General features: G+C 54.2%; 7 protein-coding genes across 10 annotated transcripts; 5 read left to right on the top strand and 2 right to left on the bottom strand.

Moving 5' to 3' along the window:
• TRAPPC12 (trafficking protein particle complex 12) lies at nucleotides 448-51,259 on the top strand. The gene is made up of 12 exons (XM_003354951.4): nucleotides 448-592; nucleotides 3,109-4,269; nucleotides 14,258-14,374; nucleotides 21,005-21,118; nucleotides 21,995-22,133; nucleotides 31,375-31,487; nucleotides 35,784-35,856; nucleotides 36,456-36,529; nucleotides 40,228-40,326; nucleotides 42,035-42,135; nucleotides 46,180-46,267; nucleotides 46,385-51,259. Exons 2-12 carry the CDS (start codon nucleotides 3,115-3,117, stop codon nucleotides 46,625-46,627), a joined length of 2,316 nt encoding a protein of 771 aa, XP_003354999.2. The 5' UTR covers nucleotides 448-592; nucleotides 3,109-3,114; the 3' UTR covers nucleotides 46,628-51,259.
• On the bottom strand, nucleotides 54,781-63,187 carry ADI1 (acireductone dioxygenase 1). Its single transcript, NM_001243698.1, is given in 4 exon segments — nucleotides 54,781-55,445; nucleotides 56,181-56,360; nucleotides 60,598-60,717; nucleotides 63,017-63,187. Coding segments are annotated over 4 exon segments (540 nt in total). The 5' UTR covers nucleotides 63,137-63,187; the 3' UTR covers nucleotides 54,781-55,325.
• Nucleotides 81,372-89,536, bottom strand: RNASEH1 (ribonuclease H1). Of its 3 annotated transcripts, none has more exons than NM_001243681.2 (8): nucleotides 89,321-89,516; nucleotides 88,252-88,367; nucleotides 86,039-86,203; nucleotides 85,455-85,554; nucleotides 84,313-84,367; nucleotides 83,875-83,959; nucleotides 83,287-83,411; nucleotides 81,380-81,994 (listed from the first exon to the last, which is right to left on the bottom strand). In NM_001243681.2, the coding sequence occupies exons 1-8, from the start codon at nucleotides 89,449-89,451 to the stop codon at nucleotides 81,908-81,910; spliced, it is 864 nt and encodes a 287-aa protein (NP_001230610.1). In that variant the 5' UTR covers nucleotides 89,452-89,516; the 3' UTR covers nucleotides 81,380-81,907. The 3 variants fall into 3 exon arrangements, with proteins under 3 accessions (XP_005662827.1, NP_001230610.1, XP_013851821.1); XM_013996367.2 differs by lacking the exon at nucleotides 81,380-81,994 and adding an exon at nucleotides 82,278-82,427 and having other exon boundaries at nucleotides 89,321-89,536; XM_005662770.3 differs by lacking the exon at nucleotides 86,039-86,203 and having other exon boundaries at nucleotides 81,372-81,994; nucleotides 89,321-89,536.
• Nucleotides 95,159-99,735, top strand: RPS7 (ribosomal protein S7). Its single transcript, XM_005662783.3, has 7 exons — nucleotides 95,159-95,316; nucleotides 95,486-95,569; nucleotides 95,653-95,724; nucleotides 95,838-95,981; nucleotides 96,501-96,565; nucleotides 99,005-99,155; nucleotides 99,626-99,735. Exons 2-7 carry the CDS (start codon nucleotides 95,495-95,497, stop codon nucleotides 99,701-99,703), a joined length of 585 nt encoding a protein of 194 aa, XP_005662840.1. The 5' UTR covers nucleotides 95,159-95,316; nucleotides 95,486-95,494; the 3' UTR covers nucleotides 99,704-99,735.
• COLEC11 (collectin subfamily member 11) lies at nucleotides 103,889-131,503 on the top strand. Of its 2 annotated transcripts, XM_005662778.3 has the most exons (7): nucleotides 103,889-104,025; nucleotides 106,311-106,453; nucleotides 111,732-111,803; nucleotides 125,573-125,644; nucleotides 128,243-128,296; nucleotides 130,355-130,450; nucleotides 130,610-131,503. In XM_005662778.3, the coding sequence occupies exons 2-7, from the start codon at nucleotides 106,336-106,338 to the stop codon at nucleotides 130,999-131,001; spliced, it is 804 nt and encodes a 267-aa protein (XP_005662835.1). In that variant the 5' UTR covers nucleotides 103,889-104,025; nucleotides 106,311-106,335; the 3' UTR covers nucleotides 131,002-131,503. The 2 variants fall into 2 exon arrangements, with proteins under 2 accessions (XP_005662835.1, XP_005662838.1); XM_005662781.3 differs by lacking the exons at nucleotides 103,889-104,025; nucleotides 106,311-106,453; nucleotides 111,732-111,803 and adding an exon at nucleotides 119,542-119,698.
• ALLC (allantoicase) lies at nucleotides 144,509-162,568 on the top strand. Its single transcript, XM_021088413.1, is given in 15 exon segments — nucleotides 144,509-144,598; nucleotides 146,255-146,305; nucleotides 146,983-147,070; nucleotides 148,470-148,511; nucleotides 148,514-148,594; nucleotides 149,823-149,908; nucleotides 150,826-150,958; nucleotides 155,649-155,744; nucleotides 155,747-155,776; nucleotides 155,779-155,802; nucleotides 156,207-156,280; nucleotides 158,726-158,781; nucleotides 158,783-158,832; nucleotides 161,333-161,460; nucleotides 162,362-162,568. Coding segments are annotated over 15 exon segments (1,236 nt in total).
• On the top strand, nucleotides 163,718-276,167 carry DCDC2C (doublecortin domain containing 2C). Its single transcript, XM_021087908.1, has 13 exons — nucleotides 163,718-164,004; nucleotides 178,411-178,462; nucleotides 190,884-190,960; nucleotides 196,513-196,641; nucleotides 202,759-202,896; nucleotides 205,514-205,556; nucleotides 214,363-214,486; nucleotides 216,061-216,161; nucleotides 225,066-225,134; nucleotides 246,102-246,165; nucleotides 248,867-249,079; nucleotides 256,678-256,725; nucleotides 275,957-276,167. Exons 1-13 carry the CDS (start codon nucleotides 163,718-163,720, stop codon nucleotides 276,022-276,024), a joined length of 1,413 nt encoding a protein of 470 aa, XP_020943567.1. The 3' UTR covers nucleotides 276,025-276,167.

Raw genomic sequence — 280,071 nt, 5'->3', positions numbered from 1 at the left:
CCCCACCCCCGTTTGCCTACGATTAAGTTGTGGCGCTAGGAATGCAGGAATCTTCATGCCGCTGGATCAATCCACCCACCCATTAGTGGTATTACTACCATTACCATTGCCATGGTTAATAGCTCACAGAAGTAGTACGAACGGGAAAAGTTTGCAATACAAATATGCACAAAGACAAATCCTCGAAAATAGTTATCTCTAGGGTGCTTTGGCCAGGAATAAAGAGACCTTAACCAACTCTCTTCCACCTGCCCCACCCCCTGCCCCAGATACGTCTGCGGCCTCTGAGGGTCAGAAAGATTTCCCTCCGCCTTCCCAGGGGTGGGGTCGGCTCCCCAGTCCCCGCCCAGTCCCCGCCCAGTCCCCGCCCCACCTTGGGGTCAGGCCCCGCCCACCGCAGCAAGACCCGGAAACGCACTGTTCTGCCGGCTCCTGCGCTGGGCATGGGCATGCGCGGGAGGGGCGCGCGCAGGCGCGGAAGCCGCAGGAGGCGCCGAGTGCAGTCCCGCCTTCCCGGCTTCCTCGACCTTCTCCCGGACCCTGGTCTCGGCCGCAGGCGACTCTTTCCCCAACCCGAGGGGGCCGGTGCCAGGTGAGGACAGGGCCGGGGCTGCAGGGAGGGGGTCGTGCCGTCCCTAATCGCAGCCCCGCCGACCCTCAGGCCCAGCTTCCCGGGGTCTCCTCTCGGGTCGCTCCTCCCCGAGTCTCTCCTCCTTCAGAGTCTCACCTCCCCGGGTCTCACCTCCCCGGATCTCACCCCCCGGGCCTCTCCTCCCGGGTCTCTCCTCCCCGGGGGTGCCCTCCCCAGGTCTCTGGTCTCTCCCTCCTCCCACCAGGCCCCAGCCCCCGTGTCCTGCCGGGTGCGCAGCTCCGGCCTTCGGTGTGTGCCCTTCCCGGGGGCGGCCCCCAGGCGCAGGAGGGGTCTGGGCCCTGGTCCCGGCTGGCCCCGGTGCCTCTTGCTCTCAGTTTAGTCTTAGGTAGATGGACGTTCACAGTAACCGCCCGACCGGACGCTCAGTGCTGGGCGGGCAACATTCGAAGGCTTGTGTAAAAGCGCGTAGGTCTCTATGTAAGCGTTGGCTGATCCCGAGAACATCCCGGATGGAACCGATGGAGAGCGTGTACAGGGAAGACCCGAAGACATTTTTATCTTAAAAGAAGCGCAAGGCTCAAAGATGCGCTCTAAAATGTGCCTGTTTTTCTCACCCTCGCCCGCAAACAGGTTTAACCCCAATGAAACACTTCCTTGAGCCCACAGTTCAAACCTTTTTATGGCTGCTGAAAGACACCCTGTCTTTTGGATTTAAATACGTCACTCCGCGTTTCTTCTCACGAATTCAGAAGATTATACTGGGTGGCAGACAGTGAGTTAGGCTCTTGGGGGTGGGGGGAGGGAGACAGACTCTTAGGATAATATAGTTACAGCATTACTCACCAGCCTTCACATTCTACTTCTTTTCTTTCTTTTTTTTTTTTTTGTTTTTTTAGGGCTGCACCCACAGCATATGAGAAGTCCCAGGCTAGGGGTCACATCAGAACTACAGCTGCTGGCCTACACCACAGCCACAGCAACACCAGGTCTGAGCTGCAACCTTGACCTGCACCACAAACAGCAACGCTGGGTCCTTAACCCACTGAGCAAGGCCAGGGATCGAATCTGCGTCCTCACGGATACTAGTGGGTTCGCTACTGTTGAGCCGGACCAAAACACCTATGTTCTATGATTTCTAACAGGATCTTCGCCACTCTGCTTCATCATTAAAATGATAATTACCATGTGTATACAGGTGCAGCTCATCACAGTTTTTAAAAAGTTTCCGTGCATCAGTTGCTATTTAATCTTTGTTATCCCAGTTTACAGATGAGGGAGCTGAGGCTAAAAGATGAAATCACTTTCAGAGACCACTTCATAGTGAAGCTAAGACTCAGGAAGCAATCCAGCGCCCATGTTTGCTGCTCTTTCCGCCTCACCTTAGCCCTCAATCATGACCTAGCCTAGTGACCTCCCAAGGACAGCAGAGGCAGAAAGATCTGTGTGGGAATCCTATCACCATCAAGTATGGGTACTGTGACTTTGGGTAAATCACTTGGCTTTCTCTGCTGCACGATGGAGCTAATAATTTGTAAGGTGCTCCTAAGGATTAAATAAGCTAATACAGGTAAAATGCTTGATCTGCAGTGGGGGTTCTTTACCTAGCGGCTTTCGTATGTGAAATATACGCTAGTAGATTTTTACCTCTTGGCAGCTCTTTCGTGGAAATAGGATTAACATTATTGTCATCTGGTAAAAGATAATTCCAGAGTCTCCAGAAAGGGAACCTGACCAGCAGTACTTTTAGTTGTTCTTAGTGAATCTAAATCACCTAAAGTTAGTAGTCCAAAAATATCTTAAGGCATTCGTTAAGCTCTTTGTGCACAGCACTCAACTGCACAAAAAGAAAGATTTCTTGGCTGCATTTTGATGCTGACATAAGCTTAAAATCATGCCTATAATTTGATCAAGATTGTAAGTCGATAGTAGGAGAAGCAAAGATGTATGTCACACATGAATCGGGAACAGATACCTGTGTTTCCCCTTTTGAATTAGGAAGTGTAAGGACTGCTCATGACACACCAGGGAGACCTGACCTGGTCTTCTGCCCAGCTTAGACCCTCATGTATTTCCCCCCCATCAAGCTACACAGTCCGTAAGTGACAGAAGGGTTCAAGGTTGGTGGTGCATGTTCTGTGGATTCGAACACACGTATATAATGACATGTATCCACCATTATAATGGCATGAATTCATCGTCTTTCTTTTTTTTCTTTTTTGGCTTTTTAGGGCTGCACCCGAGGCATGTGGAAGTTCCCAGGCTAGGGGTCGAACTGGAGCTGCAGCTGCTGGTCTGCGCCACAGCTCACAGCAACACTGGATCCTTAACCCACTGAGCGAGGCCAGCGATCCAACCCGCATCCTCATGGATACTAGTCGGATTCATTACTGCTGAGGCACGACAGGAACTGTGGATTCGTCATTTATTTATAAACAAAACGAGTCCAGTAGAATAAGTCAGCTTAGTAATAACTGAAGCATAGGCCCGTGAGGTTGATGTGTGTGTGTCTGTTGCAGGCGACCATGGAGACTGCTGGAGGCGCTGGCCAGAGCTCGGCCTCACAGAGCGGTCCCGCGGAGGGCCCAGCCCCGGGCGGCGGCGCTGCCCAGGCGCCCCAGGAAGATCAGGGGCAGCTGCTTTACCACGAGGAAACCATCGACCTCGGTGGCGACGAGTTCGGGTCTGAAGAGAATGAGACCGTCTCGGAGGACTCCAATACCTTTGCGGACAGGCTCGCCGAGCACCTGATGGAGAGCGTGCTCATCTCGGACTCGCCCAACAGCAGCGAGGACGACGCCGGGGAGCCCGCGGGGGGCGGCGCAGACCGCGGCCTGGCCTCGGGTGCCGGCGCGCTGAGCGACGACAGTGGGAGCGCCGGAGAGGACGCGCCCGAAGGCGCCTCCCCCGGGCCCCCCGACGGCCGGGCGCCCTCGGGGGAGAAAGACCCCGAGCCAGAAGGGAGAGAGCCACCCGCCTTGGAGCCCGGCGGCGCGGGTGCCGAGGCCTCGGGCCCCGGGGGGGACGAGAGGGCGCCCCCGGGGGACGCGGCGGCCGGCGAGGCCCCCCGGCAGCCCTCCCCCAGGGACGAGCCGGTGCCCGTGTGCACCATCTTCAGCCGGCCGCCCGGCTCCCAGCGCGACGGCTTCCAGTCGCAGATGGTGAAATCGCCGAGCTTCGGCGGCGCCAGCGAGGCGGCAGCACGGGCCCCGGCCCAGGGCGTCCAGCCCAGCCCCAGCCTGAGTAAGTTTTTTGGCGACGCCGCGGGCCCCAGCTCCCTGGCCTCGGACTTCTTCGATTCGTTCACCACGTCCACCTTCATCTCGGTCAGTAACCCCAACGCCGGCTCCCCGGTTTCGCTGGCGGCCACCCCGATGGGCGAGACCGCCCCAGGCCCCGCCGAGCCCGCCCGCCACCCGGAGCCCGCCGTCGCCACAGGCGCCCCGGAGATCCCTCCATCCCCAAAACCGTTCTCGCAGATCCAGGCCGTGTTTGCCGGCAGCGAGGACCCCTTTGCCACCGCCCTGAGCATGAGCGAGATGGACCGGAGGAGCGACGCCTGGCTCCCCGGGGAGGCCACCCGGAGCGTGCTCGTCTCCGTGGCCACCCAGCAGTACAGCGCCGTCTTCGTGGACAAGGAGGACCTCACCATGCCCGGCCTCAAGTTCGACAACATCCAGGTGAGAGCCGGGTCCCGCTGCTGGCCGGCCGACCGGGCTGGGCTGCTTCTCCGTGAAGCCCTGTTCCTCTCAGCCTCTTAGGATGTTCCAATGTCCTAGCTCTGTGGGTGGAAAACCCGTTTCTCAGCAGCTGCTAAGGTTCTGACGGCGAGGGTCTGTGTTGCATTGTCACTAGGTAGTTTGGAACCTGGCTGGTTTCTCGGACACAGTGTATTTAAGGCACGAATCAGAGTCGGAGAAGTACCTGCCAGCCAGGCAGTCGTGTCACTGTCTTTCTCTCTGGAGTAGTTCTGCACCTCGTGTGGTCAGTGTGTTTGTGACACGGGAGCACCAGTAAATGACAAACCCCCATTCCTTTTTTTTAGATATGGAAAAATACGTTTGCATTTTATATAATATACTTGATGTAGAAAGAGTCTCATAGATTCAATTAAACAAAGAGAATGGGCCCTCAAGATAATAAATCATAAAAGCATGCAAATGTTACATATAGTAAATAGCAGTATTAAAAAGCTCAATCGCACCAGTAATCAAAGATGTAAAGCGATTTTCGCCTCCACCGTCGAGGTATTTGTGTGTGTTCCAGTGCGGGACGGTGGCCTGCCCAGGCAGCCCTGAGGGGCTGGAATTTGGCACAGACTCTGTTAAGTTGTAGGACGCACGTCCAGTGTGCATCTCCTTCCACCCGGAAGCCCACCCTTCGGCGTTCTTTGGAAGGAGATGGTCTCACTGCCTGCAGACCCCCGGCTTTGGGGACACCCCTCCGAGGGAGGGGTGTCATTGCAAAGGAGCTGAACCGTCTGAAAGGCCAGTGGCAGGAGGCCGCCTGAGTTCCTGTGACACGTGTCATCTTATTGGTGGAGTGTCCGCGTAGGCATTGGACGTGGCGCGGTAGCGAACTGTGTGACGAGGTTCCGGTGTTACGGTCGCCAGGCAGGCCTACACTGGTGAACCCCGAGGGAGGCCAGCTCACTGCCCGGCAGCTGTGACTCCTGGCACCCAGGCTGCAGGTGGGATCGGCGTTTCTGTGCGCCAGCCTCGGCCCGGCATCCTGAGAGCGTCCTTCCTCTGGGGACTGAAGGAGGCCCCCCCGGGGACGGACACCCTCCCACCCCGCCACCTCGCTGGGTCGGAAAGCAGCACAGAGAGTTCTCTAGAGAAGGGGAGTGGCTGCCGCGCAGTCAGCGGGTTTTCTAGGTAACCGAGGGGTGAGCCGCAGGTTCCCGGTATTTTGCACGTGGGGCTCCAGCGTATTTGCTGACTCAACCCGTCCCCTCGTGGCTTGTCCTCCCCCCTCCCGGCAGAAGGCCCTGGCCCCGAGGGAATCCCGCCTGTGGGCTCTGACGGCAGGGCCATCTGCTGTTTAGGATCCCGTGTGTGCCTCGTCTCGCTGGGTCCCTGCCCCGCTGCATCCCCTGCCCCCGGGGGGCCTTGGTGTTCCGTCTCCTCCCTCTCTCCCCTCGTGGGGTCTTGGCGCCCTGCCGCAGAGTTCCTTTAACGGCAGCAGGTCTGGCCTTCAGCTGTCTTGCCCAGCCCGTGCTGTCTGCCATCTGCATCCCCGTCTGAGTGTAGCCCAGGAAGAGGGAAGGTTGCCGCAGCGACCACCTAACCCAGCACTCCCCACGGTGTGCTGGGCCCAGGCCCGGCCGCCCCCCCCCCCCGGCTGCCCCCCCCCCCCCCCCCCCCCCCCCGGCTGCTGGCTCTGGCAAAGCTCATCGGTCCTTCTTGAGAAGCCGCGCTGGCGTCCTGCTCGTTTACCCCGGATTGAATCAGGTCTGGAGGCCCTTTCTACCAGTGAGAAGCTGGGGTTCTGCAGTGGCGCCTCTGTAGCTGTAAAGCTTGCAGGCGGCCGGCTGCACAGTAAGCGGGGCGTTTGGCGAGCCCGCCGGGGTCAGGGAGCGCCCGCCACCGGGGCAGGACACATCCTAGCAGCCAACCTGGAGGCAGCGGCCTCCCTCTGCTTCCTTTCAATCCCAAGGCAGCCATCCTCACCTCTCCCACTTGGCAGCGGTGGCTTTGGAAACCTCCGTAAATTGAAATACGAATTAAGAACAGTTCCCCAAAGGCCTTTGCCTTTGCCACGTAACAGATGTGCTGGAGGCTTCTTGGCCTGTGTCTCCACAGTGCTGTGTCGCCCTTCAAAGAACTGTTCGTTCCCAGGATAGAAGGGCTGTGTGGTTTACCTTGGAAATGCTGTGTGTATTCGCCAGAGGACCTAAGATGGCTTTTGAGACGTCAGTCAGTCGGCGGTTGAACGTACCTATGAACAAGTTTCTCCTTGTGCCGCTGCGACCGTCGCAACGTTATTCTGAGCTGGCTTTTCTAAAACGCTTGCGTTGACGCTTCTCCAAATTGCTCACCCTCTGGCGTCTAATTAAAAATTCCTTCTTGTGGGATAGAAGTGGGGGGGTTAAATTGTTGCTTTATGAAGTGACTTTTTGAGCAGTTTGAGTTCTCAAAGAAGGAAAAATGAAAAGCGAGGGCGTAACTCTCCGTCCAGCCACAGCAGCGCCATTCGAACTTTAGACGGCCGGTGTTCTTAGAGACGTAAATGTGAAGTTTGTGGGGAAATGATGGGAAAATTCAGAACCGATAAAGAATGGAAGTTGTGTACTATTTGGATGATGCTTGGTCAGTAGAAAGGGGGAGGGGGGTAAACAGACAGGAAGCAGCAGCGTCTCGGCGGCGGCGGCGGCAAGGGAGTAAGATTGGGAAGGAGGCACGAGACCAGGCTATGGTCCCAGATACCTGCGTCCAGACCTGCGGCCGAGCCCTTCCACCCCACGAGCCCTTCCACCGTGCGGTCTGGTTCCGTTCCCTGAGCCCCTCGGCCCCTTGGACCTGACCTTCTGTCTCCTGCCTCCCCCACTCCTCTGCGCCTCTGCTGTGTTCCTCCTGGTTCGCACCTCTGGGCCTGGGGCTGGGCTGGCTGGGCTGGGCTGGGGCTGGGGCTGGGCTGGGCTGGGCTGGGCTGGGGCTGGGGCTGGGGCTGGGGCTGGGCTGGGCTGGGCTGGGCTGGGGCTGGGGCTGGGCTGGGCTGGGCTGGGCTGGGCTGGGCTGGGCTGGGCTGGGCTGGGCTGGGGCTGGGGCTGGGCTGGGGCTAGAGCTGGGGCTGGGCTGGGCTGGGCTGGGCTGGGCTGGGCTGGGCTGGGCTGGGGCTGAGGCTGGGCTGGGCTGGGCTGGGGCTAGACCTGGGTCTGGGCTGGGCTGGGGCTGAGGCTGGGCTGGGCTGGGGCTAGAGCTGGGTCTGGGCTGGGGCTAGAGCTGGGGCTGGGCTGGGCCAGGGCTGGGCTGGGGCTAGAGCTGGAGCTGGGCTGGGCTGGGGCTGAGGCTGGGCTGGGCTGGGCTGGGGCTAGAGCTGGAGCTGGGCTGGGCTGGGGCTGAGGCTGGGCTGGGCTGGGGCTGAGGCTGGGCTGGGCTGGGGCTAGAGCTGGGGCTGGGCTGGGCCAGGGCTGGGCTGGGGCTAGAGCTGGAGCTGGGCTGGGCTGGGCTGGGCTGGGGCTGAGGCTGGGCTGGGCTGGGGCTAGAGCTGGGGCTGGGCTGGGGCTAGAGCTGGGGCTGGGCGGGGCTGGGGCTGGGCTGGGGCTGAGCTGGGCTGGGGCTGAGCTGGGGCTGGGGCTGGGCTGGACTGGGGCTAGAGCTGGAGCTGGGCTGTGGCTGGGGGGCTGGGCTGGGGCTGGGCTGGGGGCGGTTAGATCTGCGGAAGTTGGAGTCGAGACAGCCATTGGCACGCAGAGGGGGCTCTGCAGCTTGGGAACAGCAGATTTAGCTCTGGGGTGATCTGAGGATTTGGTTGACGTCAGGCATTAAGTCAGAGGCTGTCTGGAACCGAGAGGGTGAGCTGAGTGCATTTGAGGACACCAAGGAACGGTTCCTGTGCACGTCTGCGAGCCTCTCTCTCTGGCCCAGGGAACGTTCCCACGCAGTGATGGCTCCAGATCCAGAAGAAGGCATTGTGTCACGGAACCCACACAGTCTGGGTGAAACCCCTTCCCGGGCCATCCTCAGCCCCTGTGTTGGAAATTCGCAGACAGCCAAAGATACTCCTGTTCCTGCAGGTCTGCTCGCTGCAGATTCTCTCAACTTTAAGTCTGAGAAAACGATGTGTCTTCATTGTCGAGGCTTTCTGCAGGAAATGCAGTGTGTTTACAATACGCAGACTTGGAGGTTGGCGCATTCTTTTTCCTTTGGGCGTGTTGCCGATGCCCTTGGTCGTCTTCTGGTTTGTATCCTTCACTGATGCAAAGTCTGTGAGAAACTTCATCTTTGCTCTTCTGTAAAGAGCACGCTCTCCTCTGGTTGCTTTTAAGATTTTACACTAGTTTTCAGCGGTTCGATTTTTTTTTTTTTTTTTTTGTCTTTTTGTCTTTTTGCCATTTCTTGAGCCACTCCTGTGGCATATGGAGGTTCCCAGGCGAGGGGTCCAATCAGAGCTGTAGCCGCCAGCCTACCCCACAGCCACAGCCACGGGGGATCCGAGCTGCGTCTGCGACCTCCACCACAGCTCACGGCAACGCCGGATCCTTCACCCACTGAGCGAGGCCAGGGATTGAACCCACAACCTCATGGCTCCTAGTCAGATTCGTTAACCACTGAGGCACGACGGGAACTCCTCAGCAGTTTGATTCTGACGTGCCTTCCCGTGGTTTTCCTTTATGCTCATCTTGCTTAGGACTCGTTGACCCTATAGGATCTGTGATTTATGTCATCAATTTTGGAACGTCTTTAGTCGTTGTTTTTTCAATTAGCTTTTCTATTTCTCTCTCTTCTACTTCCGGGAACTTCAGTGCCGCGTGCTGCCTGTTGTTACCGAGAGGCCATTAATGACGTTAATGATCGGGCCTTGCTTTTGTTTTTCATCTACTTTTCTCTTTGTACTTAAGTTTGGAATTCTGGTTTCGTGTCCTAAGTTCATTTATCTTTCCTTCTGCACGTTGTAGTTTCCAGTTGATGCTAGTCAATAAATTTTTCATACTTTTTTGTCTCTAGAATTTCCATCCAGCAGCTTGATGTGGGTTGTCAGTTCCCAGACCAGGGATTGAACCCGGACCACGGTGGTAAAAGCCTCAAACTCCCTGGTTCTTTTTTTTTTTTATCTATTTTTCACTCATTGTGTTCAAGTTTTACTTTAGAAGGTTGAGAACATTGGCAGTAGGTCTTTTGAGGTTCTCTTCGGAAGATTCTATCCGCTCTGTAATTTCAGAGTCTGTTTGTATTTAACTTTTCTCTTAGTTGTGGGTGACACAAGCCTGCTTCCTCACATGTCTAGTTTTTTTTTGGTTGGTTTCTTTGTTTGTTAGGGCACACCCACAGCATATGGAGGTTCCCAGGCTAGGGGTCCAATTGGAGCTGTAGCTGCCAGCCTACACCACAGCCACAGCAACGCAGGATCTGAGCCGTGTCTATAAGCTACACCACAGCTCATGGCAACGCTAGATCCTTAACCCACTGAGCAAGGCCAGGAATCGATCCTGCATCCTCATGGACGCTAGTCAGATTCATTTCCGCTGAGCCACAGCTCGAACTCCCTAGTCATTTTTTATTAGAGGCTGGATGTTGTGGGTTTCCTGTTGTTGAGTCTGTGTTTTGTCGTCTTCCTTCAGAAACACTTGTGCTTTGTTCTGGCGGGCAGGCAGGTTACATGCAGATTTAAATGATCTTTTTTGTCAACTGAAAAAATGCACAGTCTGAAAGTCGAGAATTATGTTTTATCTGGTGGAGAAAAATGAGGGCTTAAGCCTGAGACCCAGCACCTCACATGGCTCTGGGGACCGCTCAGAAGAGGCAGGGAAGAGGCCAGGCTATAGAAGCGCTTCTGTCACAAAGACCAGGGGGTGGGAACCTCAGGACATTGCTGGGAAAGGAGACCGGCCTCTCAGGTGAATGCAGGTAGGACTTTCCTGGGGGAGGGGGGGCGGCAGGGGCAGGTGCGGGGGCTGGACGTCCTTCCAGTGATAGGGGCCTGGCTGCCTGGGGCCTGTCGTGTGCTTTCCCGTCCTGGGTGCCCTGGGGCGCACCGTCCCGGTGGCTGTAATGTGACAGCTGGATCCTTTATTTCCTGATGTGGCAGGCAGTGTTTTTCACCTTTCTGGGTTTGGTTTTTCGCTTTTTCCAGGGACCTGAGAGTAGCTTTCACTCTTGGGTGACCTTTCTGACATCTGCCCTGAACACCTGGGTGTCCCAGAGTGCTCCGCGGTGGTCGGCTGGACTGGACATCGCTCAGCCCCGAGGGAGCGCACGGCCGCCCTGTCCCTTCTCCCCGTGCAGGGACCGCTCGCCCTCGGCCGTAGACCCCAGCGCCGTCCCGGCCAGCATCTGGTGCCAGCTCCAGCCGCCTCCCTGCCAGCTCCCAGCTGGTGCCCACTCGCAACTTTGCTGCACTTCGCCCCCCTCCCTGCCCCCGTGCCTCTGGGTTCAGGGGCTCACTCGCCCTCCCCTTCGCTCAGATCACAGCCCTCGTCTGTGTCTGAAAACAGGTGTTCCGTCTGCCATTCCAGCGTTCTCGTCGGGATGCCAGGACGACAAGCCCAGGGCCAGTCGCGCTGACGACAGAGGCACAGGGCGCCCCTCGCCCGGGTCCCGGGTGTGAGGCGCCGCCCGGAGCTGGCCCCGCGGCTCCCGCGGTCCCTCGAGAACGGCTAGTTTGTTGAGGGCCTCGGACGAAAAGGGCTCGAGGTCTGGTTTTGCTTTTACGCTTAATTAAGATGCACCTCGCATGTCGTGTCAGTCGCACACTTAGTGTGCCCTCAGTGGTGTTAACCCTTTTTGGACAGAGTGGTTCACCCATCACCGCAGTCTGTTTCCGGACCAGTTTCACCCCCCCAAAAAGGAAGCCCCCAAACCTTTAGCACCCAGTTTCCATCCCCCACCCCTCAGGCCCAGGCAGCCGCTCCTCTGCTTTCTGTTCTGTGGGTTCCCCTATTCCGGACGCGTGGTCTAGGGGCTCACCCGGCACGGCCTGCCGCCTAGCGTCCTGCATCAGCACCTCCCCCCTTCTCCGCCCCCGCAGCTGACCTTGGACGGCACGGGACTGGACTGTGCGGGTGCGCCGTTGCGGGTGTGGGGTGAGGCTGTGGCCCCCCTCCGAGGAACACCCCAGCCGCCTTCCCGAGGCCGCGCCGTACCCGGCCTCTCCACAGCCTCGCGCTTGAGTGCCTTTTGGTTTTGTTGGCCGATGCCCTCCGTTCAGCTGGCTTCCCCTCCCGGGCCTGAGAGGACCACCGAGGGCTCCCAGGAGGAGGCGCTGCCCTTGTCCTTGGCCCTGCGGCAGAGGGCTCGCCAGGCCCCAGGGCCGGGCCACGGGCCTTCCAGCGCCACCGTCCCTGCGTGTCATCTGCTTTGCTAACAGTGAAACCCACGCCCTGAGTCAGCTGCCCTGGGCTCTGCCTTCCTCCGTCCGCGGGGACTGAAGGTCGCTGCTCAGCCGCTGCCAGGCTGCAGGAGAGCAGCCCCCGACCCCGCGGGCTGAGGTCCAGCCTCTGATGCCCCCCCCCCCCGTTGCCAGACCGTGGGTCCTGCGCCTCCCCGGCTACCTCCCCCGTGCCCTGCCTCGGCTGCAGGAGGCCCTCCCCCAGCGCCTCCCTGACTGGAAGGGGCCCATCACCCGCAGGGGCAGCGACCCAGCTCTCAGGGCCTCGGGGAAGCTTCCTCCCCACTCCAGGAACCGGGGAGGGTCTGGGGCACAGACGCCAGGACCCCAGGGCAGAACCTTCTTGGCTCGGAGACACAGCCAGAGCAGGTCTACACTGGGACGCTGGGCGCGTCTTCAGCTCTGGCTGAGGCCTTTGTCAGGCCTGCACATGTCCCCGGTGACAGGTGTCTCCGGTGACAGATGTCTGCCCGTGTCTCGGGACCTTCCTGTGTAACCAGGTGCTAACTCACAGAACCGTGAGGGCATGAGGTTTCACGGTACCGTCTCATCAACGAGAAGGATGCTCTGGGGACGGAGGAGAGGGACCCGCCCGCCCGCCGCAGCATCAAGTGTGACTCTGCCCTTTCTCGATTCTCGGCCCCTCTGGCTCCGTGAAGCTCTCGGTCTGCCAGGAGCTGCGTGGGCGCGGAGTCGGGGCTGCGCGGCTGAGCTCTTTCCCTGCTGCCCCGAACCATCCCTCCCAGATCTGTTAGGCGCTCCTGGGGTTCTAGCCCTTTCACCTGACTCTCTGAGCCCTGCTGCTTCCAGCCCTGTGCCGCCTGTGCCTAGAGGTGCAGCTTGGCCTCTGAGCACCAGGTGTGGTGCCGGCCAGAACCAGCCCTCAGGAGGGCAGCCTTCCTGCGCCTCTGCCCCCTGCTCCTGCCACATGGTCTCTGTGCCAGTGCTTTGAGTGCAAAGTCACCCCAAGTGTGAGCAGCCTCCCTCCTCCACCCCCACAGGTGGTAAGGCAGTAGGGGGACAGCTTCTGTCACCACCTGCCCCCGCTCTGCCCCCCACCCTTGTGGTCCCTGCAGAATCAGTGTGTGCTGGGCCAGGACCGCAAGGCCGGCCTTTGGTTTCCTGGCCTTGTCCCCACCTCCGCCAGGTGGGCCTGGTTTTTGTTCTGCAGGTGGCTTAGTGGGGAGTTGGGGTCCCTGTGCTGGGCTCCTGTTAGCAGCAGGGGGCCCACTGCCTGGCCTGCTGCCCTCGGGACCCAGGAGCAGGTCGGGGAGGCCAGACCCGCCTCCACGAAAGGGTCTCCCCCGTCCCAGCGCCTCATGCTGGCCCTGGGCCACCCCGCTTCACGGCCCGCACCTCACCCCACCCTGGGGGCGCCCGGGCCTTGTGTGGATTCTGCCCACCAGCCTTGGCCTGTGCCTGGTCCCCAGGCGGCCCGCGGCGGTGGCTCTCTGTGGCTTTCTCTGCTGGCTTCTGTTCTGGTGCAGGGACAGCCTCTCCCTCCCTCCTGAGCTGCGAGGTCTCCTCTGTCCCAGCCCTGCCTGGGTTTCTCCCTGGTCCCTCTTCCCTGCCCTCACCCGTCTGTCCCCCGTCACTCAGCCTGGGTGCAGGTGGGTCCGACCCAGGGCTGGGGCTGAGGGAACCCCTGCAGGGGGAGGGCACCTCTTCTCCTGGGGCTCTGATGGGACTCCTGAGGCCCCGGCCCAGTGGCCAGTTGGCGGGAGGGGGCAGAGGGCACTCAGGCCCACCCCAGCCTGGGCCAGCCCCACATAGCATTTCTCCCAGGACACCAGCCCCCTGTCCCTGCAGTGTCACCTCATGCTCCCCAAGCCCCTCGTCCCCAACCCCTCCTCTGGTTTGGTGCTGACAGCTTAAAAAATATGCACCACCTAAAATTTGAGAGTTAGGTTTTATTTGGGGCAAAATGCGGACTCTAGCCCGGGGCGGGGGCGGGGGCCGGGGGGCAGCATCTCCGGAGCCCGAGGAACCGCTGCAGAGAGGCCGCGGCGTGGGCAGGATGCGTGCGATGTGGGGAAGGGGGGGTCAGGCCACCAGCACACGCGGTGCAGGGGGTCGCTGCTGGTCTCACAAGGTCGCTGCTGGTCACGAGGAGCTGACGCCACCGTGAAGGATGCCGGTGCCTTCCTAGACGCGAGGAGATGCGAGAATTGGGCTCATCAGATCTTCTGAAACTATCTAACATCTGAAGGCCTGTTCTGCCGGTTTCCCCGGAGCGCAGAGCCCTCACTCCCTATCCCCCAGAGCTCCTTTCGGGGCCCTTGAGGGTCAGTGGCTGCAGTGGCTCAGGATTCGGTCTGTGGAGAGCAGGTGCCCAGGGCCCATCCCCAGCTCACAGGGTGCCTCTCACGTAAGGCTGATCCAGGCAGCGGGGCTTTGACTGCTCCGTCTCCAAAAGAAAGAGCAGTTCTAAGGTCGCATTTCATTAAAGCTCTTGCTACGTTAGCATCCGGTTAATTGAAGTTTTTCTGTACTGTAACCACGTTTTCGCCTCCATACACCAATGGAGAAAAAAGAAATTTTGGTTCGCCATGGGTTCTGGTTAGCTGAGTTTAATTAACATTTTATTGTCCTGACATATTTTTCTTCCATTCTTTCCAGGGAGATGCCGTTAAAGACTTAATGCTTCGCTTCCTGGGTGAAAAGGCTGCTGCAAAGAGGCAGGTCTTAAGTGCCAACTCGGTGGAACAGTCTTTTGTTGGATTGAAACAGCTCATTGTAAGTCACAATGCATTTGATTTTCAGTATCGTTTCCTTGATAAGCCCTGCCTCCCTTCTTAATATTTTCCCTGCAGTTAATTGCTTTGAATATCTTATCCTGAGCCCTTTCGCGTAGCAGAATCATGTCGGATTAGATACCAGTCCAGTGCAGCTAAGAGCATTCTTAAGTCCAGTTAGTTGAAAGCAGTATTTCAGATGGCCAAGTTCCTTGAAGCAGTATATATTTTGAGTAAATAACTAGAGTGAAATGACTTTATGTTGATTTTCTTAAAATCTCCTGTTTTCTCCGCTTGCTGTGGAAGGTCTCTTATCGCATGAGTGGACTCACCAGAAATGCACCAGAGGTCTGTCTGCCCGTATTCACAGGCGGGCGTTGCAGACACCAGGCAGGGACGCTGCCTGGATCAGAAGTGGGAGGCCGACTGCAGGCCTTTGCAGGTGGGCGGGCAGGGGCCTCCGTGGGCTCTGAGCCCCTGGAAACTGGGTCCCCCACCCCCAGCACCTTATGTGACGATGCAAAAGCTTGTGTCCTCCATGGGTCCGTGGGGACACTTGCCCAGGTGCTTCGCCGACAACTGACACGTCGAAACCAACTAAAGCTTAGCTTCTAGTAAATGTAAGTCTCACGCTTCACTGAGCTTCTTTTACTTGAAGTGATTCTAGAATTATTGCTGTGAACCAGAAGCCTGGAAAGGACAGGCGTGGAGTCACTCTCTTCCCAAACGGGGGAAAGCAGAGCTGGTCTCCAGGCCTCTGTGCGCGTTCTCATCTGTTCGCGAACTTCCCGTCTTAGGAGGGAGCCGAGTCGCAGCCCCTGAAGCTGGTGGGATGCAGGGCCTCCGCCGTCGGGAGGGTTGCTGTCACCCCTGCACTTGGCCTTGAAGAGCTGCTGCGACACAGTGCCGCGCACGGGGGCTACACGACGAGGGCCTGGTGGCGAGGTGGCCAGAGGAGACACAGAGCCGGGCACGGTCCCTGCGATCCACTGCCAGGCGATCGGTTTACCTGCCTGGATCCTTCCTGGTGGGAATTAACACGCACGCGGTGCTGTGCTGTTTGTCCGGCGCTGCGGGTCCCTGAGGCCGGCAGAGAGGCTCTTCCCGGCCCCGACAGGAGGCCTGTTTTAGGCAGAAACCGTCCCTGTGAAGAGACATTTCCTCCCCGGTGTTTTAATGCCGTCCCGAGACGGGGGCGCCTGTCTTGACACGAGGCAAGCGTTTCTCCGCGGCTGCTCCTGCGTGGCCTCAGCGCACCCGAGGCTGGGCCTCCCAGGGCAAGCGCGTTGCCGTCTCCCCGGCGTGTCCCGTGCAGCGTTGTTCACGATTCCCTTTGAGTCGCGGGTGGGAAAGGCTGTGGACGCACGATTAGGACTCAGTGGCGTTTATGGGACCACGTCTCCCATCCTTTGGGAGTCGCAGAAGCCTCGTGCAGCTTCTCCAACAGAATCTGCATCGCGTTTCCTAGTTTGAAAAGTCATGTTCGTTTGGATTTAGGTATTTTCTCACATCAAAATAGCCTCATTAGAATTCTGCATGACATCTACAGTAATTATGAGATTTTCATAAGACTTTCTCCACAGAGCTTAGGGCTTAATGAGGTACATTAAAATTCGAATTTTAGGAAGCTCCCGTCGTGGCGCAGCGGAAACGAATCCGACTAGGATCCGTGAGGTTGCGGGTTCCACCCCTGGCCTCGCCCAGGGGGTTAAGGATCCCGCGTTGCCGTGGGCTGTGGGGTAGGCCGGCAGCTGTAGCTCGGATCCGACCCCTAGCCTGGGAACCTCCACATGCCACACACAAAAAATCTAATTTTAAAAGTAATTTTTTCACCAAACACGTCTGACATCTAATATTGAGTGAAATGGAGGAGGACCTCCAGGAGCGGGGACCAGAGGAGAAAACAATGAGATAAAAAGAGGGCAAACCAGACGTTCCCGTTGCTGTGGCTCCGCCCAATCTGCTGGTCTGGTCACCCCCTGTGCCCAGGAGCCAGGTCATTTTGTCCCCTCGTTAGTGTGAGTTTAGACGAGTCTGTGTCACGGACAGACCAGCGTGCTAATCAGAAGGCCGCTCAGCCCGAGGTGGCCCCTGTGGTCAGGAGGGCAGCTTCCCGGGTGAACCCTCACAACAGTGTCCATGGGGGCCCTGGACCCCCTCGGATGCAAAATCCGTGACATTCTGCATTTTCCTGTGACCCACACCCCCTCCCGTGCACTTTAGTTTTGTTTTTTTTTTTTTTTTGTCTTTTTAGGGCCACACCCACAGCACACGGAGGTTCTGAGGCGAGGGGTTGAATCAGAGCTGCAGCTGCCGGCCTGCATCCCAGCCACAGCCACTCGGGATCCTTAACCCACTGAGCGAGGCCAGGGGTGGAACCCACATCTTCACGGACACTAGTTGGGTTCCTTACAGCTGAGCCACAGTGGGAACTCCCTCCCAAGCACTGTAAATTGTCTCTGGATTACTTATCCTCTTATGTGAGTCTTGGCTGGTGGGGGGCAAATCCAAGTTCTGCTTTGGGGAACCTTCTGGAATTTTTTTCTAATTCATTTCCATCTGAGGTTGGATGCAGAGCCTGTGGATATGGGGCAGGGGGTGGGCTGTATTCACTTGTTAGGGGAAGAAGCTACTAAGAGTGTAAACATTTTTGCTTTTTTTTTTTTTTTTTGTCTTTTTGCCTTTTCTAGGGCCGCTCCTGAGGCATATGGAGGTTCCCAGGCTAGGGGTCGAAGTGAAACTGTAGCCACCGGCCTACATCAGAGCCACAGCAACGTGGGATCCAAGCCGCATCTGCCACCTACACCACAGGTCACGGCAACACCGCCGGATCCTTAACCCACTGAGCAAGGCCAGGGATCAAACCTGCAACCTCATGGTTCCTAGTCAGATTCGTTAACCACTGAGCCATGACGGGAACTCCCATTTTTGCTTTCTATGTTCAGTTAGGAAAGAAGCCACTTTTTAAGACTTCACACTTACTAGATAAATAATAAAAAAAAAAAGAATGAGACATTGTTGCTTCATTTTTAATGGTGATCTGGTTTGAGACATAAAACGTATCTTGGTATAAAAATCACAGCAAGAGCTGAAGGGGGTTTTTTTGTTTTCTTTTCTTTTCTTTTTGCTTTTTGGGGCCAAACCCGTGGCATATGGAAGTTCCCAGGCTAGGAGTCTAACCAGACCTGTAGGTGCCGGCCTACACCACAGCCACAGCAACACCAGATCCGAGCCGCATCTGCAACCCACACCACTGCTCACAGCAACGCCGGATCCTTAACCAACTGCACGAGGCCAGGGTTGCAAACCGGCAACCACATGGTTCCTAGTCGGGCTCATTTCTGCTGTAGCCACGACAGGAACTCCCCTAAAGGCTTTTTATACGATGCATTTTTTCTACTTTTAATCATCTATGGAGCACAAGGAGCTAGTCCTTGCTGATTGTGTCATAAAAAGAAGTTTAAGTCTAACTCAAGGAAGAAAAGGCCGTGAGAACCATTTGAATTTTCGCCTGCACTGCTCACGTTTTCAGGGCTTCCGCCTGGCCCTGTGCTCCGTGTTCTCCTGTGCATTGTTTTGTTCGGCCTCACGTCAGTGGGACAGATGCCCTCCACCCCGGCGCCTCGGGATGCGGGCAGCTTGGGTCCCTGGGGGCTAGTGCTGGTGCTCTGACAGCCCCCAGCCCGAGTGGGCCTGGGCCCTGGGGAGTTGGTACGGAGCACCTGCAGGGCGGCCTGGAGAGACCTGGAGAAGCTGTTCCCACTCGCGAGCTCGTCCGTGGCGGGGCTCGTGTCCTCTGTGTCCTCGCCACTTAGGCGTCTGCCTGGCAGGTGTCCACGGGGCGCAGCGCGTGAGCCCAGGGCACAGAGGAGAGGTGGCAACCTGCTGAAGGCGCGTGTTGATCAGGAACCTGCCCTTGCTCTGCCTCGGACCCTGGGGCTCCCGTCGCCCTGGGTGAGCCTGGCTCCCTCCCGGCCGGGGCCCTGCCTGCACCTGCCCCCCGCCTGCCTGCAGGGTCCTCCCCTCCCCCCGCCGTCCCCCGTGCTCCTGCAGGCTGGCTCCGGCTTCCACCCTCCGAGGCTGCGTCAGGCCACCTGGCTGCACACCCCCCCAGCCCCCTTGGCTTCGAGAAGCGCTTTGCAGCCTGTGGGCAGCTGATGTGCTGCAGGGAGACGGGACGTGCGGGGAGAGAACACGGTCTCGTCCTCGGGGAGCGGCGCTGGGACACGGGACACGCCGGCGTCCGAGGATGAAGTTAGAACGCGCTCTCATGCCACACGCAGAACAAGCTCGGCGTGGAGGAACAACCTAAACGCAGGGACAGATGCTGTGAAACTCCTAGAGGGGACCACAGGCTGAACATTCTTTGGCGTAAACAAGTGAGACCCAATTAAATTTAAAAGCTTTCACACAGCAGAGGAAACCTAAAAAAAAAAAAAAAACCACCCAAAGAATGGGAGAAAAGCTTTGCAAACGTTCCGAAGGATGAAGCTCCAAAATGTGCAAACGTCTCATGTAGCTTTATATCAAAAAATGTCAGAAGATGTAAATAGACCTTTGTCCAAAGAAGACAGACCAGTGGCAAACGGGCGCATGAAAACATGGTCACTGTCACCAATTATTGGAGAAACGCAAATCAAAACCAAAATGAGGAAGCTCCCGTCGTGGCGCAGTGGAAACGAATCCAGCTGGGAACCGTGAGGTTGCAGGTTCAATCCCTGGCCTCGCTCAGCGGGTTAGGGATCCGGCGTCGCCCTGAGCTGTGGTGGAGGTCCCAGACGCAGCTCAGATCCAATTAGACCCCTAGCCTGGGAACCTCCACATGCCACAGGCGCGGCCCTAAAAAGACCAAAAAAACCCACAATGAGGTTTCACCTCACCAATCAGAATAGCCATCATCACAAAGTCTGCAAAGCAGGACTGCGGGAGAGGGGTGGAGAAAAGGGAGCCCTCCTGCACTGATGGTGGGAGTGTCAGTTGGTGCAACCACTGTGGAAGCCTGTGTGGAGGTTCCTCAGAAAGCCAAATGTAGAGCCGCCGTATGACCCAGCCGTCCCACTGCTGGGCGTGTACCCAGAGAAAACCGAAATTCGAAAAGACAGAGTCATGCACCCCCGCGTTCACTGCAGCACTCTTCACAACGGCCAAGACACGGAAGCCACCTAAGTGTCCATGAGCAGAGGAGCGGATAAAGAAGATGTGGTGCGTACACACGATGGAGCACCCCGCAGCCCTAAAAACAACGCAATAATGCCATTGGCAGCAGTGGATGCAGCTAGAGATGATCTTACTAAGTGAAAAAAGTCAGACAGAGGAAGGCAAATACCATGTGATGCCGCTTGTACCTATGAAAATGACACCAGAAACTTAGATAAGATAGAAACACACTCACAGGTTTTGAGGTCAAGCAAGCTGATGGCCACCAACAGGGAAACGGGAGGCGAGGGGAGGGTGGGCCGCGCACCGCCCGAGGCAAAGGACCGCCTGCGAGGCACAGGGACGCCCGGTGGTCTGCGGTAACCTGCGCGGGAAGGAGAGAGGCTGTGTGCGTCTGTGTGACCGACTGGCTCTGCTGTGCACCCGAGGCTCACACCGCTCGGGACATCCCCTCTACCCCGAGGCGGGTTTTTGTAAGAAGGCCCTTTGCGTGCGCAAAATCCCTCAGCGGATCCTTGAAGAAACGGTTTAATGTCCACCTTCCTTGCTGGAGCTGAGCTCGCCCGCACCGCCTGTGCAGTCTGCGGGCCCTGACCCGCAGCGGCGCCTGCAGCCTCCGGGGTGGCGCCTGTCGCGTCGGGAGGACCCGCTCGCGCACCCGCTGGAGCTCTGTGAAGGGGCAGCGCCCCTCGGGTGGTGTTTGCAGGCAGCCCTCCGCTCTGCGTGGCATCGGGTCTCTGGGCCTGTGTCGGACCAGCCCGTGCGCCTGTGGTTCCAGCCGTGACGCGGGGTGGCGGGAAGGTGGGCTGCCAGCTGATTTGCGGCCTGGGTGGCACGGGCCGAGCCGGGCAGCTCCTTGGTTTCTCTCATGGTGACGACCTGGCGTCCGTCAAACATAGAAGCCCACTTAGAGCCGCGGGCAGGCCTTACAAATACGCCTCCCCAGCACGTGGGTTAACGTTAAACAGCTGGTAACACGTGGATGAAAATCAGAGGGTTGGAGTTCCCGTCGTGGCGCAGTGGTTAACGAATCCGACTAGGAACCATAAGGTTGCGGGTTTGATCCCTGCCCTTGCTCAGTGGGTTAACGATCCGGTGTTGCCCTGAGCTGTGGTAGAGGTCGCAGATGTGGCTTGGATCCTGCGTTGCTGTGGCTCTGGCGTAGGCTGGCAGCTACAGCTCCGATTAGACCCCTAGCCTGGGAAACTCTATATGCCGCAGGAGCAGCCCAAGAAAAGGCAAAAAGACAAAAAAAAAAAGAAAGAAAAGAAAATCAGAGGGTTGAGTTCTCTCGCTCAGAAGGGCTCGGGGGCAGGGCCGCTTTCCAACAAGAAGCCCCCCGCCCCCGCCCCCAGCCTGATGCTCGTTAAGCACTAAGGTCTCATCGTTGCTCATCTGGAAGCGTGTGTCCAGCTTGGCACCCTGCCCGCCCAGGGCCGTGGGTGCCGCGGGTGACGTGTCCCCTGTCTTACAGAGCTGCAAGAACTGGAGGGCGGCGGTGGACCTGTGCGGGCGGCTCCTCACCGCCCACGGCCAAGGCTACGGCAAGAGCGGGCTGCCAACCAGCCACACGGCGGACTCCCTGCAGGTACAGCCCTGGGTCCTCCTCTGGTCTGTCCCCGTCTGGGGACAGAGACCCCGGGGCCTTACCTTTGTAAAAGGCAGGGGCGAGAAGCACAGGGAGGGCCTCCCATGAGAAGGAGCAGCTGCAGGGCCCTTTGGTGCTGCCTCCCCGGGAGTCCCAACCTTTATTCTCACTTGTATGGGGTCCCCCAGGGTCACCCCAAGCAGCGGCTCTCAGGACCAAGGGGAGCCTGTGGGAGGAGGAGGAAGGGACGTGGGGCGTCCCAGCCCGCTCTCCTCTGTCTCCCACCAGGAGCTGCCAGGCCCACGTTGCCTGTGCCCATCCTGGCCTCTGCCTGATGCAGGGCTTCTTCCTCCGTTTCCCCGAAACCCGCCGCAGCCCCCGGGGACGCAGCTTTGCCCTCCCGAGTGCGCCGCACTCTCCCCTCCGCAGCCGGCCGCCCACCCCGAGACGGCCGCCCGTGGATGCTGTCTGTCACCTGCCGGGCCACGTGGTCTGGAGCACTGGCTCCTTTCTGAACCTCCTTGGTGAGATGAGGTTGAGCTGGGTCACTACCAAGGCGCCCCCAGCTCCCCGCGCCCCTTGTCGTCACGAAGGTGTTGTGGCCGCTGGGGCTGACCACGCACACGCGCTGTCCCTCCGTGTGCCCGCGGCCTCCTGCGGGGGCTCCGCCCAGCCACACCCCTTTCTCCTGGGGGGAGAGCTTCTCTTTGTATCCATTTGCCTAACCTTGTAATTATGAGACGTGCTAGAGGGAGTTGGCTGGCCCTTGGTTTGACGGCCTCCCAGTCCAGCGCCGATAGGCAGTGAATGGGGATGCGACCTCTGGCCTTGCTGTTGGCAGAGGCCCTGTGGTCTCACCAGGCTTTTGTGTTTCAGCTTTGGTTCGTGAGGCTGGCGTTGCTGGTGAAGCTGGGCCTCTTCCAGAACGCCGAAATGGAGTTCGAGCCCTTCGGGAACCTGGACCAGCCAGACCTCTACTACGAGTACTACCCTCTCGTGTACCCGGGGCGCAGGGGTAAGGCGCCGCCGGCGCACGCGGTTTGGCCTGGCCTGCACTTAGGGGCCCGGGGCTGGCTCCCGCAGGCCCTCCCTCCTGGCAGCCTGGCCTGGGCAGGCTCCCTGACGCCTCCGTCTCTTTCCCGGCCGTGCCTCGGGCACCTGCCGTGTCCCAGCACCGAGACCTGGCCTCAGGGCTCGGTGCTGGACATGCGGGCTTTCTGACTGTGCTCGGGAGTGAGGACACACTCCGTGCAGCATGCACACAGCGCTGAAGCAGGCGTCCTGCAGCAGGGCTCCCCGTGCCCTTCTCTCCCAATCCCCACTCTCCCAGGCTTCATTTACTTAGCAGTCTGCTTGCAGCTCACCAGGGCGTCGTGACTGTAATTTGGAAATGTCATTTGCAAACCCTGGGCTACAGCTCAGGGTGGTGGTCGGAGAGTAGCAAGACGTTAGACCCCGGGGGCGGGGGGGGGGTCCAAAGAGCCTTCCAGGCTCCTGGAGGGGAGTGAACTTCTCTTGGTGGAGAACCTTATAAATATGTTTGAAACCCATCAAGTGTTTGTATCAAATGCACTTTCAAAGGACTTCTGCGGAGACGCAGCAGAAGCAGCGTCACTGAAAGCCGGGGCTCTGTAGCCAGACCTGCTGTTAAACCCTGGCTCCTCCACTTGTCGGTGCGTGGCCTTGGGTGGCCGGCTCGGGCTGTCTGCCTGGTGCCCTTATCGGTACAGCCGGGGTGGGGGCCACGCTTCTCCCTGGAGGGTCACGAGGATGACGTGAGGTCGTGCGTGCGTGCGTGCGGCCTGCAGCAGTGGCCGGCACCCAGTGAGCAGCACTCTGGCTCTTCTCATTCTGTTCGTAATTCACGAGGGACACAGGAGGCCGCGGCCGTCTTTTGTCAGATGGGCTGGTCAGCGCCCGGGGGTCAGCAGTGGAGCAGCGGGACGGTCGCGGGGCCGAGCCTGACGGAGGCAGCGGTGGAGTAGCAGGACAGAGGGCGCAAAGGCCGGGGCACCAAGAAGGAGGAGTCTTCTAGAAGTTTCGGGAAGTCAAAGCCGTGTCCTAGCTCAGTAGGTAAACGATGAGCGGAGAAGACGAAGTGAAAGCGTTTCTCAGCGTCTTTTCGTGTTATTTTCCCTTAAAGCTCAGACCTGTTTCTCTGGGGGTCGGGGGCGCTTGCTTAGTTCCCGGCTTTATCCGTCATCATCCCGCTTTCCCGGGGCGATGGGGGTTAGTCCGCGTTGCCCGGGTTTGCCGGGAGGGAGGAGGGTGTTCAGCGTGCGGAGCTGTCACAGCTTCAGCCTCGCTGGTGTGAGATCCCGTTTCTCCCTCCTGACGATCGGTCGACTCTCTTCGCGAAAAGGAAGGGAAGGGCAGGTTTAAACCTGAGACGTGGCAGAGCTCAGCCTTGCCGAGGCTGCCTCCCCCGGGCGGGCCGGCAGCGGCGAGCTGGGTAGACGCAGGGTCGGGAAGGGCGGCGGGCCCGGGCCCCGATTTGAAAGCTCTCGCCCCCCAGGGGCCCCGCTAGCCCCCAGAGGCCCTGGTGGGCAAGGTCCGGGGTGCAGCCCAGCCGCGGCGGTGGTACGTGGGTGGGAGGGCTCCCCGGCTTGGCTCCCTCGAGGTGCCGCGCGGGTGAGGCCAGCACCCCCGCCTCCTCGCTCAGAGGGCCCCTCCCACGCGCAGGGCCAGGAGGCGCCGGGGGCAGGGCTGGACCCCAGACGGCCTCCCACGCCTCGAGGCTCCGGCTGGGCACTTGCTGGGCGGGTGGTTCGCCTGTGTCCTCCGGTGCGCTTGGACAGCACCGGCCTCCTGGCTGCTCGGGGGACGCTCCCCCAGCTTGCAAGCCACCCTTTGTGCCATTTGGGGCCCACCCTCCCTAGGAGGTGAGGAGCGGACTTGCACCCCAAGTGAGGCGAGGCTCTGTCGCCACATCTGGCACTGGAAAGGCACTTGATGGAAAGGCTAGAGGCATCTTCCGTGGGAAGTTTGGGGTGGCTTTGTTTTCTGTAATTGTGCCTGGCAGTTTTCATTGTCAGGAGATGGCTGTTCTCATGCTGCTTGTAAGGAGCATCTGTGATTCCTTCCAACCTTCCTTCCGAATGTCTCTCCCTCTGCCAGCCTGCCCCCCACACCTGCCATGCTCGCGGGCAGAGGGCCGGACCCTCTGCTGGCCCCAGGGCTTGGCAGCTGACGTTGCTTTGTCTGCTGGTGACAAAGACAAGACGTCCGTGTGCGTGGGCCCGTCGCTCAGCGGCTCCAAACTGCAGATCCCTGTGCCCAGAGCTGCGTGGAGGCGCTCTGACTCCGTTCCTGCCCAGGTCCGGGCCAGTGTGGATTCTCGGTGACTGCCGATACCTCAGCTGCTCTGACGCCCTTATTCAGGGGCGAGTGTGAGCCTGCAGAGGAGGTAGTTCCTGCTTCTTGCGGACCCCCAGCCCTCGCCACCGCCGCCTCGAGCGCGCGGCCTCCCAGGGTCCTCTCTGACCCCCTGCGCCGGGCGGCGGAGTCTGGGGGCAACGGACGGAGCTCCCCGTGACAGGAGGAGCAAGGCCAGGGTCCGGGCACGGGGCCCTTCCGGCAGCTTGGAGGACGCAGTGGCCTGAGGACGCGCAGACCGAACGCCCGTTCTGATGCCGCCCAATGGAAAGAAGACGACGGCCCCGTGCGTCACGGAGCCGCTCATTTCAGTTACGGAATCGACAAAAGTCACATGTGTACTTCAGCTCCAGTGTGGCAACATCCGTCCCCAGCGACATGCTGCATGTTTACTCATTGTTCTTCTCATTTTGTGGCGTAGCAAGCATTAATGTAAGAGTTTGATTCACTCACTTCATATAAGCAAGGCAGGTCATTAAAACATGCTTTAAAAAGGAAGCTATAATGATACAAATAAATAAGTTTTATGAATGAGCTTTAATATACTTTGTCTAGTATTGGGCGTAATTTTTACCCATTCAGAATCTTCATGGCGAGATGTACTGAATCAGGAGTAAAAACCCTGAGATTTCCTTTTGAATTTTCATCCGAGAAAGGAAGCGCGTTGTCTGGTGTGTTTCTCTGACTCTCCGGCAATTTCACGGAGTTTCCTTCAGCCTCTGCGAAGGAAGGAGCGTGTGTTTCCACGCACTCGCCCGTCTTTTCGTCAGTGGTTCGGAATTCTCCCTTGTCCGCAGGGGACAGCGGCCGTGGCCCCGGCGCAGAGGACAGTGTCACGAGCGCACGCTCCGTGTTTCAGGAAGGTCTTGCTTTGACGCGTCGGTCACCGTTGCTACGTTACCATTAACAAAGGCTCGCTGTTTGCGCTCGGGTTCATGCTTTCAGTTGTACGTAGTCCCTGAAATTTCATGATCAAGAAAAGATGAGGAGTTCCCATTGTGGTGGCGCAGCGGAACCGAGTCTGATTAGCGTCCGTGAGGATGCAGGTTCAATCCCCGGCCTTGCTCCGTGGGTTAAAGCTCCCGCCCTGCCGTGAGCTGTGGTGTAGGCTGGCAGCTGCAGCTCCCGGTTGACCCCAGCCCGGGCGTGTCCATGTGCTGCGGGTGCGGCCCTAAAAAGACGACCAAAAAGAGGACTTTTTCTTCCATTCGCGGCGCAGTTAACACGTGCCTTCCTGATGGAGCTGTTCTCAGCCCTCGTAGAGCAGGAAGCCTTCGCAGAAGCCCGGCACCACCCCTCAGTGTTCGTGGCTCCCTCCTGTTGGAAAGGAAGGGCCGTGACGGCGGTGAGCGCGTACAGCTTATCCCGAGCGCGGCCTCCACGCGCCGCAGGTCTCTCCGGCTTTCCCTGCAGCCGGGAACTTGATGCCCGGATCTTCCCCTTGGATCCCGTTTCGATTGGTGAATACGAAGCGCACAGATCAAAGTGCCTCTTCTCAAGAGTGAATTCAGCTCTGTGTTTAGTCTAATTATTAGAGCCGTAAGGATTCCGTATGAGGCCTTACTTGGAGACTGAGTCCTTGTGGATTAAGAGTCAAGCTAAAATCAAGAGAGACGCTCTGCGTGGTGCTCAGGCCCCCGGGGGCACTGCCCTGCCCGGGTCAGCGAAGGTCCTTTTCTGCCCTCCTCCTGCGGGTCGTGAAACGCACATTCCTGGTTCTCACGGTAAATCCAGACGCTTTATCAATGTGTCACCACGCATGGTTCGAGACGAACTGCTCAGTACATTCAAAAGGTCGTATGTTGTTTTCCACGGGGAACTTAAATCGCCTCTCACCGTGGACAGCCTCTGCTCAGGTGGGATTTCCAGTTTCCTCTTCGCCAGACGCCTCTGAATGTATCATTCCCAGCGGCCTTTCCGCAGTCTGAGGAGGCTGCTCGGGAAACCTGCAGCTTTCCGCGCTGCTCACCTCTTATCCCGGCGAACTTGGCGCGTCCGCTCCTCCGTGGGACAGACTGTTGAAGGCACGGGCGGTCCGGCGTGGACTCCACTTCTTTCGGGAGCACCGCGGGGCCTCTCCCGCCCGCCTTACACCCGAAAGCGCCGGCCTGTCCTGAGTTCCCTTCCTGCCTCTCGGCCCTCGGAGCAGCACGGACCCAGCCCTGTAATGAAAAGCCATCCAGAACTTTCTCGAGCTGGTTTTCTGTTTTAAAACGCTGCCTTCAAGTTGCAGGTGGCTTTGCTGGGAGTGGTTTTGTGGTGCAGGTGAGTGGCCCTTGTCCTTGGCCAGGCCCAGGCCCCCAGGACGGTGTCCCCACAACGGGGCAGTGAGAGTGGAGATGAGGCCCCTCCCTGAGCTGCCAGGATACTGGGGGGAGGTGGGGTTGGGGGCAGGGAAGTGGGCAGCAGCAGCCCGGGTCCTGCCTACCTGGAGGGGACTGGGAGAGAGCTGAGCGGTTGACCCAGAGGGCAGAGGGCCCGCAGAGTCTTTTGCTCCCAGCTGGGCCTCCGCCAGGCATCACACGCTGTCCCAACAGCACACTCGGCCTCCCCGCAGCCTGACCGTGGCCCAGTCCCCTGTCCTCCTGCGTGGTGGCCAGAAGGGCTGAGAGAGGACACTGCCTGTCCAGTGCACAGGCAGCCCCTAGACTGTCCCCAGGCCAGAAAAGCCCTGCCCCTGCTGGAGACAGCAGCACGTCCGCTGAGGAGAAGCTGACCGCATCCTTGGCTGTCTCTCACGCTCCCACCCGGCACGGGGCCTGAAGAACCTCGGGTGCTGGCGCTCTGGTGGCCGCCTGGCCCTGCGGCTCGGCAGGCCCCTCTACACCGTGGATTTTGTGGGGTGTTTTCATTGAATGTCTCCGAAATGGTTAATGAGCGAGCCTCTATGGTGTTTAGACCAGCGTGGAGTTGGGCAGGTGGTGCCTGTCGCGGGAACCTCCCGGAAGAACAGAGCCACTGGGACGTGTGTTTCCCCCAGATTTCCGACGAGCCCTCTCTTCAGGGCGCTCTCCCTGCAGGATGGACAGGCCCCCGGCTGGTGTTTCGTGTTGCTGGATTCTGCTGGCTTGAAGGGTGTTGCGGATTTCCAGGACTCTTCACACAGCTCACGGCTGGCCGCGTTTGCCAGACCGAGAGCATCAGTTTGAAGTACTTTTATTTGCATTTCTTTGAAACAGACAAACAAAATTGGGGAAGACCTAAGTTATATGAAGCAGCTTCTCCTGCACTTTATTGGCAAGATTGAAGAACCGCTTGGGGGCAGTAGTCACACCCCCCGTCTGTCTGTCCAGTGCCCAGCCTTGCATTTGGCTCCTAAAAGCTGCTGAGTGGGTGGCTGCTCACGAAATTCACCTGTTGCGGCTGGGGTTCGGGCTGGAGTCGGTGGATGCTGTTTCTCCCCCTGCTGCCTTTGTGGTTGTGACTCCATAACAGTGTGTTTCTCTAAGGAGGGGCGTTTTCCTTTCTGATCTCCTGATTCCTTCTCCAGGAGCTCTCTAAGCTGGGCACGGCCCTTCCTCCGGTCCCACAGAGGAGGGAGGCTCTCCCCGCTCTAGCCCTGGCTTTCTCGCAGACCCCCAGGAAGCTCACAGCCGAGGAGGACGTGTTGAAGCGAGACCTGCGGCCTCTTTCTCACCCTTTCTGCCACGTCGAGCCCCAACTTCAGATGCAAGTCCTGGGGTGGGGGTGGGGGGTCAGCGTGGGTGTCCCCTGCCACCAGCAGGGGCCCAGGAGCTGGGTCTGGTGTGGAGGGCTGCGCCTGGGCTTGCGCGCAAGGCTTGGCGGCCTGGGAGGGGACAGGGCTGTGCGCTCACTCGGGAGACGGGGCCCAGGGCGGACAGCTGCAGGGCGAGGGGAAGGCCCGGGCAGGGAGCAGACCGCCGGAAGTGGGCGCCAGGCGTCCAGAAGGCCCGTGCACTGTTACCCCAGGGGCAAGAGAGGATGTGTTAACATTTTTGAAATACCATGCTGAATTTTTTTCTTTTACTAAAACATGTTAAAATTTGAATGCTGAAGAATCGTGCTACTGTACTGGCAGCTCTGTTTTTGGATTTGTTCATGTCCCACACATTCAAGGAGAAATGAGAAAAATCTTAGTCACCGGTGGGGGTGTGTGTGCGGGGACCGAGGAGCCGTATGTCGGGAGAGGCAGGGGGCAGAGGCGGGGGCGGCAGGGATTTACTGCACTGCGTCCATCTCTGCTGTCCAGCACAGTGACCCAGCCGTCCATACACATGCTCTTTCTCGCATTGCCTTCCATCCTGTTCTATCCCGAGAGTTGGGATATGGCTCCCTGTGCTGTCGAGTGGGATGTGCCATTAGACTTGGTAATTTTGGGGTTGGATTTGATTTGCTAATTTGGTGGAGAATTTTGTATCTGTACTCGGAGGCTTGCTGCTCTCTGGCTTTCCTTTGCTGCGCTGCTGTCTGGTTTTGGTGTCGGCGCAAAGCTGGCCTCGTCGGATGAACCGCGAAGTGTCCCTCCGCTGCTGTTTTCGGGAAGAGCTTGTGGAAAGTTGGTGCCGCTTCTTCCTTAAATCTTGGGTAGAATTCACCGGGGAAACTGTCTGGGCCTGGTGCCCTCTGTTTCTGGAAGGTTGTTATTTAGTAACTGAATTGCTGAAATAGACATGGGCCGATTGAGTTTGTCTTTTTCTCCTTATGTGAGTTTTAGTGGGTCGTGTCTTTCAAGCACCGGTCCGTGTCGCGTAGCTTGCAGAATAGGTCGGCCTAGGTTTGTTCTTAGTGTCCCTTTCCTTTCCTTTCAGTGCCCCTGTGGTCAGTAGTGATGACCCCTTCTTCATTTCTGATATTAGTAATTCACATCTGCTCTCTTTCGATTGGCCTGGCTAGAGTTTTATAAATTTTACTGATTTTCGGCAAAGAACTGGGTTTGCGTTTTGATGCTTTTCTCTGTGGATGTCCTGTTTTCGGTGTCATTCCTTTCTGCTCTTTTTTTTTTTTTTAGGGCCGCACCTGCAACACAGGGAAGTTCCTAGGCTAGGGGTCCAATCAGAGCTACAGCTGCCTAAGCCACAGCCACAGCCACGTGGGACCCAAGCCACACCTGTGACCTACACCACGGCTCACAGCAGCGCCAGATCCTTAACCCACTGAGCGAAGCCAGGGATTGAACCCACATCCTCATGGATACCAGTCGAATTCATTTCTGCCAAGCCACAGTGGGAACGCCTCCTCTGCTTTTATGTTGTTTGTTTATCTCTAGTATCCTGTGGTAGCAGTTTAGGTGACTGATTTTAGGTTTTTGTTTTAAATATATGCATCTAATGCTCTTAGCACTGCTTTTGCAGCAACCTACAAATTTTTGACAAGCTGTGTTTTCATTTTTATGTAGTTCACAGTATTTCCATGTGTCCTTTTAAGTCCAGAAAGTTCCCCCAGGCCGTGGGCAATTGGCAGGTCAAAGAGCAAGTCACTCCTGGCCCCCTTGTCCTATTTTCAGCTCATTTGTAAGCTGGGCTTAGGAACTTCCACAGCGTTTTGTTTCTGCGCTTAGGGAGCTCGAAGCGCTTGAGCTGCACCCTCTCCTTCTGCCTGCCTGTCCTCCGTTTGGTGTGGGGGACGGAAAGACACGACGTAGGCATGACGTACCGAGTTGGCGCAGTCCCTTTTTAGTGCTGCTGATGGTCAGTCGCCTCTCTTTCTGGGAGGCCGAAGTGACTGATACCACAGTGGAAACTCGGTGCTCCACCCTCCCACACACGGGCCTGTGTAGCGTCATCAAAACCAGCCACAGTCCCGATTCCGACAGTCCCAGTTCCGTAATTGCCGTCGCTCTCTCCCCAGGCTCCCTGCGCGATAGAGCCTGTTTTCCGTCGCGTTCCTCATTTTTCTTTGTCCTTGGGACCTCGCTCCTTCCCATCCTTATTAAAGACCAGAGAGCATCCTACAGTTTTCAAGCCAAGAAGAAGCACCAACCCGAAGCCGTCTCAGTGTGGCACCTGCCGGCCCTCGCTGATGGCGAATGGATGGACGGCTGGCTGACGGAGGCACAGAGGGGCCGAGTGGCTTGTGGCTGTCTCACAGCTTGTTGGCGCAGCATCGCTAAAGTCTGGTCCAGATCTTGCTGTTGCCAAGTCCTTTTCTGAGTGCCCGTGACTGCCCTGTGCTCCAGTTTCCCATCCTTTGTCTCGTTCTAGTCAGTGCCGGTTTGCTCATTTGATGATCTGTAAGGTAAACTTAGGTTAATACTGGCTCAAACCCCAAGTCACGTTAGGAGCTTATCCTGAGGACGCAGCCACACCCACCCCCCGTGGAAGTTCATGTCAACTGCAGCCCCTTTCAGGGAGCCGCCCTCAGGCCCTGCGCCAGCCGGCGCTGCCCTGAATGCCCTCCTCCGGCTGCCCGGGCGTCTCAAGGCCAGCTCCCCGGCCCTCCGTGGAGTCGGCTCCCAGGTAGAACTTTGACCCCAGAGCCACAGGCAGGCTGAAGCTCCGTCGCCAGGCCGGCCCTCCGTCCTCGGGGCCCGGGACTTACACTCCCATCCCGCCTGGTCCTGCGTCCCCGCTTCTGACTGACCAGCCCCTCCCTTCGGGGCCTCTCCCCATCAGGGAGCCAAGAGGGCACTGTTTCCTTTACTGGGGCAGGCGCCCGTCTCTACCGTTTCGCTCATTTGGGGATCGTTTCCACACGCCTGGAGCGTAGCTGTGGACACAGCAGTGACACCCACTCTGTCCCTGACTCAGACGTGCGTACATGCAACTTCATAGAGAAAATCAGGACGCGTCTCATGCTTGGTGGCACCGTTGCGACCTCCGCCAGGAACCGAAGGCATCCGTCGTCCTTGCGCACGAGTCTGCGGACGCGCCGGGTCTGGGAGCTCAGGGAGACTGACGCCTCCGCCTCCGCTTCCTTCCCAGGCTCCATGGTCCCCTTCTCCATGCGGATCCTGCACGCGGAGCTGCAGCAGTACCTGGGCAACCCGCAGGAGTCGCTGGACAGGCTGCACCGCGTGAAGGCCGTCTGCAGCAAGGTACCCCGCCCCGCCTCCGGAAAGGCAGGCGGTCCCCGTGCGCCCTGCTTGCGCTGTTGCGCCAGGCACTGTTCCGGGGGGTGGTGAGCGGTTGGGGGCCAAGGTGAGTCCCGAAGCCCTTCCTCTTGGCGTTCCTCGTGAACGAGAGCAGGAGCGCTCTCCCTGGTGTGGAAATCTCGTGTGTGAACCGAGTCCGGGCTGCCAGGCCCTCCCGCGTCCGGCAGAGCCCCCGCGCGCCTGTGTGCGGTCAGGGGCAGCGTTTAGAGAGATGATGGGTGCGAGTGCTGCAGAATCGGCACACATCACACGGTGTCGGGACCGCTGTCACACGTGACGCTGCCTCCGAGGGCGGCTAAGGTTCAGAGGGGCCTCCCGACTTACTCTGGGCTGTGAGGTAATGATTACGTGGAAGACAGCAGGTGGCTCCCGTAGCGGGTGGCGGGGGAAGGGGTGGTCTGGGGGCTCTGTCTCCAGGCGGGGGCAGCCCGCCCTCCGAGGGCCTCGGTCTGGGCGCCGAAGCCAGCCTGCCCTTCCCGAAGCAGCCAGGCCGGGCGGGAAGGGAGGCGTGTCCGTGGAAGCGCTTTGCAGACTATCAGCAAACGGTAGGCGTGCGGCAGCGGGCGGGGTGAGGTCATTTGTACTGGGGACCTCCTGCTTCCTGTCCCCGCGGCTCTGGGGTCTGCAGGGTCGTCCTCGGTGCCCCCCGCAGGGAGGCAGCCCAGCCTCCTCCGGGCGCGGCCGGCCCCCCGTCCAGCACATGGGCGCGCCTGGGCGCCTCGCCCCCCAGCTTTAGATCAGCTTCCAGTTTTTATAACTGAAAAGATAGTAAGAAAACCTTTGCTCTCTTTGAGCAGTTGATTGGGAAATTATATTATGTTATCAATGCTTCTTAGATTCTAACGCTTTCTTTCTTCTTGATTTTTTTTTTTTTTTTTTTTTTTTTGCTTTTCAGGGCTGCACCCGCAGCACATGGAGGTTCCCAGGCTCGGGGTGTAATCGGAGCTACAGCTGCCCGCCTACACCCCAGCCACAGCAGCGTGGGATCCGAGTCGCGTCTGTGACCTACACCACAGCTCAGGGCAACGCCGGATCCACTGAGCGAGGCCAGGGATCGAACCTGTGTCCTCGTGGATGCTCATCAGATTCTTTTCCTTGAGCCATGACGGGAACTCCCATCTTCCTTGGGTCTTCAAACGTGGTTAAAGTCTAGTTATTTTCAGAACTGGGAAAACAAAACTTGTGATTGAGAAACGCTGGCTTGGTGATGTCCCAAACCGCGTGCGGGTGACTTTCTAGTTGGCTTTCCCTCCGTCCGCATCCGGGGAGTGGGCCGAGTGCTGAGGCTGCGACCCTCGGCTCCCTCCCGAGCCCCCCCCCGCCCCGTGGTCCGCACTCTCCCTGCATCGCCCACGCCCCACACCTGCCCCCACGTGCGAGGTCCCCGTGACGGGAGGGCCTGGTGTCGGCTCGGACCGGGCTCTGGACGGCCCCCTGCCCCTCTGGAGTCCAACTGCAGACATTCTTCTCCCCGCCCAGCTTCAGTTTGTGCCTGGTCACCTTGGAACGGATGCTCTAGGCTTTGGTCACACGTGTCCCTTGATGGTGCCGGGGTGGGTGCAGCTGCACTTGCTTCTGTGAGAAATCCGTCTCAGTGGGTTCAGGGGTCAGTGGGGCCCTCACTGGACGGGGGGTGGGGGGTCAAGCGGGAAGAGGGGCATCTCGCGGGAACATCCCTCCCGGGGCCAGGTTTTTCCTCTGCCCCTGCTCGGTTCCGACCCCGCCGCCCGCCCAGCAAGCCGCCCGCCAGACCCAGAGGAGACCGAGTGGGACCCCGGGTCCAGGCCCACCACCACCGCAAAGCTCTGCTTCCTCGTCCAGGCCGCGTCTCTGCCCTTTGCTGTTGACATGCATGCTGCAGGCCCAGTGTGCTCTGAGGTCACAGCGGGAAGAGCCCGTGGGGACTTCCTCATTTGGAAATCTGCCCCTTTGGAAACTCCAGCTTGCATCACGGGAAATCCAGCACAGGGAGCCCTCAGCAGCCCCAGAGCAGCATGAAGTCTGATGTGCCAAGGTGACCCTCAGGGTCCCCCAGCTTAGTGACAGTCCTGCCCTGACACCGACACGGCAGCCCAGCAGCAGGCAGGCTTCCGTGGCACGGAGCGGTCGGGCCTTGCTCATCCTGCATCCCATGTTCTCACCCTCCGACTTGCGCGGAGGAGGGCAGCTGGCCTGCAGGTGCGCAGCCCTTCCTGGCAGAGTGACCGGCCTGTCTAGGCCTTGAGCCGCCCACCTGTGCAGGAGGCGGCCGGCAGCTGCCTCGGGGCGGCCGTGTGGTCGGATCACGATGCGGGCCAGTGACCGGGCGCGACACCCAGTCGGCGGTTGTCAGTATGGCCTGTGTTCCAAGAGCCCCGGCGCCTGTGGGAAAGGACTGACCCAGAGAAGTCTAGGCTCTCTAGGGAGACCCGGTCTGGAGTCAGCAGGGAATCAGTCCGCAGCCTGGGAGTTGGGCCTGCCCCCAGGGGTCTGTGTGCTGGAAGCTTCACACATAATACCCGTTCCCCAGATCTACGCACCCACCACCCGTGGAGGCTGACAAGGGACAGGTGCAAAGGCACTGGGGTGGCCCGGAGCTCATCGGAAGTACAGCTTTTGGGGCTGTGCCCTGCCTGAGACTCAGAGCCTGAAATTTAACGCACCAGGGCCCACAGACTTCTGGGGTTTCTGGAGGAGGTGTGGACGGGGCCTTCCCTCGGGCTGCTGGAGGTTTCTGAGAACCCAGAAATGTTCGTAAGTGACCCAGCAAAGGTGTCAGTTATCCTAGGCCGTCACCCTGCCCTCCCAGGAGAGCGGCAGAGAATTCAGAATGCGGGTTTGGTTTCTCTATAAGGAATAGGCTACAAGTCGCCTTTTTGAACTGTTTGGTGATACATGGGGTCGGGCAGCTGGGCCGTTGGTTCAGGCTTAGAGTTTCCTCCTTGGGCGAAACACGGCCCCTGTGGCCGAAGTCTCTTGCCCGCCCCGCCCTGCTGTCAGGGTGTGCTGGCGTCTGTGCTGCTGGGTGACGGCCCTCCCAGGATGGGTGTGGGGGTGCCATGGGGGTGGGGGCCCTGCAGCAGCAGGGATCCCCCGCGCGCGACCTGCCGGGGCTGGAGAAATGGTTCCCCATCTCCCTCAGCGGACACCTGGCACCACTCGGGATCTCAAGGCTGCGCGCACGGGGTGCTCTGGGCTGTAAATGGGAGGAGGGGGCCGGGGTGTGTCCTGGCGGCCGGCAGAGGAGCTGCAAAAACAGGAGGTTATCGGATGAGGATTGACCCCACCGGACTCGGCCCTGTCGAGGTAGCGGCAGGGCCGGCAGGAGAGAGAAGGCAGGGGTGCATTTAACTCCTAGATGCTGAGGTTTTCATTACTTGTTTCAAGGCCCCCTCCTCCACCGCCCCCACCCCAAGATTCACCCCGGCCACGGGTCAGGGCCACCAGCCCGGCCCTCGCCCACAGCCCCCACCGCGCTGCAGATTCCAGCCTCTGTAGCTGTGGCTGGTGTCACTGCCGGGCCGGGCCGGACCCTCTGCTGTGCGTGTGGCCCCTGAGGCCTCCTGTTTTCTTCCCCGGTACCTCTGGTCCCTGTCCCTTCCCTTCGTTCCCACCCTGCAACGTGGTCCCAGCATGGTCTCCCTTGTTTCCGGGTCAGCTTCTGGCTTTCTGGTCGGTTACCAGAAGACAGACTCCCTGAAAGGTGTCATTCGACCTGGCTGGGACCAGCTTGCTCATCTTCACGCGGTCACCACTGAACCCCGGCTGTGTCCCGAGTGGTCACGTGCTCACAGCAACGTGTCCCCACCTGGTGTGTGGCCCTGGGCCTGCAGTGAGCTGGGTGTTTGGGGCCGTGTTAGCTGGCGGGACCCACTGAGCCAGAGGGTGTCGCCCGAGGCCCGAGGCCTCAGGTCGGTCGTCCCACGGCCGGGACAGGAGAGGCCGGCTTGCAGTTGGCCCTCTCGGCCTCTCCCCAGCAAAGCGTGTCTGCCGTGGTCGCCTTTCCGCCTCCGCCTGCCTCCAAAACATCCCTGCCCAGATCACAGAGGCCGCAGCTTCTCCTTTCAGGGAAAGCAGATCCCACAGGCAGCGACCCAGAGCCCTGAGCCAAAAGGGAAACGATGGACGTGACGGGGGCCACGTGTCCCTGTGAAACGGTCCTGGACAGACAGGCTTCCGGGGACAGCGGCCGCTCCGGGGAGGCCCTGCGACGGAGCCTCGGAGCAGCCTCACGCTCGGTCTCTCCTGAAATCCCTGCAGATCCTGGCAAACCTGGAGCAGGGCCTCGCGGAGGACGGGGGCATGAGCAGCATGGCACAGGAGAACCGGCAAGGTCAGTGGCCGCCCGGCCGACCCCAGCCCCTCCCTGTCCCCCGCCTGTCGTCCTCCCGCCGCGCTTCACCCTCTCGCCCTCGGCTCCTCCGCCCTTCCCGGGAGAGGCCAGCATCTGGCATAAGCATCTTCTCTGGGGGATTGTCGTCCCAGAATGGACCCCTGGTCTGGCCGTAGAAGGAAGGTCCGTTTAAGGCAAGCTGGCCCAGTTACTGTCATTCAGACACGTCCGGGTCCTGCTCTCCCTGGCCCGAGGGGACAGCGGCTGAACCACCTGGCCGCACACCACCCGCTCCCCGCTGCTCGACCCCCCGCCCCCGACCCAGCCCCCAGAGCCTGGCCAAGCAGACGGAGAGAGGAGCTGTCGCTTCCCGTTAAACGGCGAGGCCGCAGGCCCGGCCACTCCCTCACCAGCCATCCAGCCTGGGAACGTGGCCCAGGTTTGATGAAGGGACGTGTCCGCCCTGAAGCTGGGGGGTCCGTCCCCCTCCCGTTTTCCTTGCTCCTCCCAGAGCCGAGAGCCCGGGGTCAGAGGGGCCACTGTCCCCATCAGGGCTGATGGACAGCCCCACCGCGCACTCACTGTCTCCTCTCTTGCAGCCTCCGTGCAGCTGTGGCGGTCCCGCCTGGGCCGGGTCACCTGCTCCATGGCCAACTGCCTGCTGCTCATGAAGGTACGACCCTCGGGGGTGGGGGCACCCTGTGGCAGGAGAGCACCCCGAGGCAGCAGGAGGGGCTGCGGAGCCGGGAGGCCGCTGACGCGCTCAGGCCTGGTGCACTTGAACTTGTGCTAAAGGAATGTCAGTAGACGGGAGACTTGACACTGGCAGGTTTCACTCTTCTAACGGGTTCTGGGCGATGGAATTGAAATCCTCGTTCATGCTCTCAACTCCTTGCCCTGCTTCTCTCTGAATTCGTCCCCAGCAAGGCAGCCTCTGTTTCCCGGGGTTAGAGGAGGTGGTGGCCTCGTCTGACCTGACCAGACCGTCCACAGCCCCAGCTTCAGGAGACAGGCTGCCCCTTGAAACCTGCCCCTTAGGCCCCAGTGCTGGGCGCCCCGAGGGGACAGCTGGGGACCGGGAGGCTGAACCAGCCCCAGCCGAGGGCACGTGACCTTCCTTCTCCCGTCTGTCCCCTCCCCAGGCAGGCCCGCCCCCGCTCACAGCCCCATTGGGAGCAGTGGGGGCTGAAGGCTGCTGCTGCCCAGATCCTTGGCTGCAAATGCCCAGAGCAGGTCCTGGCTTTCAGCACAGCAGGCCAGCTGCCCGGCGGAGAAATGTGCTCTGGGAGCTGGGGTTTAACCCCGACGGGCCGCCCCACAGGAGCACCATGTCCTGGGGCAGCCGTAGGTCCCCTCAAGGAGGCCTCGCTGCGTGTCCTGGGGGCCCCACCTTCCATGCACCCCCTGAGCTGCCGTGACACTGGGGTGTAGACCACCTCGCATCCCTCTCAGCTCTGGGCCCCAGAGCCGCCCCTGAAACTAGGCACAGAAGCTGGACAGCGTGGGTGGAGGAGCCCTGGTTCCCTAGGTTCCTTCCTCCCGTCCACTCCTGACCCTGCAGGTGGACCTGTCCCTCGTGCCACTGGCAGCTTGATGGCTTACACAGAGAAACAAGTTGTAAATTCACAGGCGGATGTCTCATTAATCACGAGCTAGACCTCCTCGGGAGGGCTCTCCGGCTCCACCGGAGGACTTTTGTGCGTTGTCGAGGCACAGGCATAGAAACTTCCGGGAGGAGAACCATCCTCTTTGCTGTGCTGTGGTCTTCTCCGTACGGCCTCGCGGCTCAGACATACTTTTACAGCAGATGCGATTTAATTTGAAATTTGAGCCTCTTTCATTGTCTTGAGTTTAAAAAAGTGAAGAATTTTACAATGAAAGCCTCAGCGAGGATGTGCGTCCTGCCGCCATCTAGTGGGCGCACCCAGCATTACAGCAGCGTGAGGCCCTAACAGGTGGGCTCGTGTTAATCAGATTATGCGTATGTGGACTAACAATGAGTTATTCAATCAGCCAGTTAATTATTTTGAATAACATTTCTATTACAGTGAAATAACTATTAATATAGCTTTTAACGAGGAGCAGTCTCCATACGTTTCCGCCCCGAGTATGTGCATGGAAAGCATCAGGCAGCGTGGCGAGTGCCCCAGGGCCTGGAGACCCCACCCGTCTCGCAGGTGCACGGTGTCCCCTCCGCTCCTGGGGCTCACGCGGCCTTGGTGCCTCGCGGGCATCCACACGGGCGCAGGTCCCGCCTGCCCAGCCTGCTCCGGCATCGAGGGACCGGGCAGCTCCTCCTTGCCAGCATCACCCTGCCCAGCCTTCCTGGTCGCGGCGCTCGTGTCGCAGCCACCAGCCCGCGGAGCTGCTGGAAGACGAGGTGAAGACAGGTCAAACAGGTCTGTTCCTGCGGGCAGGCCTCGCGCAGCCGAGCTCAGAGCCGCGTCTGCAGAGCTCTTTTCAGCCCTTTTCCCTTAAAGGGGCCCCGTCTCCTCACCTCCGGTACGCAGACAGTGGCGGGACGTGGTGATCGGGCCGAAGCTCTGACAACCTCCCGCTCCAGTGTGTGGGCGGCGGGACTCCTTGGAGCCTGCTGGAGTCCGTCCCCGTGGCTGCAGCAGCCACCAGGCAGCCCCGTGACCCTGCAGCTGCCCACGGCCCCCTCCTCTGACCTCAGTGGTGCCCACGCCTGTGGGTCTGCCCCCAGGTGCTGACCCAGGAGAGCCCTGCTTAAGCGGAACCGCAGCCAAATAGCTCCATCAAGGGTCGGGGCTTGGTTTTTAAAACCCGTCCTTTCCATTTCCAATTGTCGTCTGCTACCTTGACGCCTGGCCTGGAGCGCCCAAAGGTGAAGTTGAAAGGCAGTGACCCAGCCAGAAAGCCATTCTGGAAGGGGCGCTGACATGCCCCCTCCTCACCAGCAAGGACGGCAGAACCTCCAGGGCCCCGGGCTCGGCCCACAGCGTCACCTGAGTGAGACTCGCAGGCCAGGATGAACGTGGGCGAGATCCAGGGCCACGTGGTGCCAACTAACAAGAACTGAAAGTAAGGGCTGGAGCAGGTGATTCTCAGATGCTCCAAGGTCTCCCCAACCCCCTGGACGTCCAGAGCTCGGCTGGAGCCAGGCCCACAGCCCGTGAGGGTGCCCGCACTGGCAGCCAGGCACCCGGAGTCAGGGTGCCCTCGTTCACACACTCACCCTGCATGGGGCAGCGGCGGCAGGAGCCAGAGGCCCAGGGGCCGGGCAGGTGCAGCAGCTCCCTGCGCCCCACGCGGAAGCTCAGTGCCTTCTGATGAGCTTCGCTCAAAGCCGCCAGCCCGGCCTCCGGAGTCAGGGTGCCCTCGTTCACACACTCACCCTGCACGGGGCAGCGGCGGCAGGAGCCAGAGGCCCAGGGGCCGGGCAGGTGCAGCAGCTCCCTGCGCCCCACGTGGAAGCACAGTGCCTCTGATGAGCTTCGCTCAAAGCCGCCAGACCAGAGAGTCTTCCCTTTTTTTTTTTCCGCTAAACTGGAATTTTCTTTGTCATCTGTCTGTCTTATAACATCCCAACTCCAAACTAGTGATTCCAGCCCCAGTTTGCATGAAGGTTGAAAATGTAGAAGCATAAAGAAGGAAGAGCTCCCGCTGGGGTTGTACAGAGACTCAGACTACGGCTGTGGCCCTGTTTGTTGCTGAGCAAGCGTATAACCGAGTCGAGAAACAGAGCTGCCAACAGGAGTTGGCACTGCATCCGCTCATCAGACCAGACGGTGACCCTGCGTCTGAGAGCTCAGGGTGTCCCCGTGACTCTGCCAAGATGGCATCTCACACCTGAAATTCGATGGCTTCCACCTCTGCTTGTGGACTCTGCCCACAATGGCCCCGCGCCCAGCCGGGGACACAGGAGAATGGGGAAGGGAGAGGTGATGGCGCAGCCAGGAGCGCAGAGCTGTCCTGATGCCCCCATGATGCCCGGCACCCTCCTCCCGCGAGAACCAGCGTGCTCTCCCCGCCCAGCTGTCTCACTGGGCTTTTGTTACATTTAAGAACTTTCTCTCTCAAGTTCTAGCAAAGAAAATGTTGAAGAGACACTGTGAATAAATTGGGGGTATGTTTATGGCAGGTGGAGACAAGATTCACTTAACAGTTTTGTTGGGAAGGAGTCCACGTGAAACACGAAGTGCCCAACCTGAAGCCACAGGGCAGAGGCGGGCTTTCAGGATGCTGGTTACACGCAGGGCCCAGAGCCTGTTGGCCGCACCCGCCTGGGCCAGCTCCCCTCCCCAGGTGGTGTGTCCCCTCCCTGTGAGTCTGCAGGTGCTTGAGCTCCTGCGAACGTGTTCGAAGGAGCACCACCATTAACTCTGGAATGTTCCCTGGGCCCCGCAGGATTACGTGCTGGCCGTGGACGCCTACCACTCGGTCATCCAGTACCTACCGGAGCAGGAGCCCCAGGTGCTGAGCTGCATCGGCCGGATTTTCCTCCAGGTAAGGGGCCGGGGGCTGGGCGTGCCTTGGTGTGAGCTCTCGGGTTGAAGGAAGGAACGCTGCCGAAGCAGAAGTCTGTGCCCAGTGGTCCTGCTGTGGCTCCCGTGTTAAGCCCTCCAGCTTTGACACACTAGGAAGCCGGTTGCTAAGCATGAACGTACACACACGTTCATCTAGGAGGCGCTGAGAGGGATCACTGAGAAATTGTCCTGTTGCAGTTAGGAAAGTGCCGGCAAACCACCAAGAATCTTATTTTAACGTGGCTGATAGTAAGTCGCTGGTGTTTTGCTGGAAAGAGTGCCCCAGTCCGCGTGGATGGACGGAAGACGTCCTCTGTGGAGCCATGGTCCCGGGCACGGAGCCCGACGTGCCCGCTTTGCCAAGAAGGGCACAGAGCCAGGGCGCGCTTTGCTGACGAGGTGGAGAAGGGGTGCAGGCACCCAGGACGGCGGCCCATGCCTGCGGGTGCCTCTGTCCCCCCTCAGTCTCTTAGGGCTTCTGCATGACCCCCGGAGCTCAGGGGCGGAGCGTCCTGGGCCATCCGCTGTGGTCGGAGGAAGGCCGGGCGCACCAGAGCAGGCGCTGGCCCTTGGCCGCAGGGGTACCACCAGCTCAGGTTACAGATGGGCAGACTGAGGCTTCCTGGGGGCGTGACCTGCCTGAGGAACGAGGGCTCTCGGAGCTGGGGCAGGTCTGTTCACTGATGCGGGGTCTGCCCTCCATGCGCATGCGCCCCCGCCCCGCCCAGGGGACAGGGAAGGCCTCGGGGTCCCCACCCCAGGCTCGGAGTGAGGTGCGGGGGCAGGAACGTGTGCACCGCCAGCGTGTGAAGCAGCCGGGCTTCTCTCTGCTCCCGGTGCTTCTCCGGGGGAGCCTGCGCAGCGCGGCTGGAGCTGCGAAGCCCCTTGTGCGTTTGTGTCCTCTCGCCATCAGGTGGCCTCGTTCATTGGTCCCCGCGTGCTTTGCTGCATCTCTGCCCCCGCGGGAAGGCGAGCGCAGACCAGCCTGGTTGGTAGGGGCTGCGGCTGCCTGGGCTTCAGACCAAAGGAAGGAGGGGCCGCCGGCAGGGCTGCCCTCGGGGATCACAGAGCCTGTGCGCGCCCAGGCCCTGACCAGGACGCCCAGGGGTCGTCAGGTCCCGTGTGCGCCTCCGGCAGCGGGTTCTGCCCCCACCAGGCAGTGCCAGGCTGATTCCGAGGGCACCTAGCCCAGGGTCGGGGAGGGGCGTCTGATGGAACAGGGCCCGTCCACTTGCTCGGAAGCCCTTCGTGCCTTCACGGTCAGCATCTAAGCACAAATCTCCGCACAGGGACTTGGATCCTCAGGCAGTTCTAGGTCTTTCTGGACCACAGGCTGCTGGACCGGCTTCAGCTCAGGGCCAAGGACCGGGTTCAACTCTCCCTCCCCCAGGCTGGCCCTGCTCGTTGCCCTCCGCTGCCCTCTGGGCCCTGAAGCCCTGACCTGCCCAGAACCCACGCCCCACCCTCGGGGCTCCAGACACTCACTTGCCAGCACGTAGATGCTGACGATCCGCCGTGTCCTAAGCAGCTCTTGCTTAAAAAAAAAAAGTAATCAGTGAATGGTTACCAGAGTTTTACGCGCCTGATGTGTAAATGTCCCCAGTGTCCCACAGGATGCTAGGGAGCCATGTATGTGATGTTGACGGAAAGTTGTCACCTGCACTGACTAGAGAATTTTCTCGAAGCAGATTGGAGACATAAAAACAGCTGAAAAGTATTTTCAAGATGTGGAGAAAGTAACACAGAAATTGGATGGACTGCAGGGTAAAATAATGGTTTTAATGAACAGGTACGCATTTTTTATTTTTCTTCCAGTTTTATTGAGACGTAATTGACGTACAGCAGCTTCATGTTTAAGGCTGCGGCCTAACGTGGGTCCCTGTGCGTCGTGACGGGATGCTCACGGGACGTTGAGTGAACATCCGTCGCCTCGCGTAGATGACGCCCGAGGGCTTGCCCTGGGCGACGCTTGCACCCCCGTGGGCGCTGTTCCGTGTGCTCGTGTTGGACCCGGTACCGAGGCACTCACCTAGAACTGCCCTCGGCGTCTTTGGGCCGCCCGCAGCCTCCCCGCCGCCGGCCGCAGGCCCCACCTCTGTGAGCGCGTCTGGCTCTGAGGTGTGGCTGACCTGCAGCGCGGCGCCGGCTCCCGTCACACACGAGGGTGCTTGGACATGTCCTTAGCTTTCACACGGACGCCACGGTAAATCCAGTCACCGTCTGCCACCAAACAGAGATGTCACTCAGTCACCCACTGCGCTTCCTTCCCCCACCCCGAGATTGCGTCCCCACGACTCGTTTACTGGGGCCGGGACGTTTCTGCCTCCTGACCCCCCCCAGCTGTCTCCTTCTGCTCCCCCCACCGCCCTCCCTCTAGCACCCGCCTGTTGGTTCTCTGCGTCTGGGACCGTTTCTTTGTTCAGCTGGGGTCGAGATTCCACAGCCAGTGAAGTCACTCACCGTCTTGGTCTCGCTCACTTAGCACAGTGCCCCCGGGTGCATCCGTGTTGTTGCAGATGACAAGATTTCATTTTGGGGGAAGTTTCCATTTGGAGGATACTAAGTCGGGGGTAGTTACGAACCCGACTTAGTATCCAGGAGGACACGGGTTCAGTCCCTGGCTTCTTCCTTCAGTGGGTTAAGGATCTCGTGTTGCCATGAGCAGCTGTGGAGGCTGGAAGCTGTAGCTCTGATCCTACCCCAAGCCCAGGAACGTCCATGTGCTGCAGGTGAAGCCCTAAAAAAAAAAAAAAAAAAAAAAATTCATGACTAATATTCCATTGTGTGTGTGTGTGTGTGTGTGTGTACACACGTGCGTGTCATCTTTCCCCTTCGGTGGACACTTAGGTTGCTTCCATATGTTGGAAATTGTAAATAATGCTGCAGTGAACGTAGGGCGCACGTGCTTTTCTAATGAGTGTTTTTGTTTTCTTCGGGTAAATCGCCAGGAGTGGAGGTGCAGGGTCACACGGTCACTCTATTCTCGGTGGTTTGAGGAACCTCCGCCCTGTGCTCCGCAGCGCCTGCACCCGTGGGCACTCCCGCGGGCAGCGCACAGCGGTGCCTTTTTCTCTGCATCCGCCCGGCGCTCGTTGTCCGTTACCGCGTTGAGAGGCGCCATCCTGACGGGTGCGAGGTGACAGCTCCCCGCCTGGATGTGCACTCCCCCAGTAGTGGTGCCTCGCACCTCCCCAGGTGCCTGTTGGCCGTCCGTGTGTCCTCCTTGGGAAATTATCTACTCTGACCCTCTGCCTCCTTTGTAAGTTTTTTTAGAATTTTTTAGGGCTGCACCTGCAGCATCTGGAAGTCCCTGCGCCAGGGATTGAACCCAAGCCACAGCTGCAACCACTGCTTCAACTCTGACAATGCCAGATTCCTTGCCCACTGTGCCACAGCGGGAACGCCTTCTGCCCATTTTTTAATCAAGCTTATTCTTTTTCTGCTTGTTAGGGCCACACCTGCAGCATATGGAAGGTCCCAGGCTAGGGGTCAAATCAGAGCTCTACAGCTGCCAGCCTACACCACAGCCACAGCCATGCAGGCTCCCTGACCCACTGAGTGAGGCCAGGGATCGAACCCACATCCTTGTGGATACGAGGCAGATTCATTTCCACGGCGCCATGACAGGAACTCCTTTGAGCTCTCTCGGATGTTGGCTCTTACCCCTGATTGGTCATGTCACTTGCAGATATTGGTCTCCCATTCAGAAGGGTGTCCTTTTTGTTTTGCCAATGGTTTCGTTTCCTTTGCTATGCAAAAGCTCGTAAGTGTAATTAGCCAGCACTTTTTTATTTCTTGTTTTATTTCCATTCCTCTAGGAGATGGATCCAAAAAATATTGCTGTGGTTTATGTCAAAAGAGTGTTCCTTCTATGTTCTCTAGGAGTCTTGTGGCTTCTAGTTTTACATTTAGGGCTTTTATCCATTTTGAGTTTATTTCTGTGTTTGGTGTTAGAGAATGTTCTAATTTCAGATCTTACGTAGAGCTGTCCAGGTTTCCCAGAACCACTTAGGGAAGCGATTGTCTTTTCTCCACTGTAGGTTCTTGTCTCCTCTGTCATAGGTTAATTAACCATAAGTGTATGGGGTTATTTCTGGGCTTTTGTCCTGTCCATTGATCTACGTTTTTGTTTTTGTGCCAGTGCCGTGCTGTTTTGATGACTGTACCTTTGCAGGATGATCCGAAGTCAGGGAGCCTTCTTCCTGGAGCTCTGTACTTATTTCTCAAGATTGTTGTGGCTGTGGCTCAGTAGGCTAGGATCTGACATTGCCACAGCTATGGTGTAGGTCACAGTTGTGGCTCGGATTCAGGCCCCGGCCCAGGAACTTCCATGTGCCACGGGTGTGGCCTAAAAAGGAAAAGACAAGATTTGTTCTAGTCCCGTGAACGACACCATTGGCGGTTTGGTGGGAATTGCATTGACGCCGTCCATCACCCTGGGGTGTGGTCGTTTTGACGGTATTGGTTCTTCTAACCCAGGAGCATGGAGCATCTTACCGTCTCTCTGTGTCATGCTCAGTTTTCCTCATTAGTGTTTTGTTTTGTTTTCTGATTTATTCCCCCATATGTATTTTATCCTTTTTGATGTGACAGTAAATAATTTTTCTTTTCTTTTTTTTTTTTTTTGGCTTTTTAGGGCTACACCTGTGGCATATGGCGTTTCCAAGGCTAGGGGTCTAATCGGAGCTATGGCTGCCGACCTACACCGCCGCTCACGGCAACACCGGATCCTTAACCCACTGAGCAAGGCCGTGGAGCAGACCCGCAACCTCCTGGTTCCTAGTCAGGTTCACTTCCGCTGCGCCACGACGGGACCTCCCTTCGTTTTTCTTTCTGATAGTCCGTTTTTAGTGTGAAGAAAGGCAAGGGCTGTCTCTTAACTTCGTGTTTCAAATTGGATGAACTACAGGGTAAAACAATGGTTTTAATGAATAGGTTTGTGTTTTTTATTGACCATTTTCTCCAACGTCCCATCAAGGTAAACTGCACAGCAGAGCCGGCTCTGTCCTGGGCTCCATCAGGGGCCCAAGAAGTGTGTTTCCTGGAGTCGCAGTTGGATTCCTTTAGTCATAAAGTTCTCTAAGATTTTTTTTTTCTCTTGGGTTTTAAAGTGCTACTTTATGCTGCCTCCAGTTTTCAGCATAAATGTGTATAAATTTTAGTATCTCTAGTCCACCAGCCATTCTAATGCCTGTGTGTTGGTGTCTGCGGTTGGCTTTTATGAGTAAAACAGTCCACTATAAAGTGAGGCTTTGTGTGGGTGGGTTTATGCTCATTAACATGAAGCTATTTTAAAAAAAAGGGCCAAAAAAATGGGAGTTCCTGTTGTGGCTCAGTAGGTAACGAACCCAGCTAGTATCCATGAGTGTCTGGGTTCGATCCCTGGCCTCGCTCAGTGGGTTAAGGATCCAGCGTTGCCGTGAGATGCAGTGTAGGTCGCAGATATGGCTCAGATCCCGTGTTGCTGGGGCTGTGGTGTAGGCTGGCAGCTGTAGCCCAGATTCAACCCCTAGCCTGGCAACCTCCATATGCTATGGGTGTGGCCCTAAAAAAAAACCCATCATAATGAAACTACTGCCTGGGGTGAAGCTCCCACAAGGAGAGAGTCCAGGTGGAGCAGGGACCAGGCTGTCCAGCAGGAGGTGATCTGGGTGAGGCTCCGACGCCTAGAGGACGAGGAGGCAGACCCCCTGCCATTCGCCCCCCGAGCGCATGCCCCCCACGGCGTCTGGACAGCCCTGAGCCCCGTGCCCAGAGGACGCCCTGAGGGGCAAACGCCCTCCAGTGCGGACAGCGCGTCCTGCCCAGTCCTTTACATGCTGCTTGTTTCCAGAGCTTTCCTCCACCTCGGCCAGAACAACTTTGCAGAAGCCCACAGGTTCTTCACGGAAGTGCTAAGGATCCAGCCAACAAACGCGGTGGTAAGACATGGAGTCGGGGGCGGGGGGCGCACCCGGGCTGGGGGGGGGCACCCGCAGGGGCTGGGGGGGTCCTGGCCCCCCCAGCAGAGCCCCGCATGTCCCCCCCACCCCCCGCAGGCCAACAACAATGCGGCCGTGTGCCTGCTGTACCTGGGCAAGCTCAAGGACTCGCTGCGGCAGCTGGAGGCCATGGTGCAGCAGGACCCGCGGCACTACCTGCACGAGAGCGTGCTCTTCAACCTGGCCACCATGTACGAGCTGGAGTCCTCGCGGAGCCTGCAGAAGAAGCAGGCGCTGCTCGAGGCCGTGGCCAGCAAGGAGGGGGACTGCTTCAACACGCAGTGCCTCAAGCTGGCCTAGGCCCCGCCACGGCCACCAGTAAAGCCTCCCGCCCCCGTGCTTGTGGCTGCGTCTCTTGGTCTGGACCGGCCCGGCCAAGGCCCAGGCCGAGCTGGCCGTCCGCACGCAGGGTGAACATGGCCCGGGGCTGCGGGGGGCGGGACACAGCGGGCCCCGCACGTGGGCTGATTCAGAACAGCTCAGAGAAGAGCTGAGCAACATAGCAAGGCCCACTGGCTCTGTGCCGAACATTCTAGAGGCCTGGACAGTGCGCACGGACCACAGGCCCCATGCCACCGTGTGTGGACCCCCCATCACTGCAAGTGAGGCGGGGGTCTCAGCCCAGCAGGGCGGCTGGGTCTGCCGGCCCTCGTGCGGGGCTCAGTCCCAGGGCCAGGCCCTTTACGTGAGGGTGGGCCAGGCGCCACCTGGGCCCATCCCCGTCTCCCAGCATGACCGGTGCCATCGCGGGGGCAGGGGCCCCGCCAGGGTCTTGCTGGTGGGAGGAAGAGCTCCCTGAGGCAGGACCAGTTCCCTGGGACCGTCCCCAACCCCCCCGCGGGCCCCCCACATGGGGTCTCCCCATCAGGCTGCTCTCCCAGCCTCGCCCTGCACCCCGGGCAGAGGCCACCCCAGCTGAGATCTCTGACCTCAAAGGGGAGTCAGGAGTGGACACAGCTCACATCGTCCTCTTCCAAGTCACGTGACTGGAGTCAGGGCCGCAGCTGCTGGCCCCGGAGCAGGTGCAGGCCCTCCAGGGACTCGTGGCCCCCGTCAGCTCCATCTGGCAGAACCTCGGGGCCCTGCCTGTCCGCCCCCGTCTGCCCAGGCTCGGCCTCCCATCCCCGCGTCCTGGCCCGGGTCTCCCTCCCCCCGGCTGCGCATCCTCCTGGCAGCACTGCCCAGCGGCGGTCCTCGCTCTGGGACCTCGCGGACATCCACCACCCCGCCCCCACCCCGGGCCCTGGCCCCCGCACAGGAGAACCTTCTGGAGGGGCCACCCTGCTGTTTGGTCCGCAGGCCCAGGCACCCCTGGGCTCAGGCACACGTTGGCAGAGGCTGGGCTGGGATCGCCTGTGTGGGGGGACAGCTGCCAACATCCCCAGGGCCTGCTCTGACCTGGGACTGGACCCCGCCCACAGGACGGGACAGCTCGAACCTCCTGCCCTCCGTGGACCTGGGGCGGCGGGGCGGGCGGCGGGGCTCCGGCCCTGCATGGCCAGACCGCGTGCCCAGGCCACTAGGACGTCGTGGCCACAGGTCTAACGTTCTCCCAGCAACACCCGAGCCTTCGGCCTCCAGTCCTTGCAGGTGACGGAGGCCAGTGAGAGCCAAGGCCAGTCCCCCTCGGTTCAGGGGGAAGGGGCGAAAGTCAGGTTTAACTACGCTCAGAAGGAAAGGAGTGGATGTCCCTTGCTGTCCTGAGACTGTGGCCCAGAACCGACCTACTGGGCTGTCAGCTTGGGCCGGTGTTCTTCGTGAGCCGCGCCCTCCGCGCTGCTGTCTGCACGTCCCGCTCCCCTGAGCCTCAGGCGGGCAGCCCCAGCCCCAGCCCCGCGGGTCACATGCACAGGTCACGCGCAGCGTCAGCAGATGTCTGTCCCTGAGTGAACGAGGCCACAGGCCACGCTGCCCGCTGGGCACGCGCAAGGGGTTCTGAGCAGCCGAGAAGGAGCTGGGCTTCCTCCCCAGCCCAGTCGCTGAGAGGGGCGGGCAGTTTGTGAAGATTTGCCTGAACCATGAACTCTAGTTTCTTGTCACCCATGGCCGTTACAAACACCGACGCCTGAGCTGTCGCCCTTTCAGGAAGGAGCCGTATCACTTTCTTATTTTTCTCCTCCTGCTGTTCAAGAAAAAGCAAAACTCAGATTTCTCAAGCCTCGGTGTCTCTTGTAGAAATGCCATTTCAGGAGTTCCCGTCGTGGCGCAGCGGAAACGAATCTGACTAGGAACCGTGAGGTTGCGGGTTCGATCCCTGGCCTCGCGCAGTGGGTTGGGGATCCGGCGTTGCCGTGAGCTGTGGTGTAGGTCGCAGTCGTGGCTCGGATCTGGCATTGCTATGGCTCTGGCATAGGCCAGAAGCTATAGCTCTGATCAGACCCCTAGCCTGGGAACCTCCACATGCCACGGGTGCAGCTCTAAAAAGACAAAAGACCAAAAAAAGAAAGATGCCATTTCAGCATGGTCTCTGTGCTTGGTTGGGAGCAAGGGCTGCTCAGGTGAAACAGGGTGGCAGCTAAGTTTCTAACGTGCCAACCCGATGAGCCATTAAACTAGAGGCCTGAGCCACCTGCCCCAAAGGAAGAACCCTCGGCCTCCCGCCTGGGGCACTCTCTGCTCCTCTTAAGGCCTCCCGGCTGCCAGCCTGTAGGCCATTCTCACAAGAAGAGACCAGTCCTGCTCCCGACACCCCGGACGGGACACGGGCCCAGGTGGGCAGGCGTCCTGACGGCCAGGTAGGAAGCACTTGAAGACTCTTCTTTGGTTTGTTTTTTGTTATGACTCCTTAAGGCTGGGAAAACCTGCGGGACAGTCAGAAACAGGCCCGGTCCGCAGCTGGCACCGTCACGGCAAAGGTCCCCAAAGGTGGTTCTTGCGGAGACAGTGCCACCTCCAGCTGACGACAAAGGCGCTGACCCATGGTGTGGACCACAGGCCAGGTTAGGCCGCCGGGCCTGGGCCTCCATTTCCTTCTTGTCAGAGGGGGACAGAGGCCGGCGACGGCTTCTCCGGTGGCCTCCTGCCCCCAGCCCTCCGCCGGCTCCCACCGCGGAGCGAGGTCTGCCCCTCCCCCCACGGCTGCTCCCGTCCCTCTGCACCTGCTGCTTCCTTCCTGTGTCGACAGAGCTGTGCCCACAGTGTCCCCAAAACTCCCAGGTTGAAGCCCTCCCTGCAGTGTGGCTGTGTGTGCAGATGAGATGAAGTCACAAGGCGGGGAGGGGTGGGGGGGTACGGCGTCCTCACCCGAATAGACGCCAGGCACTGTGCTGTACAGAGAAATCGACAGCACACTGTCGGTCAACTACAACGACAATAAAGGACAGCCGCCGGGAGTTGCAGCAGAGTAAGGGCCACATGAGGACGCAGCCAGCCCAGCCGGCACCTTGATGACACGCTCCAGCTCCCGGGGCCAAGAGCAAACATCTGGGGTTGAAGCTGGGCTGACAAACACCCAGACACCTGGGGGGGCAGGACCCCACCCCACTGCCACTCACCAGCTCCGTGCTCAGCTCTGCCCTCTCTCCTGGAGGGCGAGGGGCGAGGCCGTCCGCTGGGGCCTGGGAGCCCTGAGGAAGCAAGCAACGTACACCTGCCCGGGTCTGGACCCGCCCCCAGCCAGAGGCTTGCCAGCTGGAAGGTGTGGCTGTGCCCTCCCGCTCTGGCCAGGGACTGGGGGCCCTCAGCCCATGGAGCGCCTCAGCAAGCCCGCTCAGGCGGGGCTGGTGGGAGAGGAAGGGGAGGCAGCATTTCTAGAAGACAGAGCAGCCCCTGAGCCAAAGGTATTTAACCAGAGGGAAGACAGCCCTCCATACATGGTGCAGGGACACTGGATGGCCACGCAGAAGAATGAAATTAGAATACTCAACACCACACACAAAATCAACTCAAAAGGGATTAAGGACCTAGATATGAGATGGGATAGTATAGAACTTAAAAGTGTCTGCACAGCGAAGGAAGCCGTAAACAAAATGACACAACCACGGAATGGGAGAAAATCTTTGCAGATAAAGCAGCTGACAAGGGGTTAATCTCCAAAATTTACAAACACCTGCAGCTCAATACCGAAAAAACAAACCACCCCATCAAAAGATGGGCAGGAGATCTAAACAGTTCTCCAAAGAAGACATACGGATGGCCAGAAAACACATGAAAAGATGTTCAACCTCACTCATTAAATAGAGAAATGCAAATCAAAAACCCTATGAGGTACCACCAGCTAGAGTGGCCATCATCCAAAAGTCTACAAACAATAAGTGCTGGAGAGGGTGTGGACAAGAGGGAGCCCTATTGCACTGTTGGCGGGATTGTAAATTGGTGCAACCACTGTGGAAAACAGTATGGAGATGCCTCAGAAAACTAAACATAGAACGACCGATCCAGCAATCCCACTCCTGGGCATCTACCCAGAGAAAACCATGACTCAAAAAGACACACATACTCCAGTGCTCACTGCAGCGCTATTTGCAACAGCCAAGACATGGAAACAACCTAAATGCCTGTTGGCAGAGGTGTGGTACACATACACAAGGGAATATTACTCAGCCGTTAAAAACCGGCATTTTTAGCAACATGGATGGACCTAGAAACCATCATGCTAAGTGAAGTCAGTCAGACAACGAGACACCAACGTCAGATGCTTCCGCTGACATGTGGAATCCGAAACAAGGACACAATGAACTTTGCAGAACAGATGCTGACTCACCTTATGGTTTCTAAAGGAGACAGGTTGTGGGGATGGCCAGGGGTTTGGGATGGAAATGCTATAAAATTGGGTTGTGATGATCATTGTATACCAATAAATTAATAAAAAAAACTCATTGGGTAATAAAACAATCTTAACAATGCATGTACATAGTGAGGAAAATCTGTAAAGTTGCTTTTCATGTACATGAAAGCATTAAAAGCTAATAAATCAAACTGCACTGAAAAAAAGTTACTTAACCTGGACGGCAAGGCGCACTGGTCCTGAGAGAGGGACCGCCGGGCGGGACGCACGCCTGAGGCAGTGGCTTTCTGCCCAGCAGTGGTCTGGGCTCTCCTTCCAGCCCTCAGCCCTCCCTTCCTGCTCCTGCTGGTCCAGAGGGAGGTGAGTGGGTGGCGGTGGGCCCCTCCTCGTCCCTGCAGAGGCCCCGAGCTCCCTCTGTAACGAGCACAGGATCAGAGCAGTACCCACCCCCGCCCCTGCCCCCTGCCCCAGCTGCAGATCCAAGATTCCCTCGGCTGCTCCCGCTGGAGGCCTCAGGCCGTACGGGAAGTACACCCAGCCCTGCGCCGGTGACCGCCCGCCCGGCTGTCCCGTGACCACCTGACCCTCCGAGCCTTCTCGGCCAGCTTCTCCTGTGTGAATGCGGATAATCCACTTGTCTGAGAGTCAAGTAGGGTCACGTTTGCACGGGAATTCCCAGCACAAGAGCAGCCCAAAGTAGATAAACTACAGGCCAGCTCCCCCCTCATCCGCGACACCCCCCCCAGGACAAGTCCAGCCTTTCACTTTTATCCGAAGAAAGCAAAAACATGCGCCCCTATGTTCACTGCAGCATTATTCACAATTTCCAAGATACGGAAGCACCGTCAGTGTCCGCTGGCTCTCCCTCTGCCCTGGGCGAGGACACAGCCAGGAAGAGGCCCCCCCGGAGCCCGGCCCTGCCGGGGGCGGGCACCCACCCCCCAGCCATTGAAACCCAAGGCTTGGCCCCAGGTGGAGACGACCCTGGGGACCAGGCACGGAGCGGGCGGAGCAGCTGGCTCTCCTGCCGCAGATGCTTCAGAGCAGAGCCCGGGGGCCAGAGCCTGACGGCCGAACTCCTACCCCAATGCTGCCCGAGAGCCGGCCGCCCTCTCCTGTCCCCATCCTCCGCCTGCCCAGAGCCGGGCTCCTCTCCCAAAGCGGTCCGGCCGCCCTCTCTGTCCCTGGAATGAACCTGGCGCCTCCCAGTCCCTTGGTCCGGAGACACCGTGGCTGCTCCTGCATGTGGCCCCTCGGGGCATGGACGACACCATAATAGCCCCTCCTTGGACACTGCGTGTGACATCGAGCTCCCGAGCCAGCTGTGGTCCCACAGAACCCGCCCCCTGGGAATTGGGGGGACCAGAGCTGGGCAGTCACTCCAGCTCGCAGTGGGGCCGGGAAGTGAGGCTCCAGCACCGTCCATGCCACTTCCACGGCGAGGGGCCGTCTCATGTGCAGCAGGGAGAGAGGGTGACGCTCCTGCCCACAACAGCCTCCTGGCCGAAGCCCTTGACAGCGCCTGCCTGTCACAGCACCAAAGCCCCAACAGGACGGCAGGACAGCACAGCGGGAACAGCGCGAAGCACAGGATCAGGGCCAACGGGACGGGACCCGCCATCTGGCAAAGCCTCGGAGACACAGGGGTCGGCGCCCAGCTGGCGCCTCCCCCGGGGGGACCCCCGTCTCCAGAGGTGGCCAGGGCAGGAGGGGCTGTGGTGCGCAAGGACGCACAGGCCCCGCGTGCCACCCTCCCGCACTCCCGGCCTGACGCCTGGCGTCGCCCGTGGGGACAGGCTGCCCGCCCCCGTCTTGTTTCTCCGTCACTCTGACTCCGTTTGTGTCCACTCCCGACATCTGGGGGGGCACAGAGCCCCACTGAAGAGGATTTACATCAGCCCGTACAGATGCCGTGTGACAGAACTGCTCCAAGAGCTGGTGACTTAAAACGGTGTTTCAAGGCGCTGACAACAAGGCAGTGAGGGTACCAGGGCCCAGAGCTCCCAAGTCAGGGGCGGGCTGTGCTTCAGGGACCCTGCGGGGACACCACCTGCAGGTGCGGGGATGGCACCTCGGGCAGCTGCCTCCCTGAGGGACCACAGGCCTCTCTGACCTGGCGACAGCTGTCACTGTCACGTCTGCCACGTCTTACCCGTGAGAGACAAGTCACTAGGCCCCGCACACTCAAGGGGAGACGGGCTCCATCCCTGAGGCGAGGGTTTGTCTAGGAACCTGTGGATACACTTCCCAGACCACCACAGGAAATTTAACGCAAAACAAACCCTTCCCGTCAGAAGGCGAGAACACGCCGCCGCCCCGTCACCTGATCTGTACAGGCGCTCCTCCGCCTCTGGTCCGAGCAGGGCCCTGGGGAGGCGCACCCCCTGCAGCCCCCACATGTGGCCAAGCTGATGACGCCTCCGTGCAAGGAAGCCCTTCACGGACGTCAGCGGGTCCTCAGCGCCCAAAGCCCTTCAAAGGCGTGAGCACGCGCCTGCCGCTCGACCCCAGGCTGGGCCAGGCCAGGGAGGCCCGGGCGCTTGGACAGAGGCTGCCAGCCCTGCCTTCCCCAGAGTTCTCCCCGCAGCGAGCCGGGGGCGCTGAGTCCCCAGCAGGAGGAAGGCAGGTCGCCTGATGGCCCCGAGGCTCCCCTCCCCCAGGCCTGGCGACAAGGGCTTCTGGCTGATGTCAGCGCCCCTGGCAGGTGAGGTGACGCACACCTGGCGGAAGGCGGCTGCTCCTCTGCCGTGCGCTCCCCCGATGAGCCCGTGTCAGGTCTGTGACCCGCACACGCAGCCCGTGGTTGGCAGCACACAAAGCGACTCCACGAAGATGAAAATGGTGCAGCTTCCCCTCCAAGGCCAAGCCACGTGGAGGGGCGGGTGCGAAATCACAAGCATCCCTCACTGGTCGGGGATGAGGAGGGGGAGGCTGGGGTGGGGGTGGGGAGGCCGTCCCTGGACGTCGTGCCAGGCGGGCTGGCCTAAGTGGAGCCAGTCACCTAGAATTTTCCAACAGCCCCGGTGGCCCATAAGAACCTGCAGACACTGCTCACTTGGGATTTATTTTTTAAGCACACTGGAGAGAGAGAGACACACACACACACACACCCCCAACACGCAAGGCTGAGCCAGGGGCTTAGTCCCCTGATGCAGAGCAGCTGGGCCGCTGCTGGGGAAAGGCAGAGGGAAGTCTTGGCTCAGATACAGTGTCAGCCGGAAAAACACACCACCTACAGGTTGAGGGTGGTTTTATTTGGCGGACTTTCTAAAGACACAGCCTCTTAGTAGCTCTGAGGGCAGCAAAGAGCAGGTGGTAGGAACATCGAAAGATCATTGTTAATTAAGAAAACCAGGAGTTCCCGCCGTGGCTCAACAGAAATGAATCTGACTAGCATCCGTGAGGTTGCGGTTCAACCCCTGGCCTCGCTCAGTGGGTCGGGGATCTGGCGTTGCCCTGAGCTGTGGTGTAGGTCGCATATGTGGCTCGGATCCCGTGTTACTGTGGCTGTGGCTGTGGTGCAGGCCGGCAGCTGCAGCTCTGATTCGACCCCTAGCCTGGGAACTCCCTTGTGCCATGAGTGCAGCCCTAAAAAGACAAAAAAAAAAAAAAAATTGCAAAAGTTCGACTGTAAAAGAGACGCATGAGGGAGCTGAACCTAGAAAATCTCCCAGGAAACAAACACTAAACAGATAAGATATAAATGAACGACACACACGCCCGTCACCCAGTTTACATGAAGGGGGTGATTTTAATGTGCTGTAGTACATACAGGGCAACCCCAAGCCGCAAGCAGAAAATTAAGGCGCTACTTTATCTGGAACAGAGAAGTGGCATCAGCAAGTGAGCGTCCCCCCAACACACCAGCTTGTCCCCCGGCTTCCCCCACCAGCGCCCCCGTGTCTCCTCCCCGGCAGGGCCTGTCACTGCTGTCACCCCCCACACACACACAGGTGGCCTTGATGGATGGGCATCTGCTTAGAGGCCAAGAGTCACGGGGCAGCGAAGCGTCGGCGTTCGAGGCGACAAACTCGCTGGGTTAGAGCTGAAGGCACCAGCGGACCCAGGGCCACCGACCCACCGATCCCGAGCCAGAGAAAAGCGGCAGATCTGCCCAGATGCTGCCGGGGACGAGTCAGTCATCAGCGCGCACTCTGATCAAACAATCCTGAGAGGGAAGCCCCCCCAGCCTCGGCTGCAGCCAGAAAAAGGAGAAAACGGGGGACTTCCTGCAGCCACCACAGCGGACCTGCAGCAGGAGGCCGGGGCGGGCTACGTGGACTGCGCCAGGAACCGCAGGTACTGCCCGCGGGCCTCCAGGTGGTCGGCTGGCCGGTTGTACGGTGTCCACACGGGGTCGCCCACGAACAGCCGCATGGCCTTCACGTAGTTCTGGAAAACACACGAACACGGCCGGCAGCGCTGAGACCGCGGGCCAGGCAGCTCCCCGCTGCCCCTGCTGGGTCCTGGCGCGTTGTCACGGGAAAGACGCCTGCGCCCACCTGCTTCCCTTGGCGCAGGGTCCTGAGAGCCCGCTGCCCACGGGGAGGCCGCCTGGCACGGAAACCTGCAACGTGCTTACCTGTCCGTCCAGGTTCACCTCCTCCAGATAAACTCACATCAGGACCACATGACCCACGGGGCAGGTTATGCCTCAGGCACCTTCTACAGCAGCCAAAGCCCTGGTGCCCCGGTGTGCCCGCCTCCGGGTCACCATCAAGGGAACAGAGCAGGTCCCTGCGCAGGGGCGGACGGCGCTCTGCCGGGAACCAGGCCCCTGCGCCCTGGGAGGACAGGGCCACGGAGCCCAGGGACGGAAAAGGGGGACACGGCCCCGCGTGCACGAGCCCACTCCCCGGGTAGGAGGGAGAGCCGCGACCGCGGGCCCTGGGTGGCCTGACGTCTCTAGATCATTGAGACGCAGGCCCGGCCCCTTCGGGGGAGAAACGGCGCTCTCCTCGCGTCCCTGCCCCGAGCCCGGCTCTCCGCCCCCCTGCGTTTATCTTCTACTCAAAACTTAGACCCCAGGTTAGTCGGAGAACCTAAGAACCACCGGTCTCCACGACGCTAGGGCGGGACGGGGAAGGCCACACCCAGCTGCTCGTGAAGGGCGCTGCCCGTGCCTACCTGCTCGTCCAGCGTGAAGCGGTGGTAGATGCCGGCGGGAAGGGTGATCAAGTCCCCCTTCTCCATGAAGATCCGGATCCACCGGTCGTCCTGGTCTCTCACGTCGAAGTAGCCACTGCCGTCCAGGATGTAGCGGATCTCGTCATCCAGGTGCAGGTGCTCCTCGTAAAATGTCTTAATCTGCGCGGGAGGGGCCGTCAGGACCGGAGGCCCGGGGGCACGGCGGCCAGACCCACCCTGCCCCCTGCCCGAGCCGGCCCGCGCCAGGGGTGGACAGACACCGCTCTGCGAAGGCGACACGCTGGCACACGCAGAGGAGGCAGGAGCCAGAACAGCCGTGAAACAAACACCCACACAGCACTTGGCGCGGGCGGGCAACGTCCGAAGCGCCTCTCTAACCCACTCGGGGCGCTCCGTCACCCCCACCGGACAGAGGAGGGAAGCGGCTCAGAGAAGCCGGCTCACCCGCCCAACACCACGCAGCTCGGATGTGCAGAGACGCCACACAGACACCCTGGCCCCGGCTCGGAACGTGCCGTACAGGGTCACGCCAAGTCCATGCACGCACACATCACGTGACCTGACCCACACCATCACGTGACCACACGCACATGGCATCGCGCTGACCCCCCAGCAGGTCAGAAGCCACATGACCTCTGAGGAGGAGGTCGCCGTCTCAAGTACGCTTTCCGCTTGTCCAAACCGACGTCCACGTCCCCCAGGTCTCCGTCCCTCTAACATTTTGTAATAAAAATACTCAAGTGTGGAGTTCCCGTCGTGGCTCAGCAGTTAACGAATCCGACTAGGAACATGAGGTTGCGGGTTCGATCCCTGGCCTTGCTCAGTGGGTTGAGGATCCGGCGTGGCTGTGGCTGTGGTGCAGGCCGGCAGCTGCAGCTCCAGTTCGACCCCTAGCCTGGGACCCTCCACATGCCGCAGGAGCAGCCCTAAAAAAGGCCAAAAAAAAAGGAAAAAACCCTCAAATACGCAGCAAAGTTGACAGAATTTTACAGGAAACACAGAATAACCTTCGCCGTTAGAACCCAGCCCTACGTGCCAGACCTTCAACCCGAAGGCCCCCCCTTCACACGCAGAAGGAAGAGCAGCCCGTAGACGTAGGCGGACGTGCGGCTCTGTCCTCAGCCAGAGAAGCACTGAGCAGCCTGAGACGCCACTGGACAGGGGACGGCGAGCGCACAGCCGCCACACCGGGACCCCGGCGTGTGGATGGATGGTTGATGTGACGGGGGACAGAGACCCGGGGACAGACAGGGAAGTCCTGAGGGGTCTGAGGGCCGGTCGAGGTCTTTGTCTGAACCGAGTTCGCCCGCTCACACTCACACACACACACACTTTCACTCTCTCTATCGCCCGGCTCACGGAAGGACCCCAGTGCAGCAGCGAGGCCGCCAGGCACCCATCCGGGCTTCTGGGGCCTGGTGCTGGCTCCCAGAAGAACAGCTGGCTCCAGTGCAAGAGCCCAGACTCGCCCATCCAGGCGCGCAGGATGCTCGCAGCACGACAGGGCCGAGGCAGGGGACGGGCCGCGGCGACGGGCGCCCCCGCGCCAAGTCTGGACACATCCGAACGTCCAAACGGACCAGGCAGAAACGGCTGCCAACCAGAAGGAACACGTGGCTCTACGGGCCGGTCCATGAGCCCGGCAGGTGTCAACCAACAGGAGGGGAGGGGAGCCACTCCTGCGAGGCCAGGTCCCCGGGGGCCACTGCCCTGGGCAGCTGCACCGTCTGTGCAGGCCGCCTGCCAAAAGCCACAACGGAGTCTAACCACGAGGAAACCTCAGGCGAACAGGAGATGAACACAGAATAAGGCTCGTTTAGAAAAACAGGAGAAGGAAGCCTGCACGAGGAAGAGGGTTTCACTCTGACCTAGAAGACACTGACCACAGAGCGACCTCACTACCCGCAACAGAGCCCCCGCTGCGTGAGACAAAGGGATGCTGACAGAGACAGGAAACGTGAAATTCCAAGTAAGGACAGACATCTTAACCCCAGAGAACCTCGGAGTTCCCGTCGTGGCTCAGTGGTTAACAAATCCGACTAGGAACCATGAGGTTGCGGGTTCGATCCCTGGCCTCGCTCAGGGGGTTAAGGATCCGGCATTGCGGTGAGCTGTGGTGTAGGTTGCAGTCACGGCTCGGATCCGCGTTGCTGTGGCTCTGGTGTAGGCTGGCGGCTACAGCTCCCATTAGATCCCTAGCCTGGGAACCTCCATATGCCGCAGGAGCGACCCAAGAAATGGCAAAAAGACAAAAAGAAAAAAAAAACAATAATAATACTAAGAAGAGAGAAAATAGACTCATATAAAGTGCACAACTAAAATCATGCAAGGCAGAAAAAGGACTTTTTTAAACACTAAAGGACAAATACAACAAATAAAAAGTTACAAATATGGTACACACCAATCCAGCCACATCAACAACCAATGTAGTGTGAACGTCTAAATCTATCCATTAAAAGACAGACGGGGAGTTCCCGTCGTGGCACAGTGGTTAATGAATCCGACTAGGAACCATGAGGTTGCGGGTTCGATCCCCTGGCCTCGCTCAGTGGGTTAAGGATCCGGTGTTGCCGTGAGCTGTGGTGTAGGTCACAGACGCAGCTCAGATCCCGCGTTGCAGTGGTTGTGGGGTGGGCCGGCGGCTACAGCTCCAATTGGACCCCTCGCCTGGGAACCTCCATATGCCGCGGGAGCGGCCCAATAAATGGCAAAACACACACACCAAAAAAAAAAAAAAAAAAAAAGATGGTCAGAAGAGATTAGAAACAGAAAACAAAAAACTAGATGTACTGTCTGCAGGAAAAACCCACTTTAAACACAAAGACGTAAAAAGGTTAAAAGTGAAGAATCTGGAGAACGAGACCCTAAGTCAACACGGATGGAAAGAAAGCCTGAGGAGTTCCCGTCGTGGCGCAGTGGTTAACGAATCCGACTAGGAACCATGAGGTTGCGGGTTCGGTCCCTGCCCTTGCTCAGTGGGTTAAGGATCCGGCGTTGCCGTGAGCTGTGGTGTAGGTCGCAGACGCGGCTCGGATCCGGCGTTGCTGTGCTTCTGGCGTAGGCCAGTGGCTACAGCTCCGATTCAACCCCTAGCCTGGGAACCTCCATATGCCGCGGGAGCGGCCCAAGGAATAGCAACAACAACAACAACAATAACAAAAAAAAAAAAAAAAAAAAAAAAAAAAAAAGAAAGCCTGAGGCGCTGCGCTACCTGCAGACACGGCAGACCTCAGCGCAAGGGCAATCCTGGGACACAGGCGTGCAGTCCACACCGAGCACCGAGAAAGCGCCCAGGGAAGCGTCTTGAACACAGCGCACCTGAGCGGAGCAGTGCCGCCACCCACCGGACCCAAGTGACACTCAGAGAAAACGTCCACCGACCGTCCACCGACCGAAGAGCACGCTCCGCCCGAGCTCCCCCGACGCGGTCACCCAGACGGACCACCGCCTGACCCACGAGGCAAATCTCAACGCGTGCCAAGGCCTCAAAGCTCCCAAAACCCCGTGGAATGAGACCGACAAGAGACAAATCTCTGGGAAATGCCCGAATAACTGGAAACAGACACGTATCAAGAAGACCGTATGGTTGAGCGAAGAAATCAAAAAGGACATTAACGTGAAGGAGTTTTAAACTAAACGAAAATACCAAACATAACTTGTGTGATGCCACTAAAACAGCCCACGAAGGGGACGTTTACAGAACTAAACACCTAAATTAAAAACGAAGGAAGGTGTCATGTCAGGGACCTCAGCATCCGCGTGAAGAAATGAGAAAAGAGCAAGTTAAACCCAAAGTGAGTAGAAGAAAGAAAAAAAAAAAAAAAAAGACAAGCGTGGCCTTCAAGGAAACAGAGAAACGACACAGAGAATCAGTGAAACCAGAAGTTGTTGGAGAAGATCAGTCAAACGGATTCCCCTCTAGCCCGACGGGGAGGAGGAGGGCAGGCCGCAAACGACCAGGATCAGCAGCGGAGGAGACAGCAGTGGTTAAGGACAATGACGGAACCGCCTCAGTAACCCTCTGCCGATGAACCTGCACACTCGGAAGCAAGGGACGGATGCCACCCAAGGTCGTTCAGGAAGGCACAGACATGCTGGATAGTCCCGCATCTAGTAAAGAAACGGGAGTCACAGCTTAAAAACCTTCCTGCAAAGAAAGCTCCAGACCCACATGGCTTCCCTGGCTCATCTGCCAAACGATAAAGGAAAAAAATACAACCATTTGACACACACGCTTCCAAAAACCTGAAGAGGAGGGACGAGACGGCAGCTTATTCTACGAGGGCAGCATCACTCTGACACAAAGCCCAAACGAAGACGTTAAAACAGGAAGCAAACTCGTGTTATTAGCAGCAAATATAAGGACGCCCCTCTGCCCTGAGCTTCGAGCCCTTACCTTCTCCTCGTAATTTGGTAGTTTGTCTCTGCATATGGTAATTATGTCCATCCAGGAGTAGTTTCTCTCGTTTCGGATTTTCTCTAATTCTGGATCATTCTCATATTTGTCAGCATCCAGCTAAAAGAGTTTAAACAACAACAAAAAGATGCGGGTTCGATCCCTGGCCTCGCTCACTGGGCTAAGGATCTGGCATTGTGGTGCCGTGAGCTGCGGTGCAGGTGGCGGACGAGGCTCAGATTCCTCGCAGCTGTGGTGTAGGCCTCCAGCGCAGCTCCAGTTGGACCCCTCGCCTGGGAACTTCCAGATGCTGCGGGTGTGGCCCTAAAAAGCAATGAATAATAAACCAACCAACCAACAACCCAAAGGAGGCCACGTGAATACGCGGAAACCGTCCCTGCCTGCATCGCTAATGGGATGATACTCCGAATGTATCACCTAGTCCTTTGTCGACCCCAAAATAACCTTTTCTCTCCCCTTCTTTTCCTTCTTTTAATGGTTCTTCCATTCTCCCTACCCTCACGTCTCTCCAGTCTGCTTCTCTCCAACGGTCCCTCCTGGGGGCCTCTGTGTCACCACCCTAGTCCCAGTGCCAGGCGCCCAGGGCAGGTTCTCATGGCTTCAGGCCTGTCCACGTCCCCCCACACATGCCATGTCCTGTTCTTCTGCCACCGTCCACTCCCCCAGGCCAACCTCTCTCCACAGCATCTCTGGTTACTCTGTTTCCCGGGCCAAAAAATCCAGGGCTCTCAAGTAGAACCCAGTTCATCAGGCAGCAGTCAGAGGCCTTCCACCACCTGGCCCCAACTGCTGTTTCTACCACTCCGTCTCTATACCTGCCTTTTAAAAAAATCTTGTCTAGAGGTCCCACTGTGGCTCAGTGGGTTAAGAACCCAACACAGTGTCCGAGAAGCGGCGGGTTCGATTCCTGGCCTCACTCAGTGCGTGGAGGGTCTGGCGGTGCCACAAGCTGCAGATGCAGCTCAGAACCAATGTTACTGCGGGAGTTCCCACTGTGGTGCAGTGGAAACGAAGCCGACTAGTATCCATGAGAATCCCGGTTCCATCCCTGGCTTTGCTCAGTGGGTTAAGGTCCCTGGGTGGCTGTGGCTGTGGCTCTGGCATAGGCTCCAGTCAGACCCCTAGCCTGGCCAAAAAGAAAATAGTTTAAAAATATAAAAGCAGGAGTTCCCGTCGTGGCGCAGTGGTTAACGAATCCGATGAGGAACCATGAGGCTGCGGGTTTGGTCCCTGCCCCTTGCTCAGTGGGTTAACGATCCGGTGTTGCCGTGAGCTGGGGTGTAGGTTGCAGACGCGGCTCGGATCCCGCGTTGCTGTGGCTCTGGCGTAGGCCGGTGGCCACAGCTCCGATTGGACCCCTAGCCTGGGAACCTCCATATGCCGCGGGAGCGGCCCAAGAAATAGCAACAACAACAACAACAACAACAACAAAAAGACAAAAAAAAGATAATAATAATAATAATAAAAAAATATAAAAGCACATTCCCATTGTGGCTGAGAGGTTAACGAAATCTGACTCATATCCAAGAGGACGCAGGTTCAATCCCTGGCCTCGTTCAGTGGGTTAAGGATCCGGCATTGCCATGAGCTGTGGTGTAGGTTGCAGGCATGGCTCGAATCCCACGTTGCTGGGGCTGTGGTGTAGACTGCACCTATAGCTCAGATTCAACCCCGAGCCTGGGAACCTCCACATGCCGCAGGTGCGGCCCTAAAAAGCAAAATAAACTAATTAATAAAAGCACAGGATAAACAAAGTTTCGTTTTGACAGCCCTTTGACTCACCACCCGGAGCAGAACCAGACGGCAAGGGGAACCGGGTTAGAGCTCAGGGAGTAACTTTTGTCCTTTGGATACACGCATTCTTGCTCTTAAACAGCGAAACCCCCTTAGTGCGGTAATTTGATCCTTCTGCGTGTCGGGTTGCAGACAGATTTTATTGCAAAACAAAGTTATTTTCCTCTCGGATCAGACGTGACGTTGCTTTCAAGACGGGACCGTCCATGAGGCTGCGGGGGGCGGCCCTGCGCCCTCCCCGGAGGACGCGCCCTCGCCGGGGGGCCCTGCAGGGACCCCTACCCGTCTCCCCAGGCCGGGCCTTCGACTGGGGCAACCGAGGACCCACCCGCGCCGAGTTCCCACGACAACCCTACCCCTCAGAGCTACACCCGACCCCAACCTACCCACCAACCAACCACCCCGCCCGGACCCCGACCCCCCCCGCTACTGAGCATGCGCGGGGCGCCCGCACACCGCCCACCCGCCGCCGGGCATGCGCAGTGCGCCCCGCGCCCGGCCTCCCCCGACACCGGACCCCGCCGCGGAGCATGCGCGGTGCCCTCGGGCCCCCGATGTGGGCGCGCGCGAGCGCGGGGGCCTTCGGGGCGGTGGTGCCGGGTACCTTCCAGTAGAGGACGCCGAGCCGGCGCAGCTGGTCCAGGCCGACCGGGCGGGCGGGCTCCGTGCGGTGGGGCAGCCGCGGGTCGTCGGCCGACTCGTCCATGTACCAGGCCTGCACCATGGCGGAGCCGGGGGCGCCGCGACCGGACCTCGGCCTGCTCCGGGCGGCTCTGAGCCCAGGCCCGCACCCGGGGCGTTCGCGGGGGCCGCCCCGCCCCGGTCTCCCCGCCCCCGGGAGCGGCCGCCCGAGCGCAGGGAGGCCTTTGTCCCGCGGGGCGGGGCGGGGCGAGCAGCGGCGGGACGAGCTCAGGCCCCGGGCGGAGGGCCTCCTTCCCGCCGCCGGCGGGCTCGAGCGCAGGGCGGGTGTCCCCGAGGGCTGCCCGTCGGCTCGGCCCAGGCCTGGGGACCACACGGAGCTGAACCTGAGCGGGGCGCCCTGTCCCCTGCCACAGCCAGTCAGCTCGTGATTTGGGAGGCAGAGGGGGATTTGGAGTCTGCGAGGCCTGGCCCTCGGTGAGCCTAAGGCCTCCGGCGGACGGGCTGCTTGGCCGGCCCTGTGTCCCAGGGAGTGCCACCACCTCCAGCGCCACACAGGTGCCTCGTGGTGGTGGGTGCTGCCGTCTCCTTGAACACCCAGTCTTGTGACACTGTGTTTTACGGCAAAGAAAACATGCCAAAAAAAAAAAGCTTTGTTAAGCCCATGCCTCGCATGTGGGGGCACCGCCATAGCTTGAAGCCAGGTCAGGTCACCACGTAGAACCCCGGGAGTTACTCGGGGGGTATATTGTGCTCCTGCCCACCCCCCTGGTTGGTTTTGTGTTTGTTTTTTTTGGAACCGTCCACGGCATGCACAAGTTCCCCAGCCAAAGACTGAACCCACGCCACAGCAGTGACGGGAGCCACAGCAGTAACAAGGAGGGATCCTTAACCCACTGAGGCACCAGGGAACTCCTCCCGATTTTTGCTGTACCAAGAGTCTGCAATATTACCTATAACTTTAAATTTGCTTCTTTTCCCCTCTTTTCATCCCATCTCCTTTCCCTAAATAATGGTATGTCCTAGGATAAAAACAAGCTTCTTCCCAATCTTTGCATTTCTAATCAATTTAGCTAATTAAAAAAAAAAGTCCAGCTGCTCAATAAAGCTAGGTTTAGCTCGTCCAAGCAATCAATCTATTTATTTATTTATTTTTGGTCTTTTTTTTAGGGGTACACCTGCAGCACATGGAAGTTCCCAGGCTAGGAATCAAATCAGAGCTGTAGGTGCCGGCTTATGCCATAGCCACAGCAATACTGGCTTCAGCAACATCGCATCCTTAAGCCACTGTGCAAGGCCAGGGATCGAACCTGCATCCTCATGGCTACTAGTTGGGTTCTTAACGCACTGAGCCACACCAGGAACTCCAAGCAATCAATTTAAAAAGCCTCAGGTTGGGAGTTCCTGTTGCGGTGAAGCGAAATGAATCCAACTGGTATCCATGAGGACTCGGGTGTGATGCCCGGCCTTGCTCAGTGGGTGAAGGATCTGGTGTTGCTGTGGCGTGGGCCAGCAGCTACAGCTCTGATTCCACCCCTAGCCTAGGAACTTCCACGTGCTGCAGGTGCGGCTCTAATAATTTAATAAGTAGTATCAGGTTATCTCAGCCATTCACCCCAATCTCTTTAACAAGGAACCAAGGAGTTCCCTTTGTGGCTCAGCGGGTTACGAACCCAACATAGTGTCCATGAAGATTTGAGTTTGATCCCTGGCCTTGCTCAGTGGGTTAAGGATGTGGCGTTGCCACAAGCTGCAGTGTAGGTCAAAGATGCGGCTCAGATCCACCGTGGCTGTGGCTGTGGTGTAGGCCAGCAGCTGCTGCTCCAATTCAACCTCTAGCCTGGGAACTTCCATATGCTGCACATGTGGCCCAAAAAAGACAAAACAAGGAAGCAAGTAACTAGGAAACTCGGGTTTTAACTGGAGCGCTCCGAGACAGCACAGCCCCAAAGCTTACGGTTGGCTCTAGAACTTGCAAAAATGTTGGATGGAAAGCACGCGTTTACTTCGGTTGTGTTCTGCTCCAGCGACGGCACATCCTCTTAGAGAGCCTGCCCACCAGCTGCTTCCTTGATATCCACGGCTTGTCCTTCAAGACGCCACTGGAGACGTCGCCAGCCGTTTTCCTCCCTCCCAAATCCACTCGCTTCCGTCCACGCAGCCCTTCTGCATCGCCACTGAAATTGGCGTCCTGCTCCCACCTTGGCCCTGGCAGCCCGTTCTGTGCAGAGCCTACACTTCAAAACACAAACCAGGAAGGAGTTCCTGGTGACCTAGTGGTGAAGGACCCAGCATTGTCACTGCTGTGGCTCAGGTTCAATCCCTGGCCCAGGAACTTCTGCATGATGCGGGCGAGGCCGAAAAATAAAGACAAATGTTTGCTGAACAGAAATGGAAAGGGCGTGATGAGAAGCCTTCTGAATGGCCTTCTGGGAGGTACAGTGCCTGCCCTCCGGATCTGCTCTGGTGCCCCCTTTGTCACTCCCTGGAAAACGGTGACAGCACCATGTGCTGCGTGACGCTGTCCCGTCCACCTCTCGCAACACCCCCTGCCCCGTCCCGGCTGGGGAGACACGGCTTATCAGCCACATTTCAAAGACGCGACCACTGGGGTGCAGACAGCTCAGCTAACTTGCTCAAGGCCAGGAAGTTGCAAGGCAGGGGTTTGAGCTCAGGGAAAGCACCTAGCCCCAAGGTTCTGTCAGTGTAGACAGGGCCGCTGAAACACGGCTCAGGCAGTAACGATGCTGGTCTCGTTTGGCTGGGGAATTACTGCACCTCGGAAGAGGGAGAGAACTGTTTTCTGCGGTAAGAAAGCAAACTGAGGGAAAGCAGGATGATTGGGGTGCCCTGGAGGCTGTCCCGGAACCCAGCGCCTGCGCCAGAACCAGTTCAAGCCTCGGGGTCAGATGGGAAGAGCCCACCCTCCTCACGTGACCGCTGGGGGCTCAGGGGACGGCTCTCTGAAGGGGAGTCCTTTGAACTCCTCGAGAATAACCAGCAGCAGCCCAAGAATGTACTTTGTGGCCAGAATTTATCACCTGAATGTCGACTTAAGGAAAAACACACAGCCTGAGGCTGTGACTCTCTCTACTCAGGGTCTCACTGAGGACTTGGGCCAGGAGAGGCGCCGCGGGCTGAGGGATCGGCCCGGGCAGGTGCCCGCGGGCAGCACACGCTGGGTCAGAGGTCACTGCTGGTCCCAGCGCAGGCAACTCAAGCTCACGACTCGGTGCTTTTCTGTGTGGGGGAGGCGCACGCATCCGGGCCTTTCAAGTCCTTCCGGAGGCTGACCTCTAAGGGCCCGAGGGGGCGGCTGTCCCCTGTTCCTCCCGAATTCCTCCCCCGTCCTGCCGGCAGCGACTGCGGTGGCCGAGGACCTCGTCCCTGCAGAGCTGGGCGCTGAGCGGCCGTCTCTGTTCCCGGACGAGGGTGATGAGAGGTTTCGAAAGACCGATGGTCCCCTCGAGGCAGCCCTGCCTGCGACCCTTCCATCCAGGCTTGAGAGGCGCTCCCAGGGGCCACGTGCAAAGCACACCGGGGCTGCGACGGGGTAGCCGGGAAAGAGCGGAGTGTTGAGCCCCGGAGGACGTGGACAGGTGCCGACACGGGGGGCAGCCGGCCCTCTGGGAAGGGCTGGGGGAAACCTCTGGGCTTCGTGGGCCGGGAGGCAAAATGCAGACTGCCGGGCGGGCCTTCAACCACAACCACGTCTTACTTTTTTGATCGTTTGTTGGCCGCAGCTTCGGGATCAAACCCGAACCACAGCAGTGACCGTGTCCCTCAGCCACCAGAGAACTCTCAACAGTAACCACTTCAGCACATAAACACCGTATTCGCGGCCCGTGAAACATCCAAGATCAGGCACCGGGCGGTGCACGACCCGGCCGCACCCCATTCCGGACGCTGCAGCTTCAGCTGATCATCCAGTTCTTTCCTCTCCTCGCCGCCAGGAAGCGCTGCCGCGGGTCACGCCTGCGCCCGCCCTGGGCTCCCGAGAGCAGCAGGCAGGGTGCTGCGTTCTGCGCAGGCCCCCACACGCCGGGGCACGAGAAGGGGGGCGGGGGCCCTGGGGGCTGAGTGTGCCCTTACAGGAGGGAGCCCACGTCGCTGTTATTCTGGGCAGGAAGCACGCCTGCTCTTTGCTCCAGGCGTGTACGCCTCCCTGAAAGGAGGTTCTGGAAGAAAGCCAGGGCCTCAGCCTGGATGTGCGGAGACATTGGAGCCCCACGGCATCGTCTCCCAGTTCCTCTGCAGAAGGTTCCTCGTGGCTGCACTCATGGACACGGCTGGGGAGCTGTCCCAGCCGCCCACGTCCTGCAGGCCGGACACGTGAGCCCGGTGAGGCTGGTCCCCTGCTGGGCGTCTCACGAGGCTGCAGTCAAGGGGTCACGAGGGCTGTGGGTCCTCTTCCAGGCTCATGTGGTTGTTGGCAACCCTCGCTGTGAGTCTGAGACACCGTTTTTTGATGCGGGCCGTCCGCCAGGAACTGCTCTCGGTATTGGAACGCTGGCCTCTGTGCCCCTGGTGCTGGAAGTGACCCACAGCACAGAGGCTTCCTTCCCCAAACCCGCAGCTTCTCATCCCTCGAATCCCATCATCTGGGAAGACTGCACCTGATGCGTCCAGACTCACCAAAGACAACCTGCTGACTGACTCAGAGTTGGGAGGCCGGGCCCTTAGTTAACCCGCAAAGCCCTCTCACTTTTTTCTTTTCTTTTTTTTTTGGCCATGCCCACAGCCCGTGGAAGTTCCTGGGCCAGGGATGGAACCTAGTCCACAGCAGTGACCTGAGCCGCTGCAGGGACAACACTGGATCCTTAACCTGATGTGCCACAAGGAAACTCCAAAACCCTTTCACTTCTGTTGTGCAATTTAGCCACTGGTCACGTTCATAATCCACCCACATTCAAGGGTCCGGCACAGGGCTTTTTCCCCGGGGGGCACGCGTGGAAGGCTGCCGACCCCCCTAAGAAGTCCACTCTCCTTACCGCCGCAGTGCCGGACTAGAGCAGGACACGGTTTAAAAGCAGTGGCCCCTCTCTATCTTTTAGGCGTAACCACAATGAATAAATATCACCCTTCAATGGAATTAAAATTCTTAATATGACCGACTAGGGAAACCTCTGAAAACCAACTCCGTGAAGACAAATAGAATAACCCGACGTTTGCTCACAGCGTAGCATTTCCTGAAGTGTCTGGATAAACCGCACAAAGCGATCGCAGTTTTCTTTCCTCGAGGGGAGGCTTCTGCTCCACAGCAGGTGTCACAGCGTCGTCAGTAAGGGCTGTTTGTTTAACATTCTGCTTCTGTTCCCTCAACCCCGCGAGCGGCTGCAAAGTCAGGTCACACTCTGCCCAGGGATGAGTCACCCAGCGGCTGGTCCCACTGCCTGGAGCCCTGGGCAAAGCCACTGACCCACGTGCTGTTCCCTCCTCGGGGGAGGAGAGAGGAGGAGAGAATGAAAGACGATGGAGTGGCTGCTTAAACCGGCGGGAACCCCCGCCTCGGGGGGAAATGTAACTGAAGCAAAGTACAGCTTTTTCCAAGGAGAAACGGGGTGACGGGGTCAGTATACGGAGCCGCTCAGCAGCAGCGTGACGCCGACGTGGAGGGCGAGTTTGGGGCTGGGAGGAGGGCACGGGCTCGGGAAGCGGGGGGAGTCCCGAGGAGCCTGGGCACCACACACAGGCTCTCCAGGCGCTTCTCAGATGCCCCTCCCTGCGCCTGGCTCCCGGGGCAGACGCTGACTCGCGCTGGTACCCCCGCCCCCAGGCGCCAGGGGAGCGACGACGAAACAGAGATGGGCAGCCCTGCGAAGAGAGGGGTTTAGCCTTACTGGCCTTTCTCTCCGGAAGACGGACTCCGGCAAACACCGAGGGAAGCGCCGGAGAAACACCGATGATGGCCCAGGCCCAGAAACCTTTGTTTCCCCGGACCTAACTCGTTACACGTCAACTGATAAAACAATCTGGACAAGAACAGGCCTCCTCGGCCAAAAAAAAAAAAGTAGTTCCATACTTAGCCTCCCTATGTATTCAACCCCCCAAGACCCTCGACGCAGTGGCCCGGCCTTGTTCTAAGACCAACGGTGGCCCCTCCCCGCCTAACGAAGGTGCCCTGGCTCGGCCCTGGCTCTGTCGCGAGCGTCTCCCCTCGTCCTCCCGCCCCCAGGGCCCCTTCATCCTGGGCTTCCAGACCCTCGGGCCCAGTGCTGAAGCCGCTCTGCTCGGGCCTGTCTCCGGCGTCACCCGCGCCTCGCCCTGCCAACAGCAGGACCCCAGGGCCGTTTCCTGCCGTGACTTCTGGCCAGTGGCACTCCTGGGTTAGCCTCTGAAAACGCAGTTACGTATTAACTCCCCTAAACAGAACGATGCCAACATCACATGTTAACAAGTAACATTTTTATGAAAAATAGTCGTATTTTACAAGTAGAAAAATAAGGAGGCACGGCGCCTTTTACATTTTACACAGCTCTTTATTGTCTGCTTAGGAAGAAAGGGGATTCTCGCATCTGCCTCTAGGTCCCATCTCTTGGTATATGTTATTCTGGTTGAACTGTATGAAGACTATCCAGCCGCACAGAGATACGTGGTTGGAAAAAGGAGTGTTTTGTTTTAATGGCTGCACCTGAGGCATGTGGAAGTTCCCCGTCCGAGGATCCACCCTGCGCCTCTGCAGTGACCCGAGCCACTGCAGTCCGGCTCTTAACCCACTGCACCGCAGCGGGAACTCCCGGGAGGAGTGTTTGAATAGCCTCTGGATGGCTGCAATATTCATCTTTGATGCTGCACCGAAACTCGACAGTGGTGGTTTCCTAAAGGTTAGCTGCACTGTGGCACCTGGCAGTCCAGCGACGGCTGCAGACTCTTGTACTCTGAACAGCTGGTGTGAACGTGATTTGGGAACCGCATGCGTTAATCATTTTGAGACTACTGATTCACAAAGTTCCGTCTCTCTTCCAAATGTCAACCCATTCCGGTCTATGATACCCACCGGCCTCATCAGCAAAGTCTGGGAGGAGGAAAGCCCCCAGGGTCACGGGGCAGATACAAGTTTTACAAAGTTTGAATTTTGTTTTGAAAGCTTGAATTGTGCCCTTGACGATAAACGCTGTCTGTTGCTCTCTTAAAAGACAGGCTCACCTGGGAGGTTCCTAGTGGCCTAGCAATTAAGGACTTGAGGAGTTCCCGTTGTGGCGCAGTGGTTAATGAATCTGACTAGGAACCATGAGGTTGCGGGTTCGATCCCTGGCCTTGCTCAGCGGGTTAAGGATCCGGTGTTGCTGTGAGCTGTGGTGTAGGTCGCAGACGTGGCTGGGATCCTGCGTTGCTGTGGCTGTGGTGTAGGCCAGTAGCCTGGGAACCTCCACATGCCGCGGGAGCGGCCCTAGAAAAGGCAAAAAAAAAAGACCAAAAAAAAAAAAATTTAAGGACTTGGCATTGTCACTGCTGTGACGACTGCTGGCTCAGGAACCTCCACATGCCACGGGCATAACCAAAAAAAAAAAAAAAAAAAAGCTCACTTGGTTCATTTTTGGAAAAACATCGGCCCCACAGCCTGCCTGGAATCACCGTAGTTATCTGGTGGCAAGTGGGGCTTGCAGCTCAGTCACACAAGAGCTTTCCCTCAAAATGACAGTGCTGGGCAGACAGGAGCGGTGCTTTCTGAATGCCAGTCTGGGCCAGAGGCTCCTAAAAACATGGCTACTTGGGTCGAGACTGATGCAGTTAATAGTTTCTACTGCTTCCTCGGAGCATATTCTCAAGAGAAACCAGGCTTCGTTTTGCTTTGTCTTGTTGTCAAGAACACGATCCCTGCTGGTGGCGGTGGGCGGCAGCCCGACGCTCGCTCAGGCACCAACAGCTCAGCCCACCGGCCCTCACGCCGTCCTGCAGCCCCTGAGGAGGAGGCACGCAGCTCGCATCCCCCCCAGGGGGCTCTCGCTCAGGGCACCTGCCCCTTAAGGATGCCGCTCCCTGCAGCAGATACCAACTACTCTGTATCCAACAGCCACGCAAACAAGGAGATGGCACAGCACAGGGACTGACACCTGCCAACCTGTCATAACCTGTAACGGGGTATAACCTGCAAACTGCCGAGTCACTTTCCCTGTACCCCCGGAACTAACCAGTGTTGTAAGTCAGTTATACTCCAACTAAAAAACGACGACGCAGCTGTCAGCTCTATTGCCCAAGCGCCTCAGGTCCCAGTTGACAGAAATCCAAGCTGCTTTAGCGACAACAAACAGCAGCGGTCCGGGCCCAGGTTCCTGGGAAGGGTTAGAACGTCCGTTGCCTGGACACGATTGCGTTTGGGCTCAGAGGCGTGTAAGAGCGCTGTCTGGCTCCGTCTCTCTGTCTCATCACATCCCAACTCGCCTCTGTGCTTTGGCTTGCTCCTCATCCACGGAAGCGAGTTTTCCGCACGTGGTAGGAAACAGCCACCAGTAGCTCTGAAACCAGGTTTGCCTGTAATTCAGGGAAAAGGAGCTCTTGAGGTCTGGGTGTCCAGGCTCACAGAGGTTTCCAGGTGGCCCGGCGGGAGCCCTGCGTCCAGGCTGCGGGAGCCCGAGGTCCGGCCGTGGCTCAGCGGGCGGCTGTCAGGGAGGCCCCGAGCCCAGCAGCCCCTCAGAGCCTCGGGACGGGCAGGGAGAGAGCCCGGCCCAGGAGAGAAAAGCTGGGCAGACAGCATGCGGCGCTCACAGCGGCGCTCACAATGCCAGGCGCTCACAGCGGCGCTCACAATGCCAGGCGCTCACAGCGGCGCTCACAATGCCAGGCGCTCACAGCGGTGCTCACAATGCCAGGCGCCCGGCTCTGGGAGCTTCTAATGAAGAGGGGGTCAAAGGCGGGCAGAACGGCTTCCTGCCCCAGGGGGAGCCTGTGTCACAACCCCTTTCCTGTCACGGCCAAAACTGAGGGATGCCTTTTATTTATTGATTTTTGCCTTTTTAGGGCTGCACCCTCGGCATGTGGAGGTTCCCAGGCTAGGGGTTGAATCGGAGCTGCAGCTGCTGGCCTGCACCACGGCCACAGCAATGCCAGATCCGAGCCCCGTCTGCGACCCACACACACCACAGCTCACGGCAACGCCGGATCCTTCACCCACTGAGCAAGGCCAGGGATTGAACCCGCAACCTCATGGATACTAGTCGGGTTCGCTACTGCTGAGCCATGATGGGAACTCTTGAGTGATGCTTTTTAAACAGAAGAACCTGGAGGGCTTTCTGGAAAATACGGAAAATGTCCAGGGAGAATGAACATAATAAGTAGAGGAGTTAATGGCAACAGCTGGGAGTGGCAAAGTGACCGGAGTAAAAGCGCTGCTCTGGGAGCTTTTTATTGGCCTTTTAGGGCTGCACCTGCGGCACATGGAAGTTTCCAGGCTGGGGGTCAAATTGGCGCTGTAGCCGCCAGCCTACACCACAGCCACAGCCACGTGGGGTCCCAGCCGTGTCTGCGACCTACACCACAGCTCACGGCAACACGGGATCCTTCACCCACAGAGCGAGGGCCGGATCAAACCTCGTGGATACCCATCGGGTTGTTCACCCACGGAGCCATAACGGGAACGCCTTCAGGAGCCTTTTAAAAGAGGAGCTGGGAATAAAGGTTTGCTGTGAAACCCCAGGGCCATCCAGCAGTGGAGGAAGAGTCAGCAGTAGGGCCACCGAGAGAAGCCAGTGGGACGCCCCGCGCCCCCGCCCAAGCCCAGAGGACCCTGCAGGTTCGCTCGCCCTGCAGGGAAGCCTGCAGAACGAAGCCGGGTGACAGGCAGGTTAAAGAAACGGTCCTCTTGCCGTGTGTGTATTTGAACAAGTCCGATACTATAGTATTTGAATTGAGAAACAAGCCGTCTGCGCATGGACGCTGCTCTCCCTGCAAAAGGGAGCCGGCGTCTGGATTTCCTACCGAAGCAGCAGTGTTTGAAACGGCTGCCTAGAGGCCACAGTCAGCAAAGTTGTGTTCAAACTAATTAACGGGAAAATCTTTCTCTGGGGTCTTCACACATCTTTGCGACGAGGGAGAAGAGCCCCGCACGGCTGTGGGCCCTTCCTCCTGAGGGGGAGATGCAGGCTTATTTACAGCGTTGCAGCCGCGGGTCCCGAACCTGTGTGCCTCCAGGGTGAAAATAAGCCCAAGGGTTTATTCCAGTGTGAGGTCACCTCTCCTGTTCCTCACGCGTCACCCGCTTTGGGGCCACGCTGTCCCCAAAGCACTTGCTCCAATAGAGCCTTTCCCCAAACGTGTCCCCAGTCACATTCGCGGAGGGAGTGCCTGGCGGAAAGGGTTGTGAGGTCGGCACTCAGAGGAGACTCTGCGATTTCATCTCCCTTCTGAAAGCTGGCGAGGGCTCGTCCCGGAGCGGCTGCTTGATGGGGACGAGCCTTCTTCCCGTCCTGGAGGGCACCCACCAAGTCCAGATGCGCTCCGTAGAACGCTCTGGTAAACACTGTCCAGAGCTCAGAAATAACCCAGGAAAACCAAGGGAGCCCCACAGGGTGACGAGTAAGTGCGTGTTGTGCCCACACCGCAAACGGGGCTGCGAGCAGGGCGGACTCAGACCAGAGCGCAGGGGGCGGGGTGCGCTCTCAGAAAGCAGCTTCTGGGCCAGGGGACAGGCTGGCGCGTCTCCCCGGGACAGGCTGTGACATTAGAATTTTGGTCAGTGGTTCCCTCATACCCATTCGGGGACCCCTTTGAGTTTTGCTCAGGATTTGCGGAGGCAGAAGTAAGAAATGGCCCGGGTCAAGCTGACCTTGCAAATAGGTGAGATGGAGCTTTGCTTGTGTGGCCACAGGGTACAGTCTGCTCCGGGGAATTTCAAGGCCGCTTTGCTTTGGATTTCAACACCGTCCAGGCTGCGGGGGGCAGGAAGCAGAAACACGAGAAGGCCCAAGGCCTCAAGGAAGCATCAGGACTAAATCTTCTTAGTAATAAAAAACCACAAGAATGTATAAATAATAGCTAGTGAAATCTGAACTATGAGGAGAGCTTTTCAGAAAGCAAATCTCATTCCGACGCAAAGTAAACTTTTGCCAAAGTGACAGATTCCCACCATCGACTCAGCACATCAGGGCCCTTAAACAGCTGACCCCACACCTGGGTCCAGCTGTCCAAGGTCACCCCTGAAGGGGTCAGGGGGCAACGTTTCCTCTCGGAGCAGGCCCGGCCCCTCCTCCACCGCTCCGTCCTCATCTGCCTTCGTGTCCCCTTCGGTCCCACTTCTGGCCGAGAGCCCACACCTAGCTCTCTGCTCAGACCCGTCACCTTAATGCGGATTCTCAATTCATTCAACAAATATTTACCGGGGACCTGCTCTGTGCCTGGTGCTGCGTCCTGGGCCCTGGTTATGCAACAATAAGCAAACAAAAAAAAAATCCCTGCCTTCGCAGAGTTCAAGTTCCAGTGTGGGGTCAAATGGTGGCCAGCCCTAGGTGGCAACAGACAGGTGAAGAGGAGTTAAACTGCCAGCTCTGTGCATGCGTGACAGTGACAGAGGGGAGACCCCAAGGACAGACTGGGAGCGGGGGACAGGGAAGCAGAGGTGGCACTTTTTGAGGCTGACATTAAATGACCTTTGAGCAGGTGTGGGGTGGGGGGAGGAAAAGTGTGCCTGGCGGAGGGAACAGCGAGTGTGCCTGGGGAAGGAGTCCGGGCAGCGGAGGGGCTGCAGGGCACAGCTGGGGGGTGGGCAACGGAGCCAGGCACAGCCTGCGGGAGGCAGGAGGGAAGCAAGGACCGGGGCTGGAGGCTACTGCAGAGGGCGGGGAGCGGGGCTGGGGGGCTGGAGGGACCAGGCGGACTGGTCAGACCTGCATCAGTCTTACGTGAAGGCCAACAGGATGAGAGCGGAAGGGCCCAGGCTCGCACGGGGCAGCCTGTTCCTGTTCTGAGGGTTGCGGCCCGAGCATCTAGGAGTGTGGGGTCGTGATCGGCTGAGCTGGGGCGAGCGGGTGGAGGGCGGACAGTCTGGAGGTGCACGCATCCGACACGCCTGTGGGCGGGTGCCTGGCATGGACGCTGAGGGGCCTGGGGCGGGTTCAGGCTGGAAACCCCGTGCCCATCCGGAGTGGCCCGTGTCTGGTAGAAGCTGGAGCCCATTCTGAGCCTGTGGCCATCCCCACTGTGGCCAGGGGACCCGGAGACCAGGGGACCAGCGGATGCCGCGTTCTGGGGACCTGGCTTCCTCTTGGCTCCAGCCCTGCGTTTTTGCCCTGCACAGGCTCTGGGGTCCCTCTGGGCTCTACCCAAAGCCCCGCCGGCTGCAGAAGCAGGGACACAAAGCCAGGACCCCCAGCTCCACGGCCACGTTTTCCGCAGTGTTTATCTCAAAGGCTCGAGTACGGCTGATGCAGGATTGCATATGTTAGAGACGAACTACGTAGAGATTCCTACCTTTAACCGGGTACTTCTTCTATAATTGCTATAAAGCATAGCCTATATTCCCTGCACTGTGCAATATATTCCTGAAGCCTACTTTTTCTGTAATAGTTTGTGGGAGTTCCCATCCTGGCGCAGTGGTTAACAAATCCGACTAGAAACCGTGAGGTTGCGGGTTCGATCCCTGGCCTTGCGCAGTGGGTGAAGGACCCGGCGTTGCCGTGAGCTGTGGTGTGGGTTGCAGACGCGGCTTGGATCCTGCCTTGCTGTGGCTGTGGTGCAGGCCGGCAGCTATAGCTCCGATTCAACCCCTAGCCTGGGAACCTCCATCTGCCCTGGGAGCAGCCCTAGAAAAGGCAAAAAGGCAAAAACCAAAAACAAACAAAAAACGACAACATAATAGTTTGTGCCTCCCGCCTTCCTCACTCCTAGACCACCCCCGCCCCGGTCACCTCTGGTTTGTCCTCTTTATTCCCTGAGTCTGCTTCTTTTTTGATATATTCACTAGTTTTTTGTATTTTTTTTTTAGATTCCACATATGGGATATCATGGGTTTTTTGTTTTGTTTTTTGCCATTTTCTTGGGCCACTCCCACAGCATATGGAGGTTCCCAGGCTAGGGGTCCAATCAGAGCTGTAGTTGCTGGCCTGCACCACAGCCACAGCAATGCCGGATCCGAGCTGCGTCTGCAACCTACACAGCTCACGGCAACGCCGGGTCCTTCAGCCACTGAGCAAGGCCAGGGATCGAACCTGCAACCTCATGGTTCCTAGTAGGATTCGCTAACCACTGAGCCATGATGGGAACTCTAGGATATCACTTTTTATCTTTCTCTGATTTACTTCCCTTTAGTGTAATGCCCCCAAGTCCATCCATGTTGTTGCAAATGGCAAGATTTCATTCTTTTTTTAACCACTGAACAGTATTCCGCTGGAGGTATGTGCCATCTTCCTCCACCCATCTGTTGATGGGCACTTAGGTTGCTCCTGTGTCTTTGCTGCTATAAATAGTGCTGCCATGAACACTGGGCCGCATGGGTTTTTTTTTTTTTTTTTTTTTTTTTTTTTTGCTTTGCTTTTTAGGGCCACACTCACAGCATATGGAGGTTCCCAGGCTAGGGCTCCAGCTGCCGGCCTACACACAGCCACAGCAACATCAAACCTGAGCCGCATCTGCCACCTACACCACAGCTCATGGCAACACCGGATCCTCAATCCACTGAGCGAGGCCAGGGATCCAGCCCACAACTCATGGTTCCTAGTTGGACTCGTTTGCACTGCACCCCGATGGGAACTCCTGGCTTGTTTTTTTTGTTTTGTTTTGACAGTACCCAGGGGTGGGACTGCTGGTTTACATGGCAGTTCTATATGCAGTTTTCTGAGGAAGCTCCACACTGTTTTCAGTAGTGGCTGCACCAGTTTACACTCCCGCCAGCAGTGAGGGGGCTCCCTTTTCTGCACGCCCTCGCCAGCGCTTGGTACCTGCAGACGTACTGAGGACGGCCATTCTGCCCGGGGTGGGGGTTCTTCCTCATGTTTAGATGGTCCAATCCGCACGTTTGTATTAAACACAGACACAAGTTAGTGGAGAAAAATCAGAAACCACAACTCAGTCAACAGCCTGAAAGAGTAACTTGCAGTCACTCAGAGCCCCGCCCCTGGGGTCCCCATTCCCGTCTTGGGATGAAATCTTCCAAACTTGCAGGCACGCATCTGTATTAGTCTGTTGAGGCCACCACAGCAAAATACCACGGAGTCAGGGCTTCAACAAGAGGCTCCCTTCTGATGACGGCTACACAACTATAACTGTGACAAAATCCACCCTGAATTAAAAAAAAAAAAAAAAAAAAAAAAAAAGAGGCTTCCTCCCTCCCAGCCCTGCAGGCTGGGGCTCGGGGACCAGGGCGCGGGCAGAGCTGGCTTCTGGAGGCCACCTTCTCACGGCGGCCCGCACAGCCTCCCCTCTGCAGGGGCCTCTGGGGACTGGGGGGACGAGGGCCGCCCAAACGGCCTCGTTTCAACGCCGCCACCTCATTCAAGGCCAGTCGCAAAATAGAGTCACGCTCGGGGCGGGGGGGTGGGCTGGGGGCCAGCACCTCGAGATGTGGACCCGGGGGCACGATGCGGCCGCAGCAGCCCCCAAGCCCACGGGCAGCTCAGCGACCTCCAGCAGGGCCCCGGGTCCTTGCCCAGGTCCTGCAAGTGCTGTTTGCCGCCGGCTGGTCTCCGCGTGGGGGCGCTTCTCCCTAACGCCCCGAACCTAAGACCCTGCCCGTGGACCGAGTCCCACAAGGCGACGGACCCAAGCTCCCGCAAGCGTAAGATACACTCACCTTGCACGGGCCTGACGGGTGAGGTGACACATCCTGACTTCAGAGAAGGCAAGACCCAACTCCCGCCTTCAAGCCCATGAGCTGCGCCGCTGGGACTGGCCTCCCCAGGGGCCCTCGGCCTGGCGGCCCTCATCCAGGCGACGCTGGCTGGGCTGGCCTGGGGACGTGACGGGACACGTCTAAACCCAGGGGGCAGAGGCCGTGACAGACACAAACACGCAGCGTCTCTCCCAGACAGGGACTCACATTCCAGTTGAAGGACGAGCCCCAGGCTGACTGGTGACACGGCCCACGGCCAGGGCCTGGGGGGGCCCGGCTGGTTCCCTGCTACTGACGCCCTAACCAGGCCCTTCAGGGGGCCAAGGCGCACAGAAGACCCACGGAACACTCGGCACGCGGAGGCCCCAGTGGTACCGTGGCGGCCAAGGGGCTAGAAAGACCAACCCAAGCCTTCCGAGAAACCCCACAGAGGTGCCGCTCCTCTGGGCACGAGGAGGGCAGGGATCAGACAGCCTTTCTGTTCCTGTTTCTTTGGAATCCCACTCCCCTTTTAAATGTCACCCTGCTACCCAGCATCATCAAGACGGGCCGTGCCCCTCAGACTTTAACACACAGACGAGAGCAAGAAGACAGGCCCTCGGAACAGAACACACACACCCATCCGCCCGGACAGCCGCACTGCAACCAACACCTATCACCCAGGTGAGCGGGCCTCTGGGTTCCCAGGGGCCGGGTTAAAGCGGGGCCCCGACCCGAAAGGGGCGCTCTGCTCGTCACGTGAGTCCCCGGGGCAGAGGACAGCGGGCTTTGGAGACGGTCTCTGTCTGAGAGAGTGGACGTGGGCTGAGAGGACTGAGGGCGGCTGCGAAAACCTCAGCTCTGCAGGTCCCTCCTGGACCCCAGGGCTCCTGCCGGGAGGGGGATTCGGTGTCAGCACACCCCCCCCCCGCACCTGCCCTCTTGGAAAACAGACTCTCACGATCCACGCGCCCCAGTGCTCGCAGCAGCACTGTGCACAGCAGCCGAGACACCAAGTAGCCTGGGTGTCCGCTGACAGAGGGCTGGATGGCAGAGGTGGTTCACACAGACAAGGGAACGTGATTCAGCCACGAGAAGAACGAAAGCGCGCCACCCTCAGTGACACGGACGGACCTGGAGGGCATCGGGGAAAGACAGACACCGCGCACAGTCTAAAAATACACTCCCGGAGCTCTTGCTGCGGCTCAGGGTTATCAACGCTACCAGCATCCATGGGGGGTTCGATCCCTGGCCTTGCTCCATGGGTCAAGGATCCTGCGTTGCTGGGGCTGTGGTGTAGGTCGGTGGCTGCAGCTCCAATTTGACCCCCAACCCGGGAATGCTGCAGGGGTGGCCCTAAAAAGATTAATAATAATAATAAACTACTGAATATAACAAAAAAGCAGACTCACAGAGAGAACTAGCGGTTGGCAGGGGGGGAGGGACGAGATGGGGGAGGGAGGAAGAGGTACTCGCTACGGATCAAGGAAACTCTAAGGACAGACGGTACAGCCCAAGGAGTACAGCCGACATTCCACAGCGACTATCAATGGAGTCTCACCTCTAAGAACTGTGACTCTCTCTGCTGTAAAAAACAAGAAAAAAAATAGACTTCTAAAGTATTGGAGCTAATACATGTATTTGTTTTCTTCTTACAGCTGCACCTGCACCACATGGAGGTTCCCAGGCTGGGGGTCGAATCGGAGCTGCAGCTGCTGGCCTACACCACAAACACAGCAACGTGGGATCCGAGCTGCTGTGTCTGTGACCCACACCACACCCATGGAGTGAGGCCAGGGATCGAACCCACGTCCTCGTGGTTACTAGGTGGGGTTTGTAACCCACTGAGCCGCAACAGGAACTCCTGTAGCTAATACATTTGAACATGGCCTTACAACACAATTCAAACATCAAGAACAGACACTGCGAAGCCTGTCCCCTCCCAACGCCAGCAGCTGGAACGCCGGCCCTTCTGTCCCTCGCCCGCCTCTGCGTCAGGACGGCTCTGTCCTTCAAGGTTCCAGATGGGTCCAGAGCGGTTCTCCCCTGGCCGCTCAGTCCCCCAAGTCCTCCCCAGTTCTGAGGGTACAACTCCCGCCCGTCCTTTATCTGTACGTGTGCAGGTGCAGCTGCAGACACATTCTGAGAAGTGGCGACCGGCAGGTGCAGGGATACGTTTCGAGTTTTGACCGACAGGCCAGCGGCGCCGCTCTGTGCTGATCACAGACAGCAGACAAAGGCTTCGCTTCCAGACCCCGCCACCACTTCTGGATTCTGGCCAGTACACCCAGCAGAAAGACTCTCACGTGGTAAAGCGCCCCAGTGTGCCTTCAGTCTGCAGCCTCTCCCGAGGGGAGTGGAGATCTCTGTGATTCTTCTCTTAGCTGTTTCCTCAATTGCTAGAAGTTCTTTTTGTATGTTGGAGAAATCAGCCCCTTGGTTTTGTTTGTTTGCTTGTTTTCTTTTTAGGGCCACACATGGAGGTTCCCAGGCTAGAGGTCCAATTCGAGCTGCAGCTGCTGGCCTGCGTCACAGCCACATGTATTCCGGCCACATCTGCGACCTACGCTGCAGCTCACAGCCATGCAAGGCCGGGGATCGAACCCGCATCCTCATGGATACTCGTTGGATTTGTTGAGCCACAACAGGAACTCTGAGAAATTAGCCCTTTGTGGTAGGAGTTTCAAATTCTGTTCCTTGTTTGTCTAGCTTGTATTTTTTTATTCATAACTTTCCATTTTTTACAGTTCTTGCCTTTCTGATTCATGGATCTTGAGCCTTAGGGAAAAAGGCTTTTGTTTGCGCCTCTGGTGAGTTAGTGCCCATAATATACGCTACGTTCCTGCGCGTGTCTAGGTTTAAAGATTAGCGCTTTGTAAGATGGAGACAGCGGCTCACCAGTCCTGTTTGCCGCTTCAGTGACCGCAGCTGCAGCCTTCCTTCTACTGGCGGCTCCCAAAACCACTAGAGAAGGACCCGAAGTTGGAGGCATATTCTGATGAAAGCTCTGCTTTGCGAATGACCACTCGGGTCTCCAGGAGCCCTGCCATGACCGGTGGCTCCACACCTGGGCATTTACCCAAGAGAGATGAAAGCAAACAGCCACCCAAAGCCTCACACAGAAACGTTCTCAGCAGCTGACTTACGACAGCCAGAACCTGGACCCGTCTACACACCCACGAAGACACCTGGCACACCAAGCGTGTCCATCGACACCACAGAAGCCGCTCGGCAACGGCATGGAGGGAAGTTCCGGAACTGGTGGGTGATCAAAGGCCAGAACCCTGCCCAAGCAAATGAAGCTACCCCTGCAAAGAGCTTATGTGGTCGGACTCCATTCAAATACAATCCCGGAAAATGCCAGTTAGTCTGTAGTGATAGAAAGTCCACCAGCGGTGGCCTGGGGGCGGGGGTGGGGGGATTTCACACGGAAGTTCTGGGAGTTGCGGGGGCGTCCCGCGGGCTGCACCCAGCAGAGTCGTGCCTTCTTGCATCCAGCCAGCACGTAGACACGAGTCCACCCGCCATCGGGACTCGATCCCACCAACGGTGAGCGAGGAACTCTTTCAGAATACTGCTAGACTTCATGTCTGCATTTTTTTAACCAAGGTTTATTCATCCTTATTAAAGCAAGGTCCTAGCATCTTTGTCCAGCCTGCAATAAAACTAATGAGAACAGCATCAAGCATAGTGAAGCCGAGTACTCAAACCTCCGACCATTCTCACATCACAAAGGACGCTCAATTTCTCACACCTGCAGATCCCGCTGTGGTGCAACAGGACGGACGCGGGGATGCAGGTTCAATCCCCAGCCTGGCACAGCAGGTTAACGACCCGGAGTTGCTGCGGCTATGGCGTAGGTCACAGCTGCAGCCTGGATTCAACCAATGGCCCGGGAACTTCACATGCCTCGAGGCAGCCAAAAAATCAAGAGAAAAGTATTCCACAGCTGCCTTTATCGCACGCTCCCACCCCGCCCCCGCCTTCCTGATCCGGTCTGAAAGCTGTGTCTGCCGTCGACAGCACTGTCCACCCCGTCGTTTTAGTGTCCACTCCAGTAAGCAAAGGTGACAGAACGGCCACGCTCAAGTTCTTCCAAGAATGAAATGCTGCATTCGTTCAGCATGCAGGCTGCTTGGCACCTTCTCTTGCTAATCGGTCGGCTTCTTCATTGCCTATAAATCCCGCATGGCCAGGAACATGCATCTGTTAAATAAATGTTTCCTTTTATTTTCACTAATTTTTCACACAAACAACACATGACTACTTCTCCTTGTAAAAAAAATTTCTTTTTGTATTTTTAGGGCCACATGTGCGGCATATGGAAGTTTCCAGGCTAAGGGTCGAATTGGAGCTACAGCTGCCGGCCTAGGCTAGAGCCGCAGCAACGCCAGATCTGAGCGGTGTCTGCGACCTACCCCACAGCCCAGGCAACACCGGATCCTTAACCCACTGAGCGAGGCCAGAGATCGAATCTGCATCCTCACGGATACTGGCCAGGTCTGCGGGCATCGCACGACAACGGGAACTCCTCCTCTTTAAAATGTTTCGACCATTCCGAGGGCAAGTACAGACGCCCGCCTCCTCACCAGGGTTCTGCCAGCACAGGGCACGCGCCCAGCACGCCTGTGCAGTGGATCTGCGAGGAGAAATGCTTTGGTTGCTCCACGGATTGGATGTTACCGTTGAAGAGCTTTGTTCCCCCTTAACGGTGGGGCCCGAGAAGCTTCCAGGCAGAGCAGATGCCTGGATGGACGTGCACACCAGGCACACACATGCACACACACACGCGCGCACACACACATGCGCACACGCACACGTGCACACACACGCTTTATCCTCCTGCTGTTAAAAAGAAGGGATGTTGAACTGCTGTTGCTGAAAGGCAAGCTCACATGTCAGGCTGCCAAACTGTCACCGTGGTCCTGGGCTGGGAGAGCAAGGGAGGATTAGGGAAATGGCTGCAGTTAAACGACCTCGCATTGTTTGAAAAAGTAATTTTAGGAGTTCCCGTCACGGCTTAGCCCTAACAAGCCCGACGGGTAGCCGTGAGGATGTGGGTCCAATCCCTAGACTTGCTCAGCGGGTTAAGGGTCTGGCGTTGCTGTGGCAACCATTTTGGGAAAAAAGACACGTTAAGAAGGTCTATGCACACATTTTTTTTTTTACTAAAATACATTATAAATTAGCTGCTTCCCAAGAAACAGGAAGTTGACTGTCACAAGTCACTTTCACAGGGGTCAGACTGCCAGGGCGAGGACAGCGTCGAGGACACTGTCCCCCAGTCTTGTGACAGGACAGAGCGCTCTGGGTACAGGACCTGCTGTGAGAGCAGCAGGACTCACAGGAACATCAAAAAAATCCTAAATCAGTCCTGACACCGGCTCTGACACCGATTCCGCGGACAGTGATTTTCGCGGAAGTCATCCGGTCCCTCAGAGAAACCGAGCTCCCCGGTCGACGCACTCGATCTGGCCGAGACCCGGGGAGACACTCACCCACTGAACGTCCATTCCCTGGGCGAGGCGCTCCAGCTCCTGGAAGTCCTCTTTGTTGACCACCTCCTTGTGGGTGCTTGTCCGCCAGCCGTTCTTCTTCCAGCCCGGAACCCAGCTAGTGATGCCTGGAGGACGGATCACCCCCCAGCGTCCTGGTCCCTCTGCCTCCCACACGGCCCTGTCACCAGGGCTGCGCGTGCACCCGAGCAGCCTCCTGGACTTCCCACCTCCAGCTCGGCTCTGCTCGTCCCCGTGCTCTCGGCTAAGACACGGCCTCCTCCAGCCTCCTCTGCATCCCCCGCTCCCCCACATCGTCCTACACCCGCGCGGACACACGCTTGGACCAAGAGCCCTGAGAGCCGGGGCATATCCACCTACCGCCCTGCCTTGGGTGGCGCCTTTGTGCCAAATATGGAGGCACACAGGCGCCAAAGCGCCCATGCGTCCTGACAGCAGACGCCCAAAGTCACCCCCACGGACCATCTGGGTCCTGCCCTGCCTGCTGCAGCTTCTCCCGGGGAAGGATACACCGACCTCCCTTCGTGGTTACTAGGAAAAGACCAGAAGTAAAGGCAGACGCTTGCTCACCATTGATGGTGAACATGCTGTCCGTGTAGAGAACCAGCTTGCTGATGTTCTGAGCCTTCGCCAGCTCGAGGGCTTTGCAGGCCGCCTTCAAAAAACAAGTCAGTTGTCTTGCTGCAGAAATTGTTCAACTTTGGACATGACTGATGTTCAAAATCACTTCAAAAGGTAAAATCCTTTTTCTGGGCTAACCGTATGATCTACATGGAATAATGCTACATGTACCATTCTCCTCTATTTAGACATCGATTTGAAATAAGTTTTATAATTTTTCTAGAAAATTCCTATTCTTTAGAACTCTTACTGATCCCAAACTAAGTTTCTTCTGGATTTTAAGTATCTTATATACACAGAAAGTAGAAAGTTCATTGATAAGTTCCAGTCAGTGGTAAAGAATGATAAATTAACATCTTTAGTGGAAATACGCATCTGATAACTTACATGAATTTCTGCTCTTTGGTTTGTTTGCCGTCCAGGAAGTCTAATTCCTACATTTCTGGGAAAACAAAGGAAAATAAAATGATATAGCTAATTCTCAAAGTGATTTCTTAAGCTTCTTAATGGGTAATAGGCTTGTGTGTGTGTGTGTGTGTGTGTGTATTTTTCTTTTCTTTTTTTTTGCTTTTTAGAGCCGCATGTGCGGCATGTGGAGGTTCCCAGGCTAGGGGTCTAATTGGAGCTATAGCCACTGGCCTACTTCACAGCCACAGCAATGCCAGATCGGAGCACGTCTGCAACCTACACCACAGCTCACGGCAACGCGGATCCTTAACCCACTGAGCAAGGCCAGGGATTGAACCCGCGACCTCATGGTTCCTAGTCGGATTCACTTCCGCTGCGCCATGATGGGAACTCCTATGTTTTTATTTGGATACAAAAACACAGCTTTTAAAAATCAAGCCACCAATGCTAGCATTTTACTGGAAAGTGCCATGGTGTGGTCCTGCACAAGAACCCTGGGCCAGGAGGCAAAAGCTAAGTTTAATTTCTTCACCTGAACCATATCAGCATGCGGCCTTGGGCAGGCACCCAGGCCACGGACCCATGGACCCTCGGGTCACACCAGCCAGCCACCCCTTCCAGGGTTCAAAGCTAAACGAGATGCTGAAGCGAAGCCAGGACCCCATGGACCAGGACGCGCCAGCGAGCGGCGTCGTTACTCAGCAGCTGTTAATCACCTGCCGGCGCCCGGGCTCTGGGAGCAGCTGGTCCACTGCGTCCGGGTCCTTTCACACTGAACCTTTGGTCAGTTAACACTCAGGTTCTTCTGAATTCAGGCCCAGGTGTTCACTGCACTGCACCGCACTGTGACTTTGTGCCTTTTGAAAAGCAAGGGTCGGCTCTAGCCCACACGTCGTCAGACTCCGGAGTTGGGGGGTGGTGGTGAAGGGCCTTGAGTCTGGTGACCCCACCTCGTGCATCTTTGCCAAAACCACCTCCCAGCGCCTGGTGGCCCCTCTGCCTCTCCTGCCAACACCACAAATATTCACTCCGTAGGCGGAGCCTGCCTTCCCCCTCCACAGTTCTGGGATATGGCGCATGAAATGTGAAGCTTAAGAAACCAGCCTTTTCAGTCTACTTACAAAGGATGGCCTGGCCCCCAGTAAACACCAATTCCTGCTCGAGCCCGCCTCCGCCCATTACTGGAGCAGCAGCCGTCAGTGTAGACAACGACAAATTCCCCTGTAAGCAAGAAGCCTAGTGAGTGCTCCTGGCTCGACCTTCATCTAAAACATTTACTAAGGCTGAATCAGCATTTGAAACTGAGGGTATCACGCTTTGGAAGTTTTCTGTGTGGGAAAACATGACCGAGTCCACACATGAGGAAATGCGACACGTTTTGTTTGGATCACTCGCAATACTCCCGACTCGCACGGCGGGAACGTTAAGGGTGAAAGCCGTCTCTCTGTAAACCTAGCATCCCCTCCCTTGGAGTCAAGGACCAAGGCCGCCGGGCCTCTCACAGGCAGGGAGCGACCTTGCAGACACGCGCTGCCTCAACGAGGACCTGCCTGGCAGAGGTCAGGTCCTCCGACACATACCGGCCTGACGGCTTTGCTGGGTCCTTTTGCCACTAGGGAACGGGTCCTGCCTTTGTTGCGTTTTTACACATAAATATATTTAGACAATGACTGTATGGAAATTTTAGAAACCAAGAAAGAGGTACCCATGTAAGAAAACGTGTCCTTGCCGACGGGCGGCGGGGGCCCTGCGCTCTGTTTCACGTGCTTGGCTGGCAGCTCGGCCTTCTCCACCTCGTCTTCGTCCTGGGGCTCACGCGGGCGCTTGTTCGCCTTCACGTGGGATTCCTGTACCTGTCCGTTCCCCTGCCCTAAGAGACAGAGTCCCCTCAAAAGCCAGAAGAAACAAACACTGCGTAGAATGGCTGAGAATCACGAAATGTGCTAAGCCAGGCTCTGCAGGCAGCTTTCTACACAGGGAAAGACAAGATAATCCACACCACCTGAGACACTGATGTCTGGGGAAGTCACTCTAAATCTCCCACGACGGGAGGTCCTGCCGTGGCGCAGCGGAAATGAATGTGGCCAGGAACCACGAGGTGGCGGGTTCGATCCCTGGCCTCAGTGGGTTAAGGATCCGGCATTGCCGTGAGCTGTGGTGTAGGTCGCAGACGCAGCTTGGATCCTGCATTGCTGAGGCGGTGGTGCAGGCCAGCGGCTACAGCTCCAATTAGACCCCTGGCCTGGGAACTTCCATATGTTGTGAGTGTGGACCCAGAAGACAAAAAAGACCAAAAAAAAAAAAAAAAAAAAAAAAAACAACCAAGACAAGAATCATACTTCCAAACCCGCTTTCTATCCCAATCCCATTTCTTTGTCTTTGGTAGAAAATGGAATTGTCACATCACAACCCCCTTCAAAAACTGTGGGGGAGGAGTTTCCTGATGGCTCAGCAGGTTAAGGACCTGGCACTGTCACTGCTGTGGCTTGGGTCCCATTCCTGGCTGGGAATCTCTGCATGTTGAGGGCCCAGCCAACCTCCCCCACCAAAAAAACCCCAACAACCAAAAAAAAGCCAAAAAGCCAACAAAACCTGCCGGGGGCAGGGGAAACAGCTACACAGTGACTGAGGGGCTCCTCAGCTTTGGAAATCTGCCTTTCAGGGTAGAGTCCTAGCGTGATCTGCCTCTCCCCAGACTCTGCTTTGTCCAGAATTTTTTTTTTTTTTTTTGTCTTTTCAGGGCCGCAACAGCAGCACATGGAAGTTCCCAGGCTAGGGGTCTAATTGGAGCTGTAGCTGCCAGCCACAGCCACACCAGATCCGAGCCGTGTCTGTGACCTACACCACAGCTCACGGCAATGCCAGATCCTTTACCCACTGAGCGAGGCCAGGGATCAAACCCACCATCTCATGGTTCCTAGTCGGATTCGTTTCTGCTGTGCCACGACGGGAACTCCTGTCCAGAATTCTTATGACACCCCAAGAAACAGTTGTTCAAAACCTGAGCATCACAGTGGGTTCCAGAGATTGTTCAAAAAAAGCTGATTTAAAATATCCTCTGCTCAGTCTTAATCCACTGCAGTACAAAAGTCTGTGTAGAGTTAATGAAAAAGCACTTCTTCGAGCTGGGTTATGATATATTTTGAGCTCTAAAGCAGTCGCCCTCAGTCCCGCCTACCCATGGGCCTTACATTAGGCCTTAAACTTCAGTTACTATACTCTCTGTAACATGTGAAATTGGAAGAAATTCTGATTGTGTGACTCTATCCTAGAAAAAGAAGAAACACCACACAGGTTCATGCTGTGAAAAGAACTACATTTATCATTTTACAACTAGCGCCCATTCAAGCCAATAACAAAGTTTTTTGTTTTGTTTTTTCTTTTTTTTAGGATGGCGCCCGCAGCATATGCAAGTTCCCAGGCTAGGAGTCCAATCAGAGCCACAACTGCTGGCCTAGACCACAGCCATGGCAACCCTAGATTCAAGCCAAACCTGCGACCTCTGCCACAGCTCACGGCAACGCCAGATCCTTAATCCCCTGAGTGAGGCTTAAGGATCCGGCATTGTCACCGCTGTGGCTTAGGTTCTATCCCTGGCTAGGAACCCACATCCTCACAGACACTACGTCAGGTTCTTAACTCACTGAGCCACAAAGGGAACACCAAGAGTAAGTATTTTAGAAGACGGAATTAAGTAGTGAGGACGCCGAATGGAACAGGAGAGGTGAATCTTGGTTTGTCTGATACTGTTAAGAACCTCTAAGCTAAAGTGTTTACAGCCTGTCTCCTGATCTGTAAAATGGAAACAATCATAGTATCTTTATATGCTTAAGGGGTAGCTATATAGATCACATGACACCTAGGATCTGAAAGGCTTCGACTAGGTTAAAATGTCACAATGATGAGACTGGGGACTACCTTCTGAACCCTCATGGCTTGCAGAGTTTCTGACGAAAGCCCAGGCTTCCTCCTCTGTGGCAAACTTCTTAAATCTGGCTGCAGGAAACCGATCCACCTGTGCTCTGCATTCATTCCTAGAACAAAGTGCAGTGTTACTTCCTTTCTCTGTTATTGATCCTCTTTTTCTTTTTTTTTTTTTTTTTTGTCTTTTGAGGGTAGAACCCATGGCATATGGAGGTTCCTAGGTTAGGGATCGAATCCAAGCTACAGCTGCTAGCCTATGCCACAAGCACAGCAACTGGGATCTGAGCCGCGTCTGTGACCTACACCACAGCTGATCGAGGCCAGGGATTGAACCCGCGTGCTCATGGATACTACTCGGGTTCGCTACCCACTGAGCCACGAAGGTGACTCCACTGATCCTCTAACAGATTCTTTTCTTAGGCTGGGAATAGTGTGAAAAGGTTGGGGCTGTCAGCTCTTTGGGGGTAAATGGTTGTACCTCACTGTCTGTAGTTTTTTCCTGTATGTCCAACCCTTCACCCCGTCACGCTATGTGCCAGGCAGCACAAGGCTCCATCAAAGCGTAGAGAACTCTGGACCGTTAACCATTTCCTTACAACGGAAAGGTCAGCTTCTGTGATGCTTCTTCCTCGGTAGCAGAGCTGCACCGGGAAACTCGGTGCACACACAGTCAGATAATAAGTCGCACAGTGGGAACAGTGCTGGTGGTGGAGTCACAACCCCTGTTCAAGCACCATGAACTTCTTGACCACGGTAACTACATCCAGTAAACTCACATATATTAAACAACTGTCACAGGGATACAAACATTAACCTACAAAATTTCCCTTTTTAAAAACACCGGGAAGATTAGATTAGGCATTGAGTTCCGCGATGTGTAACTTTTTGGAAACTCTTTCAACAGCGAGGAAGGGTTAAGTTGAGGCCTCTGGCCAACCCCAGACTGGCGTTTCTGATACTCCCCCTGAAACGAAACCGAGTCGGACCGACGCCGGGAGCTCCCGCGCCTGCCCCGGGCCCACGGCCGCCCTAAGCCCCTTCAGGGGAGGCGCGGCTCCCTCACCAGGTCAGGAAGACCCCGGCCTTGCGGCCCCTCCTCACGGCATAGAACATGGCGAGCGCGCGGCAGCCACGGCCACTGCAGCGCACGACGGACACAGCCACTCTGTGCACCACGTCCAGGAGCCTGGTCATCGCTCACCCCCGGCCACCAACGGGCATCTCTGCTCCAGGCCGCGCGCCGCCATCACCCAAAACAGACTTCCGGCGCCGGCGCGGGGAGATGACGCGCGCCCGGGGCGGGGCCTAGAGTCAAGCGCTTTCTGACTTGTCAATTTCCTGGCCGTCTCTGGGAGGGTGGGACCCCGGACGGGGAGGGGGCGGGGCCTGGGCCTTTGTGGGCGTGGCCCAGGGCGGGGGGCTGGGCGGGGCGATTCGAGGCACCTACTCTCGCCGCGCACCGCCCCCTGCAGCAGCCCGGGGACTGCGGGGGTCCCCGGGCTCAGGTGGGCGCTGGAGGCTCCGGGTGGGTGGGGTCGGACAAGCTTCCTCGCTGGCCTGGAGGCCAGAAAACTCTGGGGTTCACAAGCGGAACAGAGGAGTGAGTGCCTCTGAGGGAGAGGCGGGAAGGTGCCCTGCTCTAGGAAGCGGGGAGGCCTTCCCCTCGCCCACCCCCACCCCACTCCACCCAGGTGGGTGTGTAACCAGCGGGAGCTCGGATACTTAATTCACCGCGACCCAAGGAGAAAGTGTATTTAAACTACTTAATTTTCTTGAAGTCTTCAGTTCACAAACGTTATGGAACACCTACTATGTGCCACCCAGCGCCGGGAATGCAAAATTGAGTCAGTCTGAGAACCAAGGAGTGAGTCCCCAAGATGGACACGTGAACACATAGAGGACAATGCAAAACCGGCTGCTTGAGAAGCAGGTGGGAAGAGCGAACACCCGTGCCCAAGGGCCCGGGACGCACTAGCGCCTGAGTGAGGTTTTGAAGGATAAAGGATAGTTTACGCCCGTGGATTAGGCAGAGAAGGAAGTAGGGTGTTGCTGGAAGAAGGAAGAGCAAAGAAGTGATCAACGTGTTGTCTGTTGATTCGATGAACATCAATTTTAAAAATTTCAACTTTCCTGGAAGTTCCTCTTGTGGCTCAGCAGTATGCATGAGGATGTGTGTTGGATCCCTGGCCTCCTTCAGTAGGTCAAGGATCTGGCGTTGCTGTGACCTGTGGTGTAGGTTGCATATGTGGCTCTGATCCCTAGTTGCTGTGGCTGTGGTGTAGGTGGCAGCTGCAGCTCTGATTTGACCTGTGGCCTGGGAACTTCCATATGCTGCAAAAAAAAAAAAAAAAAGTGCATTAAGAAACTCTTAATGATTATCACGATTGTGATTGAAAATACTTTCATTGACTAGAGAACGGTGTTAAAAAAAAAAAAAAGCTGGAAATTCCCGTTGTGGCACACACACACACACACACACACAAACACGAATCCAACTAGGAACCATGAGGTTGTGGGTTTGATCCCTGGCCTTGCTCAGTGGGTAAGGATCTGGCATTGCCGTGAGCTGTGGTGTGGGCTGCAGACTTGGCTCGGATCCTGCGTTGCTGTGGCTGTGGTGTAGGCTGGCAGCTACAGCTCCAATTCGACCCCTAGCCTGGGAAGCTCCATACGCCTAAAAGTCAAAAAAGAAAAAAAAAAAAAAAAAAAAAAAAAAAAAAAGCCCCTCTGGGCATCAAATACACTTGAGAGGCCTGGCCTTCCGCCACACTCCCAGGTTGCTACTAGTTGTTGGCGGTCTTCCCAGTGTGTGCTCTCAGCTGGAAGGGCAGAGTAAAAGTGCCACCATCCCCTATCTCCGTAACATAGATCAGTTACGGAGCTAAAGACATTTTAACTGTAATCTTCCCAAGACAATGGGCTTCTGTTATTTTTTGACCCATTTACACGACACCCTCAAGGGGGTCACCAATGTCCTCCTAAAGGGGACCTGTAGACCAGAGCAGGGCCAGCGAGTGTGACACCTCAGCAACACTCGGTGAGTGTGACATCTCAGCGACACTCAGCGAGTGTGATGTCAGCGTCGCTCAGCGAGTGTGACACCTCAGCGACACTCAGCGAGTGTGACACCTCAGCGTCACTCAGCGAGGCTTTGTCCAGCGGCTTTCCAGACCTCAGTCTCCAAGCAAGCGGGGCTCAGGTCTCCAGCGCGTGGAATTGTGGGGGCTTGAGCAGCACTTGACCAGCACACTGGGGGGTGGGGGGTGGAAGTGTGGGTGTGGCTCATTCCCCTCCCATCCCACTTATCTGTCCCTGAGCCACTTCGCATACACTGACCTAAAATTCTGAGCCACGTCTGCAACCTACATCACACCTCGTGGCAGCTCCAGATCTTTCACCCACCGAGCGAGGCCAGGGATCAAACCTTCATCCTCACGGATACTAGTCAGATTTGTTTCTGCTGAGCCACGAGAACTCCTGAATGGTGCTGCTTTTGATGAAATATATCGAAGATGAGCAAGTTATCAGTTTATGATTAAAATCAAAAGTGAAACAGTTCTGGAGTTCCCGTCATGGCTCAGTGGTTTACAAACCTGACTAGCATTCATGAGGACATGGGTTCCATCCCTGGCCTTGCTCAGTGGCTTAAGGATCTGGTGTTGCCGTGAGCTGTGGTGTAGGTTGCAGATGCAGCTTGGAACCTGTGTTGCCATGACTGTGGCGTAGGCCAGTGGCTACAGCTCTGATTGGACCCCTGACCTGTGAACCACCATATGCCGCAGGTGCGGACCTAAAAAGAAAAAAAGAAGTGTAAACATTTCTATAATTTAAATATTAATATCTGAGCAATTAACTTCTGTCTACTGGTAGGTCACCAATGTCTCCCAGTCATGTACTGTTATATAGGAAGGATGACCTTGAGACTTTCCAGAAGAAGCCAGTGTCCTTGCTTCAATTAAATCTGCAAGGTTTCACATTCATTACAGGCTTGCACATTTATTTCACTCACATGCTTCTTACACTGGCTGATAGATAATAATAATAAAAATGCTGCCAGCTATAAGTAGAGGGGAGAGAAAAACCTTCTGTTAAATTCAATCCATTAATTCTTGATCGGACAGGCAGGTCCATAAATTCATTTTACATCCAAGGACTCATCAGTAACTCTCCGTCTGTCATTTTGTTATTAACATCGAGAACTGTGATGTGGAGGGGAAAGAATGACCTTGAAGTCCAGGCTCTCTCATCCACCTGACCTCCAGTCTTCCTGCCTCACAGCACTGAGATAAAGCACTGCCAACACCGGGGCCTCTTCAATGGGGACTTCTACACACTATGGAAATAATTTTTTTTAATTTTTTATGATCAAATTGGGTATTTCTTCAGAATGCAAAATTGATTCAGTACTTAATACAGTCCATTGATATAAATTATCTCACATAAGAATAAAGGATAAAACATGAGATCACCTCAATAGATGCAAAAAGGATGTTTGAAAAATTTCTCTGTTCATGGATATTTAGGTTGCTTCTATGTCTTGGCTACTGTAAACAGTGCAGCATTGAACACTGGGGTACATCTATCTTTTTGAATATGGTTTTATCTGGATATATGCTCAGGAATGGAAGTAATTTTTTAAAGAACAGATCTTGTTTAACCATGCCTTGGCCAGACTCTGCATCGGGCACCACCTTCTTCCCTCCAACCCCCCCCCCAACACACACACCCTCAGTCCCGACACCCATTCTCTCCTCCAAGTTTTGCTCTGGAACTCTCCCCGCCCCTTCTCCTCTGAACTTGCCCGAAGCTGCCCCTTTGAAATGAAGCCTTCTGAGGAGCCTGAGGCTAAACCCTTTATTTTTCATACTCCCTGGACCAAGGCTGAACTGTGAGCCAGGGTCAGCAATTTTCAAAGTAAAGATCCTCACAGATTTGCTGAGGAATTTAAGCATTACTTCAAACGTCACTTGGTCTCTCGTATATCAACTACTTCAAATGCTCGTTAGTGAAGGTCAGACCCAGCACAGGATGAAAAGCACTCACTGGGGAAATCCCGACCCATCTCCAGAATGACACACCAGAGACCAGCCACAAACTCCTTATACGATTGGGCTGGGGGATTGCTAAGCAATTCCTAGGGCTATACTTTCTCTTTTGTTTTGCTTTTTTCTTTTTAGGGCTGCACTCCAGGCCTGTGGAGGTTCCCAGGCTAGGGGTCAAATTGGAGCTACAGCTGCCAGCCTACACCACAGCCACAGCAACGCGGGATCCTCAACCCACTGAGCGAGATCAGGGATTGAACCCACAACCGCATGGTTTCTAGTTGGGTGTTTCCTCCGAGCCATGTCAGGAACTCCTATACTTTGTCTTTTGAACAATTTCCAAGTTGACACTTAATTTCTCAGTGAGGAGTTCCCATCGTGGCGCAGCGGTTGATGAACCCGACTAGGATCCATGAGGATGCGGGTTCCATCCCTGGCCTCGCTCAGTGGGCTAGGGATCCGGTGTTTCTGTGAGCTGTGGTGTAGGTTGCAGACAATGTGGTGTAGGTTGCAGTCACAGCTCGGAACCTGCGTTGCTGTGGCTGTGGTGTAGGCCAGCTACAGCTCTTTTTCAACCCCTAGCCTGGGAACCTCCATATGCCTCAGGTGCAAACCTAAAGAAAAAAGCAAATAAAAAATTCCCAGTGAGATTATAGCTTTTTTCTTTCTTTTTTTGCTTTTTAGGGCCACACGTGCGGCATATGGAAGTTCCCAGGCTAGGGGTCAAATCGAAGCTGCAGCTCTCAGCCCACACCAGCAGCACACTGGATCCGGCCGCTTCTGCGACCTACATCACAGCTCACCGCAATTCCGGATCCACTGAGGGAGGCCAGGGATCGAACCTGCATCCGCATGGATACTAGTCTGGTTGGCAACCCACTGAGCCACAACGGGACCTGCCCCCTTTACCTACTTCATTGTTTATGTTACTGCAGTTCATCCTCCTATACTTTGTCCTACAATTTAGGTGACGTCTTCTTCACTAAACTGCAGTCTCACAAGGGCAAAGGCCAGTGGGTTCTACATGTAACTATGGCACCTAGGGCAGGATTAGCACAGAACACACGGATCAACAATTACTTGGGGGAGTTCTCTTTGGGCAACTCGTGCCGCCTTAAAAAAAAACCCAAAAAAACAAAAAAACCCAAAAAGCAAAACCCCCACAATTACTTGGCTCCTGTCTAGGGGGAGGGAGTCCTTTACACCCGAGTTTCAAGTGAGAGGATGGTAGGACTTTTTCAGTAAACGAATTGTGTGTTGAACTCCTGGCCCGTTCTGAAGCAATTTGCCATCCCTGAATCTTTCATGACACCTCGACGAAGTTCAGGTGTCCGGCTCCAGCCCTGGCTCTCCCCGAGCATCCTTCCCGGGCCCTGCGTCTGGCCCCGAGGGCATCACCACCCGGGGTGGTCTTCCTCCAGCCTGAGGCCGCCCCACGACAGGTGTTCGCTGACGTCTCAGACTTGTGTCGGCAGCACAAAGCAACCGATGCGAGAGCCCAGTGTGGCCAGAAAATCACATTTATTCGTAGAGCACTTCGTTTCCAAACAGCCGTCACAAACGTCATCCCACTTGGTTCTCCACAAGCCGAACTGGAATCCAGGTTTCTGATTCCTTTTCATGGCATCAGCGGGGACGTCGGCCTCCTCGCGTCAAGTTAGCCTTTCTTAAACGTCCTGTCTTCGAGGGTAGCCCAAGTGGCTTTTCCTGGTCTCCCGCCCAGACCTCGCCCAGCGCCCGCCTGGATGCTCAAGAGCCCGCCCAGGAACTCCCGCGCACGGCGCCGAAGAGGAAACTCGCGGGGCGGAAAGGCGCTACGGACGCACTGGTCCCCCGGAACCCCTTCCTGGGGCCCTCTAGGCTTCCACCGCGTCTCAGTGGTTCTTCCGGTTTCTCTCGCGCTATTCCCGCCTCTTCCGTTCTGTTGCCGAGATTTAACGGACTCTCGCGACATCTAGGCCTCTTCCCAGGCCTACAAGCGTCGGTGGCGGCAACGAGAGTTGCCGGCATCGTCAAGGTATGTCTCTCCCCGGCGCCATGCCCGTCCGCCGGCTTTGAGGGGCACACGTCTGGGGTCCTCGGGTGGGGATGCGGCCGATTACCCGGCCCGCGGCGCCCGATGGCTTGTGCGGGGAGGGCCGGGCCGGGGCCGCGGGCCGCTCGGCCTGAACGCTCTGTGCTTCCAGGTCCAGGCCATGTTCAGCTCCAGCGCGAAGATCGTGAAGCCCAATGGCGAGAAGCCGGACGAGTTCGAGTCGGGCATCTCCCAGGTGAGGGGCGGCGCCGGGGTCGGGGGCCTGGGGCCGGGGTCCGGGTCGCGCGCTGACCGCCGCTCCCGCCGCCTCCCCCGCAGGCCCTCCTGGAGCTGGAGATGAACTCGGACCTCAAGGCCCAGCTGCGCGAGCTGAACATCACGGCCGCCAAGGTGAGCGGGGGCCCGGGAGGCGGGCACGGGGGGCAGCGTCCGCGCCGGCGGGCGCCGGGGGCCGGGCGCCGGGGTCCGGACCGAGGAGGGCGCGCGCTTTCCTGTCCCTCCAGGAAATCGAAGTGGGCGGCGGTCGGAAGGCCATCATCATCTTTGTGCCGGTGCCGCAACTGAAGTCCTTCCAGAAGATCCAAGTGCGGCTCGTGCGCGAGCTGGAGAAGAAGTTCAGCGGGAAGCACGTGGTCTTCATCGCCCAGGTACCGGCGTCTCGTTCGGGGCGCTCGCGGCGCCGGGGTCGGTCAAGAGCGAGACCCACGCTTCGCGGGCGGGTCGGGAGCTCGCGGCCCCGGTGGCCGTCCACGTTGGGGCCGCTCCCGTGGCGGCGGCGGCGGCGGCCCGTCCCTGGCGAGGCAGGTGGAGGCCTGGGAGGGAGGGGGCACGGAAGGGCTGGTGGGGGCGCGGGGCTGGCTTTCCCGCCCGCAGGGCCCAGGGGCGGCGGCGGCCCGGCCGGTGAGCCCCGCCGCGCGTGCGGAGCGAGCGGTGTGTCCGCTGGGGAGAGACGCGGGAGCTTGCGCCTCCCGCAGTTCCGCTCGCTCGAGCCGCAGGTCCTGAAAGCAGTTCCGAGGAAGGACTGCTCAGGCTGTCGGGCTTTCCGGGGCTTCACATGTACCCAGCCCGGAGGCCCCTTGGCTTTTAAGGCGCTGGGCCGCTTCGTTTTCCGACACCTTAGGGCCTTGCTAAGGCAGTGTTACCGCATGACAGTGTCTGTCTTGCAGAGGAGAATTCTGCCCAAGCCAACTCGGAAAAGCCGTACAAAAAATAAGCAGAAGCGTCCCAGAAGGTGAGTTCTCAACATCAACAAATCTGTGTACCACTGTTACTAGTTCTTGATTTTCCTGGGTTGTTTATGTAGGTTTCTGAATTAAACATAATTTAGGAGAGCCATTCACATGGCAACTTGTATCGAGATTGTTAGTTTTTGTATATAGTTTTGTGGTTTAAGTTTTAGACATTTTGAAATGAACTCTGGAGGTAGGGGTCACGGGGCAGGGACTCACACCGGTGGTGGAAGAGGTTACCGTTGTCACAAAACGCGAGGCTGATCCTCCAGTTCCTGGGCGAAGAGGAGGAGGCTTTCCCGGCGGGGCCGTGGGGGGGGGCTTCTTCACGTCTCACTGTTGTGGGTCGAGGCTGGAAAACTAGGTTTCCTGTTGCTCACAGGCTGTAGGTGTCACTGGTTGTAGATGCTGGCGGGCGATGTGTTGTCAGTCGACTGACTTGCCGGTTCTGGGAGGTGAACTCCGATGTTGGAGGTTGATTCCGTGATCTGGGCTCTCGGGTGCTCTGCTGACATCTCTGGTTTCCCAGACTTGGCGCGTCGGGTCCCTGCAGAGGTGGCCGCAGGTAACGGTCCCTCTGGCGCCCCCTCCACCTGCGAACAGGCTGCAGCGCCGGGTGAGCACGCACACGCGCCTTCAGCTGTTAGTAACGCAGATTCTAAAATCCCCGGGAAACAGGAGGGAAGAGTCTGGTGTTGGGCAGAGTCTCCTGTGCCAGTCGAGGTGGAGGAAGGAGCGGCGAGGGGGTGAGGCTGGAACTGGGCTCGTTGGTCGGTACCTCGAGCTTGCTCTCAGGGCGGCTGGAGCAGCTTGTGAAGCCAGGGGTTGGTTTGCGTCCCCGTGCGTTGTGACGAGTGAAGTTGCGTTGCCGCTGCTGCTGCTCACAGAGGTGTGAGGCAGAGCTGGGGTTTTTCTCGGAGACTGGCTTGGATTCCACTCTGCTTCATCCCTTGAAGGAGGTGTAGCTGGCGAGTGTCCGAACGTGTGCCTCCCGGGCCTGGGCCTGGGGAGGGTGCGCTGGGAGCTGGGCAGCCATCGATCCGGGGCCCTCTGTCTGCTCTGCTTCCCAAGCGCGATGAGCGCTTTGGGAGCTGGGCGGCGCTCAGCTCCCGGGACCCTGGGGCCATGGGGCCTCCGTGGTCTGTGAGGAGCCCCTGGCGTGGGGAGCTGCTCGGAGGACGCAGAGATGAGTGCGGCAGAGTCTGACCTGCTGAGGGGCGGTACGACCCGGACAGGTGCCTCAGGCGAGGCGCCCCTGCAGACACCGCGGTGAGAGCCGTCTCTTGGTTGGCTCGCTGCGGGGGCCTCGTGGTCCAAAGCCGAGGCCCTTACAGTTTGGGATGAATCGACCCTTCTTGGCGTCGGGCAGCCAGATGGGCTGTGAACCTGGAGTGGTGATGCGGGAAGGAGCAGGTTCCCCTGGCGCTTTGTGCGGTGGGTTGGGTTGAACACGGGGGACCCTCGCAGGGGAGGCTGTGTCCTAGAGCTGCGGCCGGCAGTGTCTCCTGGGGCGGAAAGTCACAGGGAACAGGGGCGAGTTGGGTGCGTTTTGGAGGCTGAGGGCGGCCACGTCGGGTCAGAGGGCATCAGTAGTGGTTTCGACAGCATTGCAGGGGGTGGTTTGGGGAGAAGAGCTCACTTCAGGGATGGAGGCCAGAGGCATGCAAGTGACAACAAACCCAGCGTGTAAAAACGAAAGTTCCGGGAGCTCCTGTGGCGGCTCCGTGGGTAAAGGGCCCGGCAGTGTCCGTGAGGATGCGGGGTCAATCCCTGGCCTCCCTCAGTGGGTTAAGGATCCCGCGTGGCTTTGGCTGTGGTGTAGGCTGGCGGCTACAGCTCCAGGTGGACCCCTGGCCTGGGCGCTCCCATTTGCCACAAGTGAGGCCCTAAAAAGAGAAAAACACGCGAGTCCTCCTTAACCCCACACCCTGGCGGTCATCACTCCCAGGGGCTGGCGTGTGTCGTTTACAAGGCGTCAGTTTAAAACGCACGGGGGAGTTCCCGTCGTGGCACAGTGGTTAGCGAATCCGACTAGGAACCATGAGGTTGCGGGTTGGGTCCCTGCCCTTGCTCAGTGGGTCAAGGTTACAGTGTTGCCGCGAGCTGCGGGGTAGGTTGCAGACGCGGCTCGGATCCTGCGTTGCTGTGGCTCTGGTGTAGGCCAGTGGCTACAGCTCCGATTCGACCCCTAGCCTGGGAACCTCCACATGCCGCGGGAGCGGGCCAAGAAATAGCAAAAAGACAAAAAAAATATAAAAATAAAAAAATAAAACGCACAGGGTGCTGACCTGTTGTCTTGGGCACGGCTCTGGCGTGATGTTTTGAACGTATGTAGTCTGTTCGAAAGCCGGTGTGCATTCGGTTTCGAGAGGTGCCCGGGGCGGACAGGAGGGCAGACTGGGCTAGACCTCGTTGTCACCTTTGTCACCGGCTTCTTTAAGCCGCACGCTGACAGCCGTGCACGATGCCATCCTGGAGGACCTGGTTTTCCCGAGTGAGATTGTGGGCAAGAGAATCCGCGTGAAGCTGGACGGCAGCCGCCTCATCAAGGTCCATTTGGACAAAGCACAGCAGAACAACGTGGAGCACAAGGTAAGGGGCCTCCTGCCCCGGGGGGCCTGGCCCAGGCGAGGGGGGCCTGCAGCCTGACCTGTCTCCACGGGGCGCGGCGCCTGCAGCAGTCTTGGGGCACTCGGCTGGCTTTCTGCATCCGCACCTCAGCCCGCTCCCCCCAGAACTGGGTGTCAGGTTTGAAATTGGGGTGTTGTAAAAATTGGCATTCCCTACCTTTTAACTAGTAGAGAGGGAAGGAGGCGAGTCTGCGGCGGGACCTTCAGTGAGGCTGCGCTTGTGCGCGGGGCGTGGGCGTGCTGGCATCCCATGCTGGCACCCCAGGAAAAAGAACCGAGCTGAGGGCCCAGCCCTCGTGCCGTCTGGTGTCCGGAGCCCGGCCTGGTGCCAAGCCTGTCAGGTGCCCAGGAGAAAACCTGCGTGGTAATTGTTAGGCCTTGACAAGTGTACTTAAAGGTTTTGTGATGAATGGATTGTTTCTTTTCTTGTAGGTTGAAACATTTTCTGGTGTCTATAAGAAGCTCACGGGCAAGGACGTTAATTTTGAATTCCCAGAGTTTCAGTTATAAACAAATGACTAAATAAAATACTATTCACAGAACTCTGTGTGTCTTTCAAAATTTCAGGTGTGGGGAGTTCCCATTGTGGCGCAGTGGTTAATGAATCCGACTAGGAACCATGAGGTTGCGGGTTCGGTCCCTGCCCTTGCTCAGTGGGTTAACGATCCGGCGTTGCCATGAGCTGTGGTGTAGGTTGCAGACGTGGCTTGGATCCTGCGTTGCTGTGGCTCTGGCTCAGGCCTGTAGCTGTAGCTCCAATTAGACTCCTAGCCTGGGAACCTCCATATGCCGCAGAAGCAGCCCAAAGAAATAGGAAAAAAAGGACAAAAAAAAAAAAATTTCAGGTGCGGGTGCATCACTGTCTCAGCTTTCGGGTCGCTTCCTACACAGGCCGGAGGGTTTTGACCCTAACCCCAACTCCGTCGTTGGCTGTGTGTGTGTGTGTGTGTGTGTGTGTGAGAGAGAGAGAGAGAGGGTCGAGCATGTGGTTCCGTGTGACGTGAAACACAAAGAAGCTACTTTCCTGTGCTGAACCGTGGCCTTGGCTGCGTATCTGTTTTATGGGTTAGCACCAGTCCTTAAAGCGCTGAGTCATAAGAGCGAACCGAGGTTATAAAATCCATCCGTTGCTTTCAGTAAAATAGGTGTCTTGGTGAACAGAAACGTTAAGGCCCTGTTACTGTTTGTGTGCATTGGAACTTGGACCCCAGCAGTGCGCCCTCAGTGCCCTTGTGTTCTGGGGCCGGGTGGGCATCGGGTGGGTGTGCTACGCACTCAGTTTTCCTCAGTGAACTTGGCCGTCAGAGAAGCTTCAGGATCTCTTTGAAAGGTTCGATCACAGACCTGCGCGGTCGATGGACACCTCTGTGGAAGGTCACTCTCCCTCTCTGGTCTCCCCGACTCCTGCAGCTCCTGCAGCATCGGAGTGAAGTTGCTGATGAAGGCGCACGTGGCAGACTCCCTACCGAGCAGAGCTTACTGAGTGCTTTGAGGCACCGGGGAGGGTGACGTTTGGTGGCTAAGATATTAGGCCAATTGTTAAGATGTCTACGGCACAGCCACCACCTCAGACATTGCAGCCGCCAGAGATGGTCCCAGCTCCCAGACTTGGAGCTGCAGGGGCTGTTAATGCTTGGAACTCACTGAGCAGCCACCACGGGGCTTCCCTGGGCCTCTGCCCCCCACCACACGGTAGTGAGTGAGATACCATCCCAGGTCACCTGGAAGTCTGGTTCGACGAGGACGAGGTGGCTCGGCTGGCAGTCCTGGGTCAGGACCTCTCAGGGAAGGCACGGTTGCATCGCGTGGGTGGTGGATGATGCCAGGAGAGCTGAGTCACGCCTGCCCTCGTCCTGGGTTCCACGTTGATGGGTAGTGAGCGCCCAGTGTGTGTGGATGACTTGTGTGTAGTTGGAACTGGACAAAAGGTCACTCCTGCTTGGTCTCCAGCTGCGGTCCTCCGAGCCTGCGCTGCCCTCGGCCCCGGGTGAAGGCGGTGGTGAAGGGGCGTGAGGCTCACTGCTCCGGGTCCTGTGGAGGGGTCCTGGGAGGGAGAGAGGCCAGCCAGGTCACACCACTGCCCAGTAGGCGAGGCACACACAAGAATGACCATATAAAAAGGCAGTGACTTCTAACACAGGCGTGTAGGAAGCTTCATTTCCCACTTTGTGTGTGTTTGTGTGTGAGTGTGCGCACGTGCGTCTGCCCACGGCGGTGCATCGGGGGTTCACCGGTTCTGAGACTCCAGCATTAGGTCCTGCTCATGTCCGCTGCTGTGACGTCAGATGTAGTGTGTCCTGGGGTCTCTGAGCGTAAAGCCAGAACCTGTGTCTGGTCACAGGCGGGGTGCTGGGCGATCAGATGGCATCTGCAGTAGAGATGGCCTGGCCGGCCTGTGTCCACGAGCGGACAGAGGACGGGGTGAAGGGGTCCCTCACTGTTCTGCACTGTCGGGAGTTTGGAGAGAGAAGCCTCGAGGGCCGAGCAGCGAGGCCAACGTCCTTGGGGACAAAGCCCCTGAGATAGGGCTGCAGAGCAATGCGAGCTCAGTGAGAACTCCCAGCCAGAGACACGGCCTGGTCCTGCGCTGGGTCCGGGTTTCTCAGTTATGTCCGAGGAATGTAAATATTCAGTGGGGGGCGGGCCAGCCTCTTGTCCAGGCCTACTGGCAGCGCCTGGCAAAGTCCTGCTCCTGATGGCGGCGACTTCAGGGCCGTCAAGAGAGCTGAGAGATGGAGCTCCCGCTGTGGCGCAGCGGGACGCAGATTCAATCCCCAGCCCCACACGAGGGGGACGGGCCGCAGCTGCAGCTTGGGTTGCAACCGAGGCGCTGATCCCCGGTCTGGGAGCTCCATGTGCCGAGGGGCGGCCAGAAAATGACGACGGAGAAGGAGGAGTTGGCAAGTGGGAGACTCCACATCCAAGAGTGTGGGTTACAATCGACTCGAAATGGGCAAGTTAGTGTATGATGGTGTGTACATAGTATAAAGAATAGTATCGTTTATTTGTGTAATTGAAATTCCCAGGTTCTCAGCCCTTTATAAAAAGTGCTCAACATTTCAGGACTGAGAAACGGAAGGCAAATACCCCGTCTGTCATCCGGGACACAGGAAGGAGTGTGGGGGCAGAGGAACAGCTCGGGACATCTGTGCGCTGTCTGCTGTCCCACGGGGCCTGGCTGCCCCCACCCCCCCGGTTGACTGGTCTTGGCTGGGCGCTCCGATTCTCTGCCCCACTCGGAGCTCCAAAGGTCGAGCTGATGTCTCGCTCGAGGGCGGCTTTTGAGGCTAAGGCAGTGGTCACGCTGATCCCGCCACCACCCTCGTCCCTGGAGCTGAGCCTTCACCCCGTTTCATTAAGGGGGACCCAGTGAATGTTTGTGACAGAGGTGTGCTGTCCCTTAGGACCACCGGCCCCACCTCCTGTCCGCGGCTGTTAGCATCCCGGACCCGGGGTGCCGCCTCTGCGCTCTTGGCCCTTGGGGCTTGGTTACCCCTCGTGGCGGGAGCCGTCCTGTGTATTGTCACGTGTTGAGTGGGATCCCAGAAGCCAGAGCCCTCGCCCGTCCACAGTGACACCACTAGGAGTGTCCCTAGATGTTGCCACGTGTCCCCTGGTGGGGACGGGGGCACCATCGATAATCACTGGGGCAACGCGAATCAAAGCCACGAGCCCCCCCCTCTCAGAGCGCCGGGCTTTGAGAAGGCAGAGAGGAGTTCCCGTCACGGCTCAGTGGTTAACGAATCCGACTAGGAACCATGAGGTTGCGGGTTACGGATCCGGTGTTGCCGTGAGCTGTGGTGTAGGCCGGCAGCTACAGCACCAATTTGACCCCTAGCCTGGGAACCTCCATATGCCTCGGGAGCGGCCCTAGAAAAGGCAAAAAGACCAAAAAAAAAAAAAAAAAAAAGGAGGCGGGAAATGTGGGGAAAGCGTGGGAACGTAAACCCGTGCAGCCACCACGGAGAACAGCATGGAGGAGGCGCCTTGAAAACTAAGAGTGGAGCCACCACGTGATCCTGCAGCCCCACTTCTGGGAGGGTCGGCAGAGGGAGCAGACCCTCGAAGGGCTGGCTGCTCTCCCCGGTTTATGGCAGCATTTTTCACACCGTGAAGGTGCAGAAACCTGAGTGCCTGTCACAGGGTGGATGGTGAGGATGGGACACACACACATGCACACACACACACACACACACATGCACACACACACAGTTGTATGTGTATCTTTGTCTTAAAGGACTCCTCCTTCTGCGTGAGAGCCCTCGGGAGCGAATCTGCCCAGCGCCCCATGGGACGGGGATGTGCACGTGCTGCCCTAAAGGAAACTCCAGGGAGAGGAGGGCGTTGGGGTCTCCCGCGGGTTAGGTCTCAACAAGCAGCGCAGGAGACCTTGTGCTTCCGCAGGGAAGCCCATGTGGAAAAAAAGGGTGGGCTGGGCTCACTCCCTGCTGTGCGATGCCAGGTGACAGCTGCCACCGACTTTCCACGATTCTCGTGCTTAATTTTTCAAGAAAAGAAAAGAGAGGAGCAGCAAAGATGGATAAAGAGGGGCTGTTTGGGGAACTTGGGGTGCGCAGTTACGGGGTGTCCCCAGGAGGGACCCGGGAGCCCTGACGGATCGCTCATCTCCACGTTCCCACACTCCCCTTCCCCGCCCTCAGCGGGACGGCGGATGCTTCTCAAACAGGAAGCTGTTTGCAGATAACGCCCCCCGCCTGATGTGCTGGGAGGTCTGTCGGCCAGGCGCTGCCCGCCGTGAGGGACCCTGGAGGCCCCGGGTGCCGTGTCCCCTCAGGGGCGGTCAGGACACCCCTGCGTGGTGTGTGCCTCAGGTAGGACGCTGTGTGGCGGGGAGGTGGGGGCAGGACGGCGGAACCAGCAGCTGAGGCGGGGGTGGGGATGGAGGGTCCCGAAGGTGCCGAGGCCGGAGCTGGGTGCAGAGGGCCCCGCTCCTGGGTGGGGTCTGCCCAGGGATCAGGCACCCGAATCCCCAGGCTTAGTGGATCCGTAGCTGACCCACAACGAGGCAGTCACTTGGTGACTTGTCAAGCTCTGTTAAGTTCATACACATTCAGAGGGGCAAAGCACTTTCTCCCAATTCCCAGCCAGGGCACAAGTGGCTGCAAGCCCCCCGTTCCTGACCAGCCAGCGAGGGCTCAGGGGCCTGGCTGATCCCCTGTGGGTGGGGCCGCGGGAGACCAGCTCATGGGCACCCATGACCAGCTGCTCCGTTTCAGGCTCAGTCATGGGGGTCCCAGGTTTGGGGGAAGGGCAACTTTCAAGGGCAAACAGGGCCACCTTCCTCGGGGCAGGGGGTCATCCAGCCTCCAGAACTGGACGAGACACAGGTGTCACTGGCACCCCCACCCCCGCCTTGACCCCTGGCTGCTAAGCTGGTGTCACCAGAGGAAGGCAGGCAATGGGCGGGGTGGGGGGAGGTCGGTCGGCCAGGAAGACCTGCGAGGCTCCCAGGCTGTGCTTTTCCACGGGCGTTTGTGGAACCTGGTACCCCTAAGACGCTGGGTCCCGCTGTGCGTACTTAATGAAAATGGGCGATGGCATATGTTTGGCCAATTAAGTTGCATTTTTTTCATTGCCTATTTCATTCTCATAATGTTTTTCTATTAAGAATTCCAAATCGAATTTCCTTTCCCCTCTGAAAAGCCGGCCCCCTTCACCGAGGGAGGGTCTGGGCCTCCCGGCCCGGCCAGAGATAAGGGCGTTGTCCTCAAAGAGGCCCTGGCAGAACTGGGGTCTCCCCGTTTATACAACAAAATTCCGACAAAGGGGATGGAGGGAGCCCAGCCCGTGTGGGCCCAGGCTGCGGGTGCGCTTTCCTCTTTTCCGTGGCTTTGACATCCGCGCGAGCGCAGGGAGCGGCCACCTGGGGAGGCTGTTCAGCCTCTCATGGCATCTTCATCGCCCTTGAAACGAGGGACCTTGCACCTTACAAGGTGGCTGGGGGACTAAATGAGGACCGTGTCTGCGTTTGGTCCACAAACATCGGCGCCTTTTCTCTGCACCAGACACCCGCACCAGTGCACACGTAACCGAAACCAAAGCCCGTTCTTGCCGGGACACGAGGACCCGCCTTCCTTTGCTGCCGACAGGCGGGCGGGAGAGCGGCGTCCCAGCGTCCGGAGGTCTCCGTCCCAGCCCCCTCGCCACCACTTCCGAGCTGTGACCGAGGGTCCCCACCGGGTTCCTGACCGTGACGCTGGAATGATGTGCAGACCTGCAGAGGGTCACCTGAGCATCATGGTCCCAACATGGTGGAGGGGCCTCTCCCCACCTCGCCCTGCAGGGTCGTGCCTGTGACCACACGTGGGCAGCCGGGGCCTCGCTGCAGGACAGCTCTGGTTCTGCGGCCGAGCGTCGTAGTTTTCACGTCCCTCTAAACACGGCTTAGGATGTGAAGAAGCAGGAGAGGCTCCCGGAGCAGCGCCTCCCAGATGGTGACACTGTGACCATGCGGTCAGTGGGGCGTCTCCATGTGAATCTCTGTCTCGGTGAGAGAGACACAGAGAGACAGACAGACAGAGAGACAGAGATGAGAGATACAGAGAGGCAGAGAGAGACAGAGACAGAGAGACAAGAGATGAGAGAGACAGAGAGACAGAGACAGAGAGACGAAGATAGAGACAGAGATAGAGATACAGAGATGAGAGACAGACAGAGACAGAGAGACAGAGACAGAGATGAGAGAGGGAGGCTGAGAGGGACAAAGATGAGAGAGACAGAGAGAGACAGAGATGAGAGACAGAGACAGGAAGAGACAGAAACAGAGAGACAGAGAGAGAAGGACAGACACAGAGACAAAGACAGAGTGACAGAGACAGAGACACAGAGATGAGAGGGAGACAGAGACAGACAGAGGCGCACGCGCGCGCGCGCGCACACACACACACACACACACACACAGAAAGACAGAGCGATGAGAGAGAGGGAAGGAGGAGAGAGAGGGACAGACACAGGGAGATGCAGCAAACGCCGGGCGCTGCTCCAGGACCCCTGCGCCCTGGCCCCTGGAGGGTGGCCGGCGTGGCCTGCACACTGTCACGGGCTGTCGGCTTTTCGGAATTCCCGTCACTGTTTATTCCCTCCTTCCTTCCTCCAGGAGTCAGTGTCCCGCGGGGCTCAGGATGAAGAGGGCTCTGGCTCTGGTCGGCCTGGCCTTCCTGTCGGTGCTGCGAGCTGGACGCCCTCAGCAGACGGCGGACGACGCCTGCTCCGTGCAGATCCTTGTCCCCGGCCTCAAAGGTAATGGCCACGTGGGCCTCCCAGGCCGTGGTCGGCGGGCAGGTGGGGCGCCTTCCCGGGCCCGGGGCCGGCTCGGGCTCTGACCGCGGGCAGATCCGCCCCGTCGGAGGCCAAGCTTGAACTTCACAGCGGCCACGCCGTCTTCAGGCAGGGATTCTGTAATTCTGAAACTGGCCGTTCACTTGCAGCTCAGCCCTCTCCCCAGGCCCCCGTGACGGCCACTGAGGTGTGTCCCGGGCACTGCAGGCGTCACCCCCAGCGACCCCAGAACAAGATGCTCTCACGGGCCCTCTGTGCCGGTGCGGCCATTCGAGGCTCAGGGCAGTCTTTGCCCAGTCGGCCCCTGGCTCCCACGCGGGTCCCCGAGGGCTCCGTGTTCCTTCTCCCAGATCCAAGCCGCCTCTCCGACCGGATGGGGGGGGCACCGGTACGTGGGGAAGATTTTCATCTCAGAAAGTCTCCAGTTTCTGCCAGGCATGGGCAAGAGGCCCCAGACCTCGGGACCCCCAAGCAGGACCTGCTCGGTAACTTGGGGGGCCCAGTGCTCGTGAAAATGTGGGGCCTCCTTGTTCAAAAGTCAGAGGAATTTCAAGACAGAGTCAAGGCGCCTCCACCCTGGGGGGCGAGCTTGACCCTTGGGCCTCGTGCTGCTGAGAGCAGAAGGGAGGGTTCCGGTCCCCGACCCCACTCTGTCCTTCCGTCCCTTCCTCTTGGGGGCATGTATTATTTTTCAAAGAGTCAGCAACTTTTTGATTTTTTTGCTGCACTCTCGGTGCGCAGAAGTTCCCAGGCTAGGGATCGAACCTGAGCTGCAGCAGTGACAGTGCCGGATCCTTTAACCCACTGCACTGGGCCGGGGATCGGACTCATGCTCTGCAGCAACCTGAGCCGCTGCAGTCGGATTCTGAACTCACTGTGCCACAGTGGAAACTCCCAAAGCAGCAATTCTACTGGAGAAACTTCTGATTATATTTATTGAAGCTCCTAAATCTGGATGTCTTGTTCTTTTTAAAGGTTGCAGGGAGTTCCCGTCATGGCACAGGGGAAATGAATCCGACTAGTAACCGTGAGAACGCGGGTTGATTCCTGGCCTCGCTCAGTGGGTTAGGGATGCGGTGTTGCTGTGAGCTGTGGTGTAGGTCACAGAGGCGGCTCGGATCCCACGTTGCTGTGGCTGTGGTGTAGGCTAGTGGCTGTACCTCTGATTCGACCCCTAGCCTGGGAACCTCCATACGCCATGAGTGTGACCCTAAAAAGAAAAAATTAAAAAAAAAAATAAAGTTTGCAGCTTTGTTGAGGGATCATTGACAAACAGGGACGGACAACGCGATGCTTGAATAAGCAGGTTCATCGTGACATGACTGCGGGGTCACAGACACGCTCTGTCCTCACCCCATCGCCCTGGGTGCCTGCTCGTTCTCACGCAGAAATGTGGGGTGTCAGTTCCTTCCCTGTGATGAGCTGTGCTGACCAGAAACAGGAGGAGTTTCATTGTTCTGGGGCTTATTTTGGGCAGCAGGGGCAGGGGTGGAGGAGAGGCATCTATGGCAGGAGAGCCAGTCTGGGGCTTCTAAACAACCAGAGTTCAGGAGCTCCTGCTGTGGCGCAAGGGGATCGGCGGCTTTTTGGGAGCGCTGGGACACAAGTTCCATCCCCAGCCCTGCACAGCGGGTTAAGGCTCTGGCGTTACCGTGAGCTGTGGTGTAGGGTCGCAGACACGGCTCAGATCCTGCATTGCTGTGGCTGTGGTGTAGGCTGGCAGCTGCAGCTTCACTTTGACTCCTAGCCTGGAATCTCCATATACGGCAGGTGCAGCCCTACAAATTGGGAGAAAAAAATAAAAATAAAAACAGTCTTACTGTCAAACGATGCACAAGTCCTCTTTCTGCTTCAGTCGGGAGAGTCTTGGGGACACAAGGCAATGTTTGGGCTGTTCGGGCACCTTCTGGCCACAGGTGGTTGCTGGAAACCTAGTCTGAGCAGCTGGGAGCCGGCGGTGGAAGCTGGTGGAGTCGAGGCAGAAGGTGTCAGGCCAGCAGCTGTGCCATCGCTTTCTCGTCCAGGAGGAAGGTCCAGTGGGGCAGGCAGCCCTGCTGTTCTCTGATTAGGGTTTTGCTGCCCCAGGACATGCGGTCAGGTGGGAGGTGAGAGCTGGCTTGCTGCTGGTCTGCCGGCCTGGCTCCATCTGTAAAGTGGACGAGGTCCCTGCCATGGGGCGGGAGGGGAGGTTAAATTGTGGGGATCCGTGAAGGCCGTGTGAACGCCTGAGTTGAGCTGTGAGTTGTCTTAGTCCACCAGTCTGGCGGGCGTGCCTAGCGTTACTTTGCCCCGAGTGCTGGGGGCAGGCCTGGGGTCAGGCTCTCCCGCGTGCTCTGGGGGATGCTGCTGGCAGGATGGGCTCCCAGTCCTGGGGAGATGGGGCGGGGACGGTGACAGCCTCCAGCCTGGATTCTCCACAGACTATTCTTACCATCCTGCAGGCACTGGGTCGTGCTAGTTCCTGCCCTAAGTCCTGGGTGGCGTTGAGGGGGCCGTAAGCGAGGGTCCGAGCGCTGTCTGCTCCCAGCCTTCCGGCTCCTCCCACCTCACCTGCCCAGGTGTCCCGTTCTCCGCTCCCTCTGCCTGGCTGCCTCTCCCTGGTCCAGCGGGACTCCGTTAAAAGCCCCTTCGCCAGGGAGGCCTTTTCTGATCGCAGCCTAAATCATGGTCCTTCCGTGGAAGCTGTCGCCTCGCTTGAGTCTTGTTCCCCGTGTTGCGAATGCGGATTCTGTGTCCATCTGGTTCCCATTCACACGGTTGCAGCCTTGAACAAAATCCTGTTCCTCGCGATGGCGCTTGTAGAATCTTCTCTTTCTCCTTGAGGCGCTGCGTGTGGCTCTGACACGTCTGAGTTCTTTCCCCTCAGCTTCCCCGCGGGCGCTCTGTGGGCACGTGCACCATGCCCTTTCTTGCCCTTTCCTTAGCGCCAGGAAACCACGGCCATTCAGTCTTCGCAGCTCTTAGGGCGTCAGTGTCTATGCTCCTCTCCTGGAATTCTCGTAAGATGGATATTGGGATCTGGGAGTGTTTTCTGTCGACTCTCTCAACTTGATAATTTCACACCCGCAGCTTCTGCTCTCTTCGTGCTGCATCGTAAATAATCCTTCAGCCTAAAATCTTTTGTCTCACGCCTCAGCTTTTATCCTTGGCCGTTCTGTTACGCAGCCTATCCAGAGCACAGGTTATTTCAAAAATCTGTTTCACGCCCGAGGTCCCTGGCTGGCCCCTTTTCCATTGCTGTTTGCTCTTGTCCACAGATGTCTGTTTCCTCCTGTCTTTATGGGAATATTCAGAGCTGCCTCATGAGTTCTGTTTCCTGTGTGCCCTTCCTCTTTCCTGACGTGGGTACCTCTCCAATGTCTGCTGATTCCCGAAGGTGAGAGCAGTCTGTGAGTGGGCACTTCCTGCTTCTCCAGATATTGATACTGTAGTGATGTCCTTTCTTTTGAAAAGGTCAGGAAAACAATCGAGAAGGACCTAGAGACTCAAAGGCCCATGCAGGTGCCAGGCGTGTCAGCCACCCTTCAATAGTGGCTCCGTGGAGCCGCCTCGGCTGGGGCAGGGGTGGCAGTGACACGCCAGCCCTGCCTTCAGGTTTGGTTGGCACTCGCTTTGCTTGTCTCGTGTTTACCGGGATTTAAATGGAACGCAGCCTCCTTTAGGCCAGGGGACCGGTGTGGGGAGTTTCACTGGGGGATCTGTAAGCTCGGTCAGGCCTCTCACCAAGTGGAGGTGCAGAGACTTACGGGGAATGAAAGTGTTCTTGAGTGTTTGCCTTGCGCACAACTGGGGAGGCCCCGCGTGTCAGCATCAGCACCCACTCCTGGGGCAGGTGCACAGAGGAGCCCATGGAAAGGTGTTAGAGCAGGGGCCCCGTCATGGGAGCGGGGAGACGGGGGGGGGGGGCTCGGCAGCAGCTTCCCGGGGAGGCAGGTGAGAAGGCAAACAGGTGCCCAGGTGGGCTGGTGACCCAGGCGGGGCGGCAGGTAGCGTGTGAGAGAAGCCTGGGTCTGGGCGCCGGCCCGGTGCTGAGCAGCTGGAGGACGGGACATTATCTATAACCACCAATACCATGGGCTGCTGGTGGATCTGAATCTCCTCTGAGAAGGGAAGTTTGACGGGCTCTGTGTTTTAGGAAAGTAGTTCTGGTGAGAATTCGCGTGAGGGTGGGGGAGGCTGGGGCGGGGCCTCGAGGTCCCGTCAGGGCTCTATCCCCTGCTCCCTGCAGCCTCTGTCCTGCAGGTGTCCCCGCCGTCGGCTTCGACCCTGTCTCCTGCCCTGAGCAGTGATGGCAGGCTCTGTGTCCACCACTCCAAAGCTGCGATGCAGCTGAGCCCGAGGCCCGAGCAAGAGTGGGACATGGCAGAGGGTTGCGGCTGGTGATGGTTTGCAGGCCGGGCAGGTGCTTGCATTTATCCAAAGAGGGAGACAGGAAAGCCGAGACCACCCAGGGCCCTGGAGTCTGGGAGAGGCGAGGTGTCAACAGCAGAAGCAGGAAAGTGCACAGAAGAGACTCACTTCTGGGGAAAACCACGGGTGGATTTGGGACACACTAAGGGTGCGGGGTACCTGGGAGACTTAATAAAAAGCCTGTTTCTGCACAATACAAAAAATAAGGCAGAGACTAGAGGAAGGTCCTGATAGAGGGTCAGGATCCGTGATGAAGACTGGCGAGCTTGGGGCTCAGGCTGCGAGCAGTGCACGCCTGGCCAATGACAGATGCATGTGTCACCTGGTCACAGGTGTCCCCATGCTGCGGGAGGACCCTGCCCCCAAGCAGGTGTGCCCTCTAAGGGGGCTCATGCCAAAGGGACAAGGGGTGCTAACAGCTGTGCGGGTTTATTCTTCCCGAGTGGATGGTCCACAAGGCGGATGAGAGAGGCCCGCAGGGACTCGGTCCCGAGAGGACGCTGGGGGACACTTCCTCTCTTCACGGTAACCTGAGGGCAGTTCCCGGGGGTTCTGGAGAGGACGCTGGGGGATAACTGCAGAGGGACAGCTGTGTCTCCGAAGGGAGCAGGTGGGACAGGGAAGCAGAGCCCGGAGAACAGACCAGGAGCAGCAGGAGCCCTCCGTGGAGGGTGGGGTCTGGCAGAAGGGCTGAAACCCCGGGGAGCGGGGAGAGGGGGGCCTGGCTGGTGGCACAGGCATGTGAAGCTCACTCCTGCTATCCCTCCGCGCAGACCCCGGAGCCCCGGGCTCAGAGCGGGGGTCTAACGGCCTGTGACTTCTTCCACAGGCGATGCTGGCGAGAAGGGGGACAAAGGCGCGCCGGGACGGCCTGGACGAGTGGGCCCCACAGGAGAGAAAGGTACCTGCCGCCCCTGGGCCCCCGAGGGTACCGTGTGAGCGGGGGCTGGGGGAGGGCAGGCGGTGGGGGGTGGATTCTAGAGGAATTGACAGCAGTGCGGGTCTCGGGGATGAAGCCGGGCGCAGAGAGGGCTCTGGAAGCAGGGCTCCTCCGCTCCCACCCCGCCGGCGCCTGGAAACTGGGTACCTCCTGGGAGGGGCGCATAAGGAGATGGTTCCTGCCCAGAGACCCAGCCGCCTCTCCCCAGCCTGGTGTGCACAAGGGGGCGGTTTGTGATTGCTCCCCCTGCAAGTGCACTTATGCGGGTGTGCACGCAGCTTCCGAGGGGCGTGAGCAGACGGAGGTGTGTGAGCGGAGATGGGCGCAAACAGCACGCAGGACAGAGCCCGGCGCTGAGTGGGGCACCGAGGGTTACACCCTGGTCCCCGGTGTATGCTGACTGGCCTCCAATCACCGGGTCTTTATGAGTAAAAGAGTATCCTTCCGCCTGCCTCCTGGGCTGCCCTGCAGCTTTCAGACACAGATGCCACCTAGGAAGTAGCTGCACGTACGCGGTCGTGTCAGTAGACATCACCGTTAGGATAGACTTACTTGTTCTGCTGTCAAGTTTCCGAGGTCGAGAAAGCTGTCTCGGAAGCGCTTTGTCGGCTTACACACAGCTCGGTGGGTGCAGGTATCCAGCTATCCGGCCGGGCCCAGGCAGCCCCCAACGTCGTACTTAGGCAGTTCCCAGTACATAAATATTTTTGGCCACACCCATGGCATGTGGAAGTTCCCAGGCCAGGGATGGAACCTTCGCCAGAGCAGTGACAACCCTTGATCCTTAACCCCTTAGCTACCTGGGAACTCTCCTTTCCACTTTGAAAGACGTTACTGTAACAACACAGATAAAGGGCATTATGTTTTTAAGCCCATACCCTGTTCGTTTTCATTTTCGCCTGTGATTCATGTGGAGCCCCTTTTTTGAAATGTACAGTCAGCGAGTTTGGCTTATGCGGCAGGTGTGGCCCTAAAAAAATAATGAATAAATAATACATAAACCAATGATTATCATGGCCCAAATTTCCAAAGGAACAGAATTTTTTTTTTTTTTTTTGGTCTTTTTGCCATTTCTTGGGCCGCTCCCGCGGCACATGGAGGTTCCCAGGCTAGGGGTCTAATCGGAGCTGCAGCTGCCAGCCTTCGCCAGAGCCACAGCAACACGGGATCCGAGCAGTGCCTGCGACCTACACCCTAGCTCATGGCAACGCCGGATCATTAACCCACTGAGCAAAGCCAGGGATCGAACCCCCACTCTCACGGTTCCTAGTCAGATTCGTTAACCACTGCACCACGACGGGAACTCCCCAAAGGAACAGAAATTATTCACAGTGCCTAGTGCCCTTCCTGCCCCCTAGAAACCCAGTCCCCACCAGCCGCTGTTAGGTTGATTCATCTGACAAAGTATCAGACGGATTTTGTGATCTGCTTCCTTCCCTGCTCCTGTACAGACAGATGCGCAGTGTCTGTACAGCATTTTCCTCGTTCCGCTTAACAGTGGACCTGGAGGTCGCGCTACGGGAGGACGCATAGTGTTTGCTTCCACACAGCGGCGAGGTGTCCGTGCTTATCTCACCGCCGTCCTGGTACTGGGCGTTTACATTTGCCTAGGCCTTTGCTGCAGTCACCCGGTAAATGTCCTTTTTCTCGAGCACGAGTGTAGCTTGGAGCTAAATTCCTGGCGGTGTAACTGGAGGTCACAGCGCACGTGCGTTTCAACGGTTGGTGCACGTTTCCCTCCGAAAGGATCGCATCCGTTACCCTCTGTTTATTGAAGCACAGGAAGCCCCGTGGTCCCCACCGCCTCAGAAGGCTGCCAGGCTTCAGGCTGTGACAGGCCCCACCAGAGGGGTTCTAACCTGGCCTCTCTCGTTAGCAATGACATCTGCTCATTTTTCGTGTGTTTGAGTCATTTGTATTTCTTTCCTTTTTTCCTTTTTTGGGTGTTGCCTTTCTGTCTTGTTAAAAAAACTCTTCTTGGGAAGTTCCCTCTGTGGCGCAGTGGGTTAGGGATCCAGCTGCGGTGGTTTGGGTCCCTGGGGAGGCGCGGGTTTGATCCCCAGCCCAGGAAACTTCCTTATGCCGTGGGTGTGGCCATGGGGAGGAAGAAAACCCTCTTTTTGGGTTCCTTTCTTTCTTGATGTGAGGGGTACTCTCTCCCGGACCTGACCCTGTGTCCGTCCTTAGACTACGTGGCCAGGAGTGGAAGGAGGAGCTTGGAAGAGGCTCTCGGTGCTCAGGCTCTCCTCCCGGGGCCCGTGACTCCCGCTCTCGCCAAGCCGCCTGCTCGTGTTTGCTGAAAGGGCGGGAGGAGTTCCCATCATGGCTTGGTGGGTTAAGGGCCCCGACATTGTTTCTCTGAAGATGCAGGTTTGATCCCCGGCCTCACTCAGTGGGTTAAGGATCCAGTGTTGCCACGAGCTGTGGTACAGGTTGCAGATGCAGTTTGGATCTAGTGTGGCTGTGGCTGCAGTGTAGGCCTCAGCCGCAGCTCTGATTCACCCTTTAACCTGGAAACTTCCATGTGCCTCAGGTGTGGCCATAAAAAAAAAAAAAAACCCAAATCCCTGGAGTTCCTGCTATGGTGTGATGGGATTGGAGGAGTCTTGGAAGTGCTGGGACACAGGTCTGATCCCTGGCCCGGCACAGTGGGTTAAGGATCCGGCTTTGCAGCAGCTGCAGCTTAAGTTGCAACTGTGGCTCAGATCTGATCCCTGGCCCGGGAACTGCATATGTCACAAGGTGGCCAAAAAGGTAAAAAACAAAAACAAAAAACAAACCAAAAGACAAACCAAAAATTTAGGAGGGAGTGACGTCCCGGGAGGCCTGGTGAGAAGCGAGGCAGGGGCGGTGGGGGCGGTGGGGCTGGCAGATGCTGCGCAGCTGCGCACGATGAGGAGAGCTGGCCGGGGGGCGGGGGGGTGCTCCACGGTCACATCTGAGTTTGTTTTCTCAACTATAAAAGAGGGCGGGGGGTGCACAGGGACCTGAGTGCTATGTAAAGTTCTTGGGTTGCAGCAAAAGTATCTCAGAACTGAGTGCTTATCATTTTTTCTCGGTTATTCTATTTCTCATAAAAATTGAAAGCACGGTCATGGTGCTTGTTCTGAAACGGACACAGCGATAAAATGGGGGTTCCTCTATCGTCTTGGGGTGGATGTTGCCTTTCAAAGTCAACCACATGTCCCGGGACTCTGGATGGTGGCAGGTTCCTATCCGTGAGGCCGTTTCCCTGGTTTTTTCAACATAACCGTGTTGGAGCCCCGTGCACGGGTGGCAGCAAAGGCCTCCTTTCACGACGACCTGACTCCTCTCTCATCTCCCTCATCCAGTATCGCCGACCTTCGGCTCTCTCACCTCTCTTGTCATGAGTCCCTCTTCTCGCTCCTGAAGGGCAGTTCAAGGGCACGGCGGCTAGAAAGGCCTTTGCAGGAGCGTCCGGCTTGGCTGACGAGGATGGAGGCCGCTGGGCGGGGGGACAGGCTCGCCGCCGTGTTCTCCGTCACCGACTCCCAGCTCGAGTGCCGTTAGGTGCTGCGGGCCTGGGGAGGCCCCCTGGAGCCCTGAGCCAGTGGGGACGCAGACGTGGGCCCTGCGGGTAAATGGAGACAGAAGGCTGCGGGGACGTGGGGGGACTTGGGCTGGATCAAGAGACGGCCTTGGGGGAGTTCCCACTGGGGCGCAGAGGAAACAGATCCGACTAGGATCCACGAGGATGCGGGTTCAATCCCTGGCCTCGCTCAGTGGGTTAAGGATCTGGCGTTGCCGTGAGCTGTGGTGTAGGTCGCAGATGAGGCTCAGATCCCACATGGCTGTAGCTGTGGGGTGGGCCGGTGGCTGCAGCTCCGATGTGACCCCTAGCCTGGGAACCTCCATATGCTGCAGGTGTGACCTTAAACAAACAAACAAACAAAAGGAAACTGCCTTGTTTCAAGGTTTTCTGACACCTGGCAGGAATGTGTGCTCATGGTGGAAAATGTGTGTGTTTCTAAAAGTGGTGAGAAAAGTCACCCATAATAAAACCACCCGGAAGTAACCACTTATTTCGGTATGTTTCCTTTCGGGGGGGGGGGTGGCTTTTTTTTTTTTTTTTTTTGCTTTGTTGTAACTATAAGGTATATTAAATTTTTTCGATGTAACATCTGATTTTAGGGTGAGCATTTTTTCTGCTGTAAAGTCATTTTAATGCATGTCCACCATCCTTGTACCTTAAAAGTGCACTCGGGGCCGCGTGCGCCCGCTGGCGTCCTGTGTGGGGCGAGGGCAGGAGGGAGCTCAGACCCTGCCCTTCCCGGTCCCATCAGCTGCCTCACGGCAAGCCCGCCAGTGCAGGAGGCGCGCAGCGCTTGATTGCTGAACTTGCTGGGGTCCGGCAGAGCCGAGAACCGCTTTGGTCCTGTTTTTTTGCTACTTTGTGGAGTGTAGGGAACAAATCAACCCCAGTGGGATGTATTTCCATGATTGAATCGTGGGGCTGTTACGTAGAAATCTAGGAAATGTCCTTTTTTGGGTGATCTTGTTTGTTTGATTGGCTTTCTGTTTGTTTTTGGCCACATCCTCGGCCTGTGGAAGTTCCCGGCCAGGGAGCAAACCTGCGCCGCGGCAGCACCCTGAGCTGCTGCAGTGCCGACGCCGGCTCCCTAACCCGCGGCACTACGAAGGCGTTTTTGGATGATCTTTAAGAGGCGGACTGGCCATGGCCTGATAGAACTTAAGAGAGTAAATTAGGATATGAGAACAGACATGCGATTGACTAAGATATTTACAAAAGGACACCGAAACCGGATGGGAAAGAAATAAATCAAAGTATTAGTAGACATTTCTGGGTTGTAGGATTATGGACTTTGAAGTTTTCCTATTTTTTTTTTTTTTGGCCACACCCTCAGTGTGCAGAACCTCCCGGGCCAGGGATTGACCCCGAGCCACAGCAGTTTTCCTTTAAAAAAATTTTTTTTTCTTCTTGTTCTCAGGGCCGCACCCGCGACATATGGAGGTTCCCAGGCTAGGGGTCGAATCAGAGCTGCAGCTGCCAGCCTATGCCACAGCCACAGCCATGCCAGATCCGAGCCATGTCTGTGACCGGCACCACAGCTCCCGGCAAGGCCGGATCCTTAACCCACTGAGCAAAGCCAGGGATCGAAATTCCGTCCTCCTGGATGCTAGTCGGGTTTGTTAACCACTCAACCACGATGGAAACGCCCTTAAATTCTTTGCATTTTCTCCTCTCGTATTCCGTATTCCTGACAACGAGAATGCACTCCGTGTTTGATGTTGGCACGTTTCGTGGCGGTGGCGGTGGTGGTGGCCGGGCCTGCTGGCCGGGTCGGCTTAGCCGGAGGCCGCGGGGGTCTGCAGGCTCTGGCGGCGACATCCCACGTGCCGGCCCGGCTCCCCGTCAGCACGGCAATCCAGGGCGGCAGAGCTGCAGGCCGCCGGGAGACCCCGCAGGTCTGCAGCATTTTCCGGCCCCCTTCCGTCCTGCACCCCGGCTCCGGGGGCCGGGGCCCTTCCCACTCCGCCCACCGCTTTTAGCTGATGGTCGGTCCCCGGGCGGGGGGCGGGGCTTCTGGCAGCTGCGCGGGAGGTGCGGTGACGGCGACGGCGACAGCTGCAGGGCGGGGGTCGGGCCTGGCCTGGTTTCAGCATCCGCTCTGTTCCTCCTAAGCAGGCATCGGGCTGGATCTGGGTACCCGTCCCCGGGCTTCTCGCAAGGGACTCCCCGGGGGTGGGGAGGGTGGGGAGGCGGGGACCCGCTCCACACCCCCTGTGCACCCCGAACCCTAGGTTCCAGCCCGTGAAGGCAAAGGAACGACGTGCTCGGGTCGGAATCATTCCCAGTTGTTTAATTAAAGGATGATAGTGACAACTTTACAACAGCAGGCCTGGTGTACAGTCGGGGCTCCGTCGGCTGCCTCGTTCCTGCTTCCACGCTGTTCCCCCACGGGCACTGAACTCGAGGGGGGCCCTCCCTCGGCCCCAAACAGCGACCCTTCCACCCGCCCCCTTCAGTCACCCGGGGCTTTTTTATTTATTTATTTTTTATTTATTTTATTTATTTATTTTTTGTCTTTTGTCTTTTTGTTGTTGTTGTTGCTATTTCTTGGGCCGCTCCCGCGGCATATGGAGGTTCCCAGGCTAGGGGTCCAATCGGAGCTGTAGCCACTGGCCTACGCCAGAGCCACAGCAACGCGGGATCTGAGCCGCGTCTGCAACCTACACCACAGCTCACCGCAATGCTGGATCGTTAACCCACTGAGCAAGGGCAGGGACCGAATCCGCAACCTCATGGTTCCTAGTCGGATTCGTTAACCACTGCGCCACGACGGGAACTCCACCCGGGGCTTTTTTAAAGTGGTTATGTCGGCGTGAGGCTGTGGGGATGTTTCCCAGGAGGCAGCATGAAGCCACCCTGAACCCGTGGTCGTGGTGATGGAATGCACTTACACTGTTCTCACTTGATTTTCATTTTTTGGAAATTATTTTCACTGGAATCATTTTCTTCCGTCTAAGTTTTCCCAGACTCCTTGAGCAGTTTTAAAATTTTATTTCTTACCTGCCTCCCATCTTCCCGCCTATCGCCTCTGCCATTCTGGGCTTTTGCCATCACAGTCATTATTCATACCTGGTTGAAAATATCAGCTCGAAATGGTACAGAGAGGACCTCCCATCAGTTTTTGCTTAATGACAATTTTTCCCTGTGTAGTTTTAGCCACGTTGGTTTTATTTCGTGACCGTCACTCCTAGCGGTAACATTCTCTGTGACTAAAGAAGACTAAATGCTCAGGTTTACTTTTTTGCCAGTTTATGAAAAAGCGTGAGCAATTCCCTCCAGACGGTTCAGAATCCGCCCCCCCGCCCCCCGCCGGGGCTTTTCCATACCCTTCTGTCCTCTTCCTTCCCTGTCACCTCATTCCTGACAGGCGACTTCACGACCCTTCAAGGACCTGGTCCTCAGTCGAGTGTTTGGAAAATATCTTGAAAGTCTTGCAATGTCTTTTTTCTCCTTCTTTTTTGGCCACCTTGTGGCATATGGAGTTCCCCGGGCCAGGGACCAGATCCTAGGCACGGTTGCCCGCTGTGCCGGGGCCAGGGATTGAACCTGCATCCTGGTGCTGCAGAGATGCCACTGATCCTGTTGTGTCACAGTGGGAACTCTGTCTTGGAATATCTTTGAAACCTGTGGGGGACCTCGTCTGTGACCGAGGGTGTCAGGTGTGTGTGCACCTGTCCCTCCCCAGGTTCTAGAAGGGTCTGTGGGCTGAGACTTCTAGAGTCTGGCTTGGCTGGGTTCTTTCCCTGCTGCCCATAGTGCTGACAGCTGTGGTCCAAGGATGCTTCTCAAACCATGGGGACCAGCTGGGGATGGAGTTAAAATGCAGGTTCAAATTTGATTTTGGGGGGTGCGGCCTGAGATGCAGTAAGTCCGCCAGAAGCATGCCCGCCTGCTGAGGGGTCTTGGCCTGCAGATTGGTCACGAGGACCTGGACCCCCCCCACACCTGGTGCCTGCCTCATCTCAGCCTCCACGAAATGCGAGCTGTGGAGCTGTGCGTGTGGGGCTGGTGGCGGGGGAGGGGCTGATGTGCCTTGTGCGGGGTGGGGGGTGGGTTCTCTGGTCACGCCGCCAAGCAGCCCTCCTGCTGGGAGGAGGATGCGCCTGCGCCCCTTCCCTGGGGTAGCAAAGGCCAGCCCCAGCGGCGGAGCCTTCCTGCTGTCCCCTGTCCTTTATTGAAATGAGAGCGATCCCACATGTTTAGCCTGCATGGCTGTGTGCACACGGCGCAGGGCTGGCTTTGCTGACGTCACCTGCTAAAATGTGTCATCTCAGCTTTCAAGTCTTGGTCCCCAGACACTCAGTTAAGAGGCCTCCAGGGCACCTCGGCCCACAGGCTGGGGACCCTCCTGGCAAACCAGGGGGAGGGCAACCCTGTGTCAGCGACCAGCTTTCTGGGCTCTAATGTGCACATCATCTTTGTTCAAAATCGCTGAGGAAGCTGGATTCCAAGTGCTTTTATTCGCCTCGTCTCCACTTCAAAGGGTTGTGTGAGGGCTTCATTAAAATGAATAAGCATTACCAGCCTGCTGCGAGCTGCCCCCATTCCTGTGTGTGTCCAGAGGACAAACGTGTGTGAGCACACTTCTCATTAGCAAAGAAGGGCATCACAGCAGTCACAGCCCCCTGGGGAATTAAAGGGACAGGATCTCAGCGAGTCTGGTGCATTGCCGATCGTCCCACAGAACCAGGGAGGGGACATGTGTTAGCTTTTTGCAGAAAGCTTCTGTTTGGAGGAAAGCCATAGCCTACCCGTAGTTTGAGGGCTCACTGCTTTTCTGTCCCGCACCCGTGCCGAGGACTGTCTGCAGTTAAAGCAGGTCAGCTATGCAGGCGACCTTGGGTTGCTCCGAGTGGAGTGTGCGGACAGCTGGGGAGTCAGTGGTTCCCCTCCCTCTCTTCTCCGACACACCCCGAGGTAGAACAGCCCTGGTAGGAACTGCAGCCCGCACCCTCTCGTGTGCAGGGGTCCTGGTGCTGGTTGTGCACATACACGTGTGTGTGTTGTGTTTGTATGTTTGAAGGTGTTTGTGTCTATGCGTGAATGTAGATGCGTATGTCCGCATATATGTATGTGTATGAGCATTGTGCACATGCGCACGCATGTGTGTGTATGCACATGTGTATGTGCATTTATGCATGTGTGCATATGCATGCATGTGTATGTATATCATGCATTTGTGTATGTATGTGTGCATATGCATGTGTACACATTTGTATATGTATATATGTGTATGCATGTATATGTCTGTACGTATATGTGTATATATGTACACACGTGTATATGTACACATACATGTGTGTATATGCACACACATATGTGCACACGCAGTGTGCACGTGTGTATATGCATGTGCAGACATGTAGATGCATCTGTAAACATGTGTACACACATGCTTATGTACACTACACGTGTATATGTATTAATGTGTACATGTGTGTATGCACATGCAGCTGTACATATATGTACACACATGCACAATGTGTGTATGTATAAACGCATGTACACATGTGTATACACACGTGTATGTGCATGCTTATACATATATGCATGTGTATATGCATGTGTACGTGTACATGTATGTGCACACGTATACATGTATATGTACATGTACACGTGTGTGTATTATGTGTACGCATGTGTGTATGTATACACATGTATACAGTGTATATGTATATACACATACAAATACATGTGTGTATGTAATCTGCACATGTATATCTATGTGCACACATGTACACATACATGTATATATGTACACAATACAAATGTGTGCACATGTGTATATGCATGTGTGTATATGTAAATATAGTGTGTATGTGTACACGTCCATATGTGTGTATTACTATATGTTGTGTATATGCATGCACATGTCTATGTATATGCATGTGCGCAATGCATGCATATGTGCACATGTATGTACACATGTGTATATGGATGTGTATATACAGCAGTATGGTGTGTATGTGTACACATTTGTGCATATGTGTATATACATGTATGCATATGTATATGCATGCAGAGTCTGTGTATCTGTATTTATGTGTGTATATGTGTATATGGATGTGTATATGCATGCACGTGTATATATGCACACACAATGCATGTGGGCACAGGGGTGTACATGTGGAGATGTATATGTATGTACACACATGCATACATGTGCATATATGTGAACATAGTGTTTATGTGTACCCGTGTGTGCACATGTGTATTTGCATGTATGTGTATGCATGTACAGTCTATGCATGTGCACACAGGTGCGTATATGTGTATAAGCATGTCCATGCATGTCTATGTATACACATGTGCATGTGTGCAAATGTTGCCCAGCACTGTCACCCCACAGCAGGCACCCACAAGTAGTGGCTGCTGTCACTCTGCTCCCTCGGAGCGGGACTGATGGTCATGGCAGCTCTGGCGGCTCCGTCCACCCCAGGCCCGGCTGTCCCCAGCCTTCCCCACAGAGGCCCTCTTGGGGGCTCTTCAGGAGGCCTTGTGTGACCAGGTCTCCTCACATCTGAGAGCCTGGGGCCTGGGCCCCGAGGAGGAGGCTGCAGTGAGGGCTGAGTGGGAGAGGCCTGGCTGCCCGGGACTCCTCATGGATGAGCTGGCCCCCATTTCCCACCTTCTGGGGTCTGGAGAGGCTTGCCTGTCTCCAGGAGCCCGCAGCGCCCTCAGGCCCGGCCTCTGCAGCCTTGGTCTGTGGCTGGGTCAGCAGGGATGAGGGCTTGGGCCCTGGACGTCATCACAGCCCTGGGGCGATGTCGGGTGCTGGGGGACCTGAGGTGTGATGCCGCTTTGCTGGGGAGGAATCGAGGCTGGGACTGTGACTCATCCAGGGCTGTGCAGGTGGAGGGCAGGGACCTGGCCTGGCCCGGCCGCAGGCGGGGCCCTGGATCCCTGGACACCAGTGGTGCCAGCTAGGGGACCCGTGGTGGGCGGTGCCCTTCATCTGAATTCCAGCTTCTCTTCCGGGGCAGAAGGAAGGTGCGCCGTCCTCTGGGGCAGCCCACAGGTGAACGATCCTTCTCTCAGCTCCGGAGGCTGGAAGTCGGAGGCCGTGGCCGCCTGCTCCCCGTGTCCGCCTTGCCTCGGCCTGCGGTGCCCCCCAGTGTCTCTTCCTCTTGCAGGGACACCAGTCTGACGGGCTGAGGCCTTCACCCTTTGACCCCAGCATCCTTCCTGACCCCCTGAAAGGCCCGGTCACTGGGGGTGAGGGCTTTACTGTATCAGTTTTGGGGCCACACAACTCAGCCCGTTAAGAGGGGGTAAAGGCACTAACACCGTGAGACTGAGATCCATCGAGACGTGTGAACGTGCTCTCCTGGCACACGCCGGACCTGGCAGTGCTCTCATGTCTCTTGGAGAGATGGAAAAACCTCTGCTGCTAGCTCCAGGTTGCACCCGGCGCCCCCAGTGAGGGGGTTACAGTGGAATCTCAGCCAAGAGAGGGGCCGCGCCCAGGGTCTGGCCCATCCTGCTCCAGCTTTGGGGCCTGGGATCACCCAGGGGCGTGTTCGAATGCAGATTCTGGTGCTTGGGCTGGTGGGGCCTCATTCTGCGGGTTTGTGCAGGTCCAGGTGGGGTCTGCGGTGCTGGGCGTGGACCCCAGGTGGGGAAGCAGCCTCCTGACTCCAAGGCTCTGCCTTCAACCACAGTTCCAGCGGCTGACACTTAGTCCCAGCGCTGTGCCTGATGCTCCCCCACCAGTGCTCGTGTTTCCCGCAGCGCCCACGAGGTGGCGCCCTTGTTGCCCTGATGGCCCCGACTTGTAGGTCAGAAAGGCACAGAGAGGCACAGCCCAGCGGCAGGGGAGGACCAGTCGGCCCCCAGGCCCGAACTCTAAACTCCATGCGGCCTGTACTGTGGGCCTGGGTCTCTGACAGGACACCACTTCGCAGAGAGAAAACAGAGGTGCAGAGGGAGTCCGCCTTGGAGGGCAGAGCTGGGCTGCAGACCTGGGGCTGCCTGAGCCCCCTGGGCCTGTGCACACGGGCTCCGGCCCCTCCAGCCACCCCGAATCCCAAAGCCCAGGGGTCCATGTTGCTGCAAAGGCATTATTTCATTCTTTTTATAGCTGAGTAGTATTCCGTTGTATGTACGTACCACATGATGGAACGGATCTTGGCTGTTGTCTCTGTGTCTTGGCTGTTGTGAATTGCGCTGCAGTGAACACTGGGGTCCACGTAGCTTTTCAAACGAGGGTTTTCTCTGGACAGACGCCCAGGAGTGGGCCTGCTGGGCTGTGTGGTGGTTCTGTGCTTAGTTTTGCAGACCCTCCATACGGTTCTCCATGGGGGCTGCATCAGTTTGTATTTCCAGAAGATGTGGTACCGTGTAGGAGGGGTCCCTTTGCTCCACACCTTTTCTAGCTTAGGCATTTTTTTAGTTCATGTTTTTGGCCCGTGTTACTACAAGACAGTGCTTATCAGTGATGTTGGTCCTATTAAGCGTAGTTGATGGATTGGCTGGTGGATTGAAAACCGTTTTGTCCCTGAAGTCTCTTTTCCTTTTCACTGCTCTGCCATTGTACTCTCAGCGAATCCATCAGGTTGAAATGGTGTCATAACTCACCACAGAAAGGCTCTATTCTGCTGACCCTGGAAGGCCCGTCGGGTGGCTGAAGCAGGGCCGTCCCAGGTCCCAAGTGGCTGAGGGGAGGGCAGAGCTGGCCCAGCTGACGGAGCCCAGAGATGGTTACTTGACTGAGGCTCCCCCTCTGCCCGGCTCTGCAGGAGCTGTCTATACCCGGGGTCGGGCTTCTTCTCCCCTGGTCCTGACTGCCTGCCCCTCCCTCCGAGACCCTCTGGCTCCCCGCCCTCGGCCTACAGCTTCTCTGGGCTCCTCATGAGCACAGGTGTCAGTGCCTCCTGCCCCCCCCTTCAGAGCAGCGAGCGCTCCTTCCTCAAAGCGGAGCCCCCGGGGTCCCCGGCTTGCTCTTCCCGCTGGGGGCCTTGGCCTCTCTGGGCCCCTGGGTCCAGGTCTGTGACAGTGGTTACCGTTGTGGACTTTGCGCTCCACCCCCCAGCTCCCAGGGGCCTGCTGGACACCCGCCTCACCTGCCCCCCGGGATTCGGCTCTGGCGGGTCGTCTTCTACACCTTCTCGATCCTGCCCTCCGGAAGCGCACCCCCAGCCCTGGATCCAGGCCCGCCCTCGTCCACGCGCCTCGCGCCGGTCACTCGGGCTTTGTCGTCTGCCTCCCTGAGATGTTCTCAATCTGGGCAGTCCCCCCATCCCCCCTTTCTTCCTCGGGCCGCCTCCAGCTGGTGCCTGTGCTCCCCGACGGCCTGTCTCTGCCACTCGTGGGCCCTCTACACGTGTGAGCAAAGACACGGCGACACGGACCCCGGCTGCCGGCTCCCTCCCCCCACCCCCCGGAGCCCCCAGCTGGACTGGGGGCCCCTGCCTGGGCCTCCTCAGAGCCCATGCCTCTCCTTCCACACTGCTTGTTCGTGGGTGACAGCAGATTGCCTCTCGCCCCGCTCCCCGCAGCAGACTTGGAAGCCTGTCGCTCTTGCGTCCCCAGCATCGCGCACAGCACACGCCGTGTGCGGCAGGAGTCGCCTGACTCCCGTGAACTCCATCTGTGCCATGAGTCCCTTCTGTAACCAAATAAGAGGGCTGCATGCACGTCTCTGTGGCCCACACGGGGCCCGATGCGGGTGTAACCCGGCCCTGCGCGTGTGTGGCCGCGTCAGCGTGGCTGTTCCCTGCACCTGTGTTCCGTCCTCTGACCTCGGCCTGGCCCCAGGCTGGGGACACCACAGACCGGGGAGCTCCCGGCTGGAAGTGCGCGGTTTGAAGGCTCCTGGGTTGAGCCGAGGACTCGGGGATGTCGGGGTGGCAGCCGCCGTCTGCAGTGTGTGTGACTGCAGGGCAGGTGCATCTTCTGGAGGAAAATACAGCTGGCGGCGTGAAGAAGCTTCTGGTGTCCAGTGCACACGTGACCTTGAAGAGATTAAGCTAAGAGCTAGAACCGTGTTTAGTCTCCTCGCGTGCGCACGTGTGTGTGTGTGTGTGCACGTGCATGTGTGTGTGTGTACGTGCCTGTGTGTATGTGTGTGTGTGTGTGTGTGTGTGTGTGTACACGCACGCACGCACGTGAGACAACGACAGGGCATCTGCTGCATTACCTGTGCATCAACCAACTGTGATCTCATTGTTTTCCACAGGAGACGTGGGTGACAAAGGACAGAAAGGCGGCGTGGGTCGCCATGGAAAAATTGGTCCCATTGGTTCTAAAGGTATTTCCGAAGCACCCCTGGCTCACGTTCCCTCCCAGGCCCCCCCGCCCCCGTTACTGCGAGAGTGATGGGCTGGTGGTCGTGTTTATTTTGTGCTCTTTACACATGACAAGGTGTGTCCCAGTGTCGGGAGCCATCAGAGTTGACTGCGTCACTGGGGGTGGGGGTGGGATAGTGGGGGGTGGGGAGTGTCCCCCCACAGGGCTCACATGCCGCCCGGGTGGAAAACCAGGAGCCCCATTTGACCAACAGAAGGACCACGTTCTGGAAACACTGTCTGCCACCCTCCAGCTCGGGTGACTCAGCCTTTTTGAGACTGGGGGTGTTTCCAGGAGGGCAGCAGCGGGGAGGGAGTGGCACTAGTGCCCACGTGACCTCGTCTGCCCTGCACGACCCTGGAGGGTGGGCGGCCTGGGAGGCGAGGCCCCCGGGGCAGTTAGGAGGTTGCTCAGTATCATCCGGCTCCTCCGCCCTCATCCTCACTCAGCCAGAGAAGGTTTTCTGAGCCCTGGCTTATCCTGAGCCCATGCTGACTCCTGAGGGCTGGGGGAGAGGGAGGTGAACCCCCCCGCCGTGAAACCTCCTGCAGGGCTCCCCACAGGTCCTGTCGGGGGTGCTCCAGCAGGAGACCGAGGCTGCTGAGAGGTGGGGGGCAGGAGGGAGTTTGGCTGTGGTCCCCGAGTGTCTGGGCCTCACCCTGCCCGGGGGCTTGAGCTGTGAGTGGGTCCAGTGGTCCCCCCACCTCCCCCGCTGGCCCAGCCTGGCCCTGGCAGGAAGGGCCCTTGGCTGGGACTGTGATGGACAGTGTGGCCAGCTCAGTGGCTCCTCCTGGCGAATCCTGGGAAGCAGCTGTCACCTGCGTTCGTTAAAGAGCACACAGGAGTTCCGGTTGTGGCTCAGCAGGTTAAGCATCTGACATAGTGTCCCTGAGGATTCGGGTTCCATCCCTGGCCTTGCCCAGTGGGTTGAGGTTCTGGCATTGCCGTGAGCTGTGGTGTAGGTCACAAACGCAGCTTGGATCAGATGTCGCCTTGGCGGTGGTGCAGGCCAGCAGCTGCAGCTTAGATTTGACTCCTAGCCTGGGAACTTCCATATGATGCAGGTGTGGCCTTAAAAAAAAAAAAAAAAAAAAAAAAAAAAAAAAAAAAAAGAGCACGCAGGTATCATGACCTGGAGTGGGCTATGAGAAACTGGAAAGAATTCGCAGAATAGTTACGTAGTTTGTCATTTTAACCATGTTAAGTGTGCATTTCAGTGACATTAAGTATGCGTGCAGCGTTGTCCGACCATCACTGCTGTCAGTGTCCACCTTGTTTTCATTACCCCGAAGAGAAAGTCTGTCCTCTTAAAGTGCCAGCGCCCCACCCTCCTCCAGCCCGATAACCGCTCATCTGCTTTGTCTATGAACTTGCGGACTTAGATGCTTCCCGTAAATGGGATCAGTCGATGTTTGTTCTGCTGTGTCTCGTTCCACTTCCCGTAATGTTTCCAAGCCTCGTCGATGGAGCCCGTGTCCGAACTTCCTTTCTTCATGAGGTGGAATGATGCTTTGTCGCATGAATGGGCCTTTTATTTATCCGTCCACCTGCTGAGGGCCACTTGGGCTGCTTCTGCCTTTTAGCTACTGTGAAGAATGCAGTGGATATTGGCTACAAGCTGGGATGTGCTTTTTATTGATTTATTTATTTAGTTTTTGGCTGTGCCCACAGTGAGTGGAACTTCCCAGGCTAGGGGTCAACCCCAGGTCATAGCAGTGACCCAAGCCACTGCAGCAACAATGCCAGATTCTTTTTTTTTTTTTTTTTTAATGGGGCCGCACCTGTAGCATATGGAAGCTTCCAGGGGGTGGCGTGGCCCGGGGCGGGCCCTGTCTGGCGGAGGCTGGAGCCCGGGTGTCCTGGAGGCTCTGCCTGTGTGACCCCACGCGCCTCAGCGTGGCTCCTGCTCTCTCCTCTGGATGAGATCTCACCTCTCGTGTCCGTCTGTCTTTGACGTCACATGTCCCACCTGCACTTTCTTGTCGTCATGAGGATACACCGAGAGAACTGGCCTTGGGGCTGACAGCGTGTTCTAGCAGCCGCGCTGCAGTTTTCCAGAATCGATTTAAAGAAGGATCGTCCGATCATCTCTGAGGTCCCGCGATGTATGTTCCACGTCACATAAACAGAGCCTGAAGAATCCATCACCCAGAGAACACCTCCCAACTGCGCACAGCACGAGGGTCTGGCAGTCTCGCACCCACGCTGCGCACAGCACAAAGGACAGTGCTCATCTGGGCTCTTTTTTTTTTTTGTCTTTTCAGGGCCACATCTGCAGCATACAGAGGTTTCCAGGCTAGGGGTTGAATTGGAGCTGTAGCCACTGGCCTACACCACCGCAACACCAGATCCGAGTGGCGTCTGTGACCTACACCACAGCTCACAGCAGTGCCGGATCCTTAGCCCACTGAGCGAGGCCAGGAATTGAACCCCCAGCCGTATGTTACTAGTTGGGTTTGTTACCCCTGAGCCACAACGGGAACGCCTCACCTGGACATTTTGAACTCAGGAGATATGTCCCATTCGTGCTGGGTGACTTTGGCTTGCTTCTCTTTTTCAGGTGAAAAAGGAGATTCTGGTGACATAGGACCCCCTGGCCCTAGTGGAGAACCAGGTATGGCATAAAAATGTCCAAGGATTTTTTTTCTTTGTCTTTTTAGGGCCACACTCGCGGCATATGGAGGTTCCCAGGCTTGGGGTCGAATTGGAGCTGCCGCTGCTGGCTGACACCACAGCTCACGGCAACGCTGGATCCTCAAGCCACTGAGTGAGGCCCGGGATCGAACTGCGTCCTCATGGATGCTAGTCGGATTTGTTAACCACTGAGCCACGACGGGAACTCCAAGGGTCCAAGAATTTAAAAAAAAAAATCTTAAAATCGCACTTTTAAAAAGCAAAGCTCACGACCTAAAGCGGCAGTGGGATGGAAACCAGTATGCGTGTGACAGACTCTCCCGTCTGTCCCGCTTACTCCGCACTCGACCTCCTGCTTCCTGCCTGTTTGCACCTCCAAGGACTTGCGGTCACCACCTCCGCACACCTCATCGCCACTGGGCTCAGACCCGTGTGTCCTAAAGCACGTTTTCCTCCTTTGCTAACGCGTCTCTGGAGCCTCCGGACCCCAGCCTCTGACCCCTGCGCGCCCCAGAAAAGCACGTCTGTTCTTCCTGGCTTTTCTCCTCTTGCGGGATGTGCTTGCGGCCACCTCCCCACAACTCTGCTCTGCTGCCCCCCCAGAGGTCGCGGGGGACCCTGGCCCAGCTCCACCCTTCCCTCTCTGGTGCCAAGGCTGCTGGCGGGCGACCTCCCATCCTCTCTGCCAGCCAGCCTCCCTCTCCTTCCTTGTCTCTTCTCCGAGGAGCCGTCTGCTCCCACCCGCTTTCTCCGGGGCTTGGCTTGCTCCCTGCTCCCCCGCTCCTTGGGGTTCAGCCTCACAGCAGCCCTCACTGGCCAACCCGCCCACCTGCCTGGCACCAACCTCCACCCCATGTCCCTCTGCCCTCTCCCACCGGGTCCCGTTGCCCCTGAGCAGCCTCCCCACCATCTGCCCATCAGACTATCTCCCAGGCTGTCCCCAGGCTGTCCTGTTTCTGTCCCAGCCACCACCGCACTCAGCTCTCCTGGCTGCTCCGCCCAGTTATGGAAACACCTCCTACCTGGTCTGCACATTCCGGGCGCGTCCCACACGTGTGACCGCAGGGGACACGGCGCTGATACCAGATTTAGTGGAGATGTGGTGTCTGTGTCCCCCGGTGGGTGGGGGGGCTGTCAGGCTTGCATGGGGCCCATCTCTGCAGAAACCCAAGACCCAGACCTCAGTGAACTCAGAGACCGGGTGGATCTGAGAAAAGGCCGGTTACAAACCAACCCAGGCCCAGGGTGGGGTGGGGTGCCCACACGTGGGAAGGACCCTGCGTGGGGGTGGGGAACTTTCTGCCGGTGAGGGCGGGGGGTGGGGGGGGTGGGGGGGGAATGGCTGAGGGTTTGCAAGGCGGGGTCAGACACTGAAGCGCAGGTTCAGACTTTGGTCGAGGGCCGAAAACGCAGTGCGCCGGGATTTCTCAGGAGGCGCAAAGCCCTGCCCCTGGCACCGCGGCATCAGAGCGGAGGGTCGGGGGTGAGAGGGGGGCCCTTCCAGGTCTGCTGGAGAACCTGAGGCCAGCTGCGCTGCCACGCGGCCGGGCCCCAAATCCTGTGACGGCCAAGGGACGGTCAGAGGAGGTCCCCGAGCACGGAGCCCCTCCCAGGCGGAGGATCGGGGCCTCTCCGGGGTCTGGGAGAAACGCGGAACCGAGGCACGTGGGCCACGCAGAGTTGATGCAACACCCCTGGTTCCATCCCCACCCTTTCCTCAAACGCCTTGTCTTCTCCCCACCTCACTGTCCTGAGCCACCGCCGTCTTCCTGGTGACTGTCATACCCCGCCCCCCGGCGCTGGGCCACCCCGCCTGGTCTCTGCACCCCCACTCCTTTCTCCCCACGACCAGAGGGACACCGGGGCACCTCGCTCTGCTCCTGGCGCTCCCGGGGCCATCCTCTAGCCCGCTTCGCCTTCGGGATCAAGTCTCGGTTCCCCATCACGCCCTGAAAGCCTGCGGGCTCGGCTGAGTCCCATTTGTACCTTGGGGAGGGGGCGCCTCCTCGGTTCCTGAGCTGGGCCCTGGTCTCCGCAGGCGTCCCCTGCGAGTGCGGCCAGCTGAGGCAGGCCATCGGCGAGATGGACAACCTGGTCTCCCAGCTGACGGCGGAGCTGAAGTTCCTAAAAAACGGTATGTGCCCCGGGGGCTTCCCCGCCCGCGCCTCCCCCGCGCCGTGTCCCTGCCCGCTGCTGGCGCGGCCCCGAGGGGACGGTCCCCGGCCACCCCGTGCGCCGCGCCCAGTTCCTCTGGGAGCCGCGGGCGCGCACCCCCAGCCCTGCCTCCCCGCAGCGGTGGCCGGCGTGCGCGAGACGGAGCAGAAGGTGTACCTGCTGGTGAAGGAGGAGAAGAGGTACGTGGACGCGCAGCTGGCCTGCCAGGGCCGGGGCGGCACGCTGGGCATGCCCAAGGACGAGGCCGCCAACGGCCTGCTGGCCGCCTACATCGCGCAGGCCGGCCTGGCCCGCGTCTTCATCGGCATCAACGACCTGGAGCGGGAGGGCACCTTCGTCTACGCGGACCGCTCGCCCATGCAGACCTTCAACAAGTGGCGCAGCGGGGAGCCCAACAACGCCTACGACGAGGAGGACTGCGTGGAGCTGGTGGCCTCGGGGGGCTGGAACGACGTGGCCTGCCACCTGACCATGCACTTCCTCTGCGAGTTCGACAAGGAGCACGTGTAGCGCGGGCTCGGCTTCTCCAGGGGCCGCGGGGCCGCCTCCGCGATGCGCGGGTGGGGGTTCTTCCCAACACGGGGTCCCCGAGCAGGAGCGCAGGGCTCCCCGCAAAGGCTCCTTTTCTGAATCTTGGAGCATGGTGCGTGCTTAGACGAAAAGGCGGTGTTTCTGGGTATTATTTCTGAAGAACTAACGTTTTATTCACTGTGTTGTCGCCAGAATGTTCATCACGTAATTGTTACTCACAATTGCTCTTGGCTTTGTCCGAAGTATAAAAGGAAATCTTTGAATATTGCAGCTGTTAGTACAAACAACGGTAGTGAGGTCTTAAGTTCCTGTCATCCTTTTAATTTCTATATGGAGAAGGATCCTTTTTGACCAATGCTTCTGCAAAGCACATTAAAATATACATTCCTTTTCACTATTAGCCAAGTAGGAACAATTTTGCTTTGCTGCAAACCCAGTTTCCAGGAAAAAGAAAAAGAAAATCTGTGGAATTGAAACCGAATGTGTGATGTTATTTTGTTCTTTCAATTTTTCGCTTTCAAACACGGAGGCGGGGTCCACAGCCATCCACTCCGAGCCCTGAGCTGGCCCGGGTGCCCGCCCCTCACAGGACAGCTGTCTTTTGCCTGGGGCAGGTGCAGCCCTGGGGGGTGGGGGTGGGGGGCTGTGCCACACAACTGACCACGTGGTGAACGGGGTCTGGCATGGGGTCCCCTGAAGCCTGAGCTCCCCCTGCCACTGTCCTCAGGCACCTGGACGGGGCTGCCCTGGTTCCAGGGTGGGTCAAGCTAGTGTCCCCACCCCCAACCTATGGGCTCTCCCCCAGTTCTCAAGTGCAGCCCAGGGCAGCCCTCCCCACCCCCGGGGTCTGGGCTCTGTGCTGGAAGGTGAGCAGATGGGATGGGAAACACCTCTGTGAAACCAGAGGAAGCTGATCAGGTCCCTCTGTGGCCACCTCTGCCAGCTTCCCTCCGAGGCGCAAAGCGCAGGAAAGCCTGCCTTTGTTTGCGCCCGGGTCATACTCTCCAACAGGGCTGGGGCGGTTTCACAGCCAAGTTGATGATCAGCGGGCACAAAGCCCGGCCGCTAATTGAATCCCCCTGCCCTGGTGGATGGGCCTGCGGTGTGGCGCAGCGGCGATCTGCATTGCGGGAGGGAGGCGGCTTGGCTGAGGGCAGCGCCGGGATTGATTAGGTGCCGCATTGAGGCGTGACCGCAGAGCTGGTGAGCGTGTTTTGTTCCGAGCCTCCGTGAAGCGTGGGCGGAGATGGATGGGCTCCGGGACACAGCCCGGGGCTGCCCGGCGGGCGGCGGCGCGTCCGCGAGGCCACACTGCCACCCAGCGGCCGCGGGGGGACGCGCACCGCGAGAAGATGCTGCGGGGCATCCAGGGCGGGCAGGGCTGCCCGCTGCACGGAGGCTGCGGGTGGGGTTTGTGTGTACGCGCTCCTGCGTGTGTGTGTGTATGTGTGTGTGTGTGCGCGCGCGCGCGCTCGCGCTGGAGGGGGGCCGGCAGGGAGAGGGGACCAGGTAGAGACCCAGACCTGAGAGACGCAGGAAGAACAAAGGGCCGCAGGGAGGGAAGGCGGCCCCAGACCCAGAGGTGTCCGACCCTTCAGGCAATACTCGGCCGTGCCGCGCGGCTCTCCTCCAGGTCGGAGTGTGTCCCCAGGTGGCAGCAGCCATCACCTGGACACTCAGAGACTAGCCAGGAAAAGCACTGCGGCTTCTGACTGGGGGTGGGAAGACGCTCCAGCAAGGAGATGGGACTTCTTACCTTGGTCCCTGCGGCCTGCAGCGCTGAGCACACAGTGGGGTCTCCACGCAGCTCTAGGGGAATGGTAGGAGGGTGCTCCCTCCCGGCCAGGTGTCCTGTGGCTCTCTGGGATCCTTGACTCTTTCTTGTCTCCGAGGCAGCCTTCGTCTGGATGTTCCTGCCTCGCCCAGGCTTGAAAAATGGCTCTCCCGTCTGCCATGATGGGCTGGTGCCTCTGATGACTGGCTTGGACAGTGTGCCCACCTGCTGTCTTGGGGGTGGGTGGCAGGGGAGGGCCTGGGGGTGGTCACCAGGGGTCACCAGTTTAATCCAGCAGAGCAGAACTAAGGACCAGGGGGCATTGCTTGGCTGTAAGCAAGGAAATCTGAGTCTGGTGAATTTAAGCAGAAAGAGAATTTGATGAAAGCTTTTTGGCAGTTCAGAAGAATTTTGGAAAGGCTGGAGGGTGTCTTGGGTGCTCTGTGGAGTACAGCAGGCTGTCCGTGGGTCTGCAGGGTCCCTCCGCCAGAAGCCAGCTGCTGTCAGGAGTGACCACCCTTTGTCCCCAGCTCCCCATTCAGTGTTGGTGGCGAGTCTGTTTGGGTACCTAGGTCTCAGAGCTCTTTTTTGATGGTTTTGCGGCAAAATATTTTATTGCTGCCATCTGCATGGTGGACCCCTGGGGGTTTTGAGGGTTGGAGTGGGTCTGCACAGGCTGTGCCCCGCACAGACCTGAGGCCCCACCCAGAGACCATCCCGCCCGTGGTGGCTTTGTAGGTGCCTGTGCGCTGGATATAGACGAGCCTGGGAAAGCAGGCAGTTTGCAGTGTCCATGGGAGGGAACCTCTACCCCAAGCAGATGGTATCAGGTGGCTTAACCAGCCACCCCAACTTAGTGACTTCACGCAGTAACCCCACGTTTGCCCTCCAACTGTGATCTAGGGTCAGCAGCTAGGAGGTTCTTTGATTGCTATGGCAGGCGTGTGTGTGCATGCGTGTGTATGTGTGTCTCTGTGCGTGTGTGTGTGTGTGTGTGTAGCATCCAGTGCAGCCATTAATGCAGGGTGCACCTCCTCTCTCGCCTCCCGGGAAACCCGGGCACATGATGGTGGCACTAAACTTACCCAGCAGGTGCCCGTGCGGGGCCTGGCCCCTCTCCGGCCGGGCGTCCTCCAGGGATGGAAACGCACCCGATACGGGCCGCCCGTGGGCCCGGAGCCCGTGAAATTTAGCTAGTGAGGCGGAGGGTCTACGTTTTGAACTTCGTTTAATTTAAATTTAAACTTTTCTTTTTTTGTATTTATAGGGCCACACCTGAGGCATATGGAGGCTCCCAGGCTAGGGGGTTGAATCGGAGCTGCAGCTGCCGGTCTACACCACAGCCACGGCAATGCGAGATCCAAGCCACGTCTGTGACCTACACCACAGCTCACGACAATGCTGGACGCTTAACCCACTGAGCGAGACTGGGGCTCGAGCCCACATCCTCGTGGACATTAGTCAGGTTCGTTACCTCTGAGCCACATGGGAACTTTCAAATTTAAACTTCTACATAACTCACGGCTGACATGCACCTTGGAGAACCTTATTCTCACGATAACGTCCGCAGGCCAGCATGCCAGCCCCGCCTTGGAGCTTGGAGACACTGAGACTCGGGGGCGTAGAGTCAGAATCCACACTTGAGCTCCCAGTGACTTGAGGCACATCTGCCCTTCGGACCTGGGCTCCGGATCTGGGCGTGAGAGTGTCGAGCAGGCCTCGCTGGCTGTGAGCATCCTTCTGTGGCTATTCTCCGAGCCGGGCCTGGACTCGGTGGAGCAAAGGATGACCGCGGCCCTTCTGCCTCCTGGACCCACTAGAGATGGCAGCACGGAGCCCGTAGCTGCCGGCTCAGGATAGTCGTGGGTGGTGGGAAACATCAGGGTAGAATCACACCCATTAGTTGACGAAAACACAACCTGCTACAGAAAGAAACATGGGTTTGGTTCTTAAGAAGGTCGCCTGAGAGAAGACACGTGTCCCCCCACCGTAAGGGCCCAGGCGGGGCCCCGGAGCGGCGGGGGCAGCCTCTCCGCTGTTTGGCTGCATCAGGGAGGGTCGGGGAGGTGGGGGGAGCAGGAATAGAACCCAGGAGGGAAAGTGGGAAGGAAGCGCTCCGGCCTCCCTGGTGCTTGGAGTTTCTGCTCGGTTCAGCCGCTCACCACGCAGGCAACCTAAGATGACCTTGGCAACCTCGAGCCTTGGTTTCTCCATCTGTGAGCAGGGTGACGCCGCTGCGCAGGTGCTGTGATGGCCAGTGCGATCACCTGTGCCCCTCCAGTGTCAGGCGTGACCACGCGTGTCAGGCCCGGCCTCGGTGGTTCCTGGCTCCCTTCCCTGGACGTGGGGCTCCTAGAGCAGGGACCTGTGTCTGTGTGGCAGCCCGGGCAGAGGCCCGCAAGCCCTTTAAACCGCATGGAGGTTGCAGGTACGTCTGCCCTTTCCTGGGCTGAGGGTCCCCCTCTGCCACCCCAAGCTGTCCTCTGCTAGGAGCCATTGCTGGCTGCGGTGGGAGCCTCCTGGAGACAGTACTCGGTGGTGGGGGCGCCTGGGAGCCTGGGACGAGGTCGCTCAGTTGGGGGCTGGCCGCCGACAGCAGGGTCAGCGATGGAGCGGGCCTCGCACAGGGCCTCACGGAGGCTGCCTGGGCCGCCCGCCGCCTCGGAGCTCCGTCCTCCCGCAGCCCTTGTGACATCACAAGGCCTGGCCAGTTCTGGAAAAGTCTGCGGTTCCAGCCCCTGTGTAGGCTCTCCTGGCGGGGTCTTGTGTGCCATGGGGCTGTGACGGGCTTGTGGGAAGCAGGAAACCCAACCCTAAACCTGGAATGCTGGACTCCCGGGTGAGCTTGGAGTGCCGTTTAGAATAACTCGCTATTTTTAAGTTGTTGCCAAAGAACAGGGGACAGAAATGACTGTAACGGCGTTGTGAGTGACCGACACTTTTGAGAGGTAAGGGTGGGACAGATCCCAGCAGATGTTTGCTGTTGGGGATGACTGGATCCGGGAACAGTGTTTGCAGAACCAGGAACAGCCTCAGGATGTGCTGAGAGGCTCTGGTCCCTCTCTGCTGGGGTTTGAGTCACACGATTTTGGTCTTTACCAAAACAGTGGAGTTCCATCATGGCTCAGCAGGTTACGGACCCGGCTAGTATCCATAAGGATGCAGGTTCCATCCCTGTCCCTGCTCAGTGGGTTAAGGATCTGGTGTTGCCGTGGCTGTGGTGCAGGCCAGCAGCTGCAGCTCCAATTCGACCCCTAGCCTGGGAACCTCCATATGCTGCAGGTGCGGCCCTAAAAAGACAAAAAAGACAAAAAAACAAACCCCCAAACACTGACAGACTCAGCCACGGGGTGGGGGATGGAGATGAAACCTTGTTCCAAAGAGGGGGCCCCCCCATCCTCTCGAAACTTGAACAGATCCCCAGGCACGTCCACCAGGGGTCTCAGCGCCGGCCGTGGGCTCCTCCACGTCGCTGCCCAAACTCACTCTAGTTTGGTCCCACACTTGAATGAGCTTCTTTTCTTTCACCGTAAATCTCACCCTCGTGGCCAAAGCCTTTGGTTAGACCATGGACAGCGAGGGTAAGAGCCGTGTTCTAGAACAGGAGCGAGCCCGCCACAGAGCCTGGCTTTGCCTGGAAGAAGCCCCCTTCCCCCTTTCCTGCACGCGCCCTGATGCAGCTGCCTAGCTTAAGGCAGATCCCAAAGGAAGAGATAATTTCAAAACGCTGCTTTTCCATCAGGAGAGAAAAATGGCTTCGTGGCAGGGACCTCCGCAGGCTCCTCATTTCTGATGACTCGGGGCAATTTGCGTCCAAAGCGCTAGCGTAGCCCTTAAACCCCCAGCCTGGCCTCGGTCCCGGCCCCTTTGACAGGAAATTGTGTTCCTTTGCCCGGAATGAGTTTAAAGCTAATTGCACTGGTAGGGGCTTCTGGATGTAGGTTCAGGAGGAGACATCACGGGGGGACCTGAGCGGGTGGGAGAGGGGGACGGCCAGGCCTGGGGGGCTTCTTTCCATACAGACAGGGCTGCTCCATCCATACAAATGGCAGGGACCATAAGCTGGGGGTTTGGTGAGCCATAGCCCCGGGAGGAGCCGTGAACTCCCTGCACCGAGGGTGGAGAACTGGCCTCTTTCAGAGCGAGCTCCGGGTTGGGGGAGAGTCTTCAGGGCCTCCCAAGGGCCCTGCAGAGCCCCAGCTGTCACCGAGGCCCTGGGGTCTGTGGGAGGAGGGAAGACGTGGGGCAGGACTTCTGTCCTTGTGTGGGTGTTGCTGCAACTGCCTGGAGGCTGCTCAGAGGCCAGGTGACAAGTTGTGTGGCCTCAGGAGGAAGAGAAGCCTCCACTGTTTTCTCTGTAATTGATGACGTGGGTCGGAGGCTCTTCTTACTGAAGGCCCCCCCCTCCCCTTCACTGCAGTGGGAGCCGGCCAGTGCCCCACCTCCCTGGGCTTCTCTGCAGCCGATGTGATCCCCTGGGTGGACGTGACCCCCCGAGATCAGGCTGGAGAACGGATGTGAAGACGTGGCGGAGGCTCAATGACCTCGCTCCCCTCGCCAGGCCTCTGTCTCACACTGTGACACAGGTTTCCTGAGCAACGGGGCAGGAGCCAACCCTTAATGAGACGCCTCGAGCTGGGGGTGGGCTCTAACTACACCTGCCCCGGGGCGCTGTCTGCGTTCCATCAGCTGTGAAATCAGAGGCCCCCAGAGTGTTGGTCAGGGAGGGGCTTTTCCTCAGGGTGGGGGTTCTTGACAGACCGGTCAGCCTGTGTTCTCTGCGGGGCTCAGGCCGAGAGTCCTCTGTGTGCCCAGGAGGCTGGCACTGCGCCTGAGATAGGGGCACGGATGATGCTGTGACAGTCCTTGGCCTCCGGGGCTGACAGCATCCCTACTCTGCTTCTGCCTCTGTCTCTCTGTACCTTAATTTGCTGATAACTCTTCTCAGTTGCTGAGAAATTTGAACAAGAAAATGTGTGTGTGCGTTTCCTGTTGGCATTGTTGCACCTTTTTAGGGTCCTAGACGGCACCCATCTATGACCTCTCGGGTTGTGGGTCGGAATCCAGGCGGGCTCATTGACCGCTCTTCCCCTGGGGTCGGGGAGGCCCCTCTGGGAGGTTCCTGCTGTGGTGGCAGGGACGTTCCTGTGGTCTGAGGGTCCCTGTCCTTGCTGGCTGTCAGCGGGCCACCCTCTGCTCCTGGCACATGGCCCCAGGACCAGCGGGGCGAGTGGGGTCCTTCTCCCTTTGGCCCTCCTTTCTGGCTTTCTTTCTGCTGTGTTGTTTCTGTGCAGAGATAATTCCCTGCGATTCAGGCCTCATGAGATTAGACTGAACCCACTTGGATTTTCCAGAATTACCTCCCTCTTAGGGCCCAAAACCCCTTGCCAAGCACGGTGATGGGGACCCAGCTTTCCAGGATTAGGGAGCACACACACTGCTGAGGCCTCCGGTCCACCGCAGGGGGATGTGCTCGAGCCCCTGGGCCCTCCCTCTGCACCTGCCACTGCTGTGGGATCACCAGAGGCCCCTGGCCTCTCTCGCCTCCTGGACCCTTCCTTAAGGCGAGGAAGTGTGTGTTCATGGCCTCTTATCTGAACTCAGACCCACCTGGTCAGCTGGGGAGTCTGCGGGATGAATGGACACACAGAGCTCATTCATAAAAAGAGGTAAGAATAACGGATGCTCTTCTGCAATGTGTATGAACCTGTTTTCATCCACACACCTGCACCCGGACTAGACCCTCTACAGCGATGGAAATCTCTCTTCTGGCTCTTCAGTACATACCCGGCTCCTGAGCGCCGGGTTTGAAATTTCATTAGCTTTAAACTTAAGTGATTTAAATGGCAAATGGTTCCCATCTTAGTGCGACCATGAAATGTGCAGACACCTTGCCAGCATTAAACTTTATGCGTTCAATATCCAGGACTAAGCACCTCTCGTCTTTAAAGGTCTGAATGCTTTGTCTAAACACGAGGTAGTTGAAAAGCGTGAAGGGCCAAAAAGAAAACAGTGGCTGGATGTTGCATCCTGCACCCCCCCCCCCGCCACTACTGCTTCTTCTATTAGATCGAGTTTAATTCTCCTCTGAGATTTATCTCTATCCTGGCTCTTTTGTCGTATTTCACAAAGGGCTGTTTGTTTTTCTTTTATCTCAACATAACACATTTTAAACACACGGTAGTAGTGGGGTCTTGACTGCAAATGGAGCTTTGCCAAGAGGAGGATAAAGCATTTAAGTGAGTGGGTCTTGGAGTAGCTGCAAGGTTGCTTTGTAAGCCTTCCCCTCTAGGGAAGCTTGCAGGCTCAGGGGAGGCCCAGGAAGACGCCTGGGAGAATTTCTGCTCCAAACCGATTCATTCTGCCGATGAAAACAGATGTTTCCCCGGGCCAGAGTTCAGTGGGGAAAACGAAGGCTAGCCTTGGAGGTTGCCACCTGCTGCCGAGGTGCTCCTCAGTGTCTAGATACACATCCATATGCATATAATTCATGCATGTTAATGAGCTTGAGGAAGGCGTGCTCAGCCCGTTGAGAGACAGGCTGCATCAAATGGCCTTGCGTCGTGACCCTGGACGCCGACTGTGACGCACACACGGACACAGGCGGTTTCTGTCTGCTTTACACGTGAGCTACAGAGGGCACTGATACACAGGCTAACGTGGGCCCAGGAAGGGCTTTTAATTTATTTAATATTTTCCAAATGGAAACACTCATTTCCAAAAAGAAGCATTTTCCTTTCCTTTCTTTTCTTTTTTTTTTTTTTGGCTTTTTAGTGTTACACCCACGGCATATGGAGGTTCCCAGGCTAGGGGTCAAATCAGAGCCACAGCACAGCCACAGCAACGCAGGATCTGGGCTGTGTCTGCAACCTCCCCCACATCTCACAGCAACTCTGGATCCTTAACCCACTGAGCGAGGTCAGGGATCCAACCCACAACCTCATGGTTCCTAGTCGGATTCGCTTACCACTGCGCCACGACGGGAACTCCTCTTTTTCTTAAAAACAAAAACAAAAACAAAAAAAAACAAAAACAAAAAACAACAACACAAAACCGCAAAAAACCAAATGCTGAACTGGAGTATTTTATTGTCTAAATGGAGTGTCAGGTTTTTTTTGGTAAGAGTGGAAAAACCCGAAGCATTGAGACAGCGACCCTGAAAAAAGTGTAAAATGCCTTTTCCCCTTGATCTCCTTCTCTCCTGAATCTGCAGCCTCTGGTCCCCGCGTGTCAGACAGATGGCTTGGTCTAGACCCAGGCACGTCAGAGAAAAAGATAACAGACAGCAAAGATGAGAAAGAATGCCCCCCTCCCCGCTGTTCCCCACTGCGGGTGGCAGGGCTGTGCCCAGGTTACCACGACGCCTGGCCTTCCCGTCCCTGGCACCGGTCAAGCGGGGAACACTGCACCCCTGACTCCGGCAAGGTTGTGGGGCTCTGTCCTGGGCCTCGAGCTGCCTGCAGCTGACTGGGAAACAGTCAAGCCTTTTTGAAACAGTGGCTGGATGCTCAAATGTTCCGTAATTATTTAAGAAAATTAACTACTCAGCAAGCCTGTGTGGGGCGCATGGGACTGGGCTGGCTCTGGGGTTTTGTGCAGGGTACAGGGCAGGTACTGAGCTGTCACGGGGAGGCATGACGCTTGGGCTGGGCCCCCCCAGTCTGGGATGGACAGTCTCCCAGCCCAGCTTCCCCTTGTGCCTCTGAGCCCCCTTTGCTGCCGAGAGGCCCCAAGAGCTGAGCAGAGCAGGTGTCTCGACCCTGACGGCTGCCCTGGAGTGTGGCAGGGATGCTCAGAGAGAGGTGGTTTGATCAGCTGATGTGGGGGTGACTGCCTGGTGGGTTTGTGTTGGCTGTCATTTGGCTGGTGGTGGGGTGGCCTCTGCGTCACCATCTCCTCTATCCAGGCTCGGGAGGGTGAAGAGTCCTCTGTGCCACCCACCACGGGAGCCCCAGGGCACTACTGAGCACCTGAAATGCGGCCAGTACACGTGGAGCTGAATGTACACTTTATTTTTTTTTGTTTTGTTTACTTTTTAGGGCCACACCTGTGGCATATGGAGGTTCCCAGGATAGGGCTCAAATCAGAGCTACAGCTGCCAGCCTGCACCACAGCCACAGCCATGCAGGATCCGAGCCGCATCTGCGACCTACACCACAGCTCACGGTAACACCGGATCCTTAACCCACTGAGTGAGGCCAGGGATCGGAATCTAGTTGGACTAGTTTCTGCTGCGCCACCAGAGGAACTCCTGGGTGTTAATTGCGATGAACTTAAAATGCATTAAATTGGTTCGAGCTTGGAGGTCTGACCTGTGCTGCCGTCCTGGTCCCGTGGCCCCGGATGCCACCTGCCTGCGTGCTTTCTCTCTTGCCTCCCCCTCCCCAGCTCCCCTCCACGGGGTCCCTCCTAAAGGGAGGTTGCCCCCCATGCCCCTGTCCTGCTATAAGGGCACTTCTGTCACCGCCATCTCCTGCTGTGCCCATGCCCCACCCTCCGCCGTGAGCTCCCTGAGAGCGGGTGTAACCCCAAAACACGGGGCCCGGTCGGGACGCGGTCGGCATGAACCTCGTCTTACAGAACACGGGAGCCAGCACTGTGCTAAGAGCTTTCAAGCATCACCCATATAAGGGCGGATCTGGGTGGGAAATACCGTTCACTTCCCGGCTGTGTGATTTGGACAAGTTACTCAGCCTCTGAGAGAGGCATTTTCTTCATTTGTAAGGTGTGGGTGACACCACACTCACAGCGTTGTTCCGAGGATTCAAATGAGGTGAAATAAATGAACCGAGGATGATGACATATCGTCAACTCAGATCAATGTCAGTACCTTTCTGCTTCCGCCCCTCTGCATCCGCAGGAAGGTCGTGGTCCATGGAGGGACCAGTATGTTCAAGCACACATCACGTTAGAAAGCATTACTCACTCATTCACTTGTTCAACGGCGATTTCTTAAGCATCTTGTACGAACCAGGCAATGTTCTGAGCCCTGGAGGGACACCCGCGGCCCAGAGAGAACGCTGTCCTCACAGCATCTGAGCAGGAAAGACAGATAATAAAAACGGCAGGCGGCAAGTCGCACAGATGTCTCTGCCTTGGAGATAGAGCTCGGTGGGGTCGGGGAGCTGGGGGAGTGCAGACAGTAGGTTTACAGCAAAGGTGATAGACAAGCCCCAAGGAGAGGTGAGGGGAGAGCCGCACAGATGCCCAGGGAAGAGCATTCCGGCAGAGGGAACAGCTGCTGCGAAGTCCCAGAGGCAGGACGAGGAAGACGGTGTGGTTGGCGGAGAGGAGGGGTGTGGGGAGGAGAGAAAGCATCAGAGCTGGGGCGGTCCTGCGGCCAAAGTAAGGGGACCAGCCCTCACTCTCTGGGTGGGAGGGGAAGAATGGCAGGCTTCCTAGCCGGCTGGCTTGTTTTTGAAAGATTGCTCTGGGAGTTCCCGTCGTGGCTCAATGGTTAACAAATCCGACTAGGAACCATGAGGTTGCGGGTTTGATCCCTGGCCTTGCTCAGTGGGTTAAGGATCCAGCATTGCCATGAGCTGTGGTGTGGGTCGCAGATGCAGCTCGGATCTGACGTTGCTGCGGCTGTGGCGTAGGCTGGTGGCTACAGCTCTGATTAGACCTCTAGCCTGGGAGTGGCCCTAGAAAAGGCAAAAAGACAAAAAAAAAAAAAAAAAAAAAGATTGCTCTGGGTGCTGTGCTGACAACAGGCAGTCAGGGGGTTGGGGGGGAGGTCAGTGGGGATGTTGGGACGATCCGGGGATGGGGAAGCCATCTCTCCTCCTCTGCTCTCGCTTTCCTGGTGTGGGTGTGTGTGTCATGCATGTGATACGTGTAACTTCTCTTGGGAAAGATCCCAGACAGATACAAAGTAGATAAAAACATGACCCCGTCCTCACGCTCCCATGACCCGCTACCCCGGCGACGAGCTCACGGCCCGAGCTGTTTCGCACCTGCCCTCATCCGCCTCCCCTGTAGACATTTTGAGGAAATGTCTCAAAACAAACGCTTCAGTTGATTTTAATGACCATCCCAGACGTCATTCAAGGTTCTGGCTCAAACCCGAAGGTGGATGTGATTTTCCTACAGAGCGGATGTGAGGTGGGAGGGAAGGGGGGGATCCAAGGATTGGCTTGAGCGGCTGGGGGGACGAAGGCACCACTGGCTGGGGGGGTGGGGGTCAGAGCCCAGGGTGGCACCTGCTGGCGGGGGACAGATCACACACCCGGGGCGAGCGGGCAGGTGCAAGTCCCCCAGGCCGGATGTGTTTGGGGAGCATCCGGGTGCCAAGAGTGGGGACACTCCAGGCTGGGGAGGGTGGGGGGCGGGAGTCACCGTGAGGAAGGCGAGGCCACCTGCCCGCGCATCGCTGTTCCCAGACGTCACCGCAGAGACTCTGCCCATTTGCGGTCTCGAGAGCAGACCCTGCGGTGCCTGCTGTTTTAAAAAAGGGTTCTTTTCACAGGAGAAAGACTTGTTTTTCGTGTTAATTGTATTCCTGCCATTTCAAGGGACAGTGGCCTCTTCCAGTGTCCGGTGCCCGCTTGAGTCTTCCGTGAACAAGAATCATTCTTAATGGGTGTTGTGTTGTGCGTGGCTCTCTCCACCAGGAGGGCCGGGGGGGGAGAGAGTGGGAAGGAAGGGGCCCCTTGGCTCAGGCGTGGGGCCACCGAGGCCACCCCTGCCTCCCCCGGCCCCTCGAGGCCTCGCTCCCTCCCTCCGAATCGGCTTCCTCAGCTCAGAGGTCAGGGTGCTGGGCGTGGGGTGCAGTCACGTCGCCCCCGTGGTGCTCAGTCCTCCGGGGTGGAGAACTCGGTCCCTGGAGATGCTGAAACGTTGAAAGGCCTGGGTGTCTGTCCCCACCATGGGCGAGCTTCCGAGGGCAGGGCTGCTCTGTCCTCTGTACCCTACTTCCATCCAGGGCCTGCCGCCCTGCTGCTCAACACGTGCCTTTTGTTTTTGTTTTTGTCTTTTTGCTTTTTCTAGGGCCGCTCCCGTGACACATGGAGGTTCCCAGGCTAGGGGTCTAATCAGAACAAGGCCAGGGATCGAACCTGCAACCTCAGGATTCCTAGTCGGATTCGTTAACCACTGAGCCACCACGGGAACTCCAACACGTGCTTTTTGAGTGTAAGCAAATTGTTCTTTTCCAAATGAAAATATTGTCTCCTCTTTGAATAATAAAACTGCTTCTTTTTTTTTTTTTTTGCTTTTTAGGGCTGTGCCCGCAGCGTATGGAAAGGCCAGGGGTGGGTCAAACTGGTGCTGCAGCTGCCGGCCTGCACCACAGGCACAGCAACACCAGATCCGAGCTGCATCTGCGACCTACACTGCAGCGCACGGTAGTGCCGGATCCTTAACCCACTGAGCAGGGCCAGGGATCGAACTGGCGTCCTTATGGAGCCTAGTCGGATTGGTTTCCACTGTGCCACAACGGGAATTCTAAAACTTGGCCTTTTGTGGCTGCAGGCTCTGGAGAGTTTATTCTTAAATATCTTGGAAGGACTCCGTGCTCTCATGTCCTCCCGTTTCAGCGCGTTGGTGCAAAGCAGCCTTTCATTTCGCCCTGAAGGGATCCTGCAGCCAGAGGGCACCCACCGCCTCGGGCTGGCAGCAAGCGTGTTGTTTCCAGCCCGGGTTTGGGAGCCTGATGCTAGGCCTGCCCTCTGCACCCAGGCTGACCCGGCCTGTCCCCTCCTCGCAGGAAGCATGGCTGACTCGCCGTGGGAGGGGAAACTGGCCAGGCCTCCGGCCTTCACCCAGCTGAGTGACATGGCCTCTGAGTTGGTAGGTGGCAAGGTAAGTGGGTCTCTTGGGGAGAACAAGCAATTTTTAAAAATTAGAAAACATGTTTTATTGCAATATAGTGACTTACTGAGTTGTGTCAGGGGTGCAGCAAAGTGATTCTGTGATCCACGTAGTATCCACCTTCTCTTCCCGTAGAGGCTGTTCCGCAGTATCGGGGAGGCTTCCCTGTGCAATGGACGAGGCCCTTGTACTCATGGATTTTGTGTGTAATAGTGTGTAAGTGCCACTGCCCACCTCCCGGTGTACCCACTCCCCCCGCCCGTGTTTCCCTGCCCTGGAACCCAAGTTTGCTGTGGAAAGCTCGGAGTCTGTTTCTGTTTGGCCAGTAAGGAGAACAGGCCCCTAAGGCCCCAGGCCAGGGCTCCAGCCCTCCACCGCAGGGACCCCAATGGGAACAGCAAGCGTCAGGAGCGAGGACGGCCGCCCCAGAGGGGGCTTCTTGCAAAGAACATTTCTTAAATTGGTGGCAATCGTGAGCAAGGGCAGTGCTGCCTTAACGGTGACAATATTGAATGGACAGGTATTGCACCTGCGACAGGAATGCCCATCCCTCTGCATGCTTTCTCGCCGTAGAGGTCGGGGCCCCCAGGCTTTAGCGAGGCTCCCCTGGAAAACCTAACTTAATGTGCGGGCGCAAGGAGAGGGGGCGGTGGGGGAGCATTGGGGGGGGCGCAGACGGGAGGACCAGGCCGCTCAGGAGGCTCTCTGTGCCCCAAGACCTCTGCAGCGCCTGCGGTGGGGAGGAGGCTGGGCCCTGCAGGTAAGTGATGCTGAAAGGCGTCCTCAGGTGGGGAGGGGGCTGGCAAGGCGGAGTGGGGGAGCAGGTTCGGACTGAGGACACCATGGAGGGAGTCGGTGTGGGGGCTGAGGGCCCTGAGCCTGGAGGGGAAGGGGGCCCTGCGCCTGTGAGGGTTCCTGCCAAGAAGCCCCTGAAGGCTCCGGAGAGTGGGGGGACCCCACGGACTCACCTGCACTTCCCTCCTTTTGGCAGGTTCTCAGGGGGCAGATCACTGCCCCCTGCCCCCACAGCAAACCCCCGCCCCACTCGGCCCCCCCAGACAGCCGGCAGCTCTAAAACAGCCGGGTCCTCCCCCGCCTTTTAGGCTCTGGACTGGGGTCGGAGGCCAGGGCACTGTGCCCTCCAGACGGCAGCTGTCCCTGGGCCCCAGGTCAGGTGTGGTGCCCGCAGCGTGGGGGGTAGTACCTCCCCTCCCTCTCAAACACGTTCCGTTTTCCGCAAGTGACCTGGCCAGCCCACCTGCACGGCAAGCTCTGGGGAGCGGCCAAGCCTCAGGGTGAGCCTCCCCACGGTTTTTTTGGCCATTGCTCCGTGAAAGATTCACAAAGCCACAGTGTCCTCGATTCTTGAAAAGAAGTGGGTTTATTTTCTTTCCAAGTGTAAGAAGTTAGCACTTCTGCCTCCAGATGGTAAGGGGATTAAGAAAAAAGGAGGGGGGGAGATTAAGGGGGAGGCAGGCAATGAAAGCTAAACGTTTAAAAGGCATCTCGGCTTAATTGCATATCGTTTCTCTCCCCCAGGCAATTCCACGTTTTCTCTTTACTGCATCTTGTAATGTTTCACGAGGGAATGAAATAAAATGGTTTTTAATTTATGGTTATTTTATCTTTACTCCTTTCTTTGTCTAGATTTTATTTGCAATAGATGACTTTTTTGCTCCTGCAGAAAACCTTATAAAGGCACAGTGAATTGGCCTCTGCGACGTGAGTGCGCGTAGGGCGACCTCACAGCCATGTGCGTTCCACGCCGGTACCTGGGGTGGGAGTCACGGATGCCAACCAGGGAATGAGCATCGTAGAGCCGCAGACACAGGCTAAGGCCTGGCAGATGCCATCGGGGACCTGCCCCAGGAACTCGGGCCCACATGGCTGTATGGGGACGACCACCGGGGCCCTCCCGCGTGGCTCTCGGCCCCACGTGGACCTCATCCTCAGGGAGGGGAGGAAAAATGGTGCCATCCTGCATTTTTTGGCAAATGTTTTACCTGCTTAATTATAAAAAGGTAGGACGTGTTCCCATGGCTTCTCTGGGGCATTGAGGCCATAGCTGGCAGTGGCACCATTTGTGGGGCTGGTGGCGTGAATCGTGATGTGGTCTGAGCCTTTGCTGTCAGGGGGCTCGTTCTGTGAACAGAGGCCCACAGAGAAGCAGGGCTTCTTTCTCTGGAGGCCACGCAGGGAGGGGGAGGTACCTCCCTCTCCGTGGACAGCGAGTTCCCTGTGCGGAAAGGTGGGGCAGCCTCCCCTGGAGACCCTGCCTGAGGCCCACCTGGCCCCTTGGGGCAAAGGGAATTTGCTGGAAGCCCAGGCTCTGGCATGGCTGTTAATCATCCGCTTGTCACCCATCTCTGCTTTAGAGGGACTGCCCGCGCTTCAGAGGAGACGAGTACACGGCGTCTGGGAAACGGATGGATGGCTGGCAGACCAGGCGGAAAAGGATCCCAGGTGAGAGGCGTGCGTCCCTCACGGCCACCCAGCCTGGAAGCAGGGGCTGCTGGGCGGGGTGCGTCTGGGGTCAGCGGCCACGCGGGACCCGTGGAATGCTCTGTCCCCTTGGATGTTCCTCTGAACACCAGGCCCTGGGAATTCAGGAGGGTGAGCCCTGGTCGTCTGTGCACAGAGCGAGCAGGACTAGGACAAGGAAAACACGCGAGGGCTGTGGACGAGGGGAAGAGTGGGCGCCGAGCCGTGGGCGACCACCGCTTGGTCTGCGCGGTACATTCGGCCTCTCGGGGCCTCTCCGTGACTCTCGCAGGAGGCGTCCTTGTCCCATCTGGTTGCTATGGAAATAGGCCCATTAACTTAGCCCAGGTGCTGTAACGGGTGAGATAAGCTGGGACCTGAGCCCGCATCCTCCCACCTTTCCTGTCACCTTAAGACGCTACTTCCGCTCACGGCTCTTCGTCCATCAAAAGGCACCTTGTAAATTTCCAGAAATGCTTGTAAAGGAAGCTAATCCAGCATTAGGCTAATAACCGGATTTTTTTTTTGCTATTGTAACAAGTATTACAGAAAGATCGGATCTCTCCAATTTTCTATATTTCTAAGGCACACTTGTTAGGGTCTAATAAATCTGGATATTTGGAGGCGGGTCTGAATCTGACTGCCAGCCATCACGAGCAACACCGAGACACGCTGATCAAGTGTTCTTAGACATTGTGAGCAGGTTAGGAACCTGACTGATACCCGTGAGGATATGGCTTGGATCTCTGGCCTCCCTCAGTGGGTTAAGGATCTGGCGTGGCTGTGGCTGTGGTGTAGACCAGCAGCTGCAGCTCCCATTCAGCCCCTAGCCTGGGACCCTCCACAGGCCGAGGGTGTGGCCCTAAAAAGAAGAAGAAAACAAGAGCTCTTTGACGTCAGCCGATGCCTCCTTCGGGCATCCTGGGTGGGGCCTGTGGAAAATCCCTGAAGCTCAAGACGACAAGCAGTGCGGTGTCCCCAGGAGACCCAGCTCGCCACTCGCTGCAGCACAGGTGCTGATAAAGGTTCTGGAAGCCTTCTCATCCCTGATTTGCAGCTGAAGCCATAGGCTCAGAGAGGCCAAACTATCTGCCAAAGACACACAGGAAACTATCCATTTGGAAGCAGAGTCGGTCTCTCGGAGGAATCCCAGGCCTCTGCACGTTCGGGTCTGAATAGAATTGAGGCTTTGTGTGGGGAACGGTGGTCCCGTGTGGCCACATCGTGGCGACCTTGGGCTGGTGGCTGAGAATGAACCTGCACGTGTTCTGTGCCGGGAGGATCGTGTTCCTGGCCTTTGCTTTCCTTTCGGTCGTGTTCGGTCACGCGCTTTGCCGGCCGAGTTAATCCAGGTGGGGACGCTCCTGCCGTTTGTCTCCAGGTCACAACTGGTGTGTCCTCAAGCTGGGGATACAAGGGATCATCAGGGCTTCGACGTGGACACTTCCTACTTCGTGGGAGACCATGCACCCCGCGTGTCGATTCAAGTGGCCCACGTGGACGAAGGTGCCGTGGGAACGTGGGGTGGGGGTCGTGGGGCCCATCAGCCCCTGACACTGCCCTTCCCATCTGAGGGCCCCGCAGCCTGTCCAAGGCCCTTTCCTGCCAGGGAGCCTTGCAGCCAGCGTCCCGGTAAAGCGCTCTGGGCTTTGAGTTTTAGCTTAACTGTGATCCCTGCTCTGCAGACCCCCAGAGGCAGCCCCACACATCCGCGTGGGATGTGGCGAGCAGGTTGCTGGGCCAGGGGCAGGATGGGCTGGAGGACGTTCGAGCCAGCGGTGGGGCCAGTGTCCAGCTCCTTCTTCAGTGGCCCTAGGTCTGCACGGTGATGCTGCAGCTACAGGCTTCTGGGAAACGGTTCTTTTCGGCTCCTGGAAGCTGGGCCATAGGGATCATGAGGCCCTTTAACTGGGTCCCAGAATTAATTTTTTGCAAACATGTACCCTTATGCGCATGTCTATATGTGGACTTAGGGAAGACATATCATGTTGGTTGGCAAATTTTTAGCGAAAGCACTGCGTGCCCAGCACCGCCTGAGGCTCTGTGGATGTGCCCGGTGCTGCTCCCAAGAGACAGCCGGGGGGCCGGGGGCGGGGGGGGACTGGAAAAGTCACAGGATGTTGGGAGAAATGCTGGTTTACAAGCTGGAATGACGAGCGACCATGAGTAGGATTCTTTAGCCATTCTTTGTCCATTGTCCACGAGTGCTTCTATTTCGGAATTGCTCGTGGATCAAGTCTATGATGCTCACATGTACTGATTTTTTTTCTTTTTGGGCTGCCCCACGGCATATGGAGTTCCTGGGCCAGGGATCGGATCCGAGGCACAGGGGACCTAGGCTGCAGCCGTGGCAACGCCCACTGTGCCGGGCCAGGGATTGAACCTGCACCCCGGTGCTCCAGGGAGGCCACCCATCCTGTTGCACCACAGCAGGCACTCCTCACGTATCCATTCTAAGGATGCCTTGGTGGAAGCAGTGTTTCTGGATTTGACTTAGAATATTCTGAAACGTCACAGATCCAGCTTTTGGAAAACTCCAGCCGTTTAGTATTTTAAATACTGAGGAACTTTTCACAAGCGTGTCTATTACTTTGATCCTCGGACGCCTGGACTTAAGCAATGACGTCTTTCGTGTTATTTGACAAGATGAAAATTAGCCCACGACCCACCACGAGAGTACATTCTCTTTGGTTCTGAACGTGAACGGAAACTCTACCCATCACTCTCCCTGCAGGTGAAGAGCCAGAAGTCCCACGGCGAGAAGAAAGGACAGGAGCCGCAGCCACCCCGGAGGAGTTTGAAGCTATTGCTGAGGGGCACGTCCCCAGGGACCTGGGGCTTGTCCTGGGAGCTAGGACAGCCAGGGGGGCAGCTCTGCTTGCCAGCCATGCTTGGCGCTCCCCTGGGACCCTGGGCCCTCGCACCCTTGCTCTGGGTGACCCTTCGGAGATGCGTCAGGTGTTTGCGAGGTCCTTGCAGGAGGGAGCACAACAGCCCGAGGGAGGCTTAGGTCCCTGCCTCTCACAGGGCCGTCTGCTCGCCGGCCCGTCTGCAAAATGTTGCTCCATGCGATAGAACACGGAAGGTGATTCTCTCTTAAACCAGCTTAAATACTTTTGAGAGCAACTGGCCAGAGGACCCGATGTCTGATGAATTTAAGAAATCAGTGTGGCTTGTGTTGGGGACATCCTTATATTTCAATGCTCGTCTGGTACATGGTTTACGCTGATTTACGAAAGGGCTGCTCCAGAACAGATGGGGAGAAAAATAACGGCCGCCACACACGGGTCCTTCCAGGCGCGAGGCACCGACGCAGGGGTTCAGGCTGACCACTTCCCCCAAGGTCCAGGGAAGAGCCTGGCTTTCCCGTGAACGGTGCCATCACCATTCTGGCTCCCGCCTGTGCGTCCTCCCAGGACGGCATCTGCAGGCCCGTCCCCGCCCCAGGCCCTCCCTGCCCCCCCCAGACCCTTTCCCCCCCTCCCCCGCCCCCGGCCCTTCCTGCTCTTCCCCCCCAGGGGCTGCTGTGATCAGGGTGAAAAAACCTCAGGCCTTTATTCTGTTTGTGAAACCTGGGACCTGGCCTTTGTTAGCGTTTGCAGTCAAGTGTTCCATGAGGCATCTGTCATTAACATTTATTCCCAAGTGTCTCTGTCCCGGAAGCCTCACAGGGCCCTGGGACGAGAGAATGTCAGGTCCCCTAGAGCTGCCGCTGACAGGTTTCTGTGCACCACTAGCTCAAGTCCAGCAACTGGGACTGCTGGGTTCCCATGACAGAGCTTCCACCAGGGACCCCTGCTTCCAGACACAACTACTTTCCCGGCCACTCCCAGCAGAGGTGGACTCACCTACGACTCAACATCTTCCCAGGTAAAGAGAGGTGGAGCCATCTCTAGGTCTATGGCTTCTTTCCTTTTTAAAAAAATTAATTACCTTTCATTAGAGGTGACGTACAATGTTGTGTCAATTCCCGCTGTACGGTAAAGCGACCCGGTCTTTCCTGTAAACACATCCCCTTTCTCATACCACCTTCACCATGTTCTATCACAAGAGACTGGACAGGGTTCCCTGTGCTGCACAGCGGGACCCCACTGCTGATCCACTGTAAGTGTCGAAGTTTGCATCTACCAACCCCAGACTCCCCGTCCCTCCCACTCCCCCCCCACCACCTTGACCCCCACAAGTCTGCTCTCTCTGTCTGTGCGTCTGTTTCTGTTCCGTAGATAGGTAGGTTCATTTGTGCCACGTTTTAGATTCCACATATAAATGATATCATACAGTAGTTGCCTTTCTCTTTTTGACTTACTTCACTTAGTGGGAGACTCTCTAGTTGCATCAGTGTTGCTGCAAATGGCATTATTTTGTTCTTTTTTATGGCTGAGTAGTATTCCATTGTGAATATATACCTCATCTTCTTAATCCATTCATATGTCGATGGACATGTAGTTTGTTTCCATGTTGTGGCCATTGTGAATAGTGCTGCAATGAATACCCAGCTGCATATATCTTTTTGAATGAAGGTTTTGTCTGGATATACGCCCAGGAGTGGGATTGCTGGATCATATGGTAGCTGTATATTTACTTTTCTAAGGAACTTCCATGCTGTTCTCCATAGTGGTTGTACCAATTTACATTCCCACCAACAGTGTAGGAGGGTTCCCTTTTCTCCGCACCTTCTCCAGGATTTGTTATTTGTTGACTTACTAATGATGGCCATTCTGACTGGTGGGAGGTGGTACCTCATTGTAGTTTTGATTTGCATTCCTCTAATAATCAGGGATGGGGAGCATCTTTTTCATATGCCTGCTGCCCATCTGTATGTCTTCTTGGGAGAAATATCTATTTAGGTCTTCTGCACATTTTTCAATTGGGCTTTTTTTAGTTAGGTTGTTTTTGCTATTGAATTGTATGAGTTTGTATATTTTGGAAATTAAGCCCTGGTCAGTTGCATTGTTTGCAACTCTTTTCTCCCATTCTGCAGGTTGTCTTTTTTTTTTTTTTTTTTTTTTTGAATCTTTCTTTTGCTGTGCAAGAGCTTGGAAGTTTGATTACAGCCCATTTATTTTTGTTTTGTTTTTATTTCTGTTGCTTTGGGAGACTGACCTGAGAAAACATTTGTAAGGTTGATGTCAGAGAATGCTTTGCCTATGTTCTCTCCTAGGAGTTGTTTTTGTTTTTTTTCTTTTCTTTTTAGGGCCACACCTGCTTCTTATGGAAGTTCCCAGGCTAGAGGTCGAATCAGAGCTACGGCTGCTGGCCTGTGCCACAGCCACAGCAACGTGGGATCCGAGCCGCATCTGCAACTTACACCACAGCTCACGGCAATGCCAGGTCTCCGACCCACGGAGCAAGGCCAGGGATGGAATCTGTGTCCTCATGGCTACTAACTGGATTTGTTTCTGCTGAGCCACAATGGGAACTCCTCTTCCAGGAGTCTAGTGGTGTCCTGTCTATGTTTAACCTTTAAGTATGGCTTCTTTTTTAATGTCAGCATTTTTTTTTTTTTTTTTTTTTTTTTTTTTTTTTTTTTTTTTGGCCACATCCATGGCATGTGGAAGTTCCTGGGCCAGGGATCAAACCCATAGCAGCAACCCAAGCCTTGTCAACAGAGGCTCTGGTGCTCACCGGCCCCGTATGTCCGTGGGGCTGCATGTGGGGTGGAGCCCATCTCCCAAGGGGCCTGGGTGGAAGGAAGACGTCCCTCTGCTCAGGTACACTCACCTGGGACTTAGCCTCACAACAGGCAGACGTCCGCACCCCCTGGGAAGCAAGGCCTGGGCTGGGAGCTGGGGGCCAGCCCTGCATTCCTGGCTGCACCTGTCTGCAGCGGGAGGAGGGAGCAAAGGTGTGGACCAGGTTCCGACACCACAGACTCTTCCTGGTCTTGCTTAGTTCTAGTAGATTTGGGGAATAAATGCGGCTTCCTCGGCTGCGTGCCTTAGGGCTATTTCCGGAGCTGTCAGGTAGTCGTTTTTTCCCAAATTTTCACCAGATTCACTGGCCGTGGGTCAGCAGAGCGCCACAGGCCTTCCTGCCTGGAACACATCTTTCCCTTCGATGCGGGAGTGTTTCTGTTTATCATGGTTTACAGCAAGACACCGAAGTGTAGCGATCTGAACACGCGCTTAGCGCTGCTGATTGCTCACTGAAACCATCTGTCCTAAAACCAGTGGAGACCCCTGAATGGGCAAAGCCAGCAAGAGGGATTTAGGACTTCCCACACTGGCTTCTTCAGCACGCGCTCAGGGTGTAGTGCCTTGAGCTAGGGACCTAGCACCGGCTGTATAGTCACTTCCCCGATGCTGACTAGGGCGCAGCGAACTGCACGAAAACTTCATGACGTCAGGGGTCCTGGGTCTGGGCCGCCCTTGGCCGGTGCGCAGCACCTGGCACAGCCCAGTAGATGCCAAAGGACCGTGAGTGGTAGAGAAGGGACAGAGTTAGGAAGGGAACAGCCCAGGCAGGGAGATGTACAAGGAAACCAAATACTGCCAACCAGTCATACGTGTCACAACAAAAGGACTTTTCTCGAGCCCTAAGAAATTTCTACTCCGCAAATTTTTTTTGTGGCCGCGCCTGTGGCACATGGAAATCCCGGGCCGGGATCAAACCCGCGCCACAGCTGCCGCGGGAGCCAAAGCGGAGACGCCAGATCCTCGGCCCACTGCGCACCAAACTAACGCCTCGATGTGGCTGAAAGAGCCAGGTCAGGTGCCCAACTCGGTTGCTACAGAGCTTAGGAGTTGAGGGAGGGTCACGTGGGAGCCCCGCTTGGTGGGATTGGTCCTGGAGGTTTCCTGCGCACAGTGAAGGGCGTGCGTGATTGGTCCGCCTCAGCCGATGGGCGGGTGGGGGCGGGCACTGTCGTGGGCGGAGTTCTGCTCCCCGCTCCAGCAGCATCGCCTGCTGCTCGCCGAGCATTTCCCCAGATCCAAGTTTAAAGGGAGAAGGAGCAGCAGGAGAGCTCCAGGGGGCCCCTGCAAGGGAGCAGGGTTGCTTCATTGAAGCTCTGATATTCTGGGGTCGTTTTGCTTGAAAGCGAGGCCGGATATTAATTCTGTAAAGAAGAATCTTATTTTTTTTAAAATGTAAAATCAGCTTTGCACTAACATTCTCTACCGTTAAAGCAGATCATAATGTTCAATGAACCAGAATGGTGTTCCGAATTGTTCTGAATTACTCCCGCTAGTGTATTTTCTTGGTTTTTTATGCCAACACGGGCTGGTTTTATTTACTGTAAATATCAAGACTTCCACTGCTCTACTGAAATATTTCAGATCACTCAATTTCACCAAGTTTTTCATGTAAAAATATATAGCACTTGGTTTCCGTAGAATCCTCTGATACATGATTGTGAGCTTCTGTATAAAAATCTCTTGGCTTCCACTTTCTTGGAAGTAATATTCCGACACATAGAAAACCTTCACTTTATTAGAATCAGATAATGTGAAGGGATCTTGGTAGCTATTTTCTGCTCTGCGGACCAAATCTCAGGCTGCTGTGGTTCTAGCAGCTATTTGATTTTGTGACTATTATCTTTAGAATTCTCAATTGCATTGTGGAGCAATGCGGTTTTGTGAAAATAAAAATGCAAGGCTCTTGTGCGAGTCGGTGTGGGATGCAGCAATGCTGATTTCCGGCACCAAACATTGCATCTGTGGGGAATTTTGCAGTTGCTTTTTGGCCTTCCTGGACTTATTAATTCAATTAAAAAATTGGGCGCCACACAGATGCAAACAAGAGGGACAGCTCTTCTGGCCTTCAAAGATTTTTTTTTTTTAATTTCCCCAATACATTATTTATTTATTTTTCTACTGTTCAGCATGGTGACCCAGTTACACATACATGTATACATTCTTTTTTTCTCACATTATCATGCTCCATCATAGGTGACTAGACATGGTTTCCAGTGCTGGACTTCAAAGATTTTATGTTCTAGTTTCAGCAGTCTGGTATTATCAGGGACTTAAAGAACAAGACAGTACCTGAGTTCCCATTGTGGCTCATGGGTAACGAACCTGACCAGCATCCATGAGGATGCGGGTTTGATCCCTGGCCTCCCTCAGTGGGTCAGGGATCTGGCATTGCCGTGAGCTGTGGTGTAGGTCACAGATGTGGCTTGGATTCTGCATTGCTGTGGCTGTGCTACAGGCCAGCAGCTGCAGCTCTGATTCAACCCCTATCCCTGGAATGTCCATATGCTACGAGTGCCCCCCTAAAAAGACCAAAAAAAACCCCCCAAAAACAAAACCCCCACAAGATAGTTTCAGACTGTGATTAGAGCAATGGAGTAAACAAGCAGGGAGGTGAGAAACTGAACCTGGGGAGTCAGGCAGCATCGGGGGGTGGGGGGGTGGGGGGAGGGCTTTTCTGAGGCTGTGACACTTAAGCTGAGACCTAAGAACAGCAGAGAAAGTAGGCCTGGGACAGGGAGGTGGCGCGTGCTGAGTCCCTGGGGCAGCAGGTTTGGCATATTTGAGTAGCTAGAGCAGCAGGCGTGGAGGATCTGCAAACAGCCACTTTTCCAAGGAGGCGTCACCATGGCACCTTTGCTTTTCAGATGGCGGAATCGCACGCTTTAGGGTTTACGGCATTGGACAAAGAGACTGGACTGCGAGTGACCCCAAAGAACCATCAGATCTGGTGACCATCGCTTACGGGGCGCCTGTGTAGGGTTTAGCAATGCGCATCTGGGCACCCAAACAACATAATAGGTGAGACGATGCTCCAGGAGCTGGCTTTTCCTCGGGACACCTGGGCCCTAAGCACCCCGATGCGGCCGGATTCACTACCCAAGAGGAAGGGCCGTCTGGCTCCAAGCCTGAGTGTGGCGGCCCGACCACGCCCACGCGTGGGATTTCATGTCCTCATGACGTGGTGGACACCCACAGCACTTTTTCCCTCCGAATTTGGCTTTTAGGCAGTTGGTAAAAAAGGAAAAGTGAAAATAGCTAATCCCGTGGTTGTACCTGAGTTTCTGGAAACGTCCATGAGAATGGGGCAATAGCAATGCCGGGTGCATGGGGGTGTCATTGATCCCGCCAGCGCAGTCATTCTCACACTTTTAACGAAATGGGCCGGGCCGGGCTGCCCCGTTAAATGGTGTTGCTTTTGGCAGGAGTCGGCAAGGCAGAGTCTATGGCAGATGGCTGGGAAACGGCACGAAGACCAGACAGGCCACCAATACTGGCGGTGAGAAGAGAAACACTAGGCCCTATTGTTTCCCAAGAAATAAAGTTTTTTTTTTTTAATTTAAAAAAAAATTTTTTTATGTCAAGGAGACTCCTATTTTAGAACCCTCTTGGGAGTTCCCATCGTGGCTCAGTGGTAATGAACCTGACTAGTAACCATGAGGTTGCAGATTCAATCCCTGACCTCCGTCAGTGGTTAAGGATCTGGTGTTGCTGTGAGCTGTGGTGTAGTTTGCAGATGGGGCTTGGATCTGGTGTTGTGTTGGCTGCGGTATAGGCCGGCAGCTGCAGCTCCAACTGGACCCCTAGCCTGGGAACCTCCATATGCTACAGGTATAGACCTTAAAAAAGAACCCAAAAAACCTTTTTTTTTTTTTTTTTTTTTTTTTTTTTTTTTTTTTTTTTGCTTTTTAGGGCTGCACCTGTGGCATATGGATGTTCCCAGGTTAGGGGTCGAATTGGAGCTCTAGCAGCTGGCCACAGCCACAGCAATGGGGGATCTGAGGTGTGTCTGTGACCTACACCACACCTCACGGCAACACCGGATCCTTAACCTACTGATTGAGGGCAGGGATCGACCTGCAAACTCATGGATACTAGTTAGATTAATTTCTGCTGCGCCACGATGGGAACTCAAAAAAAAAAAAAAAAAAAAGAGAGAGAGAGAGAGAAACTTAGGCATTTTTCTAAATTTTTGTCACTTCCCCATGTTTTCTAAATGTTCTTTTCCTTTTTAAGCTTTTTAGGGCCGCACCTGCAGCATATGGAGGTTCCCAGGCCAGGGGTTGAATTGGAGCTGCAGCTACGACTTAACGCCATGGCCACAGCAACACCGGCTTCTTAACCCACCGCGTGAGACCAGGGATCAAACCCTCATCCTCACGGGACAATGGCGAGCCCTTAACCTGCAAAATCACAATGGGAACTCATGTTTTCTAAATTTTCCACTGTGTCATCAAATATCAGAAGATCAGGGCCAGACTAGCTATAAAGATACAGAAGGCCAACCTTGGCAGTTCCTGTTGGCTGCTCTAAAGCACTGCTGGGGTGATTCCTCTGTCCTTTTTTTTTTTTTTTTTCTTAAGAAACAAAGCTATCTGGAGTTCCTGTCGTGGCTCAGTGGTTAACGAATCTGACTAGGAACCATAAGGTTGCAGGTTCGATCCCTGGCCTTGCTCAGTGGGTTCAGGATCCGGCGTTGCCGTGAGCTGTGGTGTAGGTTGCAGACGTGGCTCGGATCCCATGTTGCTGTGGCTGTGGTGTAGGCCGGTGGCTACAGCTCCGATTGGACCCCTGGCCTGGGAACCTCCATATGCCTCAGGAGCGGCCCAAGAAATGGCAAAAAGACAAAAACAAAACAAAGCAAGGCTATCTATGATTTAATGATACAAAACCCTTGAGTAAATTCACTGGGTGACCTGGAGCAAAAGAAAACCCCCCCACCATTTCGTCATTTTTAATCTCTCTGTGTCCCTGTGTGTGACCACTTATGTGAGCCTGTGACAGGGAACTCTAGAGGTGGCTCCGCTGGTAAATTTGGCCAGTAGCTAACTTGAGATTAGGGAGTAAAAATGAAAGGACCTTTCAATGTGTAGATCCCACTGCAAATTTAGTCTTAAAAAGCCCTTTCTGGGGTTAGTTTTCGTGTCACCCAGTGCTTCCAGATACAAATAAATAAGCTCTCCTTGCTAGACACTAGTGTTTGAAGGCAGGTCATATATTGGTATAGGTTTGACCAAAAACACACCTACTTTAACGGGTCAAATCAAACTGACAGAGCAGCTATGAGCTGGGTGAGACAGGTCATTTTGTGTTCAGCATCCTACCTGAATTTATAACTGACATAGAAAATCATATTAGAGATTTATAAACATTTACCAAGTACCCAGTACGCTCACGAGTCGGCTCGAGGCATTTACAGAATGACAGCAAAGAGGCACTTTACACGAGACGTAATTTACACCACAGCTCATGGCAATCTTTTTTTTTTTTTTTTTTTTTTTGTCTTTTTGCTATTTCTCCCATGGCATATGGAGGTTCCCAGGCTAGGGGTCCAATCGGAGCCGCAGCCACCAGCCTACGCAGCAACGCAGGATCTGAGCCGCATCTGCAACCTACACCACAGCTCACGGCAACGCCAGATCGTTAACCCACTGAGCAACAGCAGGGACCGAACCTGCAACTTCATGGTTCCTAGTCAGATTCGTTAACCACTGCGCCACGATGGGAACTCCTCTTTTTTTTTTTTTTTTGCCTTTTCTAGGGCTGCTCCCGCGGCATATGGAGGTTCCCAGGCTAGGCCTACACCACAGCCACAGCAAGGGCAGATCCTTAACCCACTGAGCAAGGCCAGGGATCGAACCCGTGCCCTCACGGTTCCTCGTTAGATTCGTTTCAGCTGTGCCACGACGGGAACTCCCATTTTCTGTTCCTTTTTGAATTCTAGAACGATGAGCGTGGCGTTCTCCTGGTTCCGGGCTGTGAATGGGCAGTTTTCCGGTTGGCATCCGGGAGTGATAACTCAAACTGAAATCGATACGAGATATTTCAAAGGTAAACGCAGAGAGGACGTGCCTCGCTATCGCGGCCATGCTGGCTGCAAGGCCGGCAGGCTGCAGCAGGTGGGATCAGGACCGCAGGAGGGCGGCGCGGTTTCGAGCACGCTGCTTTACCTCTTGGCACGGTCGCCCTCTTTATAAAATGCCAGCATTGGAGGAATGACCACAGAAGTCACATGAGATCCTAGAGACCTGTGAGGTTCTTACCGTCGGGGCCTGAATTCCACTTGGAAGAAGCCTAGGAAACACCCCCCGGTTAGAGCCTAAGAAGAACTGGACGGGGCATCTCCTCCCAGGAAGGGTCCCGAGCAGACGGGTGGCCTTTCCTTCTCCGGGCTGGACTCCGAGGGCAGGGAGCTACGCATTGTAAGAGTCATGCACTTCCATTAGTAAAAAAAAAAAAAAAAAAAACTGGAGAAGCATTCTTGATCATCTATATTTACTTTCTTATGAAATAGATACACGTGTCATCTATACAAGGAAGTTCAAGAGGTTATGAAACTTCTATAATAGGTGAAATTTTGATAAGTACCTGGTTGGGTCTCTTGGGATTGTCAGGCTGGCTCTGAAAAAATACAGCACTTTATATTCATACACTGGACGCTTGACAGTTATGTATTTATTTTTACAGCCGCACCTGTGGCACAGGGAAGTTTCCAGGCTAGGGGTCGAATTGGAGCTGCAGCCGTGACCTGTGCCACGGCCGCAGCAACACTGGATCCTTAACCCACTGAGCGAGGCCAGGGATCTAACCCCCATCCTCACAGAGACTAGTTGGGTACTTATGCTGCTGAGCCACAGTGGGAACTCCTGGGGGCTTGATTTTGAAATGACTTGCAGGTCATTGTGACCCGAGTCAACTAGTCACTGTTCCATCCAAACACAGCGTGTATTTGAGGTGAAGTTCATCGGTGGTGGTGGGAGATGAAGTCTTGATAACTGAAACGTCTATGGGCCAGACCGTGGTTTAGACAGGAGAAGCCGGTTACTCTTTTCTGCTTTCAGCACGGCTGAGCACAGGCTCATCCTGAGGGTGGGGAGAAATGCCAGCTCTGGTATTTTCTTGTTCTTTGCGGATGCTGTGCCCCTGGTCGTATCTTTAACCCATGGTTCTCGGCATGGCCAGTTCAAAATCACTTGTTTATTTTTGTGAGGGATAGTTTAGTCAAAACCAGGTAGCGGTCAGTAAATCCATGTGACACGGGTCTCCAGGCTGCCACATGCCACACACATACTGCTGGTGGCCCTTAGGACATTTCTATCACCAAAGATGACAGCGGTGGGGATGAGGGAGAGTGCCAGCATCCAGTTACAACATCCACTACGCAAGGCTCAGGATGGACACACACACACGTGTGTGTGTGTGTGTGTGTGTGTGTGTGTTCAAGACACAGCAGCAGTCAGCCTACGTTCTCCTGCTCCCCGGGTTTTCTCGTCTACCTTGGAGACCAGTGTTTCCATGCGTTCCCTTCCTGCCAGCGTTCTTTTTATTTTATTATTTCTTTATTTTATTATATATATATATACATATATATATATATATTTTTTTTGTCTTTTTAGGGCTGCACCTGCGGCATATGGACGTTCCCAGGCTAGGAGTCCAACCGGATCTGTAGCTGCCGGCCTACACCCCAGCCACAGCCACAGCCACACGGGATCCGAGCCACATCTGAGACCTACACCACAGCTCACGGCAACGCCAGATCCTCAACCCACTGAGCGAGGCCAGGGATTGAACCTGCATCCCCATGGCTACCAGTTGGGCTCCTAACCCACTGAGCCCCGTCGGGAGCGCCTCGACGTCCTTGAATACAGCATGTTTGACAGGTGCTAAGCCCTGGTTAGTCCAGCTTCTTCCTCCTCTTACATGATTATATGATTCTATCCCTTGATATGACGCCATAGGGGAAATACTTTGCAGCTTCCTGAGAATTACAGATGAGCCACCTAGCAGGATGCAAGTCACAAAGTATGCAATCTAGGAAGCTTATCAAACACATTCACCTTTCAAAGTAAAATGCCCTGTGTTCCAGCTCAAATACACCAGCCCATGAACATAGGCCCGGCCTTTCGGATTCCTCCGAAAAGCAGACACTCATCGGTCTCCGGAGGCAGTCCAACTCCCTGGCAAGCTGGCATGTTCCTTCTCTCACATGCTTCCTACCCCTGATTTGTTCTTTGCTGATTTTTTAAGTGGCCGCGCCCACAGCTTAGGGAAGTTCCCAGGCCAGGGACTGAATCTGAGCCACAGCTGCTGCCTGTGCCACAGCTGGGGCCACGCTGGATCCTTTAACTCCCTGTGCCAGGCTGGGGAGGGAACCCTCCCCTCCACAGTGACCCAAGGTGCTGCCGTCGGGTTCTTAACCCACTGTGCCACAGTGGGAACTCCCCGTTGCTGGGTTTTTGGTACAGCTGAAAAAGCCCGGTATTCCCGAAAGCAAACCGTGCTGAGTGCACACGGGCTGGAGGAAGTCACCCTTTCTTTTTCCCAACAGGCAGTGCCCCCGACAGCTGTAAGCTGGAGGGGTGCATCCTGATGACCCAGGAGGAAGAAGACACAGTCAAGCAGAAGTGGGATCATCCCGGCCACAGGTGGAAACCACTGCCTCCAGTCACAAGGTTGGCGAGGTCCCCATTCCCCCAGGAGCTAGGCAGCCCGCCCTCCCCGCCCTCCCCGGGCCCACCTCGCTCAGATTGGATTCCCAAGGATTGTGATGCCACGCCAAAACTTCTGCCCATTTAAGAGGAAAACCCGTGAGCTTGTAAAGACCACATCTGAGCATTTATGTAATAAGAAGGGCGGGTCTATCTTTGGATATCTATCAACCGGATTTTGTTTTGTACCACCACGTGCAAAGAACACATCTGCGGAAGAGCTTCTGCATTAAATTAACTTTTTAGGAGGGCCTGCGGGCATACTTAAAGCTCAGCGGGTGTCCACCTGTGGGGTGGATGCTGAGAGGTCCCCGAAGTGTTTTCTTTGATCAGGTAGGAGCGAAGAGGTCATTTCTGAGTGAGAGACGGGGGTGAGGGCTGCTCCCTGTCAGGAGGGGGGACGGCCTCTAGGAGACACCCCTCTTTGCCTTTTCTCATCAGTTTTCCACTTAATTACCTGTGAAACATCATGGGGACCTGAGGGCTCCTGTCAGGCGCACTGGGCATCCTTTCCCACTGGCAGGTGTCCGTGGTACACCAAACGATTATCATGGAGTAACTTTTACCTTTTTTTTTAAAGACTGCACCCATGGCGTAGGGAAGTTCCCAGGCTAGGGGTGGAATGAGAGCTGCAGCTGCCAGCCTCCACCACAGCCCACGGCAACGCCCGATCCTTAACCCACTGAGTGAGGCCAGGGATCGAACTCGCATCCTCATGGACACTAATCGGGTTCATTACTGCTGAGCCACAACCGGAAGTCCACTTTTACCTCTTAAGACCCCCTAAGTCCAAGCTGGCGGGTTGTGCTGGGCGAGTCGGCCCACTGGTTATGAGAAGGGCCTCTACGCTTGCCTGCCTCTCTTTTCAGCTAAACCCTGACACGATCCACCTGTTCGACAGCCTAACCCCGGAGCTGCAAGACGTCATCACCCACGCCAGGTTCACCATCACCCCCGACGGAGGTGTGAGCCGCCTGCGACTCAAGGGCTTCCCCAGCTCCCTCTGCCTCCTGCGGCCCCGGGAGAAGCCCAGGATGCGGTTTGCGGTGAAGGTGGGCTTCCGAGCGAACCTCTAATGGCACGCAAACCGTGCCGGTTATGCAACCACTCAGTCACACTCCTCTTCTGAAGCGTTTCCAATACCAGAGCCTTGAGAAGTTTCTAGCAATTAATCTTTTGAAGATCAATATAATTCCTGGCGATTTAATAAAGTGGTCATTTTCATGCATGGGTATCTGTATCTAACGTTACTGTGAAACACTGGGTACTTCAAAAACTGGTTGTGGCTGTGAACGGCAGGCGGTCTCTTAAGAATTGCTTTTTTTTGAAACACAAGATATTGATATTTATAGTGTCAGTATTCCTTACCTTCAGAGGTACTTCAGTAGCTAATACAGAGTCTTTTCTTTAAAAGTTTAAGCCAATCAAAGCCATTGGAAACATATATTTCTAGAACCACCCATTGTCCCACCACAAAGACAGGACTGGCTGACCTTTACCTGGGATAGGGAAGGACTTTCCCAAGGACAGGCGACCCCTTGAATTCATCCCCACATGAAAGTGCCTTGGGAAGATTAAACCTTTGCGATGCCACGTGAGCCGAGTAACCTGGTTAATCACGTGCTCTGAATGGTTCCTGACAATTCCTCTATGATGACGTGTTTATTGTCAAGATGGTCCTGACACCACCTCCCGCTCAACCCGTCTCCCCACCTCGTGTGCCTAGGAGGGCAGAGGGGGCAGAGGGAGGGGCCAAGCTCGGGGCCCAGGGGATCCTCAGCCCTCCCACTTCTACCAACTCTGAAGGAGCCCCGCCTCCCTTCCCTTGCCTGAGCTCTGTTGCTCTCACCTGTCCTGGCTCTGTCCCCTTCACCTGTCCTGGCTCTGTCCCCTTCACCTGTCCTGGCTCTGTCCCCTTCACCTGTCCTGGCTCTGTCCCTTTCACCTGTCCTGGCTCTGTCCCCTTCACCTGTCCTGGCTCTGTCTCCCCCTCACCTGTCCAGGCTGTCTCATGCCTCCTCACAGTCCTGGCTCTGTCTCCCCCTCACCTGTCCTGGCTCTGTCCCCCTGTCTGGCTGGGCCGCCCCTCTCCTGGGCCCGCCATGGTCACAATCGCCCGGTGGCGTCAGCGGGGGCGGCGGCGGCGACCGTGGCCGGGGCGCCCAGGCTGCCCGGCGTCTGGAGCACAGGGGGCGGCGGCGGGGCGGCGGAGCAGGTGCGTGGCCATGGGCTCGCGCACGCCGCACGTGCTGGTGGACACCACGCCCGCCAAGACCATCGTGGTGTACCGCAACGGGGACCAGTTCTACGTGGGCCGCAAGTTCGTGCTGTCGCGGCGCCGCGTGGCCACCTTCGAGGCGCTGCTGGAGCAGCTGACGGAGCAGGTGCAGGCCCCGTTCGGCGTGCGGCGCCTCTTCACGCCGACGCGCGGGCACCCGGTGCGCGAGCTGGACGCGCTGCAGGCCGGCGGCAAGTACGTGGCCGCGGGCCGCGAGCGCTTCAAGAAGCTCGAGTAAGTGCCCGCGGGCCCCGGCATCCTGCTGCCGCGGGCCGGGGACCGCCCCCCGGGGTTGCCCCCAGCCAGCGCCACCGTCCTTCCCCCTCGGGGCCCGCGACTGTGCCCTGGGTCTGCCGCGGCCCGGTGGCCCCTTTGGCCCCGCAGGGCCCGGGACGGTGGAGCCAGGTCTGCCCCCATCCAGCGCCCCGACCACCCCCCACCCCAGGGTCGGGGCGCTGGGGACAGCTCTGGCGTCTACCCAGGCCTGGTGCGCCCCCCTCCCCGCGCCCTGTCCCAACTGAGCGCCACCGTCCCGTAGGGGTTTTCTCCCGGGGCTCTCGGGCTCAGCGCACCGCGCGCACCCGGCCCAGGGCCCCCCACCCCCACCCCCCGCCTTGTGGGGAGCCGAGGGCGCTGCCATCCCCGGACCCGTCAGTGCTGGAGAGAAAAAGACGGGGGCAAACAGGTCTGTGTGTAAACGCAGGGCCACCAGAAAGCCAGAAGCCAAAGGGGCCAGGTTCAGGCTGTCATTGTACCGGAGGGCCCCGCTCAGCGGGTCAGTTCAATTCCGTTCCACGTGGCCTGGGACGGGCATCGCAGCCCCTTTGAGATCTTACTGCTGAGGGTTATGTGACACGCTTCTGTGTTCACGCTCACTTTTCTTCCCAAGAGCACCTCGGTCTTTTGCGCCCTTGAGTAATGCTTCTAATTTCTCTAAAGTCTCCCGGTGATGGTCGTTCTACAAAGGTGACGGCAGCTGCCACCCAGCTTGCAGTTCTTGAACAAAGGCCACTGTGTGCTTTTCCTGTAGGGTGGCCTCCAGGGTCCTGCGGAGGCTGCGAGGGGCTGGCTGTGTTTTGGGGCGATAAGGAGCAAACAGAACTACCAAAGAGAAAGTGGTGACCAGGAGGACAGGAGCACGGGCTGAATCCTGCGGAGATGCAGCGCCTCCGAAAAGGCTTCCTTTACAGGAGGGAAGGGAGGACGTTGTTTCCTTCTTCGTCCTCCACGAATTCCTGAGCCGCCTTGGCTCTGCTCCTTGCTCGTGTCTGCCCTTTAAGGTGTTGTTACCCTTCCTTAAGTTGTTGTTAACGCCGCTGCTTTTATATTGACATATATCATATTTACAGAAGAGTGTATACAGTTTTATGTAGAGCTTACAGAATAGTAATAAAGCCAGCCTCTGCGTAAACCACAACCCAGATTAAAGGAAAGAGCGTTTCCAGTATTTTATTTTACTTTTTTGGGGCCACACCTGCAGCATATGGAGATTCCCAGGCTAGGGGTCGCATCAGAGCTACAACTGCCAGCCTGCGCCACAGCCGTGTGGGATCCGAGTGGCACCTGCAACCTACACCACAGCTCATGGCAACGCCGGATGCTTAACCCGCTGAGCAAGGCCAGGGATGGAACCTGCAAGCTCATGGTTCCCGCAAGATCATGGTTCCTAGTCGGATTCGTTAAGCACTGAGCTACGCCGGAATCTCCACGTTACCACTATTTAAAAAACCTTCTACCTTCTTCTCAGTCCTTTGCCCACAGGGAACCACTATTTTAGCTTTTGTGATAACTGTCTTTTCATAATAATCCATCCCCGAAGGATAGGTTTTTCGTAAAGTTTTATATACTTTGTATAAATTCAATTATGCTGCATGCATTTTCCTATTTGCTTTTTCACACAATCATATGCTTCTGAGACACATCCAGGTTCACAGCGTGTAGCCGCAGGTCATTTGTTTTTACTGTTGTGTATTATTTCATTGACTAATACACCGGTTTGGTTATCCAATCTGTTGATGGATAATTTGGGTCGTTTTAAATTTTATGCTAAAATAAGCAACGATGCTGTAAAATCCTTTTCCCCGTCTCCTGGCGCCTGTGGGTAGGACTTTCTCTTGGAGAGCGTGTTAGTTTTATCTATTTCTGCATAACCTGTTCGCACAAGCTTATTGGCTAAAACATTCTCTCTCAGTTTTTGTGGCCAGGAATTTGAGAGCAGCTTAGCTGAGTGGTTCTGGCTCCGAGACACCTCTGCCTGTGCAGTCGAGGTGCTGGCTTCAGTCCTCTGAAGGCCCGCTGGGGGTGGGGGGTGCTTGCAGGCTGACTCACGTGGCCAAGGCAGGAAGGTCCCTGCTCCTCCCTCCCCCAGGCCCCGAGCCTCTCTGTGGGTGACTTACCAGCTGGCTGTCCCCAGCCTGAAGCCACCGTGTCTGTTGTTACAGCCGGCTCTCTGGCTATGTTCTCTCCCTCTGCCTGGTTATCTTTGTGTGCTGGATGTTACTTCTTGAGACTTCCTTTTGAAAGGACTTTGAGGCCTGGGATATTACCTGTTGCCTCGGTGGACTTTTGAACACTTGGCCGGCTCCCTGTGTCATCCAGTTTGTACAGCTTCGGGGTGTGAGGTAGCCTGGGCCACCCCGCAGTCTGGAGTCTGGGATGCCTGCTGCTCCGCAGGTGCAGCCAGTGGGCCCCAGTCCACAGAGGGTGGTTCTCAGGGGGCCCCGTTCCTGCTGGGCCTGAACCGGTGCTTTGCCCTGACAAGGCCACGGTGTCCCCTCCGCCCTCTTCCACAGAACAGCCACCCAGGGCTGAGGGGACCCCAGATGGTGGCCTCGCGTTTTTGGATTTGCTTTCTTTTCTGGCCTGTGGTAATTCCGCGCTATCTTGTGAGGTGTCTTAGGTTCCAAGAACGTGTTTCTCAGTTTGTCCGGTTGTACTAGTTTGTTGTGGAGGGCTGGGCAGGGTGGCCGAGCCCATGTGCCCAGATGCAGATGGCTTCTCACCCTTTCCCTTCACACATAGATTTTTCTGAATTGTTTATTTTTATTTTTTATTTTTTGTCTTTTGTCTTTTTAGGGCCGCTCCTACGGCATATGGAGGTTCCCAGGCTAGGGGTCCAATCGGAGCTGTAGCTGCCAGCCTACACCACAGCCACAGCAACATGCGATCTGAGCCGCGTCTGCAGCCTACACCACAGCTCACGGCAACGCCGGATCCTTAACCCACTGAGCCAGGCCAGGGATCAAACCCGCAACCTCACAGAGGATGCGGATAACCGATGAGCCATGACCTTCGTTAACCACTGAACCACTACGGGAACTCCAAAAGGTATTTTTTCACGGTCTTCTAACTTAGTGGTTGCGGGTGAGAAATCAGCTGTCATCATTCACTTCTTTGAGAGCAGTGTCGGAGTTCCCGTCGTGGCTCCGTGGTTAACAACCCCGACTAATATCCATGAGGATGCAGGTTCGATCCCTGGCCTCGCTTCTGGTGTTGCTGTGAGCTGTGGTGTAGGTCGCAGAGGGGGCTCGGATCCAGTGTGGCTGTGGCTGTGGTGTAGGCCAGTGGCTGCAGCTCTGATTCGATCCCTAGCCTGGAACTTCCATATGTTCCCTAAAAAGCAAAAAAAGAAAAGAGCATTTCATTTTTCATCTCTAGAAATGCTGTCCTGTTCTTTTTCATGTCCTCTGTGTCATTCCCTCGAGTTTCTTGGTCTCGCGTGTATTCTCAAGCTTGCCTTTTCGTAAAGCGTTGTCCTACTGTGGTCTCCGCCTGTGATCCCAGGGTTTAAACCTCGTCTCGCTTTTCTCCTATTTCCGCTGGTTTTCTCTAACGCCGTTTCTGTTCTTGTTAGTTTACTTATTTTTGACTGCAAAGGACTCGTTTTCATTGAGCTTCTGTGAGGAAATTCTTTGGGGGCTGAGATGAAGGTGTGATTCTCCAGAGAAGATGTCCGTTTTCTTCTGCCAAACGCCGGGAATGCTCCCTCGTCCAAGACGCCCCGAGTTACATCCGCAGCTTGAGTGTTTTTGGGAATCACCCAGGTAGTGTAGTTTTGGGAGCTCTCTGGCTTGGGATCAGATTCTTAACGACATCTGTGAAGATGCAAACCTTCATCTTCCTATTTTGGAAGAAAAATCTTGTCACAGACATAGTTACTAGGAGGTAGAGGTTGGATTAGTGCCGTGACATGTTAAATTTATTACAGTGATAATCCTGATGTGTATGAGAAGTCACTGACAAGAATGTATTCCTTTGTAGATGTTTTGATTTTTGCGATTTTTTTCGGGGTTAGTCACTGTATGCTACACACTGAATTTTTTTTCCTCTCGAAATTCATTTGTTGAAACTGACCACCCCCTCCCCCGACTCTGCAGTGTGATGATCCAACTCGAAAAAAGTGCACAGTGTAAGAGCTGTGAGTGGAGTTTGTTCGGTGTCTTACCGAGGGCTGTGGCCTGGGGGACAGCCTCTCAGCCAGCCCCGAGGACCTGCTCTGAAGAGGTGGGGGCGCAGGGTACAGGTGACCTTGGCGTCGTGAGGAACAGACGCCTCAGTGAATGATTTCAGGGCTTTTCTAAGCCTGGAAAGATGCAAGAATCCAGGTTCATAAGAAATTTCTCCCGAAATTTTTCTAACTGTCTAAGGACCAAGCACAGAGTATGGAGGTACCTCAGAAAACTAAATATAGAACTGCCGTATGACCCAGCAATCTCACCCTTGGGCCTATATCTGGACAAAACTTTCCTTGAAAAAGACACATGCACCCGCCTGTTCATTGCAGCTCTATTCACAAGAGCCAGCACATGGAATCAACCTAAATGTCCATCCACAGATGATTGGATTAAGAAGATGTGGTATATATACACCATGGAAAACAGCTGAGCCATAAAAAACCAGCATAATGCCATTTGCAGCAGACTCAGTGGAATGAGGAACCTCCGAACTGTTTTCCATAGTGGTTGTACCAATATTCATTCCCACCAACAGTGCAGGAGGGCTCCCTTTTCTGCACACCCTCTCCAGCATTTGCTATTTGTTGACTTACTAATGATGGCCATTCTGACTGGTGGGAGGTGGTACCTCACTGTAGTTTTGATTTGCATTTCTCCAATAATCAGGGATGGGGAGCACTTTTTCATGTGCTTCTTGGTCATCCATACGTCTTCTTTGGAAAAGTTCTTTTCAGGTTTTCTACCCATTTCTCAATTGGTTTTTTTTTTTTTTTTTGCTGTTGAGTTGTATAAGTTGTTTGCATATTTTAGAGATGAAGCTCTTGTCGGTTGCATCACTATTTTCTCCCATTTTGTAGGTTGTCCTTTTAAAAATTTTTTTTAAGTTTCCTTTGCTGTGTGAAAGCTTGTCAGTTTGATTAGGTCGCATTGGTTTATTTTTGTTTTTATTTCTATTGCCTTAGGAGACTGACCTAAGAAAGCGTTTGTACAGTTGATGTCAGAGAATGTTCTGCCTATGTTCTCTTCTAGGAGTTTTATGCTGTCTTGTCTTATGTTTAAGTCTTTAAGCCATTTTGAGTTTTATTTTTGTGCATGGTGTGAGGGTGTGTTCTAGTTTCACTGATTTGCATGCAGCTTTCCAGTTTTCCCAGCATCACTTGCTGAAGAGACTGTCTTTTTCCCATTTTATATTCTTGCCCCCTTTGTTGAAGATTAATGGACCATAGGCATCTGGGTTTATTTCTGGGTTCTCTACCCTGTTCCTTTGGTCTGTATGTCTGTTTTGGCACCAGTACCACACTGTCTTGATTGCTGTAGCTTTGCAATATTGCCTGAAGTCTGGGAGAGTTATATGCCTCCTGCTTGTTTTTTGTTCCTCAGGATTGCTTTGGCAATTCTGGGTCTTTGATGGTTCCATATACATTTTTGGATTGTTTGTTCTAGTTCTGTGAAAAATGTCCTGGGTACTTTGATAGGGATCACAATGAATCTGTAGCTCGCTTTGGGTTAACAATATTTTAACAATATTGATTCTTCCAATCCAGGAGCATGGAATATCTTTACATTTCTTTGAATCCTCTTTCGTTTCCTTGGTTAATGTTTTATAGTTCTCAGCATGTAAGTCTTTCACCTCTTTAGTCAGGTTTATTCCTAGGTATTTAATTTTTGGGGGTGCAATTTAAAAAGGTATTTTTATATTCCTTTTCTAATATTTCATTTTTAGTATACAGGGATGCAACCGATTTCTGAGTGTTAATCTTGTATCCTGCTACTTTGCCGAATTCATTGATCAGTTCAAGTAATTTTTGCGTGGAGTCCTTAGGGTTTTCTTATATAGTCTTAATGTCATCTGCATAGAGTGACAATTTTACCTCTTCTCTTCCAGTTTGGATACCTTTTATTTCTTTTGTTTGTCTGACTGCTGTGACCAGGACTTTCAATACTGTGTTGAATAAAAGTGGTGAGCGTGGGCATCCTTGTCTTGTTCCAGATTTTAGTGGGAAGCTTTTCTCCATTGAGTATTATATTGGCCATGATTATGCTGAGGTATGTTCCTTCCAAATCCACTTTGATAAGAGTTTTTATCATTAATGGGTATTGGATTTTGTCAAATGCTTTTTCCACATCTATTGAGATGATCATATGGTTTTTGACTTTTCTTTTGTTAATGTGGTGTATGACATTGATTAATTTGTGTGTGTGTTGAACCATCCTTGTGAACCTGGGATGAATCCCACTTGGTCATGGTGTATTATCTTTTTATATGTTGTTGGATTCGGTTGGCTAAAATTTTGTTGAGAATTTTTGCATCTATGTTCATCAAAGATATGGGCCTATAATTTCCTTTTTTGGTGGTATCTTTGTCTGGTTTTAGTATTAGGGTGATGGTGCCTTCATAGAATGTCTTTGAGAGTGTTCCTTCTTCTTCAACCTTTTGGAAAAGTTTAAGAAGGATGGGTATAATTTCTTCTTTGTATGTTGGTAGAATTCACCTGTGAAGCCATCTGGTTCTTGGACTTTTGTTTGTGGTGAGTATTTTTATTACATATTCAATTTCATTTCTAGTGATCATTCTGTTCATTTGATCTATTTCTTCTTGATTCAGTTTTGGTGGGCTGTAAGTCTCTAGAAAGTTGTCCATTTCTTCCAGGTTGTCAGATTTGTTGGCATATAATTGTTCACAGTTTTCTCTTAGGTTTTTTTTTTTTTTATTTCTGCAATATCCTTTGAGATATCTCCTTTTTCATTTTTTGCCTCTTCTTTTTTTTTTTTTTTTTTTTTGTCTTTTGTCTTTTTGTTGTTGTTGTTGTTGTTGTTGCTATTTCTTGGGCCGCTCCCGCGGCATATGGAGGTTCCCAGGCTAGGGGTTGAATCGGAGCTGTAGCCACCGGCCTACGCCAGAGCCACAGCAACGCGGGATCCGAGCCGCGTCTGCAACCTACACCACAGCTCACGGCAACGCCGGATCCTTCACCCACTGAGCAAGGGCAGGGACCGAGCCCGCAACCTCATGGTTCCTAGTCGGATTCGTTAACCACTGCGCCACGACGGGAACTCCCATTTTTTTGCCTCTTCTTGGTGAGTCTTGCCAGAGGTTTGTCAATTTTGTTTACTCTTTCAAAGAACCAGCTCTTAGTTATTGACTTTTTTCCACTGTTTTTTGAATCTCAATTTTATCGATTTCCTCTCTGAGCTTTATGATTTCCTTCCTTCTGCTGACTTTAGGTTTTGTTTGTTCTTCTTTTTCTAATTCTTTTAGGTAGTAGGTTAAGTTGTCACTTTCAGATTTTTCTTCTTTTTTGAGGAAGGCCTGTATCGCTATGAACTTCCTGTCAGCTCTGCTTTTGTGGCATCACATAGATTTTGAGTGGTTGTGTTTTCATTATCGTTTGTCTAAAGGGATTTTTAAATTTCCCTTTTGATTTCCTCATGGACCCATTGATTTTTCTTTTGGTAGCGTGTTGTTTAGTCTCCAGGTGGTCAGTTTTTTCTCATTTCTTTTCCTGTGGTTGATTTCTAGTTTCATGACATCGTGGTCAGAGAAGATACTTTAAATAATTTCTATAATCTTAAATTTGTTGAGGTTAGTTTTGTGCCCCATGATGCTGTCAATCCTTGAGAATGTTCCATGTGCACTTGAAAAGAGTGTATATTCTGATTTTTTGGATGTAATGTCCTGAAAATATCAACTAAGTCTAAGATTTCTGTTGCGTCCTTTAGGATCTCTGTTGCCTTATTGATTTTCTGTCTAGAGAATCTGTCCGTTGCTGTGAGTGGGGTGTTAAAGTCTCCTGCTATGATTGTATTCCCATCAATTTCTCCTTTTATGCCTGTTAGTATTTGTTGTATATATCTGGGTGCTCCTCTATTAGGGGCGTATATATTAATGATTGTAATATCCTCTTCTTGAATGGATCCTTTAACCATTAAATAGTGTCCTTCTTTGTCTTTCTTGATGGCCTTTGTTTTAAAGTCTGTTTGGTCTGATATGAGTATTGCAACTCCTGCTTTTCTGTCTTGTCCATTGGCATGAAATATCTTTTCCCATACCTCACTTTCAGTTTATATGTGTCCTTTGCCCTAAGGTGAGTCTCTTACAGACAGCTGATTATAGACTTTTGCCTTCTATCCAACCTGCCACTCTACATCTTTTGATTGGAGCACTGAGTCCATTAACATTTAGGGTAATTATTACTAAATATGTTTTTATCGCCGTTTTAAACCTTGTTTTCCAGCTGATTCTATGTCTCTCCTTTGTCCCTTTCTTTTTTTGGGTTGGATGATTTCCTTTTATTTTATACTTGTGTTCTCTCTTTTTTAGATTTTATGGATGTAATATTTGGTTTTGATATGTGATTGCCCTGTTTTTCAAGTATTTAACCCCTTCCTATATCTGCCGGCTTTAGTCTGATAGTCATATGGGCTCAAACACATCTGGAAAAAAAGTCTAGATTTTCTTACTTTCCTTCCCCACATGTTATGATTTTGGAGTCTTTTTAACATCTTCATTTTGTCCTTTTGCTGGCTCTTGTGTTCGTCATTGCTTTTACAGTAGTTTTTATTTCCCCTTTTAGATCTATATACTGGCTTATTTAAGTGATTGCTTTCCAGTTGTGATTTCCTACATCCTGTTCCTTGTTTTCTTCTTTTTTATTTAGAGGAGCCCTTTCAGCATTTCTTTTAGAATGGGTTTAGTATTGCTGTACTCTTTTAGTTTTGTTTGTTGGAGAAAACCTTTATTTCTCCTTCTACTTTAAATGATATTCTTGCTGGGTAGAGTACCCTAGGTTGCAAATTTTTCCCTTTTAGAACTTTGAAAATATATCTTGCCACTTTCTCCTGGCCTGTAGTGTTTCTGTAGAGAAATCAGCTGATAGCCTTACAGGGGTCCCCTTATAATTAACTCTTTGTTTTTCTCTTGCTGCCTTTAGAATTCTCTCTTTATCTTTAACTTTTGCGAATTTATTGTAATATGTCTTGGCATGGGCCCATTTGGGTTCAGCCTGTTTGGGGCCCTCTGTGCTTGCCATATCTCGATATCTATTTTTTTTAGATTTGGAAAGTTTTCAGCCATAGTGTCTTCAAATATATTTTCAACCCCCTTTTCTTTTTCTTCTCCTTCTGGAATCCCTGTTTTGCTTAGATTGGCCCACTTCATATTATCCTGTAGATCTCTTGTATTGCTTTCATGTTTTTTCACTTGGTTTTCTGCCTGCTGTCCTGATTTTTCCATTGTTCTATCCTCCAAGTCACTGATTGGTTCCTCTGCATTATCTATTCTGCTCTTCTTCAGTAACTTTAACTCAGCTTGCATCTCTGCAGATGAATTTTCTGTATTTTCTTGACTCCTCCTTGTATTTTCTAGCTCTTTTCCAAAGTAGTCTGCATTAATATTCACATCCACTCTTTATTCCTTCATATTCACTCTCAGTTCTTTCATGTATTTTTACTATCTCCTTTTTGAACTCAGTGTTTGTTAGAATGCACAGGTCCGTTTCGTTATTTGCTCCTTCAGATGAGTTCTCCTGTTCTTTTAACTGGGAACCGTTCCTGAGTGTCTTCATTTTGCTTGTACTTTTCTGATTCTATGAGTTTAGGGAAAACAACTACTGTAGTCTTGGAGGGCTATTTGTATGAGTGAGCACCCCTGGTTATTTTGTGAGAGCTTTCTTTTTATTTCTAGGGTGCTGTGTGTGCTTCCAGGGAGATGGAGGCAATGGGCAGGGCTAATAGCCAGGGCCTGGTTGCTGGGCCCTTGACAGTGGCAAGGACCTGTGGGAAGGTGGTGCAGGCTGCTTCTAGTTGCAGAGCCCTGGGAAGTGGTAATGAGTCTCAGGCAGATTTGGGTGGTACCCAAAGCACTTGGCAGTGGCAGCAGCAGGGTGTGTGAGTTCCCAGGGGAGTGAGAGCAACAACAGGTGGTGTTTGGTCACAATTCCCTCCTCTGTGGTGCCCTCGGAAGTGATTGAGGCTGCAAGTGGTGCCTGTTCATGGACCCCTAGTGGGAGCAGGCCATGCCCACCTCTGGAGTCAGAGATAACTGCAGTGGTTTGCCCCAGCTACCTATAAACCACGCAGGAAGCACCCCATCCCACTTAGTGCATGCAGGAGGTGCTGCACAGGCTGCTGCCCTAGTTGCAGGGTCCTGGAAAGTGACTGATCAGGCAGCCATAGGTGGTGCCCAGAGCGTTTGGTAGTGGCAGCAGCAGGGCAGGTGTGTTCCCAGGGCAGTGAGAGCAACAATGGGTGGTGCTTGGTTGCAGTGCCCTCTTTTTAGCCAGCCTCTGAGGTGACTGGGGCTGCAGGTGGTGCCTGATCACAGAGCCCCAGTGGGGGTGGGCCATGCCTCCCTCTAGTTTCTGAGATGACTGCTGTGGTTTGTCCCCACTGCCTGTAGATCATACAAGGGGTACCACGTGGCACTTAGCCCCCCGCTGCTCTTAGCCCACATGAGAGGTGTCTGGCCACCTCTTGCCCACACAAGAGGTGCCCCTCCACCCGTTGCCCAGAGCAAGTGGTCTCTTGCCGCCTGTAGCCTGCGCCAGAGGTGCCCCGCCCTCTGAGAGCTCACACAGGCAGGTGCAGGGAGAGTCCCATGGCGGTCCACCCCTCCTCCTCTAGCCCTCCCCAGCAATGGCGCCCTGCTTCTCCTGCAGGCCCAGACCTCCTCCTGGGTTCCCTCGGCTGCGGCACTTGGTTCCCCGGCCCGTGGCATACCACTCCCTAGCCCCTCAGGCTGCCGCCACACAGCCAGCCCCAGTCCTCTCCCTGGGACTGACCTCTGGAGCCTGAGTCTCAGCGCCCAGCCCCTGCCCGAGCAGCTCAGGCTGGGGTGTCCGGGGTGGGGGTGCAGATGGTCTGCGCGGCTCTCAGTCTGCTTTGCCCGCCTCAGTCCAGCTGCTGTGCTTCCCTTGGTGACCTTGAGGTCCCTCCCTTCGGCTGATCTCCCTGCCGGTCAGGTGGCTCCCAGGGTGTGGGTTCCTTTCCTCTTTCACAGCTTCCCCCTCAGAGGGCTACTCCCATCCTGATTCCTTTTCTCTCTCTCTTTTTCCCCTTTCTTCTACCCAGTTATGTGGAGGGTTTCTTGGCCTTTTTGGAGGTGTATGATCTGCCAGCGTTCAGGAGAGGTCCTGTGCCCACTGTTCTACATGTAGATGGGTTTTTTTTTTGTTTTTGGATGTGTTTATGGGAGAAGGTGCGAGCGACCTCTTACTCCTGTGCCATCTTGATCTATCTCCTGAAAACTACGTTGGCTTGGTTTGTGCTGGTTTGGGTTAAGCTAGCACTTGTCAGAATGTATTTTCTATGATTACTGAGCTGTTGGGCAGTTGCAGTTAATTTTCACCATCAAATAATCTAATTGGGCCACCAACAGATGAAGTTTGAAGGGGAACCTGATGATATATTAACCATCCTGGGAGTCTTTGTGTAATCATGGCTGAAAAACAGCCCATTGAGAAGACAAATACCACACAATCTACCCCAAACATTATTCAAACCTTCCCTACATTTTCTGGAATAAATTAATTTGAGATGAGGAATGTAATTTTTTCTCTAGAAAACAAAATATTATAGACTAATAATTTCTTAAAAGATGAATGTCCCATAAAGCCTGGAATTAGGGATTTCTTTTGCGGAGCGTGTCGGGATCACAGTGTGTGTGTATGTCTATGTGTATGTGTGTATACCTGTGTGCATGTGTGTATGTATGTGTATCTGTGTCTGTGTATGTGAATGGGTGTGCATGTGTGTACGTGCCTGTGTGTGTCTGTACATGTATGTGTGTGTCTGTCTGTGTGTGTGTGTGTGAGGAGACCCCAAAGAATCTGAGTTAGGGGAGGAATTTTTCCTGGTGACCCTCGGAGGCTGGTGTTGAGATGCAAAGTGAAGGTGCTCTTTCGATCAAACTCCAGCAGCTCAGTGACGCCCCCACCTGGACTCAGAGTCTCCTTACCACCGACCTGTGCTTGAGGAGTCTCGGACAACCGGGAGGTGGGGGTGTGCGGAGAGGCAGCCACGCCCAGGAAGAGGCGCCTGGCCTCAATGCAGGAAGCCCTGGGTGGATGGAATCCTGGCTTTGCCCCTCGGGGTGGCATTGGGCCAATTAAACAACCTCACTGTCACTCCGCTCCCTCATTAACAAAGTGAGGCCAGTTCCTAGGAGCTCCCCTGCGGTGCTGTGAGCATGAGATGCAGGCTCCATCCCAGGCTGCTTCTCCTCTGCTTTATCTCTGGGCGCGGCAAGGAGGGACTTGCACACTAGCGTCCAGTCTCTGCTTCAAATTCCTGCTCTCACCTCCTACCACACCCCCAGGAAGGCCAAGGGCAAGCGGGAGCCTCCTCCCAGCACCTGTTGAAAGGGGGATCCAGTGGATTGCTGAGGAGCGGCTTGTTCCTGCTTTCTGGTCCACTTCTGTGGGTTTGGAAAGCAACAGCGAAGCGGCAAACAGCCCATGTTGGCTTTTCAGTCTTTCTGTGCTTTCATTTTTCTGTGTGTATATTTACCTTGTGTTTCTATTTAATGGTAATAACTTCCCTTTGGCAGGTGTTAATGTTGACTGCGGGTAAAGAAATTGGGGATTTAACACAGAAAGACCCCTTGGCGGACGAGCAGAAGTGCTCCTGGAAGGGCCTGGGAGCCAGGTGGTGAGTTGAAGTTTTGCTGGCTCTTTGGTTCACCCAGTTTTCAAAGGTGTGACGTGGCTGCAGCATTCTCCAATGGGGAGTTCATGTACTATGAAGTATTTGTTTGCATTAAAAAAAAAAATTGAGGATTCAATTGTTCAAAAGGTCTTGGTTTGTCGTTGCCTGCCTTTCACGGGAAAACAGTGCCCCGGAGTGACGAGCTCTGTTTGTCGTAGAGGGACCCTCGCTCCTTCTCGCCCTGTCCCCATCATTCCCTAACGCCACCCTTTGTAACCGTCACTGTTTTCTTGCCTGGCCTCTGGAGGCATCTGAGCTTCTGACCCTTGACTGTGCACTGAATACTGAAGTGCCTTTTTCCTTCCACTTACCAGCTCTTAGTCCATCCTTCTCTGACTATGGCTAACCAAAACCATCAACAAAACCATCTCAAATATATATATTAAAAAAAAAAAAGAAATATGGGAGTTCTGGTAGTGGTGCAGTGGAAACAAATCTGACTAGGAACCATGAGGTTGCGGGTTCGATATCTGACCTTGCTCAGTGGCTTAGGGATCCGGCATTGCTGTGAGCTGTGGTGTAGGTCGCAAACACAGCTCCGATCCTGTGTTGCTGTGGCTGTGGTGTAGGCTGGCAGCTGTAGCTCCGATTCGACCCCTAGCCTGGGAACCCCATATGCTGTGGGTGTGGCCCTAAAAAGATGAAAAAAAAAAAGAATAAACTTTAACAGGGGAGGAGGTGGGATGGAGGGGAAGTTTGGGGTTGGTGGGTGCAAACTATTCCATTTAGAATGGACAAGCAATGAAGTCCTGCTGTACAGCACAGGGGACTCGATCCAATCTCTTGGGCTAGACCATGATGGAAGATAATGTGAGAAAAAGAATATGTGTGTGTGTGTGTGTGTGTGTGTGTGTATGACTGGGTCACTATGCTGTACAGCAGGAAACTGATTCAACACTGTAAATCAACTAGGGAAAATTAAAAAAAACTTCATCATGTGTAAGTCCTAAGGTATTGTTTATTTTTATTAGAAATAGCTGTTCTGTTTTTGAGGCACAGGGAAGGCTCTCCAGAAGTTCCCCAGGATCAGAGATTGTGTTACTGGGACTCCCACACATTTTATTCGGGCGGCTCTTTCCCAGCAGGACGGGAGCAGTGATGACGTCCTGTGAGCCAGGCGGGGGCAGTTGAGGTGACCTGAGCTGGGCAGGATCTGGGGCTGTGCTCTGGCTTTGGCCAGTGGTGGGACCCTGGGCCCAACAATGACCTGGAAAGTCTGCTCTCTGACCAATGACATATGAGGGAACGCGGTGCCAGGTAAGGACGGTTTTCCCGGCGGTGCCCATGGCAGCCAGCGAGGACACTGTCCTGCAGAGACGCTGCTCCTGTGTGTTGATGCCAGCGCGGCCAGGCTCTAGGTCTCAGGTTTCAGCTGCTGTGGAGCTGTGCACTGTGATGCTGCAACGGCGTCATCTCCGAAGAGGCTCAAATTTTCTCTCTACATGTTTACCTGCTAATTAGATTTTTCTGCCTTCTTTTGCAGTTATATTCACATAGTTCCCAGAAAACCTGCGAAGATGAGAAAGTTGAAGGACGTAAGTGATTGCGACTGACTGCCAAAGATGGGGTGCCCTGGAGGGTCGGGTAGAGACGAGCGTGCCGGCGTCGAGGAACCCAAGTCTGATAAAACAGCGTTTTGTAGGGATGCGGACAAAGGCACGTTGCTCTGGAAGCCAGAAATTGCTGGGCAAGCTTGTCCTCCTTGTCAAAGCCCTCAAGTCACCGGGGTGACGGAAGCGTCTGTAAGAACATCCCACGCCCACGGTGAGGGAGAGAGCATCTTTGCGAACCAGCGTGCAGTCATTTGTGAAGCCTTGTTTCTTCTGTTTTGGTGATTTGGAAAGACAGGTGTCAGGAGAGGTTATTTTAAGTAATACAGGGTTGCAGCTAATTATCATGCTACATTGAAAGATTTGCTCCGTGTTCCGCACATTTTTGTACTTGATAGACATTTGAAAGGTTTTCAGGATGGAACCTTCCACCAGTCTGTTCACATCACTTGATTTGTAGCCAAAAAACCCACTTCACCTATAGGTTAAAAGAGATCCACCTTTTTCCCCCCCTTTTTTTGTCTTTTTAGGGCCACGCCCAAGGCATATGGAGGTTCCCAGGCTAGGGGTCGAATCAGAGCTCTAGCCGCCGGTCTACACTACAGCCACAGCAACGCGGTGTCGGCAACGCCAGGTCCTTATCCCGCTGAGCAAGGCCAGGGATCGAACCCCGCAACCTCATGGTTCCTAGTCAGATTCGTTAACCACTGTGCCATGACAGGAACTCCTCATTCCCGGTGTTTTAAAGAAGCGGGACCTCTCCGCGGCCTTGAACTCCACCAGGTGCTCCAGTGAAGGACTTTCTAGCAGCTCTCGCGTTGCCACAGGCACTGCCTGCAGAAGCATTTAGCTGCTTCCTTCAAGCCTATACGTTAGGGCCCTGTGGTGAATCGAGTCACATTTGTTACTCACCCACCTTAGTTTGGAACTTGCCAGGGGCATGAGGCAAGTTCCCAACAAGAAAGCAGTTCTGGCAGCCCCTGAATGGCAGCGCTGCCTTAACAAAGAGAGAGGGGAGCTCCTGCTGTGGCGAAGTTAGGGATCTGGCGTTGCTCCAGCTGTGGCACAGGTCACAGGTGAGCTGAAAAAGAGAGAGGATGTGGCTTCTGCTCTGCCCTCTCCAGGTGGGGTGTGGGATTGAGCAGCAGTTCTGAGGAGGCGCCCTTGAACGAATCTGTTCAAGTTTGTGTCTGTGTCTGTTCTTTGTCCACTTCAGTGATTTAAAAAAGAGACATGATGGAGTTCCCCCTTGTGGCTCAGTGGTAATGAACCAGCCAGTGTCCATGAGGATGCAGGTTCCATCCCTGGCCCCACACGGTGGGTTAAGGATCCAGCGTTGCCGTGAACTTTGGTGTAGGTCACAGACGAGGCTCAGATCCTGCGTTGCTGGTGTAGACTGGCAGCTGCAGCTCCCATTTGACTCCTAGCCTGGGGACTTCCATGTGCTGCAGGTGTGGCCAAAAAAGACAAAAAGACAAAAAAAAAAGATTACAAGGTAACATTTGGCATTTTAGGGCAGGAAGGAAACATCTAGATTATCTTATGAAAACTCCCTGTTTTCTAGCTGAGGATGCTGTGGTGGGAGAGGGTAGGACACACCTCGTGTGAAACCAGGCACTGGAATCGGAGCGCCCATGGGAGGCTCTGCCTCCCAAAGCTGCCGCGTGCTCAGCCGCGAGGCTTAGCTGCCCAAAGAGCCTCGTGCTGTTTGTTTGGAATTAGCGCTCTTCATTCAGAAAAATCTGATTATGAACGTTGTTCTTACCGAGGACAATGCCATAAGGTGGAGTTGGAGCCTGGTCCCCACCTTCCGTCCTCCTCCCGCTGCAGACAGGTGCAGCCGAGAAGGCAGGGTGGGCCCCCAGCTCTCAGTCTGGGGCCTTTCTTCCCAGGAGGGCGGGGACATGTGGGCATTTGCCTTACAGAAAGGGCAGCCCTGGGTGCCAGGCGGTGAGGCAGACCCCCCGGTGCCAAGTAGAGTCGGCCCAGGCTCTGCTGGGAAGCAGAGGTTCAGCAGGGTGGGGCCCGTGGTCCTCCAGGATTTGTGCAAAGGGCTGGGGGAGGCGATGCCCGGCAGGAGGCACTGCAGAGGGGACCTGGTCCCCGTGCTCCACCTCCTCCTGGGACAGTGGAGAACAACTTGCAAGCGAGTCTGGTGCTGCTGACTCCCCGGGCCTTGTCCGAAGTTGAGGCCACGTGCAGCCCCCCTGCCCCTGCTCCAGGCAGCACGTTCAGCTCATGGCCCTTAACCTGTCCATGTGCTGGGCCTTAAGGATGTTCATAGCAGCTTTTATGATAATTACAACCCCCTGGGAACACGGTGAATGTCCAGCAATGGAGGAAGAGTTGAATGATTCATGACGCGTCTCGCTGTGTTTCTATCTCTAGGTATTGATCGGAAATAGTACCTCTTGGAATATTGTTGGAATCAAATGAGATGGAGCTGGGCCTGTTGGAAGAGCTCAGTAAATGGTTGCTATCATGTTGCCTGATGTTACACTCATAGCTGACCCTATCCAAATTCGAGCTCCATAAATGCCTACCAATTTGAATACCAGGGCACACTGTTAACAACGTTAAATATGCTATACTATAAGCTTTGGCTAAATCCAAATGTTCAATGTTTAAATGTTTTCTGCAGTTATTCTGCCTTCTTTGTGAGACATTCACATGAAGTAGAAGTACCTAGCTTCCTGTAGATTCTTTCATAGAATTTCTGTTTCGATCAAAATGTTTTAGTGGGAAAATTGAAGACGCTTCTCAAGAGACCTTGATTTTAGTATAGAAATTTACTTAAGATGAATGAGAATACCATTATGTACTTGATTATATTAAACTTGATTATATTATGATTTATAAGATGCTTGAACATAATAAATTCGGAATTATGTTTCATTAAATGCGGGGGCAAGGAAAATTAGACTTGAAACAGGTGCTCTTGGGATCTCGAATGTCAATGATGATGTCCCATTGGTTTTCGTGAGAGTCAGGTCCCTGGTCTCAGTTTAATTCAAGGACTTCCGTTGCTGCCTCTTAGAGTTTGGGTTCGTAATGTCAAGTTGTCTAGATTTGGGCAGCGTTTAGAAAGCCGCTCGCCCAGTCCTTTTCTCTACACTTCTAGAACACATGAGATCTACTTCAATATTTTTTTGCCCATCAGGGCTGGTCTTCTGGCCTCTCAGTGGGCTCATCCTGGCAAATAGCATACTGATGGTAAAACAATTAAACCACTCATTTAGACTGTGTTTATCTCAAGTTGTCATGGAAGCGAAGGAAGTGACTCTTGGAGGTGAATTTTCCAGATAACTGCAGTTACAGGATTCTAACAGAAATAATTTTAAAATTGACTTTTTGTCACTACAAGGTACCGCAGAAATTGACATAACACTGTAGATCGACTGTTCTCCTATAAAAAGTATATTAAAGATTAAAATGAACTGTTAACATAAATGCTTATAAAGGGCTTTATGTGCTTCCCTATCTTACTGAAGAGCAAGGGGAATGAGATTTAACTTTGTTTCGACTCAAGATTAGGCTGAGTGCTCTGCACGGACTGAGCCCAAGTCCAGTCCTGTCACGTCCCTCAGCGGCCTTGTCATGGGTGCTCCCTGTTGTTGAACTGACCCCAACACATGTGTTGGAAGCTTCTGTTTTTGCTTCAAAAATGGCTCTATAATTCGTTACGGAGAAATGCGAAAATGTGGGTAATTTAAAAGGAAACACACCCATAAGCCATTCATTCAAAGGTTGACCACCATGTTTTTCTATATGCTTCTAACACATGTAGGCACATACACCTCTGTGTACGCTTGACCCTTGAACAATGCAGGGTCAGGAGCGCTGGCCCCCCCAGAGTCAAAAGTCCATGGGTCACGTTGGGCTCCCCCCATACTCAACTACTGATAGCCTCCTGTTGCCTGGAAGCCTCACAGGTAACAGGAACAGTTGACTACCACAAATTCTGTGTGTTAGTGTGGTACCCACTGTGTTTTGCAGCCAAGTTAGAGGATGGGGAGGCTGGGGTCGGTGGACGCAAACAACGGCGTTCAGATGGATGAGCAGGAGGGTCCTACTGCACAGCCCGGGGAGCTCTGTCCCGTCACCTGGGACAGACCGTGATAGAAGAGGGAAAAAGAATGTGCGTATGTATTTATGACTGGTCCACTGCTATACAGCAGAAGGTGGCACAACACTGTAATTCAACTCTAATAAAAAATGTAAAAAAAAGGAAAATCATAAGAAAGAGAAAATAGACCTACAGTGCCGCACTGTGTTGACACTGTCATTTGCGTCATCTATTCACAAGATGAGTCTTAGAAAATACCAATGTTGTCTTATATGATACGAAACTCTAAATGTTATGCACGTTACCAACACCAGATATAAAAAATGAAGAGATAATGTGAAAAGGGAATTCCTCTTTATTTATAGGTGTAGTGATTCATGCGTTGATAATGAAGCAGCAGCAGTCTGACTGCTTTCTGGTAGCCTAGCCTACCTGCTAACGAACGCACTGGTGTGAAGTTTCTAAGGCACACGGTATCACAGTCACGTTCACGACCCAGTCCTGGGAATGTTATTGCCTCAAAAAAGCACACGTCCCTGGGACGATAGGCTGAACTGCAGTTTCTCTAATTATGAGAAAGAGAGAGGCAGACCAGACGGTCATATAGTTCTTTGAAAGCGAAGTTATTAAAAACAGGAGAAAAAGCTAACACATTACTAATTTTGTATTAAATAGCACTCACCTGATGCCCACGTAAGGACCCACTAGTATCTACATCTATTTTATTTTATGCATTCATGACACACCTAACTTATTAGTTGTTGCTATTTCTAGGTTTTTAAATATTTATTAATTTTTTGGTATTATTTTTGATATTTCATGACATACCTAACATTAATTTGTTGATATTTCTGTTTGTGAGGTTTTTTAAGTTATTGCCGATCTCCAAAAAATACTCCAATATGTTCATTTAAAACATTTCATGTAAATGGACCTGTGTGGTTCGAGCCTGTGTTGTTCAGTGGCCCACTGCATACACTTCTTGCTCTATAAATATATTTATTTCAGCAAAAATGAAAGCAGATTTTACATTTTTAAACACAACCTCTTTTACTTAACAACGAATCATGAAATCTTAGTATGTCCACAGATGTGCTCCTATAACAATTTTTAGGGGATTCAGAGTGTTCCGCTAAGTGATACATACCGTAGTTCTCAGCTTTACTGCAGTGCAGTGGAGAAAAGTGTAAGATGTTGAGAATGTGCATTGGGGTGATTTGATGCGAAAGGACCCCCCCATTGAGTTAATTGACACATCGTCTCCCGTAGTTACCTTTCTCTCTCTGTCTCCCATGAGAATGTTTAGAAAATTTCCACTACGCAAGGCGATGTTGGCACTTATTGTCACCATGTTATGTTAGAGCCTCCGACTTTATTCGTCTTACAACTGAACGTTTGTACCTGTTTGACCCATCTCTTCCTGCTTCCCTGGCTCCCGGCCCCAGCAATCACTTTTCCACCCTCTGTTTCTACAAGTTGGACCCCTCCCCCTCCTAGAGTCCACGTACAAGTGCTGCCACGCAGTATTGGTCTTTCTCTGACTAGTTTGTTTTACTCACAGCACCGTGACCTCCGGTTTCTTCCATGTTGGTGAAAATGGTCGACTTTCCTTCTTCTTAATGGCTGAATAATATTCCATTGTATGTATTTAACACGCGTTCTCTGTCCCCCCGTCCACTGGTAGACACGAGGTTGTCCATACCTTTACCATGGTGAGTAGGACTTCAGTGAACACTAACCAGAGTACGTGTATCTTTTCAAAGAAATGGTTTCATTTCCTTTGGATGTGTGCCTGGAAGTGGAATTGCTGGATTATGTAGTAACTGTTGTTTTGAGGACTTTTCATATTGTTTTTCATGGAGGCTGCATCAACTTACATTCCTGCCAGTAGTGGGATTTTTTTTCATATAGGAACATTAGCTCTTAATTTGTTTAAAACCTGCTATCAAACACTCCATTTTTTTTTTTTTTTTTGGCTTGCATGTGGCGTGCAGAAGTTCCCAGGCCAGGGATAGAACCTGCATCACAGCTGTAACCAGAGCCACAACAGTTAACCCCCTGCACCACGCGGGGACGCCCCAAGCACTCCATTTTTAACATGGGTCTTACAATGTTACCATAAATTCCCCCACAAGTCATTTGAATTTATATGCAATAATAACCTGTCATGCAGCCAGAGCAGTTCTAAGAAAAGCCCCACACAAAATGCGTGGAACACACAGTATAAAACTGATCTCCTCTGCAGTGCATTTTATTGTGTCCTAAGGGGCATGCCTTTATGAAGAATAAAAAGTGCAGGGGCTCCCTTTTCCCTTTTCTCCACATTCTCACCAACATTGGATATTTGCTGACTTTTTTTTAAAGGGCCACACCTGTGGCATAAGGAAGTTTCCAGGCTAGGGGTCGAATTGGAGCTACAGCCACAGAAACACCAGATCTGAGCCGCGTCTGCGACCTACACCACAGCTGGTGGCAATGCCAGATCCTTAACCCACCGAGCGAGACCAGGGATCGAACCCGCATCCTCGTGGATCCTGGTCGGATTCGTTAACCTCTGAGCCACGACGGGAACTCCCTTCTTGTCGTCTTTGTGACGATGGCCATTCTGACGGGTGGGAGGCGACCCGTCATTGTAGTGCTGACCTGCGTTTCCCTGGTGATGGGTGATGCTGAGCACCTTTGGGTGAGTTGTGTGTCTTCTTTGGAAAAGTGTCTCTTTATGTCCTTTGCCCATTTTTAAACTAGCCTATTGGTTTGGTTTTGGGTTTTGCTGTTGAGTGATATGAATCCCTTGTACACTTTAGATATTAACCCTTATCAGATGCAAGGTTTGCAGATAGTTGCTGTTACTCAGTAGGCTGCCTTTTCATCTTGTTGCTGTCTCCTTTGCTGCATGGAAGCTCTCTGTGGTTAAGTTTGATGTAGTCCCAATGCTTATTATTATTATTTTTGGGCCACACCTGCAGCATGTGGAAGTTCTCGGGCCAGGGCTCAGACCTGCACCACAGCTGTGACGATGCCAGATCCTCAACCTGCTGAGCCTCCAGGGAAATCCCACCCACTTGCTTAGTTATGCTTTTGTCACACATACCTTTTTGGTGTCAAATCCAAAAAATCATTGCCAAGACCAATGTCAAGAAGCTTACTCCCTGTGTTTTCTTCTAGGAGTTTTACAGTTTCAGGTCTTACCTTCAAGTGTTCAATCCATTTTGAGTTGATTTTTGTGTAGAAAGAGAGGGGTCCAGCTTTATTCTTTCACTTGTGGCTATCCCGTTTTCCCAGCATCTTTTTGCTGAAGAGACGGTTCTTTCCTCATTGTCTATTCTTGGATCCTTTGCTGAAAATGAATTGACATGTGGCTTTATTTCTGGACTTTCCCTCCCACTGAGCTATTGGTCCGTCTTTATGCTAATACCATATTGTCTTGAGTATATACTAGCTTATGTCTATAGATTATAATTGCCTTCAGCTTTGTTCTTCTTGTCAAGATAGCTTTGGCGGTTCATCATCTTTTTGGGTAAACTGATGATGTGGGAGCAAATAGGGAAAATTGCTTGAGAACCCTCCATAAACGGATGAGAAAAAAACGCTAAGAATAATGATAGCCATCTCTATGGATTTGCCTGTTCTGGACACGTTATGTAAATAGAATCATAGGGTGGGTGGCCTCCTGCATGGGACTTCTTAAATGAGGCATACTGTTTTCAAGGCTTATCTATGTGGTAGCATGGATTTTTCAAAATTCCTTTCTCTGGCTGAATGATATCCCACGGTGTGCAGAGATCGTAATTTATTCATCCATTTGACAGTCGGTGGACTTTTGGGCCTTTCTGATTAGGGCCATGCGGGTGGGTGGGAACTGGCCCTCCCTCTTTCTCATTCTTGAGATTCCTTTCTTTTCTTAGCCCCTCTGATTGCTTCTTCTAAATTTGCCTGTGAAATTATTGTCATTGTCTGTCCCTCGCGTATCGGAGTCCGTCCAGGAGCGACCCTGGCTCCTCCCCTGTTCCCTTTCAGGCAGCGTGCTGCGTGCATCGCCTGTCCTTATCCTTGTGCCCGAGGCTCCCCGCTCTCTTTCCGGCTCGGGACGCTTGTCCATGTCTCTGTCCACTGGCCCTGTCACTTGGATGTCCCAAGGTTACTTCCAGTCAGCGTGTCCAGGTTCGACCTCGCTGGCCTCTTCTTCCAAACCAGTTGTTACTTTGTGCTTCCTTTTCAGAGAATGGAACTATAGCTCACCTGCTAAAACCAGACTCCTGGGTCTTGTTCTTAGCCTTTATTTCTCCCAGCCCCTCCCAGCCTCTCCTCTCAAGCCCCTCCCACCACCTCCTCTCAAGCCCCTCCCAGCCTCTCCTCTCAAGCCCCTCCCACCACCTCCTCTCAAGCCCCTCCCACCACCTCCTCTCAAGCCCCTCCCAGTCCCTCCCAGCCTCTTCTCTCAAGCCCCTCCTACCACCTCCTCTCAAGCCCCTCCCAGCCCCTCCCAGTCCCTCCTCTCAAGCTCCTCCCAGCTCCTCCCAACCCCTCCCACCACCTCCTCTCAAGCCCCTTTGGTTAATACTGTGTCCTTGACTCCTGTTCTTGTGGGGGCACCACGGGCTGTTGCTAGACAGTCTCGTGCCTTCCCGCCGGTCTCCCTGCGTCCAGCCTGGCCCTTTCCTACACTCCATCACATCCGCTCCCTGGTTCAGACCTTTGGTTCACACGCCTCTTTGCCCTCAGGGCATGGAGTCCACACTGCTGACCGCGAGCGTCGAGGTCCTTCTTGGTCTGGCCCTTGCTTTCGCCCACAGCCCCAGCGCTCACCACTCCTCCCTGTGTGTTCGGGATCTGGTCCGTGAGGAGGTTCCAGTTTCCCAAAGATCTTGTTTCCACGAGGATGTGTCCCTGACCCTCCAGCCAGGACTGAGCTGGTCCTCCTGCCTCGTCCAGCATTTCTCCGTCCTCGACGGACTGACTCCTTCTCCGTCAAGTCCCCCTTGCCGCCCCTTCCTCCAGGACGCCTCCTGTGTGCTACTGCGGGGATTAGGTGCCCTGGTGCTCCCACGGCCTCCAGAGCCTTGTTTAAAGGTCGCTTATTTGGTTGTCTGTGTCCCCGAGGCCCCTGGCCCCTGAGCGTGTGCTGCCCAGCTTGTTCCCTTTGCATCTTTAAGCCTCGGCACAGTTCCTGCCACGGGGGAGGGTCCTCCAGGGCTTAAATGAGTGAATGGACCCAGGACCGAGTGCCATCCTGGGGCTGCAGCCTGGCAGAGAGAGGGCGGGTATGCTCCCAGCCATGGGTTGGCTTTAGTTGCAGCCCTGCTTCTGAGTGGGGACTTGCCAGGGTGGCCAGCAGGCTCCATAAATCATGGGGCGGCTGTTTCTTCTGGATGGTTTCCCTGACTTTAAGGAGTCAGCAATTTTGGAGTCATTCAGAGTGACGGTGCCAACTGACCATCCGTTTTTCAGCAGGAGCTGGAATCCCTCCTCCGAGGCACCAGGGCACGCACATCAGCCATAGGGGCTTTTGGTTCCTTGTTTTGCGTGAACAAGGCTGCAAGGGTCTTCGCTGAGGGCTCTTGGAGCGGGATGAAGGGGTAGAAGGCTCAAGGCCTCTGAGCAACGACACAAATAACAACCACAACTGTCAGCCGGGCCCCTGCCCCACCCCAGGCGCCTTGCTGGCCCTGATGGTGTGTTATCTCACTGTGTGTTGCTCCTACACAGCAAGCCTAGGGCGCGGGCCCTGCTCTCATCTGCATTGCACGCGTGAGGGGCCGGCTTCGGGAAGGGAGGCCGCTTGATCAAGGTCACACAGTGAGCGAGTGACGGAGCCACTCCTAGAATCCTGGTAATGCAGCACAGGCTCCGAAATGCTGTGTTGGCATAGGTTCAAATTGCCACTTTGTTAAAAACTACAGTATATATACATTATATGTATACACATGTATATTTTATGGCTGCACCCATGGCACAATGAAGTTCCTCGGTCAGGGACTGAATCTGAGCCTTAACTGCCACCTATGCTGCAGCGGTGGCAGTGTCGGATCCTTTAACCCGCTGTGCCAGGCTGGGGATCGAACCTGCACCTCTGCAGTGACCTAAGCCACTGCAGTTGGATTCTTCACCCGCGGCACCACGGCAGGAACTCTCCTGGGGTCAGGTCCGAGCCACAGTTGCAACCCAAGCCACAGCTGTGGCAATGCCAGGTCCTTAACCCAGTGTGCCGGGTCAGGGGTTGAACCTGTGTCCCATGCTCCCAAGACACCACTGATCCCATCGCGCCGCAGCGGGAACTCCCAAGGAAGATCTGTTGACTGGCTTATCACGGCCAGGACGCTTAACGGCCGTGTTCTTGGGAAGATGACAGAACCCCTCTGAGTCCTCTTACCTGGATGCTCTGCCCGGTGTCTTGAGGATTAGGTATAAATGCACGTAGGGTGGGAGGGCAGTGCCCGACAGAGAGTAGGCGTTCAATCAGCCGTAGGTGCTGCTCGGGGAAACATGCCGTGGGGGGGTCTCGAGTGTCTTCTGTCCCGGAGGTTGACGGGTGTCATCCCCTGGACTGTTGAAGAGCCTGAAGGCCTGGCACCTCTTGCCTCTCAGCGCGGATGGGTGAACTGTCACCAGCTTCAGAGAGAAACAGAAAAGCGTGTTTGCCTGACCCTTCCTGGGAGGTCGTGAGCACCGGGAAAGAGTCTGGCATCGCGCAGGTAACTGCTGGAGATGTTTAATTAGGCGGGTGACGGCGGTAATGAATCATCAGCACATAAAAAAGCGATTCATTTGTCGTTTCTGTAATTGTACGCGGTCGAGCAGAAAGCTGGTTCTTGGGGTAGCTGTACCTCAACAGGATTTTGCAGAGGGTAATTTGGGTTGTTTTGTTTTCAAACTAGGTCTGTACATTCATGGTAGTTGTTGGTAGTCATGGCACTGAGTTTGTCACTTTAGTAGCAGGTGTGTGTAATTTTATATAGAGGAAGAAAATGGGGGAACGCGGATGTCGGGTGCGTGGCCACAGCGAGCTCCCTTTTTCAGAGCTCCTTCCCCGAGTATCAGAGCCGCCTCTCACTTGTCATCACAGAGTCGGGCTCCAGCAGGCCGCAGGCTCCGGGGGTGGGCGGTGGGGAGAGAGAGGCTCAGGCCGGAACCTCAGGGCAGCAAAGACTCAGGTCCCTTCTGGGAACTTCATGCTGGTCTCGGTCGCAAGGGGGTCCGGGCCCAGCCTTGGGGAGCGGTGGGGGGCGGGTTAGCAGCGACCCGCTAGTCTCAGGGAAGCAGCAGCCCCAGACAGAGGTCCCTGCGAGGCCTGCGGACGGGGTGAGGGCCGGGTCCTAGGGCATCTCTGCGGGTGCTCAGGGTCAGGGGGTGGCAGAGGAAACTGTTCCTGCAGGAAGAGCAGGAGTGTGGGGGACCCCGAGCCTCCCTCAGGGGCACTGATCCTGTCGCTTTGGAGGCGGCCCTGAAGGGTGATGGGAGCGTGGAGGTGGGGGAGGTTGGTCTGAGCAGCAAAGGCTGGGGTTTGGCCAGCGGGCCAGTGGCTGACGGGTCGTGATGCAGAGCGTGGAGGGCAGAGGGCAGAGGGCACAATGTACTTGGCAGGTACATGGGGGGTGTGGCCAGGGGAGGGGGTGCTTGTTGGAGGGTGCGGAGGGCCCAAGCTCCTCAGCCTGGTGGGGAGACAGGGAGCTCCTTCGGAGGGCCATGATGGGGGGATGGGCGGGCATCCTGCAGGCAGCCCAGGGCAGGGCACGTGGCCCCGGGCACAGTACTTGGCACAGGTGTCTCTCCATCAGTGCAGTGAGAAGCCCTCCGCTCACCCATGGGTCTCCATGGAAACGAGGCACCTGACGGGGAGAGGGGCCCCCAGGGCAGGTTTCCAGACGCTTTCCTGCCTGGGCACAATGTACTTGGCACCATGGATATGGAGCTCAACTTGAGTGGGGCCCCGGAGAGGCTCAGCCCTCAGGTTGGGGTCACAGGAGAGGGAGGCGAAGGCTCAGAACCCCACGCAGGTGCTCCCGCCCGCTGGCCAGGATGCTCCAGCCCAAGCCTCACGGCTGGATTAGAAGCCAGGTCCTCTGTGCTCTGGGCTGGGCCTCAGGGTGGCCCGCACTCTCACCCACCCCGCCAACCCTCACTGGGCCCCTCCGTGCGTGACCTCTCCCCCCCGGGGAACTCACGGCCCTGCAGCCAGTGGTCTGCACGCCCGGGCTGGAATCCTGCCCAGCGCGGAGCCCAGCTTCCCCCGAGCCCCCGTCTTCCCTCGTGTTCTCTCAGCGATGCTATGTGTACTCTGGGTATTTAGCGCCGGCTTGTTCGCTGAACTGAATTCTGAGAATTCTTTTTTTCTTTTTTCAGGTCAAGCCCGTGGTACATTGTGACATCAGTGTGCCTTCCAGGTGGCAAACGTCCCGTCGGCTATCCCGACCAATAAAGTGAGTACAGCCGGTGGGGGAGACCAGATGGTAGCCCCCTGCCCCCCTCCTCCCTGCTTCCCTGGCCCCTCCCCCTCCTCTCTGCCACTCTTTTCCCCCTCCTCCCCCCACCTCCTCGCGATGGCTCATCCTTCCACCTGGGGGAAGATTCTGTAAGATTCGGCCCTTCGCGTGATACAGGTTCTCTTGAATCCTGATTCTGGAAAAGCAATCCGACTGCCTTGCTGCAGTTTCCAGTTCATGTGGGGGTGGAAGCGCCACTTAGCCTTAGCTTTTTATCTATTTTGGGGTAAGCTAGTCACTGCAGCTGCTGGATGATGGGAAAGGTAAAAGTTATGCTCCCACCGTGAGCTCTTACTGCCAGAGGCCTCTGGGGTGACACATCCTGGTCGAGTGTGGCCACAGGACCAGCTGCTCCAGGAAGCGGCCGACAGAGATGGGTGCAGAGGTGCCAGTGGACTCTGTCTGGGTTAATCACAGCCCCTTCGTGGGCCAGCCTGCCTCGTATTGGGTTTTAGAATGAGAACTCGGAGTTCCCATCGTGGCGCAGTGGTTAATGAATCTGACTAGGAACTATGAGGTTGTGGGTTCGATCCCTGGCCTTGCTCAGTGGGTTAAGGATCCAGCGTTGCTGTAAGCTGTGGAACGTTGCTGTGGCTCTGGCTACGATGGCTACAGCTCCGATTCAACCCCTAGCCTGGGAACCTCCATATGCCACGGGAAGCGGCCCTAGAAAAGGCAAAAAGACAAAAAAAAAAAAAAAAAGGATGAGAACTCACTTGGAGTTTCCACTGTGGCTCGTCACCTTGTCTCTGTGAGGGTGTGGGTTTGATCCCTGGCCCCCCATTAGCGGGTTAAGCATCCAGTGTTGCTGCAAGCTGCAGCATAGGTGGCAGATGCAGCTCAGATCTGGCACAGGCTGACAGCTGCAGCTCCGATTCTACCCCTAGCCTGGGACCTTCCATATGCTGCGGGTATGGCCCTAAAAAGACAAACAAACAAACAAACAAACGAAAAAGAGAAAGAAAATAAAAGAAAAAGAGAGCACTCCCTCGACTCAGACAAAACATTGGTTCAAGTCCAGCCTCTTACTCTGGGGCTTTGGGACCTGGCCACGCGTCCTCTCTCTGAGTGGCATCGGTTTGCAGGGTCCTGGTGCCTCTCAGGGGCGGGAGTTCTCCAGACGGCAGCCGTCCCCCCCAATCCTTCTTACAGTGTGGTGTTTTGAGGGTTTGGGGAGGCCCCACATGGCACCTTCCTTCTCACTGGTTCTGCTCCCATGGATGGCGTTTCAGTGCGTTTCCAGCGTGGTGGCCCCAGGGCCGGGGGCCCGCAGCCGGCCAGTCCCAGCCTCGGTTAGCAGCGTCGTCCTTGGTGCCCCGCTGACCAGCTGGGGGCGCAGGAGGCTGGGAGCCACCTCAGACCCCGCAGAGCCCCTGCCGGGGAGGCCCAAGGACGGAGCCAACATGACCCGTTCATCAGCTAAGCTGCTCCTGTCACTCACCTTCTAGACTTTCACCGTCGTTTCCTCAGAATATTCCCTTCAGCTCCGGCAGGGGCGCCACCTGCACGTCGAGGGCTCTTCTGCTGCGCCGTTTGTCCATCTGAGAGCGGTTTTGAAATGATGGGAGACACCGCATCTCTAAATTTGGGAAGGACGTCTTTTTCTGAAGAATGGGTGGAGGTCCCAGGGAACTTTATTGGCTGATGGGTCCTTCCTAGCAAGGACACCTACCCCTAGAGACGCATATATATATATGTATATATATATATACACACATATATATATATATTTTATTTTTGGCATGATGCAAGAACATCAGTGATTCTCACTTATTTTGACAGACTTTTTTCTACTGTAAACCAGTTTCTTTTAAGACCTATACTCCTCGCCTTCCTTTGGTGTGCTTGAAATTCCACTAGATGGACCCAAATAACCATCCAAACGCAGGGCCTTTTCTACCAAGGAGAGACCTGATCATGTTTGCTTGGAGACCTTGTAACTCAAACGCACCCAGGAAATGGTCACGACGCTTCCAGGGTTTGCAGTGCTCGAGGGAGAAGCATGTTTTGGCCCTTGGAAGTGGGGAGCCAAGGTGGGGGCGCTGAGGGTGAGCTCTGCAGCAGCTGGATGGGGGGGGACGCCCCTGCCTGTCCGGGTCTCCTCAGAGCTCAGAGGGTGGAGACCACGTCCAGGCCAGGTGGCCAGCTTGGAGGTGGAGGCTCAGGCCTGTGTCGGTTCTGTCACGAACGGAGCTGTGCACAGGCTAAGCGCTGAGTGATGCAGCCATCAGCATCATCATTACGTCACCTGGACTCCTTTCCTAGATCCAGGGGCTAACTCCTTCTTTGAAAAATTTTAAAGATTTCTTATTTAAAAATTGTAAATATCTGGAGTTCCCGCTGTGGCTCAGCAGTAACAAATCTGACTAGTATCCATGAAGACGCAGATTTGATTCCTGGCCTTGCTCAGGGGATTAAGCATCCGGCATTGCTGTGAGCTATGGTGTAGGTTGAAGATGTGGCTCAGATCTGGCGTTGCTGTGGCTGTGGTGCAGGCCGGCAGCTGCAGCTCCGATTGGATCCCTGGCCTGGGAACTTCCATATGCTGTGTGTATGGCCCTAAAAAGACAAAAAAATTTGTAAATATCCTTCTTAAAAGGTTTAAAATATTATTTATTAAAAATGAATGAGCACATTAGGAGGTATATCAGCAAAGCTGTTTCATGCCTTTCGCTAGTCTTACTTCAAAGTTATTTAAAAAAAATAAACTATTTTTTATGGCCTAAGTAACTTATGCACATGGTAAATAAGTCATTTTTTAAAAGGTATATGTTACAGAGTTCCTTTGTGGTACAGGGGGGTTAAGGATCTGGCAATGTCACTGCAGCAGCCCAGGTCACTGCTGTAGCCCTGGGAACTTCAGCATGCCGTGGTCACAGCCAAAAAAAAAAAAAAAAGAAAAAGAAAAAGAAAAGAAAGCATACATTGAAAGTAAGTCTTCTGCCCACTTTATATCCCCAGAGGTGACTGTTAAAAGTTTCTGGCTCTGCCTATTCAAGGGTTTAGAGGGGTATATATATGCTGCATACACGGCTGAGTATCTTCCTTTTCATCCTACTGCAGAATTTACCCTGGTTTCTTTTAAAATATGTATTTATTTGTTTAATTTTATGGAAGTATAGTTGATTTATAATGCTGTGAATTTCTGCTGTACAGCAAGAGTGATTCAGTTACTCACATATATATACCTTCGTGTACATATTCTACTCCGTGATGCTTTATCCCAGGGTGTCGTGTGCAGTTCCGCGCGCTCTGCAGCAGGACCTCGCTTATCCATTCTGTACATGAGACCGTGAACGATTGGAGAGAGAATACGCCTTCCGTGTGCGCAAACAGATGAGCGCTTTGAAAAACGGCCGTGTGGTGCTGCAGAGCCGAACGCGCCAGAGTCTAATCTGGCGGCGATGGGCTTTTAGCGTGTGTGCGGGAGCTCCCGCCCGTCCATCACCCTCCGTCGCCGACTGTCCAGGGAAACCGCTTTTGGGTGTTTCTGCTGGCGGTGTTCATCCGCGTCCCTGGATGGTCAGGTGGAAGATGGGCTGTTTGATGCTTGAACAGCACAGACAGAATCCGGCAGAGCAAAGGTTTTTTCCTCTCAGCCATTCTCCAGCTCAACCAGCCAACTGCTGGAGAGGCGTTAGGTCCATCACTCCCTCCAAGCTTGCAGCTTCCTAAGTTACACAACGGGATTAGCATTTATTGTTCGCAGTTGAAAAAACCCTTCCAGGTGATGTCAGAGCGTGTTCTGCCCATATTCTCTTCTGGGAGTTTGACAGGGTCTTGTCGTACGTTTAAGTCTTGAAGCCATTTTTGCTATGATATCGCTTATATCTGGAATCTAATATATGGCACAAATAAACTTTTCCACAGAAAAGAAACGCACGGATGTGGAGAACAGACTTGTGGTTGCCGGGGGCGGGGGAGGGAGTCTGGGGTTTGTAGATGCAAACTATTGCCTTTGGAGTGGATAAGCAATGAGATCCTGCTGCATCGCTCTGGGAACCATATCTAGTCACATGATGGAACATGATGGAGGATAATGTGAGAAAAAGAAGAAATATATATATAAGTGTGTGTGTGTGTGTGTGTGTGTGTGTGTGTGAGTGAGACTGGGTCTCTTGGCTGTACAGCAGAAAATTGACAGAACACTCTAAACCAACTATAATGGAAAAAATAAAAATCATTAAAAAATCCTTGTAGGTCGTTTCCCTCATATTTACATGCTTATTAGAAAAAGGGGAAATCTAGAAATGTGTTAAGAATAAAATAGAAACCACTCTTCTCTCACTCCTCAGAGACAAGCCCTGTTCACCCGAGGAATGTGATCTTGGCTCTATAGCTGCTCTTGCGCTTTTTTTTGTTTTTTTCAGCATTAATTGTATTTGACCATTTCCCCCCAAAGGCAAATTCTGAGTAAACAGTTTTAAATAGCCGCATTGTTTATTATTGCATGGCTGTGCTATAGTTTATTTAACCATCCTCTGCACTGGACCTTTAGGTTGTTTTTCTATTTTTGTTTTGATAAATACAGGTGTACTTTGTTTCACTGAGCTCTGCTTTGTTGTGCTTCACAGATACTGCTTTTCTTTTTCTTTCTTTCTTTTTTTTGTTTTTAACTAATCGAAGATTTCTGGCTACCCTCTGCTGTCAGATGATGGTTAGCAACTTTTTAGCAATAAAGTATCTTTTAAATTAAGGTCTGCACATTGTTTTTATAGACATACTGCTGTCGCATCCTCAGTAGACTATGGTGTGGTATAACATGACTTCATGCACTGGGAAGCCCCACTGAGTGAGGCCAGGGATCGAACCCGAAACCTCATAGTTCCTAGTTGGATTCGTTAACCACTGAGCCATGCTGGGAACTCCAAACTTTATCTTTTTTTTTTTTTTTTTTTTTTAGGGCTGCACTGAGGCATATGGAGGTTCCCAGGCTAGGGGTCAAACCCAAGCTGTAGCCATCGGCTTACACCACAGCTCACGGCAACACTGCCAGATCCATAACCCACTGAGCGAGGCCAGGGATCGAACCTGCATTCTAGGGATGCTAGTCAGATTTGTTTCCACGGAGCCACGATGGGAACCCCATCAGCTGTTTTTATCCTCTTTCCAAAGGACTGCACCTTATTTCCTTTGGGATATTCTCTCGGCTCCATGGAGGGGACAATGGCTGCTATTTTAACGGCAAAAATTCCCTGTTTTCCAAATGGACACAGTTTTCTTCCATGATATCCTGTGTCATGGAGGCACATTTTAAAAAGAATAGAGTTAATTCTATTCATCTGGGCCTCTTCTGTCCTATGAGGCTGTGTCCCCAGCGTTCCTGTTCTGTCCCCGTCTCCTGCGGATGGCGGACCCTCCTCTGAGGGCTGCTCAGGGCTCCAGGTGCCTTTCACAGTTGGTCCTGAAATGATATATCTTTCTTGAATTTCCAGTGTTTCCCCCCAAAGTGTGAGGCACTAACATAGCTTTCTCTTTTATTCTTACAGTGTTTTCACAAATGGGAGATTATTTTTCCCACCTGTCAAGATTATTATTCCCAGATTCTGCCTGACGGACTGGAATTGCGTGCTGGCCGTGATTGGAGAGAAGGTCTTTCCTCTGGGAGGCGTCCGAAAGTAAGGCCCCGCCTGGCCCTGGGGACCCCGGTCCCAGGGGCTGGCTTGGTGCTTTTCCGGGAGAATTCCTTGCCGGGACCCGTGGGTCCCAGGGGCTGGCTTGGTGCTTCTCCGTGAGAATTCCTTGCCGGGACCCGTGGGGTCTAAGACGATGCATCGTGACCTGGAATTTTAAGTCTTTAGGCAGACGAGATTTCCGCTGTCTTTGGGCCAGACGTATTTTTAATGGGTTCTTTCATTCATTCATTCAGCAAAGTTTATTGAGCACCTGCCTCTCGCTGGGTGTGGTGAGTACAGCTGTCAAGGCAGACGTGCCCCTATCCCCTTGCCCACGGGTCCCCCCGCCCCCTGTGCCCCTGCAACAGTGAACGTTCAATGCGATGCTCCAGCGATGTAAGGACGCCTTGTGGGCAGCAGGAGTCCGGCATCTGTGGGGGAACCGGCCTCTGAGCAGACTTGTCCTAACAGTGGGAGCTAAGGCCTGGGACCACTGGGCAGTGGGTGTGGTGGTTGGGAGCTGGGCCTGCCCTGGCCCCCTCGGGGACGTGCGTCGCTTCCCGAGGCCTCTTTCCTCATGTGGACGGTCGGAAGTGGTAACAGAACCTGCTCCCAGGAGTCCTGATGTGGCTGTGGTCCTGGCGGAGCGCTCGGTGAGACCTGAGCGGGAGGCGGGCTAGCGATTGTGGTCAAGGAGCCTGGCGTTTGCGGCAAATTCTATCCGGTTCCATGTCCACAAGTGAGTGTCACCGTGAGGTGGCAACAGCTGTTGGGACCCAGACCGTGAGCGTCCCTCAGGCTGCAATCCTGCAGTCACTTGGCCGCTGGGTCCCGTGTACGTGGGCGGATGCTTGCAGTGGCGGTCACAGCGGGGGACTGGAGGTTGGGGGTGAGAGGCAGGGTGGCCACGGGGGACAAGATGCTGAGCAGATGGAAGCGGCTGGGTTGGAGGATGGGTGCTCACAGGCGGTCTCCTGTGGGTGGACGGGGGTGGGGGTCAGCGTCCGGGGGGGACAGGAGGGTTGTCGCCGTGTTGGGGGCCCTGCCAGCCCAGACCCAGGACTGGCAGTGGGACCCGCTGCAGGGCTGGGGTGTCCCAGGATCCCCGGCAGCCTGGGGCGGGGGATGGGCGGGGGAGGGACTGGTCCACTGCCGAGGTTGGGAGGGATGGCGGGCGGCTCTCTGGGTACGCAGGGGCGAAGCCGAAGTGGGTGGAGGGAGAGGTGGCTGTGCCAGTGAACCCAGGGGCAGCCCGCTGGTCTTAGACCTCAGGCCGGGCGGTCAGAGGATGGAGGGGGCAGCGATGGGGGGTGGCAAGGCTGCGGGGCTGCAGCAGGAGAGCTGAGGGCCTGGTGGTGGGGACATGCTGGGCTGACGAGAAGGCCCAGAGTCTTGCCGGGGGAGTGGGCTGGGGACGCGGGAGACACAGAGAATCTTTCAGGCCAGGGAGTCAGGAGATGCGTACGACGCTGAAGGGTTACTAGAAGGGTCGTTTTTGCGGAAGTGATGAGCCAGCTGTGGGCTCTGGGCTGGAAGAACACATTTACTTTTTTTTTTTTTTTGGCACGCAGAAGCTCCCAGGCCAGGGATTGAACCTGTGCCCCAGCAGGGACCCAAGCCACAGCAGTGACAATTCCGAGTCCTTAACCACTAGGCCACCGGGGAACTCCCACTTTTATTCCTTTTTCACTTTTTTGGTGAACTGATTCTCTGAGGGGTAAATTAAAATATAGAAGATAGATTTACAGTCAAGTTGTGATACCAACAATGAAAACGGACGTGTTCCTGCTACGACGTAACTGTCAGGACGTTTACCGCAGTGGGATGGAGCTTGGCCTATCGCGGCTGGTGAAAAATGGTGAATCAAATGTTCCAGAAGGCAGCGGTTTATATAATCAGTACCAGAAATGCCCAAGTGACTCCAGAATGCAATGAGAAATATTAGCGTTTTGTCCTTAAAGAAATAGAGACGATTTGTGTGGAGCAGATAGACTTGTGCCTATTTTTTGGAAGAAGCCGGAAACAGCCGCGGAGTTAATCATAAGCGCTGCATCTAAGACTGTGAGTATCAGCAGCGGTGAGAGTGAGAGACAGTCCTGGGAGAGGAGCACAAAGCAAGGAAATAGGGTAGTTGGAGGGAAAACAAACATTAGATCAATACGCTTATTTCTTCTTTCCCCCGGGCTTAAATTAGTTCTCTATGGCTGAGTTCAGAAAAAGCGCAGAGCTTGGAAATAAAAGACATGCTTTGAAAGTGCAGATGATAAGCTTGAAAGAGGGATACAGTGTGCACATTATAGTTTTTATTTTTTATTTTATTTTATTTTATTTTTTGCTTTTAAGGGCCGCACCTGCGGCAAATGGAGGATCCCAGGCCAGGTGGTTGAATTGGAGCTGCAGCCACTGGCCTACACCACAGCCGCAGCCACGCGGGATCCGAGCTGTGTCTGCGACCTACACCACAGCTCATGCCTTAACCCCCTGAGCCAGGCCAGGGATCAAACCCGCATCCTCCTGGATCCTCGGTGGGTTCGTTAACTGATGAGCCATGAAGGGAACTCCACATTCTAGTTTTTTAAATTCAAGGTACGTGTTACCTTTGAATGGAACCTACAGAGAATGTTCAGCACACGCTTGAAAAGTCACTTGCGTTTATTGGCGTTTCTCCCTCTTTAGATAATGTTCACGTGGTTCGGCGGAGGTTTTTCTATTAGACCTTGGCCTTGTGTCGGATGGACACTTTGCCACATGCACCGTGGTATTAAAATTAGTTGGCTTAGTGGATAGTTTTGAATTTTCTTTGCGGGGAAGTCCTTAAGTAGGATCGCGCATGGGTCTGTGTGACTGATTACGGCTGATCTCGGTGTTAGAAAAACATGCTTTTCGCAGATGTGGGTTGTGTGCCGGTCACGTGGTAGGCTCCGGACTGAGCCCAGCCTGCTCCGCTCCCCCCTGAGGCCTGTGGCCCCTGCAGAACTGAGAGTCATCCCAGTGGACCGTGACCTGCCTGGAGCCCCATCCAGGGCCGCGCTCAGGAGAGGGGTTCGCCCTGAGGCTGGGGGAGTGTGTAGAGGCGGGGGGTGGGCTGGGTCTGGGAGGAGGTGCTGGCCCACCCCTAAAGGGGGCACCCCCAGATTTGTACGCCGGTGCCTCTCTGGTCTCCCCTGGTCCAGCCCTGGTGGGGAAACGCAGTTGTGGAAATGCCTGGATGTGAGGGTTGGCCAGATGCCGTCCAAGAAGGGAAGGTGTTGGCGTGGGGAGGAAATTGAGCAAGAAGGAGAGCGAGCTGCCCAAGGGCTCGCAGCCCCGGGCTGCTTCCTTGCCACCTGCCGGAGGAGAGGGTGGGGAGCGTCCTGGGAGGCTGTGTCTGAGACTCCGAGATACAACTATTTCCGGTCTCAATTTTCATTGAATCCGAGTTTGTTGGGCACCTGCGTCAGACCTAAGGCTCTTCTGTCTGCTTCCTTAGCATCTGTGGACTCTCCCAGCTGGAGGCCTCCCCTCTTTCTTTCCGGCTGTGGCGTTCATCTTCATTATTTCTGGGTCTGCATCTTCCTTTCCATGCCTTTTTAACTTATTTCGGGGATTCTTATTACCTGGAGGTTGGCACGTCTCTCTCTCTTTTTTTTTTTTTCTTAGCTTTTCTTCTCACTGTTCTGTTGTCTTTCTCTGGGGGAGTTCCTCTATTCCTTTTATTTTTTTTATCTTTTCGGGGCCGCACCCGTGGCATATGAAGATTCCCAAGCTAGGAGTCTACACCACAGCCACAGCAACGCGGGATCTGAACCTTGTCTGCGACCTACACCACAGCTCACAGCAACGCCGGATCCTTAACCCACTGAGCGAGGCCAGGGATCAAACCTGTGTCCTCAGGGATGCTGGTCGAATTTATTTCTGCTGCGCCACGGCGGGAACTCTGAGTGCCTCGGTTTTATCTTCCAAATAGTACTTTGTACCTTTTCTTTCCCCCGTTGCTTCTTTGATAACATTTTCCATCTTCACGTTAAGTTCCATGTTTCTGTCAAGCACTTGCGCGTCCAGTGGGATCCCGCCCCCACCCCCGCCCTGACCCCCCAGCGCTTTCCGTGCCCCCCCGCGCCCGGGCTCTGGGGGGGAGGCTGTCCTTAAGGCTGCAGCAGTCAGCCCCTCGCATCCCCCCCACTGCCTCCCTGGGCCCCTTGCCGCCGCTGGGGGGCGTCTGTACTTGCACTTGTTCCTGGGGACACTGTGCCCGCTGTGAGCCCTGGGTGGGTAGGGGACAGGTGCTGACTGTCCTGAGGTGACGGCGGGAGACGGGAATTCCGAGCCCTGTGTCCCGCTCCCTGAGACACACCACGGCTGTCTGCGTCTCACGTTGTCCTGCTTGTCCTCAGGGCTGATCCAAGGCTGAGTCACAGGAGCAGCACTTGTTAGAAATGGATGCTCTGGCCTCAGCGAGACTCCGGGTCAGGACCTCTGGGGCTGGGGCCCATCAGCCTGTGCCTGGGCGAGCCTCCCGGGTGGTCCCTGTGCTGAGGTGGGGGTGCTCGATGGAGGAAGGGGTGAGTCCTGTTCCGGGAGCCCTGCATCCTTCCCGCCCACCTGTTCCGGGATCGCATCCTTCCCGGCCACCCCCCTCCTGGGCTCCCTGCTGTCGCCCACCCGCAGGCGCCCATCCGCAATCCTCTGACTCCCCTTTACGTCCCCTCCCCCAGCCCACTGTTGCTAAATTGCAGCGCCTCCCGCATCTCCATGGGAGTCTGCACTTTACTCTAAATGGATGGTAACGCCACCTAGGATTCCAGGCTTTGGGATTCGGTATTCAAGTTCTGGGTCTGTGTTTCATTTCATCTTTTGGTGACAGTCAACCCCACGTTCTGGCTTCTTGCAAGAGGCCCTGCTGCTGCCCCAAGAGCTTCATCCCAGCTTCACATGAAGAACTCCTACCCGCCCTGCAAACCCCACCGCACATTCTCCCAGCTTAGTGAACCCTACAATTATTGCCTGTCATCTTGCTTCTCTTAGGAGGCTGGCACTTTGCCCTTCTCTGATCCTATTTGTCTTTATAGGTTTTCCTATACTTCTTGACTTGGGGGAAACACTGACTTTTCTTTTCCTTTTTTTTCTTTTCTCTTCCTTCCTTCCTTCCAGGGCTGAACTGATGGCATATGGAAGTTCCTGGGCCAGAGATTGAATCTGAGCTACAGCTGCGACCTATGCCACAGCTGCAGCAATGCTGGATCCTTTAACCTACTGTGCCAGGCCTGGGATTGAATCCATGCCTCTGAAGTGACCTGAACCACCGCAGTTGGGTTCTTAACCCACTGCACCACAGTGGGAACTCCAAGCTCTGACTTTCTTGTTTGTATTTTTTATCCAAGGCATTACCTACTTTGTGGTCTGTTGCATAACAGATACTCAACATTGATTGAATTGAATAGTTTCTTAAATAAATGAATTAGTGGGAGTTCCTGTCGTGGTGCAGCGGAAATGAATCCAACTAGTATCCACGAGGACGCAGGTTTGATGCCTGGCCTTGCTCAGTGGGTCAGCGATCTGGTGTTACCCGGAGCTGTGGTGAAGGTTGCAGAAGTGGCTGTGGCTGTGGTGTAGGCTGGCAGCTGTAGCTCTGATTCAACCCCTAGCCAGGGCACCTCCATATGCCGAGGGTGCGGCCCTAAAAAGCAAAATAAAATAAATAAATAAATTAGCGAATTAATACTCTACAAAGCAGAGTGCAGAATAAAATGTAGACAAATATTAGTCTTTTGGTGCTTATGAAAGGACATATTATTTGCTGATAAATGCCGGTTTGTTTTCCAAGTATTGTTATACGATACGAGCCAATTTGCATTAATTTTAGCTGTTATTCGTTCAAATTAATTGAACCCCAACCAACAGCTTCAAATGTTCTCCAGGGCCTCTGAGCACTTGTACAGAATTAAAAACGCACTTTAATTAAAAAGTCTAAACACGGAAAGCGAGCCCAATCGCGGCGGAGCGGCCCCGCAGGGCTCCATCCGCCTGTGGGGTCACGTGCGCTCCTCACGGGGGCGGGGTTCCCCCGCGCCCCCCTGCACCGGTCCCGCGGGTGCACGGGCCCCGCCCTGACGGCTCTGCATCCTCTTCCTTTCTCCGCAGGTTGTTCACGATGAACGGGCATCTGCTGGAAGACTCCAAGGAGCTGCAAGACAACCATTTCTACGTGGCCGTGGGGCTGGAGACCTTCAAGCGCTGTCCTTACTGGAAGTCCCCGAGGGTGCCCAGCGCAGTGCGACAGTGAGTGTGCTTCTCCTCCCTTGCCTCCCTGCGGGGCGAACCGGCCTCCCCCCAAGTTACTTCTGTGCTGAAACGTCATCCTCTCGGTTTACGCGCGGTACAGTCTCGAATTTTCCAAGTTCTAGGCGCGGAGGAATCACTGCTGTCTGATAGATTCACAAGGATGTGAAATTGTAGGTGACCCCTGTCTTTCCCTGGGGTCCCTGGGGTCGGGAGGTCAGGGCCTGGGTATGCAGGGGGCGCTGGCCCCCGCCACGGTCGAGGCGGCCCCGCTCCATCCAGCAAGGTTCTGTTTTCTTAGACGGGAAGATAGGGCGTGAGCCGGGCCCTCCCCCGAGAGCTCGGCAGTGGTGTTCTGGTCGCCCCTGGCCTGGCTGACGGCTCACCTCGTGTGTGCGTCTGTGCTCCCTGGGGACCGCTAGGAGGAGGGTGGGGAGCGGGGACCCCGCTCCTGTCACGGGAGAGAAAGAGACGTGCCCTCGGCCCGTGCTTGCATCTGGAATAGGGCCGGCAGCGGGCGCCCCCCCCCCCCCGGGTTAAGGGGATGCTCTCTGTGGGCTCAGGCCTCAGGGTGCCCCGGGGCTCACGCTGCAGCAGAATAGCCCAGCGTTTGAGCTCTGGCTTGTGTCCCGTGTCCTTGAGGTCCCGGCGAGGTGGTCTGGATGGGTTGCCAGGGCAGAATTCCCCTGAATTTCCGTGGGCCACCCGCCTTGTTCCCCCGGTGGCATTTGTAGGTAAAGCCTCAGTGTTCCCGCCCCCCTCTCTGCAGGCCTGGGGGGTCCCAGTGCCTTCCCCGTCTCCTGTCGTTCTGGCCAGACGCAGAAAGCTCTCTGGGAGTCTGGGGTCCTGGGCCGCAGCCCCTGATGAGCCCCTGCGTGTCTGACACTGGGTGTCGGGGCTGGACCAGGCTCAGCTGACCTGCGGGCCTGAACGTCAGAGGTACGGACTGATCCAGCGTCTCAGTTCTGGTCCCAAATGGAAGTGCCAGGTGTGTGCCTGGGGGATGGCAGGCGGTCCCCAGATGTGTTCTGCGGGAGACAGATCTCCAGATGCAGGGGACTGGGCCCTCCCCGCTCCGGCACTTGGGGCGTGCGCACCTGTTCACACGCGCCCAGGGCTTCCTCAGGAGACTGTCCACGTGGTTTTTAAGGCGGGCACCACGCGGCGCTCCTGATGTCCAGGTCTTGCTGAGACAGCAGCTTCCGTCCATGGGATTCGCATCCTTGGCTGCTTAGACCCCATGCGGTGTTCGAGGGCTTGTTAGGGAACCAGTCTCTCTGTCGTGCTTCTGGGCCAGGTTTTTATGGTCACTGTGTTGAGAACACGAGGTGTCCGTTGTCCCCTTGCTGTGTGCGGGGCCGGCAGGTGGTCCCAGCCTTGCGGGTGGTGGCCTCCCCCCTCCCCCATCAGGTCCCTGCTGCAGCTCCAGTGCCTGTGGGGCACTTGAGATCCCACCGTGGGGACAGTGTCTGTGGTGGACCTCGTGTCTCTTTTGGCTGCAGTGTTCGGGTTTTACCTTAGGGCTTCCCCGCCCTGTTGATGCCGGTGACCCCCCAGCAGTGTGAGGCTCAGGCCGCGGTTAGGTCGGGGTCCTGCCCGCGTGTCTGACGAGTATGGATATTTCCTGATTTTATCGGCTTCTTTCTTCGTTGCTGGTGACCCTGACCGCAGGCGTTGGAGGTTGGTGGGCTGGTGGACTGAGCTCGATGGTTCTCTCTGCTCCACGTCTCCTGCGCCCCGCAGAAGTCCCCCTGCCTTCTAGTGCCTTGTGTCTCCTGTCCGTGTCGAACCCTGACCTGAGTCTTTTGGTTGTTTAAGCATCTTCCTCCTCCCAGAGAGGTTGGGCCTGGGGTAACAGGAGTCCGCAGAGTCGGTGAGAGGCTGAAGTCCAGGAAGTGGACCCTGGAGGTGCCCGTGTGCTGGGGACACGCCTGGCGGGACCTTTCCAGATGCGCACAGAGGCAGCCCTGGAGAGGAGGTGTGAGAGGCAGCCTGGGTGTCCTCAGGGCTGTCAGGTGCAGAGGGAGCGGGGCAGGGAGCCAAGAGCTCTGCGGTGGGTTAGAGAGCGGGTGGACTGGGTGTGGGATGGGACCGTAGTTCTGCTGATGGGCTGGGGCGTTGGCGAAACACACCTGCCTGGAGCCTGGGCTCCTTACAGCCCGAGGGGAGCAGCAGGGCTTGTTCTGCGTGTCACCGTGGGGCGGGCAAGTGCAGACACCACGTGTTTGCAAACGTGATTCATCAACTGTCAAAGACTAAAAAATGCTCAGGTTCTCCTCCACCCGTGTGGGATCATCTAAAAGCCTGAGGACAGAGGGTGCCTGTAACTGCACAGCCCTTGGGGCAGGACCGCCCCCCCGCGCCCCCCTCCCCCACCCCGGGAGAAGCCATGGGGTTTGCAGAGACCGCCAGGAAGGAAAGTGGACGGATGTTCTTTGTCCCTTGTCCCCTGAGCCTGGATGCTGCTGTCGATGTGACTTGTGTCCTCTGAGGGGGCGGGGGTCAGCCCCTTCCTCGGGTCAGTGCCTCCTGAGGCCAAGGCAGCGTCTACATTTTTGTTCAGATGTTTTAGGCTGGGATGTAAAGATTTCAAGCTGGACTATCTTTTGTTTTTCAGAAAGTACTCAGATATGGAGAAATATTCACGAAGAAAGAAAAAAGTAAGTAGTTTCTGAGGGCCGCTGGCCGCTGTGGTTGACTCTGGTGTCCTGGACACCAACAAAAAAAGGAGCAGGGAGCTCCTGTCGTGGTGCAGCGGAAATGAATCCGACTAGTATCCATGAGGATGCGGGTTCGATCCCTGGCCTTGCTCAGTGGGTTCAGGATCTGGTGTTGCTGTGGCTGTGGTGTAGGCCGGCAGCTATAGTTCCGATTCAGCCCTTAGCCTGGGAACTTCCATAGGCTGCGTGTGCGGCCCCCAAAAGCAAAAAACAAAACAACCACAACAAAAAGGACGGAAGCAGGCGATCAGGTGCATCCTTGGAGCTCAGAGTCGGGGCCCAGGGGGCACAGCGCGTGCAGAGATAAAAGAGACAAGGTTTAGGGGCAGGAAGGAGCAAAAGTGAACCAAGCTCGGCCCGGGGGGATCTGGGAGGAGATTTCAGGCCCATGTGCCAGCTGGAGGAAGAAGGCACAGGAATGTGTGTGTGCACGCGTGTGCTCATTTACACACACAATTCGATATTGCAACACAAAGCTCCAGACGAGGGAGGCGGGTGGAAGCTGCATCTTGGCGGCTCAGACAGGCCCTTTCACCTGCGATGTGCACACACCCCAAACCAGCCTCGGAAATCGGGGCCTTGGTGGCTCAGAAGCGTGAATGTTTGCTCAACCAAGAGTCCAGCGCCGACTGTTTTCTCCCCAGTCCCGGCCTCCAGAGCCTACTGGCCCCAGGCCTCTCTGGTGGATGCACCCATTCTTTTCCAATATCTGCACCCTCCCCCTCCCCCCAGGCCCTGGGGTTGGCTTTTGTCCTGTTGCAGCTCAGATTTCGCATCCGCCCCTTTGTTACCTGCCTGCAAGGAGCTGTGGCTTCTTACCTCACTGGCCTTCGCCTGGCGGAGGCCCAGCCTGGAGCCCAGCCCTCGGCTCAGCGTTCCGACGTGTCACCGCTGACCCACCCTCTTCACCTCGGATTCCTGGCCACAATCCTTGGCCCACCCGCCTGTGCCGAAAAAGCCTTCCTGCTAAAAACATGCTTTTCTGAATCGTTTTGCTCAATGGGGTTAGGGATTTTCAAACGGCTGTTTATACGTGAGACTGGCCTAGCATCCCTCTGTCGCCAGTTGTCTGATTTTCGGTGTCAGGGTTTCTCTGAATTGACTTCTTTGCTGTAGTCGCTTCTCAGGTCGAATGGTCACCTTACTTATTTCCAGTTTTCTTTAAGGGTTGCGTTGACTATGAGGTGTTCATTGAATGCATGAGCAGGTATCATCGAGACTCAAAAAGGACGGACGAGGAGTTCCCGTTGTGGCTCAGCAGGTTGAGAACTCGACTAGTGTCCATGAGGTTGCGGGTTCGATCCTTGGCCCTGCTCAGTGGGTTAAGGATCCGGCGTTGCCATGAGCTGGTGTAGGTCGCAGACGCAGCTCGGATCTGCCGTTGCTGTGGCTGGGGTGTAGGCCGGCTGATGCAGCTCCGATTTGACCCCTAGCCTGGGAACTTCCATATGCCGCGGGTGCAGCCCTAAGAAGACAAAACCGAACAAAAATCAGTTCTGGCAACACAGGGCTGCCTCTCAGTGGGGACATGGCCTTGTAGCACATGGGGGGCTGCCATGGACTTGGTCACTGTCACATTCTAAAGGTGTCAAGATGTGCAGAGTAGCAGCTCTCTGTAAGACCGAGGGCTGAGTTTTAAATCTGCAGGTTTTTTAAAAACATGCCCACAGCACAAGACTCTTCAGGAACAGATTATAGCCATGCGCAGAGCTTCTGACCCACAGACTGGCAGACTTGAAGGGGGCATCCGTTGATTCATCCAGTGACCCAGGAAACCTTTATGTGCTGAAAACAGAGATGAGCTGGGTGTGAGTTTGTGCCCATGGAGAAGGCAGACATGCCAATGAGCAGGACGCGGGGATCCTGGTTGGGCCCCACTGCGATGTCATGCCGGATCCCACCAGCACCCCTCACACACATCTCACCTGCACACAATTCCGATAGGGCGGCAGGCCCTCTGCTAGTAAACCACCCAACTTCTGGACGCACCTGTGCCTCTCCATCGGCAGTGCCCGCGGCGGGCTGGAAGGTGGACAGGGACGGTCACAGGGGCGGGCAGGGCAAGTGAAACACTTACATTCACAGGGATCCTGACCTCAGCAAGGGGGTGACTGCTCCCAGTCACTGCTAGTGATGGGCGAAATGTTCAGACCAAACAAAGAGCAAGAAGAGAGGAGAGAGGCTGGTGCTGAGGCAGCTGCAGTGCCCTGGGGTGGCAGGTGGGCAGCCTTTGGGTGGGAGCTGCTGGGTGGCCCTGGTCCTCTGATGGGCACTCCCCATCTTTGCGGCTCTGAAACAGGGGTACACCTCATGCTGCCGGCAACTTGGCTGTCATGCTGCGGTTTGTTGTCACGGTGAACTTGGCCGCACCTGTTCACTTTCCCGTCTCTTTGGTTGAGGGGTGCGTGGCCAGGCTACGCACGGTGAGTTTAACTGCTGTGTCAGTGTCTTCAGAGTGATTTTTCTGGTGATTCAGAATTGAAATGAAAAGTTATTCTAGATGCGGAAAAGCAGAAAGACAGAACAGCGAGACGTGAATTTGTTGTCAGTGGGGCGTATTCCCCTTCCATTCCTTTATGTTTGCAAAGCAACAGCCAATTCTTTGATGGAGCCAGGAGAAGGAGTTGCCCACGCTCTCAGCTTCCATAACCTGGTACTGAATAAAGAGCCATCCCCGAACCTAGGGGCTGAAACAACGATTTCTTATTTCTGTGGATTCCGTGGGCTGGCTGGCTGGGTCTTGGGCCGGTTCCACTGCGTTACTCGCCGGGCTGCATTGAATGGGAGGGTGTGCTGGGCTGGGTCGTCCAAGCTGGCCGTGTGCCCGCGTCTGGAAGCTGGTGCTGGCTGTCATCCCGAGGGGGCTGTGTGGCCAGGGGGCAGCCCGCCTCCCGGTCCGCGTTTCCTCCCCGAGATCAGTGCAGGATTGCCTCCCGCACTCCAGGCAGCAGAGCGAAGGTGCCGAGCACTGGAAGGGAATTCCTGGGCCAGTGCGGGCGCCGTGAGCCCCAGGACATGCAAGAGCACAGATGCCCTTTTTTTCCTTCTTTTTTTTTCAATTTAAGTTTCAGGTATACAGCAAAGTGAAGCAGTCATACGTACACATGATCCATCCTTTTTTTTCCCATGTAGGTTATTATAAACCATCGAGTAGATTTTTTGTGCTTTACAGTATGTTCTCGACAATCATCTGGTTTATACAGTCGTGAAGACGTGTTTTCCCACCGTCAGTCCCTCCCCACCATCAGCATAGATGTTTTGACGCCGAGGCAAAAATAGTTCAAAAGAGCCACAGGCAGGAGGGAAAGTCTTGGAAAGACGCAAGTCGCTCATTTCTGTGATAAATATCTGCTGGTAAATATCTGTCTAAATAGTTCCAAACAGCTTTTTCAGGAAGCAGAAAAAAAGAAGGTTTAGGTTGTAAGGAAGCAGCGTGACGTGGCTCACGGGGCAGCTTGGTGTCTTTATTAGTGACACAGGAAGTTCCCTTGTGTCCTAGGATTCTCGGATCTTCCTTTGGCTCTGCGGAGGCTTCTTGCCCTTATTGGAGGGCTGAGGCTCTCCAGCGTCCAGCAGCTGCGCTGTGTAAATCGTTGCACACGTAGATGGTATCTTGGATGTCTTCGTGGGAGAAGGTGAGCGCCACATCCTGCTCCTCCTCCCCCTCAACCCCCGAGATCCTGGGATCTTGATTCAGTGAGATGGGAGGGAGAGCTCTGGGAGGGACAGAGGCAGGACCAGGCGGCTGTGGGATGTGAGGTGGTGGGAGAAGCCAGGGGTGCCTCCCAGTTTCTGGGGGGAACGCTGGCAGGTCAGGAGCCGAGGCCTGGGCCGTGGGAAAGGATGAGAAGGGCTTGGCGTTGGTGTGTGTGTGGGAAGTTGCTTTGCTCTAGATCAGCACGCTCACCGGGGAGAGGGAAGGGAAGACGTGGGAGACGGTGTCCTATGGAAAAGTTTGTCAGTGTCACACAGAACTCCGTATAATGTGTGGCAGAGGACGCGTCTGCTGCCCCCTCGTCTGGGGTTATCCTTGTGGATTCTTTCATGAGTAAGACGATGACTCTTCTTTGGATCGAATTGGATGTGTAGGAAGTGGGTGACATCTTTTCTATGTTTCAAGATAACAAACATTTTTAAAACAAAGTAAACTTATTCCTCCCACCCAGGGTAAGCCCAGGGCTTCGGGAGCAAGCATTCTTTTTTTAATTTTTTGTTTGGAGTATAGTTGGTTCACAGTTTTTCGCCAGTTTCTGCTGTAAGCCAGGTGACCCAGTCGTACGTGTATATCCATTCATTTGCTCGTACTGTCTTCCGTCATCGTCTCTCCAGGAGACTGGATAGAGTTCTCTGTGCTGTAGCAGGACGTCATTGCCCATCCATCCCCAATGCAAGAGTTGGCATCTACTAACCCCAAACTCCCCGTCCATCCCCGTCCCTCCCGCTAGCAACCACAGTCTATTCTCCGTGTCTGTGGGTTTGTTTAGGTTCATTTGTGCTGTATTTTAGATTCCACATATAAGTCATGTCACACAATGTTGTCTGTCTCTTTCTGACTTACTTCACTTAGTATGACAATCTCTAGTTGCATCCATGTTGCTGCAAAAGGCATTGTTTTGCTCTTTATCATGGCTGAGTAGTATTCCATTTTGTATATGTACCAAAATATCCATTCATCTGCCGATGGGCATTGAGGTGAAGAACAAGCCTTCTGGACTCAGACGCGCTGGGTGGAACCCTGTGCTGAGCAGCCGTGTGCGCTGGGTGGAACCCTGTGCTGAGCAGCTGTGTGACGCGATGCCACCGACCTCTCAGGGTCTCCATCAGTGAACGCTGGTCCGCTTTTACTTCCTGCTTTTCCTGTCATCACACTTCCTTCCAATGGCATGAGTTTCTATTTCAGGCTAATAGAAATATCCTAACAGAGTATTTAAAAAAAATCGAAGAGCAAGTCTATTTGCTTCTTACATCTTGATTCACATTTAGAACGGAATGAAAGATTTTGTCTTAACGTAGCAGAACTTCAAACTGCACTGTTAAAAAGTCCCCATTACCAGGAAGATGGTAAAGAAACCACATCTGTGCATTTTCACTGTTTGGCGCCCTTGAACTGTACTTGGGACACTGGCTGTCTTCTTGGATTGGCTCAGCTCACTTATGGCTGGATTCACACATTTGAACGCTGGAAAATACGTTGTTAGGAGCCTGCCAAGGCCTTAAGTGGTCCGGTTAACTCGGGCCATGACTCTTTGGGTCCAATGTAAGTGATTGAATGCAGCTACTCTTACTCTGCGACATCAAATTTAGCTTAATGGCAGCTGCATTGCCTGTGCTGTTACCTTCCAAAGGAGTGAGGCCAACTCAGTGAATACTTAACATTGCACTCATCTATTTAAATGAATATTTTAGGAGAAAGCCTCTGTAAAATATCAGTATATGCACTTCTGTCACATCTGCGATCAGATGTTGCCGTTTTATGCCTACTTCTCTCTCGGACGTAAAGCGCAGATGTTGGCGGCAAACAGCACTGAGCTGAGATGGCGGCGCAGGCACACCAAGTACACCAGATGTGTGTGGGGGTCTGACACCTGTGCTGTGATGTCTGGGTCTAAACCGAGAAGTTCAGTGTGAGATAAACGCTTGGAACTGACGTCTGCAGGCTGATGGCGGCAAGTTGACAAACATCTCAGCACCGCATACTTCCAGCGTCCTGGAGGTGCATCAGCCCGGTTTGAATGTCAGCAGATCTTCTCCATCAGTGATGCTCAAAGCAGGAACTGGTTTGTTGTTGGAAGACCTTGACCCACTTTGGAACCAGGACATTCACTTGTGGAGCCGGGGAAGTGCTTCATTTTCTACCTGAGGATGGACTGACTCTGAATTGGGTTGTTACGTTCTTCCATGAGCCGCTGTCACCCTGGGGGCTGCCTTTCCTGTGCCTGAGCGAGATAACCTGTTACGGCAGCATCGGGGCAGCTGGGTTGATGGACGTGGGCTCTGGAGAAAAACGATATTTCATAAAGTGCCAGAGTAATAAACCCGAAGTGCCTCAGGTATATGACCTGCAAATGTTTGAATAGAAAGAAAGATGAGGGAAGTTGAAACGAAGCACTGTGGCCTTTGTAAGTAGCGCTCACGTTGGCTCCGAGGGGCTGGAGACGGGGGGCAGGGAAGATGGTAGAAAGCAGTGGGTGGACTCTGGTTCTTGCTTCTCCGCTGTTTTCTGGGAACTGCTGTCAATCCGTGTTGCCCTGACAATTACAAGACATCCAGTGTCTTGTAATCACGTGGGCTGAGCGCCAGGCGTGTGGAGATGCAGGCGGCCCCACCTCGGTCCTCAGGGAGCCTTCAGGCCAAGGGATAGCTGTGTAAGCAGGAACCTGCTGGCCTGTGGCCATGGAGTGGTGTGTAAAGTGGGGGGTGGGGTGGGGAGTGGGGCAGGGGTCTCTGTAGGGACGAGATGATGCTGGATTTGGGGTCTGAGGGTGAGTTTGCCATCCCCCAGAGGAGAGGCTATTCAGGAGAAACCCAGGGATTTGGAGGGCCTGGCCTGTTGGGGACAGCAAGGCATGTGTTGAGGCTGCTGGTGGAAGGCTGGCTGGGCTGGCAGGTGGGGCTGGGCTGGCAGGTGGGAGCCTGTGCTTTCAGCTGCGCTCCTGGGGTTTGCACTTTGTCCTGGGGAAGCAGACCTGGGATGCTCACAGGACATGACAGGTAGCCCCCTCCAGGGTCTAGAGGAGCACCACCCAGTCCACCCTGCCTCCCTCCAGACCACCACCCTGTCCTCACGGCTCTCCAGAGCTCAGGATTCAAACCTGCTCACCCACGGAGCACTTGTCTGCCCATCAGGCTTCTAAAATCCTTGTTGCATGAAGCTCCACACACCTCATGGCCACCCCAAGAAGGAATTCTTATCAAGTCCTGGGACAGCCCCAGAGGAGATGTGCCATGAGCAGGGTTTCTGGGGTGGGGGGCGGTGGGGTGGCTCTCAGTCATTGAGCACCTACTGTGTGCCAGGTGGGGGAGGCTGAGGGCCATCTAAGCAAGTCTGAGATGCAGCTGCTCTGTGCAAGTCAGTGCTTGATGAGGCCAAACCCACGGGGCTCTGGCTTCACTGGATTGCAGAGGAGGGAGGGGCGTTAGAAGCCTGCCATCCCTCTCTGTGCTTGTTGGGTATGGAGTGAGATTAATCAGTACAACTGGCACAGTAACGCGATGCCTGCCTCCCCCGCCGTCCCGCTGTCCTGGGAGTTCTTGTCTCTGCAGCCCCCATGGTGGTGGGAGCTGGTGGAACTGCAAAGGAAGTGGTTTGCTCTGTGCCCTCTGCTGGGCGGCCTCGCTGCTTCTGGGCCCTCATAACCAGGGGGGACTGTTTCTTTTTGTCACTGTCCTTTGACTACTGCTTCAGAGATAATAAGGTAAACCTAGGACGTCTTGATCTCAGAGGCCAAAGGTATGGGAGATGCTTGTGACGAGGACGTAGGAGTGATGCTGAAAAGAATCAGTAGGTCCAGCCCCCAGGCGCTTCCGAGACACAAGCGCCATTTACCATTTTCTGTTTCTGAAACCCATTCTGCAAGGACCTTGTTTCCTGTACTGGTGAACACAATTTCAACTTGCAAGAAAGCCTCCTAATATAGGTAGAAAGATCTTACTTGGCTCCGCTATGTGGTTTGTATAATGCATGTATGATACCCTATATAAACGGTACGAGGTAGGTGGTTTTGGTTTGACATTTTCTTAAGAGACTTCGTGAGATCACGACAAACAGCTCTTTATATAGTTTTGCCTGAATTTGCTTCCAGATACTTCAGTAAAGATAGAAAGAAAGGAGATCTAAAAAAGACGGCTTGTGTGTAAAGAGGGGATGGAATTGGACTAGAATTCTTTTTTATTGTTGTTATTTTTTTTATTTTTATTTTTTTGCCTTTTTGCCTTTTCTGGGGCCACTCCCGCGGCATATGGAGGTTCCCAGACTAGGGGTCGAATCAGAGCTGTAGCCGCCTGCCTACACCACAGCCACAGCAACGCCAGATCTGAGCTGCATCTGTGACCTACACCACGGCTCATGGCAACGTCGGATCCTCCACCCGCTGAGCAAGGCCAGGGATCAAACCCGCAACCTCATGGTTCCTAGTCGTATTCGTTAACCACTGCGCCGCGACGGGAACTCAGAATTGGACTAGAATTCTGTCCTGTGGCGGAGACTCGGGGTGGTGCTACGAGTCAGTTCATCTGCCCTGTGATCCAGTTATGCTTTATTATTACCGTTTATAGACTTTTTAGAAATCCCAGTTCCCCTCCATCGTAACCCAACACACACCTGCCATGCGTCTCATTCTTACCAGAGATGCTCCGTCCTGCGCAGAGGTTCCGGCAGAGATGGCGCAGTCGTCCTTGTCGAAACGGTTTTTATTAGGCGGTAGGGGTGTGTCTAACGCCCCAGGGACCTCTGAGGGCCGGCCTGTCCCCCTGCCAAGGCAGCCCCTCCTCCTCCAGGCGGCACGTGGCCACCTTCCTGCAGGACGAGAATTGGCCTCCCTTCTCTAGGAGAGGGGGGGAGTGTTGCTGCCACTTTAGGGAGAGGAATGCAGGCGGCCCCATGGTCCAGATGGTGCGAGAAGCGGGGCTTCCACCCTCCACCCCCCACCATAGGCCTGTGCCTTTCCTGGCTGCCCTCCACGTGGCTCCTAAGACTCACTGTTCGCTTCTGTGCTGACCTGCTTTTTATTCTTAATTTGTACGGTAGGAGGAGCCCAAGGAGAAAGAAACTCAAACACCGGACAGCTTTCCACCCCAAACCCAGGATTCTGTTTTTTATGCCAAAGAGGGACAGAAGCCAAACGGAGAACCTTTCACGCCGAGCAGGGCAGGTACATGAAATCGACGTCACCGCCCCAGTGCCCCCGCTGCCGGGTCCAGGGTGTGCTTTTCAGGCCAGTTTTGTTCTGCGAAGATGTGGTTATAACTATCTGACGAAACAACCTGACTCACAACTCTGATTTTACTCGGGCCGCAGCAGGGAGAACAGAGACACAGAGTCCCAGGGCGGCAGGCGGTGGGATTCACCTGCCGAAGCCTCCGCGATTCAGGCGGAATGTAACAGGCATCCTGTGGGCCCTGCGGACCCCAGGGCGGGCATTCCTTCCGTAAGGACCAATGACACAGAAGACGACCAACCCACGCAGCAACCAAACATGGACGTAAAAGCCACCCGATTTGTTTGGGTCCACTCTTTGAGTGTGAGAGACTCTTTTTTTTTGTTTGTTTTTGGCCAAGCCCATGGCGTGTGGAAGTTCCTGGGCCAGGGATCAAACCTGCACCACAGCAGTGACAATGCCAGATCCTTAACCCACTGAACCACAAGGGAACCCAGTCTGAGAGGCATTGAAAAGGTTAAACTTCATGGAGTTCCCACTGGGATGCCGTGGGTTAAAGAGCTAGCATTCTCTCTGTACAGTGTGGGTTTGATGCCTAGAGCAGGGGTTAAGGATCTGGTGTTGCTGCAGCTGTGGTGTGGGTTGCAGCTGTGGCTCAGATTTGATCCCTGGCCCAGAAACTTCCATCTGCCAGGGATGTGGCCAAAAAAAGGAAAGAAAAAAAGATTAAACTTCAGAAGTGATTTTTACTATTTTAAAGTTTTTTTTTGTCTTTTTAGGGCCATACCTGTGGCATATGGAAGTTCCCAGGCTAGGGTCAAATTGGAGTTGTAGCCACCGGCCCACACCACAGCCACAGCAATGCCAGATCCGAGCCACATCTGCCACCCACACCACAGCTCACGGCAACGCTGGATCCTTAACCCACTGAGTGAGGCCAGGGATCGAACCCTCATCTTCATGGATAGTAGTTGGGTTCATTTTTGCTGAGCCACACTGGGAACTCCCGCCTCTTGCTTCTGACTGGGGGAGGACAACCTTTTCAAGGACTGTGGAGTTTTATAAGCATTTAGTAGTCCAGTCATGGAATTAGAGGATTTTATCTGTCAATCCAGTTGAGAGCCTTGCAGTGTCCAGTCCTCCTTTGTCCAAGCCCAGTGCTGAATGTTTTTGGAGGGGGTGCATCTCTGTGTCCTTAAGCTCCGACGTCGGTGGCTGGTGGGCTGCTCCGCGTGTATTTCTCACTGAAAGAGCCGGACACACAGACGTCAGACATTCACTGCGTTTCATTCTGGCCCGAGTCCCAGGGCGGCCGGGATGCAGGAATGTCTGTGACCCCAGGGGGAGGGCCTCCCGCAGGCCCGGACGGAGGCAGGCAGTGCGGACGTCAAGGGCCCCCCAGCCCAGCACCTCGACTGAAGCAAAATCAGGAGCGACGGGGAAACGGAGGGGTCCCTGGGCCAGGCCATCTGACGATGACACAGGAAGCTCTGCCATGGCGACCTATAACTTTGGGTCAGAAAAGGGAAAATGGACATTGGTTTGAAAGCCTTGTCGATCTCCCGCAGATGGCGGCGTGTACAAAGCCCAGACTCTTGACGAGGACACCTCAGGAGCGCTGGAAATCAAGGAGGCCCCGGACGTGCCCGTGGACGTACCTGTGGACCAGGTGGGTGGCGCACGTTGTGCATGACAGTGCCCAGTGCCTTCCTGCTCCTGCTCCGTGGCCCTGCCTGCATCTCGTCCCCAGCCCCACCCCCCAGCCTTCCCTGGTTTCTAGAATGTTCCTTGTCCCTCCAGGGAGCTGCTGCTCATCCTTTTCTCCTGGCGGCCCATCTTCCCCGCCAAGGCTCCTCTGCTGCCAGGACCCGTCCTAACACTTGTCGCAGTTTGTGCATGTCTGGCCTTGTCATTAGTTGAAGACCCTCCCCTTCCCCACTAAGCTGTAAGCCCCGTGAGAACGGGGTTCTGCTCTGCTCACGTCAGCAGCCCTTGTTCCTGGCAGAGTTCCTGGCAGGTGGGAGGCCCTGAGCCGTCTCTGTGGGGCGATGGGACAATGGACCGGATGGTGTAGACAGACATGTGCTCAGGAGTGGTGGGTCTGCCTCCTCCTCCCGGCTTTCTCACCCCAGGCCTCAGCCTCCTTGTCCCTGCGACGGGTGATGCCACCGAGCAGGTCTGCATGGGGACTGAGGGGCGCCATGCACGTGGAAGTGCCTGGTCCAGGGCCTGGTGCACCGGGGACCCTCACTCACCGTCCCCTCCTCCTGGCCTCTCGCAGGAGTGGGTGGGGTCCTGCGAGACAGGGAGGGGCTGACAGCGAGGCCTGGGGCCGGGCAGGAGCAGACAGAGGCCCTGGCCAGTAAGGCCTGGTTCCAGCCCAGCTCTGCCCCACCCGGTGCAGGCAGGACTCACAGCCCCCGGGGCCCATCCCAGCACCTCACGGGAGCCTGGGTGGGGTAATCGCTAGATGCTGACGTTGCCTCCCGTGTCTGCCTGCAGGTGCATTTCCAATGGTTGGTTTTTGAGAAAAGAATTTACATTCTGGAAAAGGTCAACATTAGCATCTGAATCTCATTTCTGTTCCTGTTAAATAGAGTAGGTCCTGGCCCTGCACGCGCCCCCAGCCCAGTGACCCGCGAGCTTTTCTGCTCCTCTTTCAAGAACTATTCATTCTTCACCCGTCATTTATTCTTAACTTGTGCTGGGTTTTTTTCCAGGATATGCTTAAAAAGTGTTAGACCACCGCTTAATGTACTAACCTCCCACTTCTTTTCAGCATTTTGAGACGGTTCTCGTGTGTCCGGTTGTATTTTCTGTCATTCATGACGTTATTTCTCCTCTTCTTCCGCGAGACCAAAAAATGACCAAAGAGTTTGGTCTTATCTTAAAACCTAAACTGTTTAAATATATATATATATTTTTTATTGTTGTCTTTTTGCCATATGCTCCCACGGCATATGGAGGTTCCCAGGCTAGGGGTCGAATCGGAGCTCTAGCTGCCCGCCTACACCCCAGCCACAGCAACGCCAGATCCGAGCTGCATCTGCGACCTACACCACAGCTCACGGCAACCCCGGATCCTTCACCCACTGAGCAAGGGCAGGGATTGAACTTGCAACCTCATGGTTCCTAGTCGGCTTTGTTAGCCACTGCACCATGATGGGAACTCCCAATGTTTTTATTGCACATTTAAGACGTTTATAGGACCAATATTAAGACACTTGAGGCAGTTACTTTTTAAAAATTTTTACGTCGTGTTGAAGTCGAGTTGGTTTACAAGGTTTGATCGTTTCTGCTGCACAACAAAGGGAGTCAGTTAAACACACACACCCATCCGTTCTCCTTCAGACTGTTTCCCACACAGACGATCACGGAATATTAGGGAGAGTTCTCTGTGCCGCCCGGCAGTTCCCGTTGGCCAGTCATTCCAGAGGCCTCAATGCGCATGTGCCGGTCCCCCACCCCCAGCCCATCCCTCCCACCCTGCAACCTGTCCCCTTCGGGGACCATACATTTTTCAAAGCCCGTGAATCTGTTTCTGTCCTGCAAATAAGTTCATTCGTATCCTTTTTTTAAGATTCCACATATGAGTGGTATCACATGGCGTTTGTCCTTCACTGTCTAACTTGATGTGACCGTTTCTAGGTCTACCCATGTTGTTGCAAAGGCGTTATTTCATTCTTTTTGATGGCTGAGTCATATTCCATTGTATATACATACCACATCTTCTTTATCCACTCCTCTGTTGATGGACATTTAGGTTGGTTCCATGTCTTGGCTATTGTATGTAGTGCTGCAGTGAATATTGGGGTACAGGTGTCTTTTCAAATTATGGTTTTCTTGGGAGTTCCTGTTGTGGCTCAGTGATAATGAACCAGTATCCCTGAGGATGTGGGTTCAATCCCTGGCCTCGCTCAGTGGGTTAAGGATCCTTCATTGCTGTGGCTGTGGTGTAGGCTGGCAGCTGTATCTCTGATCGACCCCTGCCCTGGGAACTTTCCTGTGCCACAGGTACGGCCCAAAAAAAGTAAAAAAAAAATTGTGATTTCTCTGGCTAGATGCCCAGGAGCGGGATTGCTGGATCATATGGTAACTCTATTTTTAGCTTTTTGAGGACCCTCTGTACGGTTCCCCGTAGCGGTTGTACCAGCTTACATTCCCACCCCAGCGTGGCAGGGCTCCCTTTTCCCCACACTCCAGCATTTTTTGTTTGTAGACTTTTTGATGGTGGCCATTCTGACTGGTGTAAGGTGGTACCTCATTCATGGTAGTTTTGGTTTGCATTCCTCTAATAATGAGCGATGTTGAGCAGCTTTTCCTGTGGTTTTTGGCCATCCCCGTATGTCTTCTTTGGAGAAATGTCCATTTAGATCTTCTGAGGCAGTTACTTTTATACCAAATTTATCATCCATCCTCCCACCTCCAACATTCAATATTATTAGTGATCTATTATTATGTGTTTCCTGGGTAGCGACTGAGCGTGTCTGACGCCGTTTTAAGCAGAACTAAAATCCTACCGTGACGAGTACCATTTCGGCAGCTGTTTGGGCACCGTAAATACCAGTTCTCCTAGTGAGTGTACCTGGTCTCCGCTGTGTCCACGGCCGTGGAGGGACACGGGCCGCTGGTGAGAAGAAAGAGGGGCGTGGATGACAAACCTGGGTGATGCCCCACGAGGAGCAGTTTTGACCCGGGGTCGGGGGGGGGCAGTGAAGTGAGGGGGGTGGTCAGGGAGACAGGGAGGCCTGAGCCAGCATGCTCCCGGCCACTGGGGGAGGGGAGCTAAGAGAGAGAGGCTGGTGAGCTGCTTTCTGTCCGTCGGTTTCTCCAGGCCTGGGGGGTGGAGACTTTCTAGTTCAGGAGAGAGTAATAAAGCAGGTTCCATGACTTTGAAGGAGATAAGAAGCTCCTTTAATGGGGCAGCAGCTGGGGAACATCTGGGGAGCATCTGGGGAGCACCTGGAGGAGCACCTGGGGCAGCAGCTGGGGGAGCAGCTTCAGGCTGCTGTGACATTGGATGGTCTAGATGGGCCCAGGTTGACAAGTTGAGATCTGTGTCTTGGGGAACCTGCTGCTCGCAGTCAGTGTTTCCGAGGCGTCCTCGAGTTTAAAGAGGATGTTAAAGCTTTCAGTTAACTGTATTTCTCCCGAGTGATTTTCCTTCCTGGGCCCCACGGGTCCAGGGTCGGCCCTGCCTTCTGCCGCATCCAGGAGCTTTCTCCTGCAGGGCGAGGGAGGGAGGTGGTCCTGGGGTGGGAAGCACGTGTGGCCTGCAGGGGCTCAGAGGACCTCTCTCATTGCAGGGGTGGGCGCCCTCGTCCTGGGCAGCCCTGGCCTGGGGGCGGTGGTGGCCACACCAGGGTGGCCCCATGCCTGGAGGCCTGAGTTCGGTGTTTGCGGCTGGGTGAGCTCCGTGCCACCGGTTTCCCTGTGGGAGGAGAGGGAGGTACTCATTTTCAGCCCTTAGAACTTTCTCGATCATCAACAAGACACGGCTTGGCCTTCACCTTAGACCGTTGGGTTAGAGAACTGACTTGCACCCTAATCTGGGCTTCGTTTCTCCGGTTCTGGAGAGACGGGCTTCGTGCTGGCAGGAGAGCCTGATTCTTTCCCACCCGGCCCGGGCCCGCCCCCGACACGCTCTCCAGCTCCATGTGGCTGGAAATGTAACACGTTACACACCATGACATCCCAGCTAGCGGTGTGTGTATTTGGAGCGAGCTGAGGTTGAACCTCCAGGATGAGGAACCCTCCAGGCCGGAGGGCGTGGCTGCGGTTTGGGGCTGACGGTGTCTGGTAATAACAGAGGGTCGGCGGGTGGGTCCCAGCGTCCCCAGGCAGCATCACCGTGTGCCCTGCACGCCCGGTGCCGAGTGGAGGTCGAAGCTGAGGTTTCGGTGTGTGAGGAAGGTGGCCTGTCCATTGCTTCTGACGTCGTGTAACGTCTTTTTTTTTGTGAGGACGAGCAAGGCTGACGCTGTGTCCTCCTTAATTTGCCTTCCTTCCAGGGCCTAGAAGCTTCCCCCAGGACTTCTGAGTTGGTTCACGAACCCCTTGGAGCTGGGCGGAGGTGGGGCAGGGATACGGGGCAAGGATGTCAGACACTTAGTGGCGAAGGGATGTGATCGGCTGCTCTGAGCCTTGGTTTTTCTGATGGCCCGAGACGGCTGTTTTTTTTTTTTTTTTTTTTTTTTTTTGTCTTTTTGCTATTTCTTTGGGCCGCTTCCGCGGCATATGGAGGTTCCCAGGCTAGGGGTCGAATCGGAGCTGTAGCCACCAGCCTACGCCAGAGCCACAGCAACGCAGGATCCGAGCCGCGTCTGCAACCTACACCACAGCTCACGGCAACGCCAGATCGTCAACCCACTGAGCAAGGGCAGGGACCGAACCCGCAACCTCATGGTTCCTAGTCGGATTCGCTAACCACTGCGCCACGACGGGAACTCCCCGAGACGGCTGTTAACTGTGCATTTTGACCTGTGCTCTGATTCCTAAGGTGCTCCCATTTTTTTTTTTTCTATATGACCACACCTGTAGCATTTGGAAGTTCCCAGGCTAGGGCTCAAAAGAGCTGCAGCTACCGGCCTGCACCACAGCCACAGCAACGCCAGATCCAACCCCATCTGCCACCTACGCTGCAGCTCAGGGTAACACTGGATCCTTCACCCCCTGAGCAAGGCCAGGGATTGAACCCGCATCCTCACAGACACTACGTAGGGTTCTTAACCCGCTGAGCCACAACAGGAACTCCAGATGCTCCCAGTTCAATGGCTCTGCCTCCCGATTGTTTTCTTTTTAACTTGGCCACAGTGCGATATAAACTTCCGATCCTACATGTCCCTTTTCCGTCCTCCTGCGTCAGCCACCGGATTTTCTACATCCTGAGACCTTTGCAGGTGATTTTAAAGAGCTGCTCATTTTCCTGCATCTGTTGGAAGGTGTGTCTTTACATCCACGGCCCTGGTCCTAAAAGCTTATCCTTGAGAAGAAGCTTTGCCATCGAGATCCTTGTAGAATTCTGTTGACACTCATCTTTGGCTTGCGAGAGACTCAAGCCTGAGGTCCGTTTCCGTCAACCAAGTGGTTTTGGTGCCTGTGTCATGAGTGATGAAGCTTTAGTCTCTGAACCTGGCTTGTCCTGAACCAAGTGATTCCCGAAGAGGACTCAGAGCTAAGTTGCGGGAAGTGTGATAACAGCAAAAGGGCGAGAGTACCAGGGACTGAGAGTCTGGGTGTTAGGAAGTGACCACTTTACTGATGGGGTCAAGCACAGTGACGGGGGTTAGGGTCATAGTCTTTAGTCCCCCTTTCCCTCTTCCTATGCATTTGTCTCCATTTTTAAGAAATTGTGATTTATTTTTGGAGTTCCCTTGCGGTGCAGCAGGTTAAGGGCCGGGTGTTGTCACAGCAGCGACTTGGGTCACTGCTGTGCATGGGTTCCATCCCTGGCCCGGGAACTTCCATATGATGCAGGCCTGGCAAAAAAAAAAAAAAAAAAAAAAAAAGAGAAGAAAAAGGAGTTCCCGTCGTGGCTCATCGGTTAATGAGCCTGACTCGGAACCATGAGGTTTCGGGTTTGATCTCTGGCCTTGCTCAGTGGGTTAAGGATCCGGTGCTGCTGTGAGCTGTGGTGTAGGTCGCAGACGCATCTTGGGTCCCGAGTTGCTGTGGCTGTGGTGTAGGCCGGCAGCTACAGTTCAGATTGGACCCCTTGCCTGCGAACCTCCATATGCCGCGGGTGTGGCCCTAAAAAGCAAAAAAAAAAAAAAAAAAAAAAAAAAAAAAAGAAGTTATCATTCGTTTTCAGTGTTTTTGTTTCTCTTCGGTTTTAGTGGCAGTTGCCATGTCCCCTCCATTTTTTTTTTTTTTTTTTTGTCTTTTTGCCATTTCTCGGGCCGCTCCCACGGCATATGGAGGTTCCCAGGCTAGGGGTCGAATCGGAGCTGTAGCCACCGGCCTACACCAGAGCCACAGCAACGTGGGATCCGAGCCGCGTCTGCAACCTACACCGCAGCTCATGGCAACGCCGGATCGTTAACCCACTGAGCAAGGGCAGGGACCGAACCCGCAACCTCATGGTTCCTAGTCGGATTCGTTAACCACTGCGCCACGACGGGCACTCCCCTCCAATGTTTTTATCCCCTGAGCTTGAGTGGGGGCCTCGAAGGTGATACACACACTCTCTTCCTCGTGAACTTTGCTCTCAGAGAGCAATGGTCTTTGACGCTAGCTTCTATTTTAAAGTCCTGAGTTCTTTTACTTTAACTTTTAAAAAAATTTATTTTTTCAATGATTTTTATTTTTTTCCATTACAGTTGGTTTGGAGCGTTCTGTCAATTTTCTATGAAAAGCAGGTTGTGTAAATGCAGGGCCCCAGGTGCAGCAAAGCGACCCAGTCACACACACATACGCATTCTTTTTCTCACATTCTCCTCCATCCTGTTCCATCACGAGTGACTGGATACAGTTCCCTGTGCTACATAGCAGGAGCTCATTGCTTCTCCACTCCAAAGGCAATCGTTTGCATCTGTGAACCCCAGACCCCCAGTCCCTCCCACTCCCTCCCCTCCCCCTTGGCAACCACAAAGCTATTCTCCAGGTCCATGCGTTTGTTCCTTTTCTGTAGACAGGTTCATTTGTGCCGTATATTAGATTCCAGATATAAGTGATATCATATAGTATTTGTCCTTCTTTTTCTGTAAAGTCCTGAGTTATTATATACCAACGCTAAGGGAACAATTTTTAGCATTTGTAATCTGCAAAAAAATGACATCCAGATATTAAGACATTGGTGTTCAAGTTGGGTCTGATTTACGGAACACATTTGTCGCCAAAGTAATGGCCTCTGCTAGATTTCAGATTATGTTTATTTTTATAAATACTCTGAAAAGAATGGAGGTCACTTGGTGGCTCAGTGGAAGCGAATCTGACTAGTATCCACGAGAATGCAGTTTTACCACGCCTGCCAGGATTCACGCCACTCAGAGATGAGCTCGGAATAAGACATAAAGCAAAATCAAAAGACATGAATTAGGAGGTCAGCTGAAGTCCGTGTCATCTCTGGATTGTCTAATTGGACAAAACACGGCAGGGCTTTGAAGCTTTGCTGCTTCCAGGTGCGGAGTCGCCCAGGCTAAGCTCACGTTGGTTGATATCGGGGTTCTGATCCTAGTGCGTAAATTACAAAGCGTAACAGCGCTGTTAGCCTGCCTTCAGTGGCGAAGAGCAGAAAACCGAAGCAGAGTGGCTTGAACCGTGGGGAACACTTCCCCCGCCTGTCTCAGGTCTAGAGGCTTCCGGGAGTAGACGCTCCAGGACTGGTCAGCGCAGGGGACGGGGGACCCGAGGGCATCTTCCTCGGGCTCCACCTGCCTTTGACCTTTGGCCCTGGGCTTGTTTCCCCAGGACGGTTACCTGGCTCTGGGTGGCACCTTGAGCCACGTGAACGTGGACAGGAGATGCTTCCTCCCTGCGGCCTTTTCGGGGGAGAGGCAGGGAGGCTCTGATCCACGAGTCAAGGAATGAGCCAGAGGCCAGCATCACAGCAGTTCTGTAGTGAAAGTTGCCTTGAACTTGTCTTTAGTGCGATATGAGCCCCGCCCGGAGTTTTCCTCCTCGCCGTCGCTGCTCTGTGTAAACCGCAGGGAGAGAATGCTTGGAAGGTCAGCGTCTCACTTCCCGGAAGGTCTGGGCTAATGGGATCGACCGTATTGAACCCACTTGTCTACACAGCGGCAGAGCTCAGGTGCGCGCACGGGGGGGGTCAGCTGGTAGGAGCTGTCGGGTCCTTGGGGCTCGTCACTAACACCCATTCTGGTGGCTCAGTAAGAGCCAGCTTCTCCACCCACTTTAATTCAGGTGTGGCATCAGGACTTGCCGTCACCGATGACAGGTGGCACCTCCAGGCAGGGGCCTTAAGAGGCAACGGGGACTTGGCCCCAAGCTCCCCCTGCCCCCGAGGTCATGTGAACCCGGGGCCTGGAGTCTCCTGGGCGTACGAGAGCTGTGCGGGGAGGAGGGCTGGCCAATGCACCTGTTCCCATGGGAGCCTTTATTTTGGGCCGAGAACCACAGGATTGTCCCGGGGTTGGAGGGAGCTTCCAGGGCATCAGCCACCACAGCCTGTCGCCTTTTGCAGCCAGTCATGGCACGTGGGACATAACCCACGAGGAGAGGAGCTCCGGCCACGTGGGGTGCAGGGCAGCCGAGCCCTGGCTCTTGCACCCGGAGCAGAAGGGTGCTGGCCGGGGTACTCAGGCGCTGAGGGTGGCACAGGCGTCTGACGGGACCAGTGTCCGCTTTCTACCCAAGAGGGGTTTATGCGGCCTCTGAAAGGTGTCTCCCACGGTTTGATTACACGGACTGGCACTTGGAGGAGCCAGAGGTCAAAGTGCAGAGCAGACGCCGTCCCGGGCCTGAGCACCCACCGTGGACGAGCTGCGGCCCCTCCTCGGCTCTGCACGTAGAAGTGGTTAGAGAGTCACACGGCGCCCCTCGCTCTTTGCGTCTGTACAAGAGCGGGACCTGGGTTGAGGACAACGAACCCTAAGATGTGCCCTTTTCTCCCTAGAAACCGGCGGAGATGGTGAAAGAAGTTGAAGAGACACACAGGAACAGCCCTGATTTTGAAAGCAACAAGGTGAGTTGTTTCTCCTTTTATCTTGTAGTCAGTGGCTCTGCTCGAAGGCACCTTTTAACCTCTTTGTTCTTTTAATACGTTGGGTGGAGCGGGCATGTGATGAGAAAGGGTCCGAGAGCCCAGTCTTTCCAATAGAATCGGACCAGCGCGTGTGTCTTCAGGGGCTGCGCCTTCCATGGTCTCCCGTGTGCCAGCAGTCGCAGGGTCCTTCGCCTGGCGCCTGCTCCGATCCCAATCAACCAGAAAGAAATCATCCAGCCAGAAAGCTTTTTTTGTGTGACAACTTTCCAGGATTCCCCCCCACTTTTTTTTTGTCTTTTTGCCTTTTTTTGAGCTGCTCCCTCGGCATGCGGAGGTTCCTAGGCTAGGGGTCGAATCGGAGCTGTAGCCGCCTGCCTACACCACAGCCACAAAATGTGGGATCAGAGCCCCGTCTGCAACCCACACCACAGCTCATGGCAACGCTGGATCCTTAACCCACTGAGTGAGGCCAGGGATCGAACCTGCAAGCCTCATGGTTCCTGGTCGGATTCGTTAACCGCTGCACCACGACGGGAACTCCCCCAGATGCCTTTTTAGAGGAGGTGAAAGGAAAGGGGAACCATGGTGGTGGGTGTGGGGGGCCCTGTTGTCATGGATACCTTGGACATTGGTTTTGTGGGCTGTCAGGGCTGTGTAATCAACACGTCTTGGCTGTGGATGCGCGTAGCACACGCTTTACAGATGGCGGCAGGAGCTAGTGCACAACTCACTGTGTGGTTTGTGTTTTTTCTCCCTCCCCATCCAGATGATTTAGATGCACCATTAGCACAGGAAGCATGTTTGTTTCTGTGGTACTTGAGGAGATTATGTGGCTAATCTATGTAAAATGCGTGTCCTGGGAAACAGAATTTACTTGTATGTTTATTTGTTAATTGAGGAAGACTTGGCAACTGAAAATTGTACGTTTTTACGGTGTACAATTTGATAAACACACACACTATGAGATAATCACCACAATCAAGCTCATTAACGTAGCTCTGTGTGTGCTTGTGTGTCTGTATGTCTGTGTGTATGTGTGTTTCTGTGTGTGTGTCTGTGTGTCTGAGTGTGTGTGTGGTGAGGGGGTGATGAGAATATTCAAGGCAAAATTTAGTGTAAATAATTTGAGTAGCTAAGAAACAGATTTGGGGAGTTTGTTTTTAAAATTCCATCTCTAGATGTTTTTCAAGGTGGTTTCTGGCTTGTAACTGTTTGGCCCCAGGCAGGGACTTTGGAGCAGAGCTGGGATGTCGAGTGCAGGTCTGTTCTGATGACGGAATATAAATAAATCCGAGATGCCTTAGCCTTGCCAGCGGTCCGTTCCTGCTCTGAAACCCGCCTGTCTTCCCGTTCGGGAAGAGGGACTATGACTCCAGAGCCTGGGGGAGGGGCCCGGAGCCAGAATCGGTGCCTGGCTTTTCCCTCCTTGGAAAAGGGCGTTTGCGGGAAAGGCCATGGGGTCTCCGGAGGTTTCTTCAGGTTTTTCATCGCAAAAGGAGTTTAGGGTCTAAAACAGCAGGAATCGTCTTTCGAAGGATTCGTCCCCCTTCCTTACAGCCTTAACTCCTTCTGACCTGGCGGCGGCGTCCGGGGAAAGGTAGCCTGTGTGTACCTGGGTGGTTGCGGGCCTTTCACAGGCGGCTGCTCGAGGACGAGTGTGGCTGGGGACAGGTGAGACGGTGTCTGGGGTGGGTCCCGGAGCCCTGGGCCACCTGCTTGCGTTGGGGCCGTAGAGGAGAGGGAGCTGCTGGGATTCGGTCCCGGAGCCACCGAGCACCACGTTCCAATGGAAGCCGCACCCAGCCTTTTGCCTGCATTGCGTGTTTTCAGCCCCTGGAGCATCTGCGCACGTCCGGCTGTTGAAATTCACCCTCTCGGCCTTAGGGATTTGCTCTGTAGGTAAACCTCCGGGGCCTCTGTGGATTGGAAGCCTGACATCATCCTCAGCCTGGATCCAGGAGTCTGTAGACTTGATTCCTTGGCCTGAGCCTCAGGTCCTCACGCAGGCAGTATCAGCGGCGTCGTGGGGAACCCGAGCACCCAGCTCATAGAAATCTGGGTCCAGGACCTAAGCTTTTGGGGAAGGAAGGCAATCGGGAACAGCCCAACGTCTTCCTCCTGCCCAAACAGGGGTGACCGACGTGGGGCAGATGGGCTGGAGCGTGGTGAAGCCTTTGCTGGCCGGTCACACCCCTCCCAGGTCGCCTTCGCGTCACTCTGCCAGAGGATGTCCACAGCCCGTCATAGATGCTTCTGCCCCCGCATCAGGAGGCTTGGCTTTGAACCTGGGTTTGAACCATTCCACGCCTGCGTTTCCTCTTCCCCAGCAAAGCCGGCCGGTTGCGTCCGGTCCCAGCCTGCGGTCTGTCCCCCCAGCGGATGCTTTGCAGTGTTGGGTGTTCGGGGCTGCGCTGATCCTGTGCGACCTCTGGAAGTGTCTCCGTTCTCTCGCAGCCACAGACTCCCCCTCTGGTTCAGCTGGACAAAAACGTGGACACGCCCCCTGGAGTCGAAGGTCCTCTGCCCTGAAATCCCGCCCGTGTTTTTGTGGGATCGGAAAGAGAGCAAGCGAAGTGTGGGCGTCCCCGTAACTGGCGGTGATAATGCACATAAATGAGACGCAGCTGACACCGCAGTGGCCTGTGTGTGTGACAGTGGTGTCATTTGTCTGTTGGTTTGAAAACCTGATCCTGTGATGTGTAATGACATTGAATCGATGGGTATCTCGGGCCGGGGGCGGGGGTGTTTCTGGCCTGACCACCCTCCCTAAATAGTGCCAGACCCTTCAGGGGCCGAGGCCCCCTTGTCACCTCTCCGTCCCTGCAGGGTCTGGGCAGCACCCGACATGCAGGGGGTGCCTCATAAATGTTGCGGCTTTGCTTGGAGTCACCGTTTAAACCGCGGTGCGTGATCCCGAGGGGAACGGGGATGACCTTGCACGTTGTATCCGGCACCTCGTCACGAACGTTGTTTGAAAACACGTGTTTCTGATGTTTGATCGTCGCGAGGGTTCTGTGTCCCTTGCGGGGAATTTTTGGTGGTAAAATACATATAGCATAAAATGGGCCATTTGGACCGGTTTTTAAGTGGACGTAAAAAATTCAATAGTGCCATTAAATTCTGTGACATTAAACACATTTGCGATGTGTAAGCATCTCTGTGACCTTGAGCCTCTTTCTCATCATCCCAAATAGAACCCCGTAAGCGTTAGGCACTGACCCCCATGGCCCCGCTCCGGCTCCAACTCTGCTGTCATTTGTGCATTTCTTTTCTTTTTTCTTTTTTTTTCATTACTCAAATGAATTTATCACCTCTGTAGTTGTATAATGATCATAACAATCCAATTTCACAGGATGTCCATCCCACAACCCAAGCACATCCCCCCATGTATGCATTTAAAACAACCTCCGACCCAAGGAGTGACTTAGAGGTAAGTGCCACGAGCTGATCCCACTCGCCCTGGCTCAGGGGGTTCCACCAAGTATGTTTATCTTGTCGTCATGTGGGTCACAGGCACAGAAGTCGGCAACATCAAAATCAAGTGCAGAGACAGACCTGTGCTTCTGTGATGCGCCTTCATCCTTGGAATGTTTTGAGTATGGTAATTAAGCAGTCAGGACAACCCTGCCAATACCTGGCACTTTAAGAATATTTTCCATCTGAAAAATGGAATGTTAGCAGCGTTCATTAATTCTTCTGTGAACTTATAAAGATGGCATGTATTCTTTCCCCCTTTCCCTATTTCAAACTGCGTTCCTGACACACGTTTTTAATTAAATTGGGTCCTTGAAAACTGTCCAAATTGAGGTCGACTGCAATTTCTCCAGTCCTTTGAGGGCCTAGTGTGTTTGGATCCATTGATTATAAAGCAATTTATATGCAAGAAGCACTTTTTAAAACATTCGTTTTTGTTTTTATTTTATTTTTTAATGGCCGCACTCATGGCGTATGGAAGTTCCTGGGCTGGGGATCGAATCTGAGCTGCATCTGTGGCCTATGCCATCGTGGTGGCAATGCCAGAACCTTTAACCCACCACACTGGGGCGGGGATGGAGCCTGTGCCGCCACAGAGACAACGTCATAACCTTGACCCACTGCGCCACAGTGGGAACTCCAGGCAGCTCTTGTTATTTTTAAAAAATTTTTTATTTAATTTTAATTTCCCCAATACATTTTTTTTCCTACTGTACAGCATGGTGACCCAGTTACACGTACATGTACACATTCTTTTTTCTCGCATTGTCATGCTCCATCATAAGTGACTAGATATGGTTCCCAGTGCTACACAGCAGGATCGCATTGCTGATCCATTCCACAGGCAATAGTCTGCATCTATTAACCCCCAGCTCCCAATCCCTCCCACTCCCTCCCCCTCCCCCTTGGCAACCACATGTCTGTTCTCCAAGTCCATGATTTTCTTTTCTGTGGAAAGGTTCATTTGTGCTGTATGTTAGATTCCAGATAGAAGTGACGTCATATGCTGTTTGTCTTTCTCTTTCTGACTGACTTCACTCAGAATGAGCCTCAGTTCCATCCATGTTCAGGCAGCACTTTTTAATTTATGCCGCCTGCTAGGTTTGTAAACAGTGTGAAGAAGTTTTGCAAAGATTCGGTTCCTTTCCAGAGGCATGTGAAGGTGAGTCCACAGACCACGTGTTTGGGGGTCTCCTAGGCTGGCGGAATCCCCATCCAGGGAAGCGTTTGGGGGGATCTGCAGGTGCGCACGCCCAGGAGTGCTCCAGCCTCTGTGACTCTCGGGCTTTTGTTCGGACTCTGAGGTCTGGGCCATCAAGGTTCTAATGGGTTTTCCGTTTTCCCGACCTTCCAAAAGGCTGTGCACATGAACAGTCCAGGGGTAATTTTGTGTTTTCGGGAGGAGGCGAGGGAGAGGGTGACTTCTGTGTCCGGATGCTGAGTGTTTCTTCCTCAGAGCTCATCTTTGCGCTTCTTCCTCCTTTTGCTCCGTGCGTGCCTGGGCCCCACTGCTGCCACGTCAAATTTCTCCCACCCTGGAGTTCCCATCGTGGCGCAGTGGTTAACGAATCCGACTAGGAACCATGAGGTTGCGGGTTCGGTCCCTGCCCTTGCTCAGTGGGTTGAGGGTCTGGCGTTGCCGTGAGCTGTGGTATAGGTTGCAGATGCGGCTCGGATCCCTCGTTGCTGTGGCTCTGGCGTAGGCCGGTGGCTACAGCTCCAATTCGACCCCTAGCCTGGGAACCTCCATATGCCGCAGGAGCGGCCCAAGAAATAGCAAAAAGACAAAAAAAAAAAAAAAAAAAAAAAATCTCCCACCCTCTGGGCTCCTTGCCAATCCCAATGTCCTGATTAGGCTTTTTTTGCATCCTTCACCAAGAGCTGGCTGCTCCTCTTTCTTGATCCCCAGTAGTATTTTACTTGTGTTTCCAACCCTGTGTGAATTACACTTTGGCTCTTCTTAGTGTTGTTTGTGTGCTTCTGCTGTCTGCTCTGATGGGTTAAGTTTTGTAAAGAGTTCATTCTACTGTATTCTTGGCACCTTTCGCTTGACCCGGCACTCAGGTGTGACTGGTCCTGAATTTGCAAGAACCTTGACCACAGTAGGTAACCATTGTGGGTTGCGGTGGCAGCTTTGGGGGCGGGAGGTTTTGAAGAAGGTGGGGTGTGGCCAAGCCAGGGCTGAGAAATGATTTCCAAAAGAGAGGACTAGCAATGAAGCAGAATATTCAGTGTGTCTCAAGAGACTACATCTTAAGCAGTAATCGCGCCCAAAGCCCTGACCTTTCCCTCTGGAAAATACCATGAAGGCAACCAAAATACGGAGAAAACACTTGCAACACAAATTAAATTTTCTTAATTTATACCGAGTTCATTAGGTCATTAATACAACCCAATCAAAGAAAGGCAAAGGAGACAAATAGAAAATTCTCAGAAAGGAATACAAATCCCCAAAAGATGTAAGAGAAAATTTTCATGTTTTTCCTAATTTAAGAAATGCAAATAGTAAGCAATGAGTTTATTTTAAAAAGCAGATTATCAATGTCCAGTGCTGGGAAGGTGCAGAAAGGCAGCAAATGCTTCTTAACAAGGTCAACATATAAATTGGTGCAGCCTCTTGGGAAGGGAATTTTGCTTCTTTTATTAAAACTAAATCTGTAGATGTTTTGTTTTATTTTATTTAATTTTTTGGACTCAGCACATATGTTAAAACCATAGCCAGGAATATCTCACAAATATACTCATAAATAACAAAAAATAGAAACAAACGAGATAGTTATCCGTCGGGATTGGTTGATCAATTTATGCTTCGCCCACACCGAAAGCACTGCAGCCATGAAGACAATAAGCTGGACCCGTGTGTACTGAGGGTGGAGGCTCCAAAATATTAATTAAGGGGAAAAAATCAAGTGGCAACAGAGACCATTCTGTGCTGCATTTTGCATAAAAATGTCACCCAACGTACGTAAAAACAAAGCTTTTGATGGCAAGGGGTATTGCTTGATGCGATGGAGGGGAAAGAGGAGCCTCAGGACCACAGAAGTGGTACCAAGGATGAGTCGAGGCTCGAGACCCAGCTCCCGTGGGAAACTGATAACAAGCAGGCATTTGACCCAACCAGGAAGGCGAGAAGAGGTCGGGCGATGCAGGACTTATCTGGCCATATCCTTCTTGCAGAGAGTTGATTACTGTACGTATTTTTGTAATAATAGGAAAAAGAAGAGAAAAGGCTTTATGAGGATAATGACAAAAAGGTTTGTACCATCAGATTCTGTAGTTCTGTGGCTCCTATTCTGAAGACATTCCTGACAAGCTAATCAGAGGATTCCAAAACCTTGTCAGGTGCCTTTTAGGGACGTGACACCTGTCTACGTTGTCGGTCGTCCACCATAGCTCTGTTCCTGGAGGAGGGAAGTGAAATCAGGGGAAGAGAAACATTAAGGCATTTCGGGGAGGTGGACGGGTCCACTAAAGGCAGATGAAAGCAGGGGAGGGGAGATGCCTGTTGGTCGCGTATCAGGTGACTGCCCGGCTAAGTTACCTGCAAGCAGGCACCTGGAGACACCTCCTCGGCTTGTCCAGGCAGTCAGAGCACCCACGCTGTCCTGGCTGTGAGCTCGGGGAGGGCACCGGGGGAAGACAGGAGGCTGTGGCTGTGGCTGGGCAGCTGGCCCCGCATGGCCGCTGCTGTCCAGAGCTCTGTCCTAGGTAGAGTCAGGGCCTCGCTGTTACGTGTTAAGTGATGAAGCAATCCCGGTGATTGTGTCTGAGGTTTTACTTATTTATTCCTAAGTCCGTTCAGACGCCTCATCACTCCCTAAAACACCTGGGCCATAAATGCTGATCCTTTGGGCCGTAAACACGAGTCCTTGGGAGGATACCTAATCAAAACCAGCACTGGGATTTGCCATCGGACCAGCCTGGAGTTCTCTGCTCATCCATCACTCTCGCCGTGTGACCGTGGGAAGCCCCCCTAAGCTCTCAGAGCCTTGGTTCCCTCTGCTCGAACTTTGTTGTTTGATCATCTATTTATCACACAGCCAACCTCTAGGCTGCGAGACAGGATGGATAAAATATGCTTGATGCTATACTTGTTTTTTTTCATTTTTAAAAGTCTTACTGAAGTACTGTTGATTTACAATGTTGTGATAATGTCTTCTGTGCAGCAGAAGATCTGGTTAGGCGTGTTCACACTTGATGCTCTGCTCTGTAGTTGTGTTATTACACATAACAAATTGCTCCCCAGCGAGACAGAGCGGGGGTGGCCCTGAATTTCTCTGAGTCCGTTTTAGCACCGGGCGGACTGATTTGCTCTGTGGGTGAATGACAACAACGAAGAAATTCGGGAGGGTGGGAGAACCCCGACAGTCTCTGGGGAGCTGCTCTTCTGTCCGGGAGTGTGTCAACTTGCAGGTGTGCACATGGCCGTGTAAAAAGCACCGATGTCCAGTTTTTTTCTATTAATTTGCAGGTGTCCTCTGTTAAGTAGTTTTACCTCTTTGCACCTCATTCATTCCATCCACAGTTACTCTGCATCATTACTTGCCGTGAAGGAATCAGCGGAGCCAGTGGATGTGAAAGTTCCTAAAAAGTGTACTCTGTCTCTTTCCACCATGTTTACATTATTTATGCTTAAGCTAAATACTGAGAGGACGTGTTTTCTAGTTGGAAAGTAGACACTGCCTGTTCCCACTCTTCAATCTCTTGCTAAAATCTGGGTAATCCCTTTTTTTTTAAGGCCATTCCTGTGGCATATGGAGGGTCCCAGGCTAGGGGTTGAATGGGAGCTGCAGCTGCCGGCCTACCCCACAGCCACAGCCACGCAGGATCCGAGCAACATCTGCAACCCACACCCCAGCTCACGTCGATGCCAGATCCTTAACCCACTGAGCGAGGGGAGGGGTGGAACCCGTGTCCTCGTGGATGCTAGCTGGGTTCGTTTCTGCTGAGCCACAGTGGGAACTCCCAGTGTGATCAGTTTTATCTTGCGTTTTGTCCTTGGGACAGAAGTCTCAGGGACCAGCCTGCGTTAGAGAGACCCTGGTGGGTGTTGACCGGATGTCCCTGTAAGTTTAAGTAACATGCGCTTGGCTTTTCATGTCCAGTGCTTCTTTGGAAAACTTAGCATTTGTTGGGCATAAGTGTTACTTGTTCTTTTAATCCGAATGTTTTGGCAAACACAGTGGCTAGAGACTGCGGCTTTTAGACACAGGTAAACTGTGTCAGGAGCACCGTTTCACGCCCCTGAGCCTCAGTTTCTTTATCCGTGAAACTGGGATAATTTCTACCTTGTGAAGTGAGTATAAGGATTAGGAAGAGTCATGAAGTGCCTTACGCAGTGGTTGAGAGTTCATTATAGCTGCTGTTTATTGTTATTCTCCAGTCTAATCATGGTTTCAGCAGAGGCTTCAAGTCCTTGGAAGCAGGAATTTGACTTTATTTGTATTTTCATTTTTCTCAGCATCAGGCACACACAGTACCTTACTCATAGTTGCCATTAATTGCATTTTAAAATTGAATTTTCTTCTATGATATCTCATGTTTTAAAGTTAAGAATACTTTATCAAATTATAAATAATTCATATTTTTAAGAAAAAAATAAAAGCATTGAATTCCTGTTTAGAAACTGTTTTCAGTTTTCTGTATATTCTTCAATATTGTTTTCCACTTTTTCTTTAATGCAGCATGTAAAGGGATCATGACTGCCGATAATAGAAAAATTTATGTAACAAAGCTGCAAATCAATATTGAGGATATTTTCAACGTTTAATTTTTTTCTCAATATACTTTGAAATGCTCATGTTATTTATTTTAAATAAATTTAAGCATTTTGAGCAGAGATGCCATTCACATTAAAAACATCCACCAACAAAACAACACGTGAATCCTGCGCCTGTGTGGAATTCTTCCAGAGCAGGGTTGCATGTTCCCTTCTTGGGTGTCTTCTGTTTTGACCATTTAATCTCATGCCAGTGTTAAAAAAAGGTTTGTTTCTCTCTCTTGAATCTGTGGATGTGGAACTCAGACTGGGAGGAAGCCCATGTGGAGGGCCAACTACTAGTTATACTCGAATTTCTTTCTTTCTCTCTCTTTTCTTTTTTTCTTTTTAGGGCTGCACCACGGAATATGGAGGTTCCTAGGCTAGGGGTCGAATCGGAGCTGTAGCTGCTGGCCCACCCCACAGCCACAGCAACTGGGATCCGAGCCATGTCTTTAACCTACACCACAGCTCACGGCAATGCTGGATCCTTCACCCACTGAGCGAGGCCAGGGATCGAACCTGCATCCTCATGGGATATTAGTCGGGTTCTTTATGGCTGAGCCACGACGGGAACTCCCTGTAATTGGATTTCTGACTGCCTGGAGGAGTCGTCCTCTAGTCCCTCATTGTCCAAGGGTCGGTTGTAAACAGATGGAATAATTTATCCAGTAATATGTTTTCAAATGTAAACTGAAGTTTAACTCATGAAACTAGATGTGGCAATTACTCTGCTTCCTTCCTGCATTGGCTGATAATAACCGAAACTAACACCAGCAAAGGACCCTCAGACGCCGTGGTGTGCAGGTTGGTGGTTTTGCTTTGATTTGTTTTGTTTTCTTTTTTGGCCACCTCGGGGCGTATGAGTTCCCAGGCAGTTTGGTTCTGTTTCTGCATCATAGGCTGTCATCAGAACACATGGACCACTCCTGATTGACAGGCATCCAGACAGGTTGCCATGGTGACAGATTCCAGGTACAAAGTATATAAGGAGGTGAAATGATAACCTTGAAAAGTTTTTTCAGAGTCTTTAAGAATCAAGTATAATTTGATTAACAAGTGCGCTATCAGTAAAAAAATTTCTTGGATAAGATTTTTAGCATATATGTTAATTGGTTTAGGACATGTTCCCTCACCTTGTAGAGGCGCATTTTATGCATTTTTTTGTGACCAACTTATGCATGATTAGATCAGGCTGAAGTCACTTCACCTGCATGTTGAAGGCAACATGGGACCAAACCTCAAAACCTGTTGAGCATTGTGTTAAATGCTGTCAGTGTGATGGAAAGATAGCAGATTTTGTCTGCCTTTGAAGCCTTTATAATTCACCTCATGGGAAAAGCAAGAGAGAGAAAGACTCTGGCCACACACGACTAGTGCTCACGTCTGTTTACATTTACTCTTGGGATGTAAGAAACTTAACAACGTATGCTTGAGTGTTGCTTGTTCTGTTAAAATCTTGATGTTTATAAATCAAAACATTTAGAACGTAAGTGTAAGTGGAGACTCTGCAGTCTAGTGTCTGATGTGGCCGTGGAAGGTGGGGGATTGTCTTTGCCGGCTGTTGCCCTGCCCTAGGCTGGAATTAACGTGAGGCAGCCTCAGCCAGCAGAGCTCCGTTAAGAGCGCTGGGCCCTTGAGCCAGGAATAGCAGTGCTCAGGTGAGAAAAAGTGGCCTCTGTATCTTTAGGTGATGGCTTGTCTCACCAGGTGTGAGTGCTGGGGGCTGCTTTCCTCCCCGAGGCCATACCTCCTTTGAGCTGCAGGGCCCGCCCCTTCCCCCTCCTGGAGAAAGAAGACTCCTACTTCTTCACTTCCAGCCCCACCTTCCACTCTTTTCCTCATGCTTTATCTCTGCTTGGTGCACAAGACTCCTCTTCTGAGAAACTCTTAAATTGCCTTCTCTGGTCCTTTCCTAACGCTGTCTTCTTTGGGCAATTGCGTGCTATTTTAATCGTGTCATTTTTTTTCTGAGGACCTCTAAGTCATGTTGCATGTGCAGTCAAGTTTCAACACAATTCTCTCTTGCATGCCTGCTGTTTCTTTTTCCTACGAGGTGGAAGTGCCTTGTGTAGGGGCCATATCTTATGCTCAGGGAGCACAAATTGTTCCTAAAATCCTTTTTTTTTTGGCTGTGCCTGTGGCGTGTGTAAATTCCCAGGCCAGGGTTTGAACCTGTGTCACAGCAGTGACCTGAGGTGATGCAGTTTTCTTGTCATTATGGCTCCACCTCAAATCTTACTGTGGAATCAAAACTTCATAGGAGGAGCTCCCTGGTGCCTCAGTGTGTTAGGGACCCAGTGTTGTCACTGTAGTGGCTCAGATCGCTGCTGTGGGATGGGTTTGATCCCTCGCCTGGGAACTTCTGCATGCTGCAGGTGCAGCCAAAAAAAAAAAAGAAATGGGCTTTTCCTATTGTGTGAACCTCTGCTTCAGCCAGGCTGCCTAAGCTGGGAAAGGGTGGGCCTCGTGCCAGACAAGATCAGGAAGGAAAAAGTGACTGGTTGATATGTTTTTAGCTGTCAAATGAGTGATAAAACAGTGCAACTTTTTAAAGAAAGAATCAAAGTAATGGATTATATGAATTGACATAAATCATATGCAAGCGATTTAACATACTTAACAAATGCTGAGCTCAGAACAAATGCCAAGGCATTTTCCATCACCTGCAGCCACTGATGAATGCACCATTTAAGCATCTTGCTGGAATCAAATGCATGCACAAATCCAAAACAGTTGTTGACTCTCGTTGTGTGCTTTATTGTGCACACAGGAGAGGGATTTCATTTCATTACCACTTGCCAGAAATGCCGGTAGAGCCTGGGAGCTTTTGATCTAGCTTGTCCCTGACTCAGGATTTTCGTGACCGAATGAAAATGGCATTGATTCTTTGATGGATTTTTTGAAATTCATTGCCTTTCCAGCATCGTCACTCTTGTTTCTCGTTGTTGTCGTGATACCACTCTGCCACTACAGCTAAGTGTTTTATTGCTTCTTGGAGAGACGAGGTTAATATTGAGCCCCACTGGAGTGTGAAAGCCAAGTGTAAGCCGTCAGTGATGCTGAGTGGGATATGGTAAATTAAATATTAAGAAACACACTTTTTGGAGAATCATGTGGCTTTAGAAAAATCAGGCTTGTCTCCTCTATCCATAGGAAATACATCTGGATTTAAGCGAAAGGAGAAACGTCCCCTTTAGAAAAGAGGAGGTGTTTCACCTTGAACACAGTGGCGGACATACATTCTGTGTGATGCTCTCAAGAGTAAAACAGACGGCGTCGTGTTGATGTTTGATGGTAGAAAGACACGGACGAATCCATTTATCTTTTCCTACAGTGGGCGCCACTGAAACACTTTTGTCGAATTCATGCCAATTTTAGAAATTGCCTTTACGGGAGTTCCCGTCGTGGCGCAGCGGTTGGCGAATCCGACTAGGAACCATGAGGTTGCGGGTTCGATCCCTGCCCTTGCTCAGTGGGTTAACGATCCGGCGTTGCCGTGAGCTGTGGTGTAGGTTGCAGACGCGGCTCGGATCCCGCGTTGCTGTGGCTCAGGCGTAGGCCGGTGGCTACAGCTCCGATTCGACCCCTAGCCTGGGAACCTCCATATGCCGCGGGAGCGGCCCAAGAAATGGCAAAAAGACAAAAAAAAAAAAAAAAAAAAAAAAAAAAAGAAGAAATTGCCTTTACGGACCTGAAGGGGGAAAGGAAGTGGCTCCCGTCTGGTCTAGAAACGCGGCGAGTCGGAAGAGCACAGAAGAGAACGGGCGCTGGGGATCCGCTGCCCCCAGGTGACGGTGTGGTATCCTGGGATTTGCCGAGAGTAGAGTTAGGTGTCCTCGCTCCATGGGCTGCGTGAGGATGTGGGTCACGGGTGTGTTCATTAACTCACTTGCGGGGCTCATTTCATAACGTTTACATCTATGAGATCGTCCTTAGAGAACGTGGGGGGGTGGAGTTCCCGTTGTGGCTCAGCAGATTAAGGACCTGATGTTGTCTCCGTCAGGATGTGGGTTCCACCCCTGGCCTCGCTCGGTGGGTTAAGGATCCGGCATTGCTGTGAGCTGTGGTATAGGCTGCAGATGCAGCTGCATCCAGCGTTGCTGTAGCTGTGGCATAGACAGCATGGCGTTGTGTCACTTAAATATGTTTCGCTTCTCAGTCGCACCCCAATAAAGCTGGAGGAAAAGACCAGCAAACCTGGGCCAGTTTCCACCGCCAGCAGCTGCATCCTGGGAACTTCCCAACTTTGCCTCCGGTTTCTAGGCTACGGACTCGAGACGCCCTCCCAGCGCCCCTTCTGCTCCAGCGCCCTCTCCCAGCCTGTGCTGGCAGTGGCCTGGGCGCCGTCCCCACCCCCTCTGCAGACTCTCCCACTCTGGGCAGAGGGCCCAGTGGAGGTGGCGCTCGGGGAATGTGTTGCTGCCGGGCTCTCTGTCTCTCAGATTTCTTTGTTGACCTTGACACCGTGAAAGGGAAGGAAGTGACCTGGATGAAACCAGGTGCCAGGTGGGCGCACTGCTCCTCACCAGCCTGTGGTTGGCCGTCCCTTTGTTAGTTTTTTCCCTTCACCCGGGGTCTGCAGCGTGGTCTGTTACAGAAAATTGATTTTAGCAGATGAACCAGCTGCTAGGACACAGACAAGGACACCCTGGGAATTTGCTGTGAGCATACCCTTAATTCAGAGTGCCAGCAGAGGTGCCTTTGTGGGGTCTTTATAGCACTCGGTGCCCAAGGCGCAGGGACAGCGCAGAGGGAGAAGCAGTGACCCTTCCTGGACCAGCGTGTTGGCCTCTGAGCTGTGGGTCTGGCCCTGGGGAGGGGGGGAGGCATCGTCATCCATTTCTTGTCTCCTGTGTGGTTACGTGGTCACGATCTCTGGGTCTCGGGTGGAGGTTTTACTGAAATCTGACCACGGAATCCACGAGCCGTTGCAGTAGCAAAAGGAAAGCCTTTCATTCGTAGTCACCTTGTTTTTCACATGTGACATAGAAATGCTGTTGTAACTTTTAAAGCATATGAATGATGTTTAATTATGAGAACTATGTGGTCTGCCTACAGTGTTTTTAGAAGGTCCCGACCAACCTAGGGTTTAGGTCTGTGTAACGTAGACAGGGCCATAAATCCCATTTTTGGAAACAAAAAAAGTAGCATTTAAGATTTTCCCTTCTGGGAGAGTTAAATGAGAAACCTTTCCTGGCTGCCTACCCCCCATTCTGGGAAAGTACTTTTGGGTGAACTCAGCCAAGTGAAATTGATAGCCGCATGTTTTTGGAGAAAAAAAATACCTTTTCCCATGAACAGCTTAGAGGAACAAAAATCAGAAACATGAGGGGGCGGGGCTGGAAGGGCCACGGCGCTTCGAATTGACCCACGAGATTGTCTAGGGCCTTTCCCCTGATTCCACGCCTCTGCTGTGAATCTGGCGGCTTTTCCCCAAGAGGGAGCGACACTGAGAAGGAGCGAGGTCGGCTGTACCGAGGTTGGAGAAGCCGGCTCTGAGACCGCGTAGTATCGCTTCACGTCGAGGAGGCTCGGTTCTCCGTTACTCATCGTCAGGGTTTGTCTGTGGATATTTGCAGGAGGAGAATCCATGACCTTGTGAAGAACAGTTCTCTGAACAAACGCACGTTTCTGCTTGTAAACAGAGTGAGAAGGAAAAGCTAGGCTTTTTTTTTTTTTGAAGTTGTAATATATCAAAAAGCAGATGCACATCTCATGCTGAAATGCAGGCAGTCGTGCATTTCACAAATTGGCAGATATTGTAGGCACGGGACACGCAGGAATTTGAGCAAATTGTGCATGTATGTGGGGAGCAGTGAGAGGCTCCGGGACATCCTGCTTCCATCCCCGTGTCAGAAGCCTCTGTTTGGCTCAGCATCTCTGTCGCTGCTGTCCAGTCACGTATCACAGAGTCTGTGTGCACCTCCTCCTGCTGCGTGAGCCTGTATCAGGCCAGCCCTGGCTCCCTGCCCTGGCCAGTGATTGGTCCGTGGAATAGCCTGGGTCTACAGGATCTTTACCTTCTGAGCCAGAAGCACCCAGAAGTGATTCTTCTCCATTCTTTCATGATACAGAGGAAGAGGTGGAAAGCGCTCTTTGCCTCTTTCAATATTGTAATTTTTAGTAATTTCCATATCACACTAGAAATATTTTAAGCCAATTTCAAATATCCAGTGAGGGTATACTCTGCGTTCAGTAGCTTTCGGGTGTAAAAGACTCCTTGCAAAGTTCAGACGCAGAAAGATGCAGCAAGATGCAGCCTGGCCGTGAATGGCTGCTCTCCTGAGTCTGGCAGAAAGGCTGCAGGCGTGGGGAGGGGAGGCTGCGGAGGCAGAGGGAGTTGGCGCCGTGTTGTTCCTGCAGAGTTTCTCTTCTTGCTTTTGCTGTATGTAAAAATATGCACTGGAAACCCAAAGGTCAGATTAAAAATGAAAATAATAAAAGCTGTGTGCATAGGCGAAGCTGGTGACTTCTTTCCCTAAATTCTAGTTCGGAAATTCTCCTTGCAAACAGTGAGCTTTAAAGTTGTAGCTGAGTTTATTTTCGGTCTTGGAGGTTTGATAATGGGCTCAGGGACCACTCAGAGCAAACGCATAAGCATCTATTCTTTGTAATATCTTGGATGAATTCAGTGGTACTCTATCAAATTTTTTTTTTTTTTGGTCTTTTTAAGGCTGCTTCCGTGGCATATGGAGGTTCCCAGGCTAGGGGTCGAATTGGAGCTGTAGCTGCTGGCCTACACCACAGCCATAGCAACGCCAGATCTAGCCCTCGTCTGGGACCTACACCACAGCTCACGGCAATGCTGGATCTTAACCTACTGAGCGAGGCCAGGGATTGAACCCTCCACCTCATGGTTCCTAGTCGGATTCGTTTCCTTTGTGCCATGACGGGAACTCCTATTTATTCATTTAAAAATAGCTATAATAAGTCAATAATATTTTTCTGTAACATTTTTCATGAAAAAAATTGTCAAAACAAGCAATCAGTGAGCAGAGTGGCATGTGTTACCTTCTGGCGGGTCTCTCTAGCTATCTGGTCCAACAGCAGGCAGCTGGATTTCATATCTGCTTCTGCATCAGTTTGTTGCTGTAGGATGTTTTGGAAGAAGTAGATGAAGAAACTCCAGCCTCGCGTAGATATGTACTTGGAAAAGAGAGGAGTGTTTTCAGAGCTTTTTCAGATTATTGTGGATATTCTTTGATACTACCCCAAAACTCAACAAGGGATAATTTCTTAAGGGTAAACTGCAGTTTGGAATCAGAAACCCTATCGGTGAATTTTTAATTTTTTGTTCCATTAAAATCCGTTGTAATATCTTGCACTTTGAATAGATTGTTAGACATGCATGATTTTGCAAGAGGATGCATTGGTGATTCGGGAAGTATTGGTTCAGCAGGTTATGACAATATCAACACAATTACATAATATTTTTTAACAAAGATCACATGCATTAATATTTACAGGAATCATTTTAGGAAATACTTTCGGTATTGGGGAGCTGTCAGACACTGAGAGATTTTTTCACTGAAGGTATAGCCTTGTTTTGTTCATTAAAGCGTCTGCCCAGCACCCCTGGCTGAATAAGTGGTTTGCTGTGCATCCTTTCAAGTCGAGCAGTGGTCCATCAGGCAGAGGCTCCAGGCAGGTGCATGAGGCAGAGGCTCTAGGCAGGTGCCTGAGGCAGAGGCTCCAGGCAGATGCTCGAGGCAGGTGGCCAGCCTGGCCTCTCCTGGACCGTCCAGAGACGATTGTGGTTCTGTGATGGCAGCCAGAGGGCCTCCTGTGTTCTTAGTTCCTCACACAGAGTGTTCAGACGTGCACTCAAGGTCAATATTTATAACGTGAGTCATTTCCGCTCCTTTATCAGAGACACTTTCAGTGACACAGGCGTTTTTTACCCTCAAGTTGCAAGGGCCCATCCCGAGGAGTTCGATGTTGAGAGGTGCGGCTGCTCTCAGGCTCGTCTCTTGCGGTTTTACCTCTGCTGTTCTCGTGCCGTTAGTGTGCCGGTGTCACCGGGGGTGAGGCCCGCAGGGCGCAGTTTTCCTGTGACGCGTTGGACTGCACTGACCCCCTGGAAGGCACTGTGGCCCTGGGATCGGGACCACCTCTTGGGAACCAGTGTCAGACGCGGTGATGCGACAGTGTTTCCGTTCATTTCCTGCAGAAGGTTCCCCTGTGATTCCAGCCGCATCACATGGGAGCCCAGGGCGGAGGGGCTGGAGCCCCGGGCCCTGGGCGGAGCTGCGGGAGCCGAGAGCACTGCCCCCTCGTTCGGTGACCTGTCCCAGGCTGTGGTCCCCTCAGCCACATGTGGGTCACGGGAGCGGGTGGGTTACAGTGAGGGGAGAACGAGGTGACTCGAGAACTGTGCTGGGCGCAATGAGAGACCAGGAATCACTGGCCAGTGTTAGGCTTTAACAGGCAAATCAAAGATGTCAGGAGTGAGGTCCCATTTCCGGCCTCCGGCTCAGCGGCTCCTTCTAGTTGGGCTCCTTTCCCTCAAGCCCCCAAGGAACGACCGTCCGTGCTTCCTGCGTGACCGCAGCCTCCATCCTTCTCGACGGTGTCTTCTGTCCTCAGCTCTTGAGGGTCCGGGCGCCGTGGCCCCTCTCCACCTCCCTGGTGTCATCAGTCGCTCCCCGCTTTCTTACGCTTTCTCTCCGTGGAGCAGAGGTGTCACCTTTGAGCGCTGTCCCTGGCCCTCCCGGTGCTGGTGGCAGTTCCCTTGTCACCTCACCTGTATTCACTGACCTGTGTGGAGGTAACGTATTCTCCGCCATGAATCAGTAATGTGGGTAACTGAAAATCAAGGGACTCCCCCAACCGCCTCACCTGCGCGACTGTCCCTGCGCCCCAGGGAAGCACGGACACAGCCAGTCGCAAGCTGTGCACCTGTTATTCCACCTGCTTCCCCTCCGAAGGCGTTTCGGGCGGGAGCGTGAGGTTAAGGGCAGGTTTCCCCAGGAGCTGCACGGATGGGACCAGGGCCCGGCGAGGGGCCGCGTGTGTGTGCTGGGAGCAGGATCCACTGAGTTTTCCTGGTGTCGGCAGGGACCAGTCTGCTCCCTCCTGGTGGACGAGGTGAGAGCGTGAGAAGAGTGGACGTGAAGAAAACCCACCGCTGCTGCTTTATTCTCTCTGTTCTTAGTCCTGCGACTGAGAAGGGCGCTTCTGGAGCATCCGCCTCCGGAGGGGCGAGGGGAGCTGGGTGAGGAGAAGCTTCCTCGACGCCTGTGTCAGCTGCCAGTGACCCGAAACGCAGCCGAAAGACTGGGTCGTCTCCTGCCTGTGTTTCCAGCCCAGGGCTTCTGTGAAGTGTTTTATGACATCTTAAGGGAAGTGATGAGGCTTTTTGCAGATAGATCTTCAGTGTTTCATGTTTGAGGTGATGATAAGGATTTCTAGACTGCTCTCCACACACTTTCAATGGTGCTGCCTGCTCAGCTGAACAGTTTGGAGAACAGTTTGATAAAATGCAAATACAGGAGTTCCCGTCGTGGGGCTGCGGAAATGAATCCTACTGGGAACCATGAGGTTGCGGGTTTGACCCCTGGCCTCACTTAGTGGGTTAAGGACCTGGCGTTGCTGTGGCTGTGGTGCAGGCCGGTGGCTGCAGCTCTGATTTGGACCCCTAGCCTGGGAACCTCCATGTGCCATGGGTGCAGCCCTAAAAAGCAAAAAGAAAAAAGAAAGAAAAAAGCAAACACAGCAGTCCCGCACTTACCCTCATTTTTAAGCAGTAAAAGCACTTTTTGTCACATGGTTTTTCTGCATCTCTCGAGACAGATGTGTGGTTTTCTCTTTTAGTCTGTTGAGGTGAGTTGATTGATTTTCAAACGTTGAAGTAGGTTGGACTGCCTGGGATAAACCTCGCTTGCTCATCACGGACAGTCATTCTTCCCATGCAGTTGGATTCGGTGGGTTAGTATTTTATGAAGGAGCCTCTTGTCTGTTTCCAAGACGTATCCGTCTGCCGTTTTCATTGCCGGAATGTCTCTGGTTTGAGGGCAGGGTGATGCCGGCCCCCTGAGAGGTTTTTCTCCTGGTCAGACTGGACTTAGGGGTTTGGAAAGGCCTCGGAGGTGGAGGGAGGATCCCTGTCGCGTGGTACCAGGGGAAACCCACCCACGTTCCTCATGGCGTTGACCTTCGTTCCTCGTCTATTGGGCATCAGAGTTCCACGCTGTAGACGCTCTCTTCCTCCCTTTCCTGACTCTGTTCGTCGGAAGCACGGCACTAAGGCAAGACTCCAAAAGGCGGTGGGCCGAAAATTACCCCTCCCCTTCCGTGGCAGGGAGCTTGATCTCTGTACATCTGTTCTTTGGGGGTCTCCTCTGGGCATGTTTGTTTTTTATGTCCAATTTATTTATTTCTACAAGCATTTATTCATAGCATTATGGAGTCCTGTATATGTATATGTATTTCTCTTTTGGGTTACAATCCAGTATTACCTTTGTTCCTATCATTATGGACTCACGTACATCTTGCTGTTGTTCCGGTTGTTCCTGTTTGGTCTTTGGTGTCCCTTCAGCTTGGCTCCTGTGTTCCTTTGACCTGTGCCTTTGACACCTTTTGTTATTTTAAGAATTTCCGGAGTTCCTGTCGTGGCGCAGTGGTTAACGAATCCGACTAGGAACCATGAGGTTGCGGGTTCGATCCCTGGTCTTGCTCAGTGGGTTAACGATCCGGCGTTGCCGTGAGCTGTGGTGTAGGTTGCAGACGCGGCTCGGATCCCGCGTTGCTGTGGCTCTGGCATAGGCCGGTGGCTACAGCTCCGATTCAACCCCTAGCCTGGGAACCTCCATATGCCGCGGGAGCGGCCCAAGAAATAGCAACAATAACAACAACAACAACAACAACAACAAAAAAGACAAAAGACAAAAAAAAAAAAAAAAAAAGAATTTCCTCTGTTTCTGTGACTCCAGGATTCTCCAGGCTCCTCTTGTACGCCCTCCGCCGTAGAACCCGCCTTTTAGCCAAGGAGCCCGGGCTGTATGTGCTTACACACCCCCTGGGCTCACTGAAACTTTTGGCGGAAGTCCTCTGACCCCCTGGCTGGCGGGCACCTCCTCTCGTGCTCTGCCCCAGGGCAGCCAGTGCTCAGCCCCACACCTCCTTGGAGGAGTCCGTCTGTCCTTAGAGTTCAGCCTAGGTGGTTGCCCTGTGACCCCGACTCTCTGATGACATCAAGATGGTTTTAATTTGTCAATTATCTAGCTTTTTCTTGCTCGGGTGGGAGTGACTCTCTGCAGGGACTCTCTTGGAAGCTGGGCCATCTTTGCACAGGAAATGTTTGGGAGGACAAGATGGTGCTGGAAAACTCGGAGTGACCATGAGAACTAGTAGGTCCTGGTCTCCGGTTTGGTCCCTGAACTGCCCCGAGTTAAAGAGTCCAGCAGACAAGGGCTGGGCCCTGAAGCCAGACTGGGGGAGCTTATTTGGTCCATGCTTCCTTCGTCCTTGACTCCCTGGCCAGGCCGGAGGAAGGCTGACCCATGCTGGACCTGGAGCGATGGGTGGCCTTCCAGCATGGGCTGTGTGGTTTGGCACATCACTCTTGAGTGTGCTAAATTTCTGCTGGTCTCACCTTTGTTGCAAACTTCATTCTCAAGGTCCAGTTATAGCTGGGTGTTCCACTCCTGATGACTCACTTTTTCTCTGAATATAAACAGATCAGCTGCTAACACTGATGATTTCTATTTCAGGAAGACAACTCACCAATGTCTTTTAAGAAAGAGTTTCTCTTAAGACACAACACAGAGAAAGAAGGTATGTTGAGTAGATGTTGAAGAAATAGAAATGTCTCTAGTCTGTAATAATTCAACCGTGGGTGAGGATACTTGTGAGATCCTGTTGTCAACAGCTAGTCAAATTTGTCTCCTGGGATATAGTTAAAATATGCATAGAACACTTGATAGAGAAAAGGTCTCATTTCCTGAAACCCCCTAAACTCCCCGTAATAATACCACCACCAAATTATAAATTCTTCTCCTAAATTTTCTCATAACTAGTTATAATCATAATTGTTTAGATTTGTAGTTTTAAAATCAGGTTACAAAAGATTTTCGTGAACATGCTTTTCTGGTCGCATATTACCATGAAGAGCAGGGAAATGATACATCACAGTGTGAAATGGCACGGTGCCTTGCAGATTACAAAAATGGACGTGTCACCTTCCTCTTTTGATGATGTAAGTTGGCTATTTTACAGATGGAGAAACTGAGGCTTCGCGAGGGTGGGTATCCTTCCCCAGGTCACAGGGTCGTTTGCCACATCACTGGACCTGTCATGTTTTGGCCAGAACTCTCTTCCAGGGTGTGTCGTCTGAAGCCTGGGCCTTGTATCCATGGGGAGGGACAGAAACCCTGCAGTTAGCCTTGCGCCGTGGCTCAGATGTCCATCAAAAAGCCATATGCTCCTCAGATGTAATTTAGTCCTCAGACGAAGCAGTGCAGCTCTTTGTTCCTTGACTGTGGTGATCACAGGCCTGTGAGATATGCGTCCTGTGAGATCAGCGGTAGTGGGGTTTTCTGAACCCGTGTCCCGTGAGATCAGCGGGTAGTGGGGTTTTCTGAACCCGTGTCCCGTGAGATCAGCAGGTAGTGGGGTTTTCTGAACCCGTGTCCCGTGAGATCAGCGGGTAGTGGGGTTTTCTGAACCCGTGTCCCGTGAGATCAGCGGGTAGTGGGGTTTTCTGAACCCGTGTCCCGTGAGATCAGCGGGTAGTGGGGTTTTCTGAACCCGTGTCCCGTGAGATCAGCAGGTAGTGGGGTTTTCTGAATCCTTGTCCTGTGAGATCAGCTGGTAGTGGGGTTTCTCTAACACCCCGTTCCTTTCCTTCCCTTCTTTGGGGCTCTATGTGTGAGGGCCCGAGACGGTTCCCCTTGAAGAAGAGGGGTTTGCCAGCGGGAGAGGTGGCGGGGTTTCTGTCAGCTGGCAGGCAGGGGGATGCGCCCGGACTCCCCGGTCCTGTGAGCCCCTGTCCTCCAGCCCCCCTCGGTCCATCACAGCTCGGTAGCCGACTCCTTTAGCTCACATGCGTGGTTAAAATTAGACTAAACCAACCCCAAGGGGAGCATGGGAGGACAGGGAGGTCTGAAAGAACAGACGGAGGCTTTTCAGTGGCAGTGGCCACACACACGTCTTGCTGGGCACCAGGAGGCAGGGCCACCAGGAGCTGGGGAGGGACAGCGTCTGGGGACCAGCGAGGCAGATTCAAGGGAGGGATGGTTTTCAGGCTCCGAGGCAGTGGCGAGTTCTTTGGGGAAGTGACCTTTCGTGCTGCTTCTCATTTGTGGCCTGGGGGGACGAACAGACAGAGGGGGACAGGCTCAGTGACCCTTTGGGATGACATTTTGGCTTTCAGTTTTAAAAGTTCGTTGTAACTGTCAATGCCCCACGATCAAAATCTCTCAACGACAATTTCCACTGAATGCGAGGGAAATAGAATTTCCATTGAATTTGCTGGTAAACCACTTATCGATATGTTTCTTCTGAAACACCTGGTGGGAGCGATTAAAATGTATGAGACTATATTTTCTGGAATGATTCATTCAAGTATCATTTTTAAACAGTGGATATTAAAAAAGTTTCTAAAATATCAAATGTAAGAGTATTTTTAATCATAATAATCAAATCAAGAGATAAAAAACGGTGGACGTTGAGTTAGAAAAGTGAGAGCTTGCACAACTTAAATGCACTCAAGTTTTTTATATGGTGTTTTTTCCTATAAGAGGATTTTCCCATACCTCATAAACGTTTACTAACACCAATAATTTATTTTACCTAACATTTATTGTGAAGAATGAAATGTTAAAAAATAAAAGCCATTTTTTGACCAGTGTGTGTGTGTGTGTGTGTGTGTGTGTGTAAAAATTTCCATTGAATTTGAGGGAAACATCTGTCTACCTTTTGATATGCTACCCTTCTTGGTACTTAAGAGAAAAAAAATCATCATTCATAAATGCCAATAAATGATGAGAGTTTTTTGTTTTTTTTTTTTGTTTTTTTGTTTTTTTTTACCAGAGGCACATGGAGATTCCCAGGGCAGGGGTCCAATCGGAGCTGTAGCCACCTGCCTATGCCAAAAGCACAGCAACGCGGGATCCGAGCCTCGTCTGTGACCTACACCACGGCTCACGGCAATGCCGGATCCATAACCCACTGAGTGAGGCCAGGGATCAAACCCTCATTGTTATGGTTCCTAGTCGGATTCGTTAACCACTGAGCCACGACAGGAACTCTTAGAGAAGAATATTTTGTTTTCAAAAGGAGTTTATAAAGTGGATCCCCCAGATATTAAAGTGTGAAGGTGGGGTTTGCACCCCAGGGAGTAGAGGGACCCACAGCGCCACCTAGTGACCAGAAGGAACCCTGGCGGGCGTCGCAAGTCTGACGCAAAAGCGGGTCCATTTGGTTTAGTGTCCTCTAAGTCCCTGCTTCTCTCTCCTTTTTGTTACCTGGCGTTTAGTAGAAGGATGCTCCTCACGTGACGTTCACCCCAGAGAGAGATCTTTATGGGCGGGTCTAAGCCGTCTTCCCTTCCGGCGCCTCCTGGGCCCTTTCCCTGCCGTCGAAGGACCCGAGGACTTGAGCTGCTGGCTCTCACAGATGCAAGGCACACGGAACCATCTGCTGTCAGGATTGTTTAAGAACACACAGAGATTGCACCGTCGCTGCACAGGTATTTCCTTCGACTTTCCACTCGCACAGCCTGGCCAGGTGGTGCTCTTCACGGTAGGAGGAGGAAGCAGAACGCGCCCTGTCTCGTCCTTGGTGGCCGAGGGCACCAGCAGCAGTAACGGGGGTGGCAGAAGTAACGCAGACATGCACGCCACCCCCTTGGCTTCCCCCTCTCCCCTCTTGTCCTCGAGGTTCTGCTCCCGTGCCAGGGTGGGGGCGGGGGCGGGGGCGGGGGTGGGGGTGGGGGTGGCTCGTGCGCTGAGGGGGGCACCTCCAGTTAGTTTCCAGGTGCCTTTGGGCTCCACCTGCGAGCTCTGGGCTTCAGTTACCGCTTCCAAGGTCTCCGGGCAGCCCGGCACCCCAGCACGTTACACGGAGCCGTTTTGGTCAATCTGCTCATCCGAGGTCATGGGAAACAGTGGCCGAACCCAAAGATTTATTCGGGGGAAGGGGATGAGCCCATGTCACAGCTCCCTTAAACAATGTCACCTTCCCTAAGAACCTGAGGCAGAATGGATGTGTGTGTATGTATGCCTGGGTCACTTTGTTGTACCGCAGATGTTAGCACAGCCTTGTAAATTATGGATACGCCAATAAAACTTAATTTTTTTTAAAAAATGTGACTTTTCTTACAGAATACACGTTCTTTCGTCTTCTATAGAATCAGGTGCTTAAAAATCTCGGAATTCTTAGCTGCTGCAACACAGTTTCTACAACATTGCTGTACCTTCTATTTTGTGAGAGTTTGCTAGTTTAATTTTTCTAGGAGAATGAGGCAGTTTGAAGTTCCTCAAGCTGAATTCAAGGCAGGAATACTTTTCTATCCTCACTGGGAATAGTTTTTGGCTGTGTTCTGTTGCGGTTATTTTTATTTGCTTTGGGAATTGGGAGGTGGAGGGCGACTCAAAGGGAAGAAACCAAAGAATCAGAAAAAAAAATCCATTTTCTTCCGTTGTGATTTTTCCACCTGCTTTTCTTTGTTCCCAGTTGCAAGGACAAAGCCACAGAAACATGCTGCCCAGGGCCCGGGCCGCCTGGCTTAGAAATCCTTTTGGCAGCGTAGGCACCAGTGGGTCTGCTGACCATTTTGGGGGCTCTGAGCACAGAATTTTGAGGGGAGGAGCTTGGCCAGGCCTGATGCTCGTTCTGCCTGAAGGCTTTATTAGAGGGATTTTTTCCTTTAAGATTTTCGTCAATCTGGCAACTTAGGAATTATTAAAAGTAATTTTTTTTGTGTTTGTTTTTTGCTTTTTAGGGCCACACCTGCGGCATATGGAGGTTCCCAGGGTAGGGTTCTAATCAGAGCTGTAGCCACTGGCCTCACCACAGCCACAGCAATGCAGTATCCGAGTCGTGTCTGCAACCTACACCACAGCCCATGGTAACACCGGATCCTTAACCCACTGAGCGAGGCCAGGGATCGAACCCACAACCTCATGGTTCCTAGTTGGATTCGTTTCCACTGTGCCATGACGGGAACTCTTTTTTTTCTAGCGTTTTTTAAGGATCATAAATTAGCTTGGCTCAGTTATGACCTGTGATGGTCATTCAAAGAGCTGCTCACAGTTGGTGACAGGTTGGGTCCAGGAGCAGGACAGGAGGGCCTCCAGAGGGGAGAGCACAGACCCAGGGCCCGCCCTGCCTTGTGGAGCAGCACGTTTTTCGTTCGAAGCACATCGGGGCTTTGCCATGCCTTTCCTGTGTGCTGTCTGTTTTGGTGGCCTCTTCTGTTTTTTTTTTTTTTTGGGTTTATTGCAGTAGACTTGCACGCGGTTGTCGTCATGTCTGCTGCAGAGCAGAGTGATTCCGTTGTAAACGGGCACACATCCCTTCCCTCTGATTCTTCTCCCACATAGACGATCACAGAACATTGGCAGCGTTCTCTGTGCCGCCCGGCAGGTCCCGCTGGCCAGTCATTCCAGAGGCCTCAGTGCGCATGTGCCAGTCCCCCACCCCCAGTCTGTCCCTCCCACCCTGCAACCTGTCCCCTTTGGTGACCATACGTTTGTTTTCAAAGTCCGGAGTTTGTTTCTGTTCTGCAAAGAAGTTTGTTTGTAACCTTTTGCAGATTCCACATACCTGTGATATCGTATGGTATTCGTCTTCCACGCTCCAACTTCACGTAGTATGAGAATCTCCAGGTCCATCCGTGTTGCTGCAAATGGCACTTTTCTCGGCGGAGTAGTTGTGTGCGTGTACCCCACTGTACCGCACCGTGTATGCTCCGCTGCGTGCATGTACCCCACCTTCTTTATCCATTCCTCTTGACCGCCTCTTTTGACGTGGGAGCAGCCTCTCCAGCAAAGTGAATCATCCGGGTTTCTTTCTAATTCTCGTGTTATTTAAATAGTCTCATTTCGTGTCTTTGGGGAAAGCTGAGGGACTTCGGTGCCTGAGCCAGGCGTCTGCTTATTCTCTCTGCCGTTTGCATGGCTGTCCTCAGGGTGGCCGTGAGCAGAACTGTGACTCTGTGGGTTCTGTGGGTTTCAGGGCTCCCAGCCCTCCCGGCGGCCTCACCGTCTCGCCCGCCCCTTGGAGCATCCCCCCGTCCCCTGTTTTCTGTTCCTCTCGGGTGGTCAGTGGATGGAGCCTCTGCTCCTGGGAGCTGTCATCTGTTACGTAGACCACACGTGGCATTAAATCCGTGTCAGCTTCCCTTGCGAACGGAAGCCGCCTTTTCTTTGAAGAAGCTGAGGCTGGGAATTGGGCTCTAAACCGAGATGCACTGACCGTTGTCCACGGGGGCCTGTGAGAGCGACACTGCTCTGCAGGGGAGGGTCTCAGCCATGCAGGGAACTAGTCCCCCGACTATGCATCTCCTTTTACCCAAGGATGAGGGGCTGAAAGGAAACCAGGCGGTGCCTGGTGGCTGGGTGTTCGGGCCCGGCTCTCGCGCTGTGAACGCTGCCCATCTCCCAGCACGTGCTCCCGTCCTTTCTCATAGTTGTGCTGGAAGCAGTAACCCAGGCAGCTGATGTTTCTTCCAGTTCTATAATTTACGGCTCTTCTCTGGGAGGCTCAATGTTGGGCACGTCCATTGCGTGATACGCTGTGATCCTCTGCTTAGGGGGGTAAAATGATGCGTTCACTTGCCCCCCGGGGCCGGGGGAGTGAGCACTGAGCCTGCATCCCCAAGGCCTGCCGATGGCCCTGGACCCGCTGTGTCCCCCCTGACCAGGCGCAGGGCCTGCGATCACGGGCAGGAGGAGGCCATGGAGTCAGATGCTCCTTTCTTAGCTTCTGAGTCTCGCAGATTTTCTGAAATCCACGTGGGGGTCAGCGCTTCCCGTTAGCTTTTCTGGATGGAGGAGTGTGTCTGGGGAGCTGCCCACCTCCTCCATGCCGCTGCCCGAGCTGAGGCTGGGGCCAGGGTCCGGGAGGACGACCTGTGGACAGGTGCTCAGTGGGCGCTTGGACGGTGCGGTCGGGTGCCTCCATCTGCCAGAGGTTGCTTGAGGTTGCAACCCAGAGTCTTTGCCTTTAGACAGAACGAAACCCTAATAGTTCTAGAAAACGTGTTCAGACACTTTTCCCCCTTTCGATACTTTCCTTACTATTTAAATACACGTTGTTTATGAGAGTCTAAATCTCTCTTTTTGGTGCTGGTAGAAATAACTTATTTCCCGGATCGTGTTTGATCAGTGTACCAAGGCCCCTCCTGTAGGCCGACTCGTCTTCGCCTGATGCCATGACCTTTTGAGTTTGATGGAATGGCTTCGGAGCGGTTACAGACCAAGCTGGGTTTCTGTGGCAGCTTTCCTCTCTGGGGGTTGAAGACGGTGTGTGTACCCGGGGTGTGTGGAGCGGGGACGTTTCCTTTGCTTCCCGGGAGCCAAGCAGGGTGTATGGACTTCCTCCAGTTTGCAGACAGACAGACCTCCTCCCAGACAGTCCGGAGAAGCTGTCATGGGATCCAGTAAAATTGTTAGGAGGCTGCTAAGATGTGATTATTTAAATCGCTTCAAGAAGGTCTTAGAATGGAAAAGGAGAAGCAAAAAGGAGCATGAAAACGAACCTTCGTAGGCGGAGCCCCCCGTATGTGCCGTGGGAAGCGCGGTATACACAGGGTCCCGGGGTCGGGGGTCCCAGCCCCGGGCCTTGTTATCTGTGAGCCCAGAGCAAGTTCCTAAACCTCTCGTAAACACTGTGTCTTCAGAATCAGCAGCACATGGTGGATGCTAAGTGAGAAAAGTGACCCAAAACACTGTTGAAAACCCCAAAGCCGTTTCCAAATGTAGGTAATTCTTTGTTGTGCGCTTTGTTCTTTTGACACCCCTGAGTTCTCAGGGCGGTTCCAGTGTGTGTGTAGATGAATCTGCTTCTCCTGGTCTGGGGCCGGGCCCTTCTCTGTGTCGGCTGCACCTTCAGCAGGCTCCTACTTTGACTTCCCGCCATCTCTGCTCACCTGGTTTTGGCCGGTCCTCCAGCCGACTTTTTATTGTTACTCTCTGCCAAAGAAACATGCAGGTGGAAGCATGTTTCAACACCGAATGGCCGAAGAGCACGTTCTTACCCATTTATTTATTATTTTTTCAGGGCTGCACCTGCGACGTGAGGACGTTCCCAGGCTCGGGGTCGAATCGGAGCTGCAGCTGCCGACCTTCCCCACAGCCACAGCAACCCGGGATCCGAGCCGTGCCTGTGACCTACACCACAGCTCACGGCAATGCTGGATCCTTCACCCACTGAGCGAGGCCAGGGATGGAACCGGCGTCCTCATGGATACTAGTTGGATTCGTTTACACTGTGCCACGATGGGAAATTCCGTTGCCTGCTTTTATCATATGATTTTGTTGCATTTCTTGGGAAAGTTTACAGGAATTATACCTCTAGCATAGTGAGTTTTCATTTCTTTTAAACGAGACTCCAATATGTTTTTATCAGTATGGATAAGAGAAGAGTAAATTGCTTATAACAGGACTGCAATTCAGAGCAGGAAAGGACCTTGAACACCCAGCAGCCAATCTCCCCGTCTCCTTGTCGGGTTTCCTTCTGTTGTGGTTGTAGTCCTGCTAATACTAGCACACGGTGTGACTCAGAACATGGCTTATTTGAAGCCTTATCTGAGTCTTATTTTTTCATGTGAAGGAAACGATAAGAAAACGTTATAATAAAGATGACAGGCGGTGATCGAGGTTGGTATCACCAGTGACAGGGGGATGTTGATATAAGACCCCTCTTGGTGTGATGCAGGGCGAGGAGCTGGTCTTGCTCCAGGGCCATTGGTCCCTTCATGAGAAAGTATCAGCTATGCCTGAATTGAGGGACCCCCCAAAATACCCACGCGCACGCTTCGACAGTGTCAGGTCATGAAAAATGGAAGGACTGAGACACTGTAAGGATTGGAGGGTGACCTGAGAGGGGTCTAGTGTCCGTGGTCATGACGAGGTCCAGGTGTGGTCATGGGAGGGAAAGAGCACAGGGCCTTGGATGGGGGGACATCAGGGAACTGAGAAGCCGTGGCTGGAAGGTCTTTCTCAAGTGGCCGTTGAGATCCCCAAGGATGATGACAGGGGCTGTGTCAGCGAGAGAGATGGACCCAAGGGCTCAGGTGGTCAAGGAGAGAGGGCATGGCTACTGCAAGGAGGGAGGGGGGTGGGATCTCTTGACCTAAATGCCAGAGAGGCTGAGGGCTTCAAGGGGAGGAAGGGAGAGGAAGGGACAAGCAGCCCTCCCTCGAGAAGGCTGCTAGGGAGCCCGGGTCCTCAGGAGAAGCCGAAGTGGGTGGTTTTTCCTGTCGGGCACATGGGCGTCTGTACACCCGAGCCAGCCACCTGCCTCCAGGGGTTTAACCCGAGGCTGGAAAGCCGTGGATAAGTTCTCATCATAAACTCCCGACACCGTGCAGGTTCCGACCTCCGGCAACAAGTGGTGGGTCTGTGACTTACATTTGTTTCCCACTTGGGGACCTTGTCTCTCTTCTCCAAATTTTCTGTGATGAGCAGTACACTTGAATATAGAACATTGGAATTATTTTAAGAATGAAGATAATTATCCTGGTTTCATTGGGTTAATCTGATTCCAAGTCTCCAGTCGGGACCCTCAAACCAGTCGGAGATTTTGTGAATTCAAACTGCTTTTTGATTTAGTTTGTAATCTCCCAAGAGGACCTGGTCAGTGTCTTTGCTGACTTATTTAAAAACGCGCTAGCCCGCAGAGAAACCAGATGACTGCATAATAGTTACCAGGTACAAACAGTAAATGTGGTCTAACTTTCTGCCGTTTCACAGCGTCTTCATACTTTAAACTGAAACATTAGGTGAATCAGTGCAAACTGGAGCCTGACGTCGTAATTCGTAACGCACAGCGGCCGCAGGGTCTGGCCGTCACGGAAAGATGTGGAGACGAAGACCAGTTTTCAAAGCGAGTGTCGATGACATGCTTAGAATAGGCCCGCGTTCCATTAGACTTTCAGACGGGTGTTGGGGACTCTTCTTGGACCCAGGCAGTGGCTTTTCTGATGTCATCCAGCTGTTGGGCTTCCGGGTGGCCTCTGACCTCCCACGATTGTCCTCAAAACCCGCCTTCTTCTGAAACTCCTCGTTCTTGTTTGTTTCTTCTCTGCTCCAACTTTCAGATCCCCTGCGGCTGCTGCTCTCCAGTCAAGGGTCCTAACGGCGTCTGGAATCTCCTCCGTGGCCGTCAGCCACCCCCACCCTGCTCCGTGCCCCCAGCAGCTTTTGCGCTGCTTCTTACGTGCCAGCCTGTCAGGTCTTCCGAATCGAATTGCTTTGGTCTAGTTATTTGGCTCCCAGGTTGCACGTGACGGGAGCGCTTATCAGCAAGAACATTGCTGCGTGAAGTATCTCGGTGAAACTCTACACCCAGAAGCCTTGGGGAGTGTCTATCCTTGATGCAATAAATATTTTCATGCCACGTTGGGAAATTGGCAGAGACGTCCATAAACTTAAAAAATACCTAAAATCAAAGCAGAATTGTCGGCGAAGATGTCACAGGGCAGATCTGCAGAAGTTTTGTTGCATTTGCTTATGTTGTGTTTGTGCACACGAGTGCGTTTTACCCTGCGTATTGGTGCAAGTTACGCATTTCTAATTTGAGTATTTTTCATGGCAGACTGAATATGCTGTCTTTACTGCTCTTTGCTGTTGAGGTTTTGACAAGCAGCTGCTCTGTACACTGAGAACCTTCTCTGGGTGTTGGAGGGAGAGCAGCCAACACCTGCATCTCACCCCGAGCTGGTCTAACTGGCGGGATGCTGTTACTTGATAAATCTTGTATGGAGCAAAGGAAATGCCAACATATGTCCCCAGCTTCCCACTGTGAAGCTGCATGAGGAAGGAGTTAAAAAAATCCTTAGCTAAAATATGCTTTTTTTCTTAGAGGAAGAAAAATAAGATCAAAATTCTGTTGCCCTGTCATCTCAGCAGCTACAATTGGGATGGTGTTGGCTTGACTGCCTGTATAATAATGCATGATTGTACTCAAAACATCCCTAAATGTTCTCTAAACCGGTCAGCGTGGTGACATTCTGGTAATTCCTTTAGCTGTAGATCTTACTACAGAATCTCATAGTATGTAATGAACTTTGGTCAGTTTATTAATATCTGGGTTTTCCTTTTTTTTTCTTTTTTTTTTTAGCTTCTCTCAAGAACCTTAGCAAGAATCAGAAAGCGGTTTCAGTTCCTGGTAAGAGAGTGATTATTGGTGGTCATTTGTGGGGCGCGTGTGAGCCTGTGTGCTTGTCGCTGTCCTTGGGAGGTAGCCCTGAAACTGTGTGCCACGCCCCCTGCTGGGAGACCCCCGGAACTTCCATTTGGGGGCAGCCGCCCCCTCAGCTTGTCTGGCTCTGAACAAAAGCTTACACGTTGATAACTGAGTTCCGATCTCTCCAAACCTTCTTTCATGTGGCACCTTGTTTAGGTGGGTGGACAGATGAGGTTTTACTCACCGCGTGGTGACACTGTGACAGCCAGCAGTGCAGTCGGGGCAGACTTTTCAGTGTTCAATTATGCAATTATTTTAAGATTTGACTGCATTTATCTTTGTAACATTTTGTAAAAAAGGAGAGGAGAGGGAAAAAACCTCTTACAAAGTTGTGGTACCAAGTGCAGATTTCAGATCTGAGACGTCAGACAAATATGGAAATTCTTTGGTGCACCGAAGTGACATATTTTTGGCCTTATTTAGGGGCCTGTTGGATTATGGGTTCAGTTCTGAAAGAAGACAATATAGAACACGTGTGCAATGCCAGAAATACCTCATTGGCGATGACATTTAAAAGGCAAATTGAATTCAGGGATTTTCGAAATGCATTTTATCACATCGCAATGCAGTGATGTTATTTTATATTCATGTTTAATGAAATTTTATATTAAATAGTATGGTGACCTACTATTCATATGAACACCTTTTAGTATCTTAAAACCATGTTTAATTTTGCACATTCTAATTTAATGTCCTTGGAAATGCTTCACGTGTGGGGCTATGGGCCGCTGGTCCATATGCCATTATTGCCTTTTTTTCATTTATCAAACATTTTCTGACTACCTTCCATGTGCCAGGCTGAGCTGGGAGCTTGGGAAACAAAGACGAGTCAGATGCAACCCTTGTTCCCAGGTTGCCCCCCAGGTCTCGTAGGGGAGACAGACTTAAATGAAAGCAGAGGATGAGCCCCAGTGCAGGAGGGAGCCTGTAGGGGGCGCCAGACTAGCACGTGCGCAGTGAGCGGCCTCGGGCCTTCCTGCGGGTTTGCCCAGGGCGGTTTCAACTCCTGGCTCTCACCAGCTGGGCCTTTCATGTCCGTATAATGGTATATTTCCTGTGACAGTTTTTAGTTTTTCTTCTGTAATCCCTTCTTTTCTTTGGTCTTTAAACTTTTTGTGATAAGCATCATATGATGTGTACAGTTTGCCCTCTGTGTCCGTGGGTGCCATACCCATGGATTCAACTGACTGCAGATCCAAAATATTTTTTAAAAGTTCCAGAAAGTTCTGAAAGGCACAACTTTACTTTGCCACGTGCAGGTGACGAGTTAACCGTATTTACAACGGTTTACACGGGAGTTGCGTTGTATTAGGTGTCGTAAGTAATGTGGAGATGAGTTGCAGGGCATGGGAGGATGTCCTTAGGTTGTCTGTAAGCCCTGCGCCGTTTTCTAGAAGGGACTTGAGCGTGGTGGGCTCTGGGACCCCAGGGGCCCTGGAACCATACCTCGCAGACACTGAGGGCGTCTGTTCATGCTTTGCAGTCCAGTGTGTGCTTTCAGGCACTTACCACCATCACCCCGGCATTTCCAGAGACCCATACTTCCGCCTCTATTTTTCAAGCAAGAAAGGACTGAAACCCGGGAAGAGAAGCAGATTTATCTAAGGTTATTCTGGAAGTAGGTGCAGGAGCCGACACTCACATGTCACATGACCCTTCTTTAAACCCGAACCAAGAGAGTCTGGAGCTGCCAGGTCTGAGCCAGGTCCTGAGTGCTGAGAGCACATGTACGGGTTAACGCAGTGTCACTGTCCCCAAGGAGCTCATTTAGATTGGGGTAGGGACCCCGCTGCACGAAGAGATAGAGATTTGTATTGGATACCCTGGAAATTTCCTGAAGAGAGAATGGCTGACTGTCCGGGGCTTGGAGAGGGGCTGCGGGGTTTAGAGAAGGAGCCACAAAGGAGCAGAAGGCGCTGATGAGCTGTGAAGGCTGAGGAGGGTTTGCCAAAGGGGTCGTGCTGAGGAGAGGATGCAGGGCAGGGGGTCTTGGGCAAATGCCTGGAGGAGCGATGACGTGTTGGGGGCGCAGTGGGAACCAAGAGTGCATATTGGAACAGTGTGGGGGCAGGGGGAGGCTGGGAATCCAGAGGAGGCTCAGCTCGCGCGGGCGGCTGTGTCAGTGAGAGTCGGCTGGGCCGGTCCGAAGTAAAGAAGTCCATCCATCCAAGTCTCTGTCTTGACTGGTCAGTGTTTATTCCTCAACTGAGCAAAGCCTGCTGTGGGGTGAGACTCTCCTGGTGTCTCCCCAGCCAGCGGTGAGTCAGGGATCTGGTCTTGAGGCCACTGCTGTCTTCCACACGTGGCCTTTCCTACAGGAGGAGAGGAGACACCGGGGGGGGGGTCACACCACACATTAACCAGCTCAGCCCAGGGGGGCACCTCACGGCACACAGCCGTTCATTCAGGCCGAGATGTCTGGGCCCCGCCCGGGTGGATGCTGGCTGAGTGTCTGGCGCCTCCACCCTTGGGAAGGAGGACACTGCCTTGGTGTCTGGCGCTGCTGCGGCGCCCTGTGTGTCACTCTAAGGGTTTTGATCTGCCTCCTGTAGAGACTGTTAACGCCGGGAGAGGCCTGGAGCACAGCAGTGGGCTGCATAGGAAGGGCTAGATTTCTGGGAGAAGATCAAACGGACCAGACCTGGCCACGAAATGGATGTGAGAGATGAGGATGAAATTGGATGAGGTTGGAGTTGGGGTCTGGTGTTGCTCCTGCGGGCGAGAGGAGAGGAGGAGCAGGGTTTGGGGGGTCGAAGATGATAATGTGAGGATTTGAGGTACCTGGCTTGTCTCCGTTTCTGTGAAGCTCTAGCTGAGGGTTCCTTTCCAGGCGTTGTTTCAAACGGTGGTGTTTCCAGTTCTCAGAAGTATCCTCAGACCCCATGCCGGAGGGCACGTATCTCTGTTGGCATCTCGTTGGCTTTGGTGGATGCGGTTTGGCTGGTGAAAGGTTGAGACACCCAGTGATCTTCCCCCTGGATGGGTTGGTTTTCATGTGGATCCTCCTGCACTGAGTCTTTCTTTTTCATTTTAGCAGAGGTGCCTCTGTAACTCAGTGACTGGTAGGAAAGCAGGAGTCTTTCCTGTATGGTTTGTCTGTTTTTGTCTTTTTAGGGCTGCACCTGTGGCCTATGAAGGTTCCCAGGCTAGGGGTCTAATCGGAGCTGCAGCCGCCGGCCTACATCACAGCCACAGCAACGCAGGATCTGAACCGTATCTGCGACCTACACCACAGCCCACGGCAACCCCGGATCCTTAACCCACTGAGTGAGGCCCAGGATTGAACCTTTGTCCTCGTGGATATCAGTTGGGTTCACTAACAGCTGAACCACCACAGGAACTCCCCTGTGGGTTTTTAATTTTTAATCAACTAATGGATTATATTTCTAAATGAGAGTAAGAGTGAGAAAACATGTAAAAGCACCTTGTGAGTATAATATCCTATGTGAAAAATACGTTGTTATCACTGTCATTTTGAAAAATCAATGACATATCGTAGCAATGCTTGTCATTTTATGATTTATTTCACTTGGTTTAGAAGGCTACTCTGTTTATTGGTGGTTTTGTTTTATTTTGTGGACGGAAAACAAGAAAAAGAACCAAATGACATTCTAGAGGAAAAAAATACACCTGTACTACTAGAAACCCCAATGAAAATAGAAGATCAAAGGAAACCGCCAGGGGGACAACAGTCCCAAGAAGAGTCCTCACCAGGACAGCCGGAAGTACAACGTGACACCCAAGCATCACTGGAACCGTCGTCCTTGGGACAGCCATCCCAAGGACAGGCTGCTGACGGAGGTCCTCTGAACAGCCATCCTGAGACAACCATCCATCCCCCAGACAGATGCCCTGGGGAGGACACAAAGGACAGCGAATACCCTGAAAACGAAGTATCGGCCATGGCGTGAAGCGCAACAGTCTGACGCTAGAAAGGATCATGAGGCAAATTAAACGAAAATTAGGCATTTTTTCACATGATGCTGAAGAGGTGTGCTAGCAGAATGTTACAATTGTGAATTTCATATTTTGGTGCCCAGACATAAAGTTTCCAAACAATAAGACCACATGTATCTGGAATTTCTTCTTGGGTCCCTGAGTGCAAAGCTGGCAGGGAAGGAAGAGTCGCTGTGACGTTTAACGCGTGTCGCCACTTGGTCCAAATGTTAGTTTCCTTCTTCTTAGAACATCAGTCCATGCCTGGACTGACGCAGCCCTCCTGAAAATGATCCGTGTTTACATAGGTAAGTGTAATGAAACCTTTCTATTCAGAGTGAGCTAAGCCTATAATTATTATGTTAATGTGTAAATACACGCATACACAGACATACAGTATACGTACCTGTACACGCACATACATGTCAGAAACAGACCATCAGAACCCCATGGAATGGCACGTGGTTGGTGAGTAAGAAGATGGACTCTGAAGTCAGAAGGTACAGTGAGGCTTCGCTCACTGGGTATGTGAACTAGATCTGCGCCTCATCCATAAACGGGAGCTAATAATGACGCCTAACTCATAGGTTGTTGGGATAATCGAGCGTGCCACTGCCTACCTTAAAGCCCTTTGCCAGTGCTGGACTCGGGGGGGACACTGAAAGAAGTTAACGACGTCCTTTTGGTTGTTGTCATTTTTCCTTTAAATGAGAGACGGTAAGCAGATTATGCTACCCAGAGCTTCTGCTAAGATTCTTACCAGATTTGACCCTTGTTAGGAGGGTCACCTGGGCTTCTCGGCTGTCCGAATGCAGATGGCGGCAAGGCTTGCAGGACCCTGAGGATCCGGTTATCAGCACACCCGTCCTTCCCCATCTGTCAGTTGGTAGTACAGCGCTGGCGTGTGGAGGGAGAAGGGAAGGCTGTTATTTCTTCATATTTGTGGTTTCTTGATTTGTAGTTGGACCTGACCATAGAATTTGTTACTCCGTAAAGAGAAAACAGTAATCAAATGGAAACCATCTCCGTCATTTCTTTAGTTTATTTTTATTGTTTATTTTTTTGTCTTTTCTAGGGCTGCACCTGTGGCATATGGAGGTTCCCAGGCTAGGGGTCAAATCGGAGCTGTAGCCTCCGGCCTACGCCAGAGCCACAGCAACGCGGGATCCGAGCCGCGTCTGCAACCTACACCACAGCTCACGGCAACGCCGGATCGTTAACCCACTGAGCAAGGGCAGGGACCGAACCCGCAACCTCATGGTTCCCAGTTGGATTCGTTAACCACTGCGCCACGATGGGAACTCCAGAGGCCATCCTTTGTTGACCCGAGGGTCTTGAGCATTCTCTTGACCTCTTGTCTTTTGTAAAATGAGGGGCTGATGTTCAAGTTGGCTGAAAATCTAGAGGGTGTGGCATTTAGCAGACATTGACCTTGAGGTTTCCGGAGGAGTTAGGTCATTGGTCTGAAGGCACACGTGACCTGCAGCTAGTAGGTAGCAGGGCAGGGCTTGAACTGATGTTTTACTTTTCTTTCTTTCTTAAGTTTTTTGTTTGTTTGTTTCAAATCCACTGAAATACTTAATCTGCCTTAGGGTAGAATTATTGTATGACAAATGCAATTAAATTCTCTAAAATTCATAGCAGTGTTCTGGTATGAGATAGATTCTTTGTATTTTAACGGGTACTTAAATGTTGCTTCATTTAAACTGCTGCGCCCAGGCGACAACCACGTTCGGGGTCTAGTTTTAGAGTGGTCGGAGTGCTGGGGGTTGTAATACGGAATGACTTCCTAAGGGAGAAGTTCAGTATTGCAGTCAGACAGAAACATTCAGACAATGCTGGGGTATCTTAGCACATTTAAAGATGGGGGCTGGGAGGGGAGCATTGGCAAGGCAAGAGGGGGAGTAAGGGGCCTCTTTAGATCAGCCGGAGTGAGGTGACCGCTAATGCTGAAATCATTTCAAAATTATTTCAAAATAAATTTCCAAGGTTGTTTTCTACATCAGCGTCTGCCTGGCAGCAAACCGTGCCTGGATGTGCTGTAATTAGCTTTCATGTGATACTGTAGCTCCTGGACTCTCAGCATATGCCCCGAACACGGCCTGGAACCCAGACTTTACAGAAATACCAGCTTTTGTGAGGACTGGGAGTAAAAGGTGGCCAGATCACAGCTTTGGGAAGTGTTTTATATAACGTGATTTTTTATGTCTTTCAGATGGCCTGGGAGTATAAACCAATAAACTAAAAAAAAAAAAAAAACTTTATATCTATTTCAATCATGGTGCTTCCCTATTGATACGGACATTTTAGCAGCAAGAAAATCATGTCTGGGGTGGAGCTGAAGCCCCAGCAGTCGTGTCTTCTCAAAAGCTAAAGAGGAGGGTTTTCCACTGGTTTCCGTATTGTTCTGATTACTTTTCTTGGTGATGTTTCTTTATAGTAAACATTGAAAAGAGTGAGGCGCGGTTCTTTATAATTAAGGCTCACAAATACTGTTCAGAAATCCAGAAGGGTTTGAAATGACCTGCACAGTCTCCCCAATTCCTTTTTTTTTTCTTGGACTGTCCCTTGGAGGGTATGGTTTCATTTCTCTGCAACTTGGAAGTTCTCACAAAAAGGTATCTAGAAACTGCTGTATGAAGTTCAAAGCATGAACATAGTTTACCTTCTGAATGATTAATTCCAAATGCAAAGAAAAAAATCAAGGTCTGCTGGGAAATGGATTTAAAAATTTATCTACTTATTTTTATGACAAAGGTAATACCCATCTGGCTAAGTGTGAAAATTTAACAGTTTATTTTAGAAAAGATTTTAACTCCAGCAAATAATGTATGCCTTCAAATCACTCTGTTCAGAGTTTGGGGATTGCTTTGCTGGGTACACATTTAGCTGTTAAATGTATTTTGTTTGCATTTTAGTCATATTTAAAGAAGCTATAGGTTGTTTACCTTAGCATTTGTAAAAAAAAAAAAAGTGCTTTCAATAAGGTCAAATTTTCACAGAGACATAAACGTCTCCATCTCCTTTATGTTGCATGTTGTCACGTGAAGAACCTAAACATGTTTTCTGTTAATGATCATTGATGAAATGGTTATAACCATTGACAATAGGCTCAACAGCATCAGCTTCTTATATTTGATGCTTAAAAATTCTTTAGAATTGATGTGCATTAAAACGTGTCAGAACCTATTGGGGTACACAAGCATAAGTGAGAAAGGAAGCAAAAGAGGAGGCTTTAAAAATGTCTGCTGAGGAGTTCCCGTCGTGGCGCAGTGGTTAACGAATCCGACTAGGAACCATGAGGCTGCGGGTTCTGTCCCTGGCCTTGCTCAGTGGGTTAAGGATCCGGCATTGCCGTGAGCTGTAGTGTAGGTTGTAGTCGTGGCTCAGATCCTGTGTGGCTGTGGCTCTGGCGTAGGCCGGTGGCTACAGCTCCGATTCAACCCCTAGCCTGGGAACCTCCATATGCTGCAGGAGCGACTCTAGAAAAGGCAAAAAGACAAAAGGCAAAAAAAAAAAAAAAAAAAAAAAAAAGAAAAATTAAAAATGTCTGGTGAACCTTCTGAGCTGAGTAGTGGAAACCAGAAGTAAAATGAAGAGTGGAAATGTATTTCTCTTTTACAGAAAAAGATATGACAAAAGAAGCCATATCTCTGCTTCCATTGAAGTAGCACAGGCTACTTTGTACATGAGGAGTTGCTTCTTTCTTACTGTTTTAAAGTTCTCTTTGCCTTTGGCTTTTGATAGTTCTATTATGATGTGTCTAGGTGTGTATCTCTTTGAGTTTGTCTAACTTGGAGTTTGTTGAGTTTAGTGTTCAGCTAGTGATTGGACAGAGATTCCCTTAAATTAATTCAGTAAATCTCTGGCCTTTTCTGAGGGGCTCCACGTGTGTGTTGGGTATATCTCCAGGAGGGCATTTACAGCCCTGCCTTAGTCTTGGCTTCCTGATCAGAGACTCAAGGTCAGACAAAGGTGAGAGTTTGAGGCCATCTGAAGTCTTTCCTGGGTATGCGCACAGCTCTGCACATGTATATGGCCTTCTAGATTCTCAGGACTATATCAGAGCTTTGCAGAACCAACTGTAGATGCCTCATTCCTATTTTTCCCCCTAAAAACTGGAATTTAAAATGTAAAAAATTTTTAGCCAGCCTTTTGTTAGTCCCAATTGGTGTCACCACCTAAGGCAGCTATAATGTTAAACAGTTGCCACCAATTGTTTTTGACAGTGCCCCAGAGATAAGGCTGTTTATACAGAGTGAGCTCTGAGAAGGGTCAGACAAAGAGAACTCTTGAGAATGGAGCTCTTCGTAGAGTGCGAGACAGGTCGGATAGCAAAAGCTTTCTGCGTATGAGCTTTTGGAGGCTCTAAACCCATTCTGCCTTCTCTAGGGGGTGCTAAGCTTTGGTTTTCACAGCTACCATGAAACAGCTGTGAGGTTATTCGTTCTCAAGGTTGATGTGCTGGGGAGAGGGAGTTGGGGATAGGGCAAGTTAAAAACCCTGCAAAATTTGCTGTTTCTACTGCGCTTCAGTTGTTTTTCTTGGATACATGCTCCTTGGATAGCTACAACCCTATGATTAATTTCTAGTAGTGCCCTGAAAAAGAAGATTTTGACCGTTTTTGCTAGTGTTCTCATTACCTTTGTGAAGGAGTGAACTTTTGATTGTCTTTATTTTGTTATTTCAGAAATTTTTGCCTTTTTTTAAAGAAATGTTTGTCTTATATTGTTCTTGAGATGGCAACTGGTGGGATTGCAGATGGCTCCATTTTTGCACCTGTGGCATGTTTTTAATGCTGTTCTCTCTTGACAGAGAAGCAAATCAGCAAGCCCATATAGCCATCAGACTGGGGAACGGCATGCTAGGTTTTTTTCTCTTGGAAGTCTTCAATCCCTGTGTTTGGTACATTTACAGTCTCCTGCAGTTGACTTTGGGTGGGTGTGAGAGGAAGCATTTTTCATCTTTTGCTTCAAGGGAAGGAAGGAAGGAAAGAAAGGCTGAAGCATTCTCCTCTGAGCCGATGATTAAGATTTTTTTGGGGGGGAAATAATACTCCTTATTCTGATATCTTTTCTAGGGAGGAAGCATTTTTTTCAGTGCTTTCAAGTTCCTCAGTTCTATGTGTACATAGAAGGTTAACCGCTCAGCCCCAACAGCTTTTTTTAGTTCCTTTTCCACCTCTTCCACAAATGCTGGAAAATTCTGATCCATGAGGCACAGGTGAGGAAAGGAGCCTAACTCTTCTGCATTCCATTCATAATTTGTCACACGAACCAGGGCACTTTTACGAGTGAGAAGGATGACTAAAAATGGTTTAATATATGTACGTGTGTGTAAAGGAGGGAAAGAGGAATGGAGAGAAGAAAGGGGAGAGACAGACAGACAGACACATCCAGGGGCACATGTTCTCTCTCTCTCTCTCTCACACACACACGTACAGATTTATTGACCACCTAATTAATTTTTACCACATTGGTGCATATGAGATGGTTCTATTAAAAAATAAGTTTTGAAACTTTTGAAAAGTTTTTATGCAAAATAAATAAAGCATACTGGAGTTCCTGTCGTGGTGCAGCGGAAACAAATCCGATTAGGAACCACAAGGTTGCAGGTTTGATCCCTGGCCTTGCTCAGTGGGTTAAGGATCTGGTGTTGCCGTGAGCCACGGTGTAGGTTGCAGACGTGGTTCAGATCCCACGTTGCTGTGGCTGTGGTGTAGGCTGGCAGCTGTAGCTCCGATCAGACCCCTAGCCTGGGAACCTCCATGTGCGGTGGGTGCGGCCCCAAAAAGCAAAAGAAAAAAAAGCATATCTATGTGCATTAAAATAAAATAGGGTTTTTGATATTGATTATCTGAACTTAAAAAAAAGTGGAATAATCATTCATGTGCGTTAATTGCATTCCTAAAATTATGTTTATTTCCTACTATGTCCCTGGTATTTTTAAAATTTGCTTTTAATATGGTCTAATTATTTTTAATTTCTCTTAATCTTCTTCAGAGTAATATTTTGTGGTTAATACATTTGAAATTTCCGACGCCTTCAATGGAATCATCTTTATGCATTATTGTATTTTCAATCCAGAAAGCCTTCTCTCTATAGAGGTGCTGAGGTTATGTGGCCGTACAAATAGAGAGAACTGGGCACTCTGAGTGGGGGCTGGGCTCTCATCTGTGTCTGAAGCCCAGACTTTGTGAGGTAACCGAAGCTTTGAGCCTTGTCTGCTTGCTTCATGGATCTCAGGTGAGTCCAGGTATAGGGTAGGCAAGTTGCCTGTCTTTGTTCATTTTGAAACAGGCAGCTCCTATTCGTCGACTCCCTGGTTGTTTCCTGGAGCCCATCTGGCACTGCCCAGAGGTGACCCATCTTTTCATGAAGTGTGATGTGGGGATCGTTCAGAAACAGGTGGTCACAGGTTGTGTCCGGAGATGGACCTCTGCTGCCTGTCACCAAGATTATGGATTTTTAAAGCACTGTCTCTGCTTCTTATTTATAAGATTTATCTAGTGTAACCCACTGCTAGTAACTCAACAATTGCAAAGGAGATTCAGAGAAAGCCCAGCTCTAGCTGCACATCGTGGATGAGCTGGATGGTGTGTTTGTCCCTCAAAATTCCTGCTTTATTATTACGTTTTCTTTTTAGGGCTGAACCCGTGGCAGATGGAGGTTCCCAGGCCAGGGGTCAAATCGAAGCTGCAGCTGCCAGCGTACACCACAGCCACAGCAATGCAGGATCTAAGCCGCATCTGCAACCAACACCACAGTTCACAGCAACACTGGATCCCCAACCCACTGAGCGAGGCCAGGGATTGAACCCGCATCCTCATGGATAGTAGTCAGATTCATTTCCGCTGTGCCGCAAGGGGAACTCCTTCAAAGCTCCCACTTTAAAGGAAGAAAGTGGCAAATGCATCCCTTACGTTCTTGGGATGCTCAGGTGCCCCTGCCCCGAAGGACACCCCTGACATTGCAGGTGCACGGCCGCAGCTTCATAGGTTTCATGTGTCTCTTTGTTTGAGGAGTTTGAGGATGCAGGGTGGAGTGTGAGGGGGGCTACCTGGTGGGAAGGGAGTCAGGCAGGAGAGCCTGCAGGGCTGTGCTGGACCCCGCTGCAGGACCCTCTTGCAGGAAAGTGAATTAGGTGACTTTTCTCCTATCTGGATTGCCAATTCTGATTTTCTTTTTTTTTATAATGATTTTAATTTTTTCCATTATAGTTGGTTTACAGTGTTGTGTTAATTTTCTGCTGCACAGCAAGGGGACCCAGTCACACATACATGTGTGCATTCATGCATTCTTTTTCTCACATTATCATCCATCTCAAGTGACCAGACATAGTTCCCAGTGCTATGCAGCAGGATCTCATTGCTTATCCACTCCAAAGGCAATAGTTTGCATCCATTAACCCCAAATTCCCAGTCCATCCCATTCCCTCTCCCTCCCCCTTGGCAACCACGTGTCTGTTCTCCATGATTTTCTTTTCTATGCATTCTGATTTTCAATCTGCCATTGGACACGGGTGGTGTGAATTGTTAATACAAACAATGCATTGATGGGCAGGAGGACCTGGGCCCTGCTCGGCTGGCAAACGCCCCTGGAGGAATTTCTTAGACACCGCTTCCTAAATAGATCTGCTCCAAGACTATTTAGCGCAGAGATCACCAACCTGCGGTTCCACGTCGCCTTGGTGCAGTCGTTGCACACGGCCCCAGAGAGGCAGGGGAAGACCGTTTCTAGAGGAAATAACTCACCGGAACAGCTCCCGGCCGTTTCCTAAATAGGACTGGGAATGGTGACTCCATGGCTTGTTAAGCTATGGATGGTTTTCGGTTGTGTCGCGGTAGCAAGCCTCACAGGGTATTTCCGTGGACACGGTAGTCCACTGAGGCAGCCCGATGCCAACAGAATTCCCCTGGTAGTGGCCAAGCGGCCCTTCGTTATTGCTCACATTCTAAAATATCACCACAGCACGCGAGCAGCTAATCATTCTAGACCTTTGGAAATGTCAGATCAGAAAGCTAAGGGGAGAAGTCTACATATGAACCCAGCATGTGAGCTGCCCAGTACACGCCTAGTTTTGCTAATAGAAAAGACTTTGAAGCAATTTGCCCCCTGATACAGCGCCAGCAGGGGGATGAAGTAGGGCTTTATGGCAGTTGGCCTCTTCTCTTCCTTCCTTGGAATGCTCCCTGCGTTTCTCATGTCCAGTAAGGGGCCATTCATGTCTTAATGCCAAAAAGTGTTACCTTAGCTCAGCCTGAAACAGACCCTAGTGTGTTAAATCCACACTGCCACCACGGGCAGAGTTACGCAAGCCATCGGAGGAGAGGTGAGTGACTCGTGCCATCTTTGGACGGCAAATGGCAGCACCCCCCAGTGCCGCGGAGGCCGAGGGGCTGAGCCGGTCTCCTCGGAGTGATGGAGTGTAGCCGTCTCCATCTTGGCAGTGCACCTGTCAGCAAGGAGGTATCTCGATGATGACGAGGGGGAGAGTTGGGGTGAGGATTTTGCAAATAAGGAAATAGTCAGAGAGCATTTCTGTTATTCACTGGAGGCACTTAGGAGATGGGGCATCTGGCCCAAGGCTCGTTTCTAGTCCCGTCCTACATCCTGCCGCCTTCCTCTCTCGGAAGTGAGGGGAGGCCCGACAGCCCCGAATGGTCCCTCTAGCGCTGGCACCGCACAGTGTTAGGTGTTTACATCATCTTTAGCCTAAATGATGCACATGCAAACATGTCATTTGCAGGAAGTCTTCCATGCTCATAACAGCTGGGAGTTTGGGATCTCTGCATTTCCATAGCTCCCCTGTTTGGCTGGAGGAGTGATTCATGAGAAGAGCAGAAAACAAATGGTCTGGAATCCAGATAGCTTGGCCAAGTCTTACATGGCCGGGTCCCAGCCGTTAGAAATAATAAGATAATGACATCACTCGTCTCTGTGGTCCAAGATGGTGCGAAAGGAAAATTAATGGCTTATCATTTGCGAGTCCCAGCCTCTATTTTATATTGTTTTACTTCTTTTCCATGTGTTTTTCTCAGTTGCTTCAACATGATGAGCTGTGTTCCTGTCAGTTTTACGCCAGCATTCCGCATAGGAAATATCTCCCGACTTGCTTATAGATAATTTAATTTGCGCTTCCAATTGCTGCAGAAGCTCGGAACACAGTTGGCACTTAATCACCCCGACCCCCTCTCCCAGGCTGGTGACCGACGAGTGTGGGCATCTTGGGATTTAGGGGCTGGGCCCCTGCGCCCCAAGGATGGAAGTCTCTGGAACGGAAACCTGTACGTGACACAGCTGAGGTGGGGAAACAGTCGGGGGACTACATTTCAGCGTTTAGTCTGGTTGAAGTAGTTGCTCAGACCCAGGAGTTTGCTTTCTGAAGTCTGTGATAGTCCTCAGGTTCCTTGGAGCAAGGCTCTGTCGTTCCCACGTGCACACAACCACACTCGCTACACACCCCCAAACTCCAGGCATCATTTAAAATCTTCTGAGGGGAGTTCCCAGGTGGTGCAGCAGGTTAAGGATACAACGTTGTTACTGCTGGAGCTTGGGTCGATGCTGTGGCGTGGGTTTGATCCCTGGCTGGGGAACTTCTACACGCCACAGCAGAAGAAAACAACAAAAACCAAAACAACCCCCCAAAACCCCACAAAACTTCTGAGGTCAGGAGCTTCCGCTGTGGCTCAGTGGGTTAAGAACCTGACATAGTGTCTGTGAGGATGCAGGTTTGATCCCTGCCCTTGCTCAGTGGGTTAAGGGTCCAGGGTTGCTATTGTTGTGAGGTAGGTTGCAGCTACAGCTCTGATTTTTTTTTGTCTTTTTTTTTTTTGTTGTTGTTGTTGCTATTTCTTGGGCCGCTCCTGCGGCATATGGAGGTTCCCAGGCTAGGGGTTGAATCGGAGCTGTAGCCACCGGCCTACGCCAGAGCCACAGCAACGCGGGATCCGAGCCGCGTCTGCAACCTACACCACAGCTCACGGCAACGCCGGATCGTTAACCCACTGAGCAAGGGCAGGGACCGAACCCGCAACCTCATGGTTCCTAGTCGGATTCGTTAACCACTGCGCCACGACGGGAACTCCTACAGCTCTGATTTGACCTCTAGCCTGGGAACTTCCAGTAGGCTGCAGGTGCAGCCCCAAAAAGACCAAGAAAAAAAAAAAAAAAAGAATAAAAGAAATTCTTCTCCAGGAGCTGCCGTAGAAAACCATGGGGTTCATATTATTACAGTGACAGCCTAGCGTCACAGCGTGTGGGTCACGAAGAGGCCTTGGCCTCTGGATCCCCAGGGTGGAGCTTCCTGCGGGGAGAGGCTGACTGCGGGCAGGGTTAGGGCGCTTTCCCGCCCCGCTGTTTACACCGCCCGCGGAGGAGGCCTGCTGTGTCCACACCTCATGCTGCTCCCTCTGGGCCCGGCGGCGGAGGAGATGGTGAGCCTGACACACATGGGGTTGAGGGCCGCCAGCTGTTCCCGGAGCTCTTTCCGATGCTGTGTTTCCTAGATAGCAGGCTGTCCCTACACGCGGCTCAGAGCGACCCCTTCTGCCGTGTGACTGGCGGAGCTGCCCTGCTCCTTTCCAGGCGGGAGTCATTTAACTGAGACGCAAAGCGCCCGGCCTCCTCCTTGGGTGGGACTTCCAGCCTGCAGGGAGGATGGCCCAGGGGCGCGCTGGCGATCGGAGGAATAACGGGGACCCCTTGTCACGGGTATCTGCCGTCTCCTTTCGAAGGGCAGAGTCCCGCGGCCCCACCGCTGTGGGCGTCGAGGTGTCGACTTGTCTCTGCCCATCAGCTTGTCCGCCGGCTGCCTGCACGGGGCTGCCCGCCATGAGGGCTGCAGATCAGTGAAGTCTTATTTTTTTTTTTTTAATTATAATTGATTCACAGTGTTCTGCCAATTTCTGCTGGACAGAAAAGGGACCCAGTCACACACACACACACAATCTCTTTCTCATGTTATCTTTCGTCGTGTTCCGTCACAGGTGACGGGATGTAGTTCCCTGTGCCACACAACAGTTAAGTCCTACTAAGCTTTACGTCCTTTCATCACAGCCATTTGTGCTGAAATTTAGGATGCGGCGTCATGATTTCTGGGGGGTTTTTAAGCACAGCGGCTGCACTCTGTCGGCATCAGGCAGGGAGAAAGCCATGTGGAACTTCCGGGCTTTCTCCGAAAAGGAAGAGAAATGAAATCCCCCAGGAGCCAGAAAGACAAAGACAAATACCATATGATATCACTTATAACTGGAATCTAATATCCAGCACAAATGAACATCTCCTCAGAAAAGAAAATCATGGACTTGGAGAAGAGACTTGTGGCTGCCTGATGGGAGGGGGAGGGAGTGGGAGGGATCGGGAGCTTGGGCTTATCAGACACAACTTAGAATAGATTTACAAGGAGATCCTGCTGAGTAGCATTGAGAACTATGTCTAGATACTCATGTTGCAACAGAAGAAAGGCTGGGGGAAAAATGTAATTGTAATGTATACATGTAAGGATAACCTGACCCCCTTGCTGTACAGTGGGAAAATAAAAAAAAAAAAAAAAAAAAAAAAAAAAGAAATCCCCAGGAGTAGAAGGTCCGGGGACTGGATCCCGGGCCAGGCCAGCCTGGGACAAGACAAAAGCCACTGTACCCAGCAGAGGCATCACTCAGTGGCCCTTGAAGAGACAGCAGGCACTAATTAAATCAGTGGGAAGGAAGATAAATAAAGCAACCCCACGACCCGGAGAGGCTGTGAAAACGCAGAGGAGCGCCGAAAGGGACCTCAGGGGGCGTCACCTCTGTGTGTCAGAGGTCAGAGGTCAGCCCTGGGAGGCCGCTGGCTGCGGCAGAGCCTGCTCAGATGCCCAGTGACCTGGCCTTCGGCTCAAGCATATAGGCCTGAGTGGAGTGACAGCCCCGTTGCCGTGAGACTCACAAGAGACGTACCACTTTCCTTCTTTCCTGTAAGATCTGGGATCTTTGGGATCCAGTGCAAGTAGAACCAACATGACGGATTCGGGAAAAACGATTTATTTCAAGAAAAAGAATCTGGCCCAGATCAGAAGCAGTGCATGTGTTTTATTTAAAGTGTCATGATTCTACGGGAGTTCCAGCCCCGAGGGGCCACCACACCCTGGACCCAGACCTGGTCTTCTCGAAAGGAGACAGGGCAGGTATCCTGGGGTTGTGGGATGTCATTTCAGTGGCCACACAGAAGGGAAGCCAGCCGATTTCCATGGGTGATGTGATGTGATGGCTTTCGTGACTTCTGTCACCAATCCCCAGGTACTTCCCCCCCCTCCCCCCGCAGCCAAGGGAGACGGAAAACAAGCTCCCACCCCGTCTGCATATTGCCAGCCACAGGCAGGAAATCCTGGAGACACCAGTAAGCAAGACAGATGGGGGAAATGAGCCATGAGATGAAAATGGAAGACCAGAACCTTCTCTCTCCTCTTCTCATTTGTGTAAAACCTAAATCATAAAGCCGGAGGCAAGCCCTGGTACCAGACACCTCCTCCGAGCCCACCAGCTCTGGGAAAGGCGGCTTGATGTGCCCGAGTGCAGAGTCAGTGGTCTGGGAGAGGGGCGCCCGGGGCCCGGGCCGTCAGCTCGCTGCGCGGTGACCCCGCACCCTGACGTCCGTGACCTGCCTCCCCTGGCCTTCCGGAGCCCCTCTCCTCGGAACATCAGCCCAATTACATTTTCCAAAATATAAATGAGTGTCCATTCTTTTCACTCAATCCCACGGCTATTTGCACACGGAGGTCGTTCTTCCAGAGGCCACGACCTCCCCCGTAGACGTGTGACCTTTGGCTGTGTGCTGTCACCCAGCGTGAAGAACACCGTGGGAGTCCGGGGCCCATTAAAGCCCTGATTTTCTAATCCTTCGAGAAAGCTTGGCTCCTTCTTTTTTCTTTTCTTTTCCCCGTCCCTTTGAGGCAGGATCACAGTGGCCCAAGGGGTGCTGGGCTTGCTAAGCATCCTTCTCTTTTTCTCTACAGGAGCTGATTTTTTTTTTTTAACTCTTTAGATTGATGTTCCCATTTGCCAAAGACATTTCTTCAAAGCATGAAGGTGCATCTCTGTAGTGTTAATTTCTGAAAATGCTTCGCCTTCTAGAACGCCCTTTCCTGCTCAATCAATAGGGCGACCTTGGCTGGCAGGCTTGGGATATTTATTTCTTTGGGGTCTCTGTAAAGAGTCCAGCAGGTTACACAAGCGCTTGGAAATTTAGTGTCGTAATTTACTCTCATGACAGACACAAAGTCTGTCCTGAATTGAAAGATTCATCAGGACAGTGGATACCTGCTTATGATTTTATGAGCATTTCTAAGTTGTAGCTGGAAGAAACATTTGCTCCTAAAATGTATTTTGACTTAATTTCTACCAGTCACAAGGGGGTGTGGGGGAGCCTGGATATTAATTATAGGGTGGGTGTTGAATTACTTTGTTCTTTGGTCTGATTCTCTGATAGGGAGCATGCTGGTGATTCCTTGTCTGGGAACGAAGAAGAAATGCTTTTTGCTCCATGCGCTCTTAGAGAGCCGTTTTCCAGCCTGGTCAAGCGAGTTAATGAGGTCTGATCTCCTTCAAGATGGAATGTATGTGCATTCGGATGTAAAGACGCTGGAAACAGACACAGCAGCAAATCCCTACGCCCCGAGGCAGAGCAGAAAATCAAGGGGCTGGGATTTATTTCTTCTGAGAAAGATAGATCGGGACTCTGAAAGTTAATCGTGTCCAAACAGAGCATGACGCTAAATCCCACTCTCTTTCCTGACTCAGGAGCTCCAAGAGTCGCATGTCACACACAGATTCTAGGTTGATTTTGTTCATGTCTCTGCTTCCGTCGAATTAAAATGTGGCACCTTCAGCGCCGACCTTTGAGCCTCTTTGGGGACCAAGCCGGGTGACGTCATCAGGGTCTCAGCCAAGAGCCAAAGGGGAGGAGTGTCCTCGCCAGCATGAGGCTGATGGAAGGGCATTCGTTTAGCCCCGGCAACGGTTTCATCTTCCAGTTGTTCCCGTTATCGGAAGGATGGACAGATGTGCCTCTGAGACGGGCCCCTTCTTAATATCCGAGCATTAATTAACATGCCATTCTGAAAAATCGCTTATATGCTAAAATGTAAAACACGCCACATACTTTAATTTTCTGTGTGTAACGTGCGAGAAAAAAATCAGTCTGTGGTTGGTGTGGGCGCGGCCGACGTGAACGGGCACCTGTGGCTCCACCCTTTCCCTTCCGACTCTCAAACGTCCCTTCGTATTTTGTTTATGGATTTCAAAATGTTATTTATTCTACGTCAGCGTCAGCCCCTCGTAGTCTCATAAGTGCAATTACCAAGGCAATTAGCGCAATTTTAGAGAGATAGAAATATTCGACCATAGCAAACCTACTCTGCAATTTGCTTGCGTGTGTGTGTGTGTGTGTGTCTTTAGTTTTCTGTATTTCTGAACAGGTTTCTCTCTGATGTTTATACCCAAATGGCACAGTCCTGAGAAGAAAAACAGGACTCTTTTTTTTTCTGTTTATGGCCTCACATGTGGCATACGGAGGTTCCCAGGCTAGGGGTAGAATTGGAGCCGCAGCTGCTGGCCTACACCACAGCCACAGCAACACCAGATCCTTAACCCACTGAACGAGGCCAGGGACCGAACCCGCAACCTCATGGGTACTAGTTGTGTTCTGCACTGCTGAGTCATGATGGGAACTCCTCAATTCTTTTTTTAAAAATGCATTTTATTGACGTATACAATAAACTTATAATGTTGCATTAGTTCTTGCTATACAGCAAAGGGATTCAGTTTTATATGCACATATATTCTTTTCCATATTTTTATCCATTGTGGTCTCTGCCAGGATGCGACTATAGTTCCCTGTGCTGTGCAGCAGGACCTTGTGGTTCATATCCCTTCTCCAGATCACAGTTTGCCTCTGCCGACCCCACATTCCCAATACAGCCTCTCCTCCAGCAACCCCAAGTCTGTTCTCTATGTCTGTGAGTCTGTTTCTATTTCATGGATAAATTTACTTCTATCTCATTTTTAAGACTCCACATACAAATGATATCATGTGATATTTGTTCTCTGTCTGGCTGGTTTTACTTCCTGTGATCATCTTTAGGTCCATCCACGTTGCTGGAAGTGGTGGTGTTTGATCCTGTTTATGGCTGAGTAATATTCCGTTGTGTATATGCACCATGTCTTCTTTATCCATTGAAGGTCCCTCGATGCTGAGTCCACGCCTCTCCTCTGCCCTGACTGCTACGCTGCGGATCAAACAGCCATGACTCTTGGGGTCCAGGACAGTGAAATACCAGCACCACGTCGTGACCCGTGGTCGTCTCGCAGTTTCCTCCTTCGACTTAGCCTTTTCCTGGGAAGAGTCAGGTGTCTGACCTGTTCCTCGTTCCCCGTCCTCCCTCCCTGCATTCGCCCCCCCCTCAAACCCAAAGGACAAGGTGGGGTGGTCAGCTTCCTGTCCTCCCTCCCACGGTCTTTCTTGCTCCCTTTGTCCCTCCCCCTTCCCTCCTCTTCTCCTTCCTTCATGCCTGCTCTCTCCTCGTCTCCTTTCTCTCTCTCCCTCCCTCTCTCTTTCCCGCCCTCCCCCAGGACTTAGGACGCCGCTTCTGTACCAGTCACCGTGCTGAGCCAGAACCGTCCCCCCAGCCCTTCCGGAGCGTGTCCCAGACAGACGCTCATCAGGTAAGAAGGAAGCCGCTGTAACGGGGGCTCGGGGGCCCGTGAGAATGTCTCATAGGGGATTTGCCCGGGGATAGAGGTCAGGGACGCTGGGGTGGGTCTGGGATCTCAGGGGTACCTGGGAGTTGGCCAGTGAGGGTGACCCCCAGGGAGGGATGGGCAGAGCCTGGGGAGGGGAGCCTGGTGGGCTGAGGGGAGGGAAGGAGGCAGTGGGCGGGGATGGAGGTGAGGCTGGGTCACGCAGGGACCAGCCCTGTGGTGTTCAGCTTGGGACTCGCCCAAGGGTACTGAGGGCGACGAGGTCATCACAGCTGTGTTTGAGCAGGTCCTTGGGCTTCAGTGAAGAGAAGAAGAGCGGGTGAGGAGAGCGGGCAGTGCGGCATCAGTCCGCACAGGTGAGAGCGGGCCTGGGCAGGGGGAAGGGAGGCGCCTCCAAGCTCTGTGGGCAAACACAGAACTGGTGACCATGCCACACAAGGGCCAGGAGGGAGTTCTCAAGAATGCCAAGCCAGGGGGCTGAGGCCCGCCCACCGGGTCTGTGTCCCCTTCTCTAGCGAGGAGGGGCCTCTGGGAGCGCTGGCTTCTCATCACACATGCCAACTGGCTGCTGCCAGCTGCCTGCTGCTTACCGATGAGACATGAGCACTGTGATGGGTTCGGCTGATGAGAGGATGGGTACCAGCTTGCCTGGGCCAACTTATGTCTAGGACCTTGAGGCCGATGGCCTGGAGGATCCGCTGGACAAAAGGAGACTAGAAAACTCTGTGAAAGGGGACCGCCCCTGCCCCCGGCCCCGCAGTCCGCTAGAGGAGAGGAGCGGACGGAAGGGCTGGGCTCAGGACATGGCAGCCCGGAGTGGGTGTGATGGGTGAGGCCCAGAGGACATACCTGTTACCGGGGCGCTGCATCCCTGCAGGCCAGGGCGGAGCAGAGAAAAGGCCATGGGGTCTCGAGTAACTGCTGAAAGTCGGGGCAAGGTCCTCTGCCCTCTGCCTTCAAGATGAGTTTCCTCTCACGGCTGCCTCCAAGCTGAGCAGGTCTGTACACGGCTAACCCCCCGCCCCAACCCCAGGGTCTTTGTGTGGGTTTCTGGAGTTGCCGCCTGCCCAGCGCTTCCTCTGGGGTCCCTCTGCCTCCTTGCCGGCTGTCTGCTCCCTGTGCTTCGCGGGGTCCCCTTCCCCAGGCTCCCTCCCTCTCGGGGAACGCTGTCCTGTGCGTGTTCCATGTCAGGAACGCTCGTTTCACAGTTTGCCTGCTTTTCAAGTCGTTTATGACCATGTGCCATCTGGGCCCTGCCACGCTCTCACGGCTGGAAGCAGATGTCCCACCCCTGTTTGAAGACAAAGATTTTGGTCCAGCGAAAACATAGGCATGCGGTCAAAGGTGAATTCCAAATAAACAAGGGATCGTCTCTGGCCCGCGTGTGTTCCGTGCTGAGTGTCTGTTCTTCTTCGCTCACCAACAGCCCTGGCACCGGAGCGAGTGCTGGGCCCAGGGGGCAGCTCCTCTCTGGTCTTTTCTGTGCTGAGGATTTTAAAGAGCAAATCAGAAACCCACAAAAAGCAATGTTCACATTCAGGGAATCTACAACCTCCTACTGAGGAAATTTGGAAAGATCTGGAAAATTGAGAGAGGGAAGGGCGAGCAAACTGTTGGGCGCTAGAATTGGAAGGGGTGGGGGCCCCCTGGTTTCGGAGGCAGGCTGGGCTCCAGGAGGAATTTTCCAAATGGGGCTTTGCCAGCAGTACTCATTTTTGATATCAGCGTCTCATGGTGTCTAAAATGAGAGAATCATTAGGAAACCCCATCAAATAGGCGACACGAAAACACTGGTTATAAAGTAAATGCAGATTCTAGCCGGGAGCTGTTACCGTGGCTACTCTTGTTGTTAGGAAAGTCGCCAGCGGGTTTTACTTACTGTGGACATTGCTGTAAGTCTTTACAAGCCTGACAAACTAAAGATAGTTTTTAATTGGAAAGATAATTATGAGATGGAATGATGATGCTTATTGATGGCAGGTTCTGGTTACGTGAAAACGTTCGTTCTCACCGATGGACAGAAGACGAAGTGCATTCCCAGGGTGAAGGTGAGCGCTGGCTGCTTCGTCCTTGGCAGAATCCCAGTGAGAATTCCAAGGGCCAGGGAGACTCGCGCGTCAGGAACTAGAGCGGTGCGCGTGACTTCAGGGGGGTGTCCCTGTGTGACGGGTCCGGCGAATGTGCTGTGGTGCGGGACCGTTACACTGGAGACGCGTTTGTGAACCATTATGTTTAAGTCTCTTTGCTTTATGGGAAAGTTCGATGGGTTTATCTTTAAGAGGTCCTATGATATTGGGGTGAGAGGGGCCAAATTCATGTTGACTTTTTTTTCTTTTTATGGTCACACCGGCAGCACATGGAAGCTGCTGGGCTACGGGTTGAATCAGAGCTGCAGCTGTGACCTACACCACAGGCACAAAACGCTGGATCCTTAACCCACTGAGTGAGGAGATGGGTCAGACCTGTATCCTCACAGAGACAGCGTCAGGTCCTTAACCCTCTGAACCACGTCGGGAACTCCCAGGTGTAGTTGACTTTTGATAGTTAACCCTTAAAACCCAAACAGGATGGAGCAGGTCAGAGATGGTGCCGACACAGAAGAGCTCCCAAAGAAGCCACTGCCTCAGCTGCCCCCAACCTGCTCACAGGGCTGGTGGTTCCTACGTCCCCATGTCCCCAGCTTTGTGGGCTGGTCCCCAGCAGCCCTCCAGGGTCCCCTCTGCCTTCCTGCTGAACTTTGAATCTGGTTTTCACATGCCGTCTGCTGCCTCGACTCTGGTAAATAGATGGACTCATGCTTCTCACACTGGCTGAAGCCAGTGCCACGGTTCTAGACCCCTGGTTCCCGAGGTGGGGGACCTGGCCCTAAGCCAGGGTGTTTAGACTGTGGTCCTGCTGAAATAGGCTGATAAGCAGGTGGCTGGTCACCATGGAAACAGGACAATGGGGAGCCAGGGACACTCCTCGGCTGCAAAGTTTTCTCCACTCTGTCTCCCAGCTCTTTCACTGAATTTAAAAAATTTCTGCTTTCATGCTATTAATTTTCAAGAGCTGTTTTTTGTTCTCAAAATTTTTTTTTGTGCATATTTTTCATCTTGCGCATATTCCTTTTGAAAAAGTTCTTGAACGTTGTGTTTTCTGGATGCACTCTTTTCATGCTCTCTGATCCTGTTAATGAAATCACGCGGGATGTTTCCAGACAAAGTTGGCACTATTTTGGACTGTGTCCTTCAGAGTAAGATATTTCTCAAAGGTTGGAGCAGAGTGCATTTTATGGAGGAAGCCAAGTTTTTTTTTTTTTTTAGGGTAATCTTTTCATCAGAATATGACTTATCCCCATCGTCTGTCGACATTTATTTAAAATTTTTATTTAACAGATATTTATTCAAAGATCGTATGGGGTCTTTCTTGGGGCCCAGGCTCTGTGCTAAGCGGAGAGGATAGAGCGGGCTCCGTTCCAAGGTGCCCATTCGAGTGGAGTGGGGCAGAAAGATGGCATTCAAATGACGACCTTACTGGGTGCCTGGCGGCACCTGTGGCTAGTGCCGTGGAGTCAGGGAGATGGTCCGTGTGTACATGGTCCTGGAGGGAGTGAC

This window comes from Sus scrofa, chromosome 3 (genome assembly GCF_000003025.6).
Source record: "Sus scrofa isolate TJ Tabasco breed Duroc chromosome 3, Sscrofa11.1, whole genome shotgun sequence".
Classification (NCBI taxonomy): Eukaryota; Metazoa; Chordata; class Mammalia; order Artiodactyla; family Suidae; genus Sus; species Sus scrofa.
Note: the sequence above shows the minus strand (reverse complement) of the source record. Positions and strands in the feature narration are given on the sequence as shown.

Coding starts and splice junctions, on each gene's coding strand:
- RNASEH1 (NM_001243681.2), bottom strand. CDS start 89,451: ATGACCAGGCTCCTGGACGTGGTGCACAGAGTGGCTGTGTCCGTCGTG. Junction 88,368..89,320: donor GCCGGGGTCTTCCTGACCTG/GTGAGGGAGCCG, acceptor ACTTTGTTCTAG/GAATGAATGCAGAGCACAGG. Junction 85,555..86,038: donor GGACACGTTTTCTTACATGG/GTACCTCTTTCT, acceptor TCTTGCTTACAG/GGGAATTTGTCGTTGTCTAC.
- TRAPPC12 (XM_003354951.4), top strand. CDS start 3,115: ATGGAGACTGCTGGAGGCGCTGGCCAGAGCTCGGCCTCACAGAGCGGT. Junction 31,488..35,783: donor TGAAGGCCGTCTGCAGCAAG/GTACCCCGCCCC, acceptor AAATCCCTGCAG/ATCCTGGCAAACCTGGAGCA. Junction 35,857..36,455: donor GGCACAGGAGAACCGGCAAG/GTCAGTGGCCGC, acceptor CCTCTCTTGCAG/CCTCCGTGCAGCTGTGGCGG.
- COLEC11 (XM_005662778.3), top strand. CDS start 106,336: ATGAAGAGGGCTCTGGCTCTGGTCGGCCTGGCCTTCCTGTCGGTGCTG. Junction 106,454..111,731: donor CCTTGTCCCCGGCCTCAAAG/GTAATGGCCACG, acceptor CTTCTTCCACAG/GCGATGCTGGCGAGAAGGGG. Junction 128,297..130,354: donor TGGCCCTAGTGGAGAACCAG/GTATGGCATAAA, acceptor TGGTCTCCGCAG/GCGTCCCCTGCGAGTGCGGC.
- RPS7 (XM_005662783.3), top strand. CDS start 95,495: ATGTTCAGCTCCAGCGCGAAGATCGTGAAGCCCAATGGCGAGAAGCCG. Junction 95,725..95,837: donor TGAACATCACGGCCGCCAAG/GTGAGCGGGGGC, acceptor CTGTCCCTCCAG/GAAATCGAAGTGGGCGGCGG. Junction 96,566..99,004: donor AAGCAGAAGCGTCCCAGAAG/GTGAGTTCTCAA, acceptor GGCTTCTTTAAG/CCGCACGCTGACAGCCGTGC.
- DCDC2C (XM_021087908.1), top strand. CDS start 163,718: ATGGGCTCGCGCACGCCGCACGTGCTGGTGGACACCACGCCCGCCAAG. Junction 164,005..178,410: donor GAGCGCTTCAAGAAGCTCGA/GTAAGTGCCCGC, acceptor CTTCTTTTGCAG/TTATATTCACATAGTTCCCA. Junction 216,162..225,065: donor TGGACGTACCTGTGGACCAG/GTGGGTGGCGCA, acceptor TTTTCTCCCTAG/AAACCGGCGGAGATGGTGAA.